Source organism: Malaclemys terrapin, chromosome 17 (genome assembly GCF_027887155.1).
Source record: "Malaclemys terrapin pileata isolate rMalTer1 chromosome 17, rMalTer1.hap1, whole genome shotgun sequence".
Classification (NCBI taxonomy): domain Eukaryota; kingdom Metazoa; phylum Chordata; order Testudines; family Emydidae; genus Malaclemys; species Malaclemys terrapin.
Genome location: NC_071521.1, coordinates 4470683 through 4709823, shown reverse-complemented (window position 1 = coordinate 4709823; position 239141 = coordinate 4470683). Strand labels below are relative to the sequence as shown.

The 239141-nt window shown below is 46.1% G+C and overlaps 2 protein-coding genes across 6 annotated transcripts; one reads left to right on the top strand and one right to left on the bottom strand.

Moving 5' to 3' along the window:
• Positions 1-30055: 30055 nt before the first annotated feature.
• Positions 30056-151986, bottom strand: TTLL11 (tubulin tyrosine ligase like 11). Of its 4 annotated transcripts, none has more exons than XM_054007462.1 (10): positions 151621-151704; positions 150844-150956; positions 131484-131580; positions 129244-129377; positions 117568-118143; positions 115435-115530; positions 114792-114910; positions 62174-62431; positions 55344-55450; positions 30056-43878 (listed from the first exon to the last, which is right to left on the bottom strand). In XM_054007462.1, exons 4-10 carry the CDS (start codon positions 129373-129375, stop codon positions 43589-43591), a joined length of 1578 nt encoding a protein of 525 aa, XP_053863437.1. In that variant the 5' UTR covers positions 129376-129377; positions 131484-131580; positions 150844-150956; positions 151621-151704; the 3' UTR covers positions 30056-43588. The 4 variants fall into 4 exon arrangements, with proteins under 4 accessions (XP_053863437.1, XP_053863435.1, XP_053863438.1 ...); XM_054007461.1 differs by lacking the exon at positions 150844-150956 and adding an exon at positions 47925-48048 and having other exon boundaries at positions 43791-43878; positions 151621-151986; XM_054007460.1 differs by lacking the exon at positions 150844-150956 and having other exon boundaries at positions 151621-151986.
• A 13387-nt stretch (positions 151987-165373) lies between these two features.
• Positions 165374-234010, top strand: LOC128825290 (carboxyl-terminal PDZ ligand of neuronal nitric oxide synthase protein-like). Of its 2 annotated transcripts, XM_054007653.1 has the most exons (11): positions 165374-165582; positions 173555-173626; positions 209512-209604; positions 210930-210988; positions 219563-219671; positions 220547-220688; positions 221164-221324; positions 224490-224657; positions 226629-226794; positions 228457-228817; positions 229416-234010. In XM_054007653.1, the coding sequence occupies exons 1-11, from the start codon at positions 165478-165480 to the stop codon at positions 229912-229914; spliced, it is 1935 nt and encodes a 644-aa protein (XP_053863628.1). In that variant the 5' UTR covers positions 165374-165477; the 3' UTR covers positions 229915-234010. The 2 variants fall into 2 exon arrangements, with proteins under 2 accessions (XP_053863628.1, XP_053863629.1); XM_054007654.1 differs by lacking the exons at positions 165374-165582; positions 173555-173626 and adding an exon at positions 191355-191481.
• The last annotated feature ends 5131 nt before the right edge of the window (positions 234011-239141 follow it).

Below are 239141 nucleotides of genomic sequence, written 5' to 3'. Positions count from 1 at the left end.
TCGCCATTTAAATCATGGATGAACACAAACCAATTTACACATAAAAGCGCAGCATAAATATTTCACACGCTAGCTACAGGCGGCAGCGTTCTCTCAAGTGTGATTTCCTCCAAACCCGTCACTTTTTCAGCCAGTTTGTTTGCAGGCGTCACTCTGGCCCCCTGAACGGCAGCCAAGCAGCTCGCGAGGACAGGGGCCTTTGCTCATGTGCTAGGCCCCCATCATTGGAAACATGCAGTCACATTTCCCCCCCACACCCCTCCCCACTGTTAGACAGCATCAGCTCCCCCCTACATGGGAGCCTGTAGGCTATGTCTACACTACACCCGGGGGGGCCCGGCTCGTGTACACATCTCATGCTCGCTTGAGGAGAACTGGTGAGAGTAGTAATAGCCGCGTCGCTGTGGTAGCAGAGGCTGCGCTGCACTTCGACTGCACAGACCTGCCTGTGTACGGTGGGTACGAACTCTGCCTGGCTCAGCCCTGCCTCCACTCCTGCGGCTGCCCAGCTCCTTAGCGCCATGCTAGCACCATGTGAGCTGGCAGCTGTACATGTAGCCCACACACCGTCTGGGGGGGCTGTTTGGTCCCATCAAGTGGCACTGAGACACTTAGAGAGGAAATGAGTCTGCTCTAACAGCCCGATGGCTTTTAGCTCATGCACTAAGCTGCAGAGGTCCCCGGTTTGATCCCACCCGCAGACAAGTGGGGTCTGTTGGCGTTACACATGCACACAAGCAGGAGAATCCCACCTCTGGCCTCTACTAGGCATAGCCACCGCCAGGGCACGAGTGGCCAGAGCCTCAGCTGTAGGGCGTGATGCAAGGCCAAGGCTTGGCACCTGGCGCGGCGATTCCCCATTGCCCCGTGCGTGTGGTGACCCCCTCATTCGGGATACGCCCGGCAGAGGGGGCCGCTGTTAAAGAGAATTCACCAGCAAGGAGCTGGGCCATGGTGCATTGACCACGGAGCAGAACTGGCCTCGCTGGTTGGCCAGGGCTACAAGGCAGCCCTTTAGGAAGGGACCCCAGGCCTCAGTCCCAGAGAAGCCACCACCTCACCCAACACAACATAGGTACTTCTTGCAATGGCGCCAGGTATCCGACTGGCTAATAGACTGCGATCACTGCCCAAAGCACCGCACGGGATCAGCTCCCTCCCAGTCCCACTTCAAACCTGGCCTTTATACCCAGAGGCCGAAGTGGCTGCCTGCCCCTCAGCCTGCTCACTCCCTTGCTTTGGGGAAAAGAGCGCTGTCACTGAGTTAGCGCCACCAGCCAGCAGACTCTGGGCGCCGGGCCCAGCCCTCAGGGCACCGTAAGCCTGGCTGGTAGCATTAGTATTGGCTGAGTGCCACTGAACAGCTTCAGGGCTTTCATACAAAGACCCAGCCCTGGGCCAGGAATTATTTCACTTCCTCTCGCTTACGGCACCGAAGTGATATTTGGCCAAATAGCTGCAGCCTGAAGCCCCCTCTCTTAGCCTGCAGGTGTCTGCAGAGTCACTGATGCGGAGGCCCTGGTTTCTCCACACCTGGGCTCAAAGCTGCGCTGCTTCATTGCCCAGTCATGAGACATGGACGGCTAGTGTGATGGCTGTGTGACACCTGCAGGGCCAGGAGCTGAAGCGAGGCAGAGGAGAGAGTGAGGAGTGCAGCACCCCCACCCTTTCTGCAGCTTTGTGCCTGGCTTCTCCACACGTCAGAGCACCCTGCGGCCGGGACAGTGACCTGGCACCCCTGGGGGCTCACTGGAGTCAGGCTTCAATACATTTCACCTGGAACGTGAAACCAGGCCCGGCTACAAAGGGTTAATGGCGGGAGGGGGAGAGAGGGCTGGCTTCTTGTCAATAACCATTCTTAGCATTGGAGGTTTGTACTGATACATTGGGACAATCGCTGTACAACTACACAACTACATTGCTCTCGATGCCGTCGTGTTATTAGTAACTACATGTATTACTGTAGGGCCCAGGACCCCGAGTCATGGCCCAGAACCCCATGGCGCTAGGCACTGTACAGACACAACAAAAGGACAGTCCCTGCCCCACGGGCCGGCTGGGAGGGCTCAGGCAGGGGGTCTGTCTGTGAAGGCGTGCGGAATGTCAGAACGCAGAGCGGAGGCACACGGGGCAAGACCCAGATGCGGGATGTGGCGCTGTGAAGGAGACACATGGGAGCAACTTGATGCCCAGACACACATGCGGGGGGTGGACTGATCCTGGGAGTATGGGGGGACGCACCATCCCAGGCTGGTAGCAGCTGGGGAGGGGGTCGATGGAAAGCACACTGCACCCACCCCGAGCTGCTCCCGCGTCCCCGGAGGGCTGCGAGCTCCCCAGGGTTTGCTGAGATGGTCAGAGCTGCAGATGGGCCAGGCCCAGATCAGAACCTCTTACTCCTGCAGCAAACCCTTTGCGTCCCCTGGGTTTATGTTTTGAGACCCTCGGGGAAGGGGCACCCGTAGGGCTTGTTTTGCTGTTGGGTGGGATGGGCCCTTCTGTCATGATTTAACAGCAGCGAGCTGTGCATGCTGGGGAGATGTTAGCGCTGCAGAGGAAGTCGCTCTGCCTGGAAACACAGGGCAGGGCAGGGCTGGCCAGAGCACCCTAGTCCCACAAAGACGGTGGAAGATAAAAGAGAGGCGCAGCTCTGCCTGGCACAAAGCTGCATTCTCTGGCTGTGTTGTTCTGATGCTGTCCAGACACAGCCAGCGAGCTGGTCCCAGGAAGGAAAGCAGATGAACAGAGGGAAGAAAAAAAAATCCCTGCACACACAATATTTTTACCCAGCAGCTGGCATCATTAAGGCTGCAAGCAGCACTGATCTAATGCTGGCCAAATCTCAGCTCGTGACAGCTGATGAACTGGCTTCATTAAAGACCCCCCCTGGCATCCTCACAATCACATTTCAAACCTGGCCATTATAACCAGAGGCCTAACTGGCTCCTTGCACCTCCAATCACTTGCCAACTTGCTCTTGGGGAGACCAGCGCTGTCACTGAGCTAGAGGAAACAAGCCAGATTCTGGGGGGGGGCTGGCCCACCCCAAAGCTCGGTCACAGCAGTGACGAGCCCCAGCTCCCTACACGGTCAGCCACAGCGGGCGCTACTGCTCATGGGGCATTACGGGGGCAGGGTGGAGCATGCTAGAGGGGTACACTCTGGCCTGGGTGGCGGGGCTTTGCAGGCTGTCACCCGCTGTCTGTCCTCTTGCACAAGCCTCAGGTTTGCCAGCTCTGGCGTTGGGGGAATTAGTTCATGGTGGCAGGTGGTGCACTACAAAGGCAGGTCATCCAACCCCCGACCCCGGACAACACACCCCCCAGAGACTTCTTTCCTCCCTAAAAGGTTTTTGCCAACTCTAGAGAACGTCTCCGTTCCAGCACCAGAACAGGGACTTGTCATCTCAATCCCACGTTCATGCTAAGGTCTGGTCACATCAGGCCCCAACACAACAGGAAATGCCCAGCGCAGGCCCCAAGCTGACCCTTTCCTCCAAAACCCAGGCCTTTTCCTTGGATTTTTATCCCCACAATCGGGCCAGTCCTTACCCAGTGTTTGTCCTAGTTTACTTGGGGATGCAAGCTCTATGTTGAGAGAGAGAGAGACGATGGGCCACTGGTCAGGGCATTAACTGGGGACTCGAGACACAGGTTCAATTCCCTGCTCTGCCACAGACTTCCTGTGTGACCTTGGACAAGACAATTAATTCCTCGTGCCTCAGTTTCCCCATGTGTACAATGAGGAGAATAGCCTTGTGCCCCCGACCCCCCCTGGAATAAATACACTACAGATTGTGAGGTGCTCAGATACTATGGTAACTGTGAGCATACAAGCACCACCAATGGTTATCGCTACAACCCCCTACAGTGGGCACAGCTATATGCACTGTGGCCAACTGCATCTAGACTAGGAGGTGGCACTGATTGGATTCCATTTCCAACCTGGAGCGGGGGGCTGGTGCAACTGCACCTAATTAGCCCTTGCCCAGTCAGGGGAAGCAGATTGGGGCTGATGGAAAAGGCCTGATGCCAGCCTGAGGATTGGCAACACCCCCTGGCCTGACAAGCCAAGGGCTACAAAGGCTGGGAGGGGACCAGAAGGCCGGGGGCAGCCAGGGAGAAGTTGGTCAGGGAGGGAACTGGAGGCCTCCTAGCTGAAGGCTGCCTCTGCCTGTAAAGAAGGGGACTGATCCTCCAAGGCTTGTCTACAGAGAGACACTGGTGGTGGGAGAACCTTAGGTAAATAAAGACCCGGCTGTTGCACAACCCTGAAGCCTCTCTGAGCCTTATTGGGGGGCAGCAAGTGGGCCCCAGGAAGAGGGACGGGTCGTTTCGCCCTGTTACACAACCCCCCTACAGTTACAGCTCCAGACCAGCACTGAGGCAGCCCCGTCTCCCTCTGGCTGAGACACAATCTTACCCTTTGTCCAAGTGCAGCTCCTGCGTCGCCCCACCCCTTCCAAATAATTCCCTTGGTTTGGCCTTTCGAAAAGGAGACTGAAAACTTGGAGGCGATTCATTAAAGCACTGGGAGGAATTAGCACCTGTGCCTCATTAACATCAGCATAATTAGCTCCTCCGAGAACTGAGGAGACAGCTTGGCTGGATCAAAATGACTAAAGACGTGGAGCGTGCCCGTGGCAAAGCCCAGCAGAGAGGCACTGGCTCCAAAGCAAATGGGGCTCAGAGTTTTTCTAGCACTTTCAACCACCACCATTCTGAGTCCGTCCTGGGCCAGCATCAGGAGGGCTAACACCCCGCCCTGCGCTACTACTTCTCCCCTCCCTACGTTGGTGTGTCGGGGACGGCACAAAACCCAACCAGCCAAAAACGCTCAAGTGGATCTGGCTTCCAAGCCTTCCCCCCACCACAGCTTGGAGTGACTGGAGCCAGGGCTTGCGCCTGGACGCTGCTCCTGGTTTCTTGGCATTTCACTCTGCGTGGGCGAGGAAGAGCAGCTGGTCAGTTCCACGGCCGGGCTCCCCTGCACTAGCCCAGCTGTTGCAATGTCTGCCTTGCAAAGCACGGCGGGGAGGTGGATTTGTTCACTGGGATCCATTTGAATTCATGGGACACAGCTATTGTTACAGGAGCGTCTTGAAGTTTGGCCCAAACTTGCCCTGCCTCCAAGGAAGGTGGTTCAGTCTCCGTGGAAGCCCATGCTTTCCAGTGACTCTCAGCTCTCCCATCTCCCCGTGACTCACTAGCTGAAGCACATGACGTCTAGCTGTGACCCAGCCGGAGAGTTCATCAATCCCTATGTAACTCTCCCCCCGCCCCCATCCTAGCCAGGGAACAGGCGGGACAGTGACTCAGAGAGTGCTTTAATCAAGGGGGTGGGGCCAGCGCAGTGACCCAGGCAGAGCTGAGCTGGCATTGGGGGACCCAGGTGTAAGGGTTGACTGAAGAAAGTGTCTTCAAGCACAACAGCCTCGACTGTGTGAAGTGACACCTGTCCACGTAAGGACTAGCAGTGCTAGATAATTCCTTCCCCCGTCATAATCTCGAGCCTGGGGCCCTGCAGCGCTGCAAGGAATTAACTTCACTCCCACCTTCCCTGCATCCCCCGCAGTTACAGACCCTCGCCCCCTGCTACTGCCGAGGTTCTCCCCAACTAGGTCTCTGTTTAGGATTTAATTTATGCAAGAGAAAATGCTCCTTCCCCTCCCTCCACACTCAGTGAAACACCATTCACCGACAGCAATAGTAGACGGTTATCCTCATCTACATCCCAACCACTCGAGGGCACACACCACACACTTTCCAAGCCCACGGTGCTGCGGTTAAGGACGAGAGCCCGGGGCTCCTCGTGAAAGGACTGCGTGGGTGAAGCTGCAGCGCTTTGGACGTGGCCTGTAACCCAGCGTGGGCTGCTCCATGCACCGGCCTGCCAGAGGATGGAGGCTGGAGCGAGGTGCTCTGAACCCACTGCACTTCACTACCAAGCAGCAGGGGTCTCCGCGTGAGCAGCCCCACTTCCAGCACTCTGTCAGCTTGAGCAGGGGCAGTTCCCACCTGTCAATTGCTCCCCCAAACAGCTCCAGCGCCCAGCTCTCAAGGCCCCAGCTGGCGTTAAAGAGCCAGGCCCACGAGCGCAGGGTCTTTGCTTTTACCTTCCTCGTTTTTGAAGGTTGTGAGAAACTCGAGCTGGGCAAAGCCAAAGCAATGCAGGAAACGAGGCATCAAGCAGGGATTAGTCACTAATACCTGGATTGGAATAAAACCCTCTTCAGAGGGCTCCGTTATCGCTTCATTAGAGCCGCGCTGGAAAGACCCAGAACATCTCTGTGCACTTGACGGCTTTCAGCATCTGAGGCTACTGGAGTCTCGCGGCGGCATTTCCCAGACGCAAGGCTGGGAGGAATGAGATTCTGAATTGCAAATCAGCAGGACAGAACAACATGGGGAGCGTGGGGCTGGTTTGTGTTTTATCTGGAGAGTGGTTCTAGTCCAAACCTCATCAGAGTTAATAACGGTTTAGTAATTATACCCAGAAAGGATTTGAATCCAATTTAGTATGCAAGATAGAGCGTGATTAAAGTCTGGGGGATTAGAAAGGCAGTTCCCTCCCCTCCCCTCCCCCCCCTCCAAGTCCTTACAAGGAGGTAGGGTGACCAGACAGCAAGTGTGAAAAATCGGGACGGGGGGTGGGGGGTAATCGGATCCTATATAAGAAAAAGACCCCAAAATCGGGACTGTCCCTATAAAATCGGGACATCTGGTCACCCTACAAGGAGGGGCATGTTCTGTGGGAAACTGAAGAGCGGACGAAGCCAAGGCTGGGCTCCAAACGCTCCCCACAAAGCTGGGGCGGACAGCAATGGAGCAGCTGGTATGGCTGATGCAACAGACCACTTGGGACCAAGCCAGCCTTCCCAGGCCAGTTAGACGGCTTTTCCTGGTGTATCAGAGCAGTGCCCTCATGGGGAGAACTCACACATCTGGCAAACAAACCAGATGGGGCCCATTTATGTGAGTGAGTGAGGCAGGGGGTGGAATGCAGCAGATGAACAGCGTTACCAATTCTTCAGATTTTGATGGCGAGCAACTCCACATCTGGAGTTTTTCTGAAAGCCCCAACTCCCGGAGTCATGGGCTGAGGAGAGAATCTCAGCTTTCATGGGGCACAGGGTCCATTTCCAGGGTGGAGAGAAAGCTGGAGATGAGGGCTCCTTAAGGTTCAAAATCCAGAAGGCAAATTTTCAGAGAACCCAAATGTGGTTATTTTTAAGTCTCGTACTTTCGGAGCCTGACTCCTGGTTTTTGAACACTTGGGGCTGGAAATTCCAGGACTGGGGGCTGGATTGGAAAACAGAGCTCTGTCCGTGGGAAATCAGGACAGACACAGGTGTGGGGTCTGGAAGGGCCCTCTGAGCAGCTCGGGGCAGACACTGAGGCCATTATTTTAAAAGGCTTTAGCCAGCGAGATAGAAATCACCACAGGTTGGCTCTTAAAACCCAACCCCTTTTTGTGCTGGGAACAGAAAACCCCACAGCAGCGAGTTAGAGCACGAGAGCCAGGAAGCCGCACAGGCCAGTCTAGTTCCCCAGTGCCATGCAGAGAGCCCCTCCCTCATTAATTACCACCAGGCCATCTCGCTATTTTGACTGCGCTTGCTGGAAACGCAAACGTGAGCAGAGAAGAGGGGCCTCGTTCCACCCCCACCAGAGCACATGCTGCTGTGTCTCCCTGAAGGGGCTGCTTCTGCTGGCATTTAGAGGTGTACTGCCCGTGCGTGTGTCAGGGGCCTGCATGCCAAGCCTGTTCCATGGACAAAGACACACTTTCTTCCTCAAACACCCTGTGGAGGTATGGGTATACAGAGCTACGGAGAACCCTATCACTTGGTGTGGCGCCATCAGGGCTGGCTTCCTCCACATCGGCTCGATGACAGCGCGGGTGTGTAGTGACAAACTGCAAAACGCTTTTCCCCCAAGTGAAGGGAACGTGTCTTAAAACCCAACCTGAGAGAGGTTTTGATCTTAATTGAGTTGGACACCAGTGGCCTGGCGCGTTGAATGAAAGCAGCGTGGCACCTGCTCCCCTCCCCGCCATGCCACTCACTCGGGAATTGCAATCCTCTCTTTCTCTGTTAACATTGCGCTCTCTAATTAGCAGCTGGCAGATGTGTGGGCCTGGGGTTGGTTTCCCTGGCGGTGGCTGAGTGTACTTCCATGTGCAGTAATAAAACGGGTGCTGCCATCCCCAGCTAACTACACCCATGGCCAAAAACATATGGGAGGGGCATTGGGGCTTATGCCGTGTGGCCTGCCAGCTGCTCCAGCCACACTGTCACACACAGGTGACCTAGTCTGGTATTTGGGGGAGCAGTGCACTTGCGCGCGGGAAGCAGGGATATCCCGAGAGGGCTGGTGCCAGGGAGCTTCGTCCTGTCAGTGCTGCTCCTGTGAGCTCCACACGCCCCCTCCCCCAAACTGCGACCACCTGCTCTGCTCCCAGATAGACACACATACGTACCGGGGCATATGTCAAAGCCATACGATGCACTCAGTGACTTCACTCCCTGGTTTCCCAATTTCCATGCAAAAATCAGGAGTGGCGCATGCACCTGTTATAGAGGCTACGTGCTGACAATATATCTGTGGGCATATAAAGATTGCACCAAAAGAGGACCCAGCGCTGTGCTCGAGGTGGCCGTGCCCAGGAGAGGGGAATATGTCTGAAGAGCTGAGCAGATCCAGCACAGTGTGATAGAGCGTGCGACCGTTTCTGTGCACTCGGCAGGTCGTGCACATTCACGATTTCACTGCTGAAAATCGGGTGCTCACCAGTCTGTGTCCTTGGCCACAGCTAAGCCTGACCCCATCTAAGCTGGAGCGGGGGCTGGAGCGTTCTTTGAGAGAGGGAAAGGAAGTGCATAGCAGACACACCTTGAGCGGGGTCTGGGTATACAGAGCTACGTGAAAGAAGGTGCAAGATCTGGGATGGGGAAAGAGGACGGGAGGGTTGGACGGCACAGAAAGCAGTGGGGGCACAGGCATAGCGTGAGGTGCTTTGGGTATTGGAGCACATCGGCTGTACAGAGAGACCACAGAGAGGCTGATGGTTTTGTCTCCCAAAACAGCACATGGGAAGCAGCAATACGTGTTGCATTCAGCTAACGAAGATGAATATTCAGTATCTTAGGTGCCAGCCCCATTTCCTTCTGGAAGGGAGCTCAGTGTAAAATATTGGTTAATTAGAACGGGGATGCTAGTGAAGAGAAACTGGGTCCTGGTGCCTCAATGTGGCACGGGAGCATTGCAAGCCCTTATTGCCTCATCAGTCTCCTCTGCGTTCGGCAGGCTCGGAAAGCTGATGACGTCCTTCTCCCTGGGAAGCCGCCTCCTATGTTAGCTGAAGGCATCTGCCATTGGCATGCGGGAGGACATGCTTCTCATCCCAAGGGCTGGTGCGGCCTTTGCTGGTGGAGTGAGTCCCTTCCTCAGGCCCCATGAGCCTTGTGGTGCTGATCCAACTCCCTTTGTGTGACAGGCCTGTCTCCATTGTCTTTTCTGGGCATTTTCACTCTAACGGATGGGACGGGATGAACTGGTCTGTGCTCGGGTTTTTATGAGCTGGTGAAGCGTATGGACGTGGATTTACTAACTGGCATGCTGATTGTGTTGCTGACTGTAGTAAAGTGCCCATCAAGGAGTTAACTGGGTTACTCAAGAGTATTATGGGTTGGAGCTATGCTCCACCCCTCCCTGTTGAGTCACTCCCTCCCCCCCTCGACCTCCTGTCCTGATGCATGCAGTTAAATAAAGCAGCAAGTTCCCAGCCTGCAGGCCTGTGAGGAGAGTTATTTGTGTTGCACTGAGTGGTCCCTTACCAAACTTAGCAGAAGCATATGGCCAAGGTTTGTGGTGAGCGTGGCCTGTGGTGTGCTTGAGCACATGTCTAATGTGAAGCACCTGAGTTGTCTACTGAAGCCAATGGGACAGCTGAAGTGCTGACTGGGTGTCGGATGCATAGATACGGTGCTGACATGGGGCCTTTAAGAACTTCAACAGCAGTAGACGTACATGCATGGTAATGTGCATCTCCAGGAACAGTATCAGGGCCAGGTTTCCCCATTGCATGTCAGATCTATGCCATTAGTGCAGCTGCGCATGCAGGGTGGGTTATTCTGCATGCAAATAGCTTTATTCAGCGATGTTTGTGTGCCGTTGGGTGGCCATGCTTGTCTGTCAGGTGCTGAATATTGTGTGCATTGGGCGCCTGCAGCTGCTCACCTCCTGTTGGCAAATCAGACCCCTTATGCGATGATTACAGCGGGGGAGGCTTTGAAAGCAGCACATGGCCTGGTGCAAAGACAAACTTGGAATCGGCAGCGAGTCTCCAACAGCATCCACCACAGACTGTGAAAGGGTCACCGGCCCGTGCCAGGCTGCAGTGCCCATGTGTGGGAACGGGGACAGGCTGACGGAGCGATGTGCATGTCACGCTTCTGTATCATTCCCTGTGTTACGAACTCCTCTCTGGCCTTCCTCCCCCCAGAGCGCTACGTAAATCAACTCAAGCACCACTGCACTGTTGGGAGAGGCAGCATCCGCTTCACAGTGCACAGCCCCACTGCACAAGTATGTAGGGCAAGGAGGTTCATTAGCTGGCCCGCCGGCTTGGAGCTGACAATGAACCAAATCGCTCTCCGAAAAGGTCATTGCTTAAAGACAGACAAAGCTACATCCTGGAAACCTCGTGAGTGCCCTCAGGTGGCAAGCAAAGCTTGTTGCTGGAGGGGCATTACAGCCTGGCATCTCCTGGACATTGCTGAATGTGTCCTAGGCCAGGGCAACCTGTCCACCTGTGTGATACTCATCTTTGCTAACTCAGGCTGCAGCCACTGCCTCCTCCAGGCAACTGCATTGGGGCTCTATCAACGAGAGGCCAAACCCTGCAAGGGGCTGAGTAGCTCTCATTGAAGGGGTCAGTGGTCAGCCCCTCCAGGATTAAATGGTGAGAGAGCTCCAATCTCCATTCTGAGACGGTGAATGCTTTTTCCCCGCACGCTCGCCCTGAGCAAGGAGACACTAAAAGAACATGACTTGAAGAGTCTGAATACGACAGAGCGCCTGGCGGAGGTAATGCAATCCCGCGTTGGGGACGTGTGACCCACTCCTGTGCATTAACCAGGAAGAGGAAGGGAGCAGAGAGTCCATAGATGAGAGAAATGACGTGCTGCAGATCTGGAGGTGCTGAAGCTTGAAACATCAATAGCAGTTCCCAGATAATCATCTAATTAGAGCAAACAATGAGTTTCCACTAATGACAGCCGCTTGCTCTTCCAATCCCCTCCTTCCCACCCGCCTGTCAGTGGTGAAGGCGTATCTCCCTCCGTCCCCAGGGCTTTGGATGTTTGTTTGCCGCTTGGCTTCAGAATTGCTTCTCCACAAGGATGTTTGCTCTGGGATTTAGCCCAGTCTTTGGGGCTGATGCCTGCGTGGGATGCAAGCTGCATTCAGAGGAGGAAGGGAGAGGTCGAGCTAACGCAACCAAGCGACTAATAATAAACAGGTCTCTGGGATGAGCGACTTGTCTACCTGCCATTAATACCACATCCCAGTGTGCTGCACAAACATCCTCTGCTCTATTAACACAGCCGGTGCCGTTCCAGATCCAAGCATTCACCCATCCAGACTGGCTTTGGTCTCCAATAGCAGCAAATACCGGCTGTTTCAGACAAAACCGAACCCACCCCCTTTCCCCCTCCCACTCGCAATGCACCTGGCTGGCCACAAGCCAGTGAATTTCACTGCATCTCCCAGCCAGGTCTGAAGGAGAGGAGTGTTTGCTGCTGGTTGTGCAGGGGAATGCAGTGAGGCATCGGGTTCTGTTCCCCACTCTGCTGCTGACTGACTGCGACCAGGGGCAGCATTTTCCTGTCTGTGAAATGGGGCCAGTGGCACCTGTCCACACCAGCTGGGGCTTTGGGAGCCCCAAGCGAAGGTGCTAGAGAGGGGCAAAGGGCTGTCAGTAACAGATGGGCCAGTGTGGGAAGGAGAGACTAAGCCATTCCCAGGCACACCCGTTCTGGCCATAAACCAGACCGAACAGCACTGTCTCCCCTCGCCACTTCCACTTCCAACGGACCGTTAAAGGAAGGCAATGCTCTGCAGCCCCTCAGCCTGCAGTCAGCTGCACTGGGCCTCCAGCAAGATGTTGTCTGTGGTAGGTGGTGCCTTCCTCTTGGTGACTGCATCATCCTTCTGCTGCACCAGCAGGACCCCAGTGTAGTGTTAGAAAACGCGCCAGTTACCTGCCGTTCGTCTGGCTTTCAAAGGTGCTGAGGGCCTGCGGCTCTCGCTGATTTCAGCGGCTTGGTGGGTGCTGCAGATCAGGCCTTCATGTGACAAAGGGGATTAGATGCTCTCTAGTGCCTCTGGAGAGCCACAGGCCACTGAGGCTCAGAAATCCCTTACGGGCCTAACCGAGAGGCACAAACCAATGTCGAACTGAGACTTGGAATGTGACGGAGCCATGTCGAGGTGGGAGAAGATCAGCCCACAACTGAAAACACAGGCCCAGACAGCAAAGCCTTCTTGCCCTGAAAACAAGCCGGGCGCATGCACCCATTGCACGAGTCACAGGGCCGTGGTGTGGGCAGGTGACTCCCTTTGCATTGGCAGCTGCTGCTTGTTGGTAAGATCACTGAGCTCTCCAACAGGACAGGCACCGGCGACAGCAGCAGAGGGACGTGGTGGAGTCCAGCAGGAAAGTCACTCCTGCAAAGTTAGGCCTGATGGCTCCTTGCTGGGAAGAGCGCTCCACTCCTTCAGCAGTGACAAGGATCCTAATGGAGGAGGTCTGTAGTGACAAGATCTACTCTAACCTGGAGGGGAAATGTGCTGTGTTTGAGGTGATGTAGAGGCTTGTTCCAGGCGGTCGGCTGTGGAGGAAGCCAGCCCTGATGGCGCTACACCAAGTGATAGGGTTCTCCGGTGATGCTCCAGAGCAGGTTAGTTGACTATTTAAAAAAAAAAAAAAAAGAAAGAAAGAAAACCCCCAAAAACCACAGACAGAAGGATGTGGACCCCTTTAACAATTTCTGTGTTCTTCTCTCATCTGCTGCTGGGCGATTCATCCTCACATAACGAATACTGACGCTGGCCCTTTACATTATAGGATTTTCTCATTGCTGGGATGAGCTATAACAGAATAATCTCAGCCATTTGATTTTTGTGCCATATCTTGAAGGAATGAAGCCTGAATAACTGAGGTCCCATGTTGCTGACTTTGATTTAGGACAGTGATATATTTTTCAGCCCGGAATCCATATTTTCCCCCTCCTCATTAGGAGCTAGAATCATTCAGTAAGCCCAACCCGCCTAGGAGATCCGGGCTGAAAAGAAGGAAACCCCAGTACTAGTGACCAGACCTAGGGACAGCAGACCAAGGAGCTCTGCTAGCTGCCGCCACTCTCTTGGTTCTAAAGCCATGCGACAGCCGGTAACTGCAGGGTACACACTGCAACATGACTTGGCTAGTGAGAGTCTAAGAAAAAACACATATCCCTGGGTACAGTGATCAAGGAAACTCTACTCACCTCCTGCTAGCCCCATAGCCACGATCATATGTAAACACCACTGACAGGATGGGCTTGGTTTGTAAAAAAAGCAAAGTTAAGGCCAATTTTATCCCCCTGGTAATTCCATTGGCTTCAGTGGCGCTACAGGAGCGAGTTCGGACCCATCATTCTGCACCATGCCATGAAAACACCGGAAAAAGGGGTGGCGGGTTGGTAATGAGGACTGGAAGCTATCGCCCTGTGACCACAGCGCAGTGACCTATAGGTGATCCGTGGTGCCTGGCTAGCAGACGGGGACCACAAGCCAGATTAAGACTGGCTGGTTTGCTGGAGGAGGAAGCTAGGCCATGGAGCTGGCAGCATTTCCCCAGAGTGGATCATCAGAATCCCTGTGTATTATTATGCTCCCCGGACACGTGTCCTGCACAGAAAAGAGCTCACCACTGACAACCTAAAACCCTGATCCTGCTTCCACTGGGGTCAGTAGGAGCTTTCCCTGAATAAATGCAAGCTTTGGCCTCCAGCCCCTTCGAGCCAATTGGTCGAGAAGCCGCGCAGGCCTGCAGAAGTTGAATGTCTTCCGGATCCGCGTCGCACAGTACGGCCCCACCCTGCGCCATGAGGATGATTGGTAACGATTTGTGTCTCCCCCACTTTCCAATGCAAGCGTCAGATTCGGCAGCCTCCATGCAGCAGAAAATCCAGGAACGCTGTGCCTGGTGCGGGCCTGCATGCTGCATTCCCACAGCCCCCTGCTAGCAGGTGCCTTCCTCCATTCACCCGGACCGTCATGTTCACACAGCTCTTTCCTAGCTTTCCCCACATTTCCTGGCTCTAACTAAAACCATTACAACAATGCCGCTGACAACTGTAAACATCCCTTGTGCTCTTGCTCCTGGTCAGCCTTCCTCCTGGCTCAGCTCGGTCGTGGCCCCTCCCTGAAGACATGTTACTGGGCTGCAGGCATCGCTGACGAAGACTCAAGAGACAGCCTCGCTTTGTCGTCAGTCTGAACTGCACAGCCGATTCTCTGCTCCGGAGCCTCATGCTTCCACTGCGTCCCCACTGGACAGCTGGCTCTTCGCATGCCGGGAGAGGCGGCAGATGCAAGGAATCAGCCCTTCGGGTCAGGGCCGGTTCCAGCATTTCTGCCACCCCAAGCAAAAAAAAAAAAAAAATCGGCGGCGGCAATTGGGAAAAAAAAAAAAAGCTGCGATCGGCGGCGGCAGTTCAGCGGCAGGTCCTTCGCTCCTAGCGGGAGTGAGGGACCTGCCGCCCCCAAATTGCCACAGGTGCCGCCCCTCTCCCTTGGCCGCCCCAAGCACCTGCTTGTTAAGCTGGTGCCTGGAGCCGGCCCTGCTTCGGGTGGTTGCTAACAAGAATCCCTTACACAACTGAATGGCCAAATGGCCAACCAGCCTCCAAGTTCGCCGGCTCAAAGCCCCATGCAGTTCTTTGCACTGTCAAAGTTGCACCTGACCCTGCATTTGCCCCTTCGTCCTGGCTAGTCATGCTCCTAGAGTGCCTCACACACACACAGGCTGCATTTTCGTGTGCAAAACCTAGGCCCAGGGCATTCTCCAGATGCATTTGTGCCCCTGCAGAGTCCTAGGCCATGGCTGACAATTTAGCTCAGAGTTTGGCCTTAGCCAAGAAGCGACTGCCACGTACCGACCAGAGACAACATGACTCCCAGCCTGTACGGGGGGGAGAATTTATTTCTGAGATCAAGTTTTATGTAAACATATGCAAATTTGGTGCTGCTTTCCCACAGCTGGCAGGAGTAAAAGAGGCGCTGGGCATTGCAGAGCCTGGAGACTAGCGATTCGGAAAACGCTGGGCCTGGACAAAGCACTGGGGGATTCCTGCCGCAGAGGAAGGACAGGCTGGAACCCAGCAGCTCTCCAATTCCATTGCCTCCACTCGCAGTGGATTTTCAATGCAGATCAGCCACCGCGTGGGCTGGGTCAATGTCTCCCGAGTTGCGTGCAAAAGTTCCTGACCAGGAGCCCTGCCTAATGGTCCAGGTACAGAAGTGGAACTCAGAGTAGGGTCGTAGTCCCACGTTGATCCTGAAGGATGCGTGCAGGAGCCTGGGGGATGGGCTAGGAAGGGCCCTAGGAGCACAGTAGAGCTGTGACTGGAGTCACGCACAGCTGAGGACGAGCATGGCACACAACTTTTAATTTCCATTTCCAAAGAGGTAGGAAACAGCCCCAGACCCAGATGGCAACTCCAATCTGCCCTGCCCCAAGGACCAGCTGCAGCAACCGTCCAGCGTGTTTTGCAGCCCCCAGTCTCTTTCTGCATCGATGTCTCCCAGCAGAGGGCATTGCATGATGGATGGATGGATGGATGCTACCCAGAATACACTCAGCTCCAGCTGCACCCGTCTCTCAGTCGCACAGGGCAGAGAGGGAGAGATGTTGGATTGGAGAGAGAAAAGGGAAAGAGGCAAACTAACCTTGAGCACCTCTTGCAAAACCATCTCATGCAATTTAGAAGTGAAGCCTTTGCTATCGCTGCGCTCCCCGGGGCCAGATGTGCCCAGCACAGCTCCCACTCCCAGGACATGTCTACACTAGAAACGCTGCAGCAACACTGGAAGAGGTTCTCCGGTTGCTGCAGCGCGTCCAGCTCTCTGAAAGGCGGTAGCTAGGTCAAGGGAGAATCCTTCCGTCATCTAGCAGTGTGTCCACTGGGGCATACGTCAACATAACTACGTCTCTCTAGGGGGTGAATTCTTCGTGCCCTGAGGGAATGTAGCTAGGTCGACCTACATTTTTGGGTGTAGGCCAGGAGCAGAGACCCATCAGGGTCCTGCTAGTTTTTCAGCGGAGTGACAAGAGCTGCGCACAGGATTTGCGTGTTGGTGATTATGAAGAGGGAGCCTTGGCACACTTATGGATCTTTGACTGCGTCCTCTGCAGCAATTTCACACCATTTCCTCATGACACTACATCAAACTGGCAGCAAGTGGGGGCAACCCGGCTTCTCCCATGAAAACTGGAACACTACCAGTCTCCTGCAGAGACCCTTCTGGCAAGGAGTAAGGAACTTCCCCTACCCAGGAGACTGGAGCAGCCCACACACAACCCAGACCCTTTTCCTTGTGGTTACTGATGTGCTAGCTGCTATCCAAACACCCACGGGCAGATCCCTGCTCTGAAGCTTGCAATCCAAGGACAGACAAGCAGGCTGAGGCTAGAAGGAAGGGGAGTGAACTAGACACATTATATACAAGCCAACTCGATTCTCTGTGAGCAGCATGGCAGGAGCAGGTCTCTGTCTGGGCAGGCGGCAGGGAGAGGACACAAAGGTCAGTGCCTTGCACTCAGGAGCTGTGGAGTGAGCCACTCTGAGCGTCTCCCGACCTTTGCGCCACAGCCCTTCCACTCGCCATCACCGAGTTCTGATTAAAAACAAAACCAACCCCCGCTGCACCAAGAAATTAAAGTGCATTCTAATAAATCACCACAAACTTAGAAGATGCCATTAGCTATTAGCAAACACTGCAGGCCTATGGATCAAGGTAATTCAGTACGATATGCTTGGGCATGCAAGGTAATAGGTTTCAGCTGAATACCATGTGACACGGTCTCTGCGAGGGGAGGTGAAATGAAACTGAGAAGGAGACCAGATGTATTTAGCTGAGCATTTCTGAGTTATTTCTTTTTTTTCGCCAGTGCGCGTAAGGCGAAGTGAAGGAGCGAAGGTAAGGCAGGCAGAAAGAAGCGAACAGAAGAGCATGCAGCTGCATTAGACAGAGTCTGGGCAGGGCTGCTGCAGGCTCCGGCTGCCTCCATTTGGACTTGGAAAGTTTTTCATGGTTAAAAAATAAATAAATCTCCCCAAACAAGCAAGCAGCAGGATTTTCACAAGATTCCGCAACAACAAAAATGGTGTGTCTCTCAGATGGGCTCATGTGTGCGCACACACACCAGTCAGGCTGCATGGGGTCAGAGCTCTCAGAGATGTGGGGGTTTATCCCTGTACAGCTCTAGGCTGAACTCTCCCTTTCCTGCCGCAGTGGCTTGGCACCAGGCCTGGGTCACTCCAGAGCTGCCCCTGGAGCAGAGGGCAGGGAGAGCCGGTGTAAAAAGCCAGCCTCCAAAAGGTGCTAAATGCTGAAGGAGTCGGGGATTTGCTCACCCCCCACCAGATACCACAGACCCAACATGGCCCATCTCCCGAGGGAGGCGCCCGGGACAGCACAGAGCCAGGGCAACCCCGGGCACGTCTCTGCCTCAGGGACCTGTCTGCGCCCACCGCTGTAGCGTCTGCGCGCCTCAATCTTTACTGAAGTTTAGCTCACTCACCGCACCCCTGTGGGGCAGGGCAGGGCTATCTATCCCCATTGGACAGAGGGGGAACTGGAGCGCAGACACCATGGCCTGGCCTCCCAAGGGTACTTTGGCGTTTGGGGAGGAAGGAGGCGTTCCCTCCTAGCCTCGGCCCAGCGGTTAGCGTACTCCCCTGGGAGGTGGGAGAGCCTGGTTCAGGTCGCCCCTCTGCCCCAGGCAGGAGAAAGGATCTGGGCTGGGCTCTGCCCCCTCCCAGATAAGTGCCCTAGCGACTGGGCTCAGGGATATTCTGACACGCTCCACTTTGGATAAATCATCCCGGGGTCACTGGGGGGGAAGAGAGCGAGCGCGCACACGCGAGCATGACTCTAGCCTCGCCATTAGAGCACGACCCCCGGCTGTGGGGTTTCCCTGCTCCAATGACGCCTTAATTAGCGACCAACAGGAGAGACTGGGGGAGCCCCGCCCCAGAGCGTCCCAGGGGTTAGAGGACACACGTGAGAGGTGGCTGGTACCTTGTGAACGGATGGGCCTGATCCAGCAGCGATGCTCCGAGCGCGCCTACCAGCTCGGGCGCTGCACGCCAGCTAGGCAGCCGCAGGCCTCTCTTCCCTGCTGTGCGACTCGCTCGAGGGCGGAGGCGCCGGGACCCCCTCGCGGAGGCGACAGTGTGCGCCCAGAGGTGGGAACATCGGCACCGAGGGCGTGAGCGAGTTCAGGCCCCGACGGGGTTCAGGGGGTTCTGAGAGTCGCAGTGAAGCCAAAACTGGGGTTTAGGCACCTAAAGCCCTTTGTGAATCCAAGCGCAGACTTGCCCCAGGTCACACCGGGAGGCCGGGGTGGAGCCAGGAGTTGACACTGGTCTCCCAAGTCCCTGCCCACTGCATCCTCCTCCCTCCGTACACGGAATGTTCTAGCACGCCTCACCAGAGCGGGGGCAGGGCGGCAGTTTGCACACAACCCTAGGGTTACCATTCGTCCGGATTTACCCGGACATGTCCTCCTTTTTGTGCTAAAAATAGCGTCCGGGGGAATTTGTAAAGCACTCACAATGTCCGGGATTTCCCCCTTCCCCCGGAGCGGCTGGGAGGGCTGCAGGAAAGTCCCGGGCTGGACTCCGGAGCAGCTGGAGAGGAGCTCCGCCCTGCATTCTGAGCAAGTGTCTCAGCACAAAGTGCAGCCCTCCCCTTTTGCAACTGGGAGCGGTTTCTGCCATGCAGGGTAGCAAAACGGGAGCGAGAGCACTTTGTGCTGATACAAGGGCAGCTCTCCCCTGCAACCCGGTCCGGACCTGGGACCGGGTTTTGTTGTGCAGGGCCAGGGACCGGGTTTTGTTGTGCTGGGGAGCGCAGCCACGTGTCCGGCTCGCACAGAGCCCAACACCCTGTTCTGAGCAGCAGGGTAAGGGGGGCAGGAGAAGGGGCAGGGAGGTTCTGGAGGGGGCAGTCAAGAAACGGGGGGGGGCTTTTGGGGGGGAGTGGAGAAAGTTTTGGGCAGTCAGGGTACAGGTAGGGGGTAGAGTCCTGGTGGGCAGTTGGGGGGGGGTCTTAGGAGGGGGCAGTTAGGGGACAAGGAACAGGGAGGCTTAGGTAGGGGGTGGGGTTCTGGAGGGCAGTTAGGAGCAGGGGTCCCAGGAGGGGGCAGTCAGGGGACAAGGAGCGGGGGGGGTAGGGGGCTGGGAGTTCTGGGGGGGAGCTGTCAGGGGGCAGGAGTGGGGAGAGGGATCGGAGCAGTCAGGGGACAGGGAGCAGAGGGGTTTAGATGGGTTGGGAGTTCTGGGGGGGGGCTGTCAGGGGGTGGGGAGTGGTTGGATGGGGCGTGGGAGTCCCAGGGGTCTGTCTGGGGGTGGGGGTGTGGATAAAGGTTGGGGCAGTCAGGGGACAAGAGGCAGGGAGGCTTAGATAGTCCTGGGGGGCAGTTAGGGGCAGGGGTCCCAGGAGGGGGTAGTCAGGGGACAAGGAACGGGGGGAGGGTTGGGAGGTCAGGGGGGGCGGGAAGTGGGAGGGGCAGGGGCGGGGCTAGGGCGGGGCTCCTCCCATCCTCTTTTTTGCTCGCTGAAATATGGTAACCCTACACAACCCCCTTCCAAAATAGCAAGGGCCTGGCAGCCTTCACCTGTGTGCAGGACACGGAGGCTGCCTCCGGAGCCACCAGGGGCAGGTTTGCTAGGCAGCGAGTGTCTGAAACAGAGCATCCTCCATTGGCAAGGACAGGCCAGGGGTGGCGAGAGCATGGGGGATGGGACAGCACCACGGCCTGGGGTGCAAACCAGATAGCACTGCTCAGTGCGATGGCGGCCAAAGGACCCACCCTCCAGCTCACCACAGGCACCAGGCAGATCGGGGCATAGTTATCATGTTTGCTCTGTTAGCTCTTCTTGCTGCCCTGCCCGGCCCTGGGTGCTGGGAGTTACAATTCCCATGATCCACACGGCTCCCAAGGCTGGCTCTGCCGTGCGCCCCCAGCTGCATGAGCCCGAGTGGCTACCCTGCTAGTTTTAGCCTCGGGCCGTGAGACCCGGCGCCGCGGGCTTTTCTTGGCAGTGCAGACGCACCCTGGCAGCCGAGGCGCAGCGCCCTGGCCACGGTCACACAGGGAGCCTGTGGCAGAGCTGGGAATAGAACCCAGGAGTCCTGACGGCCAGGTCTGGCCCCTCCCCCAGCCCATGATGGCCCCCTACCCCCCTAGATCCCGTAGCGAAGTACAGGAGGGGGAAAGGGAGGCTGCTCTTTCAGGGTTACTGTTCAAGCCAAGCAGACCATCACCAGGGCCCACTCCCGAGGCTGGCTCTCAGCGTTTCGGAGTCTAGTCCAGCTACGTATCATTGGCCTGTTCCAAAGCCCACAAAGTCCATGGAAAAAACTCCCATCGACTTCGGTGGGCTCTGGGCCAGGCCCTTAGCAAAGAAGAGTCACAACAAAGCTTTGCCTCCTGTCGCCTTCCCCTGGGAGGCCCAAGAGAGCACAAAGCTCGGAACAGCGCCCATTAGCCTATGGCCCCATCTCCCTGCGCTAACCTGGGGGCCATGCGAGCTGCTGCTGAGAGCTACGTTGTTAGAAAGTGCAGGACTCCGCGCTGCTCAGGAGTATGACCCAGTAATGATTTTCTAGGCAGAGACTGCACGGTAGGCAGGTCCAATATGCAGAAGTTTAGGCATATTTGCACTATTTTATGCTATTTACGAGTAGAATAATGGCTGCAATGTTTAGCTCTTGAGAATCGATAATGTTAAGAATCCTCATGGTATTAAAAGACGGAGCACACAGCTGCTGGTACCAGCTTTTCAAGGTTTGCTGGGCATTCCTCTTGCCGCTCCCCCAGTCAATAATTGCTGCCCGCTGACTGCCGCGGAGGTGAGGGTATAGCACATTATGTAGGTCGCTGAAGCGTGTTCATGGCAGAAACACTGCAGTGCAGGGACTGCAGCTGTGCGAAGGGGTGTTTGACACCAGATCATGGGTAACCCAGGGGATCCCCATTTCCCAGCCAGTGAGACAGGTCAGGTTTTCATCAAAAAACAAATCTCCCTCCACCCCCACCCCACCCCCACATACCAAGAAAATTCAGTTTCCAGCAACAAAAATCCACAAATGTTTGCTGAGCAGGTGAACATTTTTATTCAAGCCAACACTGTTTTGTCCAACAAGTTAAAATTAAAAAAAACCAAACAAACAACAACAAAAAAGTAAAGGGAGGGAGGGAGGGGGCCAAGTCAGTTTTCAGCTTTTTGTTGAAAATCCTAAACATTTCATCAAGAACAGACGTTTCCTGTGGAAATTTCTGTTTCTACAAATTGGCCACTCCCTAAAAAACCTCCACAAGCTGGATGAAAAGCTCCACAAATCTGGACCAGCTCTAGCCATCGGCCCAGCACCTGAGGGAAGGCTTACAGGAAACCAGCTTTAATGCTTTTCTAATGCCGGTCCTAATTCTCTATTCGTTACCTGTATTACAGCCGGGGCCCCAGCGTGCTGGGGGCTGACAAACGTGCTGAACGACAAACTCTCCCCCAACAAGTTTACAACCTAAATAGACAAGTGTGGGAGAAAGCAGCGGCTGTACTACTGCTGCACAGCGGGATTAACGGACTTGCCCAAGGGAAGCTGGAAGGCAGTAGCAGGACTGGGAACGGAACTGAACCTAGATCTCATGAGTTCTACGCCACTGCCTTACCCACAAGACCATCTTCCCCCCCCAAGGGCAGAGCATATTTAAGTGCAAGGGGAACTCACATTTTAAAAAGTCCTTTCACAATAAACTGTTTCACCAAACACGCACGGCTTGAAACATGCCTGACGCAGACAGGCTGGACAAAGCACCAAACACTTGAGGGGAGAGAGGCAACCCACCCCCCAGCGATGACTTGGGGAATCGAGCCCCACCTCGCTCTCCCTGACATACAAGAAATGTCCAGGGCCAAGGAATAAAGATCAGTCCACTCTGCCCCACACCCCTAGCAGGAGGCAGCCGGCTGCTGGGACGCTACACCTGTCCCTTGCTCCATCCCCATATCAGCCTCTAGATGTGGAATGTGATTGGTCTGTTGGAGGGCTTGAACCTGGGACCCCTCCATCTAAGAGCATGAGCCTCCATGGCTAAAGCTAATGGGCGAGGCACCCCAGCTGGCAGCTGTAGCCGATTCATTAACTACTCAGATGGACCAGCCCCACACCGTGGCCAGGGGGTTATGGGAGGCTCTCCGGTTGCCTCCCCGACCCACGTGCACCCTGTGATTTTAAAGAGGGTGAAGCCCTGAGGGGCTGTCAAACAGGGAGCCAGACAAGGCCAAAGAGCCGGCGTGCGGCCCCCGGCACACGCCTGGACACTGCCCCGTTTAATATTCCAAGCCAAGGCTGACTCTGACGTTTTGTAAACCAGGGAAATTATAACGTACATTGAATCCTGTGCCTGACTGGGTTCCACTCGAAAGAACGACTCCTCGTCGTTAAAATGCTCAAGCGCTCTAATAGATCTAATGAGTTACAATGACAGCTCGGGGGCCAGAGGGGCTCCGTCCCAGCACGCACGGCACTGGGGCTCTTTGGAGTTTGCTTCTGTTCTGCCCTTGTAGGCAAGCCAAGGCTCTAAGGTCCTTCTTTGCTATGGCCAGCAGCCGGTCAGTGCCTCCAGTTCTACCCAGCTTTGCCCGCCGCGTCAGCCTTCTCTGATCATTATTCCTAGCCGGGTGCTCTGGAGCAGTCCTTTCCTTCTGCAGAGGCGTGCAAGAGGAGGAGGAAATTAAGAGGACTAATTGCCAAAATAACAGAGCAGGCTCCAAAGGGAAATAACGCAGCCGTCGCGGAGAAGGTTTCTGCGATGAGTAATGTGGCATGGCGAGAACTGGAATCACATTCCTTGCTGGGCTAATGTCAAACACATGAGCACGTTTCCCCATCGACAAAGTCTAGATGCACCTTTATTAGGCTCCTTTGGCCACATTTCCTTAGGCTCAAGGCAGGAAACCTGCCAAACCAGAATGGGGCTTGATCCGGTTACCTTAAGGGGCTCTTGTCCCTCCCTGAGTCTTTAGGGGGCAGGTCATGCTCAGGCTTCAGACAGGAGCCGCTCACAGGACTCAGAGCTGCCCATCCAAACTCCACTGTAATGCGCTAATGCTGGGTCACACCTGTAATTCTGAAATTAAAGCCACGGGTGGTTATAAGGCATTCCGTTACCTGTAATCAGCATGGGAAGCAAGGTGGGAGCAAGCCACCCAGGGACCAGAGGTGGGATCCAGCAACCAGATTTTACTGTCCGACACCAGTGCCCTCCCAAGGAAGCTGGTGGAAGTAACAGCAGAATTTAGCACAATGGAGCAAACTTCTGGGGGTTACTTCCTGCTGAGGAGCTGGTTCCCTGGGGCACCTGTGTTCACCTACCGCGGGTCTCAGCAAATCCCCGACTCTCCAGGTGCTCAGCATTTCCTTGGAGGGGAGCGAACCCGACCCATCTGGAGGAGCCCGAATTAGACAATGAATTCAGTGCTGGGAACTCAAACTCCTCACCAGGTTCTTGGAAGCAAAACCAGTTAATTATTTACAAGGAACTAAATGATCCTACTAAAGCACCAGCAATCATGTTCCTCAGCCACAACTCACCAGCCTCCCTGGCCTCCTAATTTACATAATCTCCCCATTTATATTCCTCCTGTGAATCGGACAGAAAACCAGGGGAGGCTCGTGGAGAGAGCTGGGGAGCCTGAATCAGAATCATCAGGAGCCGGGTTGGAGAGAAAGGAGGCCCCTGCTGAGACTGTAGCAAGGACTTGCTTCCGTGGCCTGGCTCTGGGACTGTACGATGACAGTATGTTTCCAGTGGGCCTGTCTGGACCAGAGTGCTTGGAAGAAAGATGGAGGAGGGCTTGGTTCCAAACCTGGAAGCAGGAGAGCTACAGAGCAGCAGCATCCAAGTAACTGGTCACCTTCAGCTCTTCTATAGACTGTTGTCACAAGCTCAATACAAAAAAGTTAATGGGGTGGGGGAGAGGGGATAACAGGTGGTGCTCAGCTGGGATTTCCCATAAATCACTGAACAAGAGCATGAGCATCACAAAATTATAATTGTCAGAACTGATCATAGCTTCTCTTCCCTTGCAATTCAAGAGCAGATGCAAGATTGGACAAGGGCCATTATGGAAAAAGTAGATGGCAATAAATATGTTTTAATTTAAACTCCTTGAAACGTAGTGGTGCTGCGTAAACGCTGTGGCAGGATTTATGGGGCCACATCTGGCAGCCAGGGCTTTTATAGCTCACGTGCAGCCATCGCACGCCTTGGAATGGAGCGTGCCCATTGCTGAGATGCATGAGAGAGAGGGCAATTATTCCTTTGATGCGCCTATAACACAGAATTAATGTCACTGCTCCAGCAGGGCTTTGACAGAAAAATGAGGCACCCAATGGCACAGAAACTTGTCACAAAGTGAAATCTCAGCTTGTAGGTGCCTTCTAGGAAGCGAAGATATGGCTTAACTCAGGTGGGCGAAGGGCAGACATCTGCCAGTCTGCCCAGCTAGGGTGGAGCAAATCCAGAGCTGGGGCTGGGTAGAAATGGCTGTACGCGTTCCCCATTTTAACTGTAGAGCCACATGCGTCTTGGGGCTCTGGGCGAATTCCCCTCTGTGCTGCGTGCCTGGATTTGTATTTATTCTATGGCTGGGGTTGGTGTCACATCTCTTCCCCCTGATGCCCTCTTTCCTTGGGAGCTGCTGATGTAGGTTCTGGCAGCATTGTCTGCCTCACCCCTTCCATGAAGGGCCTCTCCAGCAGTGAGGGAGAGTGTCTGCCTGGCACCACGAGTACGGGAAGTCTGCTTCCCCACAAATCAGTGTAAGAAGAAGCCTCTTGGTTCCACTTGGAGGTTTTGGTAGACGTTAGGTCTGGATAACGGCCAGCCCAGCTGACCTGGGGGATAAATTTCCCCAGGTACCAGGCAAACTGATATGGCCATCACAGCTGGGTTCACAGTCAGGAGATAATTTTAACTCCAGCCAGAAATACAGACACAAGGAAGGGGCGTGCTACCCATCCATGGCTGAGCAATGGCTCTGGATGGGACACAGCAGACCGCGTTGCTTTACAGTGGTTAGCTGCTAACCAAAGGTTTGTTCAATGTCTCTCTAAAATACACCATGCTTGTTCCTGCAGCCAGAGAGGTGGTGACTGGTGCTGGTCTCTGCCTCACCTGGAAATTCTCTGCTGTCCGTAGGCTAAGTCCTAGAAATGCTGCTGACTCCAACGGAGGAAGGGGACAAGGCTGCAGCATGGCTTGGTATGTAGAGCACTTACAGCTGGTTGGCACAGGCTGCCTCTCAGCATAGCACGCTCGGGCCGTACGGAGGGCGGGTCCATACAGCGCGTGCTGATTACAATGGGATGCAAAGCAAGCTGGGCCTGTGTCAGCCAGACTCCCTTTGATGCTCCATCCCTGTGCCACAGCCCCAGGGCTGGCTCTCCCCTCCGCAGCTCAGGGGCCCTGCCGGCAAAGCCAGCGGCGGCACCAGCATCGAGATGAGAACACTAAGGAGGGGTGGGGTGGGGTGAGCTGGTCACATCTGGCCGTTGGGGTTTCTCACCGGTTCTTGCCTTCTACCGCCAATGGTAACAACCCTGTCCTCAGCACACCAGGTGCAGGGAAAGCAGGCTGGGGGAGCGCTACGGGGCCATCCAGCCCAACCTCTGCCAGCACAGGAAAAGGGGACTCCGGGATCTCACTCCTCTCCGGGACCCCGCACTAATAGAGGCTTTCCGCCAAGGATTTCAAGGCACTTGACAGACTCCACATCCCAGTGGTGAGGAAACTGAAGACAAGAGGTTGACTCCCCCAAAGTCAAGTCAATGCCAGGACTTCTAACCACTAGGGCACGCTGCCTCTGAGAGTCAGAATTCAACCCAGGAGTCCTGACTCCCAACTCCTGGCTCTAACAACTAAACCACGTTCCCAGCTGGAGATGGCGTGAGCTGCTTTATCATGCCTTTGAGAGGCATTCCCTAAGCCAGCCATGTGGAGAGCTGAGACAGGACATGCCTGGGAGACTTGGCGACAGGCAAAGACGGACATAACCTGTTGCAATCGGAGGAGCCTGCACCCCTCCTCTGCCTATCCCTATGCCAGAGCAATGGCAAAGGAAGCGCTGGAGACCGAGCAGTCTCCCAAGGGAAGTCTCACATTTTTAGGACACGTTTCTTGCTATAGGGCTTGCTTGCTGCCGCGGGCTGGAACACCATGGCAGTAGCACCAATCAGTGTCTGCGAAAGGAAGTGACTGGTGTACATGGAGTTCCTAGCCGTGAAAAGTGTTTGCTCTGTGGCCTAATGTGATTTGTGCTTCCTCTCGTGGTCAGGAAGAGCATGTGGTAAGCATGTTAGGGAACCAGGTTTGAGCCCTGCTGGAGACCTTGTCTACAGTGAGAATTTGTCCTTGTTCCAGCCAGGGGTGACCAGTCACTGGCTTAACTGGACCAGTGCAAACCCCCAGTGTAGACAGGAAAAGCTATGAACCACTTTGCACTGGTCCTGCTTGCCCCAGTGTAGGTAAAGCAATACATGGTTCTCTGACACAGTTATAACCACACTGGCAAGGGAGAAACCCATGTGAAATTGCCGGCAAACTCACAGGTACTATCTGCAGTGAGGCAGGATCAGGCCTTAGCTGTATAGTGCAGGTGGCACATGGCCCCAGCAGCTACGGAGGGGACTGCATGGGCCCCTCTCCTACTATTGCCATCAGCCCCAAGATGGAAGCGCTTGCTCCAGGAGCGGGAAGCTGCAGAGAAGCATGTCACCCTGCAATCCCAGCTGACCTGCTCAGGGTTTGTTTTGACAGGTGGCTGGGTGAGGGGCAGCTGCCCAGGATTCGTTCTCCACAGCACGCTGGCACAAGCTGCATGTTGTGAGGCAGAAGGCTCTGAACGGGGCCTGGTTCTGACAGCAAGCTGGCATTGGCGGCCTGCTGCAGAGACATCGGGGAAGGGGAAAGAGTGGCGTTGCGGGAAGCGTGGCCATGCCAATGCTGAGCCTGTTTGTCAGGCTACTTACAAGGCATCCAGCATTCGACGCAGCCTTGCTTTAAAGCTCGACTCTTCCTAGTGTGGAGCTTCAGTCAATACGCTGTCTAAAAACAGCCATGCCAGGGAACCCCTGAACCCACCCATTTTTAGCCTCCGTGTCTCGGGAGGCTTAGCTCCCTATGCAGAGAACATGCCTATTGCTGGAGGTCAGTCGTCAGCTGCCCCATGGAGATCAGAACTGGGAAGAGTCACCCAGGAAGCCAGGTCCCTCATGCCCTATTTGTCATTTTTAGTTCAAAATGGGGCAGAGAGCGACCAGAGGGCAGGACGAGGAGGCGAAAGCTCTGGGTTCTATTCCCAGCCCTGCTACTGGCTCAGCAGGGCCTGGCCTAGGTTAGCAGAATTCAGATCTGCACCCACCTCCGGCAGGAGAAACGGCACTAGTGTAAACCCTGTCATGAGAACTTGCTCCAAGCAGGGCTAGATGAGTCAGTGGCGGCACAGCACTGGGGACGAATTCTGCTAGTGCGACCTGAACAAATCTCAGCTCCCATCTGCATCCCTTTGGGCAGCTATGAAATGTGGATGTTACTTACGCTGTTCCCAGGGGCTGGCTGGGAAGCTGAATTAATATTCAGCAAAAGGCTTTGAGATCCCAGGGTTAAATGTATTCATACAAACCACTGCGCCCTCTTACCCATGTCGGAATAGGTGTTACCCCTGGGTTAGGGCACCAGCATTGAACCTCCACTGACCTGCCTGCAGACTTTACACCAGACCAAGCAAACACAAAGGGACCACTCACTTCAGCCCACAGCAGAGCAGCCCCTGAGAACAGCCTGGGCTTTGGGGAGCCCTCACGCTGGAGCCAGGTCAGGCTGGAGGTGCACCGCAGGGCTGTGAGGGAGAAGCTTCCACTGCCCCGTCTGCAATGTGGCTCTAAGCCCCTCATTTCCATGCACATCGAATATTCAAGCCCAGGTTCTGAGATCGCTGTACAAAGGGAAGGAGCCAAACGAGATGTGACGGAAACTTTCCATCTTCCAGAAGGGCCAAGCTCTGACCAAAATACCAATGTTTGAACTGTTGGAATCAAACAGCTTCACCCGGAAAGCCGGGATTCTGCTGGCGAAAACGAGCCAGCCGTGCAGAGCTAGAACTCCAGCTGACATGCAGCCAGTGTAATTAATTATACTGACCGATCGCTATGGGGAACGGCTGTTTAAAATGCATAGTAGTGATGGGCTAGAGAGACACCAGGCTCCATGTGAATGAGGCTCTTAGAGTTACCTACTAAGATCTTCATTGTTGCTGCTATTGATCCATGCCTGCCCCCCTGTAGATTGCGGGCTACATGCTGGGAGTTATCAACCAACTGTATTTCCCACTCCCTGCATCCGATGAAGTGGGTTTTAGCCTACAAAAGCTTATGTTTAAATCAATGCGTTAGTCTCTAAGGTGCCACCAGGACTCCTCGTTCTTAATGCTCCTTATCGTTTGGGCTGAGATTTCACACCTTAGTTCACTTCTGGCCTGGTGAGTGCCTGTCACAGACCTTCCCAGGCTTTGCCATTGCTTTACATCGTGCGGACACAACACAGCTATCTGGGATTAGATACATCCACCCATAGGGCCTGGGGTGGCCCCCACACCGAGAGCAGAGTGTATTTGTGACCTAGACCCCACTGAGCAGTGTCTCCCTGGCTATGTTCCCGAAGGGCTACGCCAGGGGAGGGTAACTGGAAGGCAGCCTCCGAAGGGAGTGGGGAGGCAGAAGGGGTATTGCTGATTCAGCACATCCTCCCACCCATCAACTTCCTCATGTTAACTCCCAACCCGGACAGCCTGGAGTCATTGAGTCAACCCTGGGCCCCTGCTGGAGCTGGGCTGTTGGGGAAAGTTGGTTAAAACTCTTGGAACAACTTTGCTCATTGAAAAATGGCCCTTTTCCAAAGAAGGAAAACTATTTTTTTTTCCATGAAAATGTTCAAAATCCTGTTCTCAGTGAAACCCACCAAAGTGAAAGTGTTTCAGCTTTTCCTCCCCCATTTCTTTCCCTCCCCCGCACGCTTTAGTGGCAAAATGGAAAAAGATGGGGAAAACGCATGAGAAAAGATAAAAAGGAAACAAAGGAGAGGATGGAGGAAAGACCCATAAACTGAAAACTCTAAAACCCACAAATTTCAAAACCCCAAATTCCCCCTGACAGTTCTTTGGGGAAAAAATGAATAAAGGGGAAACAAAACAAAAATTATTTCAAAATATTTCAGAGAGAAATGGTGGTGATTTTTTTTCATCAGCTCTAATTGTGGGTGCCTTATGCCTAGGACCTCCATCCATCCCTTCTTCCCTCCCTCCCCTGCGTTCATGTGGGAAGCCAGCACCCCCAAATCGAGTGCAGAGTTTTCACTCTCTGCCTACCGCTACATAAACTCCTACAGCATCATTTGTCAAGCGTTGATTATGAATGTATTTCCTAACAGCATTTACAAGGCAACGGTGAACTTCGCTTCATTTAATAATCGCTTGAACAATATTAATAAAGCCAGCAGTAAACACGGCCCTAATTTAAAATGCTCCCAGGAATTCACATGCAACGTGTAGAGTCAGAAGCAGCCCCTTTGGGAAGATACTACATTAATCCATGATATCACACCACCCCGACAACTTCCATAATCTCCTCGCGTTGATCAGATACACAGACAGCTCCATGTTTTACAAGGTTTTTATCAACTAATACACATGATGGAGATCAGAGCAAAAAAACAGTGTAGAACAGATGTACCAATTGCTTCAAAACCATCTTTCTGTTCCCAATTAATGAACTGCGCAGTGGCATGCTCATGGAGCTGTCAGACAGCTATTAATAATGTCAAAATCCAAACAGGGCTACTACAGTCTATTCCTTCCCCACTGATGAAAGAACAAGGAAAAAGGAAGGTTAGTTTAGGACTACAAGCTGACCAAACCCACCCGCAAATAAATACTAATCTGACATGATTACTGACCTCTCTGATACCGATAAATCCACAATTTGTATCTTTCTGATAACAACAACGCTAGACGAGTCAGCCCCTTGGAGTGCACTAACACATGCTTTGCACAGGCCTAGAGCAGTGCAGCAGAGCTATTGTTCTGAAGAATTCCTTTTTGGGCCCAGATTCTGCTACCCCATACACAGAGCCACCAGACGCTCAGTGGGATGCAAGTGGTGCACAGATCTTGGGCTGACTTTCTGCACGCTGCTGAATTTTCTCCATATCTGCACACATCTGCGATTGCTTCCACCCCATAAGAACGGCCATAATGGATCAGACCAAAGTTCCATCTAGCCCTATATCCTGTCTTCTGACAGTGGCCAATGCCAGGTGCTTCAGAGGGAATGAACAGAACAGGTAATCATCAAGTGATCCATCCCCTGTCACCCATTCCCAGCTTCTGGCAAACAGAGGCTAGGGACACCATCCCTGCCCATCCTGGCTAATAGCCATTGATGGACCTATCCTCCATGAATTTATCTAGCTCTTTTTTGAACCCTGTTATAATCTTGGCCTTCACAACATCTCATGGCAATGAGTGCCACAGGCTGACTGTACGTTGCATGAAGAAATACTTCCTTTTGTTTGTTTTAAACCTGACGCTTATTAATTTCATTTGGTGAACCTACTTCTTGTGTTACGTGCAGGGGTAAATTAACTTCCTTATTTACTTTTTCCACACCAGTCATGATTTTATAGACCTCTATCATATCCACCTCATGATGGCCTCTTGACATCAGTGGGAATTGCACGCATTTATCAGGACAGAACTTAGCTCTTTGGATTCCCCTGTTAATTAAGGCAAATCTTTGCATTAACAGAATGGTTTCCAGTCCTGATTCTACCACAGATTTCCTATGTGACCGGGGCATGTCAGGTCGTCGGATACTACAGTGGTGAGTGCAGTATAAGAACCTAGCTGGAATAGAATCCAATTCGACTTTTAAAGATGTCACTAAATACAGATTTGCTAGGTAAGACCATAAAAAAGCTTTCGAAAAGTTCCATCTATTGGCGTTAAAAATAAGCTGCATTTTAAAATACTTCTCATAGATATTTATGGAATAGGTTTTGATGGCTGCAAAGAAACCAAGAAAGTCTATTGGTTAAGTTAAGAGTTTTTACACAGGATCTTCAGTGCACATTTACATGGCAGGCTGTACCTACTATATACTGGTTTCATAAGGTCCATTTAAAAGCTCCCTAAGTGGTGTGTTTTAACAGCACTTGGATAAGTATCCCAGTGATCAGTTCATTAAGATCAACTGGTTACAGTCTGTGTTTTATAAAAACTCCTAAAATGGTACTTAAAAATCTGCCTTACACAAGTAAGGGGTTCTTCTTTTATGGCTCGTTTACATTTTTAAGATGAAACCAACCGAAAAGGCAGGGAATTCAAAGCGATAGCAAATGCTGCACGGCCAGAACCAGGCTGGCACCCAGGGCTTCAGGCTGGGAGGAGGCTGACAGTGGCTGAGGAAAATGGCCACAGTCCCACTGAAATAGGGACAGACAATGGCTTGGTAAGTCGCTGCCACTGTTTCAAGTTAATTTCAATCCCACGCCTTCCTATACAGTTTCAAAGTGTGTTTTGTAAAGAAGAAAACTGGTGCAACAGTGAATAAACACATCAGTTAATGAAAGAGGACTTTAATTCATTTAGAAGGTACATTCGTTCACTTCCATATTGCTGATCAAAATCTACTCAAGAAGTCTATGTGGTTGCTTTCACCTTCTGATAATTGGCTTGTACACCCAGACCCGTCTTGGCAATGGGGCCAATAGGCCAGATTTGCCTTACTCTGAACACTCATGGCACAGTCCCCAGCCAAAAATTACATTCAATCCACCTGCTCCTCTGAATTCAGCAGCATCACAACAGAGGAGAGAATGTTCTGGGATGGGTCTTTCCTCACTGCCAAGCACATGGTCACAGCTGATCAAGGCAAGCTAATTTCCAGCTGATAAACACCTGACTTCAATGAGCAGTGCACTAATACCCTGAAATTCTTCAATCCCTGGCCCAGCAACTAAAAGGAATCAAACCCCAGAAACATTACAGTCCTCTTTGCATAACAAGGGCTTCTTTCTAATGCTGCCTCACTATTCAAACACCAGTTGATCTGGAGTCCCACTCTCGGACAGCAGTCTTATCAAATGTCTTTCTTGACTATACATCAGCAAATGTATAAGTTAAAAGCATGTGTGAAGGCCATTATGTTTGTAAATGAAGAATTCACCCTTACTTGAAAAAAGCATCAACAGATTGTTTGCCTCATAATCAACAAAAGTGAGTGATTGTTTTTAAGTGATTTTTAAGGGTTTTAGTGAGTGTTTGCCATACAAGCAGCCCAGCGCTACACACAGGTCGGTAAGGGGATGCACAAAGCACGGGGGGGGGGGGGGGTATGGTGGCTGGGTTGCAGACAACACAGCTACTAAGCAGCCTTCTTACTGCGGATGAGAGGACATGGAACCAGTCTGAACTGGGGAATCCCAAGGCCTTCCTACTAGTGTTGTTTTCCTGGGTGGCCCTAACCTGTGTAAAGGGCTGTTTCCAACTCCTTTTACTGTTTAGTTTACCTGTTAAACTTGTTATTGATTTTGACAGTCATGTTTGCCCTAGCACCCCAATATTAAAATATGCTATCACCCCCAAGAAGGGTAGCAATGGATGATGGTTACTTAGTTATACTGTACGGTAGGACAGCAGCAAAGCCATGCCCACGCAAATACAAACATGTAAATACAGCATATGCTGCTACTTACTGGTTTGGGAGCTCCTATGCCATTGCTCTGGGCAGGGTAGTTGGAAGAGATCAGCTACTCACAGGCACGTATCCTAGTAGAAGGCTTGTGGCCTCTGTTCAGCTTGGAAGCAAATCCACTGACACAGCAAGAGATGCAGGGGGAAGGGAGTACCCAGGTGTTTCTTATATAGCTAATTTTATCCCATGGAAAGATAGGAATTGTAGCTCGCTTGCAAAGCATGCTGGGGTTTGTAGTTCTCTAGCACAGTACATGCACCATAAGAATTGTCACTCCTTTGTGAGGTGAAAGTGAAACACAGCTGAATGGAGACAGCATAGCCTGGGATTATATGGTACTCACCTCTTTTCTTCTCACTGTGCTATGGGACCTTGAGGAGAAGAAACTAAACAGAAATAACTTTGGAGTCAAGAATCTGAAATCCACTTTTTCTGCTATTGATTCCTCTTGTGGGTGTATTTTGTTTAGTGGTTTAAAGGGCTTTGGTGATCTTTAATCTCCACATTAGGAGATTGAATAAATAACTGCTTAAACCTATGTCACATCTCTCTCTGACATGTCATTTCCCACCCTCCCTCTCCCTCCATCCACACTGAAATATGCGCATGATGACATGCGTGCTGCTTTTATAGCTGGCTACCTTGTATCAGGCATTCTACATGATGGCTCCTAAATATGTAATATATAGATCATTACCCAAAAATGTATATTAGCAATTATTCATAATCTATGTACATTACACAAATCTTTAAAAAAAACCTGTTTTCCTACTTCAGAAAAATTAAAGCATTAAACATTCAATGATTCATTCATATCAAAGATAAAATCTAGCACATAACTCTCTATACAATAACAGAATCTCTATCTTAAATAGCTCAAACTATCCACAGCAATAAAGTGCAGCATTTTACAAATACAGTAGAACAAACAATAGTGACATTTACTGTTTCAGGACCAAGTGAGGAGAGCAAATAGCACTTTAGTTTTTAATTGGTAAGTGATCATTCTGAACTGATTCAGGTCCCTGCAGTTTACACTTGGGTTAATAAATGCAAACGTTTTAGTATGTGTCACTGGCAGTGCCAAGCATGACAACTGCAAAGGCGAAGAGGGTTCTGGCCCTCTTCTGTTCCCTGCCTGGCCTCCTGAACCATAAAGGAGAAGGCTCAGCACAACTTCATTGCCAGGTTGTGCCCTTTTGATTTTCAGCCCCTGCTTCATACAGACACACTGCCGCCTGCCCGCCAGAGACTGGGACTATTGACTTGGTGGGGAGAAGCTATGAACAGGTAACAGAGGCACAAGGGCTGCAGCACTCTTCAGAAATTCCCCTCTCCTTCCATAGCCTGCAACAAATGTTCTGGCTATTGTTGCCACCTGTAACGCCACAGCCCACAATTGTGTTCAGAGACACGTGCTGAGTTCTCTCGACTCCACGCTACACCAATATGTCAATTACTTTAATCTCTGCTGATGACCTTAAGATGGCACAAATATTTGCATTCATTATTAGAGGCCCATTGCTGCAGCATTTGGACCGATTGACTCAATGAAGCCAAACATTTTGCTGGACTCTATTTCCATTACAGTATTTGCAATAGAATTATGTCAGCGATTAGTCTGTAAAACTGTGTGTGTGTGTGTGGGGGGGGGGGGGGGCATGTACCTTGGCCTCATGCATTTGATGAAGTGTCCTGGATGTGTCGTGCTCCATAAGCAATAACTATTTGGTGGTGTCTCTGTCGGCCAGAGCAGAACACCTCTTTTTGTGTTCACTTTCTATCAAGTGGTTCTCAGTGTTAGAAACATAAATGAAAGACAGAATTGCATCAGTACCATTTCCAATTTGTTTTCAAAGCAACAAGATAATCAGCTCCCTCGGCTCAACTCTGCCCTCAGATGCGCTCAGCGAAATCAAAGGTAGTTTCACACTGAGAGTTAAAGATGAGATTTTGCTTTATAGCTATAGACAGCCTGTATACCAGCAGTACCACACCCTTTAGGGGCCAGCACGGAAAGCACAGCCATTGCCAAGCAGCCTTTAAAGGCCAGGGAGAAGAGGGCTCCAGAACTTTCACCACAATACTCAGGAGAAATGGTTACTTATTGTAACTGTGGTTCTTCGAGCTGTGATGCAAACGTATATTCCATTACCCACCCAGGGCCAGCTCTAGGCTTTTGCCGCCCAAAGCAAAAAAAGACGGCCTGAATGCCGCCCTTGAAAATGTGCCGCCCCAAGCACGTGCTTGGTTTGCTGGTGCCTAGAGCCGGCCCTGTACCCAGCCTTCGTCCCCTCTGCACCACAGTCTCATCTTGTGGGCATTCAGTGCGGAGGAAGGGAGGGGGGTGGGGTGGCGCTGCCTCATACAGCCAGGGGAGGGAGTATGGCCTGGAGCAGCTCTTTACCTCTGTGAGCACTTCTAGGCAAAATTCTCCGGCTCCAGTGCGCGTGATGCGTACACACCTAACTGGGAGACACAGCTGCGTCTGCTCGAAGGAGAACGCCTGGCTTTCAGTACGGGTGTTTGTAGTCAAGAACTTTACAGCTTCCAAACAGCACAAGTTGTCAGAGCAACAACAGCACTCCAAGCCCACCAAGCTGGGCGTTATTCGAAACAGCAGCACTGTCTGACAGAGATGAACCATGAGACAACATCCTTAGCCAACTTGAAAACAACTTCTACACTAAGATGCTTCAATTAAACTCAAATTATTTCTGGATTTTATGACGTTTCCAAGTCGCTCACTTACTTTATGTATTAAATCAGGATATTCGGCTCGGCTCTGGAATATAATGCCATACACTCTGATGTGTGTTTATGATAACTAAAATACACTATTATTACTATTCTTTTAAAAGAATAGAGAGCAGCACTGTGTTTATTGCCTCGGCTAATATCTTATCCTTAAAAAAACTACCTGCCAAGGAATCTCCCAGGCTGGCGTTATTCAAGGCAAGACTAGACAGAAAGCCAATCGGATTTTGGTAGAAATCTAACATCATATCTGGTTGCAGGGTTAAGTGTAGATGACATTTTAATGCATCTACTCTACCTTTCAACTGTAGCTCTGTAGATTTAAAAGAAATTGTGTGGTGCCATTTACTGAGAGGTCCCTTCTGTAAATTTGATTCAAGACATTAGCTGAAAAGATTAGATTAGATTTGATTTATTTTATCCCTTATGTTAGTTATAACCATGAAGATATCCACTTTCAAAGGTTAAAAAACCAAAGCCATTCTCACTGGGTGGAAAAAATGCATGTGGTGTGAGAACAAGAGCCTGCAAATCATACAGCTCCGGTCAGTGGCGGCACCAAGGACAGTTACAACTTGGCATCATTTGGGTCGACTGGGAGGTTGCTCTCTCTCCATTAAGGCAGGATTGGATTTAATGAGGACGTCTGCACTCCTGTGCAATGAAGCTCTAAGAAAGCCCACCCCCTGGAAAGCACAGCACTATAGTCTAAAGACAGGAAAAGACAGAGACGCTCCATGAGCTCATCTGCTCTGGACAACTGATCGGGTTTTGTGTTTATGAGCAGAAAGGTAGCAGAGGAGTCCAGCTCTCGGCTTGAAGGGCTTGCGCTAACTGAATAAAGCCACAGCAAAGCTCAATCATCTAATCAACAGCTGTGCAGTGCGATGGGATGGATGACAGCTTACCACGCTGGGATGTAGCTACATCGGTGCAAATGGTTCAGCTGCACCAGGGCCCACAAGGTGCCGGGGGCGCTCAGATCTAGCTGCATACATGTATCCCTATTCATGCCACTGGCAGAAGTTCAGCCGCGCCACACCACAGTGGAAAGGGGCCGCCGGAGGAGAGCGGGTCCCGGGACAGGGAGGCAGCTGGGATTGGGGGCCCCTCCAGCTAGGGCAACCTCAAGCGTGAGCAGTCGGCAAAGATGCACAGAAAAGGCGTGAGGGGGAGAAGGGGCAGATATGGGAGATGTGCCCCTCACTTCTAGACATGGAGCCCCAGGTAAAAGCATTGGCCATTTTGAGGCGGAACTGGCTGAGGTGGGAGGCTGGACTGGAGCTGTGGAGGATGGGGGAAGGGAGTTGGAGTGGCGCTTGGGGGGTTCTGGATCAGAGCTGGGGGGATGGGTGGAGTAGGGGGCTGGAGTGGAGCTGGAGCAGATAAAGGGAGGACCTGGGGGAAGACTTGTGGGGGCCTGAAATGAGGGTGAGAGGTGGATCGGGGAAGTAGGGGGCAGGAGGAGTGATTGGATCAGGGCTGGGGGAGTTGGGAGCTGGACTGATGGAGGCTGGAGGGGGGTTGAGAGAGAGCTGGTGGGGCTCAGAACTGCAGGGTTATGGGGTATCTGAAGGAGGGCTGTGAGGGAAGCTAAGCAGGGGCTGAATTGGAGCTGTGGCTGGGCTGGAGGGGGTGGATTTTGGAATCGGGAAGAGGGACCCTAACATATTCTTGCAGCCGGGCCCTCTGGGACCTTGCTATAACCCTGCTACCAAGAAGATGGAGCAGGAAGTTTTCATCTTTATAATCAACTGAGGAGACAGTCACATTCTAGTAGAAACTCCATAGCAACATAAGAAATGACACTAATAGATTCAACATGGTGCCAAATTAACAGAAATCGCTAATAAAAGCATCAATTTGCTGTGTGCGTGGGCAAGCTGGAAAATAGAGCCATGGAATTAGGCAGAACAAAGAGAGAACATGTGGTGGAAAAGAAAACAGACGACAGATATACCTGGAGGCTGAATGGTCACTGTCCAACAGACATAACAATTGCTAGTGATGAAACATGGAACAAGGTCAGACAGTGATGAACACGGGCTTGATTTTTCCATATGATGTTTCCATGAATGAGTGGAAAGATTTCAGTGGTAACCAGTCTAATAAAATACATCCAAGTACCAGTCGCTTACTGGTTTTCTCCCTAGGATGAGCCATCAGGATTTACTGATTAACATCAGGACATCAGCATTCATATCCTGAATTAAACCTCTCTGGTCATTTTTTGTGTGCAGACTGCACTAGCCCAAGGGTTATGTAAAATTCATTTTGCTTTGGACTCTAAATAAGATTCAGAAGAAATTGCCAGAACTGGAGGATGGGGCAGAGCGGGAATGTGACTTTGCCATTAAGTCCCCAAAGAACAGCTCTGTTCTATATATTCTCTACAGGGAATAACAGGTCATGCAGTTTCCCAGTTGCATAAATACGTGGACTTTGGGTTACCAGTGATAGGTGACTGAACATGTTGACTATTCTACAAAGCATTCTTTGTCTTTTAAGATGGGAGGCAAATCAGCGATATCACATAAGCAAGAAATAGATACAAGCTCTGAAAATCTCTATTACATCCATCAGAGCCAATAAAGCGTGGCAACATACAGAGACCCCTCATCTGAGTTTATTACAAACTGCAGTTTTGTATCTCACCTAGATACAGGGAGCACAGTTATGAGATGAGAAAAATGGATATTTCAGGGCATAGATTGCCTTTCCTAGATCTTTCAAGTGGTACACTCACATTCATAACATTTCAAATCCAAGTCTTATACAAGACTATCTGTATAGCACATCAATCAAGATGAGAGAAACTGTACGCTATTTTCTAGTAACACACTGCCAATCGCAAGACAAATGCCAGATGCCACAGAACGAGAAGTAACCATTTTTCAACTTGTGAATGTCTTCAAACATATTACAATGAAAGTGTGAAAAAAAGATCCTTTCAGCTTCATCTGTTTTGACAGATGCCAAAACTTGGAGCATGGCATTTTATCTTCATCCTGCAATAATCTTTATGAAACTTAAACAAGGCTGAGGATGGTGGCTTCAGCCTAAAATTACACTCTTCACTGCACAACACACAAAACATTTCAAGCAGTCTGGCCATTGCAGGAGAAAAGATTTGCCCTTAAAAAAAGGAGAGGACAAGTGTGAGAAGATAAAAGTGCGGTGCCATCTGACATTAACATGGTCCAGTTCATATTGTTTCTAATTGGCTCCGTTTGTCTTCTTACTGCACTCTGCAGTACCGCTACGGACTCCATTAGTAGGCAGTTATAGGCTGCATGCAGCTGTTTTCCAATCAAGAGCATAAATTCTAAATGTTGCTTGTGTAAATTCATTTAGCCCATTATATTAAAATAGGTGTCAAGATGCTAAATCCTCCACTGCTGCGGAAATGTACCCCCAAAGGTCATTTTCAGAGGAGCCATAAAATCTTGTGTAATCTCTGGTCTTTCTAATATGCCCGTTACTGCAATACTGTATCTGATTTTCTGCATGCCCTTAAAACTGGAAACAGTAACTTTTCTGTTAAAATGCATGTGAAATCAAAATATACTGTACTCTTTTGGGCTTTTCATCATCCTAAAGGACAGCAGGTTGGGGGGGAGGGATAGCTCAGTGGTTTGAGCATTGGCCTGCTAAACCCAGGGTTGTGAGTTCAATCCTTGAGGGGGCCACTTGGGAATCTGGGGCAAAATCAGTACTTGGTCCTGCTAGTGAAGGCAGGGGGCTGGACTTGATGACCTTTCAAGGTCCCTTCCAGTTCTAGGAGATGGGATATCTCCATTATTATTATTATTTATTATTATTATTATAGAACGTGTAGGTCCAAAGGGAGACAGAAAAAAAACAGTCTGACACCACTGATGTAGTTACAGCCCATTGCATGAAGGCAAAATCTGAAATATTTAGGAAAAGGGGATATATTATTTTGGGAAGCCCTCAGGTACCACGGTGAAAGATGTGATATAAAAACCTAGAGAGTGAGAAACTGTCCCAAATCATCTGGTCCATAAGCAAATATTGTTATACAATTTTCCCAAGACATTCTGCTTGTCTTTAAAATAGGGTGTGCAGATCTTCCTGCCTCTTTCTCTTATTCTAGAACTAACATATTCTCTACTGCAGTCAATACAAAAGCCAATCTCCCCTCTCCATTTGTGTTGCCCAACAGGAGGCTTCCTCTGTGGTGCCCTGAGGTGTCGATGGAGTACAGGATCACATACGGTATTTCATTGTGTAACATCTTGTGTAGGAGTTCAGCACCACAGAACTCCATCTGGGAGAAAACCCCAACAATGGTGACCTTAGTGATGTTTAATAGAACTCTGAAACCTCAAGAGGTAGTCTAATATCAGTGTAAAGATCACCACTATCAGTCTGACAATGAAGTATTATCATTCTCTCACCTCTGTTAAGGGGACAAGAGCATGGGGGTCCCAGGGTTCTCGTTGTGGTGTTTGGGAGACGATAGGCTATGCAGACTACACACAGAATTTAATTAAATATCACAATAAAGACAGTGGGTCAAATCCTGTCTTTAGTTACACTCACTGCAACCCCATGTAGGCTTAAGTGGGACTTAACTGATGCCCAAGCTTTTTGCTAGCATGCTACATGTGAAAGAATGAATTCACCTGATTACCTCTGACAATTGAGAGATGAGGTAGGTGAGTTAATATCTTTTACTGGAGCAATTTATCTCAGCTACCATGTCTCTCATCACCTGGGACCCACACAGCTACAATACCACTTGGGAAATTCTGAGATTTGCAGTTTTCTTTCTTTACCAAATCATAACCAGCTTAATGAAAACACCTATTAAAATGCCTTTTTTTGCTTGATTATTGAGTTACCTCAATCCTATTAGAAAGAGGAAACATCAAATTTCAAAATTTGAAATTCTGAAATTTAATCAAAGATCAAGTTTCAAAGCAAAAACTGCTGAAATTTTAATTTCAAAACATACCATTCAAAATCTTTTTTGCAAGTAGCAACAATTTTTGTAATAAAAGCTAGTAGATAATTACTAACATTTTGCTGAAATTTTCTGAAAAATAGGCAATTTTTTATCACAGATCTGCTTGCGGGGCCCATCCTGTCCCATCTTAGATCCTTGTACAACACCCGCCACCACAGTATCTGAGCACCTCACCATCTTTACTGTATTTATCCTCACATTATCCCTGTGAGGTAGGACAGTGCTATTATTGCTGTATTACAGATGGGAAACTGAGGCACGGACAAACTGACTTGCCCAGGGTCTCTGAGAAAGACAGTGGCAGAGTACGGAATTGAACCCATGCCATTCAAGTCCCAGAATGCCTTAAACACTAGGCCATACTTCCTCCTCTTCATGTCCTGTAACTATGCTAGCTAGGTCACAGCATGGACAGCTTTCAAATTAGCCCTGGTTCTTGAATTCTAAAGAATAAAAGAAAGGATTTTTTCCTGCAGCCATTAGGTAAGTGCATTACCATTAGCTGCAATTATACATGGAAGGTTCCTTGTCAACAGTACCGAAGTTCTAAGTGTCACAGTCTTGCTGAGACTAGCCCCCAGTAAGGTCAATGGGAGAGCAGACTAGTGGGTCCCATGACTTCTCTCCTATGAAACAGGAGTAAACTATAGAATTGTGTTTAAAAAGAAATCTAGTAACATAATCCAGCAAGGATTACTGTATTCTCTTGTACATCTTTGTTCTATATATTTTTTAAAGAGAAATTTGAGGACCTATGAAAAGGTACAGCTCTAGGTACCATTCCTGGTCCAAAAATGATAGCAAAAAAATCCAATATGCAATTAGTCTAGCTTTTTACTGTTAAATCCATTAGTTACAGTAACAGACACTTGAAAAACTAGCTCTGCACAGTTCGGTGCTGTACTGTGACAGAATATTAATTACAGCATTGAATGCTGGCCAGAACATGCTACAAGTACAGAGAAAATATGTACAGTAGCTGTTCAAATAATTATTAAAATAAAAAAAACGAAGTATGGAATTGCTCCTATCTGCAGAGCATAGTTACAGGGTAATATGCAGTGGCACAGAGAGCTAGTGCTCATGAAGTAAATAAAGCACTATACGTAATGAACAATTCTAGTTGTTTTCCTCTCCGAAGGACCAAACAATAGAATTACCTTCATTTTAATTTGCAATCTGGCCCCAGAGCATTGCTCTTTGTTATTGCTGTAACAGTGCCCAGATGTCCTGAAAGCCTCTCAGTCAGATGGAGCTACACCAATCTACACCCACTGAGGACCTGACCCAGATCTTAATGAATTCAGAGGTTTGCCATAATACTAACATCAAGGCCTAACTAAGGGACTAATCCAAACTAATGGGAGTCTTCCATTGACTTCAACAGGCTTTGCTTTCAGGCCCTATGGGCCTAACTCTACATGATGCTAAGTGCCCTCAGCTCCCAACCCAGTGGGAGTGAAGAGTGCTGTGCTCTGAATTCAAACTCAGGTTCTCACAGAGGCCTTCAGCCAAGAATGCCCTCACACTTGTCCCAGAAGATGAAATGCTTGGAAAAAATCCACATTTTTTATTAATTGTTTTGGGACCATGGGAAATTGGAGATCTGAGTGGTGGGGTCCTCAACCATTCAAGGCCATGAAGATCATAACTAGTATCTGATCCTGACAACTGTGACCTCACCTAGGCCTGATCCAGAGGCCACTTAAGCCCCACTGACTTCCCTGGGCTTTAGATCTGGCTCCCAGGCCCTGACCCTGAAAAGAGAACAATGTTGGGGTGAGCCTTTGCAGTTCTCTTTGCAGGATCAGTGCTCATCAATCCATATGCATGCAGTCCTGCTGAAGTACCACCTATCAATTTAGAGAACCTAATGGAGCTGGTTTGGGGTATACGGGTGGGTAGGATTGATAGCCATTTTAATCTTTTCTTTTGACCTATAAGGGCAGTTGGAGTAACAAAGGCTGTGTGCAAAGAGCTGGACCTCAAAAGTGGTTATGATTTCAGCGCTTTAGGATTAACTTTTTTTAAAAATCCAGTATGTAGCTGCCGGCACCCAACAGACAAAATCTGTATCAATACACACAAAACAAAATACAGTTAAATCCTCATAAGAGAGAGACAAAACCTAAAATGTGATCAAATGCATAATTTGGAGTTTTAGTTTTTAAAAACGCACACAATTTAGAAATGCCAGTTTGCATCTCCTTACTTGGTTTCAAAACAATGTCCAGAACACACAGCGCGGCTCAAAAACATGTTGCTCGTGTTGTAGAAATTGGCTTCTCCAAGGCATTACTGAGCTGAAATTCCTTCTCTGAGGTTGCCCCTCTCAGTCAGTGATATCAACCGCATGATGCCAGTTATTGTAACGTTGCATTTTTGCCCCTTTGTCTTCATAAATGATTTTCTATAAACTCTGAATAAAAGACGCAGTTTGTCATTTCAGCTATTTTGTATGTCCACTGGGGAAATAATAAACAACAGCCATTTCCACTGAGAGTCATTACGTGGAAGGGGAAGTTTGCAACAGTCACTTCTGAAGAGCATAAATCAGGGAAAGCTGTAATACATTACGGTGAATGTCAGATGGAAGAACTCAAGAGCCCATGTTTCGCCTCCTGCAGCATGTGTTCAGGGATCAGTTTCCAGCCCTGTCATTGTCTTTTTTCCTTGATAGTGCCCATCAAGACCGATGATTTCTATAATCTGTAAGTTTATTGGCAGCAGTCATGCGGTTCAGGAGAGGCGCATGAGTAGCTGCCGTGAGGTGGAGTCCATCTGGCTGACAGGTAACCAGAGCTGCTCGGCGTTCCGTTATTCCTCGGCTGCAAACCAGGCGCTTCTCATCGAGGATGGCTAGATGGTATTCACAGAAATCAATCAATGATGCCACTTGCTCATGAAGTGGGAGTGACTTGTATCTTCTCTGAGCCAGGCAAAAGAAAGCTTCTATGAAGGCTTGCAAGCACATCCCTTCAAATAAGAACAGAGTTTAGATTAGAATCGTGGCACAGACTTCTCTCACATGCTGCAGTCTTTTAATCTAGTATGTCTCATTTCTATACCTCTGTTCATCCCAAAGACTGGAAGTGTATATACACACTCCATCTCTCTCTCTCTCGCTATTAGTTAATTCCTTTTTAATTCAAGCAGCAACTGCCTAGAATGGTCACAAACAAACACCCATCCTCTGCCCTTCAAAGACCAAAATGAGACATTTTCCTTGTATTTGACACATAAATCAAACAGCTCAAAGATTTAAAAGAAGTGTCCCAGAATAGCAAACATGCCCAAATTGGGTTATAGATGGGTGACATTCCTGAAAGTAGAAGCTATTCATAAGGATATGCTGTGATCTCTACAAGCATCAGTCTGACCTGATAGTCTGGCATTTGGAGGTAAATGGCTACAGGAACTATTGATTCTAAGAGGTTGTGAAATTGAATTGACACAAGATCAGCCCTGATTCTTGTTGCTTCAGACATTACATTGAAATTGAGTCTGACACATACTCACATGCTGAGCTCCAGAGAATATAAACTGCCCAAGGAAAAAACAAGTCATATGTGCAACTGAAGTGTGTCATTTTAAACTTTGCTTTCTTAGAGATGGGACCAAACCAAAATCTCAGATCTGAATACACTACAGATTTCAGGGTGTTTAGGTTTATGGCTCTGTAAACCTGGTCCCATTAATGGGTGCCCTCAGTAATGTACAAGTGAGTTATCCTAAACTTCCTGTCCTCTCTGCTGACACTGCCCTGTGCAGCCACCCATACCTGGCCTTTCTGCTGAGATGCCCACTAAGGCTACCAATTAGTGAGTCCTGGTAGTGGCATTGGCAATGTGGACACTTCTCCACTAGGAACTGGACTGTGACTCACCAACTTGTTTCACATATGTCACCAAACAGCCATCAGATGGTAACAACTTGGTCTCTACTGACCTAAGCTGGATTCGAAGTGGCACCTGGAAGTGAAAGGCTTCATGGTTCCACCATCACTCCTTTCAGCAACTCAGTCCCTCCGTTTTTTTGTAAATTGACACTCTGTTGTTGCACATGCAAAAGCACAACTTTCCAGTCCACGATTCTTTGCAGATGCTTTTCCTTTCTAACTAAAGGAGGCCACAAATGGGAGGTTAGGGCCTGGCTGGCCACACAGTACTTCACAGGCCAAGTGCAAACCTGCATGTGAGCACAGATGGGCTATTCAGCTCATGGCATCTAAGTGCTCGGATGGGTTCTCTGCAGCAGGAGCTGGCCTACTTTGGCTTTTCTAAAGTCTCTTTCTCTGGCTCCAGGGAAAGCTGCTCCTGCAATGGTTTTGCATTCTTTAGATGTTTCCCGTCAGTCCTTACTGCACTAAGGACTGGTACTTTGACTTGAATATTCTTCATTCGATTGCAGATGAATACTCAGATTCTCTCTCCTCCCCAACAACAGCCCTGAGCTCCTGCTGCCTTCTTCACCCCTGCCTTGGTAAGACTAAACATTCAGCTGAAACACCAGTGTTAACACCCCTGTTTTAATGAGAGGTGCCCTGAGATCTTTAACAACCAGAAGGGGTTAGGCGCTCAGATTTCCCTCTCATCCAGGAGATGGCCCCTCCAGCCACACACACAGCATAGTATGGACACAGAGGCAAGAACCCCTTACTGGATCACCATCACCACTGCCTCCAAAAAGCTGGGTTCTCCTTTAGGTCTCCTATCCAAGTACTAACTCCCACCCCTTCTTAAATGTGTACGATGGGAAGTTCACATCCCAAGGTGGGACAGATTACTTTACATTACTTGTGGGACTTTTCTACATATCTCCCAGGTGAGTGTGTAATTTCACTGATATCAGGAAAGAGATTCTGCTTAACCTGAACAGAGCCCTCTAGCACAGATGATCTGTTGTAATTGCAGGAAACCCAGGCTCTTGGAGTGTGCAATAAGGGAAAGCAGAGCAATGGGAAAGATTCCGCGGCAAAGTTCAGCTTCCCCCAAGCAACCTGCAGAGAAGCCAGACACTGCAGAAACAGGACTTCTAAGGTGTCCTCTGATTGCATCACAGTAACAGCATGTTACAATGGCCAAGGGAAAGGGTGGCTAATTCCTGCATTTTGGAACCTTGCCGTAATACCCTATTTAATTCTTAATTAAGGACCTATGCACCGCCGTACCTTTTCAGAATGTCAGCAACAAGGAGCTGTCATATCTGGTTTGCATCGTAACTTGCTCACCCAGTTAGAGCACACACTTAAGGGGATTATTTTAAGATCAGATGCTGAGGGGTTTTTTTAAAACTCAATTTAGGTTTATTGATGTTGCAAGAAAAAGCATCTTTTTAAACATTACAATTACAGTCTGAAGTATAATTTCTCATAAATAAGACAGCAATTGGGGTCACTTACAAGCTCTGTGGTGAAACAGCTTGCAAAGAAATTGTTGGGTTATCTGACAGCAGCAGCTGCCAGCTCAGTACATTATTTTATCAGTCATGGTGAGCTATCATGTGGGGAAAAGGGCCGATTCGGTAGCATACATATTTTCCCCCCATAAGTGACACTCATGCAGAGTATTTAATGGAAAAAGTTAGAAGCTGCTGTTTTACAATAACAGAAACAGCTATTGTGTGATTTACAGTTGGAAGTGGGCCAAATTCAAAGCCAAATTGCCACAGATAGTTCAGGAAGATTATTATATACAGAAATATTACATTCCATTTTTATTTTTTCCTGAAAACTTCTGGTTCACTGTAACCCTAAACAAATCTGGTAAGTCTTGGATGCTGAAATCCTGGGCTTGAAGGTTCTCCGGCCTGTGATTCTTTTGCTAATACAGTTCTGTCAACTAATTTAAAATAAAAGACTTAGTCACACAGTGAAATTCTAAAGAGAAGTCTGCAGGTTTTCTGTACGATTCCTCTCTGTAGAAACACCACCACCCCTCCCTCTGTACAGACAGTACATGGAGTACCTGGAAACCTCGTTACTGTTTTGTGACTGTAATAATCAGGAGGTTTCTAATGTAGCTATACCAAGTACAGTGCAGCGATTCAGACATTATTAAACATCTGATGAATACTATCTTATTTGCAATATATATTCAATTTTTCCCTCTGATATTAGGACTACATTTGTTCCCTTTATCACTCCTTTGAGCAATATATTTTATGTATAACTCTGTGTGCCTGATGCGTATGGCAGCTGTTATATATAAGGTTAATATACAGTAGAGTTTATCTTCTTATAAACTAGGTAAAATAATACTTGTCTAAGGGTGCAGGCTTCATTAACATCTGTGAAGCACTTTTAGATCTTCAGCAGGATCTAAGTATTTTTAAAGGTGTGATATCTGGCCACATTCTAGCAAATTACCATTGTGTATCATTGAGACACATGGTGTTTATGTAGGAGAGAGATAAGAGCCATTTTGTAGAAATAAAATACTGATAAATCATGGAAAGGAATTCTCAGCTGGAGTGATTTTTTATTATTCCACCGCTTTTTTCCTTAAAAAAAAAATGTACATGCACACCTGTATGTGTATAATTAGAATAAATATACGTGTGTGTGGAGGGGGGTTGTGTGTTTTTTATTGGGGGCGTTGTTTTTATGTTCTAAGTACACTAGGTTTTGGTCTTAGTTGAAAGATAATAGCCTGACAGCTTTTTAGACTCAAATGCTTGCTTTATAATAAACTAAACTAATACCACCTAACTCTGATACAGTGCTTTTCATCAGCAGAGTTCAAAGTGCCTCACAATCCTTAGTGTATTTACCTTCATCACAACCCCCCTCTGAGGCATGGCAGTGCTATTATCTCCCTTGTTCAGATGAGAGGGTAAGTGACTTACCCAAGTCACAAATGGAGTCTCTGGCAGATTAGGGACTGAATCTGGGTCTCCCAAAACCTAGGCTAGTGCCGAACCACTAGACCATCCTTCCTTTCTGATTCATAGAGCAAGTGCTATACAACAGGCAATGGCAATGCAAGGTTCCCTCAAACACCCCACTGTGACTCAATTCTCACCTTGAAACACCACCTTTGTCATTGTGAAGGCATTAGATCTCTATAGTCATTCCATCCATAGTTTTACAGCTATCGCTGCCAACAAAGGTGTCAATGGCAATGGTATTTTTTGAGATGGGGACACCTGTCCAGTAAAAAAACACCAGACTTATTTCACAAAAGCTACTAAGCAGCTGTCAGAAACATATGACCTGATTTTCTTATTGGAATGTGATAGCGATTTTAGAGCTTAAAGTTATAAAACACTCGATATATTTAAGCCATTACTGAAACAAGAAAATCACCTCTGAACTCTGCTATCTTGACAAATTAGTATGTCTCAGGTTTACACATGTGAACGGAGCAAGTAGGGAAATCATTACCCACTAAAGCCAGGCTAGTGAAACTAACAAACAACTATCAGACAGAAATACGCTTTCTTCGTTTCATTAAATGACAGACAAGCCAGCTCACTACGAATGGTGATTAGCAAGCTGAGGCTAGTCCAGACTGAAAGGTCAGCCTGGCCTCCCATTAAACAACGTAATTTATATTTCACAAGAATACAGACACACATTGCCTAGAGTATTGCTAATTTAGCTGAAGATGTCACAGCATCAACTCATCGTTCATTGTGATTGTCTCATGGGACTTTGGGTGTGTAGAATACGATTGACTGCTCATGTTTTAAAAATGTATTATGCAGAATTGATTTGTTTAGTTACGAAACATATTTTGCAGCATTCTTAATTATTTATTAAGGAAAGCAAACCTTGTCTCCCACTAATAAAAAAGGGTGGCAAGACCGTTAATAGGTAAAGTGATCTTAGATACTCAAACAGAGAAGATAAAAACTTCTGAAAATTTTTAAAATATATAAGCTCACATTACCTATCAACAGTCTCCAACCCTTTTTACTAGCACAAAGCAATGTGTCTTTGATTACATAATCCAGAGGCTAGTTAGTGTAAACACAGGTGTAACATTCAGCATGTAGCCCACATTCTGTTGCTTTTTTCATAAGTGATCATTTGAATCCAAAATGCTCACCAAGGGCCAAATTTTACAAAAGGGGCCACTGATTCCAGGGTTTCCATTCTGCGGTGTCCAAGCTGAGACAACTTTGGTGATTCCCAGAAATGCTGAGCACCAGCAGCTCCCAACTGGAGTTGTGTGTGCTCAGCAACCACAAAAGAAACAAAATGTACCCAGCAGAGTTTAATCTACTACGTTGGAGAGGAACATAACAAAGGATACCAAGCAACAATGTTGGGCTGGCTATTTTAATACTGGCATAAGAAGAAGACAGTCGACAGCAGGGGTCCCTTGATTTTCTCCATTTGAGCCTCATGCTCAGATGCCATGGTAATGGGTGCCATATAAATTCGCATAATAATAATAATAATAAAAATAATAATAATATTTTGAGGGTACACAAGAGCAAGCAGCTTTGTTTCCTATTTTACAGAGCTTAATCCAGACAAGAATTAACGGAAGAAAACTATTGTCTATCTCTAGTAGCCAAACCTTCTCATAAGCAAATCATTTTCTTTGGTGACCGCAGGAAAATACGTAATGCAATTTGCGTTAAATAGCAGAAAATACAGCCATCATAATAGCATCTCCACTGTCGGATATTGCAAAGTCATTTAATGGTGCAGCAGTAATTTGCTGAGCATTTAGTACAAAATTGTAAGTTAATCAATTCGGAAAACGAATTTTGCAAAGATTTTTGAGGAAAAAACCCTCCTCTATGCTTAAATATAGAAAATGTTAAAACCAAAGTCAACCCAATGATTTATGTGTGTGCACTCAACTCTAGGTCCCATGGGTTATCAATGTGTACTCAAATCTATTATTACCATGGCTCACCATGGCAAAAAAGTAATTACATAAAAGAAAGTCTACCCTTTAGTGGGAGCAAAAGATAAGTGCCACACTCAGGAAAGAGGAAAATGCTGAGATTTCAGTTCGCTTGTTTTCCTTTGAAAGGAAGTTACAAAAACACCATTATATAAGCAGAGGGAATAAACACATAGCAACCCTTAGAATAGGCACAAGCCAGCTGAATACAATGGTCCGTTTTCAAGGCTAAACAATATGATTTATACTGCAGACATCTGTGTGGTACATTGGAGACTTTTGTTTAAGGGAGATGAAACCACTTTTAAGATCTACGTGTAAAGCCACAAAAAGCATCAGGTGAATAATATATTGAGCATGTTAATATACTACTGTTTAGAATACATGTCTTTCAAAGAATTCTATGGGACAGCTTATACAGAAAGTCCTTGAGCCTGAGAAATGGAGTTTGTATTGAATCCTGCCCTAGCTGGCTTCAGACTCTGTACCTTTCACTGGAGACCCTCAAACCTATCATTGTTATTCATTACTTATACTGCCCTCATCAGGACGAGGGCCCTACTGTACTAGGTACACAAAGACATAGTGCCTGTCTCAAAAAGCTTGCAAACTAAGAAAACAGAAAACATAACAACATACAGAGGGCAGATGAAATCTGGACATTAAACTTTGGTAGATTTCTTTTAACGAGTTAAGCAAAGGATTAAACCTCACAGCCCCACTGTGTGGAAAGTAAATATGAATACTCTCATTTTACAGACCACTAGACTGTGGCACAGAGAGGCTAAGTGACTTGCCAAGGGTCACACAGCAAATCAGTGATGAAGCCAGGAATAAACCCTCGTACACTAACAAACGTTTTTCATTTGGCTTTTGGATTCAAGGGGTTCAGCGCTGTTCTTTCGGAAAAAACCTTGTTTGCAGCCTTTGCCCTGGGGTTGTTCTGACTCCCTTTCAGCTGCCATATTTTTTATTTAAACAAAAAATCCAGGTGAGCAATTTCTAATTTGCCTGACAGAGACTGTTCAACAGAAGGTGAAGTCTAAGTGACAGAATGCCCTGGGAAACTCCACTCCAAGATTTCTGGTACATCAAACTTGAGCTCTCCTCAAGGAGGAGGAGGGGGTTCTCGTCACACTCTCTCTCTTGGATTAGTGCTTCCTCATCTCTCACTGGGAAGTGGGAGCCTGTAAATATTTTGTTATTACAGGCTCTTCTTGTCTTCAGCCTAGAGTGGCCCTTCTCTAAAGCTGACTCTAACGGATTGCGTCTGGAAAGTCATCAGCCCATGGAAACAGATGCAACTCTCACGAAGCCTCTCAGTCAAATTGAGAACTTATTTAAACTGTGGTTTAAAATCACAAGTTGGACGTAAAGAAGTTCGAAAGTGGGTTTTAATGACAAAGCAGTCTCACTCTGACTGATGGCATTTGGTGGATATGCAAAACTAGGCTGAGTTCCATGCAGGGGGGTGCTTGTAGCAAAACAAGCGACTCAGGGGAGAGAATAGGATAAAATTGGCTCCCTGCTCCATTTTCTTGCTGTTATTTGACACTGAGGTTAGCATTCTACAAAACACAAGCATCAAGACTGTTGCTGTCGCCAAGGCCCTACAGACTACAAGACAAGACACAGAAAGATAAGAGGCCCTGGGAGAGCCAGAGGAAGGACTTTATGGTTTATCTCTTGATCCAGTACTTTTCTGTGTGTGCCATATGGACCTCAGGGAAGAAGTGGGTCTGTAGAAGAGATCAAAATAAGGAAGGGTTTTCCATGCACTAGGGCAGAATGGTACAAGGCATGAAGGCAAAGGGGGAGAAGGAAATTATGTAGTGTCAACCCTTCACACCCTCCCACCACTTTGAAGGAGCGTCTCAGTAATTCTACACTCACTAGACTGGGTACAAGTTGTTCTGCTTTGCCATTTACATCCATTTCAGGATTAGTTTGTACCTGATGTGGAATTTATGCTGCGGCTTACATCCTGACTGACTTTGGCCCACTGCTCTTCGTGGCTGCCTACTCTGCGTGCTCCTGAGGTATAAAACCCAACGGGCAGACCTCCCCCGGGTGCTCTGCACTTTTGTTTCTCAACAGAGGCTGCAGATATGCCACAAACCCCGGAACATGACTGATGAGGAGCGCTTACATCTAATAACTGTCTCGGCATGGCTAGTTTCACATCATTTTTTTGCTTTGTTTGCCTGTGTACCGTTAGGGGTTCCAAACCGCTTTGGTTGACAATACTGTCATTCACATTTCCACTTCCACAACAAAAGTGACATGAGGACATTATAAACCCAAGCCTTTAACATTTTTAATAAAAATGACAATTAGATTGGCTCATGAGCAGCAGAGAAGCTATTTAGAGATACCCATTGTTCAGTTTCATCAGTGTCCCGAGTACACAGTAAAACTCTAATAGAGAAAAAAGTCATTTTTAAAATAAATGTCATCATTTTCTAAATGTGGGGGGTTTAATTGGCCTTTTAACACTCTCGCTTCCTTTATGGGGCCTATGTGGGAGTCTGTTCAGCTCTAGCTCCCCTCCATGCAGGTTTATCTTCATTCAGACAAGTATCAGACATAAGGAGTTTATTCTTCCCTTGTTGTGTGCACATAAGTTTCATTAAGCTTATTGAAAATTCTATGCATGCATAAAGAGGCCCCTTTAGAGCTTCAAAACTTTAGAGATATACCAAAAACTAGTCTATTGTACATGGTTGGTATGTAGAGTAAGACAAAGTATAAAGCTGATACTGGTGGGAATAAAGGTAGCAATCTAGTATAAACATTTTAGGTCCAACTCTTCTGCCCCTGCAAAGCTGAGGGGAACTGTATTCTTAGATGACAAGCTTTTCGGGACAGGGATTGTGACTTTATAGGAGATTATACAGCACATAACACTATCAGGCTCTAACCTTGCTGGGGGCTTCTAGACACTATTGCAGTATAAATGTTTAATAAGAGTAATAATACTCTGCTTTAGATAAGGGAATTATCAGAGCAAGGAACAAAATTCTCACTGCTAAAGCCCACGTAAAGAAAAGATGACAGGACATTAGTTGGGAAAAGTGCCAGACTGGCCAAGAGTGTCAAGAGTGACTAATGATTTTTGGGTGTCCAACCTGAGACACCCAAGAGGGGCCAGATTTCCCCAGTGTCCTGAGAATCCACTCTCGGTCTCAAATTGAGCACCCAAAATCACTAGTCACTTTGGAATAGTTTGGCCTCTAGTCCTATTTATCCACACACATTCCAGTGCAAGATTGTCAAGATGGAGTAGGCTGGGAAAGACTGAATGGTCTGTCTTAATTACAATCATGTACCGTGAAAACCCCTACTTTAAAGGGCTAAACCCCATTAGTACCTTAGAAGTGAAAGGCTCCATATCCCATTATCACTCTCCTGCATTATCAAGCCCCCACAGCTTTAGGACTAAACTCAGAACTGGTATAAGCAATTGCAACTCCACAGTCTTCAGTAAGTAGTATCTGCTTCCATGAGAACTGAATTAGCCCTTAAGGTCCAGCCAGAACAATATGAAGAGACTAAGCAAATATTCGTATTATTTAATAGAATGGCAGCTCCCCAAGGCTCCAATCAGGACCGGGAAGGCTCACAGTACTGGACATGCCCACAGACAGGAACTCCCCCTACCCCAAGCAGCTGACAGTCTAAGCAGACAAGAAACACGGGAAGGGGAGTGAGGGAGCCAATCAAATGGATATATTTTTAGGGACACTTGTTGGGGAGGTGCTAGTTTTCTAACTATATAGATAAATCAGGACTTTCCCCATCTGCACTCAGCCTAGCCACTAAACATTTGCTGATATCTTTAAGACATCATGGCAAAAATGGGTTTTGAGAAGGGATATGACACAGGAGAGGGTAGCAGTGTAACTGATCATTGTCATGCATAAAGGGTGTCATCCGGAGACAGTGGGAAGGCAGTGGTGGACGGAGCAGACAAGTGGCAACTGAGGCTGGCATAATCAATAGAGCCCAGAGGATGAGGCAGCAACACAAGGAGAGAACAGATTGGTTAAGTAGGAAGGGACAGAATTAAGACAAGAAGCTTGAACCTGGGTAGATGGTAGAGGGGGAGTGAGAAGATGATCTCAGCCGCTGCATTTTGTGTGGGCCAGAGGAGGAAATGGAGGTGTGAGGGAAGCCAGAGAGGAGGAGGATGTTGTTAGTTGGAGTGTAAAGAAAATAAATCTCTCTTTGTTTTGCTGACCAGAACAAGGAGATGGGAGAGAAACACTGATAAACAAACCAACAATCTGTGCTAGCACCATTACAGGAGCAAACTGTACAGATTTTGCTTATACACAGTAATTTAAGATGCAAACAAAACATGAAAAACTAATCCAGAATTAACAATGGGCCAGATGGCAATGCTAGTTTGAAGCAATAAACATGAAAAACAGCTTCCTTCTGCTACTACTGATCAATTTCCCTATTTAATAATGTAATCAAAAAAGGCATGTTTCTGCTACCACACATATTCAGCATTAGAGATGGGGTTTCTTTTTCTATTTTCTTCTTCTTTGCTTAATGCAGCAGCAAAATTTCAGAACTCATTTAAAACATGAGAACTCTTAGCCCTTAAAATGATAATTAAGATGAATACTTACCCTCACAGGTTCAGATTTAAGCCTCGCTCCCAATTGCCAACAAAGCTGTAGTAAGTTAGCTGCCATCTGCAGTACCTTGATAGGAACACCTACCTTGCTGCTCCAGTGAATTTTGTTATTTAATGAATTTCTCTTTTAAAAAAAACCAAGCTTTTTGATATCATTTACATTTGGAGCCAATTTAACAGCTGAGATGTAGTGTAAGTTCCTGTTACAATGCATCATACATTCCTTGCTCATCACAAAGCCAAGGACAGAGAATGAGGAGTTGTAGGGTGGAACCTGCCATCTGAAAAGTAAATGAATGCAGTACTTGGATTTTACCAAAAATACCCAATCGGGGAGCAGAAGTGACCAACAAAGCAGCTAGACATCTGTTTGGAGCTCTTGAATTTATGTCTTTTTTTGTTAGCTGTGTGAATTACTGTCTGAATGCAGGGTGCACCACGGTATGCTAGAATGGAGACTTCATTGGTGTTATTAAGGATACTATGGATTTGTTGGGCCTGGATGAGGCATCACAGCGTCTGCTTATGTGAACATAAATGTAAGGCACTTCAGCATGTGCATTAACAGGTTATTGGTGAGTGCCTTGGATTCAGTGCAAGGCTGAAGGCAAAGTGCCTTCAAACACCCGATGAGTTTGCAGGTGCAGATGACAGTAAATGCACCTCCAAAAACCAAAATTACACTTACAAAATTGCAAGCACAAAAAGGGAGGCTTTGTGAAACCCACGTCCAGTGAGGACCTGAAAACAAGGATGACCTACCCTACACATGAAGGGAAGCTAGTATAGAACTAATGGGCCAAATTCTGCAGTCAGATGCAGAGGCACCGTTCCCACAAATATTAGTGGAAGCTAAGTGTGCACTTATGAGGGCAAAAGCTATCTAGAAACAGAAACTTACATACTCTCCCAGTATGGAATGGAATTACCTGATTCTCTTTGGTCTAGTCCCATACTATTCCACCTTCTTGTGATATCGATGTACAGAATATCCACGGAAGCCATTGAAAAATTGCTGTTACTCAGCTTGCAGTTCCTGTTAAATATAAACCAAATAAAGATCAAGAAAAAGTCTGATTACTTCCAAAGTTAGCCAAATGGTGGGAAGGCAACTGGGATAAAGAGTTTATTCAGGCCAGGTGGGCAACTATGAAGGCACACAGAGCTCAGCTGAAAGCCATGGCCACCTAGCTTGCTGCAGATATCAATCAAACCAGCACTTGTTAAATATACATGGGCTATATAATGGAGAAAGTCCTGTATGTTCTCACTTACGTCACGTGTACAACCAGCCTTCCCATTTGTTCAGAGCACTCGGACACCAGCTCTGATAGGAACCAGCAGTGAGCAGATCCAGTATTGTGGATACTGCCACACCTCTAAGTAAGTTCTGAACATTCAATGTGTTCAACTTCATATCAATATCCTGAAAACACAGGATTAACAAGCTGCTATATATGTTTTTCAATCAGTTGGATTTTGCAAGAAAAGTCTGAAGGAATGCCTAACATAGTGAATGCTAATGGCAAGGGGGTAGGTTCAGCAGATAAAATAAAAAAAGAACAAGTTAAAATCACTTAGAAAAGTTAGATGCCTGCAAGTCACCAGGGCCTGATGAAATGCATCCTAGAATACTCAAGGAGCTAATAGAGGAGGTATCTGAGCCTCTAGCTATTATCTTTGGAAAATCATGGGAGACGGGAGAGATTCCAGAAGACTGGAAAAGGTCAAATATAGTGCCCATCTATAAAAAGGGAAATAAAAACAACCCAGGAAACTACAGACCAGTTAGTTTAACCTCTGTGCCAGGGGAGATAATGAAACAAGTAATTAAGGAAATCATCTGCAAACACTTGGAAGGTGGTAAGGTGATAGGGAACAGCCAGCATGGATTTGTGAAGAACAAATCGTGTCAAACCAATCTGATAGCTTTCTTTGATAGGATAACGAGTCTTGTGGATAAGGGAGAAGCTGTGGATGTGGTATACCTACACTTTAGTAAGGCATTTGATATGGTCTCGCATGATATTCTTATCGATAAACTAGGCAAATACAACTTAGATGGGGCTACTATAAAGTGGGTGCACAACTGGCTGGATAACCGTACTCAGAGAGCTGTTATTAATGGTTCCCAATCCTGCTGGAAAGGCATAACAAGTGGGGTTCCACAGGGGTCTGTTTTGGGACCGGCTCTGTACAATATCTTCATTAACGACTTAGATATTGGCATAGAAAGTACGCTTATTAAGTTTACAGATGATACCAAACTGGGAGGGATTGCAACTGCTTTGGAGGACAGGGTCATAATTCAAAATGATCTGGACAAATTGGAGAAATGGTCTGAGGTAAACAGGATGAAGTTTAACAAAGACAAATGCAAAGTGCTCCACTTAGGAAGGAAATATCAGTTTCACACATACAGAATGGGAAGAGACTGTCTAGGAAGGAGTACGGCAGAAAGGGATCTAGGGGTTATAGTGGACCACAAGCTAAATATGAGTCAATAGTGTGATGCTGTTGCAAAAAAAGCAAACGTGATTCTGGGATGTATTAACAGGTGTGTTGTGAGTAAGACACGAGAAGTCATTCTTCCGCTCTACTCTGCACTGGTTAGGCCTCAACTGGAGTATTGTGTCCAGTTCTGGGCACCGCATTTCAAGAAAGATGTGGAGAAACTGGAGAGGGTCCAGAGAAGAGCAACAAGAATGATCAAAGGTCTTGAGAACATGACCTATGAAGGAAGGCCGAAAGAATTGGGTTTGTTTAGTTTGGAAAAGAGAAGACTGAGAGGGGACATGATAGCAGTTTTCAGGTATCTAAAAGGGTGTCATAAGGAGGAGGGAGAAAACTTGTTCACCTTAGTCTCTAAGGATAGAACAAGAAGCAATGGGCTTAAACTGCAGCAAGGGAGGTTTAGGTTGGACATTAGGAAAAAGTTCCTCACTGTCAGGGTGGTTAAACACTGGAATAAATTGCCTAAGGAGGTTGTGGAATCTCCATCTCTGGAGATATTTAAGAGTAGGTTAGATAAATGTCTATCAGGGATGGTCTAGACAGTATTTGGTCCTGCCATGAGGGCAGGGGACTGGACTCGATGACCTCTCGAGGTCCCTTCCAGTCCTAGAATCTATGAATCTATGAATAACCAAAAAAATCCACTTACTATTTCTCATGAAAAATATGGCTTGACCAATTGTTACAAACTGCTACCCTTTAAAACAGGGGTGGGCAAACTACGGCCTGCTGGCCACATCCGGCCCATCAGACCTTTTAATCTGGCCCTCGAGTTCCCGCCGGGGAGCAGGGTTGGGGGATTTCTGTGCAGATCTTGGAAGCAGGGGCACGTCCCCACTCCAGTTCCTACGTGTAGGGGCAACCAGGGAGCTCCGCATGCTGCCTCCGCCCCAAGCACCCCCCCACAGCTCCTATTGGCTGGGAATCGCGGCCAATGGGAGCTGCAGGGGCGGCACCCGCAGACGGGGCAGTGCCTGCAGACAGGGCAGCGCGGAGAGCCGCCTGGCCACGCCGCAGTGTAGGACATGGTGCTGCTTCCGGGAGCAGCTTGAGGTAAGCTGCATCCCTGATCCTGCCCCGGGCCCCAACCCCCTGCCCCAGCCCTGATCCCCCTCCCAACCTCCGAATCCCTCAGTCCCAGCCTAGAACACCCTCCTGCAATCAAAACCATTCGTCCCCAGCCCCACCCCAGAGCCCGCATCCCCAGCCAGAGCCCTCACCCCCTCCCGCATCCCAACCCCCAATTTCGGAAGCATTCATGGCCCGCCATACAATTTCCATACCCAGATGTGGCCCTCAGGCCAAAAAGTTTGCCCACCCCTGCTTTAAAACAAACAAAAGGAAGTATTGTTTCTCACAATGCACAGTCAACTCTGGAACTCCTTGCCAGAGGATGTTGTGAAGGCCAAGACTATAACAGGGTTCAAAAAAGAACTAGATAAATTCATGGAGATAGGTCCATCAATGGCTATTAGCCAGGATGGACAGGGATGGTGTCCCTAGCCTCTGTTTGCCAGAAGCTGGGAATGACAAAAGGGGATGGATCACTTGATTACCTGTTCTGTTCATTCCCTCTGGGGCACCTGGCATTGGCCACAGTTGGAAGACAGGATACTCGGCTAGATGGACCTTTGGTCTGACCCAGTATGGCCACTCTTATGTTCTACCCTCCTGGAGTTATTATGAGTCTATCACTGAATGATACTCACTGATCCATTTGAAATACCTGTATAAAGCTACATGGAGTATCTAAGAGATTGATCCTGCAAGGAGATGCTTCTGCTGGAAAATATTACATGTGTTTTGCTGTCTCACACTTCCAAATAGCTTCTTAACCCACCTAGCTATAAGAGAGATGGTAGTGGTTCTTTAGAGGTAAAGGAGATCTAGGGTGTGGGTTGAGCTGTTCTAGGTACCCTAGGTGCAACCAAGCATGGGCTTAGGCTGTATTTCATAGTATTTCATTTTGAGTTCCTTTTGTGAATAAACTGAACCCACTGGAAGAAGATAAAGCTTTGATTGGTTACAACTTGTGAGGACAGTTTGTAACCACCTGCTCACATAATACCTATACACTGATGTACCTTCCATTTCATTCTTGAAGAAAGGAATCTAGCAAATTCTCTGACATGGGCAACAAGAAGAGAATCTCTTATAAATTTACTAGAGGATTCTTGGAAGAAGGGCATAGAGACTGGAGAACTCTGAGAAAAATCTAGATTTTACTGATATTAGAGCTGAATTGAAGAGACACCAGAGAACGTGAAGGAAGACATTCCTGCAGTGAGGTATGTTAGGCACCTATTGTGGGCCCACTTGCCCTGCCCAGATTTCTCTCCAATGTCTATGTGGCATGAAGAATGGTCTGCAGCTGAAGTCAGAAACCGGTCTCTTAATAACTGACCCAACCATGCTTGTACCTGGCTTTGATTTGCCACATCACTCCTGGGTCCTTCTGAACTGATTTTGAATGGGCCAGGTCAGTGTGCAACTAGCCTTCATGCCTGGGGCCAATGAGAAGATTCCACATGCCAAAGGCAGACAATATCACACATCACTGACGAACGCCCTCTGACAAGATTTGATGCTGGTCTGAGGGCTCTGTACTTTGCCAATGAGGCTGCTGCAAAATGGCTTCGGAAGTTCAACATTCAAGGACAAGGAGAAGAAGAAGAAGAAGAATTATGGAATAATCTTTAAGAGGAATATCTATCCATCTATCCTGACATTTATACTATGCTCGTCACCACGGTATCTAAATCAAGGCTGGATTCAACAGTAAAAAATACATTGTAGTGAACAATCCTGTGGATGGAGCAGATGCCCCCCAGCCTTTTCTATCTGTAATCTATATAACTCTATTTGTTTTTATTAATTCTTGACTGCTAAGGGCATCTGGATAAAAAGAGGATCTCTCTATTTTAAGAGTGCACCTGAATTCCCTGCCACTGCAAGTTGCAATTGCCCAGTGCAAATCATTAGTGCACAGTGTATCAGTGAGCAGCATTTGGAAAGCCTCCCTCCTGGCTGGGAACAGCAGGGTCTGATCCCATAGCTAGGGAAATCACCCTGCTTCAATAGCTCCTCTTCACAATGTCTCAGTCCAAACACACTCACATTCCTCTGGTTTACTGGCAATTAAATAAGTAGATCTGGACTATGAAAAATACTAACATTTGTTAGAGACCATCAACTGGCAGTGGAATAAAGGCTCAGGTGTTCCTACTGAATAAAGCTTTGGATCACAGGTCCATCTTCTTTTAAGGATCTATTACCTCTCTAAAAAAGCTAAACACGTACCTAAATAACAAGTATTGTAAAAGGAAATTACCTTTGTCTCCAATGCTATTATTTTCCTTATTTGTGATATCTGAATTACTGTTCCAGAACTTGTTTTTCCCACATACAAATATGGGAGGAAAAAATAACTCTTCAATAATGTCTATACCCAACAGATTCAATCCACAACGCCAGCTGAATTGAGTGACAAGCCTAAACACTTCACAACTGCAGCTTGTATAAGCAGATCCAGACGGACATTTAGCTGGATGTTTTCAAAGCAGCACAGGCAGGTACACAATCATTTTATGTGGAGTTTAACTCTTCCAAAGAGCAGGCAGGAGTTTCCCAAAGGGGTGAGAGGACAGGTCAACTTCAGCATCAGGAGGTGTAAAATAGACTCCCTTACTCTGAACACCCCTTTACACTCCCTCCAGCCTTCTCACACCTGCTCCAGCCAAGTATAAGGGAGTCTCAGTTGCTCAAACATGCATATTGAAGAGCTGGAAAATGGAGCAAGAGGGAACAAGTTAAAGCAAAATGGGGGTTTTAAAAAAACTAAACTAAACTGAGGAGTCAGCTCTATGAATAAATTCTAGATTCCTGTTTTCCTAAAACAGCTAAACAGTCATACGAAACTAGAGTCCTTCGGCTCTTACAGCTTGTTCCCCAGCCAAATGGATACTCCTCAATTTGTGGCATGACAACAATTTCCATGACAGCTACTGCCGCTGTCACAGACTGCAAGTACACCACCATCCAATTACAAAAAAGGGTACTTAATAAATGCTGACGTACACTGTTTTTATGCGCACAGTGAGACAGTGATTTAGGGGAAGGGGTTTACATAGTTAAGGAAAAATGAGATAAATATACTTAGATATTCCCCATTTTACCAGAAGAAAAAAATATGGGGCTTGCCAGATATTAGCATAATTCACTCAAACTGCTGACTCGTGTAGCACATTTCAAGAGATGGACACTGTGAAAACGAATTAAGACAGAGGATAATTATGTTTATTTTCCCACTCTGTTCTGTTTTGGGAGGTATGGGTTAGTGTCAGTACTGCCAGAATATAGTGCAACTATATTGCTCCGGCAGATTAGATCTACTGTATTTTCAGAGAAGGAAATACGATTAAGATATTAGTTTATAATGAGGCAGAATTTAAAACAAAATTTCCCAGAGAGAGAGGCTTGTTAGCAACTACAAAACACTAAATTCACCAGCCAAATAGCTTTGGAAACTCAGCTGTATCAAAGCATAGGAAGATAAGCACAGAAAGATTACCACATTGTCCTTTCATTTTGAAGAGCTTTTGATACTGAGTGCTAAATTTTGGAAAACATTCCGCTCAGTCATAATTCTGTTCAGAACTCGGATATTTGCGCACTTTCTTCCTCCCTCATTTACATCAAAGGACACTGGTATGAAAAAAATACCCAAGATTTTACTTTTGAGACCTTCTGCTCAAGCTGCTTGTTCCTTTAAAGAGACAATCCTCAATTTAAGGAATGACAATTTTTACAGCTGCCAATGACAATGTCACCTATTAGCCATTTCCTTTTCTTTCCTTGTATAATACCAAGACAAACGGGGGAAAATGGGAACTCTCTTCTTGTTCCTATTAACAAGAATTCAGGTAAGGGTGTCCCCCAACCCCATGCTTGTGACAGCACAGTTCACTACCATGCAAACAAGTGTGTTCTCTAATTCTGGATGATGCGATCACTAAAGGAGTCAGAGCAGTAGACTCACTATAAAAGAAGAAAACTTTTGTATTATACACATGTATTTATTTCAGTAATCAGCAATGACAAGAAAGAAAATACAGAAGAGTGTGCAATTGTTCAGTAGGATTTTGGGGAAAATGTTTTCTCTGGTCTTAACTATTCTATCACATAAACACAAGAATAGCAGTGTTATTGGATAGGTCTGGGAGATCTTAAATCCTTTACTACTAACCTTATAAATGTTCGGAAACCTGTTGGTCCCAACTTCATTGTCCCTTTTACTCCAAGGAATCGGATAAACAATGCAGCCATTCTGTCCACCAGTCGCAGATAGCTGAACTGTTTGGCATATTTTGGAAACACTTGCTTGAGACAAAGGGAGGGTAAGCTGGCTTCTGGATTTTTGCTGATATCATGTTCCAATTGGTCTGTTGATCCTGGTTCCAATAGTTCATCTTTTGTGTCTGATGCATTCTCAGACAGTTGAGATCTGCAGCACAAACAGTAATTGTACCTCGTGAGACATTGTATCAATCCACTATGATTCTGTCAGCATCTTTACCATTAAAACCTATTTTCAGGGATTTATATAGTAACTTGGATGTAAAAATTCATTCTGGTCTGGAAAAAAAACATACAAGCAACTTTGTTCAAAATTAGAAGATTAAAAAAAACCTCAGTTGAGCTGTCTACGTTTCAAGAAGGAAAAAAGGATTTCTGGTTTAGGAGACCTTTATACTCATACTAGATGAGTGGGTAAAGAGATATGGGCCAGTTTTCAAAATCTGCTGCCTAAAGGTAGGCACCTAAATTCATATTTAAGCACAAAACTAAATGCCCTGATTTTGAGAGCTACAGAATGTCCATAACTCCTATGGAAATGAATGGGAGTTTGGGGTTCTCAGCACCTCTGACAATCAGACAACTTTTATGTAGGTTTGAACACTCAAGACTGTATCTCATTTTCTTTTTTAATTTTAAAGTGAATTTCCACATTTGTCAAAAGGTTGGACTAACAGCTCTGAGAATGTCAGCCCTGCGTTCATCCAAAGACCAGGGACAGCATGAGCAGTGGTAGAGCAAGCGTCCAAACATACTCCACTGATGTGCTTCCACCTGGACATGGAGGACCCACTTCCAGGGTGAACTGGTTTTTCACTCTCAATGCCAATTCAGTCTGTCATTTCTGCACAACCTGCCATCAACAATGCTAATAGAGATGGTGGGTTTTGTGACATGGACCCTGGCCAAGGCAGAAAAGCCAGAGCAGGGACAAGTGGACTTTCAGAGAAGTCTCTACAGTTTGGGGTGGACTCTCTCTGGCATGTGCTGATTAGCTGTTTGCTCCAACCCTCTCCCTCCCTCGCAGTCTCATTGCCTCAGCAGCACTCCTCTTACCCCCTTCTTAGTCCGCCTCACCCCTTTCCCTTCAGCTGATCCCCCCTGAATTAACTCCCCACACATCCCCAAAAAATCATGGAACTAACATGACGTTTGCTGCCATCACATTATTCACTCCACTTGTGTGTTATCTAGGGTGACCAGATGTCCTGATTTTACAGGGACAGTCCTGATTTTTGGGTCTTTCTTATATAGGCTCCTATTACCCCCCACCCCGTCCCGATTTTTCACACTTCCTGTCTGGTCACCCTAGTGTTATCCCCTTCCCCCTACCCTGCATCTGTCTTGTCTATTTAAATGTAAGCACCTGGGGGCAGGGTCTGTTTTTGGGTCTTAGGTTTGTACAGCACCTATCAAAATAGGGTCCTGGCCCATGACTAGGTCTCCTACGTACTACAGAAATACATATAATAAATTATAATAATAAAATGCTGAACCAGTACCCGGCATGACATGATGGGGCATGATGTGGATGACACTTTCTGAAAGAGTGATGGTATTAGCCTAGGTTTTCTGGGCACAGTTTGTTTTGGTTAAGAAGATCCTGCCTATCTGAAAATGGAAATACAATATTCTTCTTCACTTCTATTCCTAAACTATCATGTGATAGTGCTGTGAGCTGTTAACACCTGCTACCTTTCACCCTAGAGGTAGGTGAATTGATCTCCATGCATAGTTATTCAAAGCATTTGAAGGGTGAAAGGGGCAAGATAAGAATGATCCTCTATTGTCAATATGGTTACCAGGGAATCTACAAAACTACCAGGAACACAACTTTAATAATACCAGTTACCTCTGGCACCCAAAGTTGTTATTATTTGGAGGCAGAGATGATTAAGGTCTGGGAAAAAGAACAGAGCTCTGGTCTCTTTTGTCTGCCTCAGTTTCACTTCATTGTCACTATCTGAAAGATCCAACAAAGGATTCCATTCTATGGCATTGTAAGTCCCACCACTATCATGTCAGTGCAAACTGTCCCACTGCTGGGTGTGCATGTACCAGGTCTCCTTCACAGCAGTCTCATTTCCCCCAGCTCACTGGGATAGGCTGCTCATCTAGTACCAACCTAGCTAACACAATAAAGAGATAACGTCATAACATTAAAACGTAATGGCTAAAAATGCTACTATGGGCAGAACTATTTAAAGGGTCTCCAGTTACAAATCAACATTTCATTGGAGAGGCTCTCTGTTGCTTCATTATGTGCAGCACTATTCAGGTCCAATAAAAAGAACATGTCAGTAATGACTGCCTTCCATCAAAACTCAGTGACACCTTTGCATTGTATAAAAGCCCCATTTTTCTCTTCTCTAGGTAAACTGGTTATAAACAAACAAAGATCAGAGGCTGTAGAAAGCAAAAATCCTCCAGCAATTTTCACACGTGAACACTGAGCAGTTCTAATTCTAGACAACAAGCTCTCAGCAAATTACCTGAAAGGGGAAGAAATCGACTAGCAACTCAGAGCAAGGGGGTCAGGAGAGCAAGGCCAAGAATACTGAACTGAGAGAAGGTGATTAGTGCACCACTCTCTCACTTCCTGTGCCATGACTGTGTGGCATCATCCCCAAGAAGAAAATTAACTTCAGCTGTTGCTGGGTTACTAGCTAACACCTACACATCATATATGCATCTGCACCACTGCTGGCCCAACTGTTCTGTGCGCTATTTCCTTTGCTTAGGGTGAGGTTGTCGGGGGATCTATTATGAAGAAAATCTAAAGTTGGAGTTTAGAAATAACTCTGATCTCACTGCTCAACTTTAATCTAAGGGGGATTAATGATGAGACAAATGATTTTATTTTTACACTTGTAAAGATGTACTGTTACAAGTCACAACATATTGACTAAACCAACATAAAAAGGCTCTCTTCAATACGGTCTAAGTACATATTCTAACAATCCTAAATACATATTCTAAAAATACATTCCGATACATATCCTAATATATCCAACCTGAAAACTGGATAAAGAGACACACATCTTCACTGTGTGCTAAAAGGTCATTGCATGTGAACTCTCACAGAAGAGAGGGAGAAACCAAATCTCAAAATCAATGGCACTCCACTGAGAATGCCCTGTGTATAACTCCCAGTGGTCAAAATGTATGGAATATTACCCACAGAATCCTAGCTAGGCTTAAATGCAACAAGAGCACACTGGGAGAAGAGCATCCCTCAGGTAACCAGGACCAAAAATTATCAGAGTTTGTAGCTCACTGCCACCCAGAAGTAACCCAACACCACGCTTTCTCCTCATTGTGGTCTTCCAACCTCTACCTATTGCCTGAGGCTTTTCCTCCCCATCAGGTATATCATCCATGCCTTTGCACAGGAGCATTTCCCTACAGGTGTTAGCAGCCATCAATATAGCCAGTGCAGTATATTCCCTTCACTACATCTTCTGGTGCTTTATCCAGTCTATTCTTAATTGACTCAGTGATGGGGTTCTATCTGTGTCTTGGAAAATCTTTTAAAATGTGTCATCTTGCACTTGGATGGTCACATGAGATGGGCAAAAGGGACCACAATTTAACATCTTGTACAAAGGACAGGGCTACTTTGCAGCAACTCTAATACTGCACTGCAGTTTCAGCATTGACTAGGAGCTGAAATCCTTTTGTGGGACCTGAACCCAGGATCTTGCAGGCCTACAGCAAAGACATATAACAAATGACATGCTTGCCAATTGCTCTGCCTTCTGTTTTATCACAGAAGAGATCTTTTTAACCAAAATTTGCTCTAGCTCTCAAATTCCTAATACTTATCTTGTATTGTAGCTAAAAGCATTTTACTTGCATAGACAATGACCTCTACTCTCCACTTTTTTTTCAAAGAATTTAGTATTTATAAAAGGTGCTGGATTGACTTCTCTTGAAAGCAAAGTCTTCCTTACCACAGAATACATATAGCATTGGCAGCAGCATTTCAAGCTTCCCTATCAACATGCCACAAAGCTGCTCTGCAAGAAAAGGGACAAATTCAATCCTGGAGTAAGCAGGCACATTGACTTCAATGGGAGCTGTATTTGGTCCCCGATCTCTAGGGGTGAGAGAGCAGTTTGTCTACGCTCAAGGGTCCTCACACTTATATTTTAGGGCTACATACTGCCCACAGATATAAATGTGGAACTCTCATTGATTTTAGTCGTAGTGGCATACATGTATCTGAAGGCAGAAGTTGATCCTTACTTTACAAAACCTTAAAGTCTAGTTGAGAGACCATTTGTTGTCCCTAGGCACAGCCTTGAGAAGATGGGCGAAGAACTGTCTAGCTGGAGGCCCACAAGTTTAGAATGCTGAGTCAAAACACGTTTGTGCCTTTCTCCTTGGTAAGTAGCAAAGCTTTCTTTCGTGTCTAGCTTGTTTAATGGTTTGTGGGAAATATTGTTCTTGAGGAGGTGGGCAACTGGGGCCCCATTTTTGTTTGCAGAGGCCTTTGGGTTCTGAGCACTTTAGAAATTAAAATATATTATTAGTACTATCTGCTTTAGCATTAACTGGCAGTTCCAACAGAACCCATTTGTGACAGTATTTTTGTAAGGTGAACCAGTGTTCAGGGCTGGCTCCAGGCACCAGCTTACCAAGCAGGTGCTTGGGGCGGCCACTCCGGAGAGGGGCGGCATGTCCAGCTATTCGGCGGACGGTCCCTCGCTTCCACTCGGAGCGAAGGACCTCCCGCCGAATTGCCGCCGCAGATCGCGATTGCGGCTTTTTTTTTTTTTTTGCCGCTTGGGGTGGCAAAAACCCTGGAGCCGGCCCTGCCAGTGGTCACTAGTAACTAACCTGAGAGCCCCCAATTCATTTTGCAGAGGCCACCAGATATCTAATAGAAGGTACCCATTTTGGGCACTATCCTTCTGGAATGAATCTGAACCAGAGATCAAGAAGATGAAAGGCTTTCTACCTTGTTACAACTTCCATTCAATAGCTCAAGCCTTCTGAGTCTCATCTTTGTATTCCTTGTTACCTGCCTATGTTTATCCTAACAGCTCAGAAAATATCTCTAATTAATTATTTGGGGAAAGTACTTAAGTGGGTAGACAATGCAGGACTATTGTCACAAATCATCAAAGGAAATGAAACCTCGCACTGAAAAAAACATTAATGAGTTCTAAATGAATTAACTTTCCTGGACTAAAACAGTTCGATCCACCTACTATTATAATGTATTCTCTACTTCAGTTTTCCATGGTCACAAACAGAATTAAAATGTTATTTATAACATAAATTATATCTTTTTCTTAATCTAGAAACATTATTATATGATCCATCTGAACACTCTTGCGCTACAAATCATTTTATTACTGCAATGTCTGATACCCCAAAGTACATGGCATCAAACTGAGATAAGAAGAGGGAACAATTAGATACTTCCCCAGTTTTCACAAGCAGAAGAGTATTCAATCTTTAGGCAACACTTTTCCTATAATGCCTTAACATTTAAATGAGGTCTTATTTAGTTTAATTTACATAGTATGTTTGCATACAGTAATATGCATTGATTTACAAGATGAATCCAGTTTATGTTCTTTAAAACGATCAGGTCTCTATAAATAGATTGGCTCAGTCATTTTAATGTCAGCCAGCAATTCATCTATTATTGTTACAAACTTTCAAAATTATACAGTGTGAAGATAATATTTTAGACCCACTTTAGTGCTTCACTACTTCAAATTACAAGATGCTCAGTCAGGAACTGCCAATCTAGGCCCTTTGCAAGTGTATAGAAAACAAAAGCATCTTTGTATCTGGATGCTCCCCAGAATCTAGAGAAGTTGTTTAATTTACAAGCAAGATCCCTATATATTAAGGCACACAGGGTGAGATTACATGCAATTTGGCCAAGTTATGGCTGTGACTTTATTTAAATAATCAATCACACACAAAAAATGCAGATATGTTTAAATTTTCTTATATCTTTGCATGCACTTAAAATCACTCAAGTAAATTACCAGGCAAAGAGGTCTAATGAACTAAAAGAACAGTGCTGGGTGCAACCAGCTACCAAGTTCTAATTGTGCCTCTGCCAATGACATGTTATGTGACATTCAACAAATCGGTTAACCTCTAAAAGTCCCAGTTTCCTTATCTGGTGAGGGGGGAAAAAGGTAGGTTAGGGGTGACAATATTTAATTATCTCCCTCAATTGAGTGTTTGTGAGGATTGATTAATTAATGTTTGAACGCTTTGAAAACGTAAAGCTCTGCATAAATGCTAAGTGCTAGCTAGCTACTCATGCCACAGCCAGCACAGCGAAAGCAGACAGCTCCCACCTCCACAATACGCTATTTTCCCCACTTGCTTATATTTAATTTCTCACCCATTCTGTCCTAACGTACGAAAGAACAATTCCTCCTTGGCTGCATGAATCTCTCAGGGAATTCCCTCACCCCCAATCTAGCACTGGTGCAGTTACTTTTACCACCTTGCTCAAAGCAGAACAAGATGGTACTAATAATGCTGGTGATCAGTCTATAGTAGCACTCGCTAGACCAATGCAGGAAGAACTCCTTAAAATTCTCAGTGTAGACAAGACCCTTGCAGACAACCTACCACCTCAGGTTCCAGTTCCAAGAGAAAAATGTTTGTATCAGAGGGCAAATTAAGGTGTTAAAAATGTTTCTTAAAAGCAACACTTTCTCACTCATTTAAGTCAAAGAGAAGAGGTATTTTATCAACCATTAAAAAAAGCCCTCACCTCTGTGCAAAGAAAACACATGAGAAATTCCTCCCCATCAAATACTTTCCCCAAAAAGTGGTAAGACCTTTTAAGCAGGCACTTAAATGAAAATCTCATCTCAGCCCTAACTATGGGTACACTGTCAGCACTGCTGAACTACATACTATACTGTACATCTTAGCCTCCTCATGGCCAGGCTGGCCATGGGATGTTTGGCGAATGCAGCCAATCGAGACCCTGCGTGTTTGCATTAGGGGCATGCAATTCTCCCAGCTTCTGCCCTAGATTTAAAGCAGCAGGAAAAAAGTAGAGGAGTAAACCTATGAGCATAAGCAACAGAAGCCTGATCATCTGAGTGAGCAGAAGAAAACTCCGCATCTCCAGGTGTCAAATCCTCCCCCACAAATGTGCTACACAGATTACTATTCTGCCTGAAGTCTGCCACAGGTCAGTCTGAGGCCTCCGTCTGTTTTTGCACGGGGTCTGGAGTCATTTTACATGCAGAGTCAGAAATAAAGGCAAACTGGCAAAGAAATCCTCATTATATTTATAGAAGAGTTATAATCTCAGTATTACTCCTTGTTATAGCTACAGGTATATAGGAGCTAGCTATTATCATTATATCATGCCTATGACATGTTTCAAGCTTCAGCTGCTTTTTGTTTAAGTCCTCCTTAAACAACTTTTCTTCTTGAAAGGGGCAAATGTATTCAAATCTTCCCTTAAAACACCTTGTGTTTTCATTGATAATTCACTAAAAACAAAGAAAAACTTCCAAAAGTCAAAATTTGCACCACCTTCAAACCAGTCAACTAGTGAATTGTGCATGGGCTAAATTATCACTGGTGTAATCCAAATGACATCATTGTGAAAACAAGAGTCATACTAGAAAAAGTTTAGGATGTTTAACTATAGGATTGCTATTAGATTCTTATTCAATATTTGCATGACATTGCTCAGAAGCTTCAGTCAGGTGACGTGCTAAATGATCCATCGATACATCTGAATATACGGTCCCTCTTCCAAACAGCACACCATCGGAGAAACATTCACATACAGTACAGTACATGTATACGCTTCAACACCAGATTAAAAAAGACAGTGTGTGGGCAGTGCTGTTATTTTTCACTCAAAATCCCTTGCACACACTGTCACAATACATTATTTTGTCTTTCTTGTTATTGCCCAATTCCCTAAACAAAGGCTGAGATGGAGAATGATGTTCTCATATAAATGCTACATGTTTATTCAGCACGATACATTTTTACACATTTTCCTCCTTTTGGCATTTTTGAATATAATTGAAGGTTGCTATCATTATAAGTTCAGAAAGTCTAAAAACTGATGGTAATTACTTGGCACCTACTAAGCATACTCAAGTTTTCATCTTCTTTCCAATAGTTTTTTTAAGTGCCCATCATCAAGAATAAGTTAAATTCACACTAGGGTACTAAGAAATTACTGCTTTTATTACACTGATCTTTTGTGGTCTTGACTAGATTTAGTGCACTTCATCAAGTTCAGTTCAAGTACCGAATAACAATCAACACAGCAATTACCCACCTACAGCACCATAACAATTATCAAGTCAGACATACAGTAAATCTGTACATCTTGACATATTCAAATGGTTTCAGAAATGCAGATTTCCTTAGCCCTGTTGCAGCCATTCTGTGCCCACAGTCAACCTTAACACACCTGTCCCTATGATCATTATTTTCCTTCCTCTTTTTTTCTGCTAAACTTTCCCGAAAGATGTGAATCAATTGGCAAACCACATTTTGCCCTCTTTCGTTGAACTCCTTTCTGTTCTAGGGCTTTTTAAAGGTCCCTAGTAAAGTCTCAGTGGCTTCTGTGTCACACAAACTGCATTATCAGAAGTCATGCTCAAAGTGGAAAATGGCTGCAGCTCTTTCCAAAGTAAGAGCATAAACCAAAACCACCACCACTCACTTAATGTATTCAAACTGCTGTAAAAAATACTGGGTGAAATTTTCAAACGTGCCTACATGACTTAGGAGCCTACATTCCATTTACCTTCCCTTTGAAAATAGGACTTGGGCTCCTAAGTCATCTTGGCTTTTTTGAAAATTTTGCCAATTATCTAATTAATCCTCCCACCACCACAGTGAGTTATGTAAATCTCATCCCAATTTTACTAATGGGGACTGAGACACAGAGGTTAAGGGTGGAATTTTCCAAAATGCTCAGTGTTGGCCTAACTCTCCTCCTACTGAAGTCCATAGTAAAACTTGCAGAGATTTCAATGGAAACAAAGTTAGGTCAACACTGAGCATTTTGGAAAAGCCCACCTTAAGTGCCTTAACCAAGTCAACAAGGTGAGGCAGTAGCAGAGATGCAGATTAAAACTACGGAGTTCCCAGCTTCCAGACTCCTCCTTAGTCCATTAGACAATGCTACTCTCTAACCTGCTCAGCAAGGCATACTTAAAAAAGATCTCAATGCACCAGTCTGAATATTTTCTCTCTAAGGATCACACTAATGTCATATGACAGGATGAGATGTCTATTGTATTTATATAGTGTATGCATTTTAAATCTGTTGGTAAAAAATGAGGCAACTCCCAGTATATTATTACACATGAATGAGGATGAACTACCATCTCAAAACAGAGCCCATCTCTGTGTGTTATTGAATGACATGATCAGATCCTCTAAAGTATAATACATATCTAGAGAAGAGCTAAGTAATTTTAGCTCTCATTCCTATTATAGTGCATGTGCCACATATAGAATAACAAATATAAAGATGGGGGTTAGATAACCAGTGTTAGATGTAACAATGGGCCCAAAAGTGCTACCAGAACTAAAACTGTGCAACTAATTAGTAATACGGTATAACCCTTTTTGCTCCGGTTGCACTAAGTCTACTTTATATATAACCAAAACTGAAAAAATATAATTACTAAGATCATGTCTATTTTCTAAACAAACATTTTTAGGGACACATTTTCAGACCAGCTTCAAGTTGGCCTCTGAATTTATGCCCACATTTTACACATGCAATTGTCTGAGCTGCGAAAGACAGCATCCAACTGCAAAAGTTAAATGGCTGAGCATCCACATTAGACAGTGCCGTCAGTTGCAATCACAAAGTGACTACTTCATGCTGGGGACTGGGGCTGAAAATTTGACCTTAGTGGTCTCCAGAAACATCACTTAGTTGCCAGTCACTGGCTCACGGTACTTTTCTTTCATTTTGCAAGCGTAAACATCTTGTAAGCAGAAACTACGGAGTATACTTTGTACTTTGGATGAGTTCACAGTAGTTCTTCATCTCAAACATTTGTGTCTAGCCTCTCCGAGTTCCTAGTAATTGTAAATGCCAGGCCATTGCCTGCTCTGATGAGACTGTCATGCTAGGTTACACAAAGCATCTGTTTTTGGAACAAGACTGTTTCATGCAAACTCTAGAGATAATGGTCTGTTTTTGTATATATGCAACCACATGTTCACTGAAGCTGAATATTTCTATATGTGACCAATTTCTTAAGAGACACAGGACTCAAAAATTCTAACAAAGTACACTATAACAAGGTACTCCTATATGTTCCTCATATTCTCTCTGTAATACCAGAAGCTAGAGCAGTTAAATTGTTCCCTGAAACTAGTGCCTGTAGAGATTGTGCTTAATCCTGCAAGGGAGTTCTTTTCAAAATTTCATACATATGGATCTTCCCATCTGCTAGATGGTAACCTGCAATTTCTCATCAGCAAGTTATTCATCTCCTGTTGGCTACTGTGAATTTGACTAGACTAGGTGTGCCGGCACACATACCAACAATCCTCCTTCCTATGTAGCACAGCTGCTGTGGATTCTATTAAACCTGAGAGAAGTTGTGATATAAAAGACAAGGATAAGATTCCCATCATCAAATAAATAGGGACAATGTACCAATATGGTTAATAAACAGGCTTTGCACATAGTCTTGTGAATATCAATAAGCAGATATAATGAAGTAAGAATAGTGAGCTCCATCAAATAAGAATTCCAAAAATGTAAGCTTGTCAACTGACCGTCTCATTGACCGTCCCAAATATAACTAGAAATGTTATAGCAATCTCTGGTGTACTCATTGCAGACAAAGGACCAAGGAAACACACTCAGATCCTCTGCACGAGCCAGAAGATTTCCATCACAAAAGAAAAGCTACAGATATTTCCAGAACACCCACCACATTGGGATTCTAATTGCTGGCACAACTTAGAAGAGTTGTTTTCCACAGCAATATCCAAAACTGTAAAATTAAATGAATAAAATTTAAATAATAATAAAAAATAGTGAAAACAAAGCTTTGTTCTCCAGCTGGTGCTGGAGGAAAGGCTGGCAGGAGATTGCTACTGTCTCTGTCCAACAAGCAGCACAGCAGATAAGGATAATGTTATATTTTCTATTAAGTAAAGCAAAAATGAATAAATTATCACTACCTTTCTTCTTTTACATGCAAGATCTGGTGGTAGTTGCACAGAACACAGCGTACTCTGCAGTTGCCAAAGAGCATACATAAATGTACGCAAGAAACAGATGAGATATACTATATACAGCTTTATTGTTTCCTGTTAAAAGATTTCTTCAGGAATTTAATAATCCCAAATTTTGATTTTATTGCAACTGGGCCTCAACTAAACTTTTGCTACTCCAAAAACAAACGGCTGTACTCGGCTTACAACAGTCATAATTTTGCTTTCATTTTAACTCAGTCTTTATGGCTTCCAATGAACTTTTGCTGTTCTGAAAACACTGCATACTTTTTAACTGCAAATTCAAGATTATCTTGTACTGTACATTAATCTGTTAGTGTGGCCAATTATAGTTTCAGTTTAGCAGTATTAAAGCTTTGTTTGTGTTGCAATTTCAGTGGCTGTGCTAGCTGCTAGCTCTTTACATTTAATTTTCAGAGGGAGTCCTCAAGAGCCAGTTGTTAGACTGATCAACTCTGGGAGAAATCAACTATGCCAATGCTTACTGGTTTATATGGGTGGTTGACTTCATATGTGGCGTAGCTGAAGCATTGCTCATCACATCTCCATTGTTAAGAAAAAGAAGTGTGGCCTGCTGAGACTACAGCTCCCATCATACAATCTTGAGCTGAAAGCCCAGGCCTCCTTATTACAAATAATGACTATCATATGGTCCATTTTATGGAAACTTAGGTGTGGCCCTCAGTTTTAAAATCAAAGGCCTCATCCTGTCAGGCGCAAAATCCATCCTGAGAATTACTTGGCAGTTTGTGACTAAGCTGTCAATTTCAATTTATTTTCTTTTACAAAGCAATAAATCTGGAATATCAAACAGCTCCAAATTTAACTTTTAAATTTTAACTAGTACTCTGTGAATTAAAAGTGGCTGAAAAGGCCACAACTGCGTTGAAATGGGAGTCCCTGGGAATTCCATGGGAAGATGATAGTTTAAAACTGGTATTTTTCAGCTCTTCACTCTTCAACCCCATTTCCAAAGGTTATCTTAAATGTAAATGGGAGAGAACATGAAAAACATAATGGGCACAGGCCCAGAATATTGTGTGCATTTCAACATTGCCAATTGGTGCATGATGATGACATCACAAAAACCCAATTAGCCAATCAGAATGTGGTTTTGGGAAAGCTGTGTCTCCAGCTATCTCTAATAACACTTAAATTACTATTGTAATAACATCTTGTTGAGTTTATCACTCACATATATAAACTACTCTCTCTCTCTCTGCGTTAAAAAAGATGTGCAGTTTAGCTAAAAAATTTACTGGATATCCAAGAAGTCGACAACTACATAAAGTCATGTGCTGTTTACTAACGGTTTATGAACACTGGTGGAGTATTTTCATTTTGTGCCATTACTAAGTTAAGGTATCTGTTAACTGGGAAATTTAATCACCAGAGTGCTTCCCTCTCTTCTGTATTAGCTGAAGACAGCCATGCTGTACATGGTACTCTGGACACTTGCAGGGGAGAGCGTTACAAAGGCACAACTAGGAATAAGGCAATCAACTCCTAGTGGACACCTAGCTGTCCTTTGTGCTTTCAATATTCTCTCCCACAGTCTGTTACTGCCTCTTACTGCTCACATTTGTTCCACCCCAGGGACTCAGTCAAGTAAGCTTATTGTTATTTCTGTTATAACCTATGATGGCCACATTATGGATCATCTTTGTCCTGTTTCCTGTAGCATAGGGACAGAAACACTAGGTACTTACTAACTAATTATATCTACTGGTAAAAGAATAGAGTTGCAGGTTATTTCACATACTCTTAGCCCTCTAAGTGTAACCACAACTCCTCATCACCTGACTATTGCAAACTTTGAAAACTGAAGATTTGATCGTGGCAATCTGCTTGAGATTGGAGGAAATCTTTGCTTTGAGTCCATACAGGTATCTGGAAGGCTGAAATTAAAAAGCATAAAGAGGCTATTAATGTATCAAATGTAAATAGTCATTTTTCAGAGCTAATAAATCCCAGGTATCCAACCTTTGCAAACTGAGGGCCACATTGGCAGCTTTCCAGCAGCCTGAGGCTTGTGCCTAATATATATGAATATAGACAATTTTAAAATCACAAATATTACACACAACCACAATATTTTGCATATACTTTTATCTTCCTTAAGAAAATATTTGCCCCTATGTTGTTTGCATTCTTTACACCAAAAGTCTGCAGCTTTGACTTCAGCTTGTAGCTACTGGAGAGGATGGACAATTCATATAATCTACTTTGGGGGGCTGTTTTTTCCTATATAAAAATTACAGTTTTGAAATTAACCTTTACAATTCTCATTTTCCAGATTTTCATCCAGGACATTTGTCTAAGTTTTATGGAATCGCTAGTATGAAGCTAGAGCTAATCTTTATCCAGGTTAATCAGACTATCTGCTTGCTCCCTAACCAGTTCCCAGTGGGATACTGAACATGAGTTTTCTTTCTGAGCACATGTGTAATGAACTCGCGTCCGTGTGGCTCCAGAAGAATCCAAGATAGCTATGGGAACACCTATTTCCAAGCAAGCATGTACTGATCATGGGTTCTTTTCAAACTATTTCAAGGATTCCACATTTGACAAGCAATTTAATATTCATATCAAAAGTGACTGAGTTCCCATTTGGCCCCTAATTCAGAGAAAAAAACGGTTACCTATCTTTCATAACTGTTATTTTTTGAGACGTGTTGCTCATGTCCATTCCATTCTAGGTGTGCGTGCACCCATGTGCACAGTCGTCAGAGATTTTTGCCTTTGCGGTATCTGCAGGACCAGCTGTGGCACCCCCTTGAGTGCCACACTCGTTTGTTGGTATATCAGGCACTGGCCCTACACTCTCTCAGTTCCTTCTTGCCGGCAACTCAGACAGAGGGGCAGGAGGGCGGGTAATGGAATGGAGATGAGTAACATATCTCGAAGAACAACCATTACAAAAGGTAGATAACTTTTTTCTTCTTCGGGGGGTGGTTGCTCATGTCGATTCCATTCTAGGTGACTCACAAGCAGTATCAATGGAGGTGGACTCGGAGTTCACGGACTTGCAGCTTGCAGCACTGCTCTGCCAAAGCCAGCGTCATCTCGAGCTTGTTGGGCAGTGCATAATGGGACAGACAACCAGGTAGCAGCCCTACAGATCTCTCGGATTGGTACCTGTGCCAGGAAGGCTGCTGACAACGCTTGTGCCCTAGCTGAGTGTGCTATCACAATCGCTGGCAGAGGCACCTTTGCCAGCTCATAGCAGTAGCAGATGCAGACCATGATCCAGGATGAAATCCTCTGAACAGCCACTGGGTGACCTTTCATTCCGTCTGCCACCACAACAAAGAACTGCATTGACTTACGGAACAGCTTTGTTTTATCTATGTAGAAGGCCAGCACCCTCCTGACATCCAGGGTGTGTAACCTGCACTCCTCATCGGACACATGAGGCTTTGGAAAGAAGATGAGTAAGTATGTGTCCTGGTCAGTATGAAACTGGGAAACGACCTTGGGCAGAAACAATGGGTGCGGTCGCAGCTGGACCTTATCCTTGTAGAAGACTGTATAGGGTGGCTCCGAAGTAAGCACCCTGATCTCGGACGCCCTACAGGCCAACATCATTACAACCAGGAACAAAACCTTCCAGGAGAGAAGCAGAAGATAGCTGGAAGCCAGAGGCTTAAAGGGAGGCCCAATGAGCCTCAACAGCACGAGATTCAGGTCCCTGGGGGCAGGACAGGATCCCAGACGTGTGGGTAGAGATGCTACAGACCTTTCAAAAACTGTGCCGTCATGTCATGAGCGAAGATAGACCTGCCTTGGAATGGAGGATGGAAAGCCGAGATAGCGGCCAGGTGGACCTTGATTGATGACAGGGACAAAACTTGGAGTTTGAGGTGCAGCAGATAGTCCAGGATCTCCTGCAGCGGGGCCTGCTCAGCCCAAATATGCCGTTCCGAGGCCCAGCATGTGAACCTTTTCGATTTGGCCAGGTAAGACACTCTGATGGTTTCCTGCTACCCAGCAAGACCTGCTGAACACGGGCCGAGCATGCCCATTCATCCATGCTTAGCCAGGCAGTAGCCAAGCCGTCAAGTGCAGCACTGCCAGGTTTGGGTGCAAAGGGCTGCTGGGGTTCTGGGACAGCAGATCTGGCCAGAGGGGCAGCTGCAGCGGGGCGGCTACCGAAAGGCTCAGCAAAGTGCCAAACCAGTGCTGGCAAGGCCACATGGGTTCTATTAGAATAATTCTCGCCCTGTCTTGCTTGATCTTCACAAGGACCCTGTGAATCAATGGCACTGGCAGGAAGGCATACATCAGCACCCCCAATCAAGAAATGAGAAAGGCATCTAACAGGGAGCTCCTGTCCATCCTCTGGACTGAACAGAACACGTGGCATTTTCTGTTCTGCCTGGGCGCGAACAGGTCCACCTGGGGAGTCCCCCACTTCTGAAAGATGATGCTGACCACCTTTGGATGAAGTGATCACTCGTGGCGAGATGAGAAAGTCCTGCTGAGGTTATCCGTCAAGACGTTCCTGGTTCCAGGCAGGTGCACGGCTATCAGATGAATAGCATGCCGCACACAAAAATCCCAAAAGGTGGAGAGCTTCTTGACAAAGGGCCGAAGACCTGGCACCGCCCTGCCTGTTGATGTAATACATCATGGTGGTATTGTCTGTCCACTGCCCCCGGAGTGCCGGCAGCGCAGGCAGAGGCTCGGCTCTCTCAGCGCCGGGGAGGCGTTGATGCTGTCAGAAGTTTGGGTCCCCTACTGCTTCTGGGAGTCGGTGGTGGATCCTTTAATGGGCTATGGGCCCCGACCGGGGAGGCACATCCACGTGGCTCTGGAGTGGCCAGGCAGACCAAACTGGGCCCTTTGCCCAATGCCCCATGGCCTTTCTTGCCCCATGCCGGGGAACCATGCTTCTTCGTTTTCTTTCTGGGCACGGATGACAGGGAATGGTGCTGGGTGGAGCCCAGTGCGCTGTGCACTGAGGCTGAGGTACTAGGTGAGTCTTAGCAGGACAGCTTGGATGCCAGACGAAGGGCAGCCTCCGTGAGGAGAGCCTAGAAATGAATATCCTGCTCTGAGTCCTGGATCGAAAATTTTTACAAATATAACACTTGCCCTTCATGTGCAAGTCCCCCAAGCACTTGAGGCAGCTGCTGTGGGGGTCACTTACAGGCAAAGGCCTGTTACAGTCCGCGCAGGGCTTAAACCCCGGAGACCGGGGTATGCTCCGCCTGGGGCTCTAACTTCTAACCCCTAACTACACTTAGCAACTACTTAACACTAACTGTTATAAACAACTATTTACAAGGCCCTAAGTCAGAAGAGATGAAACCGCCAGCCCTTGCTATGCAAGGAAAGGCGCGCCGACTAACCCATGGGCAGTAAGAAGGAACTGAGAGGGCGTAGGGCCAGCGCCTGATATACCGACCCATGAGCCGTGGCACTCATGGGGGTGCCACAGCTGGCCCTATGGATACTGCTAAGGCAAAAATCTTCAGCGTCTGCGCCTATGGGCGCGCACACCTAGAATGGAATCGACATGAGCAAGCACTCGAAGAAGAACAAAGGGCTGCTTGTTCTTACATAGGATTAAGGGGTTAAGGATGGGAAAGATCTATTTACATTTAGTCTTTGAGACAAGGACTGTCTAGTACTCCGTGTTTGTACAGTGCCTGGCACAACAGGGCCCCGTTGTTGGTTGGTTCTTAGGCACTGCCATAACAAACATGATTATTACTAATAACAAAATCTCCCTGCAAGGGGAAGCTATTAGTCTCCAGAAAGGGGACATTTCAGATAGTAAACCAAGAAGACAACATTTGATCTTAGCCAAGAGGCCAAATTATGGGCTACAGAAAATAATTATTATTGAATAATGACAAAATAGAGGCATTGCTGTCGGGTTCTTCAATGCAGCGGTCACTTAGAATTTCCTTTCTTTCTTTCTCTTTAGTCACCATGGCTGTAAAACACCAACCCTCCTTTGGGAACCTGGGTAAAATGTCTGAAAATCCATTTACTCTTTGAAGCTTGTATTAGAATAGCTCTTAAACACAGTTAGAATTTACAAAGTTTATCAAAAACATATTTCTTTTTTCAAGCACTATTGGATGTTTCATACACTTTAGAATGAAGTACACCTCTACCCCGATATAATGCAACCCGATATAACACGAATTCAGATATAACGCGGTAAAGCAGTGCTCTGGGCGGGGGGGAGAGGCCTGTGCAATCCAGCGGATCAAAGCAAGTTCGATATAACGCGGTTTCACCTATAACGCGGTAAGATTTTTTGGCTCCTGAGGACAGCGTTATATCAGGGTACAGGTATATTTTAATTCTTAATAGATTTTCCTAACGCACTGATCAGAACAACTATACTTAATTCAAACCTCCATTGCTAGATCTTGAAATTGCATTAAGTAAAAAGACAATTTAGTTCTTTCAAAGACCTTTTGTTGTTGTTTTTTTATGGTACAATAAAATTTAGTTTTAATTTGTTTTGTATTAGCGTTTATTTTTTCTCTCAGATTTTGCTATAATATTTCTATTTTGATATGCTGTAGAGCTTAATTATATTAATAATAATATATATTCAAACTGTGAGGAAAAGTAATTCAAAGTGGTAAGGATGATGTCAGAGAATCTTGCATTTTAAACAATAATAAACCATACCAAAGTCAAAAGCTTGTATGAGCAACCTAGAAGCATGAGAGTTCTCACCCATTTCTGTGAAATTTAATTAGCATAAAGTGGCCTATTCCACATGCTCATATTAAGCACAAACATGTTCACAAAACATATTCAAAGTTCAATTTTCAGCAACTACCCTAGATACCAAAATTGGTAGTTTTACTTTCTGGAGATTTAATCCATTCAAGTTATATACAACCAATTTCTGTTCACTGGTTGACTTAAATATGTGGTCTTAATGTGACTAATTCAATAAAACTACTTAGCTAAGTATACCAGAGCCAGACACACAGTCAGTTTAAGTTTGAGCTGCATTTTTTTGGGAAAGGAAACAATGCACAACATATTTTCCTATCCTACTGCTAGATAAATTTTACTTGTTTGCAAATGCATCATTACATTTTTCTCTGTGCTTCAGCTACCATCTGCCATTTATGCAACACAAGGGTAAACTGGATGACATAACTCCCAAAGGAACAGTGTGAGCACTGTCCGTTATATGTGCATTAATGAAGAGGAGAAAGTATAAAAATTTTCCAGAAACAAAGGCCAAGGAGAGAGCAATCAGACCAACAATTTATGGCAGGATTTCCACTTCCATTTCCACCATTATTTCAACAACTAATTGCAAAATACACATAGCACAAGACGTATCCCATTTTTCTAATGCTGCCTGTGAGGTACGGTACAATAAACCACTAAAGAGGAAACACAAAATCAAAACCTGATGTTCAACAAGACTCCCATGCAACATTTTCCATCCATTTCTTACCTGCTCCAAAAAGCAACTTCCAAGCAATGGCTCATTCTATCCTTGATTCTGGAAGTCCCTGCATAATGCACATGGTTGTTATGCTGCCGTGTAAGTGTAACTGGATGCTAAGCATGGGTGTAAGGCTAAACACTAACCATAGTTAGATACGTTTCAAGCGTGCTCCACAGCCACTCAACTATGCAGGATAACAAAGCAGTGGGGTACAGGGACAGAGAATGGGTGTGTCTGAAGGGACATGAAGTGAAATCAATGTGAGTTAGGTCATTGATCTCAGCGGGGCCAGGATTTGATCCATGGTTTTAAGCACTGTCGTCTATCTTGGGTTGCATATATACTCTTACTGCTAGGTAGAAGTAACCTGGGGGTTGATCACATTAATGCAGGGGTGGGTTCCCCTGTATTCTTTGTTCTGCTCATCACCTTGTGCCTGGATGCAGTGTTGCACACCAGCGCTGTGCAGGATTAAGCTTTGAGATTTATTTTTATGTAAAATTACATTGCTATGAGAACATGAACAACTTTACAGTAAGTCAAACTACCAAGCCACAAATCAACCAAAGAAGGAACTCCTCCTGCCATACAACATCCCGCACTGTGCTGGCACTCTCCCTCAGTCAAAACGCCAAGCAATAATTGAGCCTTTCAAGCATACCCTAAACTTCAAACTGACTCTGTTGGACCAAAAGTTGGAACAAACTCTAGGACTTCAGTTCCCTGAGATTCTTACCAACCCCCCTCAGATAGAGAGTCCCAAATAGATAGAATGTCCCAGTTGAACTCAACTGCCAGGATGGTGCATATGGAGTGAGGCTAATTGTAATGTGGTGAAGATTCAAACCATACCTGCCTTTTTAAGACCAAAACCAACTTTCTGAATTGCTTCTGGAAGTGCACTGGTAGCTATACATGCAAACATGCCTACTAGACTTGTTAATTACACATTTCATTCTTGCTAGAACCTTGTGTATTGCAATTCAAATTCTCACTACCCCATTTTGAACCTTGTTAATTAAAAAAAGGAAAGAGGGAAATTAGATTTCCTCTTGCTGGGGTTCTTAGCCCTGGGTGTGTCATGGAAACAGCTTATTTTATCTAATGGGTTGATACATATATATCTAGAGCATTCTTTCAGATCATTCTTCTCTTGGTACTGGTGATTAATAACATTCTTTGAACACAGAAGCCGTAAGATGTGTTCGGATGCCATTACAGTGATGTTTCATAAAGAACGTTCTGTGAATAACAGAGATCAGAAAATACTTTTTAGGGAATGCTCTGCAGGATGATGCTGCTGGTGAGGAATCCACCCCAATGGAACAATCTGGGGCAAATCCCCAAGAAGAGAATCTTGCAGAGATTTCCTCTCCTTTAGTCCCCGCCCCAGGGGTTTCCAGCAGAGGAGAACTGGGGCACAGCATGGCAACTGAGTCCTATATTTTGAAGATATTACTTAGAATTAATTGTTTTGACTGACATAGTTGAGTTGGGCTAAATGAACAAAAGGTCAAATATCAGGTAATGCTCATAGTGGCATACAGAATAAAAGCAAAGTTTAATTTACATACTAATGTCTGACCTCAATACATTAATTTCTGTAATTCTGCAGCTCATGACAGATCTCTCTTTAGAAAGGATCAACAGTGGAGAAAATATTAACTAAATCTTAAAAAAAGAATTTCAATTTTAATAAAGCTTATGGAAATGACATCTAAGACTACTTATCTTTTATACATGATTACTAATTTATTAATGTATTTTTCCCTGTCTATGTTAAATCCTCTTCATTCTTACTGGCCTTAATCTTTATGCAAATACAAGTTGCTGAGGGACAAACAAATTTGCAATTACTAATTAAAGGTTTCAAGATTCACAACATTGTGTATACCAGTATCTAAAATTTAGCTGTCAAGTTCAGAGTAAAATTAGGAAGGAGTTGCTATATTAATATATCCAAGAATGCTCACTTGGTGAATTTCACATTTGGGGCACTGCTAGAAGTTAAGATTAAGCAATTTTTGCATCAGCTGACTGTTACTTACCTAATAAAAGGAAATGCAGTGTTCTGGATTCTTAAGCTTTAATTATTCCCTCAGTTGAGCCTCTATTCTCAAAGCAATGGATATACTAATATAGCTCAAAAATGCTGGAGATTTTGCATGACAAATGTATGTACACTCTAACATATTGTTGTAGTATTTGAGCACCTCCCAAGAACTGAAAACAAACAGTAGTATCTGTGTCTCCCATATCAGTAGCTAGGAATCTGTTACCAGACAGAGAAAGAGACAGTGAGTGTGAGTGTGAGTTTTTTGCATTTAGTCGCAGATGCAGTGAGATTTGGGGTCATTCTCATCTTTGGGGGGAGTAAGTTCCATAGTTTAGGTTGAGTTCATGTGAAAATTTTGTCTCCTTTACTCAAGACTCTTCCCCCATTTGTCCACATTTCATGGTACCAGCAGAAACAGCTCTTGAAGGAGGCCATGGTCACAGAGGCCACTCTTACTAAAGGAATATCGGGCTCATAGAAACCATCCTCAAACCACTCACCACACTAAGGGCCAGTTTCCTCCAGGACACAATTGACTTCCTCCAGAAACTGCACGTTAACAACCTCCCTCAAAACACCATATCTGCCACCCTGGATGTCACCTCCCTAGACATCAACATCCCTCACAACTATGGCAGTTCTGCCTGTCTCAAATATCTACAAGACAATGGACAATACTCAGATCTCCACCCCAAACACATCACCAAGCTCATCCATTTCATCCTCACCCATAACAACTTTACATTCAACAACAAACTCTTTGAGCAAACCATGGGAACTGCTATGGGTACTAGGATGGCTTCCCAATATGCCAATCTCTTCATGGGCCACCTCGAGGAAACATTGCTAGACAAATGCAGCACAAAACCAAATGATATAACTGAGATACAATGATGGTGTTTTCATCCTCTGAACAGACAACCTAAACTGCCTCAGATTGCCATCACAACTCTAACCACCACCACCACCCATCCATTAATTCTCTCTAGAACACTCCCACACCAGCATCAACTTCCGGGACAATATAATCAGCTTCAACAGTAGAACACTACAGACAACTCTATAAAAGAAACCTAAGCATCACCATACTTATTTTCACAGATCTGGTAACCACCCCAAACACACCAAGAAATCTGTTATCTACAGCCACACACTCATATACCACTGAATATGTTCCAAGGGGAAAGTCCAGGATATGCATCTTAACACACTTTAAACTGCCTTCACCAAACAAGGACACTCCACCAGAGAAGCAGATCGCATAATGGAATGGGCCACCCAACTATCCCAAGTGAATCTGCTTAAATACAGGAGAAAAAAAAAAAGAAATCTCCAACCGCACACCTCTTGTTGCCATCTGTCATCCCAAATTGGAACCCATACAGGGTACCATTAGACAATTACAACCCATACTCCATGGGGACCACACCCTGAAATAAATCTTTCCCAAACCCTCTCTTCTGGCCTCCAAACACACCCGCCCCAACCTCACCAAGCTCATCAGCATTAGCAAGCTCCCCACAGACCGTGACATACCAGCTCAAAGCAGCACCATGCCCTGCCAGAACAACAGATAAAAAACCTGCAGACACATCTTCACTGCTACGATGATACACCCCACAACATACCTTTCCGGATCCATGGCTCCTATACATGCCTATCACAACACATGGTGTACATTATCCAATGTGCTAAATGCCCCAATAATAACTATGTGGGTGAAGCGAGACGATCAGAACACTCTCATATGAATTCACACAGGAAAATGATAAAAGATAAAAACACCATTTCACCTGTGGGTGAACACTTTCCACTAAACAATCACTCCATACCTGACCTCAGTCCTCATCCTCAAAAGAGACCTGCATAACACCTTCAAAAGACGAGTTTGGGAGCTTAAATTCATAACTTTGCTAGACACTAAAAATCTTGGACTCTAATTAAAACACTGGATTTATGACTCAATAGAACAATCCATAACCCCCTAACCCTCTTTTGTCCTATGACTGCAGAGGTGTTACCTGCCCACTTCAAATTTAATGGTCTCTTGCAACACGTGTTAACTCCTTAAGCTTACCAATCTGTTCCACCTTATACAGTATTTAGTTGTGACACTCGGAGTACCTTTCCCAGACCTGAAGAAGAGCTCTGTGTATGCTTGGAAGCTTGTCTCTCTAACCAACAAAAGTCTGTCCAACAAAAAATAGTACCTCACCCACCTTGTCTCTCTAATATCCTGGGACTAACATGGCTACAAAAACCCTGCAAACAACCAATGTTATTATGTTGGGAGTGACATTTGATGTTAAATGGAAGAGGATATTACTGTTAGTATGTATTATTTGTTAAGCACCTAGGAGAGCATACAAAACACAACATGGTCCCTATCTCTAGGAGCCGAGTTAAATCATACATTACAATCATGGCATTGTTGACAGCCAACTAGCTCCAAATTACAGCCAGCACTCTGAAGCAATTTTATAATAATAGAGAATTTTCAGAGATAACAGAATGTCATTAATTGGCTCTCCATTATTAATTTAAATCCAAGCCATTACATACATTTTCATATAGCATTTATCTTCTGCGTTTAAGACATTTTACATCAACCGAAAATCTTAATTTTTTTCTCTGTGATATTTCACATAGTCTATGCACTGGCATGTCCACAAAGTATTTCAGCTGTATTCAGTCTATTAGTAAATGCATCTACTGCTGGTAATTGATAAAAATAAATAGCAAAGGTCTAAGAACAGAACATTACAGTCTCATTAAAATGACAAGTTCCCTGCCATGTTTACTGATTGGAGCATCTAGTTAAAATAATTATACCATTGTACACCACAGAGGACAGACTTAAGGTACAGGAGTATTTGTTCAATGAGAAAACAATTTCACTGGTAACATTTTATAAATGAACACTTTGTCAGTTTGTTTTGAAATCCAGATTATCTGTCAAAATTTAATTTATTCAGGATTTGCTGGTATATTTACATTTCTGTAAGTTTGGGGAAATGGCTTATTTGTTTGGATTCAGAAATTCTTCAGGCTATTTACAGCTTACATAGAAGATTGTCATTTATTTGCAGCATCCACCACTGTAGCATCTGGGTACCTTATGTTAAGTACCATGGGGCAGACCTCAAAGACACACAGGGTTATGGTTCAGGGTCAAATTGGCCGCAATGTTTGTCAATAATGAATTGAATTGATTTGAACCTAATCTCAACCTGGAAATCTTTGCTAAATGTGATCCCAGGCCAACGCTCTGCACCAGAAACATACGTGTGCTATACCCCTGAACCCTCAGGATGGCAGTAACCCACTCCTGGACAGCCACATTTGGGTGAAAAAATTAAAGGGAAATTTTTCCCTTCCTTATGCCTGTAGCAGTTGCTTTAAACCCAGGGAACTTCTTTGGGGAAAAACCACCCAGGCTACGTGATGAGACACGAGGCATGAAGAGGATCTTCACAACGGTGTTCACCTCTGGGCATGCAATAAAGGCAACTAGGACATGGAAACAAACTTGGAGGTGGAAGGAATAGACAGGAAACGCCTGTTCCACTTGAGGGATTTTGCTATACATCCTGCATGCATATTTTATGTCTGTGCTAGTGCTGAAGGACAATGCAGCAGGCCACCACATATGTTAATGGTGAATCCTGCATAGGAGAGGTTATGAAACTTACTCATGCCTTTAGCGCCTCTAGATTGTATAACTGTAATGCACAGATTCATGGTTCACCAAGCAGAATGATTACTAAGCTTCAGCTTGTGCAATCTTCCACTGCTAGCCAATGCATCTTTTACAAATAGGCAGACAAATAGGCATCTTGGAATTAGTTACATCTATTTATAAGACATAGGGTTGGTTTAAATGTAATTCACGTTTATATAGCACCTTTCATCTGAGGGTCTGAGAGCACTTCATAAATATTAACTAAGCCAACACCCCCCTTTTGAAGCAAGTAATGATTATTACCTTTATGGAGTACTAGGGAGGCTAATAGTTTGATTTTCAGAGATGCTGACCATTGATTCAGCTTCCATTGATATCAGGAAAAGTTATAAGGTGCTCAGCCCCTCTGAAAACCAGGCCCTTAGTAACTTGCCTTAGGTCACAGAGTGAGTCAATGGCAGAGCTATGAATGGAACCCAGTGTCATATTTTTAAATATAGTTCAGTTTTTTCCATTACCATTAACTTCAATGCACATCAGAGTCTTAATTGTACGAAGTTCCAACTGTTGAAACTAGGAATGCTGACAACTTTACAGAGTGTTTACAAATTATTTTTTCTACTTCAAAGTGGGTACAAAAAGTGAAATCACTCTTAATAGGTATTTAGCTTTTCAAATTAAAGAGCCAAATACAAACATTAGAACTTCAGTGGGACAGTGTGTAGGAGCCAAGTTTCACTCTCATGAATCAAGCAGAATAGGGTAAATTTAACAAAACTGAAAACAATTTTGAGCCAAATCAGCTGGGAAGAAGAATTTAATCCGAATAATGTGAATGATCATTGGGAATCATTTAAGAAGAGAGGCCCCAAAAGCCACTATCCCACAATCATGAAAGAAGACTGTATTGGTTAAAAAACTGACCTAATTTAGAAGGGAAGTGAAAGCAGCCATTAAAAATTAATAAAATAATATATAAAAATGGAACAAAGGAGAAGTTGATAGCAATGAATATGTACAAGAAGCAAGGAACTGTAGAAAATTGACAAGGGAAGCAATGGGACAAGAAGAAATCTATGGCTAGCAGAATAAAGTACAAGAGAAAGTGGTTTTTTAAATATATTAGGAACAAAAAGAATTCTGAGAATGGTATTGGTCCAGATGGAAATGATAGAATTATCAATAATAATGCAGAAAAGTCAGAAGACGATGTTTTTCTAAAAGATCTCCTCTAGGAATTATTTTGGGGAAGTTCTATGGGCCTGTGTCATACAGGAGGTCAGACTAGATTATCACAATGGTCCCTTCTGGCCTTGGAATATATGACTATGGAGGTCTCAAGTGGTGTTCCACAGGAATCTGTTTTAGCTCTGGTGTTATTTAATATCTTTATTAATGACCTGGAAGTAGGCATAGAGAGCATACTGATCAAATTTTCAGATGACACAAAGCTGGGGGAAAGGGGGTGTTGCAAACACTTTGGAGGATAGAGCTAAAATTCAAAGGGATCTTGATAAATTGGAGAACTGGGGTATAGATAATAAAATTAAATTCTGCAAAGACAAAATGTAAGGTGCTACACTTAGGGAAGAAAAAACAAAAGCAAAAATACAGAATGGGGGATAACTGGCTTGGCAGCAGCACTGCTAAGAAGGATCTGGGAGTTGTGGTGGATCACAACCTGTCAACGTGAGTCATCAATGCACTGCTATTGCAAAAAAGGCAAATGCAATTTTAGATTGCATCAGAGGCCAATGGGAGTGTGGACCCAGAGCTCGGGGCGGGGCAATGTGTGTAGCCCCGTGGCCCCTCCCGCCTAGGAGCCAGACCTGCTGGCCACTTCCAGAGCACAGCACAGTGCCAGGACAGGTAGGGACTAGCCTGCCTTAGCCTTGCAGCACCACCAACTGGACTTTTAATGGCCCGGTCAGCAGTGCTGATTGGAGCCGCCAAGGTCCCTTTTTGACCGGGTGTTCCGGTTGAAAACTGGCACCTGGTCACCCTAGCGAAGGCAGGATTTGACCCCAAGCTTCTACTCTACAGTATATATTACCATTCAGATGCTGGATAGAGTGTCTATTGATGTGAAAAAAACTCTGACTGCCAGATGCTGGGACTGGATTACAGGGATGGATCACTTGATGACTGCCCTATTCTGTTCATTCCCTTTGAAGAATCTGGCATTGGTCACTGTCGGAAGACCGGATAGTGGGCTAGATGGACCATCGGTCTGACCCAATATGGCCATTCTTATGTAATCATTTCCAATATTCCACAACACAAATGAATAATAATCATGTACATTCCATAAAAGAACAATCTGACCCACAAACTGTAGGCATAAGCACCAGTGAAATACAGCCATCCATGGACTACAATGTGCAAGAGTAAGGAAAGCAAGTTTTGGCCAGGGACAATGGAGCAAATCTCTACTCTCCTGAGCAGGTAAGTTGCTTGGGATCTCTAATGTCTTACTGTGCAGACAGGACCTAATTTTTTTCAAGGTCTCAAAAGACCCACATACAGAAAAATGTTTAGATTCCAATCTTTCTATTTTGGATGCATGAAAGACTCAGTTGGCTCTCCTGAGATTTAAACCAGAAGTTTCAGACAGTTAAAGCATTTCAAGCCCAATGCTTAGAGCATTAAGACTTCCCCAGTGGCACAGGGGACGAGCCTGATTAGATTAGAGTATATCCAAACACTCTGAATGGTTCTGATTATTTAAGAAGTCCCAAGGGAACAACTGTGCATTGGGAAAAAATCAGTACGAGAGCACACCAAGCACAGTGATGAAAGACAGAAAGGTTAAAAGCACAGAGATCAGGGTTCTATTTCCAACTCAGCCACAGACGGGGAAACCTGAAGTCAGGCAGTCAGTCTGTATCACTCATCAACCCCACATGATTTCTGAGAGTCTTAATCCATTAATGTATGAAAAGCATTTTGAGATGTTATGTGCTAAAGAAATACAAGATAGTTTTGTTGTTACTAAATGACAATAATTTTTAATTTTCTTATTTAAAAGATAAATAATAATTAGATTTAAATATAAATGTATTATTCAAATTATTTAAATAATAATTATAACAAAATTAATATTTAGCTAAAGGCTTATTACTTTAGATGTAACTGATTCTGCTGACAATACTGCCTAGAATATTTTTGGGTGCTGTAAAATCAAAGAAAATACTAACATAATATGGAACCTGAATGTATAACATGCACTGAAAGAGTCTATTGTACTCTAATAAGCATTCAACATAGAACAAAGATGATGAAATTTGGCCCCCAACACTTGCATATTTTCCCTAGAGGTAGATATTATTCATAGTAGATTTAGACCTGCTCAGTTAATACTGTTTCTAATAGTACTTCACTGAGCTCTTAATTATATGCACTATATGCACTTCTATGCTTTCCATCTTTATCTACTCATGCAACCTATTGTTTCTTCACAATATGTTTTGTTTCTGTATTAATTTGTACTTTAAAATCAGAAAACACAAGATATCCCAGAAGGAAATCAATTGTCTTATCAAGCTTTACAATTACAAAAATCTTAAATTAGCCCATCACATGGTTTACAGCACAATAGAGAACACAGTATTTCTTCCCTATGAGGATTATTTGAAGAGCAATCATTTCCATGTTACAACAGAAAAGAAGCTTTATAATGCTCTTCAATGGAGTGGGAACAATGCTGAAATTGCATTTGATCAGTAGTAACCCTGTCACTGAAGAGGATTCACTCTATATACACAAAAAATGCTGCCAGTGATCACACTGCTGCAAGTCATGTGGCTTTACACTTTCTTTTTGTGGGGGTTAGGCAGGAAACAGTTTCATTGCTTCCCAATTTTTTCAGGGAATAGAGACCAATTATTACTGAAAAATAAGCCAATCAATCCTTTTGGTAAAGTAACACTAGCAGCCGAAGTTAAATAATATAGTACATGGCTGCCCCCAATACATTAATTTCTGTCACTCTGTCACTGTAAAAATTTACAGCAGATATAATCTCTTTGAAGGGGGATCAAGTTGTAGAAAATATGAGCCTAGTTTGAAATAGAATTTTAATTTTAATGAAAGCTTCAGGGAATGCTGTTTATGCTGCTTATCTTTCATACCTGGTGATTAAGTTAATTTATACTTAATGGAAGAGGATATTTCTAATCCCCAAACAGGCTCAACATCTGTCTGTGACTATGTTTTTGGAAGCCTTAAGCTGCTTGTGATGGATGTAATAAAACCAGAATACTGCAGAACTGACACCTGAAGGATATTTGAAAGAGGGAAAATGTTATTTTTCTGTTCAGTGCTTGTGCTTAAGTCAAGCCAAAATCCCAAGCACTTAATTTTGCTGTCCCTTAAAATCCTGATTTGCAGTCCTTTTACATTATTATGTGAATATGAATGGAAAAAGGAAAGTAAACAGTTCCCAGATATGGTTATGGTCTAATATTCATATTCATTATGTGTGGGATCTAAGAATGACTAGCTTTTTGATGGCCTGGAGCTGATGACAGTAATAAAGTTTTCTGAAGTTGGAGAAATGATCTCTTAATTCCATCTCCAATTCATTTCTCATTTCACATGCATTAAAGGCCAAAGGCTAGCAAAATAAACACTTGCATTTACCACTCAGTTATGACAGAGAGTATAAGTCTCTTGCTAGAACAACAGTACTATATGGCTTTCAAATTTTATCCCAAGAATTCATATAATATTTCTGAAAACTAAAGGAAACCAGAAAATTATGTTAAGAAAAGTGTTCTTTCCAGCTATCATGGACATGCTTAATGATTTAAAGTGAATCCCTTCTTCAGAGTGGAAAAACCCATCAGAGATGATTACTGAAGTAGTTATTCAGTATCCTCGTATACCAAAAACAGAATTCCAAATGTTCAAAGCAATGCAGGAGTTTTGGCAGAGAGACTTACAGATCCAGTGGAACTCAAGTAGCAAAAAACACTGCATCCTGCTTTCAGAATGGAGAGTTCAGAGACTCAAGTGGGATGTATTTCTAGCAAGGAGAGGATAATGACCAAAATACTGTCCAAAGAAATCTGTTAGAATGACAAGCATTTTCTTGACTGCGAACAATGTTCATGTGTCAAAGGAGTGCAGAAACATTTACCGTCCAAATACCAAATAAAGTGTCTTGGGGTAATGTCTACAGTTTGGAGCTATCATTTCCTCAAGCCTATAAACATCTTATTACCTTAAAAATACACCAGAAAACACTGATTTGCGAGAAGGACCTTGATATTAAATTGGGAGTCTAAGCAGTAGCTTGTTCTTAGCAATCAAACAAATTGAGGGCCATTAATTTTTTTCTTTTCAAGTAGCAGTACTTGTACACTGAGAGTCAGGCCAGTTCTCCCTCCTTGCAGACAAGTTGGTTACGATAACTGTCTATTGAACGCATTGTGCTCTCTGTATGTGTGTATATATATCTCCTCAATATATGTTCCATTCTATATGCATCCGAAGAAGTGGGCTGTAGTCCACGAAAGCTTATGCTCTAATAAATTTGTTAGTCTCTAAGGTGCCACAAGTACTCCTGTTCTTCTTTTTGCGGATACAGACTAACACGGCTGCTACTCTGAAACCTGTCATTGTGGCAAAGAGGATTACCTTGACTGGGAGGAAAGGATGGCAACCCTAGAATAACGTTTTCATTTAAAGCGATTCTTCCAGATCCAGATTCAAAACCATACATGCAATTCCAGCATCCCACTAACAGGTGTATAAAACAAGAAGCACTACACATAAATGAGTCAAAAGTATCTGTTGTATGGTTTTTACAGGTCAGGGACTTGAATTTAAAATTGTCCTTCCCTAACCCTTGTATTAGTAGGAGTAACAACTTCCACTGGAGGTGTCCATCTGTAAAATTAATTTGCATTCCCAAAGGCGAATTAAGATACTCCTTAATTCATCTTCTTAAAGAAACTTTATCCAGCCATAATTCTGTTTCCTAATTCCCCTTCCATTTCTGTGGGCCCTTAAATTTGTTTCACCTTCCTCGTCCACATTCTTCTCTAAAAGACATCACTTTATAGCTTAGAGTAGGTGATGGTTTAGAGGGTGTTGAGTTTCTCATCTCTCTATCAGTATTCTCTTGAGATGGAAAAAGGTCTTATATCAACTTTTGATGTCTGACTTCGGAGATTCTTGGTTGGAAATACATAATTTAAGTAAGAAAAATCATTGTGTAAGAGACTTAATATCTCAGCAGTTTCCTGGTGTAGTCCTCTACACTTACATTCAGATCTTCTAAGTGTCAAATGGAATTTTTCCAGTGGTCCCAAAAATCTTTAGCCTGATTTTGAACTCTCTTCATTCACAAAGAACCCAAAATGTTATAACATAACCAATTAGATTACAGGTCAAATGTCAGTGGGAACAAAGCTTTGAATCTCATAAGTCACTAAAAGATTTCTCACTTTCTCAAAGGATGGTGAAAGAATTCATGGTTGCAAGTGGAGGTCAGCAAAATTAAGGTTATGCAATTGCCTATGGATCACTACAAGATCCTTACCATTAAGAACATAAGAATGGCCCTACTGGGTCAGACCAAAGGTCCCTCTAGCCCAGTATCCTGTCTTCTGACAGTGGCCAATGCCAGATGCCCCAGAGGGAATGAACAGAACAGGTAATCATCAAGTGATCCATCCCCTGTCGTCCATTCCTGGCTTCTGGCAAACAGAGGCTAGGGACACCATTCCTACCCATCCTGGCTAATAGCCACTGATGGACCAATCCTCCATGAATTTATCTAGTTCTTTTTTGAACCCTGTTATGGTCTTGGCCTTCACAACATCCTCTAGCAAGGAGTTCCACAAGTTGACTGTGCATTGTGTGAAGAAATACTTCCTTTTATTTGTTTTAAACCTGCTGCCTATTATTTTCATTTGGTGATCCCTTGTGTTATGAGAAGTAGTAAACAACACCTCCTTATCTGCTTTCTCTACACCAGTCACGATTTTACAGATCTCAATCATATCTCCCCTTAGCCATCTCTTTTCCAAGCTGAAAAGTCCCAGTCTTATTAATCTCTCCTCATATGGAAGCCGTTCCATACCCCAAATCATTTTTGTTGCCCTTTTCTGAACCTTTTCCAATTCCAATATATCTTTTTTCAGATGGGGCGACCACGGTATTGAAGGTGTGGGCGTACCATGGATTTATAGATAGGCAACATAATATTTTCTGTCCTATTATCTATCACTTCCTTAATTATTCCCAACTTTCTGTTCGCTTTTTTGACTGCCCCTGCACATTGAGTGGATGTTTTCAGAGAACTATCCACAATGACTCCAAGATCTCTTTCTTGAGTGGTAACAGCTAATTTAGACCCCATCATTTTATATGTATAGTTGGGATTATGCTTTCCAATGTGCATTACTTTGCATTTATCAACATTGAATTTCATCTGCCATTTTGTTGTCCAGTCACCCAGTTTTGAGAGATCCTTTTGTAGCTCTTTGCAGTCTGCCTGGGTCTTTTAGTAATTCTGTATCATCTGCAAATTTTGCCACCTCACTCTTTACCCCTTTTTCCAGATTGTTGCTCATCTCAGAAGCTCTGAAGCATGACAAATCAGCCTGTTTCAAGATTATTCAGAAATATCTTAAAATCGTTAAGAAAAAATGCCTCTATTTCTATTGAAATTCCCAACAACAGCAGAGCTGAGCTGACTTTTAAGATGTCTAGGGCCTTTCCTGAGACATGCAACTGAGCGAACTTACTACATGCTGTAACTGGAGAGAGGGACTATCAGTTACTTCCAGTCAGTCATGAAAAAGATGGAGTGCTCTTTGCTGAGAACTAACAATATCAAAGAATTGATGTTTACATGTTTCAGAACTGTAAATTAATGGCTTACATCAAAAGAAATGAAAACACATAAATGAACAGTGTTTTTCTTATAACTACATGGGGCAATTATAAAATCATTAATCTCACTCCATAATTCACAACTCTACCAAGAGTGAAAAATTACTTTCTACCATAATTCACATTCTTAAACCTGATATCGTATTACATTACAAATAACTAATTCTAAGAACACATTTGTATATACAAAAAAAATTGCTGTGGGAATCACGCACATAATCTATATCCATCCATTAATTTATTCCATATTATTCTAATATTTAATAAGGTAATATCACATAGGCCTATTTCACAGAAATTATTTGTAGCCCTTATTACCATGGAAGGTGATGTATCTGAGCCAGCACCTAGCTGATCTATTCATTATAACTTTGTCCAGATTGCAGCAGTCATATTTTTAAAATAAGTATGTTTCTGGACTGTGTCATTCTTGAGGGGACAGAAAGTACAAGCTGCAATTCCATAGCCACATTAAGAGTTTTCAAAGCTATTTGCATACCAACAAGCTAGGTCAAAGGCCATACAGACTGTCTCACTCTGCACCCCCATCGAAGTCAGTGTGAATTTTAGGTGAACAAGAAATGCAGAGACAAGCTTTAAGATCTGGTAGGGTTGAGGCCAAAAGGTAAAACATGGCACCCTTTTACAATACAGAATCCTTCTTCTTTTGGTCAAAGGCAATATGCTTTCAAATAATTATTTCTAGCAAACCTTAGCATGAATATCAAAGGAGGCCTCTGATACTCGGTAAATATAGGGATCTTATCTGAAATAGTGGAAAAAGACCACAAAGGCTTAAAATGCGGGGATGGAGGGAAACAGAATTTGCAGCTACTGTCACTGCATTACAGGGCCATTGCAATGAGTGATGGGAAAAATCCATCAGATCGGAGCCGCTGGGGCCAGGGGTGCTCGACCGGCGCCGCTCGGCCAGAACAAGGGACCGGTGCCCCGGGGCCCGAGCCGGGCCAGCCTGGAGCCGCTGCGGCCGGCCGGGCCGGAGGTGCTCGGCCGGGGCCGGGCCAACCGCCCTGGGGCCTGAGCTGGGCCAGAGCCGCTGGGGTCGGGGCCAGCGCACTTGGCCGGAACCGGAGCCGCTGGGGCCGGGGCCGGGCCGGCGCGCTCGGCCGGAACTGGGGCCGGTGGCCCGGGGCCCGAACCGGGCCGAGCCGGAGCCGCTGGGGCCGGCCAGGACCGGACTGGGCCGTGTTGCGCCTCCCCGGAGCCCTCCTCCTCGCATCCCCCCACCCCAGCTTACCTGCTACTGCCCGCCTGCCCCTGCTTCTTTTCAGACTTCCCGCGAAGATCTGATTCGCGGGAAGCAGGGGAGGGGGAGGAGCAGGGGGGCGGAGCATTCAGGGGACGGGAGGAGGGGGAAGACAGCTGCGGGGCCCGGGGCGTGCTAAGGCTGCAGGGGATGGGGGAAACCGAGAAGGGGCTTTGGCTGCCGAGCAGCGTCGCTTTTCGATCTATAAATAGCCGACCGGGGGGAAATCCCAGACATTTTTAGAAATCCCCCCTGGACGGCTATTTATAGATCGAAAAGCCGGACATGTCCGGGGAAATCCGGACATATGGTAGCCCTAACATACTACACACACACAAATTACACTAAAAGAACATTAAGGTTGTTAAGTCAATCACTCAATAGTTAGGAAATGCCAGGTTGCCTATGCAAACTTCATTCATCCCCCTTGTGAGCATTCATTAAGATACAGTCTTTAATTACATTATCATTTCCAGGGAAAGTCCCACTCAGCCCCAGGCTAGAGCATGCACAGTGTAGAGGAAATCTTCAGGGAATTTACCTGTGCAGAGCTCAAAGCAAGTCTCTACTGAGCATGTGTGAACTGCAATTTTTCATAAGCTTAGAACTTGCCCAAATTTGGGCAGATTTTCATGAGGATGCCAAAAGGCATATTCCTGACACAAACGCCACCTCCTTGCCAAATTTCAAGTCCCTGCCCCAAAGCATGGAGGCACTTGAATTCCTTAAAGAAAAAGCTGTCAGAATTTTTTAACATGAGCAAAACAATTTATGTTTTCCTAGTCTCATTCTTGGAAACAGCTGAATTGTTTGGCTGAAATTTTCAAAAAGAAATGATGCCTGAGGTGCACTCCTGGCACGGAAAATTTCAGTCTGATTAAAGTTTGGCAAAAAGTTATAAGCAACTGAAAACAGCATCTTATGATGGGAAGTATTGGCAACCTTCGTATTAGGTGGAGCCACCAGCCCTGCCTATAACATTATATAATGTTCCTAGGTTGAGAGTCTGGAAACCAACTTTCAACCAAGAACACATTTTATGGTGGAAGTTTATAATGGGAATTGTGGCAGACCCTTAAGCAATAACAGAACTACCTACCAAGGAGTATAATGGACCGTCCAGATTCTCATCTAGTGTAAATCAGTGTAAATGAAGGGAGTAAGAGTCAAGGAAGCTAAATCCATTTACATCAGCTGAAATCTGACCCAAAGAAACTGAATAATCAGCCTAGAGCTGACTGCAGAATCTAAGATTCATGTCAGTGCAGGAACCTTTGGGAGGGAATGGAAAGGAGAAGTAAAGAACTACCAACCTGAGAGAGATGGCAAGATTAAATTTATTGACACACTGGGGTAAATCTTGCTCACTTTACTCACTTGAGTAATGCCGTGCTAAAGGATGGCAGTACGCCAACTTGTGTGAGTAAAGCAAGCAGGCTTTGGTCCATACGCCAATACTGGATGTCCCAAGACATAAGAAAATATGTATCATTAATTGCAAATGCTGCAGCCTTTTTATGCTGAAAACTAAGGAGTAAATTATGCCAGAACCTGAAAAGAAAGACACAGTATTATCTCTTAAAAATGTATGAAATTAAAAAAAATAAAATAAAAAACGAGCAGCTCCCCAACACCGAAAACATCTGTTCATTTTTCTTCTCCTTTCGGGCACCAGACAGGCCGTGATTAATACATTATGGCTGAGAAAGAGATGAGATGGTATTTGCAGAATGTGAGCCAAGGCATGATTTTTTTTTCTATAGAAGGGACAAAGTACATTTTAATCAAATCAATTTCACAGGCAGAAAGTTACTTTCCTAACTGGCTCCTCAGTGACACTTCAGATTCCTTATAGGGTTCACACACTGGGCCCTGTTTTAAACTGATATAACTCCACTGCCTTCACTGGGTTTCAAAACTGTGTCCAGTTTGTCTAGATGTTAATACAAGTTTTAAATCTTCAGCGTTAGTCCAAATTAACACTGTATGGCAAAATGAATTAATACTTCGTGGTAGGACGCCTAGGCTATTGAGGGCATGTCTACACAGCAGCCGGGAGGTCCGATTCCCAGCACGGGAGACAGTGTCGCACTAGCTCAGCTCTATCTAGTGCACTAAAAATAACAGCGTAGACATTGCTGCATGCGTGTAGCTCAGGCTAGTCCCCTGAGCCGAAGCCCGACCAGTCCCCAAGGTCCAAGCTTGCGTGGCCAGCCGGAGCCGCCAGCTGTGCAGCGATGTCCACGCTGCTATTTTCAGCGCACTAGCTCGAGCTGGGTTAGCATGAATCTGGCTACCCAGGCTGGGAATCACATCTCCCAGCTGCAGTACAGACATACCCTGAGGCCGAGAGGCCAGGAAGAAGCAGAGCCACACCGAAAATAAATTAGACATTAAGCCCTTGTTAAATCCAGTAACGTTAACCCCTCTCAGCTTGGAAAGATGCCAGCCTTGAGGTAGCACACCAAGAGTCCGGAATGCTGGAGTTAGACATTTCTCCCGTGGTTTAAATGTCGAAGCCTTCCTTAGTGTGAAAGGAAGATCCACCAGCCTTACGAGTACCCCAATTTTGCCGTCTCAGTCCAGTAAAGCACGTGTGCACGTGTGTAAGTGCGTGGATGAATCATGGCCTAAATGGTTACTTTTCTTTCATCACATCCAGGGTAAGAAAGCAAATATCACACGTTCAAATTCGTGATTGTACTTCGTTTAAATTCCCATTTCTTTCAGTGGAAGTTTGCAATCAGTGAGGGCTGAGGCCCTGATTCAGAAAACCATCCCTATTCAGCAAAACACTTGAGCATATGCTGAAGTGCTTTGTTGTACTGAGGCCTCTAAAGATGGCAGGGTTGAGCCCATAATGCTGCAAAGCTGGGCAAAGTCAATATTTCTTTATACTGAACTCAAAATGATTATTACCGTTTTGAGAAAAATCCATATGCAATCACAGGACTGTGAAATAAATCCTTTGCATCAGTTAATGATTTCTAAAATGAAAACCAGCTTTAAATGAAAACTATTGGTAGCTTAATTATAAAGACTCTGTAATAGGCTACAATATAATGACTGTCTGTGTAAAAGGAGACATAGCCAATCTGCAACTTTGGCACTTATGATCTTAAATACATTGGTATTTAATATTCAACTCATACCATGTCCTTGCTTTCCAATGCATGTTTGGCAGCAGAAAACGAGCAGCTCATCTTGGTCTGGTTCAACAGAAGTTGGCGCAAGAGTTCATGGAAAACTGGTATCAACACTTTACTTATGGCCTCAGACGCTAAACACCATCCAATACTGCAAACCCTTACTGTCTAGCTTATTATCATGAGGACAGAAATCAACAGGACTGCTTATGCTACTGAGTGCTACACCTAGTTGTAAGAGTTTCCAAGATAGGATCATAAACCAGGGCACAATATTTGACTTGTTTGTATCTCAGTTCACTGTATGCAAAGAGCCATGCTCTGCCCTCATTTATATCCCTGCAGCCCCCCTGACTTTTTATGCTGCTTAGGATGGCTGTTCTCCATTGTCTCCCAGCTTCTTTGACACACCACCATTTTCTGCACAGAGCCCTAGGTTACAGAGAATGTTTGTAGCTGGATTACAAGAGACTGAAGGGGTGGGAGGGAGGAATATGAGCACCTTTCCTGCCTATACGGTATAGCCCATAGTTTTGTTCCCGTTGCAGAATCACAGGGTGGGAAGGGGAAGCCAAACAACTTAATAATGATCAACTTAAAATCTAATAATATGTAAATAGCTATGATTTAATTTTATTTTTCTGATACAGCAGGATGACTGACCTGTTTACACTGTAGGGAAACATGTTTAATTCTGAACAGGTTATATTCTCTAGTTCATTTTCAAAAGCAGAAACTTTTAGTAAGAGAATGAAAAGTAAAAAGAAAGGAAAACAGATGCTAATAAAAATGTAATTAAATTAGCTGCTTCTCAAAACATTATAATTCAACTCTAATTGGACAAACAGGTCTCCCTTCCCAATCTGATCATATAAAAACAGACCGAGGTTAGCACTAGAACTAGGGGCACTGCAGCATACCAATTACTGCAAACGTATGGTACATTTTGGGGCCAATTAATTGCACAATGCTGAAAACGAAACCTTTTAAAATTCTGCAACTCTCATCAATTCTTGTCCATTAAATTTTTTAAATGAACTGGGCCTGTCATTGTCTTGCTTGCGTGGTATGTTCTAAGCGCTTCCAGCTGTCCCTCAACGTGGGGTCATTTCAGAGATTCAAAATAAAACTGAATTCACTCTCTGTCTAGATGCAGGAGTTAATGTAGTGACTTTAAAAATCAGAAATAAATGTTCAGAACACTGCATATGAATGGATGTACACAGAAAACCTTGAAGAAAAGTGGATCATGGATAGCAGAAGTCTTATGCAGTGGTGAGAATTAAGACCGACAGTCATAATCCTAAATGAATCTGTTGTCGAGCTTGCGGCAATTTAGTGCAACATTTGTGTGAGTCTGAGTGACATTTCATTAGACCCCTGACTTCCTAAATAAAGAACAGTCAAAATGAGAATGAAATTGTGAAAACAACCTCACTGCATTTTGTGTGGATAACTTTGAGGAGAAACCCTGTGTTTTATTGTAATGTCAAGATGAAAATGTGCTCAGAATGGTGCTTAAGGTACCGATTTAAGGTGTTGTAAAAATACGTAATGATTACAGGAACGGTGTGCAGTAACTATAGAGCACAAAAGGAGTGGATATAAGGTGCAAATGATCAGTAGCTACTGCTAAGATGGCAAAATGAAAATATGCCTGGGAAGGGTTAGTAGATATCGTTGAGGACAACAGAAGAATGCATAGTCTCACCTTATACTTTCCTTTTTGAAAAATTTTAAGTTTTACTGCAAAACTACTAACACTGTTATTAAAAATTATGAATTACTATCTACATTATAGTAGCACCAAAACTGAGATTGGGCCCCATTCTGCTAGGCACAGTATATAGAGAGGGAGAGGCAATCTCTACCCTGAAAAATTTACAATGTAACCAGACAAGAGAAAGGGTGGAAAGCATTATTATCCCCACCACATACATGTAGAACTGAGGCACAGAGAAATTAAATGATTTGGCCAACATCACATAGGAAGCCTGTGAGAGAGATGGAAATTTAACTTGCATCTCCTGAGTCCAGTCCAATGTCTTAGTCACAAAACCATTCTTTCTCTTTTAAAATTATCTATGATGGTTTGATAGAGGAAAGTATTTATGTGGATTATTGAATATATCAATACCAGGGATATAATTTATTTATTTCTGAAGACTTAAATCTATTACTGTCCAGATGTATCTAACTGAACTGTAAATTTTTGTCCATTAAAACATGACAGATTAAATGTGAGCTAAATTCCTTTAATAAATAAAACAATCCATATCTCTATTAGCAGATCTCTTCTTCTCCACATTACATTTGGTTCCAGGGCACATACAAATTATTTGCTGTACTTTTTAATTGAAGACTACAGTACTTGTTGTAGTAGCCTTTTCCCTTTTCTAAGCTATTGTAAAACAACCCCCTACCACCATGCCCACCACCAGCATCGTCTGTTCTTCCTCCATTTCACAAATTCTTAAACTTGGAAACGTTCATTATAATGGAACTATTTTAAGTCTGTAATTAATCAATGGAAGCCCAGACAAAAAACTCTTGAGACTGAAGGAGGAATAAGAATGGAGAAGCAATACTGGAGAAAGATGGTACCCAGGCATCTACTAGATTTGCTTCACACAGTTTTAAACACAGTAATTCAGGATTGTACTGCTCAGGCATTAATTGATATAATTTTTAAGTTACCCATCACCCTAGTCTCTGTACAGTACAGAAAGACAAGGTAACAGATTTAACCGTTTTGCTTCAAGACACTTGAGACAAAGGGTCACTTATGAATGTTCCTCTCCATATGGCTAACTCAGAAGCTGACTGAATGGCTAAAGGAAACAGAGAAGGAATGATACTGAAGTTGGCAGATTGACTGATGAAGGGAAAAAACAAACCATGTAGGGAGGAGAAAGGGTCTGCTCAGTGTACCCTAGAAAGCATATGCCAGAGAGCTCCTGAACAGAAAACTGGGTCACATTTAGATGCATGTAGGAAAACAATAAGACATTAAAATTAAAGGGCTTAGAGAGTCCAATGTCAAAAGAGTAATGTGGATGTGCTTTGTCCAGTTCAAAGCAGAAATATGGCTTGGAATGGAGAACTGGAGGGTAGAAGTTACTTGAGAAGCACTTGAGTAGCTAGAAACTTGACTAGACTTATAAAGAAGTACAAGAGAACAAAGATTTCTGTAAAAAACAACGAGGAGTCCGGTGGCACCTTAAAGAGTAACAGATTTATTTGGGCATAAGCTTTCGGCTTCTGCTTCAGCCCCAGGTGACAGGGCTCAGGGCCCCGGTCCCCATGCTTCAGCCCCTTGCAGTGGGACTTCATATTTTCTGCCCTGGGCCCCAGCAAGTCTAATACTGGTCCTGCTTGGTGGACCCCCTGAAACTTGCTTGCATCCCCCCAGGGGGCCCCGGACCCTTGGTTGAAAACCACTGTGCTAAAGGTTCTAAACAGAATATAGACAATATGACTCTTTAATTGCTTCCAGTACCATAGCTAAGAATATGAGTTCTGAAAGTAGAAAAGGGGAATCTAACATCAGCAACAAAAATGCCAAAATTTTCTGAGTGGTAAAAGAAGAACAGAAGAATGAATGATAATGTAGTAAATGGATAGTAACAATAAGAAAAAGGAAGTAGCAGCTAAGTATGTATGGCTGCAAAGGTGAGCACAGTGCAAAGCAAGGATTGCACAAGGACATGAAGCAATGCACTTATCTATCAGGAATTGTCTTGATGAGCTACAAAACCACCCTTGAGGAAACTCACATGTAGTGGAATGTGAAAGAGCATGCTCCTGTATAGTTCTATAACTCCTGACCTTCATGGACGCAGAAGAACCAAAGGATGAAAATTCAATGGTCTGTTGTAGTAAAGCAGGCTGGCTATCGAGCAGCACAGTATTCAATGGCCATCAACTCACAGAATAGTACAGAATTTTATAACAGGGCACTTACACTAAGTATTAGCTGAAGAGATGAGCAACATGGAAAACCAAACTGAGATGGACTGAATCTGAGGGTGGAGGGAGTCAGAATGCAGCATATGGAAGCAAAGTCTTTTTTGATCTATAACATAGTTTTACTTCAGCAGTGTTTGTCTAATGCAGCAACAAGCCAGGACAGGGTATAACGTAATGGGTGTAGGGATTATTTCTGTGACCTTCAGTGATGAAGTCTTATCCACTGAACTATTGGGAGCTAGTGCAAATCTATGACATCAAAGGCACAGCTGCTCAGAATGTAACTTCAGACAATCAATCCAAATCTCTTGTTAGGTCAATGCAACTACTGTATAGCTCTTCCTTTATTAAGCTGGGTGCATGCCGGTAACTTGCTTGAAACAATTTGTCTCTGATAATGGGCCCAAAATATACAATTTATGCCAGAAAAGCTTTTTTTGTGTACGGCATGCAAACTCAGCCCTTTCTCCAGTTAATGAAGAAGCAAAAAAACTGAAAAGAAATGTACCAACATTGGTTTAATTTTGTATCATGCTACACTGTAAATAGGCCAATTAATAGTAGCAAAATAATAATATACCTTTTACAATTTTCATTTCTTTAACTCAGCAACACACCAGAATTAATGCCATTACTTTATCTGTCAAAAACTGATGTTCGAATATTATAATTAAAGATAAATCAAACTATGGTATAGATGTAAGCTAACCTAGAGTTTAATTTTGAGAACTCTTATAAACATATCAGGAAGTCTTAAACCTCCCCCTTAAATCATACTGAATATTTAAAGATCTGCCAATTAGCATAATAAGCTCCCATAAGATGGATCCTAACATCAGGACTTCTACTTTCTGAACACTAGGTTAATTCACACTGTGTTGCTCCAGTTCTAATGGAATCACACCAGCACAGAAATGAAATAACGCAGTGGTGAATCAGGCCCATTATTTTTTAATTTATGCCTTTACTTCCCTATTTAACATTGATCCAAAACATTAAATTTGTATTACCTCTATTTTTTAATTCCAGCACAACACTAGGGTCTAACAGGAGGTACTAGCACACCAGGATATCACACTACACGCTCAAGGGGATTTTAGTTTTAAATTATCTCAGCTGTATACAGTGACTGCTAATTTTCTCTCTCTTATTTCATTCCATTGTGTTCACAGCATGGTTTTCATATCCTGGCCAGTTCCCTAACTGTAAAATCCATTTATACTGGCAGGGTTATTTTCTTTGGAGATGAGGTGGAGTATTCCTTGAAGGGAGAAAAACTAATTATTAACAGGAGTTAAAAAAAAAAAAACAGCTCAGGCAGCAGTAAAGAGTAGCTTGTTGGCTTTATGAAACCTGTAGTAGAGGAGTTCAATCTTCAACAAACAGTGCTGTATGTAGGAATAGAGAGAATGCCTTTAAGTAGTGGGTTTGACTGAGTGACCCTGCAAGCCAAGTATACAAAACCACAAACCAGATCTGTGCCACAGATTTTGGTCTACATAAGATTCTGCTACACCAGTCCCGTTGTAGACTGATTCACTGGCTACTATTGTAATGGTTCTAGAAGATGTGGTCTGCTAGACGGGGAGGACAGAGGAACATGTCAAGAGCACAAATGAAAAACTGGAGGTTGCAGCTAAAAGAGCAGACGGGGGTTCTAGAGCATACAAGTAAAGTTAAAGCCAGATGTGGCCTGAGAGAACCAGGATATGAATATCAGACTTGTGCACTTGGTTCATGGCCTCTCTGTGGAAAAATAACTTAGCATTCAAATGAAAATGAAAATTAAGCAATGTGCACTTGTCTAAGGTTATACCGTCTCAGACAAGTACAGCTGTTCTTATAGCTCGACAGCAGCGCATTTGTTTGTGCATGCTGGAGGCCTGTGCTGTATTTCCACTAATGACTTCTCCCCATAAATTAATTTATTGAGTGTGCATCTTGTGATGTCTGTACAGAGATTTGTGACAGCTTCCAGTTGTGTAGATGTAAAAACAGTTACATTTTAGAAAGTTGGCTGCTGTGATAACAGCACAGGTTTTAAATTAATTCAGTTTCCACTTTCCTTCCTGACTGGTAGATTGTCCTCTGAAGAAGCTACAGAAATGACTACAGAAATCCAGCAGTACTTATTGGAATGGACAAAATGCATCCTTTGGTGACAAAAGCCAACATGTTTAAATGAATCTTTAAAAATGAAAGAGGAGGTGAGTTCGGCAGTGAGATGAGTAAGTTTACAAGCATTTCACCTCTGAAGGCCTTAGCTTAAATTAGGAATAAATGAGAATGGGCTGTGAGAATTTCTGCTTAGTCCCTTTTTACGAACATCACAAAATCACAACATAATCCAACTTCCTCTGCACTGGAGAAGTCTAGGACTAGAAGAGGAAGTGTTGCATGTCAGGATTCAAGGCTCTCAGAGTTGGGGGAGAACTCTGACTGGAATCACAGGAACTGCAGTAGGTCAGGCTTTGTGTGCACTGGAATAACAGGAGAGGAAAAACTGCCAGTTCAGATTCAGATGCACTAGCAGTGGTGTTGATTGGGAAAGTTTAAGATCCTACCCCTCACACACACACCATGCCTGCCTCCAGGCAGTGTTATGCCTTTATTTTTGTGAGCACCAAAAAGACTCCAAAATAAAATATATGGAAAGGAATACACTGGCAATTGTAAAGATAAAATCACTGCAGGCAATCATTCAGTTACTTGCATAAGCAGACACTAATGGTTCTAGAAGAAACTAAAATAAACAAATTTACAACTGAATTGCAGAACAAATAAGGTCACAGAGTTTCTCATCGGTGAGAGCTGTAAAAACAGTATTCTATCATCACCTTCTCCACACATTTATGCACTGAGACTCTGATCTATTAAACCTGCCCAGGTCACTCTTGTCACAGGCCCCATGATTGAAACAGGTCCAGCTCCTCAGTGCCAGAGCTGGTGCTCTCAGCTGAGCCAATTAAAGGGGTGGACCTGCAGCTGGGCTATAAAGGGTCACAGGAGAGGGAGTTCAGTGACAGCAGGGCTAGAAGGGGAACAGCAGAGTGGAGCTGCAGGGAGAGAGGCCTCCTTGAAGAAGGGAACTGGGGTTGGGTAAGAAGACTCAGCTGAACGTTGTTTTTTTTTCTTCTTTGGAAGACGGCAAAGAAGGTGGGCCCAACCTAGCATCTTCTCCAGCTGCTCAGGCAACCAGAAGGGACAGTACCTCAGGGAGGAGAGGCTGGGCCCGGCTTAAGGCTGAGTGGAAGGTTCGGCTTTGTGGTTGCTTTTTGGAAATTTGTGTTAATAAAGAAACTAGACCCCAAGAATGGCTGTGATTGAATAATCAAAACTGTGTGGAGTTTTGTTTAAGGATCCCAGAAGAAGGAGAAAAAAGAAGCAGGGTATCTCTGACCAGGAGGGGGCATCGGGTGGTGGCCATCCTGTTATAATCATAATCTCAGAAATATGTACAATGAGATAAATCAGTAGTCAATGGCAAGAATGATTGATTTTATTTTCATAAATATTTAGAGACACCGTTACACAATCCATATTTCTGTATTCTCTTTAAACAGGACTTGGGAGCATTGGGGAAGCGAAGGTTGTGAAACTGACTAAAAAGCATCTGAAAAATAAACCAAACGCAGCAGTCTAGGTGATTTTGCATTTTTTTTAAAATGTAAATGCAAATACCAGAGGCCTATCTGATTCTCAGCATCTAGGTATTAGCAGCAATAGTAAGAAATGGGACCATGTAGTAGGAAGGTTCACAGCTCTCTTATAATGGCTTTACAGCTCAGCTGGCAGAATTAGACCAATCACTGGCAGAGAATAGGAGCAAGAACATAAGAACGGCCATACTGGGTCAGATCAAAGGTCCGTCTAGCCCAGTATCCTGTCTTCCACCAGTGGCCAATGCCAGGTCCCCCAGAGGGAATGAACAGAACAGGTAATCATCAAGTGATCCACCCCGTCGCCCATTCCCAGCTTCTGGCAAACAGAAGCTAGGGACACCATCCTTGCTCATCCTGGCTAATAGCCATTGATGGACCAATCCTCCATGAACTTATCTAGTTCTTTTTTTTAACCCTGTTATAGTCTTGGCCTTCACAACATCCTCTGGCAAGGAGTTCCACAGGTTGACTGTGCATTGTGTGAAAAAATACTTTCTTTTGTTTGTTTTAAACCGGCTGCTATTAATTTCATTTGATGACCCCTAGTTCTTGTGTTATGAGAAGGAGTAAATAACAACACTTCCTTATTTACTTTCTCCACACCAGTCATGATTTTGTAGACCAAGAATATTTCATTCTTTCATACTCATCACTGCAGAATATCATGGTCTCCCCAACCCACAGCCCACTATTTTTGCCCCATATCAGCAGAAGTTGCCAGAGTGAGGCAGGTGTGTGACCTTTCCACTGGAAAAAAAGAAAACCAATTACTAGTTTTCTTATTTTTCTGTGCAGGAGTCTCTGCAAGTACTTAACTGAAGTGTCCTTCCTAGCTACACAGTTAAAATAAACCCTGATACAAATTGAAATTACAGTTGGTCTCTCAGAACAGTGTGGTATCAACTAATGCTTGCACACTAATCTTGTAAAAATTTGTGGACCTTCCTGAACAGAAGAATAGTTAGTTAATCTAGGGTTACCATACGTCCTCTTTTTCCCGGACACGTCCGGCTTTTTGGCACTCAAACCCCCGTCTGGGGGACATGTCCGGGAAAATGCCGCCCAGGCACTTCCCCTCCCGCGGCGGCTCTGCTCCTCCCCTGACTCTTTGGCTCTGTTTAAGAGCCGAGCTGCCCGAGCGCTATGGGCTTCAGGCAGCCCCCTTGCCTCCGGACCCCAGCTGCCGGCTGGGCAATTCCCCTCCCGGGCTTCGGCGGCGCAGGGTCCAGAGGCATGGGGGCTGCCCGAAGCTGGTAGCGCTGGGGCAGCTCGGCTCTTGAACAGAGCCGAAGAGTCAGGGGAGGAGCAGAGCCTCCAGCCACGGCGACTCTGCTCCTCCCTGACTCTTCGGCTCTGTTTAAGAGCCGAGCGCTACCAGCTTCGGGCAGCCCCCATGCCTCCGGACCCTGTGCCGCCGGAGCCCAGGAGGGGAAGTGCCCTGCTGGGGGCGCAGGGTCCGGAGGCAAGGGGGCTGCCCGAAGCCCAAGCGCTACCGGCTTCACGGTTTGCCGGGCAGCCTCCAGATTCTGCGCCCCCGGCTGGGCGCTTCCCCTCCCGGGCTCCAGCTGCGCTGGGGAAGCGCGGGCCGGGGGCGCAGGGTCTGGGGGCTGCCCGGCAAACCGTGAAGCCGGTAGCGCTGGGGCAGCCCTTTCTGCGTGGCTGGGAGTGGGAGGGAGGAGGGGGCGGAGTCAGGGCGGGGAAGGGGTGGAGTTGGGGCAGGGCTGGGTGGGGAAATGGGCGGGGCCAGGGCCTGTGGAGGGTCCTCTTTTTTTATTGGTTAGATATGGTAACCCTAGTTAATCTCATCTGTCACTTGATAGAGCCACATAGCCAAAGAGTGGGAACTGAGCATACAGCACCAGGTATCTTGCAAGAAAGTAAATCAACCACAATAACACAAATAAATTTCAAAGCTGAACTCAAAACTGAAAAGCCCTGGAGTTATCTGTTCTGTCAATGAGCACTTAAGAAGCAATACAGATGAACAGTACAACAGCAAGATCACACCAGTTAATGAACACCTGTTTTTGCAAACATGATGAACTGATCATTTTTGTAAAAGCCATAGATTCAATTCCACTTGGTTTGTAAAATGTTTCTTTTCTGTTATCACTGGGGACTTCAGTGCAGAATAAAAGGCGTATATTACTTGTGGATTTGCACCTCCATCTTTTTTATTAGGTGAGAAGCAGGTATTAGTCCATGACCAACTGATATCTTTAGCAATAATAAATATAAAATATTTGTGAAAATGCACTGCTAAATACCCATGTCCTGGTACATTTTGCATGTTTTCTATGTCAGAAGTAGAGAATGCTTAGAATATATCTTGAGCCACGTAGGAAACATTCAGCTTATTCCAAGATAAACATGTAAATCCAAATGATCATAATGGGACCCATAATAAGCACCAAGATTTAAACAATAACTATAACAATGGGTTACTATAACTGCAACTATTTTCTGAAAAACAATTCTCTTATTTTCTCCAGGCTAATTAGCATTAATAAGCCAAGACTCAAATATTTCCTTTCGGCACAACAGGGAAGCAAATCATCAGTGCTGGAAGGAAGAAGCTAAGATAATATGAATGATTTTCAAAATATACTTAGAGCATACACACTCTAAATGATATACATGGCTACCAATTAAACACCAGTCAAACTATCTGCATCTGGGGGGGAGGGATAGCTCAGTGGTTTAAGCATTGGCCTGCTAAACCCAGGGTTGTGAGTTCAATCCTTGAGGGGGCCACTTGGGGATCTGGGGCAAAATCAGTACTTGGTCCTGCTAAGGAAGGCAGGGGGCTGGACTCGATGACCTTTCAAGGTCCCTTCCAGTTCTAGGAGATGGGATATCTCCATTATATTATATTTATCTAACATCCAGTTGTGAATATGCAGAGTGTGCTATCCACATTTAAGTTTAAGTCTGCTAAGGAATACACTCTCCTCCTTAAATCCAAAACTTTTCTGAAGAGGAATAAATTGATTACAGTTAAGAAATGGCTATTAACCATTTTAATTTAAATCCTTTATTATTGCTACTACAAATGCTTAAAATTAGGTACCAAAAAAGAAAAAGTTTTGCGAAACCTTTTGAAACAGATTTTCAATTGGAGGCACAATCTAAACAATGATTTGCTTCAGTGATTATCTTAATTAAACTGCTGTTTACGTGAGCAAAGTTGATTTATTTCAGTATTGCTTAGCATCATTACACCATCCATTTAATTGTGCAAATTTCCTTTAGATCAAATCACACACTCCACCTCAAAAAGTTATGAAATGCCTGTGAACCACAAAGAGCAAACTCAGAGCAAATGTATCTGTAGGAAACGTTGTAATATAGTAGGACGTGTTTTACAACACAAGCTATAAAAGACTAATACTATATCACAAGGCTATCGGTCTAGACGATGCCTCTATAAGCTAAGCAGGACATGCGTCTTTTTATTTTACAATCAATGCCCCATTCATCTTGATAAGAAAATACACACATGATCTGATGGTAGAATACTGGCTATTAATGGTGCTGAGATGAAGGTTTTCAGCATATCTTAAGTTTGGCAACAAAATAACTACAGTTGCTGGTTAATAAATGAAACCTGGAAAAAACACTACTTTATAATGTAGTTCTGAAATCGGAAGTGCATAAAGGTTCAAATCAGAAATTAGGAGGACAGTGCATTTATTGTTGGCCATTCATTCCAAGTTTTCAATAATGTTATTCAACAGATTTGTCAAGAGTTCCAAATACAGGCTCTCCAAGGAACAAACTTGGTCCCAAGTTATTGGGCTTGATGCCAAAATTACTGAGCAAAATTCTATGGCTGATGTTCTGCAGCAGATCAGACCAGATGATCATAATGGTCCTTTCAAGCCTTAATATCTATGAAAAAAATACTACAGCACAAAATTAAACTCACTGGATAGTGGCTTCGTTAATGTTTTATTTATTTCCTTTTACTGACTGTGAGTGAACCTCCAGTTCTGAATTAAGAATGCCTAAAGAAAGGAGAATTAGTCCTGGAGAAGAAAGCTACACAAGAAGAAAACCTGAATTTTGGCTCGTGGGAATTTATTTGATAATGTCTAAAAAGAGGATTTTTCTGTAGCCTTTAACAATGCATTTTTTTTCAGTTGGACCCTTTTTTAAAAAGGAGGAGAGCAAAAAGGAAACAAGCAATGAAAACATGTGTTTGGTTAGCTGCCTTTTGCTTTAGCTCTCATAAGAGTGATACTAGTCTCTTATCTGTAAACTACTGAGCAAAAAAACTGCATATACTGGCTAGAGTTATAGGGTATGTTGTAGGAAACTTCCCAGATAAACCTAATGGAGTTGGCTCTGAATTCCCTCTGCGGGATACGGAGAGGTTTTGTCTCCAGGCAAGAGGCATAGAGTCCCAAACCTGAAGAGATTGGGGATTCAAAGGAGATAGGAAGTTCCAACCTTGTAGATTCTGCACCCTCAGACCAGTATACCTCTCTCGCCCAATCAGATCTCTCTCAGGAAATTTTGCTATGATTGGTTCCTCTGCAGGCAACTGGCCCTTAACAAAGAATACAGACACAAGGAGGAAGTTAATGCAGCAAAGAAGAGCATTAACTTGTACAAGGTTATCTGCCAGTGCTAGGCAGGAACATACTGCAGACAGTGGGAATCTCATGCCTCCTTTCCAGCTCAGGACATACCTCAAAAATACTCCTATCAACATGGTTTTGATATGAATGAAGGGGCTTCCATGGGCTTAGGGGAAGGAAGGGAGAATGCCATGTTGGTTCTGCTCTTCCCTCCCACTCTGTTTTGCCCCTGTGTACCTCACATCATTGGGCAGCAAAGGACCTCTCTCAATACTACACGAAAAGAACTCTATTTCTCTATTATTCAGTATGCTACAGAGCTCCCGATCATGCAAACAAACACTTATGCATATACACCTCTACCCCGATATAACGCGACCAGATATAACATGAATTCTGATATAATGCGGTAAAGCAGTGCTCCGGGGGGGAGGAGGAGGGGGAGAGGGGCTGCGCACTCTAGCGGATCAAAGCAAGTTCGATATAACGTGGTTTCACCTATAACGCGGTAAGATTTTTGACTCCCGAGGACAGTGTTATATGAGGGTAGAGGTGTACTTAATTGTAAGTACTGGTGTCCCATTGAAATCAATGGGGCTACTTTGAGCCATAAAAATTAGACAGATGCATAAGTATTTGCAGGGTCAGGGCTAACACTGTAAAGGGCTAGAATACTAAGCAAATGCCAAATTCAGTACACATAGCAAATACATAGTCCACAGATGCATTTAGTGGTCCTCATTGAGCTGGTCTGTATCGCTGTAAATTTTCAATTACGTCTTATTGGCATTGCCAAAATAATTATTGGCTCTTAGTGGATCTGAAGGCTCTGAATGTTGTTGGAGAAAATCAGATGTACAGCATAATAAATGCACTGCTTTGATTTTGCTTAACTCGCACTTTCGACGTAATATATCACTTCATAGGGGGAAAAAAAAATCAAAGCTCCATAAAGAGTAAAAACTAAAGAAAAAAATTTAACTACAGAATATATATGACCTATTAATTTTGCCTGATAATGAAGTGTTTTTGGATGATTTCTAAAACTCACTTTCATTTTGATGCTTCATTTATTTTAATCTAGGATATAATTAGAGGGAAATCAAATTCATCCCCAAAGCAGAATAGTCACCTGTCTAAGATGCCATTCATTTGCAGCTTGCCATTTCTTTCTAAATTTTTTCCCCCATGTGTTCAAACTGAGTGTTACATACACTGCCAAATTTTATTTAAATCAATGTCCATTAACAACGTATCACTAAAAATAAAGTGGAGGATGTTTGATGCATGGCTGGTTTTCAAAACATGACTTCCTTATGTTATTTTTCTGGTCTTAATGGGCCTGATTCAGTTATAACCATACAGCCAATAAGAACTGGAATAGCAATATTACAATGGATGCATATAATATTTTGCTTAGTCCTCTGCGTCTTTGGCTGGTTTAGCTATAATCTTTAAACGGGACCCTTACAAAGAAGGAATGTGTGTGGAAAGGGGAAACAGAGGCACATTTTAACACTCATTGAAATCCAACTGAAACAGGTGAGAGAAGAGAGGCACAAAATGAAAACGCTTTAAAACATTTTCTAAGAAAACAACCCAGAGGTAGTTGGTGCTTGAGTCCTATCACGCTAAAGTTCTGCACCAGCCCAATGTTGTTACACTAGTATAAAATTGGTACAGGATAATAGAATCCGGCCCTTGAACCTTTGCATATAGTGAAGTTTGCACTACGGCCCACATCAACCACCTTAAAGTCCCCTGAAGGTTTTGAGTACAATTCAGTTCCACCTTTAATTGTCTACCCATTCCCCATTAGGCAACTGATTTTTTTCCGGACATACGAGCACATGACTCCAAAAGCTTTTGTAGACTTTAAACAAAATTAACCCTTGTTGCACATTTTCAGTGAGGGTCAACCCTTGAGTGACTCCTCCTGGAAGAGACACTCTGGCAGGTGCAGACCATCGTCAGTACATGAGTCGGTATTTACAAAGAGGAGGAATAAATCGTATCTTGATGCAAGGAGAGCTGTCGCACCTGAATTGCGATCTAGCCAGATGAAAATATAACACATACTAAGAACGCAGCTCAGACATGGGAAAAACCTCCCTGAGAAGCAATGAACAAGACAGTCTTGTGCTGATGATACCAAGATACCCAGTAACAAGATCATCTGTAACCAGATTATCTTGAGAAAAGCTATGTCACTGATGAATTCATGCTGTGATGAGACAGTGGTTTATCTCATCACAGGATAATCCTATTATAACTTATTTTGCAGAGAAAACATGCCATAAAAGATGCTCAATGGGTGAGCATTCCAAGCACATACTGGAGTGCTTCACTAACTTCCTTATTTGTTACCATATGCTGCACCTTGCATCCCATACTTAAATATAGTTAATGAATGCATCGGATAAAGGCTGAATAAATATAAAGGAGACATAGCTTAATTACAGGACTAGAGAATAAGATCCATTTTGCAGTTCTCAGTGTTGAAGTTCTCTTACTAAGGGTTACAATTAAATATAGTTAAGATCAGAGAATGATTGCTAGGTAATCAGGCAGCATGTATACTGGCTGCTGCAACAAATAAATTAAAAACACTGCATTTGAAAAAATGTAGCTGATTTTGTCAAAAATCATGCCTTGAGTGCATGCTCCTTAGCAAGCAGAAGATAAAACTTTCCAACTGTATATAAAAAAACCCTACATATACACAATTCTACTTTTCCTGCTCTTTCTTTCAATACAAGGATAGCAAAATTGTCCTTGAACTCATCATAGAATACGAATAACCAATTTAAGCTTTCTGCTAAGTGACAAGAGAAGAAAGGCAGACATTTTAGAGACAGACTCATAGGGAAAGGCTCCTTAGTGAAACACCATTTCCCCCTTCTTGGCTGCAAGAGATTGTTTAAAAACAAGGTGTTTCATTAAAACAGAAAGCATTTCTGCTTTCTCTTCTTCATCTTGTCCCACCACTGTCACTTCTGTGCAGGCTGTATTACTGTTCCTCCAATGTAAGTCCCATTCCCAGATCAGCTCCAACTTTAAAACAGTAACTATTACTAGTTACTGACTATTTGTGCTTTAGAATGATTGTTTCCTTGTTCGGTGGCAATAAACATAATGTTTACATGCAATTTCTACCTATTTCAGCTCAGATGGGGGCAAGTCATTCCTCAGCAGAGCTCTGTGTGACTTTCAAAACAAACGAATATACAAATCTGCATTTCCAGACTTTGTGAGTCAAAAATGATGCTTGAGAACCAAAACTTATAAGACAATAAGCATGGATTACTAGTTCATTGGCACTAAATGTTGGATCCAGTTATTAGAATAAAAGTGCTCAAAAACTATTAGGATGAGTATGCAATAAGGGGTTATGCACTGGTAGTTAGAGCTGGTCTCACTAGATCACATTGTAGTTCTTTAGAAAAGCATGAACAATTCTGAAAGGAAGGTTTTAAAACCCAAAAGCTTTTTAGGATTACTTTTAGGATTATTGGTGGGCACTACTGACAAACAGAAGTCAAGTCAATAAACTTACTGATTATCTTTTTTCTTCTTTTTGTACGGGTCCATTAGACGAAGGGTATCTCTGATGACAGCTACTTTTATTTCTTCATCAACGGGGCTTGGGACATTTTCAAACACTCCTGGAGAAAGCTTTAATTTGTAAAGGATACAATTATTCAGTGTAGAACTGCTGCTTATTTATTACATAGCTGCTCAAGTCTTATTCCTATCCCTTAGGTCATAAATACACAATGCCAGAGCATAGAACACTACAGTAAAGATCTGTAATGATCTGTTAACATATGCAAAATGATACTAGGGAAATTTTAGTCAAGTCACCTAAATACATTGAAAAAAAGATCTTCACCATCAATGTTACCAGTTATATACACAAACATGAAAAATGGTTAATATTCACCCAAATATAATTAACTCAACTGCCAGGATGTTGAATAAGAGCATTTCTGACAAAGATGATGGAGAGCTTTCACAATTCCAATAAGTCATGTTTCAAGAGCATCAGATTAGCAATGATTGCAAAGCCAAATATTACAAAAAGCCTTACAGGTTTCATATTAGCCGACAGCTTCCATCTTTCAAAAACGCAAAAAGACCAAAAAAACCAACCCCTAAACAATTACATTCTAATATCATGTCAGGCTGGAAGGTCTTACCTCTTGCTCATGTTCTATTCTCATGCTGGGGTTTGCATTTACTTCAAGTAACACAGGCTTCAAATTTTTCATTAGGAGAATGTCAAATCCTAAAATCTGTGCATAAACGCAACACAACATTACTTTCACTCGCTGCGATTTCTTTTAGAGAATTGCACATATCATTACATAGACAAGTTATCCATCTAACTAAAGGAACTTCTCTCCCAATCTACCCATGGAACTGGAGAGCTCAACAGGATTATCTAAATTCTTCGTTTTCCCCCCATCGTTGGGGAAGCACTTCCCCAGAGTAGGGACATGCAAAATTCCATTCCCACAAAACATTTTAATCATCATCTTTTAAACCTCTTCCTTCATGAACAGACTGTTATGCCATCATGTTGTAATAAGAAGGGGAATGGTTAAAGTATTTAAGTGGGATTCAGGAGATCTGGGTTAAGTTCTTAGTTCTGCCACAGTCATCCTGCATGGCTTTAGGCAAATCATTTAAGTTCTTCATGTCTCACTTCCCCACCTATACAACAAAGCAAATATTTCCTGTCTCCTGCACTTTATCTGCCTGGTCTGTTTAGACTGTAAATTCTTTGGGACAGGGACTGTCTCTTCCTATGTGTTTGTATGGCATTTAGTGCAATGGGGCCTTGAGTTCTACCAGGATTTCCTTGGTGTGGTCATCTTTCCTTGCTGAGCCCTCTGAGTCTTCTCTGTAGCATACCAAACACAGTGTCTGCTCAGCCTGCAAAAGTCCTGCTGAAGACACTACATGCTTGCCTTCAGCCAGTTAATGCAATTGTGAGATTTTTGCAGATCTTGTTTAAAGAAAAGTGACCATCCTTTCCTCCAATTTCTCCAATTCATTCCAGTATCTTAGCTCTACACTCAACCTGCCATTCCTCACAAAAAACGAAGTTTGATTTCACAAAACCTCTTTTACTAGGACAGTTTTTTTCCTCAGCCGATCTGGTGGTTTGTACAGTGCACTGCAGCATGGACTTCTCCCTTCCTGAGGCTTCTAGCACACTATAGAGGCCATTAGGGTAGGCGAAAACCCACCACTCTCCTGCAGTGGAAACCAATTTACTGTGGACTCGTCTAGTTGTTGTGTGTGGCCAGAATACAGATTTGCCACTACTTACAGGCTCTTTGTTGTGGAGAGAGAAATAAAAAACGTCTGAAGTGTAGTAATCAGTAGAGCATTTTATTGTAGATTTAGACACTAATTGGTAAATTGCTGCTTCAGTGGTCATCTACACTTTAATGATAGAGTTGTTAATATAATCATAGCCTGTCACGGTTTTCTGGTGAGACCTGCCTGAATTACAGTTCTGCAAAGGTCATTTGTGATGCTGGACATTTCATGACTCATCTTTCTTCCTGTCCTCTCTTACAAAAAACCCCCAGAAAAAATACCACACGGATGGAGGAAATTTTTCCTGGTTTAGTGAGTTGGTTCATAGTACACATAAACCATTTAAACTGACTGGGCCAGTTAGAAACCACAATGTGACAGACCACCTAACTTATCAAAGTGGCAATAATCTGAACTGGTCTTTTATGTGGAGAATACAGATGGCCATCCAGATGCCAACATTTGGAAGGTAGAGGTAAAAGGGAATGAGAGGGACGGTAGGGGATTTGGAAATGTGCTAAGTGCTCAGCATTTCCCTTATGTACTGCCAGTGGCGACCTTCATCACGCTATTTATACTACACTCATCACTATCTGAGCATCTATGATTATTATGATTTGGAGTTTTCAACATTGCCATCTGGAAGCTTCAAAGGGAAGTGTTTGGATGTGATTGAAAACCCACAGAAACTATGAGGATGTGTTTAAGGGTGATTGTAAGGTGGCTTCAGTGACACTGATGAGGGTCTGCAAGCCAAAAAATGTGGTGAAGAGAAAATAAATTGTGAACTTGCACAGGACATTGCCCAGTTTTCAAATACTATCCCCACTAGTGATCAACAAAAAGAAAAGAGAAAACTTTTGGGGAAATGAATTAAACATACAAGCTTAATCTATGCATAAAAAAATAACTTCACTCCAATATTGTTACAGGAAGGGCTCTAGCAATGATGAGGTTATATTTCAGGGAGCGCACCCCTTACATAAAAATTCCTGACCTACCTGGAAGCAAGTTGGCCCAGGCTTTCCAGCTGGTATATCAGATTGGTAATAAACTTTCAGCTCTGGAGTCAGTGCAATAACAGTCTTAATCACCAATGAAATTATATCCGACCACAGTTTCTTGATGTCAACCCCTTTGGAAGACAGTCTGTAGAGAACGCTTGAAAAAGTCCTTTTGCTGCCGGTGTTTACATTGTCAGAATGGATGAAGTTCCCACTGTGAATATTCAGTGAATAGTTGGTTAAGTGCATAAATACCTGGTGCAAGTTTTTCAGGGTGGGTTCTTGATACGGCTCTGTACAAAATCTAGAGAGTCCATCTTTGGCTATATAAATCTCTAATGGTTCTAAAGATTTCAGTAAGACATATAGACGAATATCAAATTTCAGTTTGTCAATCAGCAGCGGTTTGCTGATATATTCCTGGACTACAGCTGGCCGGCTCTGTAGATTTCCTGCTAGTCTAATGTCGCTGGGGTCTTTAATGAGGTAGATTCCATCCCCTTGACACCCACCATCAGGTTTCACAATGAAAGTGGGCTTCCAGGGTGGATCGCTCTCTTTCATCATGCGAACCTAGAAGGAAAGAAGGATCATTAGATCAAAGAAGGACATGAATACAGGGAAAACACCTTGCTTATTTCTGAAGGAAAAGCTTTAATGCTACGACAACATGTGAAAGGAAATTCCATGTACAAGTAAAATACACAGCATTGCAGAAGTAAACATCATGCAAGAGTGGAAAATACACAGTGGTGTTGACAAGAACACAAAAATCAGAGCAAAAAATGTGGGAGAGGAGTTACCAATGTAGAGGAATTGCAGTTTATATAGCATCCTATCATGTAAACGGTCCAAGGAACCTCCTTTTAATGCAGTGTGACAATATACAGCCTGAAACATTTCTTGTTCTTGAAGGCCTCAACCAGTGGGAATGCAGAAAGACTCACTAATGTAAACTGAGTTGTGAGACTAAGCCCTTTGAACACTTTCTTAAAGAAAATCATGAAACTTGAAAAAAAAGCAGCCTTATTTTTTCAAGTTTAAATTTAGGCAAACAACACTGAGGAGAGGGAAGATAGAGCAGTAACTTGACATGACCCTGTTATTCATTTGTGGTTAATGTCTCTAAAATGGTTTGAAATAATATCCTAAACCTTGGTGGCCCTGTCCTGAAGACACGGCATCTACTACTATCCAGCTATGACAAAATAGCTGCATCTTCCCAACCAGTAAGTCTTCCAATCTGAAATTCACATTTCACTATGTCCTTGTCACAATGGTATGGAATAAACTAAGGGCTTGTCTATATGGGGAAAGAGCCTGAAGTAGCTGGTGCACACTAGGTTCCCCGCACTAACTCCCGATGTGAACACTCTTACTCTGCACCAAGACTGCCTTTGTGCAGCTTAGCTTAAACGGCACAAAGGGAATAGCTAATGCGCTTGAAATTCACATCCTAGCTTACTCCTCATGTAGACAAGCCCTTAGAAGAGGCTCTTTTCAGCAGTTAACCAAATCCAGACCTTAACTTCAACATGAATAGCACAGATGTTTGTGGTGCCTTTTACTTAATAAAGCTTTTGCAAACCAAGGTTTTATTCATGCACTTAAAGTTTCTGCCGAGTGCTTGCACCCTCCCAGTAAGGCTTTCTCTACACTTATGGAAGTGTGTAGAGTACAGCCACTATACATGTAGCTACAACCACAGTGACCGGCTCCAGCTGCCGGAGCCTTTCACTGTGGTGAGGAAAGACTCCTGCAGGGAGAAGGCAGTGGGGAAAGGAGCTCCTGGAGCCTTTCCCCACTTCCAGAGCCTTTCATTGCAGTGGGGAAAGGCTCTGGCAGCAGGACCCTACAATGCTACAAACAGCTGTGTAGAAGTGGGAGGCACAGCTTGGGCATGCAGAGAACTGTGTACTATACCCTGGGGTTCCGGGCATGTAGGAACTCTATTCTAATTGCCTAAGCTGTGCCTTACTGCCTGCTGCTGTTTATCCCCACACTACCTTTGTGAGCAGGTAAAAAGAGAATTAACAATGAAAGAACATTCAGTGCCATAAGAAAAGGCTAACTCCAATTATTTTCCCTTGTAAGCATTACAACAAAGTCCATTCATTTCCACCAGTCTAAGATGATTTCTTAAAGCAACATTTCCAGGCTGACTAGGGGGACAAACAGATCTCTGAATTTTTCTCCAATTTCAATTTTCACTCAAAGTATCTAGCTATCATGGTTGCAAAGAAACACTTGTTTCATGTTTTGAAGGTTAACAGATGCAGAAACAGCAACCTGATTTTGCAGAGAGCATGAAGCCAAAGATCTGAGGTGTAAATTGCCCCATTCATTTCCAGAGGCACTAACTCATATGTTAGTTTGGGTCTTTAATAACATGGCAGGGTTGTAGGCATGTGCAATTGGTTTTGTTTTCCTGAAAAGGGGTTCAGCTTCCTCAAGTGTGGGAAATTCAGCTTTAAGAGGTAAATATTGAAAATTATACTCCGTTTTATACTGAAATGTATATAGAGCAAGAAACAGGGCCAGTTCAGACTGGCTGGCAGGGATGCAAACTGCAGGGAGCCCTAGCTCAGGAGGGACCCACCTCACTAGACACAGATCACAGTGTTAGTGTGAGGTTTATTGTGGATGCTCCAGGGTCATGCAGAGTGGAGTATACACATCTACAGCAGGAGGCCTCTCCCTATATGTCTCTCTTCTTCATGAATTACAGGAACCCTACCCCAGCAACCCAAATATACATCAAGCCAGGTCCTATTTCCGTATCCTCCCTTCCTCCCCCAGTCCAGCAGGACTAAATCTCTTCAGTTGTATGACGCGCAGTTTATGGCAAATCCATGGGATTATTGCACAAACTCTTGAGCCTTGAAATCAGCACCCCTCCAGACATACACACCCCGTTAGATGTGTGGCAAGCACAACTTTGCTGGAACCAGATCTGTCAAGAAATGAGAAATGTTCATTTTCCATCAATGTGTGGTTTTCACCAAAGAGATAGCATGCCCTAGTTTCTCTAACATAACCTAACAATACAATGCATCACAACAAAAATATTTGCCCCCATTGAATAGCATATTCTATACATGCCTCTAGTGGCCACTGCTCTTCAGTTTATAACTGAATATTTCCTGTAAATTACACCATTGGTATATTCAGGCCTGGAGCTCAACTACTAATTTTCTGATCAAAAGGAGCAAAAAATTCTGTCCACCATGATCACAGCAACTTCTAGAAGTGGTTTTGCGTCACATTAGGGAAATCTGTTCCTAGTGGATTACAATTTGTCTAGACACACAGGATGAAATAAGAAAGTGAGGAAAGTTAGTCCAGAGAGTTTGATGGTATTTAATATTGTAGCTAAACCTTTGGTTGGATCTGAAATGCATGACATGCCTACCTTTGTATCCTTTCCAACTTAGCACACTTCTGAGATTTTCAATTTGCCTGTGTTAGTTCCCCTCTATTATATTAGTTTTGCATGAAGTGTATTGCCCCCTAGTGGACGACTGAGTAAACAACAATTAGTTATTTGAAACAAAAACATTAAACAAAGATTTAAATGTGAAAAATCTGTTTAGGGAAATCACCACACTAAATAAGTGTTAGTTGTTTTACAGATAACTTTATGTGCCTAGATAAATCCTTTTAAATTTGCATTTTCATACTGTGGATTTCTCAAGAATTGAGTCAAGTGTTTTTTTATTGTTACTGGGTGATAATGTATATTTCAGCATGTTTTATTTGCAGAAATGCATATTGGCTATTGACTTGGGGTTGGACTGGGGTGGGTGGAGGGAGATGTCCTTACTAGAAGAGAAATTACTGGGTAAGAAATACTCCATTCTATCCTATATCATCCCCTAATGTGCATACAAATGGAAAGCAGCTAGTCTCAGAAGTAGAGAGGGAAGGATAGGAAAATAGGACTAAGATGTCCCTTATAAAGCACATACATTTAGTTCATTTTGGTACCACTGCTCACAGCACCTTCCTACAAAAGATGTCTCTGTTGATGAAAGAAAATTGACTTTGTCGTGCTTACTAAGGCCATGTCTACATGAGGACACTCAGGAAAATTAAGCTGAATCAGGGTGTAACGTGAGAATGCACATAAAGTGCATTAACTGTCCTGCCACTCTCACTCCCCATGTGGATGCTCTCATCCAAGGAGAATTAAGTTACAGCAAATGAAGGTCACTTTGCTCCTGAATGAGACCATCCACATGGGGTTAACATGCTTTAATTGATGCACATTGACTTCCAGAGGGACCCTATGTAGACATGGCATAAGAGCATTGCTGGTAGACAGGAGGCCTCTTTGCAGATTCCTCCCAGTGTAGCAATGTCCTTTCTGCTTACAGTACAGAGTAGGCACGTAACATGAGTCTCGATTACTTCTGACACTTGTTTGACTGATATCTAGGCCTCCATGATGCGTAATGCAAGCCATCATGCCAGGGAAATGTTTAACTCTGTAATACAGTCTGTATCCTAGATCCTTGGGGTGAATAGAGGGCATGATTAACACCAAATCCCTATGTAACATGGTCAGCCACCTCCCAAAAGCCCCCTCATGGCTGCGATGGCTCTACAGCACTCTGCCTCAGTTTCCCTCTCTCATGAGACTTCTCAATAACTCACCCAGTCCACAGCATTCTAAAACATTCCCCTTCTGGAGCAGGATCAATGTAATTACCTCAGACACACATTAATACTTCATGCCAGCTTCATTCAGTTGGCCATTGGTTCCACAGGTCCAATAGTTCTCTCTCTTTGATACAGGAGCCCCAGCCCTGCTTCCCTGCACTGGATTCAGTTCCAACTGTCCCTTTACTCCTTGCAGCACTCACCTACAGCTACTCTTCTTCAGTCAGCTGCAGTTCCCCACGCTTCTGGCATACTGCCACTCCCAGACGGAGTATTAGGGGCTCAGATGGGAGCCTTGCTCCAGGGACTGCTCCAGGAAGTCTGTCCCTTCCTCCCTTATACTCTCAGCCTGGCCTCTTCATTTATTATTAACCACCCAAGGAGGTGAGCTGATCTTGTCACAGGTGGGCTAAGGCCCCATTTCCCTTTAAAAAGACCAGTCATCCTGTGATACCCCATCTCTGCTACCATTAGCTGTGGAGTATTGGTGCTCTTGTTGGATCCCAAAAACCCCTACCAAACTCCAGAGGTGACCTATAAAGCTCAAAAGCATGAACAAAGCAGGTAGAAAGAGCAGGTCAGTTATGCAGCAGAAAGCTTCCATTTACACACAAGTGTAGAACAGCAGTAATGACAGTTAATGGGAGTTACAAAGTTCAGATCTGGACCCAAATGCCCCCAAAGTTTAAAGTCATATAGATTTGGAGTTTTTGCCTGGTCCTCTGTAATTTCCACACATCAGTATCAGCAGGCTTTTAACTTTGGTTGCACTAACAATACTGACGGTAATAACAGAAGATGGTAAACACAGACTGCTATGGTAACTAATAACTTCTTGGACCAGCATCAATAAATGTCTTTTTACATGTCAGCATGAGGTCCATCCAGAAGCAAAAAAACATCCTGGCCAGTTTTTCTTTCCTAAAGAACCAGTGATCTCATCCGTAAGAAAATCAGATGACCCCTCTTAGAAGAGATTGTGGTATGCTGGCAGGACCTAATAGAATTATTTTTAATAGGGTTAGTTGGCCTTTGAACACCACATGTTAGTTGATACGTTCATTTAGTAAGTAGTGTTTGGAGGCTAACAACATTCCCAATTGGATGCAATGAATCAGAATTTAACAGAATACTTATAACTAATCGCTGGGCTTAAGATCTGCCCATTCATAAACTGCACCTCTTCTGTCAATTCTTTCAAAGACAATATAATTAAGTTATTTTCCCCTTAGAACAATCATGACATCATAAATTGCCTACTAAGTTATTACATTTCGAAGAAAAAATAAAACCTCAAACTTCAACTTTTTATTTAAGAGACAAACCAGAAAAGTTGTAACTAGGTCACTGGGAGGACCTGACAATATCAGCTGGGTATATAGATCCCTCATGGCGCATCAATAATTCCTACTATCTAAGTTTTATTTTCGCCATACAGAGCAATAAAATCAAACGAGAGAGACTGCCAGGTCTCAAGAAGGACAACGAAAATTGTGATAGAGGCACAGGAAAGCTTCAGAGCAATCTAAAATAAAAAGCATTCAAAAATATAGCATGCTTTACAACATGTTACAAGGAAAGGAAGGAGCACAGTCATATTTTTAAGTTAATGAAGTTGACATGATTCAGAATTCATGAGCATGCCGAGGATAAATCAAACTCTTTCGCGTGTACATACGCCGTTCAAATCCCGCCAATGTCAATGATGCCCAATGGCTGCTACTATCACAATTGTTTGGGATTGTAAATGCACTTAACGGTTGGGTCCTTACTGTACATCTCAAGAATGGTATAAAATCCCAGGAGCTGGCTCTAATCGGCAACCTTGTTGACAGTCTCAGCAGAAAGGCCAAGGACTGAGTCAGACTGAACTACTCTCTCACCCTTTAAAAGGTGGTTCCTGCAGTTTAGGGTTGAGGTTCAGTGGCAGGGCCAATGTGAGAAACCTGCCCTGCTTCTGTCAGTGCCACATATGATCTGCTGATAGTGCTACAGCCCACAGGGCTGGATTTCCAGCCAGTCTCAGGAGCCTGACATTCACAAATATTTTACATTTAAAAAGTGTTAAAGCACATTCCGTGTTTTCCAGTTCAACAACAACCACCACCCTACAAAATCCAAGTTCCCATGGAAAGAGAATGATAGGTAGGAGACCATGAAATTCAGAACAACGCAGGCAAGGGAGCCCCAAACAACCAGGGGCAGCCAAGGTAAAGGCAGGATGTATTGCAGTGGGCCACATTGTCTACTACACAGGAGATCCTGTGGTTCATGTCTTCAAGAGACTTTTTAAAAAACATCTTCTCTCTCCAAAGCAGGGGGAAGCTACGCTAGTTTCTTGAATACCAGGAATAGTGTTGATACACTCTGTTCTTTTCTTGAATTCATACATCACCAAATAAAAACAAACAAAAAAATAAAATGAAAGAGGCAGAATTAAATTGCCATACTAAACTAATCTAGCTCTACGCAGGAAGTGGCTGGTGCTGTTTTACATGTGTTCACAGCAGTAGTCTGCCTTCTCTCTGACACTGCTCTAAGATTATTTTTCTTTGTTAGTTGGTATCCTGAGGCACCAGCAAAGTCGATCCATTTCCACAACCTGTCCTGGTACTGCAGGGGAAAGAAAAATTGTGACATAGCAGAAGGCTGGCTACCACTAGGAAAGTCATGGAATTTCAGGAGTGATTGTCCATTTCTAGTGGCTTCATTAGCTAATCCATCCACACTACTTAGTTCTCTTATACCACCCCTCAATTTTCAGGGGATAGTGCAGAAGTTTTTTCACAAGACTCATTTACTTTATTGGGAACCACACCACTCTTCCTTCTCACTATTGTGTGAATTCAAATCTAATTATTTAAACTAGGGATTTTCTCAGGGTCAATTAATCTTAATGGAATGGAAGTCCTTTATCAGAATAGATGGTCATTTCAAGGGATAGGGAGGCAATAGGCATCAGATATTTTCCCATGTTTTCTACATACAGCGAAATCCAATGAGACTAGTTGGGATGGGAGAATAAGGAAAGCAGAATTTGGCCTCTAATGGTTCTATCCACAAGGGAATAACTGTCTTCTCAATTATGTTTAACTAGAGAATAGAGCTTTCCATAAGAATATTCCAGTTTTTTATTCACTATTAGAAAGTTAATGTCACAAAAGGGGTATTTGGTCAGGCTTATACATTAAACTCCCTGCTATAATTTTACACACACACACACACACACACACACACACACACACACACACACACACTTTTGTTCCATTAGAAGGACAGAGGCAATCTATCTCCCATTCCCCATTTCTGCTGCTCCTGCCTCAGGCTTTTTCTGCTCTGCTGCACGGGCTCTCTATTGAAGAGGAAAGTGCTTTTTGGGAACCACTATTTTGAGGATACAGTGGCAACCTGCTTGTTCCATATTGTATTTTAAACAGTCATTTCAACTGCTATTTAAGTTCAGAACAAAACACCTGTTTCCTTCAGACAGAGGAAAATATTTTGTATCAGCACTAATAAACCAGGTGCTCCAAACCTGCTATCTTCAAAGGGCTCAAGCAAGGAGCTTCCATCCTGTATGCTCCAACATCAAACATGACAGTAACTCATTTCTCTGACCAAAGAAAAAATGAGCAGTGTCTCAGACTAAAGTCTGTCTAGACAAAACACCAATGAATCACACTTCAATCCATGCTGGCTGAAGAGAGATGCAGCACACTCAGCCTCATAAAAAAATGGCAGTGTTGGTTTATATGTTACATTTAAGACAAAGCTGGTTACTGAAAATATCAGGGAGAGAATGCAAAATGCAAGAATGAGAAAGGAATCCCACACACAGAGTCAGGGTAGCCCATCAAAGGAAATTCAGAACCCAAGACTAAAATTATTAGTTACAGCAAAGTTGCTAATTCAAAGCCCCTATTTGTGTTATTAATGAAGATCAACCTTCCTTTACTGAACTTCTTCCACAATCCATCCATTTCCACCAGAAAGGGCATCATTTTTCAACTTTTGCAGACATTTGGGTAAATCCATTGAAACTGACAGATGTCTGGATTTTATCTATATACTTTTCTTAGTCATTTGTATTTCAAGACCAGTAATAAAGCACGAAGGCATTTCCCTACATTTCCAGGTGAGGTGAAAACCCTGTTCCTGTCCTGGAAACTATTCACTGCTCTCCTTAAGCCTTCCAGTCCATCATATCTTACATACACCAATCAACAAGAACAAGGCGTAAAGAGAGGAGGAGAATCTGGGAATGGATCAATCTACTTTCTAGGAGATTGACTAGCCTCAAGGAAATAGAATTCTTGGTCTTGAAGGCAACTCTTGAAAGTCTTCTTTATAACCAGCAGAAGCCTCCAAATACTTTATTTGAACAGTCATGGTTTGTATAGACTGGAAAAATAAGTCATGTTGGAAAAAGAGTTAACTAACAATTTTAAGCACAACTTTGCACTTAAGGCATGTTGTATTTTGAAAAATGTTAGCTGGTCATGGTCAACACTGGGAAGAGGGAAGGGGCCTAAGATTGACCATGACCATATAATACATTTTCAGCATGACTGACCTCATCCACATCTTGTGCAAAGTTGTGTTTTTGACTAACACAACTTTAATATCTTCAGACATGCCTTATTTCCCCCATTTAGACAAACCCAAGGGGAGTGAAGAGTACAGTAAAGGAATAAACCTTGGATGATGACATCCAATTTGGACTTCAAGCAAACTTCATACGTTTTTACAGAAGAGCTGAGGAGATCTAGAACACAAAATAGGTCTTTTTGGCAGGCAATAAGCCACCACAATGATATTTGCCCACTAGCTTCCAATTCTGTTTGACACTTAGATTCTTAACAAGGAAACACCAAGATAAATAAAATGAAGAATTCTTAGACTTAACAGGACAAACTGCCAAGAGTGAATACCCTTGAGATATTTCCAGATCTGCTAAGTAAGCTGGATTTCAAATCGTCTTCCATCACTATATCTGATGTGATGAAAAAATGTACCAAATTGCACCAAATGGTCAAGATGGCAGTTCTCTTGCCAATTATTATTTTTTAAATCAGGGAAGATGTTACTGAAGTGGTTGCAGTATTCTCTGACTGGGAGTAGGGTTGGGGAAGGACAGAAATGGGAAAAAATGGACACCACTTGGGTGGTCCAGTTATTTATACAGATGCACAATATGACCATACAGTCTTGTCCATAGAATCTGTGGAATGTTAAAATATATAACAGGCAATTTTATTTTGGCAAGTTGTGGGAGCTCAGCAGAAAGAAGCAGGGAGATCTGAGAGCTCAGGGAATTGTTAATGATATAGGAACTTTAGGTTGCCTGTTCAAATACAGACAAATCTTATAGCTGTTTGGGGTCTGAGTCTAGTTCCAAGAGAAAATATCTCACATCACAAGGCCACAAACATGGATAACACTGAATATCCTCTCACACTTGGAGGTCATCTTGCCGCATCAGTGGGAGAACAATGTGGGGAAAGTTGTGCAGATGTTGCCCATTCTGTATAGTACCCGTCTGGATAAACAGAAGACTTCAGTCTCCAGGGGTTGCCAATCCAACAACTCCTCACCAGCACTAAATTCCCACAACAATTAAAACAATGGAAAAAGCAAAGTTTGGAGAGTTCCTGTTGGGAATGGCCTCACTAATCTACAAGTGACATGTTCTCCATGCTCATCCCAATCATTTATGGTTTATGATACAGAGTTTTATTCATTTTTTACATTGCAAACATTTTGTTAAGTAGAACATAAACTCTTACAGCATAAACTATATTGTTTGATAACAAAAATGATACTTTTCTCAAACACAGATGGAAGAACACATGCAAGGGAAACGCCAAGCAATGTTTTATTGGACATCTGCTCTTCTTGGAATGGAAACCAAAAATCGTCTTCACATTCATTACACAGAGAGAAATATTTGTTTATCTGCAATGCCACCTGCTGACAGCTTAAAGGTACTGTCCTTATAAATTGCTCTATGGTATGAAGCATTTGCAGCACTGCCCAAATAATCAGTGCATAATAACTAGGAGTTAGCATGACCCTCACAGGAATCAGTTACAACCCACTGTACTACTTGGAAAGTTTACTCCCAAATTGTCTTCACTCAAATGCTTGCAATATCTAATCTGATTGCAATTTACACCTCCTTTTACAAATCTGTTTTACATCGACAGCTGAGGATACTATAGGATTCTTGCTCATTTTTACTGTCATTAGTACAGTGTCAGAAAGATGACCCAGCACACTGGAAGAGTACACATTAGAAGATTATCATGAATTTAACTTGACTGCTGATAAAAGTATCATATTAAAAAGTGACAGAGTGTAGAGGTCTAATAAAATTTATACCTTTTTCTGCTCACTTTTCCAAGCAGAGGATACTGTAGAATGCAAGAATGCACTGGGTGAGTCAGACAGGGTTAACATAAAAACATACAATATTTTTAAATACTAGCAGCAACAGAACAATACATTTTGAACCTTTAAACAACGCATTCAAACACCCGTTAAACACAGAGGAATATGCGAGTACATATAAACACCGAACACATTAGAAGAGACAGTTTGGAAGGATTCATATAAAACACACAGGATATACTAAAAAGACTTCAGTGAAAATGACATTGGTGAGATGTCACATTCCAGAGTCCAGTCTCAGAACATCCTGCTACTCACTCTTTCTAAGCTCAGTAAAATATGCTGGGGAAAGGAGTTTAAATTTCTGCTGTGTTTAACATTCAAATACCCTTTTTGGTGGTGAGGAGTTTTGATATTAATTCTAGAGCATAACAAGTAAGAGCAGCTCAATTAAACTATGTCTGATCTGAGGCAAACTGAAAAGAATGTATAGATTCCATGGAATACAAATGTAGTTTTAAATAGTCTAACCAATATGAAAGTAAAGTAAGTGAAGAATGACATGGTCACAAATATCTTACTGGCAGCATTGTTCAGAGAATATGGAGAAAATTGATCTACCTCAGCAACGAAGAGGGGAAACTCTTCTGGCAGAATCCATGAATGGGGATAGAAGTTGTACTCTTCGGGAAATAGATCCTGCATTGTTCGCACTGCCCGACTCAGGGTAATTTTACGCACCATTTCTGTCATGCCTGGAGAAAATAAAGAAGTGTTTGGAAGTGTTCAAGATTATTCACTGTGCAGCAAAGTAAAGTAAGCCTGTGTGTTGGTACTTACCATATGTTTGTGCTCTGGCCATTGTTTTCAATATATAACTAAATATTTGAAGCTACTAGTGATACTGAGTGATTTGTAGCTTTTTATTTGGGTATTTATTTATACTGCACTTATCACCATATCACATGGTTTGGGAAAGCTTTAAGGTAGTTGACCAAATATAACTAGGAATCAAGGAAGAAGAATTTTTGTCCAAAAGTTAACTGACTCTTTGCTCCAGTCTGGAATTTCTACCTTATTTTGCCAGTGTTGCAGAGAAGGAACAGGAGACATCAATTGCTTCAGACAATTAGAATTGTACCTTCCTAAACTATTTACCCTTATTTAAACCATTACAGTATGTCAAAGAAAAGAATCTTTCTTTCCATATAAAACAACTGTTAGGTCTAGTCTTTCAGTGGCCCAATTCTGCCAAGAGCCCTCAAATCTCATGGCAGTAAATGGGAGGTGGAAATGTTGAATACCTCACAGGAGGTGCTCAGCAGATCATGGGATCAGGCCCCATTAGCATTCCTGGGAGTTAAAAGTGCATTGTGAAGGGACTTCAGGATCTCGCTAACCTGTTTTTGTCAACTCTGCATCCTTCTTGCTCACCACATGGGAGGCAGGGGACAGCTCGGGTAAATATCATACATATGGCATGAGATTTAAACAACCAGAAAATTATAGAGCTTTACCAATATAGGTGCATTGTCTGCTTTTGTTCACAAGCAGACAAAAGTCAGTAAGTGGAGCAAAAAGTTCTATATATGGGGTTTCTTACTCACACAGCATACTAACAGCAGCAATATATCTGAAGTGAAGGGCTTAGATAAGTCAATACCTAAGCTCTTAGTTCTTATTCAGCGGGATCTATACTGGAATTGAATGAGAAATAAGGGATCTTAAAAAAGTAGAATAATCATAATAAGATGAAAGTTGACATGAACTCTTCAATATTAAAAAATCCATTTAAGGAACTGTGCTTTGAGATTTTCCCAGAAACAAGCCAGAGCTCAATACAAAATAGATTTTTTTTTTTTTTTTTAAGTAGAAACAAATCCTCTAAGAAGGAGCATTTTTACTGATGTTACAAGACACACAAGAATTGTTTAAATTATTTTAATTTAATTACAACCTAAAGATCAGGTTTCTCTGAATTAATGTTCTATATATGTACATCCTTAGTGTCCCATTATACTCTCAATCCATAAAGATCTTGAATTACCCATTCTGGTATTCATACCATGTCTTAACTAAATCTCTAATTATTATTGATTCATAAAACATGCCCAATAACAGGAGTCCGAGTGATCCAATTTGAACATCTTTTTTCAATACAGAACTACTCACAAATGAAGAATATGGTATACTGTGAATCAAATCGTCTACTGATCAACACAATAGGAAATTTGCCATTCATTTCAATGGGACCATGATTTGATCTGATAGATTTTTATCTGGGCATCTGGAGTCCACTCCCAATATAAGAAGCTATGAAGCCCGGTTTCATTTCATATTTATCTTCATTTTAATGAAGGCTTTCAGTAGCATCCAAAAGATCCTTTCACTTTACTTAACTACTGGTTAATTTTAGCATCCCTTTTACTTTATCAAAACCTCAGGATTCAAATCTACTGTACTGTAAAAGATTTCTACCAATTATCATGATAGTGTCTGAGAATTTAGATATTTGATAACTGCAGAAAGCTATCAATAGGAGAGTGCAAAAGACTGAATACAATCTAGACGAAAGGTCCAAGGAAGATCCAAGGTAACAAAAGATGGCACCATTTGTTTAAGACTTTGTTATTGCAACTGTAATCAACACGATGCAAGCGGCAAACACTCTCCTTGATGGTGAAACAGATAATCAGGCATTTACTTGCATCAGGATGAGAACACCAGACTTTTGATCAAAATAAGATGAAACCTTTCATATTTTGCAGACTGTTACAAGTGGTAACTGCCCAGCATATTACCAACAAGGTGCGTGAATATTCAGACAGCATTTCTTTAACTTCAAGCACAAGATTAATTACCTGGAAACTTGTTGACTTGACCTGAGAATATGTCATTATCATGAAATGATACCCCATGCCAATAGATATCACAGGGCAAGCGCCGACCAAATGGAAACTGGAAAAAAGATATAATACAGATTTTGAAAGAGATTGGCTACATCTACAAGTTTCTTATCTTTGTAGAAGTTCAAATAAAAATATAAGCCCTTCAGAGAACAGCTTTCTGGACATCAGTAAAGTCCACGCTTCATATCTAATGCCCAACTTCAATGGGAAGAGCTTATTGTAAGATATCAAAGGTGGGGCCTCTGCTAGTGTGTGAAGTAAAAGCTATTTAAAAAAAAATGTATTCAACTTTCTTTCTCTCAATAAATACAAGAGAAAGATGTGGCTTCTTTGCCACTACTCTTTTGTAAATAATTACTGTTCAAATTTAATGTACTAAGTTAACTCTCGACACACATACATTAATAATAATTTAAATTTGCAGTCTTTAAAGTATTACTTTTTCCAAATGTTGACTGCAGCTTTTCAACCAAACTGAATCATATGCTTGAGCTCAGGCTCAAACTTCAAACTGAGCGCTCAGAACAGGATATTTAAATTTAAATACAGTAGCTTTACATTGTTTTAAAACTCCTCATTGGAAACAAGGAAAAAAAATCAAATAATACCAGCAGGGCTGGCCTTAGGGGTGGGCCACCAGGGCAACCTCACAGGGGCGCCATGGTCAAGGGGGCATGTTGCCAGTGTAGAGTCAGAAACTGGGCAGGCGGTGGGGTGTGTGTGTACAGGTTTCTCCCTGCTTCCTCCCAGCATAGAAGCATGGGGTTGGGGAGCGGTGATGCACAGATACTGCTTGTCTCCTGTAACGTTCCTCCACCCCCCCTAGGGGGCTGTGAAGGGAGAGCAAGGAGTGTCACTTTTCCAACCTGGGCTGTGAGGCAAGCATCAGAAACTGCTGCTCTCCTGCCCTGCTAGGTGACCAGATGTCCCGATCTAATAGGGACAGTCCAGATTTTTGGGTCTTTTTCTTATATAGGCTCCTATTACTCCCCCCACCCCGTCCCGATTTTTCACATTTGCTGTCTGGTCACCCTATGCCCTGCCCTTACGCAGGGAGCCCTGACATCCCTCCTCGCTCCCCCCCAGGGCCGGCTCTAGGATTTTTGCCGCCTCAAGTAAAAATAATTTGTTTTTTTCTTAACCCACCCCCAGCCCCGCCTCAACTCCACCCCTTACCCAAATCCCCAGCCCTGCCTCCTCCCCTCTCAAGCCTAGGAGGGAGGGAGGGAGAGGGAGAAGCAGCGCGTGCGCTGCGGCCACTCGGGGTCTCCCCCTCCCTCCCAGGCTCTCAAACCCGGGAGGGAGGGGGAGATCCCGAGCGACCGCGGCGCGCAAATCAGCTGTTTTGTGCCACGGCCGCTCAGGATCTCCCCTTCCCTCCCGGGTTTGAGAGCCTGGGAGGGAGGGTGAGCAGCGGTGCGCGAGCGGCAGCAGCGGAGGTGAGTTAAGGCGGCTGGGGCATATTTTTAGGGGTGGCATGGCCCACGCCAGAATGCTGCCCCTAAAAATGTGCCGCCCCAAGCACCAGCTTGTTTTGCTGGTGCCTAGAGCCGGCCCTGCTCCCCGCCCCCCAGCCCTCTAGGGTGCATGGAGGAGCAATGCTCAAGGGGGGCAGCGAGCAGCAATGCCAGCTGCTCTATGCATCCAGGTTAGTTTCCCCACAGCCCTGGGCTCAGGAGGGGGGTGCAGGAGTTAGGGGTGCAGGAGCAAAGTGCAGGGGTTGGGGCACAGGAGAGAGGTGCAGAGGTTAGGGGTGAAGGGGGCACAGTGCAGAAATTAGGGGTGCAGGGGTTAGGGGCACAGGAGGGAGTGCAGGGATTGGGACAAAGGGAGCACAGTGCAGGGGTTAGGGGCAAAGGGGAGCCTGGGGATCCCACGGAGGCCAGGGACAATGCGGGGGCACCACACCCACAGGGGCCAGGGATGCCAAAATACAAGTTCGCCCAGGGTGCCATTTTCCCTAAGGCCGGCCCTGTTACCAGATTTTAATAAATAACATATATTTCTAAAATACAAAGTGAAGCAGATGTACTATACTTTTCAGTATCAACCAGGTGCCAACTATAATTTATGCTTAGGGCCCTACCAAATTCATAGCTGTGAAAAAACATATCATGGACCCTGAAATAAGCCCTCCCCCATGAAATCTAGCTATTGAAGGGGAGAAGAAGGGGCAGGGCTGAGGGCACGCCATCTGGGGGTTCTATGGTTCCCGGGGCTCCAACTGCTAGTCCCCAGGCTGGGGAGGGACAGGATTTACTCTTCCCCTGCACAGCTGTTCTCAGTGGGGGAAATCAGACCCACCTCTGGGTACCTCCCTCTGCCACAGGAAGCTCCATGGCAGCAGTTCTGAAGGCAGCACAGAAGTGAGGGTGGCAATCCTGCAGACTCCCCTCCCCCCCCGCACGCGCGTACACACACACACACACACACACAAACAGCTTTGTGACCCCTCCACATCCTTCTTTGGGTTGGAACCCCAACAGTTACAACACCATGACATTTCAAATGTAAACCTCTGAAAATGTGAAATGGACTAATTTTCAAATCCTAGGGCCATGAAATTGACCAAAATGGACCTAAATTTGGTAGGGCCCTATTTATACTATTTTGTTCATTTTATTAGCAGCAAATGGACAGCTTTTTAGCTTTGTGATAGGAGATACAGAAAGAAGGAATGAGAAATCCATATTTGTCATTTTCTCCTGGATATTAGTATTATTTTTAAAGAAAAGAAAAATAATAACTGAAGTTAAACAAACAAGCAAGCTTGCAAACAGACCAATCATAGGCCAAATGTTTATCTGAATTTATCAGCTGGAGCAGAGAAATTATCCCTACAGCATTAGCCACTCGCACATGTGAAAGAATAATTTTACCATAATTACATATACCATACTGTTGCATCCTATTGTCAAAAGCTAGGTCGTTCAAAAAATTAAACAGTGCATTAAAACAGTGTAAAGCCTCTCAACTTCAACCAGTCAACCCAGCAGGAAAGGCTATATTCATGAGGTCAATTTCCCAAATACACAATATGTAACCCATAAATCAAAATATTGTTTTGTCAAAATGTATACATTAATTTTCTCTAAATCACTCCTCTAGGGCTATTCTCCTGAAAAATGGACTACATGGTCATTCCTACCTGTGCAAAATAATCATTTTTTCCTCCTGCGAATCTGTGTAGGTGCCATTAATTAAATATGTCATATAGAGAATTATTCGCAAGAAGATATTGTATTAGGAGATTAAATCACTTCAAGACAAACATGTTATACTTCCACTTCCAGTCATAGTACTTTTAGGATCCTATCCTGTGAAAATTTAGCATCAACGCCCACTGACATTAAACAATTTCACTATTAAAAACAAACTCTAACAGCACGTTGAGCCCTTACTAAACTCAATATACACTACAGCAATTTTTCTGGCTGTTTATGATTAAGTTTAATTTCCCTCCATGAAAGAAATCCTTATTAGCACTAACTTATATTAGGCAAAAGAAAGAAAATTTAAAAAAAAGTTAGAAACTTTTCTAGTGAATCTGTTCCTTTATTTGCAACTTCAATTAAAAATTCAGTTTATTTACTAAATAACTTTGAAAAAATAATCAAAATACTAATTTAGCAATGCATTCCTTTCGCCACTTCCTAATTCATAGGAGTAACATGCACAACATAACAGAGCTAGAAAGCTCTGGTCTCATTTCATTATTATTCAGGCTGCAAAGAGAAAAAAAATGTGGTTTTGTGTGTGTGAAAATTAATTCCGTTAGGCTCTGAAAGACAATCAGTGGCCTTAACCCTTTGCTCCACAGGTATATTCAGAATAAAAATTCTGTGCTGGTTCTCAGACTGCCCTTCCCACTAAAACCTTGAGCAATTTATTTATTTATTAAATGAAATTGAATTGAAGTGAATGAAATTTGCATTTATATAGCACCTTTCATCTACAGAGGATATCAAAGCACTTTACAAACACTGCACAGAAACCATTTCACAATGGGTGAAGTGTAGGCACGTCAGGGCTGGAACATGGCTGCATTTGGCACCAGAACGTTACCCAACAGTTTGAAGGGGAAAGGGACTTCCCCACTCTGAGCAAATCAAGTGAGTATTTACGCAAATTAAATTCTGGATTTACCCAAAAGTAGGACTAGCATCCTGACTCTTCTGAAATGCCACGGGTTCTTCAGTGTCTAAACCATAATTTAAACTTCAGAATATAGTTTATAAACAAACAGGTCAGCACCTTGAGCCTACTCTGGCAGTTAAACCCATCTTAAATTATCCCTTTGAGGAGTATCTCTATGTTGGGGAATACATACGTAGAACAAACCTGTTTTAACGGTTCTTTTTCCATGCCCGCTTGATGCAGAGGGAAAAGTGGACATTATTAAGGCATCCCTTGTACCCTAATAATACCGACATCTATGGTTAGCTGGTATAAGCAGCCTCAGGTCTCTAATTTATGCCAGGCACTGGGCAAATGCACAACAGCCACAGGATTTGGGAACCATAAAAGTGGCTAAAGCCACCTTTCTCCCCTTCTTTGGAGTCCTGTGCAGAGATGACAAGAGAATCTGGTCCCTGGAGCTTTCACTACAAAACAACTTGAGGCTGTGCCTGTAAACAATTAATCTTAACTCTTCAAGCCATTTATTTAATGCCCTCTAAGTCTGAACAAAAAAGATCTTTGAACAAAACCAGAAGAGAGAGCATCAAAATGAACTGATTTGTTTTCACAACTCTGACCCAATTAATAATCAATCATAGTCAAACTGCTCTGACAAGGCTTTTCTAGCTCTTGATAGGAAGCCAATAATTTAAACTGTGTCCCACAGGTCACATCAGTCTGTTCCATCATGTTACGGACAAGCTAAGTGACTCTTGGCTTCTTGTCAGCTTTTGCGACCATAGAATTTCAAACGGTTTCTCTGCTGCTGTGCCTCTACTGAATATATAGACAAAAGGAACATTTAATGCTAGGACATTTGAGGTCTCAGCCATATGCTTCTTCCATTTTCCTGTTTGTGTCTAGCTGAAGGATTAATTTACTGAGACATGAATAAATTCAAGGCGCAAGCTTAATTTATGCCCATTATTTTATTCGGCATATCATGTCCATTTCAAGAATCTGACACACTCAGTCAGATAGTCCGCTCTAGAGGCATTAATAATTGCTTCAGTGGTATGCACATTACAATTCTGCGACGCATGTTGTGAGCTCCACCCCTGTGCATCAGCCAAGACACAGCTCTTGCTGTTGTCATTTTATTCAAAATTCCCACACCTGAAAGTTATATTGTTTTCCTATTTGTTGCTTTTGATAGCAGAATTTGAACCTGTCAATTTCCCTCCTCAGAATCTTTCCCATCTTCTTGATATACCAATGTTAGCATATATAATTCATTCTCCACTCAGCTTTAATGTTACTGCTCTCTATGGTATATTTAAACAATTTGGCTTCATTTATTCAACCAACTTTGACCAAGCTGATTGTCAATCACAGCTGAAAATGGTAGACAGGGCCCTCTCTGATTACTAGCTAACAAGGCAATCACATTATCTCTCACAGATCATATTGGCATGGCCCATCACTGCAAGTTAAAGCAAAGCACTTCACCCTTTGGCTTTTAGTCATGTTCCTAGCTACAGAATTTCAACTAATTCCTCTGCCCTTTTTTATTACTTCATATACCAGAATATGACACACAATGTCATTTGCAGTGTTGGTCCCAGGATATTAGAGAGGCAAGGTGGGTGCGATAATATATTTTATTGAACCAACTTCTGCTGCTGAAAGAGAGAAACTTTCAAGCTCAGACAGAGCTTACCTCACCTATCTTGTCTCTATACAATGTAATGATCTTCTGGAAATCACTGAAGAGTAAAAGTTATTCCCAAACAAAATGTTTATGTACAAAAAAAAAAAAAAGTTATAACGTTAAGGTTGACAGTGTTTCAGTGAAGTCCAGCTAACCTTCCTCTGCTATACCCCACTGAGACCAGGTAGCATCCTGAGCACTGAGGTTGCTACCGTACTGAGAAGACTGGAAAGTCAATTAACCCATTTCTGTACTGACACTTGGGTGGCAGCAATTGGCTCAGTACTGTAATTGGGAGGATATATATTTGGGAAGAAAAAGAATTAAAAGGGACTTAGAGGAGGAGCGTGGAAGGCAATCACCTCCTGCCGTATACCTGTGGTTCTTTAGGTTTTAAAACTGAAGATTAAATGCACACAGATTTGTAATTAGGAGACACAAGAAAAGGCTAGACAGCAGTACTCACAGAGCAGGTGAAGGGATGCCTTGTGACAGTCACGCAAAAAGTTATACTTTCTTTCTAAAAACTCTACACATCTTCGAAGAAAAAAATTAAATGATAAAAAATTAACAGTTAAAGGACCCAGTCAATTCCACACTGCCATACAATCATTCACTAATACCCCCAACCAATTTCCAACACTCACCTAAATTAAAGACTGTCACCATATTTGTTCTGTAATGGAAATATGCTGTTGAATGCATACTGATTACTGTTATATATTTATTGAATGTATAGTTAAGACTTTGAAAGGAATATAGTCCCAGGGGACACTATAGCTGAATTCAATAATTCTCATCATGTAGTATGTTGGAGTAGAGGACTACATTTCATTAATAGAATTGGAATATCAATTTGGTGTAGTGAAATGCAATTGACTATATGGTGATGTATTTGGAGAGAAGTTAGGATCTGAGTTTAAAGACAGGCTTATAATGAAAAGCTTGCTTCAACCTTAACTATGGAGCAGCAGCACAGGAACGGGCTAGTTCTTTATGTCCACATTTGAAGAACACCAAAATGAGATGAAAAGCAGTGACTATATTTCAGAGTAGCAGCCGTGTTAGTCTGTATCCGCAAAAAGAACAGGAGTACTTGTGGCACCTTAGAGACTAACAAATTTATTAGAGCATAAGCTTTCGAAGAAGTGGGCAGTAGCCCACGAAAGCTTATGCTCTAATAAATTTGTTAGTCTCTAAGGTGCCACAAGTACTCCTGTTCTTTTAGTGACTATATTGACATTCAGCATGACAAGTCAAGTTATTCCTGCTACAAAACAATTCTTTCTAAAATAAGAACAGGAAGAAGTCAGTGCAGCTTTCCAACATGTAACAGCAAGAGAACACACAAAGGGACAAACTGGTCCTTAATGCAAGGACCTCCATGGGGTTACACAAGAGGTGAATTTGGCCCAAACTGCATCATCAACCTAGTCATCATTTGTGATATGTATGAGATATATAAGGGGCAGGGATAGTGAAGCTATAACACAGGGTGCAAGAGTTTCAGAAAGTGTCTTTTTTATTTTTTTTTAGACAATAAAAACAAAGTTAAGTTTATTTTTAACATAACCCCAGGGACATGATACACTAGTTCTAGATGTTCTAACATTAGTCACTGTTCTGTATTCTTGGCAGTTATACCATTACAGTCCTTGTTAGATCCAGATGCACTTTATGGTATAGGAGCTCTTCCCAACATTCACATCTGTCTGCAATTGGCCCTCAAAATTCTAGAGAAGCAGGTATGTGCTATGCTAGCAGAGCTGTTGGGATGCATCTCACCAATGCAGGCTGTAATACTTGGTGCTTTGAACTTTATTTTTCTTTCCCAAGTTCCTCAGGACTTATTTCAGAGTAGCAGCCATGTTAGTCTGTATCCGCAAAAAGAAGAACAGGAGTACTTGTGGCACCTTAGAGACTAACAAATTTATTAGAGCATAAGCTTTCGAAAGCTTATGCTCTAATAAATTTGTTAGTCTCTAAGGTGCCACAAGTACTCCTGTTCTTCTCTTTTCAGGACTTATTTGTTTCACAATGGCATTTAATCCAATTTGCCAGACTGACCAAGCACTATTTAGGGGAGAGGAAGGGATTGTCTTCATTTTATTCCTGAAAACCCAGTTCTAAGATGTCTATCTGGTAAACTAAAAGGCAGCAGACATCCAAGATAGGTCCTAGTCCTTCCCAACTCTCAGTAATGAAGACAGGAAAGGGCCCTGGGCCTGCTGGAGAATCAAAAAATCAGGTATTTCCATCCGTGTATGGTCACATTGATAAAATCCACAACAATACTCTAAGCCAAGTTAACAGAAGTGGGAGTTACATAACGGCCCGGTTCCCTAATCCTCTACAAAAATGGGATAGATGGGGGGAGGAGGGGAGAGATCCACACCCTCTTATTAGAAGATACATTCTTATTCAGACACAGAAACTTTTAACAGATAGAGTAAAACCCCCAACCAAAGCCAGACATACACAGCCTGTCATTCTTCCTTTGTCCTTCCTCTGCCTCCACCCACATCTCTCCCAAAGCAGCAGAACCTTACAGAGATGAAGATCCATCAGGGCTTGTCTACACACACAATTTGCACTGGTTTATACCAGAGGTGCGATTTTGCACCAATTTAGCTACCATTGCAACCTTGTATGCAGATCCTCTTAACATACTTTTAACAACAAAGGCAAGCTACATTCACACACAAAGTTACAGTGGGTTAGCTAAATTGGTGCAACATTATCAGTGCCTCAAAAAAGTTATTACAAGATAATCTGAAAGGTAATTTACTGCTCAGACTGTGTTCCTCCTACAAGAACTGACAAAGAAGCCTATAACAGAAATGGGAGTGCAAGAAAATTCTGTTCTTTGAGCCACAAGGGAGAATACCATCTGCAACATGCGAAATACAACTTTAGCTTTGGTAGATATAAGGAAGGAGTCATTTGGCTTTAGAACATATTTGCTTTAGAATATATTCATTTGTTCTTCTAATACATACAGTTATTGAGATCTTAAACTCAGTTTTATCTTCCCTTTAAGGAAAGCATTTCAACTCACCTTTAAATCTACATCAAACATCTAACAAAAAATATATTTGGAGAAGATTGAGAATGATTGACAGAGATGTCTGTGAAAGAAATCCTTAGAATTTCACCCAGAGGAAATAATGATCTTCCTTGAAATATCCTTGCAGAAGTGGAAAATTAATTTCTAAAATTCCAAATGAAAAATCTCTTAAAGATGTGAACTTAGGAGTCATTATGGGCATACTGTCTATGCTTTTTCTAATTCTCACTGTTTTAAAAGCACCCCTTATTGTTTAGGCTTCTATTCCTTATCTCATGCTAAATCCAGGATAATGTGGGTTTCCTAAAAAAATTCATAGAAAACTTCATAGCATTAGACTGATGCAGTTTAGCTGTTTGTATAATGGTGCAGCAATATTGCTGAAACAAAGCCATTCTGAAATGCCAGCGTAACTATGGCAACCAGTGTTCAGAATGTAAGAATCCAACTAGAAACAGCATATGTCGCACTGTAATATTGCTCACTATTAGGAATGGAAATTATCAGTAAGTGGATGCCTACTTTATGAGAACAGAGTCTAGCAGTACCTCCTGCTAGTCGTTTAAGCAAACACAACTCAGCCTGAATCAAATATTATAAATAGGAGCAAAATAAAAGGATGGAATAGGCTAGAATAAAAATATGTATAAAGGCGAGAGTAAAAGGTAGGGACGGGGGAGAAGGGGAGATAAGAAGTTAAATCCCCAAATCTGGCAAACCTAAAAGGTGTTTAATCTGGAGCAGGAGGAGGGGAAAACCTCCAAATCGTTAGCTTGTAATATATGATTTTCACTCTTATTGCCCAGAAGTTTTAAGAAGTTGCATTATTTTTTTTGTTTAGGTTTTTTTTCCTGTTTTTTTTTGTTTGTTTGTTTGTTTTTTTTTGTTTGTTTGTTTGTTTTTTAAATCGTGGTGTGGTGGCTGCAGGGCTCCCACAAGAAACAGTTTGTGGTCCCTCTGCTGGGTCTGTATTAGAAGTTAAACACTATTCCCAGAGCTGTACTCGTATCAGTGATACAAGTGTACAAAGAAGAAGGCAGTACTATTGTGAATATCTAATACAGATAGTGTAGCCTTGCTTAAAAGTAATTTGTTTCTTGCATCATTAGATTTTAGTGTTGTTCATTTTTATTTTCTGTTCCATATTTCTTGTCTTTTCTAACCCATATACATGTATCAGCTAAACAATAGATTTCACTTTCTTCACTCTCCTCCATTGTACCAAAACAGAATATTCAGCTCTTATTAGTATAAAATCTTAATTTACATTTTTCTTGTTCCTTCTTTATATAATATATACTTATTATTTCATAAGAGGAATCAAATTCAAATCTGATGGTCTGGCACCAGACTTTGAAGGTGAAAATATATGTTCAGAATTTAGTATTCAATATACAACAATTCTAATGAAATAAAATAATTCCAGAATTCCATTGTGACAATGGTATCATACTTTCAATGTCCTTCAACTGACATACTACTATAATTGAAGGAAAATGTGTCCCTGGAGTATGCATTTACAGTACAGAACTCCCTTCCCAACATCCTGATGGAGAAACTAGTCCTTTGTGTCTTATACTCAGTCAGGATACAAATGGTCAGCCAGTTCAAAGTGATTAAATACCTCCAAGTGCTTTGTAATGAAATTTAAAATGGGACTTTTTTTGTAAACAGTACTACCATTTTATTTTCCTTTTGTGTGTCTATTTTCCTGGCCTTAGAGACAGTATGTAATGAACTCCCACTAATGTTAAAGTGAGCTTCAAAGCCACATGAGAGCATTAAAAAAAAAAAAAAAAAAAAAGAGAGAGAGAGAGAGAATCTCTCCGAAACTAGCCAAAAGCCGCATGTGTTTGAGATTTATCGAATAGCCACAACTGGCCCTACCATAGATGAAGCCTTTAAAACATGTAGGAATTATCATGGTATTTTTAGTTTGAAATTTCTTAATCATGAAGAACAGCACTATTTAAAAGTTGTTAGAACTTTTAAAAGAAAAATAAATTGTCATATCAGAGGAAGATGGAAAATGAGTGACTAATTTACAACAAATAGTCTTTCTGAATACAGAAGTCACAATATCTACACAACATATTGGATACATGTGATTCTCTGGTGGCTGCCCTCTATCTAATCAGCATCTGAAAATACACAGCTGTACAGCAAACAAATAAACAAAACTGAATCAAAGACATCAGTCTAGAATTCCGTAGATTGATTACATACAGCAAAGGAAGACAAAGCAAACAGCAATTATTTCTGAATTAGGTAAATGTTGCTGAAAATAAAAACAGCTTCAAAAGACTGAGCAGAAGCAGAATACATTTAACAGGATCCCTCAACATGTGTTAAATCATTTTATTTTATACATAGTAATATATATTAATAATTATGCACACTTTTTGTAAGGTCCTGGCCTCTAAAGCTTCCACCACTCTCTCTAGTCTTAATATTGTACTAAAATCAATGGCTCTTAAAGAAAATAATATGATCTCATTTGTGGAAGTCTCTAGCTTTAGGTTTTCTCGATGTTTATTAGGCTGGGCACTCCCTTGGACTTGGCTCCTGAAGGCTAGCAGTGTTATGGAGTTTCATACCAAGGCTATGCCTACTTAGAAAACTTATAGCGGTACAGCTGTACTGATGGAGCTGTGCCGCTGTACGATCGCTTGGGTAGCCGCTCTATGCCGACAGAAGAGAGCTCTCCCGTAAACATAATTGAACCATCCCCAACGAGCGGTGGAAGCTCTCCCGCTGACATAGAACTGTGCACACTACCACTTAGACTGGCAAAATTTATGTCACACGAGGTTGTGGTTTTTCACTCCCCTGAGCAGCATAACTTTTGCCGGCATAAGTGGTAGTGCAGACCTGGTGTAAATGTTAGTTAAGATACGTGAAAAGTCTTACATGATTAATCCCCCTCAGCCAGTGATGCTGACAGCTTGTGAAGTGCAATGAAGCCATGCTGGAGCATTGTTGGGGCAGTTAGAAGGGGTAAAATGCTGTGGGGACCTTTATGGGCAGCCCCAAGCAATTAAAGATATCCCAAAATCATACAGATACCAAATGACACAACTTATAACATGCAAAAAGACAAGAAAGAAATAACAGAAGAATTGTCATCTGGAGCAGCCCAATGGCTCCTCCTATTGGCATTCAAATTCCATAAGCAAACCTTTTTTTTTTTTAAATCAATTCATCTTTAACCCACTTGCTAAATACTCCCTTGTAAACACTGATGACAACACAAACATCAGATGTCAAAACAGGCCAAGAAACATTTTGCTACATTCCTCTGTATTATTTTTAGATGTTAGTAACAGCATATTTAAAGGAAGTGAAAATACCCCCTAAAGAAGTGAATCCGCTGGAAGAAGAAGGGGAAGAAAATGAGGTTTGTTTGGGACTGGATGGGAGGGTTCTTTTTTAAACAGATTCAGAAATAAAAAGTCTCCTGGAAAATCAAACTTTTAACATTTTCAAAATTAATCTGTCATTGTAAAGGTAACAATCCTGCATAAAACATTTATTTATATATGGAAGTATAAATTAACAGAGCTTCAATAAGTGAAGAGTCCATTTTTCTACAAGTGTTTTATTAATGTAAAATGCAGTGCTTCAGTGGTTTTGTATGACATTCGTTGTTTCCAGTTATAAATACAGAGTATTGCTTTTAGATTCCTATTCTCATTAGAAGCCTTTAATATTACTACATGAATGACAAATTAATATTGATATTTCAGAAAGCTATTGTGCTTGATTCTCCGTGGTCCTGTACTCTGTGTAGTAATTTACACCAGTGTAAAGTGGATATAAATTGCTACCCACTTTGCCCTGGTGTAAATGGTGCAGGGTAACAGACAATTGGGCCTATTGTTTACCACTAAAGTTTCAGACATCAACACTAAAACTGTCCATTAAGTTAGGTTAGACATCTCAGCTATTTTCAGTATAAAATCATTATATTGAAATAGCTCCTTTGATCCCAAAGGATTCTAAAGCACTTTAAAAGCTATCTATAGAAATCATTGTACTCACTATTGAGCTGTAGCCACCTCTAGGATGAAACATGGTAATGGGCACACACAAGCAACAGTACAGAACAGTTTAGGACCAGAAGTGAAGAATGCTGCAACGCAGCAAGAGTGGCATGTCTGACTGATGCCTGATACAGCCAGAGAAAAGATGCAGGAGCCACTGCAGGGAAGATGTTGAGTGAATAGATCACAGAGACAATATGAGGAGCTTGGACTTGCTAAGGAATTTGGAGGCCTTCAAAAGATCAGTAGAATGTTCAGGGTAACAAAAACAGAGAACATAGAGAGGGAGGTTGCAAGAAAACAGGAGAGCAGTGGTCAAAGGAAGGCAAGGGTGAAAGAAATCAGGGAGGGATAAGGGACAGAACCCTTATGTGGTGGGGCTACAAGGGATCAGGTCACAAAGGAGCTCTAATCCCATCTTGCCCCAGGCACTATGAATCCTCCTAAAACCCATACAAGTCAGTGAATCAGCATTGGCATCCCTATTTAATAATAAACTGGCTTCGATCCAAGTTACTGTAGTTTTCTTTGCTCAGATTTGTTTATCCTCATGTTTATTTTATCATCACTCCTGCCTTTATACAGATAGTGCTGGCGCTTAGCTAAATGGACAGATAACTCACTAGTTTCACTATAGCCTCTGTGAACACTTCTATATGCTTGGCTGAAATGCTCTTGGGTAACTCTTACAGCAACACTCAGTGAACAACATATCCTTGAATCAAAACTCTTTGGAGGACAATTTTTCCTCTCTCCATTGGTGACAATCTACTACTGTCAAAAAAGCTCTGCTGCTTCAGGCATTTGTCCTCTATATCACTTAATGTGGCAGACCTAAAAATTGCTTATAAATGAAGAGAAAGCTGCCAGGAATTGAGTGTAAGTGGAGCGTGTCATACTGCAGAAGGTAAATATGGGTCACAGTGAATGGTATTTTCCACTAATTAGCAAAAATGGCAAATCTTTTGGACGGCAAAAGAATATTACTAATGCAAAGTAAGTGTTGCAAAAATAAGCTTTCCTATCTTCCAGTTGTAAACACTTGTCTCTTTAACATGCACTTGCTATTACACCAGAGACATTAGATCACTAGTTTGTATTACACTCCATTACTCTTTAAGGAGAAATGTCACCATCAAGATGGACCAAGAACAGAGCATTAGAAAGCTTCTTCATGGCTGATTACACAAGAGATCAGAAACACATACGCTACACCCGTTTCTTACAAAAACTGACAGTTCATGCTTAAGATAAAACCTAACACTGCTATTAACTGCTGTCACTTAATTCTCTGTACTTTGTAGAGTTCCATTAAATATAGTGCAATCAATACTAAAGTCAGTGAACTAATATTAGTGTCAGTATAGTAAAAAAAGTAACACAGGAGTTAATGAACGAATTTCACTATGCTATGGACCAGTTTTTAAACTGCCCAGCAACTGCCTGTAAAAGAACAAGTCTTCGAAGACATTCAGTGAACATCACTACATATTTAGAGGATAGAATCTGACCCTTAATGAGGTAACAGTTAGACCTAATCTAAATATGCTATTTAAAAGCCCACCCCCCTCCCAAATAACTGGTTTGCTACTCCAGGTGTTATCATAGCAGCTGCTTGCCAGTTGCTTCGTAGTTCAGGCAGCAGGCAGTTTGTTGTCATAAATCTCATTTTCAGCTTCCCCAAAACCAAATCAACTTCCCTGCAATTCCACAGGCAACATCTTGTTGTTTGATTGGGGGGAGGAGAGAATTTGGTGGAAATCAAGACATGAATTTTACAAGCTTGAATTTTTTTTCTTTTTTCAGAATTTTCCTGAAGTTTCTTTGCCATCCCATATCTGACAAGTAAAGACACTTTACTTATACAAGTGCATTTTCATAATTTTACATCGCCACTAGGTGATGGGAAAGGCAATTTGCATGTTCCCTCTGCAAGCAGGCAAGGGAATCTGACCTATTCTGTCTATTCAGTGACAGTGTACAATAACGATAGTATGGTTGGTATGAGTGACCAGAGTGCAGCCTGAGTATATGGTCCCTATGAGCCTGCACTGCACATAAGATTCAGCCACTGCCCAAAGGGAAAAAGGTGCCTTAATCTGGGACCTAAGAGGAAGCAAAAGGCTTAAAAAAATAACCCCCTGGTCAGATGCCACAGCAAGATGAAACTGCCTCCTATTTTGACTAACTATCCTGCTCAGACACCCTGTTTACCTTCACCAGGCCTGAAGAGCTCTGTGAAGCTCAAAAGCTTATCCATTCCACCTACAAGAGTTGGTCCAATAAAAGATATTACCTCACCAACCTTGTCTCGCTCTTTATGGTATATCATGTCACTTAAACTACCTGATAACCAGGGATCCTAGTTTTCCCATGATTCAAAAAACCAAAATTCATCAATAAAAAAACCCCATAAAAATCCAAGTTTTTCCACAATTAAAATGAAATGCTGAACTTTAGTTTCCCTACCCACAATATATATAGGCATCCATTGAGCACATTTTACTGATACATTTACAATTTTTAAGCTGACAGTCTAAGCCCCGCCCATTCTCTGCATTTTTGATTATTTGATCTGGCCCCGGTCCCAATTAGATCAGATAATTGGGGTTCCACTGTAGATGTTTTTATTTTTTCACAAAATGTAAAAACTAAAGATTCTCTGTAAAAAACACAAATTCTGCATTTTCCATGTCCTTCTGTGACAAATGGATCCCTGTCAATAACTGAATATTAAAATTTTTGGTGTGCAGATAAATGAAAAAACTAGAAGGGCTTGTTTTAAAACGGTAAATTTAGCATGTATGACCTGGATAAGGGTGGGGATGGGTGTGTTAATCAAAATCTATTCCAATCCAGCCTTTAATTTGGGGATTATGCATATTTTAATTAAATGCTGTCCCTGATCGTTCTCAGATAATGACCACTCCACTTAATCACACAATAGTTGACATTCTAAGGCTACGGCTACACTACACTGCGTCGCTGTAGCGCTGCTAGTGCAGATGCTCTAAGAGAGAGCTTTCCCATGAACTTAATTACTCCAGCCCCTGCAAGCGGCGGTAGCTATGTGGGTGGGAGAAGCTCTCCCGCCTGCATTGCGCTATCCACACCGGTGCTTAGGTTGGTGTAACTTACATCACTCAGGGAGTGGCTTATTCACACCCCTGAGTGACATAATTTATACCGACATAGCCTAAACTGTCACCACTATTCCTCATTCAACCCCCTCTTCTACCTGAAATTTTGTGTTTGTCACACATTAACATTTGTTCACATTTTTGGGGCATACACTTCATTTCTTATCATGTTTCTATCACTTTGAGGGAGGACTGATCCTTTTATTGTGATAAAGTTCCTACTACAGAAACTTAAGATCACAAACACCTCCAGCTAATCTACTGAATATTTAACATCCCTTGTCTTTCTACCCGAGCTTTAGGCTCACAAATTTCAGTCAGTCGTGCAGAGGTAACAGAATCTGAGAGAGAAAGCAAAATTTTATAAGTATACCATTCAAAACAGGCACAGATCATCTCTGATGAACTAGAGAAAAGACACTTGAAGGTATCTAACCCTCTTTACTATAGTGGGTTGCAAACCTATACACATTTATTATGAGGACTTGTTTGGGCAGAATGAATTATGACTGATTGTAAGTGGTATAGCCAAATGCCTTAAGAGTCACTATTTTGGCTGAAAAGCCATTATTAAGAAGAATGGAAAAGAGGTCAGAGGGAAAAGCAAGGCAGACTAAATAAAAAATACTGACTGAATTAATGGGTGGAGGAGAAAGGATATTTGTTTATTGTCTCCATCAATAAAGATTAAGCAAAGCCAAAGTGATTGCTACTGTGGGATAAAGAGCTGGAAGGAGAATGCTGATAATACAATGTACATGTTCAAGAGGAGAACAATAGGGTGTGCATAGTTCTGTTTCTGGGACAGAATTCATAATACTGAGCAATCTGGGGAATCAGATGCTCAAAACAGCTCAAACATAAGGGACATAAATTTAGTCCTGTGGATTACATTGATACTCAGCCAAGTTTATCAGTTAATTTTAATATTTATCAGACTTTCAGAAGCACTCATTACAGTAATATGTGAGTGAGACTTGTCTAAACTTTAACCCTACAGCAGACAAATTAAATGGCAGAACACCCCTGTTCTGCACTCTACCTACAAAAAGACTGGAGAGAAGCTGCAGGTGGACACTCAACAGGTGCACCTATGTATCAGTGTAACAAGGAGCAAATCTATCAGGTTATAATTTCACACCATTGATTTTTGTTCCTATTTTGTAGTGTGCACATAAGAAGAAGATTTGAGCTTTTATGCAAGGGAAGATTGACTTTCTGCAACAAGATTTAAAAAATAAAAGGCTGAAATACAACATATTCTGTTTCCATAATGTTTTAAGTATACATATCTCAAATAATAGGAAACAGGAGCAGGGATGTATTTAAAAATATTGTATGAAATTCATCTTGGTTTACAAACTCTGTTGTCCAGTGCCATGAGTCAAACCTAATAATGATAAAAGGAGTTTCCAGCACCCACTGACTAGACCAGGGATCGGCAATCTTTGGCACACAGCTCGCCAGGGTAAGCACCCTGGCTGGCCAGGCAGGTTTGTTTACTTGCCGCGTCCGCAGGTTCGGCCGATAGCGGCTCCCACTGGCCGCGGTTCGCCACTCCAGGCCAATGGGGGCTGCCCGAAGCCGTGGCCAGCACATCCCTCGGCCCGTGCCACTTCCCGCAGCCCCCATTGGCCTGGAGCGGAGAACCGCGGCAAGTGGGAGCCGCGATCAGTCAAACCTGCGGATGTGGCAGGTAAACAAACCTGGCTTACCCTGGCGAGACACATGCCAAAGGTTGTCGATCCCTGGATTAGACAGTTTTCTTTTTCCCCCAATCAACTTCACATGCTGGATCAGTTAATTAGTGTTTGTAATCTATCACTGTACGTATAATATATGGGCTGAAATCCTGGCTCCGCAGACAGTCAATACAAAACTCCCACTGATTTAAGAGTGTTACGATTTCACCTACAGACCTGATCACTGCGGTGTCAGAAAGTCCATGTGGTTTAACATGAACTCTACAGGATTCTGTTTATACTTTAAGATGAGTGTATTATTTCATCATCTACTTCCCATTGCAAAAATCAGATTTTGAATCTGCAAATATTGAAAAGTTTTTCTAATTAGTGTTATCACACGTCCTAGTCAGAGTACAACTACAACAATGATTATATTGCAGTGTTACTAAATATAAAAGCAGTCACTGAAATTGTTGGCAGTCGTAACAAATCTATGCAATGCAGTGTTACCTTATAGAAATGTACAGAATAAGAGTTAATGAAGAAATACTTCTCAGTTTTCAATTTATAAGTAACTCACACAAGAAACTGAGGAAAAGTAAAGTTATCAAAGGTGTTCAGTCCTATTCTACCAAATAGGCCATCATGCAATGTCATTACTTGATAATTGATGCTACCTACAACTGTCTAACAATACAATACACGAGCACAAGGCAAAAGTTAGACTGGAGAAAACAACTGATTCTAATGTTATATGCACATGTTATTAAAGTAAGTAATATCCAAGTTTTTCATGGCAGGGAATGTGTTGTAGGGCACCTACGACATTCTGAATATTATAAAGGAACAGGAGAGGCAGATTTACTCTGCACCAATCCTCCAGAAAATAGTTTTTTGGGGTTACAAATGTCCAGTTCTGTTAGGTGTAGTATGGACTGGATAGCAACCCTCAGATCTATACAGGGAGGGCCTCCTCTATGCAAAGTTCTCTCCTTCCCACATGGAAGAGGGGGCAGCTACCTCCATGGAGCTATGGGATCACCTGTGGGTTGAAGGGGAGGAGGGGATCATAAAGAAGCTGGCATATCAAAGGCAGCAATGAAGTGGGGAAGATGTGCCATATAACATTCCCTCCCCCCTCAAACTCTGTAGGGCTCCAGGTGAAAAGAGAATGCATTCCCAGGCCTTATTACATCTCTGTGCTCCCAACCCCACTAGAGAGATCCTGGGGGAAGTGGCCAGCTACAAGAGACCTATCAGCACAGCTCCATGGAGCCATGCAGCCACTGCAGGTGAGAAGTCTTTAGAGTCTGAGAACTGTTTAACATTTTGCAATTGGGGAGTATTTCTGAAATATTTCAGTGTTTATCATGTGAAGGTTTAAATATTATCTTTATTCTGTCCCCCAGACAACCCTTTCAAGGAAGTTCCTATTCTTTCCAGATTTAGTCATTTTAAAAAGCCAAAGACAGTTATTTTGTTAAACTGTTTAACATTGTCATTTTGTTATTAGTACAAAATGTTCTTTATCGTGATTTCAAGCTCACCTATATCTGATTCTACTTTTACAACATAACAGAGGATTTGCCATATCAGATGAGATCCCTGGTCCATCAAGGCCTCATTTTCTATAGATGGCGGTGACCTATATTTAACATTTCTTTGGGGAGGGAAACAAAATGCACCAGGCAATTGTATACAAGTGGTAAGTTTCCTTCTTGCCCCTTACAATGATCAATTTAACCCATGAAGCATGAAATCCAATTACCCTATTTTAGCATGCATAATTACAGATGGTATTAATAGTCACAAAATTACCAAGTCCTTTTAAAAGCCAGCCACATGGTCTGACATCGAATTGTACAATACAAGAAACGTCAAAGCAGCAGCCAGAAGAGTCCGAATGGATGGTAACCTTTGCTCCTGAGCCCATTTTTGCACAAGCGCCATCCCTGGACTGGATGACAAAACTCCTGGGGGGAAATGGGGTGGGAGAGGCAGCTGCTGGAGCCGGGCTTACGGAGCACTAGTGGGCGAGCAGAGAATAGATCCGGGGGCTGACAGAGGAATGCTGGAGCGGGCAGAAGGAAAGTGGCTGGGGCAGAGAGGAGTCCCGGGGGCTCGGAGGGGCCCACGCAGGGCTATGGGGGAGCACAGAGCTCGGGGAAGGCTCGGAGCAGCCCGACGGGAGAGCCGGGGCGCGGGGAGGAAGAGCCGCTGGGGAGCCCGGGCCGGGGCGCTGTGCGCCGCGAAGGGCCCGGCAGGCAGGGGCTGCGGGGAGGAGGCGCTGCGGGAGGCCTGGGAAGAGGGCGCGGGTCCCTCACCTCTCTCCAGCGGAGCTGCCGCAAGCTGATCTTCAGCGCCTCCAGCGAGGTCTTGGCCTTGGAGCTGTCCACGGTGACATGGGCCCGCCGGGCGGGCCGGCCTCCCTCCTCCCCGGCACGGCGGGTCGAGCCCCGCTTGCCCCGGCCCCCCTTCCCCGCCCCGCTCCGTTTGGCCTGTCCCTTCGAGCCCGGGCCGCTGGGCCTCCTGCCCTGAGCCACCGGGGCCGGCGAGGGGACCCCTTCAGCCGCCTGCTGGGGCTCCGGGGCGGCCTCGCTCCGCTCCGGCTCCTCGGCGGGGAGGGCCGGGGACCCTGGCGGCTCCTGGGCCGGGGGGCAGCTCTCGGGCTCGGTCCCGGCCGACTCCATTACCAGGCGGCAGAGCTCCCCGGGGCCCCTCCAGCCGCTGTCATTGCCGCGTCCCTCCGGGCGGCGCCGGTTGCCATGATCGCTCAGACGGTTGGCAACGGCCGAGACAGGTACCGCAAAGGACCAATCACCGTCAAAGGCAATCGCGCCTCCCAACCCCCCTCCCTCCCCTGGGGAAATCACAGATGCGAGGGGCGGGGCGTATCCCTTGGCTATGGCCACGTGACTGTGGCTCAGGCCACCATCTTTGCAATGGGCAGAAAGCTATTCACCAGTAGGACTGAAGCTAGGAAGGAGGCCATTTTGGAAGTAGGAGGCAAGCTCTGAGCCAATAGACCTGAAGCTATCAAGGGAGCCATCTTGGAAGTGGGAAAAAAAGAAAAGGACTGCAGCCCACCCCTTGTCCTGGGTGCCAAACACTAAGGAATCCCTCCAGTAGGGAATTAGTTTGGGAGGACAGGGAAAGAAGGGCTAATAGGTTGAACCACAATAATAGCAGGAGACATAATGTACTACAGCCACATGAACTGTAGCATCTTAAGGGGCAGGCTGCACTTGCTCACAGCTTGGAATCCCCAGGTGTTCCAGTCACAGGCTAAAAATCCCTTTAGCCTGAGTTCAGCACTTCCCCCAGTTCAGTCTTTGTTTCTCGGGTGTTTCCAGGAGTCTTCTGGTGTGGGGAGCAAAGAACACCACATGATGTCACTCCCCACCTTATATAGCTTTTGCATATGGCGGGAGCCCTTTGTTTCCAAGCTTGGTTCCCAGCCCCATCTGTGGAAAAACACTGACATCGCAGGATAGAGTCTAGAGACATGTGGTCTCATCACATGTCCTTGCGGTGTCATAGCAGCCATTACTGGAGGCTATCTGTAATGTTCTCAGGAAGGCTTCCCAGGTGGGAGATAAGCTTCTCCTGCGGCCTATTGTTTTCCTAATGGCCCATTCCCCATCTACTGTCTAGACTAGAATGAAAGTATCTTGTCTAGTGGGCGTTCCCCAGGTGTAACTACATTTGAAATACAGAGACATAGTCTCAGAGTAACAGCCGTGTTAGTCTGTATCCGCAAAAAGAAGAACAGGAGTACTTGTGGCACCTTAGAGACTAACAAATTTATTAGAGCATAAGCTTTCGTGGACTACAGCCCACTTCTTCGGATGCATATAGAGACATAGTCAATATTCATAACTTCAGATACAAAAATGATACATGCATACAAATAGGATAATCATATTCAGCAAATCATAACATTTTCAGTGACATGTCACATGACTTATCTTGCATAAAATACATCATAACTATGTCATAATCATATTATAACAATATGACTGAAGAATATGGGGTGCAGTGTCACAGAAGGCTTTCATGGGAGGACTTACTGGGGGCAATGTTTGGCATGGTGTGCAGGGACTGAGGCCTGCAAATTAATCCCTTTACGATTAGCAGGGAGCATATGCATCCTCCCCCCAGCAAATGTTGTGGAAGTTACACTGTGTGAGGGTCTTTGTCTCTCTCCGTTGCAGCAAACATTTTCAGTGACGGAAAGGATGACCTCTCCACAAAAATCCCAGGCCAGCCAAGGAAAATTCACCCTTAGACAAGGATTATCAAATCTCTGTCTTTAGTTTCAGGATACGTTTTAAAAATTTAATACAGCCCAGAAGACGCATAGTCTGACCTCCCCCTTTCCCAACCCTCCTGCCCAGTCTGGCTTTTACAGCTGGGCCATGTAGAATAGGAGAGGTAGATGGGAAGAGTAAAGTGGTGTGATTTCTTATTAGCCACTCTAGTTTGGGCTTGACGAGATTCATCACAGGCACAGTTCCATTAACCAAAGCCAGTACAATGTTCTGCAGCAGTGACTGAGGCTCTTCATCTTCATGGTAGATTTCCTTTCCCTTTCTCTGAAATGACTCGTGCTGAGATTAGATGTGTGCACTGGAATAACAACATCTCCTTGGAGTCAGACATGTCCTTTGCTTGCCTAAAAATAATAATTCAAGAAGGTGCAAAATCAGAGAGCAGCCCAGGAAACTGCCATCCCTGTGTTTGCAGAATGACAGTCTCCTACATTAACCCTGTACTAAAACAGAACTGTCCATTCAGGAATCTTGATCTTGGAGGGCACTTGTGTTCCTAAACCCTTTATATCTCCTTCAAAATACACACACTCCAAAATCAGCCGTGTCTTTCTTAGTAACGTACATATTAATTGTTGCTGAAAAGGAATTGCTGGACTTGGCTTTCTTGATGGATGGCTTGGTAGCATAATAAATAAAAAAATAATAGTAATAATAATAATAATAATAAGTGATAATTAATCAAATAAAGGCTGTTCACAGTCTAACGTAAAATGGGTTGGATATAGTCTAGCTCAGGACCTAAAATCATCCCCAAAATCACCATCATTTATTGGCCCCCTTGTTCGCAGGATCAACAGAGGGACGATGCACTGAATGGACTTCAGAGAATGAACTTGCTGGCAGAGGTAAGACCCTTTGGCAAAGCAATGTGGGGAAATTTACAGGCTCATGGCTTGGCTGTATCTGTTCTGCCATTAGAGAACAACCATTTCCAGCTTTGCCAAACTGACATCTTTCATCAGAAAATACCTAAATCATTTACTGTAAGATTGATATAAACAAGGACAGAACTTAAGGAGGTCCAATTTCAAAGTGTGAATCTAGTTTGTAAGAAAATTTTTAATGAAGCTACTAATCCGACATACCTAATTTAGCTGATACAGAGCTGGCCAATCTGGCCCTTTGTCACTTTGAGACTAGAGGATTGAAATGCTTTGCATACTGAGACCACTCGGAAACTGAAGCTACTACAGAACGCAGCAATACTCTTAGTAAAGTGAGTTTCATTACACCAGTGCTCTGGGATCTGCACTGATTGCCAGTAAGTTTATAGATGAGATTCAAGACATTGAACTCCCCAAACAAAAGAACTGCCCAAGTTATTTTAATGGATCAGATGGGTAGCATGAGAATAAATAATAGAGGCATTTTTCAGTGAAAACAATTGCTCTTATAGATATATAAAATAAGCAAATATAATACTTTGTTTTATGCACAATTAAATCAAATCTATCAAAATATTAATTCAGGAAAGACAATTAATCTGAAAACTCCTGGGGGAACCTGAAGAATAGTTTTTAAAATAACAGAAGTATGTCTTCTTTTTGGGATTAGTAACGTTAAATAGAAAACAAAAAATCCTGGATGACATGTTTTCACTTAGCCTGTAGGTGGCACTGCAATCTGCTGTGAAATTTATTTGTTACCCCAGAAAGTGCACCACAGTATTCTGTTACAAAAAATTAAAATATTCTGTGTGAGAAAGAAGGATCTCTAGAACTAATTAGAATTCAGGACAAGATGGTAGCTCAGACCATGCTATCAGTCACTGGAATCATGTTATTTATGTGGCAAAGGGGACAGGGCTGAATGGGAGGTGAGGAGAAATCACTTTAATAAAAAATATATATATATTTTTTTAAAGGGACATCTAGACAATGGTGGGAAGTAGAAAGGAAATGTCAGGAAAATTAAAATGCTACCTGTGGAATTCTAAGTACAGAAGATAGGATTCCAGGAGTTACTAGAGTATGTCAGATTTTAGGAACAAGTCTGTGTCTAAAGACTGGTATCCCATCTTCATCCGCCATCACCACCTCCTATTTCACAGAAAAGGGGGGAATAGAAAACAATGTACCTGGCTAATTGTATGATTCTGCTGAAGTAGGAACAGGGGTGACTCTTTCCCACAGGTGAACAGCGACTCAGCGCACATCACAAAGCATGAAGTTTAATCAGCCTGATGACATCTTATTGCATAGCCTCACCTGAGATCATAAAATTAGCCACATCTTTTTAAAATCCAATTGCAGTATCTATCCTTCTACATCTACTCCCTGCAGGGCATTGAGAGATTAATTAGGGAACAACTCTACCTAAGAAAGTGTCGGTCATCACCAGGTGGCTATTAAATGTAGTGCCTTGGCTGCTTGATAGCTGTACAGATTCTTAATGAAAAACTCTGGAGATTCCCTGAGAGCATGACTTTTATGCTAAAGCCCTGAGGAGGACTCTATGCAGAGCTATACCAGGAGGAAATTGTGCCTCAGGCAGGTACACTCTCCAGATGTTGTTCCTTATGCATGTGTCCTTTTAAGATTAGTGATGGGCTCTTCATATCAGGATGAATCTTTGTAGTGTGTGAATATAGAACTGCTGATTTCACAGACCCAGAGGCTGAAGTTTTCTATCCATCAGATACAGCACAGACCATGGTAATGTCCCACACTAACCAGCGTACATCTGAGCCCTTTTCTGAAGGGACCACCTCTGGGAGGAAAAGAGGAGTCTCTTTTCTCATCGTTCATTCAGTCTTTGGCGTCTCTGTTGAGACTGCCTAATAGGGTGCCAATTCTAGTGGTGGTTTTAGTGATGACAGCTGTTCACCAACACCTCCCACACCACAATTATGATTCACCAACTCATGTCACACGGATCACCAAACAGCTACCAGATGGTAGCAACTGCTGGTGATTGCCAGCTAGGGTGGGATTTAGACTGGTGACCTAAAAGTGAAAGGCTCCTTATCCTATTATCAGCCTCCTGATCCATCTAGCCCCCTGGGACAATGCTTTGTAATGTATGTTAGAGCTTTTTCATCACAGATGTCAGAAATGCTGAAGGAAAACCATAGATTTAGCTGACATGGACCAGAACATTGACTAGCTTTTTGAGCACTGGAAATGTCCCGAAGATGCCAAACAAAATGACTGCATAGGAATATTTTTATATAAAATTTTGATAGAGCCATATTTCTAAAAGGTTAATAATTCACTACCTACTTCTAACTAGTTATTCACCAGATAACTGGTTTGCTTTATGCTACATGCATAAAACCTTCATTTCCTGTTGAGATAAATGGGGAGGGTATGTACTGTATGGCATGAAGTCAGACTGTATGTAGTATTCCTGTACTGCAAGGTAAGGGAGTAAAGTATAGGTTGAATAGTAATGAGGTAGCAATGGCACAGAAGAAGGAGCATGTATCATGCTGTATATTGCAGGTTAGATCTAGTGGCAGGGAACAAACAAGCATGAATTTTTAAATTCTCTCTCTCTCTTGTAAGGTCAAGGGAAATTGAAAGTTACTGTGTGCTGCTAAACACAGATTTATATCCTAGAGAGCCCCTCATCCAGAGATATTTGCTCAAGCAATCCTTGTGTAATAAAGCTCAGACACATATTCCCTGTAGGAGCTATAGACCCATTAGTTCATATGTAGAATTATGCTGGGGAAAAATATTTATGAAGTGTTTTTACCTGAAGAAACTCTTACATCTAGCAGTAGCCATGTCAGCTTTGATAGGCCTGACAATACAGGGGGCCACCATGATACCACAAATCAGATGAGGTCTGACATTCTGCCATCTGAGGGCACAGTGGTGCTCTCATACACATTAGCCAATACATTATCCAGTCCCAGTACTGTACCTGATAATGGAGTAATCTAGCCAGTAAGAGACCTGGATTTGAGTCCTACTTTAATGGCCTTTGTAACTGTATTACTGTAAGACAGGGCTATCAAATCACACAGATGGCAGTGTCACCCCGCAGGGAGGTAGCAGGCAGGCTGCGAGTTCAGATTGTACTGTACTCTATCTCCCAGCCAAAAGCCTTGCTCATCCCTGTGCTGATTCATACTTTATTGGGTCATGTGTAGCATGGTATATTACATGCGTGTACGTGCCTTCCTAAAAGGTTAGTATGTAACAACTGCTCAGTACTGGATAGATATCAGGTCTACTCCTGTGTGATCATATTGTCATTGAATGGCTGCAGCCCACTAAAGGTAGAAGCCTTAATAGTACTATATAAGCACAAACATTTCACTGACTAATGCTAAATGACTATTTTTGATTCGTAAACATCTGAGAACCTGATTCTACAAGTTATGATTGCGCAGTCAGGAAACTGATGTGTACCATATGACATGTCCAATCAAAACAACACATTAGGAATATCAACAGCATTGCAAGCTCTAAGCATGCAAAACTCATGAGTCAGCCTTCAAAGAATATCAGGAGATTATCTTAAAATTCATGGGAATGTTGTGAATAATAAATTTGGGATCTTTTTATTTTCCCTCTGGTTTCTAAGTCTTTACAGTGAACTTGGGTCACAGTTTCATGCTTTTTCCTGTAGCCATGAAGATTAGCAACTTACTTCTTTTAAAAAATGAAAGCTGAGATTCTCATGTAATCACAGGACTCCAGAATCCAGGTATTTAGGATCAACATCAAATATCATGAGACTTGTGAATTACAAAAAAAAAGTCACAACTTTTGTATCAGCACCAACACCAAACTGGTCTCCTGCAAGCTGCAGAACAAGAATTATTTGCAGATATTATTCAGCAAATCATTTTGAGTAAGGAATAAATTTGAGAAAACCTATGGTGCATTCATGGACAATTCACAAACAGACACAAGGAAAAGTTAATCAAATAAGTTATCCATAGGAACTATCCACTCTGCTCTATAGTAAGCGGTTCCTTCTGTAACCATGGTGGGAGTTTTTTTTTTATAATTGTGCCTTTACTGGTCAACAGGAAAACAATGTTTTAAAAATGAAAAAGTCAGGAGAAAACATGTCTGGTAAACACAGTCTCTCTTTGGGAAATGTCTCTGTTGTAATTATACTTCCCAGGCTGGGTTTAAATTAGTTTACATAAGCATATGCTCACAATGTTTATGTTCGACCACCGAAGATTTGTGGTTGACCTACATATGCAAACAAAACAATGGCTGCATACTTAGGAAAAAATTTGCATGATAGAAGATGATGAAAATATGCATAATAGTAGATGACATTTCTCATTCTTGAATCCTCTTGTACACAACTTAGGAACTGGCCATGCATGAAAGAGGCTTGCAGTTGTAATGGAGAGATTTTCTGGCTACACTACAAATCTGAACCTTCAACACATTAGGCTTCTGTTTCTCCCTGAACACCACAAATCTGTATAACCATCTAACCAAACAGAACCTCCACCAGCCAAGCAGATATGTGACACTGAGAGAGAAGGACTGACAGTGATGAAACAATGACAGCGCTACCCAGCCTGATCCACATGTCTCTTCTTGATTTGGTTCATGTGGTAGCTCAAGAGACTTACTGCAAGATTCTGTCCAGGAGTTTGCCCTATTTTCATCTAAACCCCACTGCAGCTGAGGGTAATACCAACTAATTTCAACCCATAGAACCTTATTTATCTAACCTGCTCCTTTGGATTTAATCAAACATTAGCATTTACAGACATGTGAGGGTGTCTCCAGGTATTTTTGGCTAACCAGGGTTCTAGTGTATCACTTTATTGTCCTGAATAACAAAGAAGGGAGCTACCTGATGTGGAACATACAAGAGGAATCCAGGGTCAAAATCTTCAGCCAGCTGTGAACTAATTCATCCATCTTTATTTTATGCAGAAAAGCTCAGTTCAAGTTCAGCACGTGGTTAATGTTCCTGCTTTGTTACCAATTTTCTGTGTTAAATTAAAGCACAAAGTCAGTTTTTTTTATCAAGGTCGGACACTGCCTTACTCAGGAACAGAAACACAGCCCGCTCCTTGTTTCCAAGTTTGCTCTAACTACTAGAAAGCATCAGCTCCTAGGGCAACAGAGAAGTGGAGCATGTATGGGGTCTTCTGGCTTTACAGTGAAACCCATGGCGGCATGTCAAGGCTGAAGAGAATTCCTGAGATGTGTGAAGAGCTGGCTGGTAATGCCAGTTCATGTTCCTTTTTCATCCTTCCCGATTCTGTGAGCCCTGCTTGCAGACATCAAGTGAAACTGACAGATTTTTCTGTCTTAACAACAATGCTTATTTCTGATTCTCTGTGTTCTGAGGGTAAAGTAAATTATTGGATGGAAAACAACCAAAAAACCCTCACCGTGAAGTACCGAATGTCTCAAGCTTTGGAAATACAAGCAGGGCTTGCATTTTATTTATTTTGTTAAATGTGCAGTCTTAAAATGTTAAGCCCATTATGATGGTGTCCTGTCTCCCCTACCCTACATTCTTCAGAGCATCTTGCTTTGCGGTGGGAAGGCAGGCGGGCTTTTGGAATTGGTTCTGGGCTTGTTATGCAAAAAAAAATCCACCCCAACATTTAAATAAATATTAAAGTCCTGATCCAGAATCCATTGAAGTCAATGAAATTCCGGCACCAGATGCTTCATTTTTATTTACCTCTCTCCAGGAACGAAGCCAGAGTTGTTGGGTTTTTTCCCCCCAACATGCATGTTTTAGATGTAGCAGCCTTTAAACGAATGTCTCAAAGACACATCAAAACTACTGGATTTTGATCCCCAACTTCACATCTGTCCCAGATCCCCTCTTCATCATACAAACCTCACCTCAACACCCACTGGCTTTCAATATCCTGAAAGTGAGGGAACACTGTCTGTTTCCGTGTTCTTAGTAAACATACACAGCAAGACTCTGCTTTGCAAACAAACTCCCATCTCATAATTAGCGGTAAGTGAATTAACCTTTTAAATCTTATAAGGCTGTCTGCCAGAACACTGGAGGACCTAGCTTTAAGACCTCACCTGCCCATGGTACTCTTGCTACCCCACTAGCTGGTGGCGGAGGTACTGCTAAAACTGGTGTGACAAAAAGTTAGAGGAGATCAAATATACTGAGCTGGGAGTAAAGTGCATAGGGCTTTCCGGGCTTGCTAGTAGGCTCTGAAAGTGTTTCCTGTAATAAAGGTTTTCACTAGCATTACCCTAGGTCTGGCTTGTTGTTTTTGCTAAGCCATGTTATTTATTGTTTTAATCAGCATAGCTCAGCACTGCAGAAACAAGTCATCCTTGCAAGTATAAAAACATTAACAGAAAAGGGGGAAATAATCTGTGACGTCAAAACCAGGCTTTTTGGTCTGTTAAATGTATGTAATCAGAGAGCTCTACACCTAAAACTTAGGTTGATCTAGCTACTTTGCTCAGGGGTATGAAAAAAAGTCATGCCTCTGAGAGATATAGTTAAGCCAACCTAAGCCCAAGTGTAGACAGCACTAAGTCGACAGGAGAACTTTTCTGTCAACTTAGCTACTGCCTCTCGGAGAGGTGGATTTACTACAGTGACTGAAGCACCCTTCGGTCACTGTAGGAGGTGTCAATACTGCAGGAGCGGAGCTGCAGCAGTGCATCTGTGCCGCTGTAGCGTTTCTAGTGTAGACATACTCTCAGCTTAATAAAGTCACTAGGGGTATGGCTTGACTAGCAACGTTAGAGTGCTGCCGCAGCAGTGCTTTTATGTGGCTGTGTAGTCGCGGCTCCCAGCGCTGGTGCACTGTCTACACTGCCACTTCACAGCACTGAAACTTGCAGCGCTCAGGGGGGTGTTTTTTCACACCCCTGAACAAGAACGTTGCAGCGCTGTAAAGTGGTAGTGTAGACAAGGCCTGGGAGTTGTAATGATGCTCACTCTGTTATATGGCAACACCCTGTTAAACAGAGAGCTCTGATGATGTTCCTCGCGTCTGTTTGCCAGAAGCTGGGAATGAGCGACAGGGGATGGATCACTTGATGATCAACTGTTCTGTTCATTCCCTCTGGGACACCTGGCACTGGCCACTGTCGGAAGACAGGATACTGGGCTAGATGGACCTTTGGTCTGACCCAGTAGGGCCGTTCTTATGTACTGTTACTGTATAATGTCTCTTTAAACAAAAGCTCACTGTTGTTTTGTTTCTGATATTTACATATCAAGGATTTGTAAACCTGTGAACACTTCCTAAATAAATAAATAGTTTTTTTTAAAAGGCTTCCTTTAAAAGGTTGCAGTGTCTGTGTAAGGTGTGAGAGGTAAACCCCTTATCCCAATTGTTGGGCTGGCTGGGAGCTGAAAGAAACTTTTTTGAAGCAGGTGGGTGTGGCAGCCGCCTTCCAGTCAGGCTAAAGGAAGAAACAGTTAAATAAGCCTCTGTTTAGAGATAGCTGAAACAACAGCAGCCACCACCCAAAACACGGGCCTCAGGAATCTGAGCGATGTGGGAGGAGGGACTTCACTGTGGGCTTTTAACCAGCATGTTGTCTAACTTGGCCCATTGGGCTCCCAGGGTTGCTACCATTGGAAGACCTGAACACCACATCCTCTGCCAGCAGCGTAGGCACTGAATGATTGCACCCGTCCCACTATGCTCAGCACAGCTCCCTGCAGCAAGTCTATAATGTCTATGGTTTATAATGTCTACGGTTTGGAACTACACCTCCCACGCCTTTCCACTGAGGCTGGGGGCAGGGGTTGGGACATAGTGGCTAGCTTTGTGTACAGCAGGGACAATCCAAGTGGTAGTGGGAAACTTGAGCACCATGGATAGCAATTGTGACTAGAAATGTGGGGTGAAATCCTGTCCCCAGTGAAATCAATGGGAGTTTTGCCTTTGACTTAAATGAAGCCAGGGTTTTACCCGTGCTGTGTTACAGGCATGCTGGGTTAGCACACTAACTGGGTAGTGTAGACAATGCCTAGATGCACGGCCTCCCATTCAATGAACAAGAGTCAAAGGGGTTGCTCACATATACCAAACAGCAGCAGCAGCAGCAGCGCTAGCATGCAGTTTTAAATGAGAGGTTGGGATAATGGCCGTTCTCTTCTGTTTTATGGAAACCAAACAATTTCACCGTACCCCATTAGCTCAGCGATACTCACAAGAAGATAATCTAGGTTATTGATTCAGGCTGGTTGGATTTTATTTCCATATTTTATTAAATTGAGACTCCTGAAAATATAAATAAAAAAGCGCCAAACATCCTGAGCATTCAGCCCACAAGTGAGCATAAAAAGTTATCGCCTAAAGAGAGCTCATGAATCTGCAGGTGCAATGCAGAATCTGAAGAGTGGCACATTGGCTAGCAAAAACAGATTCATTGAATTGCATATGTAAAATGAAACCTATATTGGGGTACTCTGAACAAATGAAGGATTAGCATAAATCTGTGTGCATTTAAGTGGGAAATGTGATATTATATTATAGCCAGGGAAAAAAGAAGCCTGGAGACAAGACAGACAGAAGAGCATAGCAAAGAAGAGGCTACATGAAGGACCTATCATTGCTGACTCAACCCTGAGTGATGCCCACAATATCAGGAAGATCTGCTAGCAACCATGGTATTCCTGAATGCATGGACTCCAACCAATGGGACATAGAAACAGTACTCGTTCTTCAGGCTGCCCCTCCCTCCCTTAATGATGAGGTTCTGTAATTGGCCAGAGTTTGTGGCTGCTGCCTTCCTCCCATTGACTTGTGCGTGCTCAAACCTGCCAAGCCACTTGGGCCAATCGCAATCATGGGAGTGAGGGTTGGAGCAGCACAGCCTCCACTGTGGCATAAAGTGTGCATAACTGAATGGGAGGAGGTAGGTCCAGGCTGGCAAAGTGAAGGACTGTTGTCATAACTCTTGTAATAATATGGGTGTCTGGGCAGAGGATCTGAGACCAGAATACCAAGAACAACCACTTGGCAATGCATATCCTTTGATTTATCAGCTAGCCGGCACACTTGCAGTATCAGTCCCAAGGTTACAGTTCAGTAATGGGAACCCCGCATCCTCTGTGGTTTTGGAACGAGATACCCTATTATGATATCACTGATCAAGCTCCATATCTTGAATTCTACTAATTAAAAAACAACAACAAATCTCTCTTGTTAAAATAGATATCACAGAGAGTACAGTGTGTGATCATATTTAAGCATGCGTGGTGATATTATTTGTATGATAAAAGGTTATAGTCACTCATTTCATAAACAAGGGCCCAGATTAATTCCTGGTGCAGCCCTACTGAAATCAATAGAGTTACCCCAGGGATAAGCATGTCTCTGACTTTTAGGCTCTATTCAACTTACACCTTTCAAATCCGATTTTGCAACTGGTTAGTGACAGGATTGCCTTAGAAAGTTGCACATTAAATGGTTCAGCTTTTCTGTCATCATCACAACCATGCTTGTGCATCTACTGTTTGCATAAGTTCATCCTGGGAAATTTGGACAGCTACCCCACACTGCCTCAGCCAGGGATAGGCCACTACAGAGCAACATCAGCAAGGTGTGACACAATGCACCATGGGATGCCCTACCTCAGTTCAGAAAAGGCTGGAAGGAAAGAGGACCAGCCAAACTGGTTGCACAAAGATGGCAAGGATGCTTCACTGGAAGAACCTGTAACTGGTTCGGCACCTGTGGGAAGTCCGCCATGTGACACTATGCTTCTGGCGGGGTGCTACACTGCTGTGGTTATTAACAGAGCCTTAACCATATTGTGAATTGATAGGAAACATGGTTAGAACCTGCCATATCTGGTTACAACCTTGGCTAGAAGTTGTAGTGTGGACACGGCCTTAGACTGTATCATTTTTTGCATAGTTGTACACAGTAGGGAAAAGGCACACACTAAAACCAGGGTTAAAATAACAGATGTATGGCTTAAAACAGAGAAAAGACAGACAAATCCGTTACAGTGGATATTCCATCCTTAACTCATCCTGCCACGTCTCTAGCACTGTAGCTCACAGGATAGGCAACTTCACCCACTGTTTTATGGTGCCCTGGGAGAAATCGCCCCATGATGTAAACTTCACTTCCACCATAAGGTGAGCTAACAATTCAGTCTCAGGCACCTTGTGTGTTTTTTCAGTCAGAGCCTTACTATCCTGGTCAGTCATGTGTTTGTATTTAAAGGGACGCTCTCAGGCCAGCCTAGCCCTCAGTGCAGAGTTTGCAAGACAAGATTCCATAAGACTAAACTCCAGTAGCAATGGTCCCATGCCCGGTTTCCCAGATGGGCGCAGAACGCCTGTTTGCAAAGGGGCAACGTGTCCCACTGGCTCCGGCAGCGCCTGCTAATGCAGGGAAAGGAGAAAGTGAAACGGCTCCGAACTGACTCTGAAGCAGAGCGAAGCCGATCAGCGCCAGGTTCCATCCTGCCTGCTGCGGGGCGGGGGGATGCGGGACGCCGGGCGGGCCAGGGCCGGGCCGAGCCGAGCCGAGTCTGTCCGCGGCAGGGACCTGAGAGGGCAGCAGATGCGATGGGCAGGTGCCTGCATGTATGTCCCCTCTGGGCCGGGCTCAGGAACGGAACCAAAAGGGAGCGGGCTGGGGAAATGGCCAGGCCAGGGGTGGGGGCCGGGCAGCTGGGCAGGGCCATATCCCGGTCCGCCCGCCCGCGGTCACTGCAGGAGCCAGCCCCCCCACTCTGGGCAGCCCCCCCCCCCAGCACCGCCCCCGCCTGTCACGTGACGGAACTTGGGGCCAATGGGCGGGAGGCGCCGCGGGCAGCCGGGGGAATCTCATTCAAAACGCGGCCGGAGCCGCCGCCGCCTGGCACCGGGGCTGCGCGGCGCTGGCTCGGGGCCGGCAGCGGGCGATGCTCCGGGGCTGGGCGCGGGGAGGCTGGTGCCGGGAAGATGCCGGTGAAGAACAGGTACAACCTGGTGGACGATGGCTGCGACTCGCGGGTCCCTCTGCACAACGAAGACGCCTTCCAGCACGGGATCCACTTCCAGGCCAAGGTGAGCCGGGCGGGGCCCGGGCTGGTGCCTGCTGGGGAGTGGAGGGGGCCCCCCGGGCCCGGACGGTGCAGGCCAGCCCCCCCCCCCGCCCGGGGACCGGGTTGGCCGCCTGCTGCCAGTGTCCGAAACACGTGTCCCCTCCGGGCACGGGCGGCCCCGACCCCTTCCCCCGGGGCAGGGTGACCGCGCCGAGCAGGGCTTTGGTGCCCCCGGGATAAACGTGCCAGGGGAGAGCAGCCCCCCCCGGCTGCCCGCTGGGGCGGGGAGGGCCGAGCCGGCTTTGCAAAGCAATGGGGCAGGAGTGCGGACAACCTTGTGCTGCAAGAGGCGGCAGCGGGGGAGGGAGTTCTGGGGCCGGAGCAGGGAAGGGGAGCCGTATAATCCTACCGCGGGAGCTGGGCTGGAAATCTGGGCGGACTCTCTACTCTGGAACAAGTGACTCTATTCCCTTAGCGTTACAGGAGTATAGTTCTGCTGGTCGATTTCCCCCAGCCCCTAGGGGGGTACAGGTTGGGTTACATAAGAGTGGCTGGACTAAGTGAGACCCATGGTCCATCTAGCCCCATATCCTGCCTCCCGCCCAGGGGAGATGTTTCAAAGGGAATCAACAGAACAGGGCAATTATCAAGTGATCCATCCCCTGTCATCCAGTCTCAGCTTCTGGTAGTCAGAGGCTTAGGACAGCCAGACCCTGGGATTGGATCCCTGACCATCTTGGCTAATAGCCATGGCTGGATTTATCCTGCATGAACATACTTAATTCCTTTTTGAACCCAGTTATAGTTTTGGCCTTCACGACATCCCGTGGCAACAAGTTCCACAGGTTGACTGGGCGTTGTGTGAGGAAATATTTCTTTTTGTTTGGTTTAAACCTGCTAATTTCATTGGGTAACTGCTGGTTATTGTGTTATGAGGCGTAAATAACACTTCCCTGTTCACTTTCTCCACACCATTTGTGATTTTATAATCCTCTTTCATCTCTCCCCTTAGTCAGCTTTTTCCCAAGCTGAACAGTCCCAGTCTTTTTAATGTCTCCTCATAGGGAAGCTGTTTGATGCCTGTCAATTTTTGCTGGCCTTCTCTGTACCTTTTCCAATTCCAATATATCTTATTTGAGATGGGGCAACCAGAACTGCACCCAGTATTTAAGGTATGGGTGTACCATGGATTTATGTTGTGGCATTATGATATTTTTTGTTATTTTGTAGTGGGTTCCTTGTTCACCATGAGCAGCTGCATCCTCTGCTTGTGTTGCCAGATTATCAATATAATGCCGTTTGTCTGGTCTCACAAAGACCTCCTGCTATGCCTTGCTATGCTGCTTGTGGTATTTGTCCTTTAGCTTTTGGGATTTTGTGTCTAAAACTTTTTTCTTCAGGGCTCAACTGGTTTCTATGGCATTCCATGAGCTGGGTGTAATCTGCTCCTTCCTTCTCTTCTGCCTGTAGCGTAGACAGGCTTCACTGTTCTGTTTATACATTGATGTTACTTTGTCCCACTTCTTGTTGATCTCCTCATCTACATTCCCCTCCTCTTCATCAAGGTCTGCAGCTACTTGAAACCTGTTCTTTAACTGCAGAACGAAGGCTATCTGCACTTTTATCTGTGCCAAGCAAAGTATTATGTAAGATCATAGTCCAGCGTATATCAGAGGAAGTTGATAGCGTTCTCAGAAAAGTGAAGCTGATTTTTGGAAAGGGCGTGGATACACAGACCACATCTTCATTCTACAAAACATAATAGAATAGTGCTTAGAATGGCAACAGCAACTCTACATAAACTTAATTGACTTTGAGAAGGCTTTTGATAGCATTCACAAGACCAGCTTATGGTGCATTCTGCGGGCATATGGAATTCCTTTCCATATAATCAATGTCATCAAAAGCTTCTATTTCAACTTTACATGCAGTGTTGATCACAGTGAGCTCAGTTTTGAAGTCAAAAGAGGAGTATGTCCAGGGAGTGTCATCTTTGTAATCCTCTTCAACATTGCTATCGACCGGGTACTGCGGCATAGGACAGAAGACATGCCAAGAGGCATTGAATGGACACTTCTCATCCCTTGAAGACCTGGACTTCGCAGATGATGTCACTCTCCTACCACATACCCAACACCATATACAAGAAAAAACAACTCGACTCAATGCATTCAGCCAGCAAATTGGACTGAAAATCAACCACAATAAGACCGATATCATGATCTTTAATATTGCTTCACTCACCAGTACAGATAGAGGATTATGTTCTCAGCAGTGTAGAAACATTCACATACTTGGGCAGCACCATCAGCCAGGACATCCAGAACAAAATCAGTAAAGCCAGGAACACCTTCAGGAGCTTAAATACAGTCTGGAAGTCATCAAAATACAACACCAAAACCAAATTCAAGATTTATCAGAGCTGCGTACCTTCTCATTCCCCAGCATTCTGCACTATAAAGTAGTGTTGAAAGTATGATCTGTCCAAACTGTCTTCGTTCCATACAACCTGCCTCAGAAAAATCCTCCATATCTTTTTGGCCCAGTACAATCTCAAACCAAGATCTATTGACACAGTGCAGCCAGTGAGCACCATAATTTCTAAAAAGAACAGGAGTACTTGTGGCACCTTAGAGACTAACAACTTTATTAGAGCATAAGCTTTCGTGGACTACAGCCCACTTCTTCGGCTGTAGTCCACGAAAGCTTATGCTCTAATAAAGTTGTTAGTCTCTAAGGTGCCACAAGTACTCCTGTTCTTTTTGCGGATACAGACTAACACGGCTGCTACTCTGAAACCCATAATTTCTAGGAGGCGTTGGAGATGGATCAGTCATGTGCTTTGGATGGAAACTGATTCCATCACCAGAGTAGCAATAAGATGGACACCTGAAGGAGAGTGAAAATGAGGCTGCCCGAAAACAACATGGCGAAGAGCTGTGGAAGCTGAGCTGAAAAACCTGGGGCACAGCTGGGGAACCATTGCAAGGCTTGCCAGAAACAGACAGGAGTGGAAGAGCTTTGTCACTGCCCTAAACGCCAGAGGCGTAATAGGAACATGATGATGATTACTGTCTTATTGTAATCAGATAATGGGCAGGCTCCCATTGAAGTCACTTAACACATGGTGTGCAGAAAAGAATGGACTTGATCAGGCAGGGCTTGGTTGGGAAGAGGAAGAGAAGCTGTCACTGACATGGCTGCTGGTACGCAAGAGCAGCTGCAAGGCATCTACTGTCCTGTAGCTCAAGGAGGCATTCGGCTAAAACATGTAACATGGAAGTGCAGAGTGGAGCCAGGTACAAACTGAACAGCCAGGGAGTGAGTTGCAGGAGGCCCAAGGCTCAGGAGATGTCAGTGCACTGGGGTCTTCAGCCCCCTTGCCCATTAAAACATCGAGGCCAATACTTTCAGAAGTGTGCACTGACTTTAGGTGCCTTGGATGTTGGGTGCCTAGCTTCAGGACCTTGCTGTCCTAGAGGTGCTGGGACATGGCTGCCTCCCAACCTTGGACTTTTGAGTGGCCTTGCACTCTTACTATCAGGCCCACGATCAATAGACACTTCAGCATTTTTGGCCACCGGGCTTTAATTCGGAGCTGCAGGTGGGTGCTGGTACTAAATGGCCGTAACTGGAGTTCTCATGCACTTACATGGCTAGTAAAGTCACATGTGTTAGTGTTGGTGTCACGGGTAATAAACCATGAACAAGGCCTAAAAGGCTCTCTGACTGTCTGACTTTCCTTAGTGTTCTGAACCTGCTGTTCCCACGCTAGTTTCAGCCCCACTCAAAATATGTTTCTCTCTGCAAGTGGGCTTTAAAAAAAAAAAAAAAAAAAAAAAGCAAAGGAACTTGAAAACATGCCAACAAAATGTATTCCCTTATAGTGCTTTTGAGCAGAGGAAGTGTGGAGGGAAAAATAGCAAAAGGTCACCGAGGCTGTGCAGTTATGCTCAGATTAAACTGGTTTGCGCTAGATTTTTTTTGTGTGTAGCTGTTTTTGGAAGTCTAGCGTCTTTTAAAGCTTGGAAACTTTCCTGTGCAGTTCACTTGGGAACTGATCTGGAAAGGCTCCTGTTGACTGCACTGGACTTTGCATCATGTCCTTAATACTTTTCTATGGCAAGTGCCAGTGGGTGCTGCGTGGTAGTGGTGGCCTGTGCTGTACCAGGAGGTCAGACTAGATTATTTAATGGTCCCTTCTGGCCTTGAACTCTAGTACTATGATTCTAATAGTATTTGTGTCATGGGCATTTGTACTCAGGCTCCACTTGGACTAGGGAATTGTTCAGCCACACAAGGGTACACCGACCCTGCCTCAAGGAGCTTAATAGTTAGAAAAAAAACTTCCCTGGATACCAACATAGTAATGGCCATTGTGCTAAATTCCGTGTTAGCATCTTGGCCCATTTGACCCACTGTGCTGCAGGAAAAGCTATAGAAGGCCAAGTGTTAAATAGAAGTAATCTTGGGGCTGGATCTGAAGAACTACTGATTACCATTGTCAGGGAGTTTATATCGATCATGAAAAATGTCCAGGCATGAGTACATCTGCCTTTGAGTAAATAACTTCATTGTAACTGACTTTCTGTAGTCAGTGCAGGGGGATGAGTTTATAATTTAGCTGACAAAATGAATTGCAGGAGTAATTCTAGTTTGTTTGCAGGTGGCCTGACAGATTAGAAATGGAATTCATTTCTCCCCTCCCCCGAGCTGGAAGGAAGGGAATGCATTCAAATCTTTACAAATGTTGATGTTGTGCAATTCAGTTTTCCTGCTGAAGGAGCTGTAGATTTAAAGAGGATGTGGGAGAGAGATCTGTTTAAATTCTCAATTGCTTGTATAAAAATCTAGCTTTGCTGGACAGGGAGATATAGTAGTTTGAATGCTTAAAACATAACCGCTGCTATACTGGATACCACCTTGACAGGAGAAAAGCTGTTACATTAAGGAACTCTTAAAAAGTTCCTATGAAATGAATTTGCACTTCTAATGGGTAGGATAGCCACCTGCAGTCCGCCAGCTTTGGGACTGCCATGCTATTGAGAGAGTAGATCGCTCCATATGTATCCAGCTACTCGCCCAACTCTCCTCTTCAAGTTGTAATGGGCTGGCTCCTCTTCCACCCTCACAGATGACGTTTGTATTACCTTAGGAACATGCTTGTTTAGTCCTACTAGAGGGTCTGTCTCTTCCAATTAACAGTCTCTCACTGCAGGTATCAGTCTGGCTGTGCCTCTTAAAATGACCAGCTTATTAATTATCTAGCTTGCTTTTGTGCAAGACATTTGTTTATTGGTAGTGTTTCTCATCTCTAATTCTTCCCAGGTGGTAAGTACCAGGCCACATTGCATTATATTAGTGAGTTTATATTTCAGATCTTTAGGGATGAACTCCCAATGTGCACACTTGGCCATGTAAGAACCTGACACTGCAAGCTCCAGGTGAGCAGCCTTTCACTTGGGTGGAGCCCCCGGTGAACTCGATGGGGATCTTCAAAGGCAAACATAGAATCATGGAAGATTAGGGTTGGAAGAGACCTCAGGAAGTCATCTAGTCCAATCCCTAACCCCAACTAAATCATCCCAGCCAGGGCTTTGTCAAGCTGGGCTTTAAAAACCTCTAAGGATGGAGATTCCTTGCAGGAGTGGGACCCCGATGCAGGGTCTGAGAGCAAAGCCACTAGAAGTGTTCTTAGCCAGGGGCTCTCTCCCCATTGCCTACTGATAGCAAGATCGCAAAGTGCCAGCCTACTGCATTACATTGAACTTTTTCATGTGACTCCCTATAGACCATGGCCCTTTGTGAATGGGGCAAACCAAACAGATCCCATTCTGGGATGTTAATGTACCTCTGCCACTATAGAAGGGGGGAGGAAAAGCTAGTCCCTTCCCTCCCCACAGACCCTAAGTACTCATGCTCTGGGACCTGGATCTCTCTTGTGGCTCACCGAGGGGTTGCTGTAAGTAGTTACAAAATGGCATGTGGAGCCGTTTACAGATGGTGTAGGGAAATGAGATGGCCTTTCAAGATGCCTGCAGTGCTTATTTCTAGGCAGCTGAAAGAGCAGTAAATACTGAGCTAAGACGGCCAGTCTGTGTGGAGAGCTCTTCATTGAATGCAAGCTTGCAAAGTAAAACCCTACAAGCCGTTGGGTCTTGCCAGCTGCAACTCTTGCATCAGTGATCTCAAAACCCCATAACGACGTCAGCACGCCCAGTGGGAGCCATGGGCTTCTCTTTAGGAAGAGCAGGAGCTGCCTGCCAAGCTTCCATGGGGGCTTCCCTGACTTGCTGGCCACAAAACTTCCTCTAGACTCACAAGCCAAACCCTCTTCTACATGGAGGCTGAGCTTCTCAGCACCAGCACCCCTGATGAATGTGTGTGTGTGGGGGGGGGGGAGGCAGACTGCCTGCCATGGCTGTGTACGAGGGGAGAGGGGCTGCATGTTCCACCCATGAGAATGCTAATGCTGACGCATTGGACTGGCTTTTGGAATCTGACTCCCTCGCTCCAGCTGTCAGACTTCCACAGCATATGGTGGGAGGACAGCAACCCGCGCTCCCCGGCGCTGACAGGATGCTGATCACCCACTCGGTTCTGCTTCTGTTTACTGGCTGACTCGGGCTATTCTCCCTTCGCTCCCCCCTTCCAGTCAGCTCGGCTGCAGATGAGCCAGAGTCCCCGTGGAGCGTTCACTACCCTTTGCACCACACGCAAACTGCTCTGTCTGGGGGATGTTTGGGATTTCCCCCACTTTGCTCTTCTGCATATTCGTCCCACCCTGTGTGCCAGCCTGAGTACCCCCTGTCCTGCAGCCGAGTCCTCCCAGCAGAGCAATTTCTTCCTGTCACTGTTCAGATAACTTCACTTGGCTGGGTTGGCACACAAGTGTGGGCAGGTTGGGACTGAGCATAAGGTAGCAGTGCTGTCACCACAGGGGACACTGCGGTGGGAGGGTGGCTCCTGCTCTATCAGGTAAGCTGTCAAGCTGCCTTTTGTCCAAAGCAAGCGTATGACCAACGTATATGGTCCCGATGCCATCCAAACCCATGGGCACGACTACAGGTAGCCAGGATACAGAAGGCTGCTTTTGTTAATTGGTTGAGGGCAGGTTTCCATGCTGGACCTGGAACTTGCCATCTGCCTTGAGTTTCAGGAGCCCTTGTTCAGCAGACGGAGGTGCGAACGCTGCAAAGGTAAGTTTTGCATGTCCTGTTACAGGATGCTGGGCAACTTGCTGTTTCCGGTGGAAACGTAGGGCTGCAGCTCCCATGAGCTCCTAGTTATTGACAGGCTGGGCCAGCCCAGAATACCAATTCTGGCACGTTTTCCAGGATCAGCTAGAGAAGTCTGCTAGGCCAAGCAAGCAAAAAGGCAACTGATCTCCAGAGAGGTGCAGCGGAGACAACGGAGGGTGTCGACCAGGGATAGAGACACTGCTCCTCATCAAAGCCAGTTGCCACAGAGCCATGCACTAGCCCCAATCCTTGGGGATGCCTGGCATTCTGAGGTTTTCAAGAAGCTTTTCTTGGTGAGGGGAAAGAAGAAGATAGGGACCAAAATTGGGTGAGATGCAGTGTGTGTAGTGACTTGGCTAGAGCTGTCCCTCTGGTTGTGGTTGCCAGCAGTAATCTCCTTGCTCTAGTGCAAAGTATTAGGTGCTCTAATGGAGTCCAGCAAACTGGATCGTGCTTCCAGGAAAGGGGCTAGCTTTTAGTGGGATGATGCAAATTTAATGTCTACTGTATCTACGGGCATTTCTAGAACTGGAAGAGCTCAAGGGCTTAAACCTGACATTAAGGATCCATTGATACCTGCCAGGAATCCTCCTTCTAGGTGCTGACAGAAATGGTTGACATGAGTTAGAGGTGTCTGACTGCCCAGCCACTCATGGGTTAATTATCAGTCAAAGATGCTGTTCATTTTGAAGACGTTATGACTCCTTCACTGCAAGTTTTTAAAGACCATCTCACCACTGTTCTGTCTTTCAGTACATCGGTAGTCTGGATGTGCCGAGACCCAACAGCCGTGTGGAGATTGTAGCAGCCATGAGACGGATTCGGGTGAGTCTGACTGGGAGCCCTGGTACACTGCTCATAGCAGGTTACCTTGAATGGAAGTATGCAGGTGTGGTTGCTCTGTGCTGCCCTTCCCCAGACCCCTCTGCTTCTAACAGCTGGAATTTGAGCAATTTGACTGCTTTCCTTGTATAGCTTTGTAGCCACGCTCCTGAGACACACAAGAACTAGATCCAGCACCCTGTCCTCTCCAAAGCAGAGAGGAAACCCGCTCCGCCTCCATTGAGTTACATAAGGTTTTTGTTTTCCTCTCTGGTCCTCACACACCCCACATTTCCCTTTTGCAAATTCTTATTTTAACAAAGACTTGGCAAGATTCCACTTTTCTTCCTCTACCCTCTTATTCATCAGAAGGGCTTATGAATGGGCATTAGAATTAACCAACAAAGTTATTAGGATATCTGTCTCAAACCAGTTTGTTTCTCAAGTGCAGGTTTATTTTCTCAAAGCCTCCATCCAAGAAGTAGCACTGATGGCTGCTCCAACAGTCTCCATGTTTGTTATATGCATACCGATCTGAAATACTGGGGTGTTTTTTAATTAATCCAGAGACTGTTCATAAATGTCTCAAACTTCAGCTGAAGTAGGTTTGGAATTGTGCATTTGAAGCCTTCAGAAGGGATTATCCTGGTTTTCTTTTGGTGTTTAAAAATCTAATGTAATTTAAAATGGCTTTAAAAAAAAAAAACAGCTTTGCCTGTAACCAGCTGGAGAGTTGATTTATTCCTCTCCAGCCAAGTGCAGAAATGAGATTCCTGCCTCCTGCCTGCCCAGAGACTATTAACATAGCTCCTGCTCATAAAGGACACAGTGCAGTGGCAATCTAAATTGCCAGATTATTTATCTTAAAAGTGGAAGTTAATAGCAAAGAGGCAACGGATGGGGGCCAGTGGGGCAGTTCGGATGCTACAGTGAACAGTAGTATATCTTAGGCCAAAAATAGGATGCAGCCCATCTGATTTAAAATTGCACTGCAAAAGAGGTTCATTTCTGATCCTTCAGTGGCTATTTTTAAAAAATAAAAGAAAGGTGTTTAATTCCTGTTCCCAGCATCTGTGGACAGCCGCTGATTGAGCACCTGCTATCGGCATGATGAAAGGCTTAATATCTATCAGGGAATTCAGGCAGTGCAGCAACATGCTTGGCTGTTGGGCAGCACGTAACAATGCCCCTCTGCTCTCGTGGATGCAACTGATTAATCTGGTGACTGAGTTGCAGCTTTACTGCACTGTCGGTTAAAGCAGCTATTCTGTATGGGGGTTTTAACCTCAGCTCATTGTTTGAAGGCAGGGCTTCCCTTTTCCCTCGTGTGTACGCTGTACAGCAGGACCTTAGTCAGACACGACCGAGCTGCGTGGAGCAGAGGATGCTCTCTACTGAAAAGTTGACTGGCACTGATCTCTCAATGGAGGATAAGGAACAGGGTGTTTGAGAAGGATACTCAGACAGCAGAATAGGAATGCTGAAGGAAGGTAGTGGCTATTTCATGCTAACTTGCATACAGAGGCCTGGTCTACACCCGAATTCTTTAGCTCTCCTGCCAGTGCAGCTGTCCTGGTGGAAGGAACCATGGTACAGCGACAGGCTATTTGTGACTATTACTCTTTAAACTGCGGTCTCCTGGAATGCCAGCATCCTGTCAGTGCTGCCACCAGCATGGCTCCACTGCTGGGAGCAACGCTGGGAAACTCTAAGACGTCCTACCCTGTCCTTGGCAGGTTGCAATCTATGCAGACAGGGCATCTGGGACATCAAAGACCATTAAGGAAAAATGGATACATACAAAACTAGTGCTTGTGAGAGGCTCCGGAGTGACGAGACCCGAGATTGGCATTGTCTAGCCATAAGACGGGGTATACAATGCAAGCCTCCTCATGCCACCCAGTATGCCTCCCCTGTGACCTGAAGGGGCCACCTCTAGGAGTGAAGGCACTTCCACCAAGATTGGCCACAGAGCAAGCCAGCTGGGATGTGGGTGCTTGCCCAGTGGCTCTGACCAGAGGCCACAAACTCATGTAGGCTGCTGCCACCCTGAGTTGGCACCAGTCATCCGTATGAGAAGCTCAGTGTCCCAATCCCGAGTCAGCCAGCCCCACCCCTCTTTTTATTTTTCCAGGCTCTGGCAGAGCTGGTTAGTCCAGTCACTCATTTCTGGAAAAAATTGTATATGGGGTTTGAAACTGAATCCCTGCTCCATGTCTATGGCCAATCCTGGCTCTCCAGCCAGGGGCGAAATGCTAGCTTGCTATGGGGGGAAAAAAAACCAACAACACAGGCTACTTATCACACGCTAAACTCAATGGCGTCATCCCACCTAGAGTTGCATGGAGACGTAGAATGAGGGAGACAGCAATTCATGCATCTAACTGCTCAGAAAGTCTCCACTCCTTCCCGCCTCATTATACCATGCCACATTCTGCATATGGCTGCTGCAGACTTGCTGCTAAAGCCGCAAATGAAATATGCGAGAGAGACCCAGTGACACTAATCCGTTGGTGTGCTTTTCCAGCTCAGCAGACCAGTCTGTCTGCAGAGTTTAGGATACACACAATATTGTTATTGTGCGCAATAAGTCAGTTAGCAACTACCCAGGATTTATGGCTATCTGAGATTCTCATTCATGAATCTAACATTGGTCTGCTAAAACCACAAGCTGTTCTTTTGAGGCAGAGGCTTTTTATACAACTTTAAGTGGTAAAAATTAAATCCATATTTCTCACTGAACAGATCCTATCACCGAGTTCTTGGCATTCCTTTTGTTTGTACTCCTGGAACTAGATTCCATTTGCAAGACAAACTGAAAAACCTCGTTGCAGCTCATGTTTCCTCAGTTAGAGGAACCGCAGGCAAATACAGTAGGTAAGAGCAGGGGGAACTGCCATTTTCTCTGCTTAGTTTTTCATTATGCAGCGCTAGTCATACATCTAAAATTTCCTAATCCTCCCCCTGGATTATTAGCGGCATACAGTTGCCATGTTATTATATGATCCTCTGGGTTCAAGCTAATCCCCTGCCCCCTCCTACACTGACAAAGAAGGTGATGAAATTCGTTTAGTATCTGAATAATAAGTAGGACCAGAAGTATGATGCACTGACAGGCATATCTAGTTCCAACCGCTGCTTGGTCAGAATCTAGTTCTTAGTGCAGCTTTAGCCATTCCGTCCAGGAGAGGGTGCTTCTAGTGGTGACACTGCATCGAACCTGTGTCACCCAATAGCTGGGGAATTAGTGTCACCCAATAGCTGCATAACTTTTGCTCCATTGCCTGAGGCACTCCAGGGCTAAGGCTTTGTCTACACTAGCCCTTTCGTCAGCAAAACTTTTGTTTGGTCAGAGATGTGGGGAAAAAACCCCAAACCCTGACATAAGTTTCAGCAACAAAAGCGCCAGTGTGGACATGGTTTAATTATGCGGGCAGGAGAGCTCTCTCCCACCGGCACAGAGCAGCTACACAGGAGATCTTACAGCTGCAGCGGTACAGCTATGCCGCTGTAAGGCCCATAGTGTAGACATTGCCTAAGAGCCTGCAACATTTTCTCTCTTGCTCTCTTTCAAGCCCTTGCCACATGCAGAGGCTGTAATGTATTCGGAGAGCGTTGGAGTTGATTGATCTGCATGAGAACTGCAGGTGACATGACAGTCTTGGAGTCCCAGAAAGCCAGGGTGTGATTGCAACCTTTTCTTTCTGTGTGAGTCAAAGGAAAATTCATTCTCATGAGCCAGAATACATCCAAGTGATGCAGAAAATCCCTTGGGGGCGGGTGTATCTGTCATCCCTGCTCCCTTATGCCTTCTAGGGAGAAACTAATGGGCAAGGTTCTGCCCTTGTGCAAAGGGGAGGCTCTCCCTGAAGTCCTTGGGAGTAGAGTGCAGGTCTGAGGGCAGAACTGGGCCTGCTGTTTGTAAGAAGGTAGTTGTGGGGAAACTATGGCTGGGGAAGGGGTATTTGAACTCTAGGAATGCTAGCTCAAAGATCATGGGGCCTACGATGTGCAAAACTGAGTCTTCCCACCCACTGGAGCGTGCGCGTGTGGATGGTATGAATGGGCAAAGCGGCATCTCCTTCCAATGCGGAGCGGTCTCTCCCTCTGCAGGCTGCCTGTAGGCCTAGGAACAGCTATTGGTCCCTTCTTAGGGCAGTGGGATTTAAGATTCAAAGAGCATCATAATTGACAGCTAATGTGTCACTGGCTTGCTCTCTGTGGCTTGGGGGTGGGGCATAGACTTAGCCAATGGCAGCACTCTGGAGCCTAGAAGTGCAAAGAGCATAACCCAGGCATGGGCAAACTTTGTGGCCCGAGGGCCACATCTGGGCATGGAAATTGTAGGTGGGCCATGAATGTTCATGAAATTGGGGTGCAGGAGGGGGTGAGGGCTCTGGCTGGGGGTGCAGGCTCTGGGGGGGGGGCCAGAAATGAGGAGTTCAGGGTGCGGGAGGGGGCTCCAGGCTGGGGCAGGGGGTTGGGGAGCGGTGGGGGGGGGGGGTGAGGGCTCTGGCTGGAGGTGCGGGCTCTGGGGTGGGGTTGGGGATGAGGATTTAGGGTGTAGGAGGGTGATCCAGGCTGGGACTGAGGGGTTTGGAGAGTGGGAGGGGGATCAGGACTGGGGCAGGAGTTTGGGGTGCGAGAGGGGCTCGGGTACAGGTTCCAGGCAGCGCTTACCTCAAGCAGCTCCTGGAAGCAGCAGCCTGTCCCCCCTCTGGCTCCTACATGGAGGAACAGCCAGGCGGCTGTACATGCTGCCCCATCCGCAGCCGCTGCCCCTGCAGCTCCCATTGGCTGCAGTTCTCGGCCAATGGGAGCTGTGGGGGTGGTGCGCGGAGCCCCCTGGCTGCCCCTAAATGTAGGAGCTGGAGGGGGGACATGCTGCTGCTTCCGGGAGCCGCGCAGAGCTGTGGCACGCACACATGTGGAGCGGCCCCTGACCCCGCTCCCCAGCAGGAGCTCGAGGGCCAGATGTGGCCAGCGGCCTGTAGTTTGCTCACGCCTGGCATAACCCCTCTCCTTTTCTCCTGCCTCCAGTAGATCCTGGAGTTTCTGAACACTACCAAATATGTATAGACACATCAAGTCATCTACATTTTTTGAGATGCCAAAGTACTTTAGACTGATACAGAATTACTAAAATGCAGCCACCTTTTTGGGATGAAGAGTGGCCTAGGAACACAAGTGCAAACTCCTCTTATGAGTAGCATCGTAGGATCTTACATACTTACGGAGTAGACCTCCAACAACTCCCATTCAGCTGTGTGGCTCTCCAGTTATCTGCTCTGAATTTATGTGCCAGGTAGTCTAGAGATTTCAAACTTGATACGTAGACCCCTGGGGCATTGTAGTTCTAAGCAAGTTTGTCTCAACATCTAGAAAGAAGCCGTAACATCAGTATTGGAGGTTTAACATAAAGCCTCTTATTTGTAAAGGCAGCAATTTACTGACACTGCTTCCATCGTGCATTATTAATGTCCAAACAAAAAGTGAAACCTCCAAACTGGCATATTCCTGCTCCTGTTTCCTTCTGATAACCGCCTATCCTGAGAAGCCTAGAGTTAAGTCTTTAACAACCGAAACTGCAAAGATACAGGCACACACTTACAAATCCTCAGAAGATGCACTGAATAGATTCCTGAGGTTGGTTTGAGGTTTGGTTTTGTTTTTTGCTTGGCATTACAACACAAGAAATCCCAATCTGGTTTATCACTGCCAGTTTGCTAATACTAGCTCTGTTTCCATGTTTTTAGCAAGTGTCTTGAAACCAGGCAGGAATAATTCTTGCATTTTAATGCCAGAAGTATTAATCTGCCCTTACTTAGTCTAAACCAGCTCTCATGGATTGACTGGGCAAGCCTGCAAATAGCCCCACTGAGTGGCAGGACTCTGAGCTGGACAGAACCAGTTCAGAGCGGTGTGGTAGGGTTTTTTAGTAATACTCTGTCTCAGAATTTCAGTAAAACTCCAGTAAAATTGTCATGGATAGTCTCAAAGCTTCTTAGTTTAATTTTAGCTTGGCAAATAGAACATCTATGGGGAGGAGAGTGTTTGTTTTGCTGTTGCACAGATGCTTCCAAAAAATCTCATTTTATGGCTCCAAGAGACTCCTTCCTGAGTTATGCTTGGAGCTAGGTTGGATTTCCCTGCCAGCTTTGCATTGTTTACAGCTTGCAGCCCTGTAGCTCAAACCAAACCTGGGATTCCTTGATTGGTCTTTGCAGCCTGTTCAGCTTCCTCATTGTAGTGACACAGCTGGTTCTGTGGTGGTCGGAGATCACACTTGAAGTGTGTGAAACTTCTCTTGTGTGGAGCATTCAGGGCACTTGCACCTGTACAAGACTATGCAGCTGCATGACAGGCGCTGTTGTTGTGTTGCCAAAAGCTGCTTTTGGGTGTTTCCCTTTTCCCTCCCCAAAAGAGGAGGGTGACGAATTGTTCCCCTTAACCACCGAGGTCAGGACAAGAAGAAATGGGCTTAAATTGCAGCCAGGGAGATTTAGGTCGGACGTTAGGAAAAACTTTCTATCAGGGTAGTTAAACTCTGGAACAAATTCCCTAGGGAGGTTATGGAATCTGTCATTGGAGGTGTTTAAGGACAGGTTAGACAAACACCTGTCAGGGATGGTCTTTATCAGCATTTCTCAATGACTGCCCCATGGACCAGCGCCGGTCCCTGTGATCTCCCTGATCCAGTTTAGGAAGGCAGCAAGATGGTCCCTGGTGTCAAAAAAGGTTGAGAAACAGTAGTCTAGATAATACTTAAAGCTGCCTCAGCGCAGGGGACTGGATTAGATGACCTAGCAAGTTCTATGAAGAGAAGCCAAAATCCTCAGGTAATGCCTCAGAGGCAGAAGGGGACAGGCACACTGCATTAGTGTGAGTTATTTCAGCAGTTCTCAGATTGTTAGAACGGGCCATGCTGTCAATCTTTGTTGACACCTCCCTTCCCATTTACAAGCTGGCAATACCCCTGCGGCAACTCCAGCCATTGCTGACACAGGACAAGAATTAAAAGGTACAGTGACTAGAGTGAAATCCCTGCAAGCTGCATGGACACTTTTCAAAGACAGCATAATAGAGGCCCAACTTAAATGTATACCCCAAATTAAAAAAAAACACAGTAAAAACTAAAAAAGAGCCACCGTGGCTTAACCATGTAAAAGAAGCAGAGAAAGATAAAAAGGCATCAAAAGGAAGTCAAATCCTAGTGAGGTAAATAGAAAGGAACATAAACACTGCCAAATTAAGTGTAAACTTGTAATAAGAAAAGCCAAAAAGGAGTTTGAAGAACAGCTAGCCAAAAACTCAAAAGGTAATAACAAAATGTTTTTAAGTATATCAGCAGCAGGAAGCCTGCTAAACAACCAGTGGGTTGCTAAACAACCCTGGATGATCAAGATACAAAAGGCGCACTTAAAGACGATAAAGGCATTGCGGAGAAACTCAATGAATTCTTTGCTTCAGTCTTCACGGCTGAGGATGTTAGGGAGATTCCCAAACCAGAGCGGTCCTTTGTAGGTGACAAATCTCAGGAACTGTCACAGGTTGAAGTGTCACTAGAGGAGGTTTTGGAATTAACTGATAAACTTAACAGTAACAAGTCACCGGGACCAGATGGCATTCACCCAAGAGTTCTGAAAGAACTCAAATGTGAAATTGCAGAACCACTAACTATGGTTTGTAACCGGTCCTTTAAATCAGCTTCTGAACCCAATGACTGGAAGATAGCTAATGTAACGCTAATATTTAAAAAGGGCTCTAGAAGTAATCCTGGCAATTACAGACTGGTAAGTCTAAATGTCAGTACCGGGCAAATTAGTTGAAACAATAGTAAAGAATAAAATTGTTGGGCAAAAGTCAACATGGTTTCTGTAAAGGGAAATCATATCTTACTAATCTATTAGAGTTCTTTGAAGGGGTCAACAAACATGTGGACAAGGGGGATCCAGTGGATCTAGTGTACTTAATTTACATAAGAGCCTTTGGTGAGGGGACCTTGTCAAAGGCTTTCTGGAAATCTAAATTGTCATAGGATGAGGGAAGATCCTTTCATGGATTGAGAACTGGTTAAAAGACAGGGAACAAAGGGTAGGAATAAATGGTAAATTCTCAGAATGGAGAGGGGTAACTATTGATGTTCCCCAAGGGTTAGTCCTAGGACCAATCCTATTCATAAATGATCTGGAGAAAGGGGTAAACAGTGAGGTGGAAAAGTTTGCTGATGATACTAAACTGCTCAAGATAGTTAAGACCAAAGCAGACTGAAGAACTTCAAAAAGATCTCACAAAACTAAGTGATTTGGCAACAAAATGGCAAATGAAATTTAATGTGGATAAATGTAAAGTAATGCACATTGGAAAAAATAACCCCAACTATACATACAATATGATGGGGGTTAATTTAGCTACAACTAATCAGGAAAGAGATCTTGGAGTCATCGTGGATAGTTCTCTAAAGACATCCACGCAGTGTGCAGCGGCAGTCAAAAAAGCAAACAGGATGTTAGGAATCATTAAAAAAGGGATAGAGAATAAGATGGCGAATATCTTATTGCCCTTATATAAATCCATGATACACCCACATCTTGAATACTGCATACAGATGTGGTCTCCTCATCTCAAAAAAGATGTACTGGCATTAGAAAAGGTTCAGAGAAGGGCAACTAAAATAAGGGGTTTGGAATGGGTCCAATATGAGGAGAGATTAAAGAGGCTAGGACTTTTCAGCTTGGAAAAGAGGAGACTAAGGGGGGATATGATAGAGGTATATAAGATCATGAGTGGAGAAAATGAATAAGGTGAAATTATTTACTTGTTCCCATAATATAAGAACTAGGGGCCACCAAATTGTTTTAAACCTGCTGCCCATTAATTTAAACAAAAGGAAGTATTTCTTCACACAGCACGCAATCAACCTGTGGAACTCCTTGCCTGAGGAGGTTGTGAAGGCTAGGACTACAACAGGGTTTAAAAGAGAACTGGATAAATTCATGGAGGTTAAGTCCATTAATGGCTATTAGCCACGATGGGTAAGGAATGGTGTCCCTAGCCTCTGTTTGTCAGAGGGTGGAGATGGATGGCAGGAGAGAGATCACTTGATCATTACCTGTTAGGTTCACTCCCTCTGGGGCACCTGGCATTGGCCACTGTCAGTAGACAGGATACGGGAATGGATGGACCTTTGGTTTGACCCAGTATGGCCATTCTTATGCAGTTCTTATGCGGGGGGAGGGATTACTCAGTGGTTTGAGCATTGGCCCGTTAAACCCAGGGTTGTGAGCTCAATCCTTAAGGGGGCCATTTAGGGATCTGGGGCAAAAAATTGGTCCTGCTAGTGAAGGCAGGGGACTGGACTCCATGACCTTTCAAGGTCCCTTCCAGTTCTGTGAGATAGAACTATCTCCATATATTTAAAAAAAAAAAAAAAAGTCTTAATACATCGTAGGGCTGGAAAGCAGCATTAGCATCATGTGACATCCATCTCTCTCGGGCCATCAGTACATGCTTGGCAGGCCATGCTGAGAACCACTGCTTGTCTTCTGCAGGGAGGTTAACCCAGACTGGTGTGTTTGTACTGGCAGCGCATGAAGGCCCAACCAAGACCTGGGGTCCCATCACGTTGGGTGCTGTACAGACCGAGGAGGAGACAGGGCCCTGAGAATGAGTCCATTGATAATTACTGGTGTCAGACTCTTTCTGCGGCATCTCCTTGAACGTGGAAAAAGGGACAGTACTGGAGCAGATGGGCACCTTGGCTGCTGTAGTTCGAGCCGCATTCAAATTTACAGCGGCAAGATGTGCAGGCAGGGAAAGCAGGTCTGTAATGGGAGGTGGGGCAAGTGCTTCAGGAGGGACCAGACACTGATCACCACCTCACTGACCTGTGTGTTCAGTTTTTCTACACTGCTCCACTATAAACTAACGCAAAAGCCCCAGCTGCCTATGTGTGGAAACCACTGCCTGAGACCTGTGCCTTGTGTGGCGAGGTCAGGGGAGACCAGTGTGGTTTCCCAGATTAGAACAGGAAACCACCAGTTTCCCTGAGTGAGAGCAAAAATGCACAGTTCTAAGAACCAAGCCCTCACATCATGCCCAGAACATAAGACTCCTGTTAAGGCTGCTGGTCAGCTTTTAGAAGAGTTATGCTGACTTTTTGGTCCCTAGCTCTGTATCCATCATAGGGTAGTAGCTGCAGACATGCGGGGAAGGGTGGGGGGGTCTTTTGGGAACCAAGAGCTCTTAGAGAAATAGAAGAGTCTCCCTTCTCCCAGGAGAGTGCAGGACAGAGACCATGTTGCTGTGTCAAAGTACTGCAGAGTCTCCCCCCCCCCCCCCCCCCGCCCCCCCCCAAAAATCTGGAAAGGCTGTTTCATTTTGTTCTACTTTTAAGCCAGACCTCCTAATAAAATATTCAGATTGAAAGACTAGAACCGATCTAACATTACCTTGCATTTGTCTTACTGTAGGGTGCTGTACAAAAGAGATAGGAAGAAATGTGCATGGTGCTTTAGGCACTGGCCTGAATCTTCAGAGGGGACTAGTAATTTTGGGGTACTTCCATTTTGGGGTATCCAGCTTGAGACACTCGTGGGAACCCAAAGTGCTGAATTCCCACCCTTTAGAGATCAGGCCTTTTAAGATGTCTCAAGTTGGGGTTCCCATAATAAATGGTCACTTCTGAAAACAAAGGCCTCGGATCCCAGATCCTAAGACAAGAAGACTCTGTAATGAGGGATGGGAACAAACATTAGGAGGACAGGAGGACATGGGTAACTGGCACTATGCTGTTAGTTAGGTTAACTACATATGTCATTTGGACGGGGGATTCTGACATCAATTGGACTCCTTTTCTCCTCCTGTCTCCCTTCACTGCTTATAGGAGGCTTTATTCTCCATCTCCCATCTAATCTCTCCTCCAGCTGTACTGACACGCCTTCCCTGATGCCTTTTGTCCCTTTGTCCCCAGCCCCCGTGGACAGCGCACCTCGGCCTGGTGTGTTGTTTGCCATCTGCTCGGTCTCATGGATATATTGATGAGCACTATCAAAATCAATATCCCACTAGATGAAGCAAAGCTGCAGCACTAGAAAAGGACAATTAGTCACCCAGACTAAGAGGTGGGGGGAGCAGAAGTGACATCCTGGAATCAGAGCCCAACAGCACAGAGCAGGCTGACTTGATGCAGGGTGTTTCTCTGCAGCGTATGCTTCTCTATTGCAGCTAAAAGAACCGTCACCCAGTTCCCTGTCCAGTAGGTCTGACCCTGGTACCCATCTGCTGGCCTTGTGAGTCACTCAGGCTAGCATGCTGAAGATCTCCGCAGCCTCAAATGGTGTAAAGAATCAGTAACACCTCACAGGGACATGCAAGGTCCTATCAGATGCAGAGTGACAGGATTTAATGCAGTTTAAAGGGTTCTGTCACATATGATTAGGCTAATCTGTTACACTTTTAAGGGACCTGACCAATACAGTGACTGGTTTTTTTAGGCTATTAAATGTTAATTGCAGCTATATTTAGCTTAGATCCCTCAGTCCAGATTTAGTTTTCCTTTAGTCGTTGCAGCTACGGCTCCTGAGGCTCCCACATGGCACCATGATTGCTGGCAGTAGAGTTGCTGGAATCCTGGCAGAATGGCCTTTGCATTTTCAAAGCCTGTGTGGATGGGGGTATCCTGCATGAAACCCTGGAGTCCATTAAGATTATCAACAGGCCCTGAAGGGAATCCTAGCTAGCTCTCCATGCCCAGAGGGATGGTACCCCAATGGGGCAGCAGATTCTCGTTACCATACAGATAGGCTTGGAAGGATTAGATTTTTATTGGTAAATGTTGATAAACGTCACTTTTGTCTGTGTGTGTCCAGTGAAATAATTTCCATCAATAATAACTGACATTTACAGGCACATTCTGTATGTCTAGGCAAAGTAATAAATGCTGCCTGAGAACTTAGAGGCAAAAATCCAGTGATTTAGACTTTTGATTTAGGCTTGTTACAGGAGTAGTGAAGGAACAGTAAGAACAGGTTTGATCTGTTGATTTAAGGATATTTACTTTGTATATTTTGACATGTGATATTGACAATTTGTGTGTTAACAGTTTGTAAGCTTTAACTGTGAGACTCAGCCTCTACTTTTGTTAAATAATTGTCTGACTCCCCCAGAATTTCTCACAGACTCCTAGATGTTAAGACCAGAAGAGACCATTATGATCATCTAGTCTGACCTCCTGCACATGGCAGGCCACAGAACCCTACCCACCCAATCCTGTAGTAGGCCCATAACTTCTGGCCGAGTTACTGAAGTCCTTGAATCCAGATTTAAAGACTTCAAGTTACAGAGAATCCATCAATTACTCTAGTTCAAACCAGCAAGCGACTTTGGCCCCATGCTGCAGAGGAAGGTGGAAAACCCCCCCAAGGTCTCTGTTTATCTGACCTAGAAGAAAATTCCTTCCCAGCCCCAACTATGGCAGTCAGTTAGCCCCTGAGCATGTGGGCGAAACCCACCAGACACACACCTGGGCAAGAATTCTCTGTATTACTCAGAGCCTGCAACTGTGAAAATTTAAAATGGATACTCTCAAAAATTGCTTAAGAATAAATAGACATTTATCTATCAAAATTATTAAAAAAATAAAATCAAGTTCTGCTAAGCCTTCACCTAGACAAGTCTGCATGAGAGATTGTAGCATTGGTGCCTGGAGATGTACATGCCCACACCCACACTTAATAACCTACAGGCTGCCTTGTTGTTTCCCTGGGCCTGTGTCTCATTTCACTAGAGCCACAGCAGCAACTCTTCCTACTTTATTCTGTGGCCCTCCCTTGCCAGGATGCATTAGGTGCTAGAGTGAGTTGAATACCCACGTTGAACGTGTAGGCTACTATCTTTTTCCAGCGTCCTGCTCTATAGAGACAGGTACTTTTCTGAATATCTGTTGTGCCACAGACCTGTTTTGTTTGTCAGGGAACAGAAGTAACCGCCCCAGCTCCCGTGGGCTTCCATACGCTATATTCGAGAGAAACCCCGCTGTCGCAGGCGCTTACCTTTCTGCAAGGAGCTTGCTGCCTCAGTCGCGAGCTGTAGCTGATCTCCCTCTTGCCACAGCGTTGTCTAGGGTGTTCCCTTGTGATGGAATAACATGGCTCTCCAGCCAGACTAGAGATTCCTCCCCTTCCAGAACAAGCAAGAGTCCCAAACAACCAAAATCCATTCTGCAGCCCCCTGAGGCAGGAGTGTGCAATAATCCTTCAACCCTTTGCGTGCTTAGCTTTCCTCCTCGATGCAGGGCTCAGGTCAGAGTCAGCTTCTTCACCCTTCCACAACTAACAGCTTGATAGTCCTTTTCCCACCGGGGTCTCTCTAGGGGAGGCAGACTGAGCTGATGGTGTGATTTCCTCCCTCCATTGGTCCAGCCTGGGGCCTCTAAACAAAGACAGGTGCTAACACCAGGCTTCAGACCCTCACCATTACTGTAGTCCCCAGGCCTCTTCCTTCACTCCACTGTTATATCTTGCCCCTGTGGGACTTGTCCTCCTTTACACCCCCTCCTAGCTACTCCTCCCACTGTCTAGAGAGAACACCCCTTTCCTATGCTCTCTCAGCAACTCCAGCTCCCTGCCAGTCTTTTTTGACTGAGCCACAGGCCACTTTATATAGCATCACCCACTCTTACCCAGCATGCCTTGAAGCAGCCTACTATACCCAGGGTCCTTCTTGGGACTACATCTCCCAGAATTCCCATAAAGGCCAAGCGCCAGGACTAGTGGCAGCTGCTCTTAAAGGGTCCAATGTGTTCTATTACACTCCTGCTGAAGACTTCCTTGTTGTTAAGCTGGTAGCCCATTATGCACATGGATTGACTGGAGTGTATTTCAGATACAAGCTTCCTAACTAGTTTTATGGTGACATTTTCATTTCTAAGCTGAATGCAGAAAAAGTTTTAGAAACCTGGAAGGTATCTCTGAAACCATTTGGAACTGCCTGGACCATATCTCAGACTAAACCTAGAGCAGCTTATGCAACTACTGCTTTTGAGAGGTAGTTAAGATACCATCATATTGTCATAAGGCAAAGGGAACAGGCTTTTAATTAAACTTGCATCTGCAGAGTACACCCAGTCTCATATAGCTGCCAAAGAGAACAAACTATTCTCAGCTCACAAATCATGATGGGGGAGGGGAAGGAAATAGACTGCTTTTGTATACGACATCAGGAATCCACAATAAAATACAACCTTCTGTCCACCCTTTGGGGCCATTTAATTATGGTATGACACTGAGGTACAAGTGAAAAGTTGCCCCTGCAGTTTTCACGTCCACTGGTCACCTCACTGACTGTTTTCCTTTGTCCCTTAGGAGCACTTACACATTTCTATCCTAAAAACAAACAAACAAAAACCCCACAACCTTTTGGTGGAGAATAGTAACTGACATTCTTTTTAAACACTTAGGCTTGTAATTTTGAAATCATTGAGCCTAATTCTGCTCTTAGATACACCGCTTTACTTCTGATCTTTTGCCGCTGTAACAGAAAAGAACTTGGACCCTTTGCTGTAGCCCCATTCTGTGGCCTAATTTTTCAAAAGTGACTAGTGATTTTTGGAGGCCTTAATTTTTAGCTCATGCTCAAAGAGGATGCTAAGTATGACTGATAACAGATGGACGGAGGCATCAGTAAATGAAATGTGTAATCTCTAAACAAGTGACCTTTTAATGCCTTCCTTGGATTGCCAAAAACTGGTTGGCTTCTCAAATGTGGGGGATGGAAATAGACATGTTAACATAGTTTTGCATGGGAGTCATGCTAGACTGGGATTAGTTTAGAGCAGTGGTTCTTAATCTGGGGTGCTTGCACCCCCTGGGGATACGAGATGCCCTTTCTGGGGCTGTGAGACATGCCAGATTTTTTTTAGAAGGTAAATCATCGAAAACACAAATTAAGCACAGGGCACGTAAATACAACTACTTTGTTTCATCAAACCTATGTATTTATTAACATTATACATTTTTAACGATTACTGTAATATACAAACAAACTATATCTAGGTTTAAGGGGTGCAAGAACATATTTTGATTTTGGTAAGGGGTGCGAGAACATATTTTGAGAACCAAAGGGGTGCAGACTGCAGTAAAGGTTAAGAACCACTGGTTTAGAGGCTAATAAAAGGAGCAGTTAAACAGATAAAAGTTAAATTGAACTGTTAATACCAAACTGAGTAAGAGAGAGCTCTTTAACTGGCAGTGCTACAAGGCAGGTGCCTTTTTATTCTAAAGCAAAGTGGTTTTAACAGTACAATCATTTTATTACACCATGTACTAGCACTTGGATTCATTCAGTAAAATATTGCTGGATAAGATCTCTACAAGGACTTTTAGCTGGTTTGAAATAAAGTGGCTTTTTCAACAAATTATATTACTGGGTAGTAGAGACGTGTAGAGATGAAATATAATGGCCTTCAAATTACATTACTGTGTAGAACTATCAGCCCTGCCTTAGATCTTTTTCTATCTGGGTGTCTGAAAAAGTGTAATTGAGATGGCAACCAGAGAGGGAGCAAGCACATTCGATTAACTCATTAATGAGAAGGTACCTTAATCCAAGTGACAATTGTACTGGGAGACTGTCCAGGTTAACCAGGTCTGACTGGTTGTTTAGCGAATGCCTCAGCTGTATTTCTGTAAAGCGATGTGGCCCTGGCTTGTAGACCAGATCTGAGCTTACTAGCTGGTTTCTTCTATAAGAATTATTGCCCAAGGCATGTTACCACCACAGCAACTTGACACGATCCAGAGATGGGAACAAAATAGAATGGTCCATGAAAACACGCAAACATAAACCTGCCTCTTTGGTGAGGCTTATAGAAATGAAGGGGGAATTTTTTTCATTGGTTTTTTTTTTTTTTCTGCACTCAACATGAAATTCTTGCTTCTCTAAGCCAGCTACTAGTCTTAGTGCAAACTACTGCCTAGACACCCCCTCCCTTGCTGTCTGTTAAAGTCACATTGGCTCTTCTCCCTACACACGGGAAGTGCTAGTCCTGATGCTGTGGGGATGGAGACCTTTATAGATTAGTTACTGTTGTTATCTGTATATCCGTGTTACCTTCGAGCCCCAGTTGTGGCCCACAACCCCGCTGTGCTAGGTGCTGTGCAAAGCCAGTCCCTGTCCCAGAGGTTGTGCTGGTTTCTGTTTAGGCTTCTATAACTCACCTGGCACCATGGCACCTGAGTCCCTTATACTTTACAGGGCCCTGTTAGTTCTGGGGGGTTCTCTGGGGCCAGAACGCCGTCTGGTGGTTAACCAAATATGTGACTCGCCAACCAAGGCTTTGTTCCACACTTACATTCTTCACTTGGCGTTTGGTCGGTCCTAAATGAGGCCTGAAGGCAAATGGAATTCATGCTGGTTTTAACCAGATGATTATGATTAACATAATCATCGGACAAGCTACTTCATGTTTTGACCAAATAACTCTGTGATAAATCTACACAATAAAAATTCCTAATGGATCCCTGGAGGAAGGGAATGCTTTGGCAGGGGAGCAGCGAGTCTTAAAAGGCTTTAAATTAGTTTTCTTCCTCTTCTGCTATGATTATTAGACACTCTAAATAGCCTTTCCTTAGGCCAGATGGGCTCTTTGGACTAATTGGCAACTGCTTGGCTGTTTTCAGAACACCTGAGTCACTTCCCCTCCCCCCTTTTCTCATTCCATCACCGTTGGTGACTAATTACCAGCCGCGCTGTGGGAGTCGTAGAGAATGTGGACTGACCCACATTGCAAACTGTGCCATAATCCTAGGGGATCTCTGTATCGTTGCCCAGTCTGCAGGGCTGGGTAGAAAATGCATCCAGGGGACCAAGCTGAACTCTGTCGCTGGGCTTCTGGCTTTGTTGTATTGTAGCTCTTGGCTTCAGGAGAAGCCTTCTAAAAATAAATGTGTCTTTCTTTTTTGTCATGGGGTGAGAGAGCGGTGAGATTTGTAGGGCTAAATTGTACTCTGTGTGCTCGCTGGAAGAAGCTCTGTAGTGGAGGAGGGGGTGTTGGGTAGCTGGGGACTTCGGCTCTGAGGTTGGGAACCTCACCACAGCTAAGGGGCACTGGGCATGCCCTTCACTTCATGTTGCTGCCTCTGCCGGGCAGCACCAGTCTCGGGCTAGTCCCTGCAGCCCAGGTTGTGAGGCGCCACAGTCTTGTGACAGGGAAGCACCCTGTAAAGTTAAATATTCGTGGGTAACTGGACGTGCTGCCAACACAGGCCATTAGCATCTTCAGCTTTGTCTCCCTGTAAGAAATGATAATAGGAACTCTGGGCCAGTTTTTTCAAGGTATTTAGGTGCCTGAAGATTCAGACAGACAGTTTTGAAAATCCAACTAGGAGCTTACCTCCCACTAATGTCAATGGGAGTTGCTTGGTGCTTTTACCAGTCTAGCCCTCTGTGCTTATTGTGCTGAGGAGGTGGCACCTAGCAGCAGTCCGGGGCAAAGGGAGCCAACTATTTGCTAAAGGAAGGGCATTGTAATGCGGGCATTCCAGGGACTCTGGTAAAGCTGCCGAACTCCATCTGGGAGTGCTGGGAACCAGTGGCTTGATCCGATCTGTTGCACCATCAATATCGAAAGATGTGCACACCCATAGGCATTTCCATCCTTTGCAATGCTTGGGGCCACAGCTAAGTTTGACTTTCCAGGCCTTCTAAGGTTGTGGTAAATGTTCTCTCCAGTGGAAATACTCTTATGTAACGGATACAGATTGACAGTGTTAAAAGCAGCTGAAGATGGTTCTCTTGCCTGGGAATAAATGAAATGGTTCTGTGTCAAGGTGCACCAGCCCTGATCTGACCGAGACCAGGTAGGTGTTGGGTTTGTTTGTGAAGGCTGCTGGCTTAGGAATTGAACGGTTCAGCTGTACCCAGGGTTGGAGTTAGCAAAGGGCATTCTGCCATGAAATCAGAGAATAAAGCGTAATAGCACAGAGCCAACGGGGCATGAAACGCAGTGTGAACATTGTCCTGTGTCGAGTGCCTCAGCACCTCTGGTGGCTCTTGCGGATTGTATCTGTCAGTTGAATGCTGGGTTATGACTGGAGATGGAGTCAGGCTCTTCAGTGCTAACCTGCTCTCCTCTGAGTTATCTCCACCAACCCTCTGCTTGGAGGCAGAGAGACAGATGCCTTCGCCTGGCTTCAGACCTCCCCCGGTGGCCTAGTTAGTCTTCATTGCATTCTGCATCGCAGGTTGAGTAATGTGTTTTGCTCGCAGTTGGAGCGCTGGGTGTGGACACTTGGCAGTTTGCAGGCTGAAGCTCTGTCGCTTGGGGAACTTGATCGATCTTGTTTTCTTGTTTCTGACCGTTGCTTTTTTTGTCTAACTATTTTCGTGCCTAAACGTCGCTACACTGCTCAGCTCCTGGGAGCGCAGCTCGATGCGTCTGGCAGCTAGCCAGGCCACTGGTTCCCCTGGCTCCTCCGTCCTCTAGGGCTCCTGCCTTCAGATTGCATTGATTGAAATCAACCGTTTCCTTAGAGAAAAGAGCTTGAGAGTGGGAGAGGAGGGCACTGACCTTCTTGCCACGTCACCCGCCACGGAGACTGAGCCCAGACTGGCCTGTAGAGGGAAACTCCTCGAGTTAGCTGGGCCGTGTCGTATCTCACTCCCTTGTGCCGACTTCCTTGCCTCGCCACCTCCCCTTCCATACAAGGAAGATATGTGCGACTTCCGCTGTTCTGGGAGTGGGAAGCCCCCTGGGGCTTATATCTTCTCCCGGGAGCTAATTAATGTCAGATTAATTGTGTTAAACCACTCTAGCCAAACACCGCTCTTTCCAGAATGTAACGCCCAACCAGCACTTCAGATGGCTGCGGTACTTTGCTCCTCCACTTCTGTGGCTAGCAGCACGGACACTCTGCTGTAACGTCAGAGGGGACAGTCCACTGGGGGTGAGGAGAAGGCACAGAGCACTTCTCCCCACTTGTAGGTGCAGGTAACAAATACTGCTCTGAGGGAAAGGGACGTGGGGAGGCGGTAGCTGAATGGAACTTAATATGGGAGGTAGAAGGGGCTGAACAAAAGCGTAGAAAACATGGGATGAGCATATCTCAGAGTGCAGATACTTCTCAGAACGTCTGAAGTCTGCAACATGGGGATGGGGGAGTCAGGAGTGCAGACCTGCAGGCTTTAGCGGTTTGTAAACACGGCCCTGAATCGGATTTTGCTTACACCAGCATGAGACCCGAATCAAGGCCGTGTGGCATTGCCCTCTGTTAGGATGGGCGAGGGTTTCTATTTGTATACGTTTTGCCCTTCCAGCCCTTTGGCAGTGTATCATGTATGCCGAGAAAGAGGTGCTTCTCTCTCTTGCAGAGGGTCTCTCCTGTCTGTGTGCTGCTGGCTAGGGGTTCTTGTTCCCTACGCATAGCGTGCTGGCAGAGCAGTGAGAGACATGCTGCCGGAGTCCCTGGGCCGATAGCATTTGTTTCTGGAAATTGTTCTAGCGTGCGCTCTCAGGGTTCCTGAATCCACATGGGAACACGGCCCCACCAGGCCTAAAACCTGGCAAGCTCCAGGCTGTCATATTTCACATCTTGCCTCCTCTGCGCTCTACTGTCATTGCAATGGGAATTCTGGTGGGGGTGGTTGGGGAGTGTGATGTCTGAGATAAACTTGTCCTAGGATGAGATCATAGTAGAACTTACAGCTCAGGAACAGGCTCCCGTGAAAGCTCCTTATGTGGTATTGCCCCAAAACGTCTTTCGTTCTCCGCTCTCTGGTGAAAGCATCAAGGGTCACATCATCTTCAGAGACAGGATTCTCTTCCCACAAGCATAGCAAAGCAGAGAGACGCCACAGACCTGCCGACTGCTAATGCAGAAATTCACCCCGACTACAGATGAAAACTGTGAGATGTCCATGCCTGCACTACTTCATCTAGCACCCAACCCGCACAAGGCACTTCAGAGCAAATAAAAAGCCATGCCATGTCCTTGCCCTGAAGAGCTTAAAAAATAAGTGGGTTTGTTCTTAGGGTGGTAGGAGCATCACCAGCATGAGATGAGCCTTGCAAACAAGCCAGGCTCTGCTTTTCCTTTGGGTAAATAGCTTTGCTCCTAGTGGATCTGGGATTGGACCTTCTCCAACACACCAAATTCACATGCTGCAAGAAGGAGGTTGCAGCGGTGTGGAGAGGGTGCTGGCAGCCTGGGCCCTCTGCCCGTGAAGGGCCCTTTTACCTTAGGGCTTCAGCTTTATTTCTTCACACTAAAGCCATTCCACACACAAGCCCAGTCATTCCCCCTGCCCAGGGTCTTCATTTCCCGCGGTACCAGCCACTTGTCTGAGAGATGCCACCTGTTCCCTCTCTCTCTCTCCACATCAGCTGAGCTCTTTCAGCCTTGAATAGGAATCAGGGCTCATTAGGCAATCCCTTGAACCCTTCCCAGCTGGATCTGAGGAGCACCTCTAACCTCTGAAAGGGACTCTGCATAACCACAGGGCTGGCTGGCCCCAGGTCCCCTGACCGCCCGGTTACATAGGGACCTCCGAGCATCCTAGAAGTTAGATCTGGAAAAGAACTCTTAGATGATGCAATGTGTCCCCCTGTGAAAGCAGGGTGTAGTTCCAGGGCAGCTAAACTCCTGATCTGATCAGAAAGGCCACGGCCCCTCTGGCTTGCATATTCTTTAGTGTCACTCTCCATCTCGCGCCTTTTGCAGCAACAGACACATTGGCCTCCTGGCACCTGGGTTGGATGGAGTCTGCCGTGTAGCCTGGTGACTCTGCGTACCTCCTACGTGTCACACTCAGTCCTGCCTGGAGAGCACGAGGTCAGAGCTTTCTCTCTGGCTGCTCTGGTTTGCCAGAGGAATAAAAGTTGTGAGTTCTCATTTTGAATATATGGCCTAAAATAGCACCATTACATAAATGTACAGGGAAGTGCTGCATTATTTAGTGTTCTGAAATCCCAACGCCCGCCCTCCCTCAGAACCATCGCATCAGGAATTCTCACTGTATCTGTGTCAGCGTGCTCATGAAATACCCCCGAGCGTAATGAGCTCGGCCTCAGCCACCCTCCACTCGTACGCTGCTGCTCTCGCCATCCCTGAAAGCATCCAGATAGGAGCAGACATGGCAGGGCCCTACCCACTCCCACATTAATTCCGACTACTTAAAGTCTAAATAACGACACACCTCTCTGCAGGATCAGTGACATGAACATTCCCGTGAAGAGCCAGAGAAGAATTAAAAACGTCTCTTAATTTATATTCTGTCTTTCCAAACAAGTCCTACCATGTACAAGCAATAAACTCTGTCTCCCTCAGGGATAGGGATGACACAGTCCCATTAATCACCGCTGTGTCCTTCCCTCCCACCTCCCTTTCCCCTGTGCAAGCCACAGCTCCTCTCTGCTGCCAGAGGGAGTAGCTGCCAAGCATAGCCATTGTACTGGCCAGTGAGGAATTCAGCCAGGAGCCTCCCAGAGGCTCCCACATCTTGCTTAGTGTGTCACCCTGTGACTAGGCTTGTAGGGCACAACGTGAGAGGGCAGAGGAACTGACTGGACAGAGAGCTTTGGAAGGAGTAACAGGAACCCAGGGCCAGCGGCACTGTACAAACACACAGCGTGGGACGGTCTGGGCTCTAACACAATAAACAGACAAGACCGAGAGTTATCCTTACTCTTCAGATGGGGAACTGAGCCCCAGAGAGATCAGGGGACTTGCCCAAGGACACCCAGGGAGGCTAGAGCCCCCGAGTGCTAACACAATGCCCTAACCACAAGCCCATCCTCCTCCCACGTGTGCCAGTGCGGAGCGTGGCCCTCTTGCCTGAGCTTTGCCATGGATCTGTCCCATCCTGTGGCGGCGAATCGGGCATATTCTTATCCTTTAGGCTTTTGTTGTTCGAACATTTAGGGTTAAAGTTGCAAGAGCATCAAACCCGACGTCTCACCATTTGTGCAATGCGCGGTGCCAAAGGAGACACCGCAGGCCGAAAGGGGAGCGAGAGCGTGAAGTGCCCTGTGTCCAGAAAGCGGCACAGGGATGAGCTGTGCTCCCTGCCTGGGCGCCGCTGGATCCCTGTTCACAGAGAAACGCTGGGACGGGCTGGCATCCCAGCCTACAATCGGCAGCATCCGTTCAAGGGGCTGGGTCAGGTGAACCTGATCTGCTTCTCCTCAGATTAGCATCTCTTGCCATGTCTTTAGCGTGTATCAGCTCTTTGAGACAGGGACGGTCTCCATTTATGTGTGTGCACTACAGTGGGGCCCGGATCCCTGACTGGGGCCTCGAGCCACAACCTCAGTACAAGTACTAATGAATGCTCCTGGCTGTCCCCGTCCGCCGTGCAGCCTCTGAACAGCTCTCTTGGGGGCATGAGTCCACACAAACCGCCTGGGTCTCCACTCGTTGAAACCAGCAGGCATTGTGAATCCGCGGAAGCGGATGCAGTATATACATCCGGAACAGCTTGGTACTCAGACTGCAACGACAGCTAGCCAGGTCTAGTGTTTGACCGATGGGGCACAGTGCAAGAGATTGAAAGTCTAATTCCAGTACAGAGAGAGCAAAGTGGTGTTTCCAAACTCCGGTCCTTCAGCGCTCGCCACCTGTCTGGAACGTAGCGATTGCTGCACATGTACGGGCCCGGCGTGGATTCTCTACCCACAGGAGAAGCTGCTGAGTTCACGTTTGGCCGAGAACTAGCCTGTTTTGCTTTGATGCCAAAGATGCCAAGCGATCCACAAGCTGCTCTGGCACCGCAGGACAATCTAACACCGCCTTTGCAGCCCTGCTCTCCAGCCCACCCGACGTGCATGCATCGGGTAGGGTGAGTATCGACGTTGTAGCAGCCTCGCCGAGCTCCCTGCACTTCCCGCCAGTACTCGTCTCTCGTCGCCAGCCCTGCCCTGGTGAAAGGTCCCATGAGGACGGCCCTGGAGCACAAAGGCCTCTCTTCATCCTCTGAGCAGGCACAGCGCTGGGCGCAGGAGGGCAGCTTCCCCGCCACGGGCCTCCCTCCGGACTGGGTCAGGATACTCTTTTGTGGGCAGAGGGTAGTTGAGTCTTCATGGGCCCGTCACACCGTGGCCATCTCAGCTGGGAAGCCAGGAAAGGGGTGGGTCTGGGATAAGCACGTGTCCACTGGGAACTAGACATAGGCCAGATTCATTCACCGGCCACTGGCGGGTAACTTTTGGGCCCTGGGCTGGATTGAACTGGGGCTCTAGAGGTGACGGGCTCATTGGCTTTCACCCTCTGCCTTCGGCCCGGCTGTCCACAGCGAAAGGAAAGGCAGGGCCGGGATAGCACGGCACCCAGGAAGGGTGCCCTTGTTCCCTTTCAGTGAGTGAATGGTGCTGGGCTGCCCTGGTGAATTGGGTCTGGTCCACCCCAGCAACAGAGCAGCTGGGTGTGGGAAAGTTCTCTGTTTAACCTGGGCATGCCGGGGGGTTCCTGGAGATGACAGTACATAATGGTGCCTTTGTTGGAGAGGCCCCAAAGGGCAGATGATGTCACCTTGCACTGGGCTGTGCGGCCGCTCGGGTTGCTGGGGGAGAGCTGCTGAATCTCTTTGGCAACGAGGCAGCCAGGAAAAGGCTGCTTTTCTCCCATCCCTTTCTAAAGCGGGTGACGGGGTTTTGTTCCCGAACAGCACACGTCATTAGGAACGGAAACCTCCAATCGGAGCTGTCGCCCCTGCCCCCTTGTGTGCCCTTGGCAGCTCTCTGCACTGGGAGCACCCACTGCCCACGTCCTTTGGACCGCCACGAAGCAAGGGTTTGGGCTCCAGACATATCTTTTGCCTTCGCTAACCCCCCTTCCAGGTGGACGGGGTTGGTGGCAGTGGGGGCCGTCTGCATGAAACGCCCAGAGGGCAGGAGTTTTCTTAACACCAGATCAAAAGAAAGGGTTTGCAGTGCGTGCCCATCCGAATGCTCTTCAGAGCCCAGACAGGCAGGCTCCCCTCAGCCTCGGTACAGAGAAGAAAGGAAGGTCTGGTATGCCTGGAAATAGTTCTCTTCTCTGACCCCCCCGCCAGGTCAGACTGACACCCCCTCCTCCCTGTAACCAGAGAGCTCATCTCGGTGCGCCTCGCTATTAACCCCCTCAGCCCAGGGCAGGACCTCCTCCTGTTTTCCCAAACTGTTTGCCTACAGTGTTTGCCTTTTCCAGGAGACTGTCGAGGGAGGGGAAGGAAGTTCTTTAAAGGAGAAATAATTATTGCCTTTCAGATGCTTAAAGACTGAACTCAAGGACAGGCTGTCGCAGTTCATCTGGTCTGGCTATCTCCAGTTTCTTCAGCCCCCTTTTTAAAAACCATCTATCAGTTTTCTCTTACCATGAAATGTAAATGATTGACAATCCCCCTCTCCCAGGAGCACCAGCCTGAACTCCACCCAGGGGAGTGGACCTAGGGGGAGGCTCACTTACATGTCTCCTGCTTTTAATTTAATCTCAAATATCTGACCCACTGGCTTTTCCTTCCTCCCTGTAAGGAGCAGCTGAGCCTCTCTCCAGATCGGTCTGAGGCTTTGCATGGGCTCTTAGGCAGGGCACACATCAATTGAGATGCCATGCAGCCCTGATTACCCCAGGGTGCTGGGCATTGGACATCACAGGGAATCGTTAATGTAGTTAAATGACAGACATTGGAGGATGGGATTCTTCTGGGGAATAGCAAGTTTGCACACACTGTACAAGAGAGCAGTGTGATCCTAACCACGTGAGCAGGAGCCAGGAACTCCCAACTCCTAGTCCCAGCTCTGCCATGACTTGCTAAGCGGGCCTTTGGCAAGCCACTGTGTTGTGGTTTGCAAAACCGTGAAATGGGGCAACGTTTCCCTGTCTTGGAGAGGTGCTGCGAGGATCCGTGTTTGCAAATGACGGAAAACCTCTGTTTCAGCAGGAAGTATTTGGCTCAGTCACTTTCCGGTTGCTTTTGGATTCTGAGGTGGTGTGTGTGTGACAGCAGGAGATGCTCAGGATCTTGGAGAGATTCGGCTGAGCTGTGCAGAGCAGTGTTCCTGCAGGATCTGTTTTCAGACCTAAAGCCTCACTTAGGCACTAGCCAATGGGAAGGCTTTGTCAGTAACACGGGACGATGTTTTCTGGAATGGATTTTGGAGGTTCCTTTAGCTATTTGGGCTGAAACCATCTGGCAGTGCAGTTTCAGCAGCAAAGCGGGTGAACGGAGGGCGTGTATTCTGGAAAGCCCTGGTCCACAACTTGGCCTCCTGCTGTCCACGAACTGTGCTTGGTTGTGGCTTCCAGAATTGTACAGCGAGGGAGGGGGTCGGTCTGTACTGCGGTGCAGGAGAATTTTGCAAAACTCTGGGAGCTGTATTCTGGCTTCACACACCTGCACGTGTGCACCCCATCAGGAGGCTGGTTTGTCTCTGAGGCCAAAATATGAATTAACAAGGAAGCGGCCGGGGTGGATTTCACCCCGAATGTGCCCAATGTACCGACTATAGCTGCTGGCAGAAGCTTTTCTGTCCCCCTGCAGAATGCCCCTAAGGGAGACAGAAAATCCCTGTGACTCTGCGAGGATCTGAAGTATGGCAAAAGGCTGAATTAAGAGGAGCTGTACTGAGCTGTTGCTTCCTTTTACAGGCAACTTTCAAGAAGCTGGTCTCAGAGCTGCATTCACAAGCTGAGCACATGAACCACCTACGCCTGGCCAACATGACCTGCTCATTTAAGGGTCACTGGGCTCAGGGCCAAGAAAACCTGAGGGTCAGAGCAATTAGAAACAAAATGTTGCTGGGAATGCCAAGCTGGAGGCTTTAGGAAAGGCAAAAGGTTCTACCGGCTTAATCCCCGGATTCTGCAACTCTGGGCCCCTCAGAGTGACTCAGGCAAGCCCAGTCTGCAATGTCGCTTGCAGCTTTGGGTTCAGCGGGTATTGGCTTGAACCAAAACGCTCCAGCCCAGTAATCATTAATTTAACTCTCCAATGCTCCAAGGTGATTGATTGTACGTGCTGCAAGCCAGTCTCCTCCTCACATATGTTTCCATGCAATAGGATGTCCCTTTGGTCATAATATACACAAGCTGTGCAGGATTGGATGGCTTGTGAGTGAGTAATGGGGTGCTAAGGCTCTCTCTCACCTGCTCAGATACCCGTGCGTATCAGTTCGTAGCCCGTGTGAAAAGAGCTGGTGCTCGCAGCCCAGTTCCTCGTGGATGGACATCTGCAGAGAGACTCTGCTCAGCGCCTTGGTGACAGGCTTGGCAGTGAGGCTAAGGGTGGAGGGCTGGCTGCTGGCTCGAGCAACGGACTGGAACTCAGGTTTCCTGGGTTCCCTTCCCAGCTGTTTGACTGTCTTGCTGTTAGATCCAGAGCTGGTAAGTGGAAGTATCTACGCTTCTATTTCCCCATCTCTCAAAGGGGGTAACCGCTGCCTACCTCACAGAAGCATGGTGAAGCCGCCTATTTAAAGAGCTCTGAGACCCGTAGGTGACATGGGCCAGAGAATTTCTGGGCTCCGAGTCCAGATTCCCTCTCACTCCTGAGGCTGTGTCTGCACTCAGGCTCCCACACCATTGCTCTAACACTACCGCTGCTCCCCTAGTGTTAGCATCGGCAGGGTTCTGGCTCTGGGCAGCTCTAGGTGACACAGGTCAAAATGCTCCTCCTGATCAGGGCCGGTGCAACCATTTAGGTGACCTAGGCGGTCGCCTAGGGCATTAGGATTTGGGTGGGGCGCCATTTTCTTCAGCAGTGACTGCGGCGGCTGGATCTTCGGCCGCCCCGGTCGCCGCCGGCATTTAGACGGAGGGAGCTGGGGCAGTGGAGCGCGGGGAGGGCCGCCTGCAGCGGGGAGGGGGGCGGCACGCAGGGGAATTCCCCGCCCCAGCTCCCCCATGCCCCGCCTCCTCCCCGAGCACGCCGTCGCTGCTTCACTTCTCCCGCCTCCCAGGCTTGTGGTGCCTTAGCTGATTGGCCTAAGCTGATCGGCGCCGCAAGCCTGGGAGGCGGGAGAAGTGAAGCAGCCACAGCGTGCTCAGGGAGGAGGTGGGGGGAGGGGGGAGCTGGGGCGGGGGGGCGCCTCAGGGTGGAGAGGGGGAGCTGCCGGGGGGGGGGGCTCAGGGCGGGGGACGGGAGAGGGGCGCAGGTGGAAGTTTTGCCTAGGGCGCGAAACATCCTTCCACCGGCCCTGCTCCTGATACTAGCAGCAGTGGGAAAGCTGGAGACGCCAAGGCCCCAGAGCGAGTCCCGGCAGACCAGGGCTGTGGCGGGTGAAGCTTCCGCCCATGCTGGGCTTGATCTGGGCATAAACATGAGGCTGTTTAGTGGGACCAAGCCTAGCTGTGAATTTTGGTTGGAAGTGGAATCCCCGGTAAAGGGGATGGAGTTACGGCACGTGGGGATCCCACGCCTGACCCAGAAAACCACCCGCCTGCTGCTCGTCTGCCCACACAACATATTTCCATGAGCTGACTGCACAGAGCAAAAGGCTGGTTGTAGGACCGGCTGCTTCCATTGAACCAGCAAGAAGTGCAGAGGAATTACAGACCTTCCTTAAGGGGGGCAAGAGGCTCCTGTTTGTTCTCCCCGTATGGGGCATATGGATTTGGAGGTGCTCTGTCATCATTTGTTAATACTGTATGTTGTCTGTTTATTGAGATGTTTATGGTAGATGGGGTTAACTCAACAGAGGGCTGGCTGGGAAAACAGGCCGGAAGGAAAAGAATGGCTCAGGATAGTCACCTCTCAGCAAACACTGAGGAGTTGTTAAGGGACAATGCCAGAACTAGTAGCTTTGATGGTTTTACCTCCTCTCCAGCCAGCCTACAGAACTTATTCTGGCCAGGACAGGAAAAGGCCTGGAACATAGAAGAACAAAGGAACTGTGGCAGGATTTATAGGGTCCCTCTGAAGAGAGGTTGAGTACTCATGGGAAATGAGGCTGAGATCCAGCGCCCCATTGGGGTGCTCTGGAGAAGCCATCACAGGATGGTAGGCCTTCAGTGACGACAGACGTGCATGTAGACTGTTGGATCCTTTGGTTTGAGACGGCTGTCTGAGCACGGTATTTGTCACTAGTCGTAGATGGCTGACGCAAAGAACCCCAGGTCAGCCCTGCAGGGTAAGCACAGTGGATACCTGGGGCCCGGTGTGAGAACGGGAGGATTGTGAAATTCCGCCCCAGGAGCGGTAAAGGCACAAGGTCTGACACCCGGCTGGTGCCTTCTGAGAGGGCAGCTAGCCCTGCACTGTGACATACGCCCCAGGGGGCAGCTATCCAGGCAGAGCAGGGGTAGGTCTGCCAGAGAGCTTTGTGTGGGGAATGTGATAAGTCAGATGGCGGAATAAGCTAACTTAAATTAGAAAAAAAGCGTATTCAGGATATTTTGCCAACCTTGTCCAGTGTATTTCCTGCTCGTTTTCTGCTTTCCAGTGGCCACTTTTATGTTTCTAAGGATCATAAATCCTCATTTTTCCACTGGATGGGAGGCCCGACAGTCTAATCAACAGCGATCTGTGTAGTATTGTTTACATGTTGCCCCGTTACCGGGAGCACAGGCCCAGTTGTGCTCAGCTACATTCGAACATGCCAACTTCCTGCGAATGTTTGACCTCTCTGGCGGCTGCTCGCAGTACCCGGGGCTGGGACAGTCGTATGCTGTGAAAAGGGAAGAACCAAAGCCCTTCCTTCCCCCTCCGCACCCACCCACCCCTTTGCAGGTCGGGTGCACTGGTAACGCTCTAAGTCGGTGCTAGCTAAGATGCTGAGAGGGAAACTCATGGGATATTTAAAAATAAAAAAATAGAGTTTAATTTTCTAATCCCATCAGTTTCAAAGGTCGGCGCTTCTAATAGCAATACTGAGATGAATACAGAGAGCGCGAACGTGGCCTCCATGGGTGAGGGAGGCAAATTTGGTTTGAAACAAGGAATGTTCCGTACATTTAAAATATTCACTCTCCCTCCATTATTACTGCTTACAGAGCCACTCTCCCGGCTTCAGAAGCTCCAGCCTGCAATTGCGGTGGAGGAAAAGGTACCTCATTAGGTTGCTTAGATCAGCTACTTGCTGTAGCCAGTTTAGGAGCAAGGGCATGGAATAGCTGTCCCGCAAGCCATGCAAGTGGGAGACTGTGACTACCCGTTCTGTCCGGGGAGCAGAACTGGTCAGAGTTCCATCTACTTCCTGAGTCTGTTACTTCCCCTGCAATCCTGAGTAAGGTGTGTTTTGAGGAAGGAGGTGGAGCTATTTATTTTTCTAGAACATAAGGGTCCAGAAACAGCACATGGACGGTTGGGAAGTAGTGGACATACGCCACGGTATTAACTTTATATTTACATTCTAGCTCCCTGCACCCCGGTTCTTTGAAAGCTAAATCTGCAGCTAGACCGGCCTCAGTTGGGATCTTGATCTCTAGGAGCTAGATAAGATCAGTCCTGCTACTGTTTGGATAGGAAATCCCACAGGAAAATCCTGGTTATTCAACGGGGTGGGGGGAGGGGACTTTGCTCAGCCATAATCCTATATCCAAACCATTTCCCTCTTCAGTGTCAGTGGGACACTGCAGCTGGAAATACTGTCTTTCACCTGACTTCTAAAATGGAGGTCCTGGTCATATTAAAAGTCCTGTGGCATTCACTGTCCGGGCTGAATTCCCATTTGGATAATTACAGCCTGCCTCCGTAGACTCCTCTGCAGTGTTATCTGGACAGAGGGTTCTTCTAGACTTCTTTCCTGAACTGTTCTGTGCTCTTTTCAAAGGATGCTACAACAAGTGGTAGTGATTGTATGAGATTAGATTGTAAACTCTTTGGGGGAAGGCCCTTGCCTGACCTTTGGTGCAGGGCCCAGCCCAGCATTCCTGATTGGGCCTTTGGGGGTTACCACCTTGTCAATGATAATATGGAGTTTGTACAACATTTGGATTTTTTGCTCTGAAATTGGTCAGACAGGGACAATTCTCTCAAATTGAGGTGCGGAGGCACAACCGCTGCAGTCCTTGTAACGGACAGTGAATGAGAGAGACATTCACGGCTGCAGTACTTTGGACCGATCATTCAGAACATGCTGGAGTTTCTGGCTCAGAACAAGTGCTATGATCTGGTCTCTGTGGAGAGGCATTTTCAGGCTCTCGTGTATTCCTGCTCCAAAGAGCCAAAGCATCTCTGCTTCAGAAACATTTTCTCTTGATGTGACAGGATGACAAACCCTCAGGTGTTATGTCAGTGATCCCAGCCATTCCTGGCTCTGGGGGTTCTCTTCTGACTGCTCTTTACTAAGGGAGAGGCTGCATCTCGCGGAGACCAAGTCAATTTCAAAGCCCCACAAACCTTTCCATTTTACCGTGGTTTTTCATTTACATAATAAAGGCCCCAATACCTGGAGTAATTAAGGCACGTTAAGAATTGCTTTCTCAAATAATTCTCCATATGTGCAAGTTGTTCCTAGCTCTGGATACTGCAAGTGATTTCAAATGTGCATTAACCAGTCTCTTTCATCAGCAGATGGAAGCCAGGATCTGCATATGTAATTTATATCTACTTGAGTGGAATTAGCAGATGAAATATGCATTACACGGCTCCATTAACATTATTTGCTCATACAGCTTTTAGCTCTTGGTAAGTTAATATTACACACCAAGAGTGTGCAGGCCCTTATGCAAAGCAAGGAGTTGGACACACGGATTTAAAGCAGTTACAGAGTGTATTCCAGATCAGGCAGGTTTGACTGTCTCTAAATAGAATAAAATTTAGCTGCTAAATTACAAGAAAGCAGGCCGGAAAGAGGCATTGCCTCTTCTTTGCAGCATCGTATGTAGGTTCTTTAGATCAGACAGACCTTTGTCTGTGCAGTCTCCCCCTTGAATCTTCCAAACCTAGGGGCATCTTCAGAATAATTAATATCCAAAAGTATTTCTACCCCACCCTGCATGATTATCAAAAGACTAACTATTGAAACCTGGAAGTTGGCCAAAAAAACACCATGTTGCTGAATAGAATTTGATCCTCGGTACCCCTGGCAAATCTGGGGGGTAGGGGAGGAAACAAAATGAATAAATAAAATTAAATAAAAAAAATGCAAGGAACATGGACCCCTTTCTTAGAAGCCAATGTAAGGATAACCGATGAACCATCTGCGTTTTTCTCGGTTAGTTTACACACTAAGCATTTCGTCTTTGCTAGCTTATAAAATCTACTTGTTTGAGTGCAGCTTGGGGATTTTTTTGCATTTGCTTTTTCCTCCAAAAAATATAAATGGTTATTTAAAATATAACCCCATTGATTCTTACTGGAAAGGAAGTGATTACATGACTGCAATTGGATCCCATCTGCCACTTGTGCTCAGAGATTGAAAGAGAAGTATTGACAAGAGCTGGTGCGTGGCTTTTTAATGGGATAGTAATGACCTCTCCTAGGCGTGCCTGTTGCAGTGATGATTTCTCTTACCCAGCTGGCGTAGTTACTCCAAATGCGAAGTGGCCCAAAATGGCAGTGCCATCCTACTGCCTCCTGGGCTTTGAAGGATTTCATTTCTTGGAGATGCACTTCAAGGCCCCATGAGTTTTAATGACTTTGAAGCCAGGCTAATGCCTGTCGCTGGAGACCTATTGCCTCCCCTGTGCGAGAGGTACATTGTGCACTAGCCCATTAGAGGTGATCCAGCAGGAAGGCTGTAGCCAGGTGGGAACAGGAATGGCCAAAGCCAGTGTGAGGAAACTGGTACTAGCTAACACACATGCCAACACATGGTAGATCCACAGCCAGAGAGCCCAATCTGGGTCCGGTGAGTGAAGCCCGAACAGGACTTTGCTGCCCGAATTACGACTCACGCCAGGGCTTTCGTCCCTCATCTCTGCGACCATTAACGTTCACTCCTCCATTTAAACACAAACGCCTCTCTTGTACGTTTAGCTCCTGCTTCGCACGCTATGGCGCGACAGCTCGATTTTTAAACAGCTTGTCTCAGAGTAATAATGCATGGAGAGATCAAAAGGGTACAGCTTATCCGGGGTTTGCCTGCCATAAACAGTGTGAAGTGCTGGAGTTTTATGAGCAGCAGCAGAAGCCTGATAGACAGGAAGGCCACCTAATGTTTCTGGCTGCAAGGCTGATGTGGGGTGTAATGGGTTTCGGAGGCTCCTTTTCTGCAATAGGTGCTCAGAGACCTCACTGCTCGGAGCCATATGTGAATCTAGGTACCACATGCACATGTCGATGCAAGGTGTCCACACTCCAGGGAAGGTGTTTAGCTGGCCCCATCCGAGCACCTCACGCTCGTTAGGGGACTTCGCCTGGCGGTGACAAAGGGGATCTGTGGCAGAGCAGGCCATTGAACCTGGGATCCCCACTCCCAGCTAATGCTCTAAGCTCTGCACCCGCCTGCTGTGAGATGTAGGCTTCTCATGGGCCTTTCCTGGGCAGCTGCAGCTCCCTTTCAGGAGGTTCCCGCACAGAAAAAGTGGTTTTCACCAGGGGTTCTCTCACCACTTGTGGCACCTCAGTAAGGGAACTGCCTGGCTCCTCCACCCTGTCTGCTCTTGCAGATCAGGGGCGCTCAGCCTTTCCAGCTGACTGTCCCCCTTTCAGGGCTCTGATTTCTCTCGCGTACCCAACTTACACCTTGCTTAAAAACAACTTGCTTACACAACCAGACATACACATACAGAAGTGTCACAGCACACTGTTACGGACAAATTGCTGACTTCCTCATTTTTACCAGGTATTTCTGGGATAGATCTATTGGAATATAAATATTACTTAATGTTTCAGTGTATAGAGCAGTATAAACAAGTCATGGTATGAAATTTGTACCGACTTCACTAGTGCTTTTTATGTCGCCTGTTATAAACCTAGGCAAATCTCTGGATTAGTGGATGTACCTCCTGGAAGACCTCTGCATACCCCCAGGGTACACGTACCCCTGGTTGAGAAGCACTGTTGTAGATCATAGTTAGACTCAGACCCACAGTTAGGAGGCAACATTCTCTGGGGGCAGGTTATCCCAGGGCTGCCTACTGTGTCTGGGCTTGGCCCCTGGGCTAAAATAAATAAATTAAGGGAGATATCCTATCTCCTAGAACTGGAAGGGACCTTGAAAGGTCATTGAGTCCAGCCCCCTGCCTTCACTAGCAGGACCAAGTACTGATTTTGCCCCAGATCCCCACGTGGCCCTCTCAAGGATTGAACTCACAACCCTGGGTTTAGCAGGCCAATGCTCAAACCACTGAGCTATCCCTCCCCCCCTAGTATGACAGTCCCTTTGCGCCTAGAATACGTGTGTTCAAAACTGACCCTCTGGACCAGGAGACAATAGGGATGGCAGCCCAGGAATCCTTCTAGCAAAGTAATCGATTGAAAGAGAAGTATTGACAAGTGCCTGTTATTTTAGAATTCCATGAACTATGCTGCAGAATCCCTCTGGGAGCCCGTTCGCAGTTCGTTCTGGCTGTGGGAAGGGGCTCCACCACTCTCTGCCCTGGGGCTGAGTCTAAGCAACATGTGGCCCACCAGAGTGCCCAGAACTACCCGAGCGAGGGCTAACCCCTCTCCACTGGTGGCGACAGAGCAACTGATGGGGCATGCCAGGACTGCCCCTCCCAGCTGCAGAAACTACCTCTGCCCAGCCAGGTGCTTGGGGTAGCAGGCTGGCCCAGGAGGTGACCATGATGTGTCCCTGCCCAGGGCCTGGGTCTGCCTGCGCTGCCACAAAGGGCCTTCTGGGATCACCCTAGTCTGTATTTTAAGAAAAATGAGAAACAAACCAACCCTGATCTTGCAATTTCAGAAACAACAATGTCCAGACTGACCCACTGCGGCAATCTCACCATACCCCAGTGGTTCCCAAACTTTAACAACCTGTGAACCCCTTTCACTAAAATGTCAAGTCTCGTGAACCCCCTCTTAAAAATGAATATTTCCAGGGATTTTCTCCTTTACCCTGAGTATAAATTATAAAAGCAGTGATCTTGGAAATATAAAATTTGTTTTGTGACATGTTTATTACACACTATGTATTATTAATTATTATTTATCATTACAGTATTTTTATTGCATTATGAAAACGGCAACACTCTTCCAAGATCTCACTTTTGTAGCTTGTACCACTTTGAATAAGCCTGTTATAAGACTAGGCTCTTATGTTTCATCAAGGAGTATCAGATGTGAAACAGCATGAAGGTATTTAAGAAGCCAACTCAAAGAGTTCCTCCTACACAAGCATTCAGGTCTTGAGCAGTTCAGGCAAACAACGCACGTTACAACAAAGCTTAAACTTGTTCTTCATAATAATTTTAAAAACAATATTAGCTGCCTATTTAATTTTAAAAACAGCAAAAAATATCCACCTCCCTTTCCATTGCTTACAAGGAGTCTTGAAGGTTAAGTCTCCTCAGTGTCCCATGATGTCCGGGGTCTCTAGGGACAGCTCTGTCCGCCATTAGGGAATTTTTCCCCAAGAACCCCCTGTAACGTTTTGTGAACCCCCAGGGGTTCATGAACCCCAGTTTGGGAAACACTGCTGTACCCCATGCAGGGAATGAACAAATCTAGCCTTCAGGCCCGGGTCATGTGTCTCTTGCTATTTTTAGTTGCAAATTAGCAGCAATTAGGTGTGAGTTCTTTTCCTTTATTAAAAAAAAAAAAAAAGTTTTAAATCTCTTCCTCTTGAAAAGGAAAATGGAGTAGGCCATGTAAGGAGGGGAGGGACGTCCCCTTTGGAGATGGGAAGAGCTGTGGGGGTAGCAGCGCTGCCTTGGAGTGCATTGCCAGCATCTGGATACCACCCAGGATGGAGACAGATGCGCCTGCATCGGGGCCTCCATGGCTCCTGCAGGATCTCGTGCAATTTTGAAGTGTCTGTAACACTAATGTTCCCAGGCTCACGGCTGCTGTTTACCGGGCTATGGCTGTCCGGCAATCCGTGCAATGACTCCCCTGCTGATTTCACCAGCTCCGTTACAGCTGAGTTGATGTTATTAGACTATTAAAACAAGGATTTATTCTCACTGCTGACAAGCAACAGTAATTCTTTACACCAAGTGAATCCAGAGTACTCTTTTAAATAGATGCACATGGCCAGATTGTCAGCTGGCGTAAATCACTGAAGCTACACTGACTTCAATGGAGCTGGGTTGGTTTACAGCAATTGAGGGTCTGGCCCAGGCATGGAGTCCATTGTTCACACAGGGCCAGCTAAATCCTGTGTAAAAATATCAGCAGCTCAGAACTGCCCCCCTCTCTGACAACAGTGCCTCCCCCTGACTTTATCCAGACTGCGTGTGCTGTGTCCTCTCCCTGCATTGAAAGCCCATTTATGTCACTTGCCACTTAACTAGTCATTAGCATCAGCAAAACCCATCCACCATGTGCTTCCCTCCCCTACCCTCCACTGGCACGGTCTCTCAGGCTTGGCAATCACATGCAAGTGAGAGTCTACTTGTCAATTCGAGATTTGACTTGGGTAGATGTCAACGCTCATGTTCCAGCCACAGGCCTCAAGAACATGGCATTTCTGGCCAGACTTTCAGTGCTCAACTCCCGTTAAGAGCTGGGGAAACTGGGCTTTGAAAATAGCCCACCAAAGTCAAGCTCAGTTTGTCTCCTCTACAAGGGTCATTTTTAATTCTCTCTCTCTCTCTCTCTCTCTCTCTCACACACACACACACACACACACACACACACACACACACACACACACACACACACACTCTTTGCCAGTGTGCCTTTTGAACACACTCCCCTCAGCGGCACAAAATGGCTCCTCCTTTAGCTAGAACTAGGCTAACAAATAGATTTTTTAAAATACAATTTAGACTAAAATTGCCTGTTTTGTCTAAGTCCATCCCAGCTGCTAACTATTGACCGACCTGAAATCTCTTCTAACTTGGGTTTCTTTCCCCTTCTCCCCTTAGTATGAATTCAAAGCAAAGAACATCAAGAAGAAGAAAGTGAGCATCATCGTTTCTGTGGATGGGGTGAAGGTGATTCTGCGCAAGAAGCAGAAGGTAAGACTTCACACTGAACGTGTCTAAGAGATTAGCCACAGCTGGATCAGAACCCAAAGTCCAGCAAGCCCAGTGTCCTGTCAGACAGTGGCCAGGATCAGCTGCTTCAGAGAAAGCTGTAAGAACCTCACAGTCACCAGATGTGGGATACTCCATCTCCCACATTAGATCTCATCCTAATCTCTAGTGGTTAGAGATAGGTTTAAATGCCAAAGCACGAGATTTAATATCCCTGCCAAAATCTGTGTAATTATGGAAACTGAGGACGCTCTGCTGTCCATATAAATATCCAGTCCTCTTTGACTCTTGTGAAGTTGTGGCCTCATTTGGCTGACATCAGTAGGTTTGCTTCCTACAAAGGAGCTTTTTGTATGTGGTGTGAAGATAATCAGGGAAGTGAGTGAGAGGGCGGAGGGAGAGGTTTGCACTGCCTGGAGTTGGCAGTTAGCTGCTTAGTGGGAAATTCTGACAAGAGTGAAGGATTCTGTGAGGCCAAATCAGATTCATTTTGCATACCGGGTTTTCTGTGGTACCAGTGCTGTGTCCAAGTGCTAGAGCTGCTCACAATGGTTCTGGGGGAGCAGAATTTTGATGAAAAATGACTGTTCTGGAAAGAATTTTCAACCAAAAAAATTGTTTTCTAAATTTTCCATCAAAAATAATTGATTGAAAAACGGTTTTGACAGTTGAAACTTGGGTGGTGGAGAGGGGTGTGTGTTTTGTTTTGTTTTGTTTTTTCTTTTACTGAAAAAACAAAGAATTCTCACAGGAAGTTTCAACAACAATTATTTTTTAAAAATTTCCCATACAAAATAATTAGCGGGTTTTTGACCAGCTCCACTAAGCGCCTCACGTACATTAATACCTTAATGGGCTAATCCTCCACACCCTGGGAGGGCAGGAATTACCATTATCTCGATTTCACAGATGGGGAATTGAGATGAAATGATTTCGCCATAATCACACATGAACTTTGAGGTAGAGCTGGGAATTGTACCCAAATCTGCTACGTCCTAGTCAGTCCAGTGCCTTCAATGCCAAACCTGCCCTTCCTTTGTCTGCGTGATAACCAAGTTCTATCTCATGACCATTTTTCAAGCTTGAGGGACGGCTAAATGATCCGAAGTGTGCACTTACATCCGAGGCACCAGCTTTTCTTCAGCCAAATGACTGTCAATAAAATATTCAAATCCTGGTCTAGATCCTGGTGAGGTAAAACCCACTGTTCTCCTTGAGTTTGCATTACAAACAGTTCATCAGGCAGAGCAGTGTGGCTTCAGCTCCTGAGGTGTGTCTTATTCCTTTTTTCTCTTCCCTGCTTACAGAGAAAAGAATGGACCTGGGACGAGAGTAAGATGTTAGTGATGCACGATCCTGTCTACAGGTAGGGTGCGGAGGATTGCACTAGCTAGCTCTAGAGGCAACTGATAAAATGTAACAGGATGCATTCAGCATGGCTCCGGTGTGCCGAATTATTGCCTGGCGACGGTGGTGCTTCCCAAAGGCCTGTGTTAAATTAACAAGGTGGCTGCATTACTTAAGAAAGGAACTCTGATTCCCTACATTTTTGGAGAATTCCTCCGCCATTTAGGAATATATTAGTTTAAAATAGATACGTATTATTTGTGTTAGAAGAGGAGGGTGACTGAAAACCATTGTTCTTAGATGCTGAGAACAGTCAGTTGCGACACAGACTGAATTAAGGAAAAATCCACCCCATTCCGCCTTCTAATCTAGCCTCGGTGCTCTCTGCCGCGTGCTCCCAAAGACAGCGTTCGTTATCGTCCTTCTAGCATGGACAGGAATAGGGTGAGGAACCGGACCCATACAGAGCCCAGTATGATAACAGTGCCTTTCCCTACAGTCTATCCCAAGATCTCCAAGCCTTTGCAGGGAGGAAGCTCTCCCAGGAGGCAGGTGTTCTCCACGCTTTACAGATGGGGGGCGGGGACTTCAGTGATTTACCCCTCCCCCCACAGCAAGTCAGCGGGAGAGCTGGGATTAGAAACCAGTGCCCTGTCTGATAGGTGGCTGTTCTAACCATGGCACCACAATGGTCTGTCGGGTCTGGGCATGTGGCCACGGCCAGATACAGTCACATGGTTTTAAAGCCAGTGGGATTCTTTGGTCTATGAAGAATGGGTGGGTGGGTGCAGGCTGCCTTTTGGCTACGGATGCGTCAGCAAGAGGCAGGGAAGACTGAAGGGAGAGACCGGGGGGCTGGAGCAGCCCCTTTGTCCATTAGTTCTTTGTGACCGCAGCCTAGGCAGTGCCTGGCTCTGAGAGGTTGAACAAGCGGAGCCCCTGCTGGAGGGTTTCCATCCCAGTGGATAAAGAGTTAATGCTGGGTGGGATGAGCCCCCCAGCTAAGAGCAGACCCTTTCTGTACAATGAGAGGAGAAGAGATGACTGGTGAATCCACGTCTTGCTGTCGGGCTGGGGAAGAGCCTGCAGGTGCAGTCTACATTCACGGCCTAGCGGGCGTACAACGTACAACGGAAACCTTCCCCTTGTCATAGAGCTTTGGGCCATTGTGCTTGGCACATGAGCAGCATTTCTTCCCCAGGAGCCGAACGTGGTCCAGTTCTCGATCCCTAGCGAGAGCTACAATACAACACCTGGGCAGTCATTCAACGCCGGGGATTGGAACACACGGGGAAAGTGGGTGTCCTTTAATTGCTTCTGACACTGGTAACTGAATCTCAGGTTAATCTCTTGAAAGGACTAAAACCAATCACTTGCCATCCCCCCGTCCCACATGTCAAGTGGGCAGACTAGACTCGATAATGAACATCTCTGAATTCTGGTGTGTGAGCTGTCTCTCGATTCTGGCTGCCTTAGGACATATGGTCCTGGAATTCCTTCCTTACCTAGCATCATTATGGCTGCAGGGGATCTATAAAACTAACTTTCTAAAGGCCCTAAATTGGTCCAGGCTGTTAAATCTCTTAAGCCAGTAATTGCATCGTTAGAGCAAAGCTCACAGCACTAGGAGCCAAGATACCTACATTTTACATCCAGCGAATGGTGGGGAAGAGTTTCCAAGACGCACGATTGATATTTGTCTTGTTCTTGTCCCTCTCCCTTCTGGCATTCTTAAAGGAGACGGGTCTGTGTGCCAAAGGGAGAGGGTAATTTCAATAGACTCTCTAGAAAGGAGCTTGATTGTTACTAAAATAATCTTCAAAGAAGACAACTTGCTTATTACAGGGCCGGGTCGGTGTTCTTGATAATTGTCCTGATTGCGAATTCAAGGCAGAATTCAAAGGCAGAGAACTGGAGGGGAAAGGAGAAACGCGTGCCTGTCTCCCTCATTTCCTCTGCATTCACAGCTGAAATCACTCAGTGCATTTTTACCCAACGAAATATCTGTGGGGAATAAAATGGACAAAAATTTGAGTGGAAAAAACGTAACATGGTCTGTGGAAATGGATTTTGTCAGGTGGAGGAGGGGAAGGATCCAGGGGTAGTGGGGGCAAAGGGGGGGCTGAAAATCCCTTGAGTTGGGAATGGGGTGGAGAGTGAATTCAGCATCCTTTGCAGAAGCACCAGAAGGAAGCTGGCTTTTGTATTGTACCCTCAGTCTGTCATTAGTGATAATGGGCCTCTGTTACCTCTTGCTGCCTTGTAAGCTAGGACAAACGAGCTAGCGGCTTTTGACGTCGCTCATTGCTGAGTGTTTTCCCCAAACTGTGGTGGGTTCCTGGACTTGGGAACCCCTGCCCCGAATCTGCCCCTGCCAGGCAGGTGGTCATCGGTGGTCCCTTCAGTCGTCCTTGACACTGGGTAGCCTGGATCTTTCCTCTCTGGTTGAAAGGGTTCCGGTTCCTTGTCCGCTGTGTGGCAGAGCTCACTCAGCTGGCGAGGGCTGAGGTAGAACAGGCGAACACGTGGAGGCTCATGGCTGAAGGTTAGATGAGGAAGGGCTATTTCTGCTGCCATAGGAGAGCAAAATGCAGACTGCTCCTGTTCCCTTTGATGCGACAGGAAGGGACTTCCTAGCCCAGCTGTCACTGGGTTGAATGAGTGCTAGGCACAATGTGATTTTAGCTGTTAGAACAGCATGGCTGGTTCTCGCTCCCGATGCTGCAGCGGGAGACTAGATTCACTGTCAGGAGCTAGGGATATGCTTGGTCTCTAAGGCCTGGTCTACACTACGGGGTTAGGTCGACTTTAGCAGCGTTAAACCGAATTAAGCCTGGACACGTCCACACAACGAGGCCCTTTCTTTCGAATTAAAGGGCCCTTTAAACCGGTTTCTTTACACCACCTCCGACGAGGGGATTAGCGATAAAACCGGCCTTTGCGGGTCGGAATTGGGGTAGTGTGGACGGAATTCGATGTTATTGGCCTCCGGGAGCTATCCCACAGTGCTTCATTGTGACCGCTCTGGACAGCGCTCTCAACTCAGATGCACTGACCAGGTAGACAGGAAAAGACCCGCGAAGGTTTGAATTTCATTTCCTGTTTGCCCAGCGTGGAGAGCACAGGTGACCACGCAGAGCTCATCAGCACAGGTAACCGTCATGGAGTCCTCCCAGGATCGCAAAAGAGCTCCAGCATGGACCGAACGGGAGGTACGAGATCTGCTCGCCATATGGGGAGATGAAGCAGTGATAGCTGAACTCCGTAGCAGTAAAAGAAATGGAAAAGTATTAGAAAAGATCTCCAAGGCCATGAAGGACCGAGGCCATAACAGGGACACACAGCAGTGCCGCGTGAAAATTAAGGAGCTAAGGCAAGCCTACCACAAAGCCAGAGAAGCAAACGGAAGGTCCGGGGCAGAGCCGCAAACTTGCCGCTACTACGCGGAGCTGCATGCGATCCTAGGGGGTGCAGCCACCACTACCCCAACCGTGTGCTATGACTCTCTCACTGGAGAAACACACAGGGAAGACGGTTCGGGGAACGAGGAAGATGACGATGGAGGTACTGTAGGTAGCTCACAGCAGCAAGGAAGCGGAGAAACCGGTTTCCCCAACAGCCAGGATATGTTTGTGACCCTGGACCTGGAACCAGTAACCCCCGAACTCACCCAAGACCCTCAGGGCACACAGGAGACCTCTGGTGAGTGTAACTTTGTAAATATTTGTAAACATTACAAAAAAAAAGCAAGCAAGTCTGTTAACGTGTATGGGGATGGGGCGGAAATCCTCCAGGGACATCTCCAGAAAGCTCTCCTGGTTGAAATGGGGTGATTTTATTAAGGGGGACATTCAGAGGCGCCCGTTCCTGCTCTTCTGACCAGAAATGTTCCCCGCTGTTAACCACGCGGTGGGGGGGAGGGGTGAAGTGATCATCCCAGAGAATCGTGTGTGTGTGGGGGGGGGGGGGGGTGGTTTACTTGTGTTTGTGCCGCATGTTAACCGGGAAACCGCAGCCCCCTCCTTTTACATTGAAACCCCATTTTAAATGGACAACCCAATTCATCCTTGATATGGGAAATGCGCTGCTGTTTGCAACCTTTCCCGCATGTTAAGAAGGTTAAAAAAGCCAAAACACTGTGGCCTACGATGGCTGCCTGCAAGCCGAAATATGCGACCTTGTAATGAAAGAGTGTACCCATTGTTCCCTAAAATGTGTCCTTTTTAACCACCTCTCCCTTCTCCTCCACCAGCTGCAAATGTTTCTCCTTCGCAGAGGCTCGTGAACATTAGAAAGAGAAAACGTAAGACGAGGGACGAGATGTTCACGGAGCTGCAGATGTCCGCCCAGGCTGATAGAGCACAGCAGAATGCGTGGAGGCAGTCAATGTCGGAGATGAGAAAAGCCCAACATGAACGAGAGGAGAGGTGGCGGGCTGAAGACGATAGGTGGCGTCAGCTTGCAGACAGACGGCAAGAGGCAATGCTCCGTCTGCTGGAGCATCAAAGTGATATGCTCGAGCGTATGGTTGAGTTGCAGGAAAGGCAGCAGGAGCAGAGACCGCCGCTACAGCCCCTGTGTAACCAACAGCCCTCCTCCCCAAGTTCCATAGCCTCTTCACCCAGACGCCCAAGAACACGGTGGGGGGGCCTCCGTCCACCCAGTCACTCCACCCCAGATGATCGCCCAAGCATCAGAAGGCTGGGCTTCAATAAGAGTTAAAGTTTTAAAATGCAGTGTGTCCTTTTCCATCCCTCCTCCCCCACCCATCCCAGGCTACCTTGGCAATTATCCCCCTACCTCTGTAAGGAACTAATAAAGAATGCATGAATGTGAAAAAACAATGACTTTATTGCCTCTGCAAGGGGGAGGGGAGGGTGGGGTGGGGTGGTTGGTTTACAGGGAAGTAGAGTGAACCGGGTCGGGGGGGGGGGTTGGAGGGTTCATCAAGGAGAAACAAACAGAAGTTTCACACAGTAGCCTGGCCAGTCACAAAACTCGTTTTCAAAGCTTCTCTGATGCGCACCGCGCCCTGCTGTGCTCCTCTAACCGCCCTGGTGTCTGGCTGCGCGTAATCAGCGGCCAGGCGAGTTGCCTCAACCTCCCACCCCGCCATAAAGGTCTCCCCCTTACTCTCACAGATATTGTGGAGCGCACAGCAAGCAGCAATAACAATAGGGATATTCTTTTCGCTGAGGTCTGAGCGAGTCAGTAAGCTGCGCCAGCGCGCTTTTAAACGTCCAAATGCACATTCCACCACCATTCGGCACTTGCTCAGCCTGTAGTTGAACAGGTCCTGACTCCTGTCCAGGCTGCCTGTGTACGGCTTCATGAGCCATGGCATTAAGGGGTAGGCTGGGTCCCCAAGGATCACGATAGGCATTTCAACATCCCCAATGGTCACTTTCTGGTCCGGGAAGAAAGTCCCTTCCTCCAGCTTTCGAAACAGAGCAGAGTTCCTGAAGACGCGAGCATCATGTACCTTTCCCGGCCATCCCACGTTGATGTTGGTGAAACGTCCCTTGTGATCCACCAGGGCTTGCAGCAGCATTGAAAAGTACCCCTTGCGGTTTACGTAGTCGGTGGCTTGGTGCTCCGGTGACAAGATAGGGATATGGGTTCCGTCTATGGCCCCGCCACAGTTTGGGAATCCCATTTCAGCAAAACCATCCACTATTGACTGCACGTTGCCCAGAGTCACTACCCTTGCTATCACCAGGTCTTTCATTGCCCTGGCAAATTGGATCACAGCAGCCCCCACCGTAGATTTGCCCACTCCAAATTGATTCCCGACTGACCGGTAGCTGTCTGGCGTTGCAAGCTTCCACAGGGCTATCGCCACTCGCTTCTCAACTGTGAGGGCTGCTCTCATCTTGGTATTCTGGCGCTTCAGGGCAGGGGAAAGCAAGTCACAAAGTTCCATGAAAGTGGCCTTACGCATGCGAAAGTTTCGCAGCCACTGGGAATCGTCCCATACCTGCAGCACGATGCGATCCCACCAGTCTGTGCTTGTTTCCCGGGCCCAGAATCGGCGTTCCACGGTATCAACCTGCCCCAGTGACACCATGATTTCCACATTGCTGGGGCCTGTGCCTTGTGAGAGGTCTATGGCCATGTCAATTTCCTCATCACTCTCGTCGCCGTGCTGCAATCGCCTCCTCGCCTGGTCCGGGTTTCGCCTTGGCATGTTCTGGCTCTGCATATACTCCAGGACAATGCGCGTGGTGTTCATAGTGCTCATAATTGCCGCGGTGATCTGAGCGGGCTCCATGATCCCAGTGCTAGCTATGGCGCCTGGTCAGAAAAAAGGCGCGAAAGTAGTATCTGATGGACCAGGAGAAGGAGGGCGGGAGGGAGGGAGGGAGGGAGGGAGGGCCAAGTGACGACATGGCGTACAGGTACAGGAACAGGGAGAAACACAAACAACTGTCACACAGAATGGTCCCCCCAAAGATTAAACTGGAAACCCTGGGCTTAGCAGGCCGTTGATTTCACGGAGGAAGGGGAAGCAAATGAACACAGAATAAATCTATTTTTTACATCTTAAGGTGGCAGCCGACGCTGCAGCATGAGTGACAGCCATACCAGTATGATGATGATGGGTACCAATCATAATATACCATCATCTGCCAAAAGGCAAGGGGCTGCTGCTGTGTAGCAATGCAGCCCCATGTCTGCCAGCCCCACGTCCGCCAGCACCCAGCATCGCCCTCGGCCTCTTCTGGGTGCTTAGCAGACAATATTGGGCAATTGGCAGAAAATAGTACATTATGACTGGTAACCGTCATCATCGAGACAGTAGCATGTCTGCCCAGGTGGCCATGATTGACAGCCACTCCAGTACGACGACGACGGGTACCAGTCATAATATACCATCGCCTGGAAGGGGCTGGTGCAATGCAGCCCTACGGCTGCCAGCCCCACGGCTATCACTCATGCTACACCGTCTACTGCCAAAAGGCAGTTAGCAGCTGCTGCTGTGTAGCAATGCAGTCCCACGTCTGCCGGCACCCAGAGGACATATGGTGACGGTGAGCTCAGCTGTGCTGAGCGGGCTCCATGTTGTCTGCACAGGTAACCCGGGTAACCCAGGTAAAAAGGCGTGAATCTATTGTCTGCCGTTGCTGTGACGGGGGAGGGAGGGGCCTGACGACATGTACCCAGAACCGCCCGCGACACTGTTTTGCATCATCCGGGCATTGGGATCTCAACCCAGAATTCAAAGAAAAGGCGTGAACCGCTTCGCGGCTCGAGCTGTGGCGCAAACGTAGTATCTGACAGCCTAGGGGAAGGAGGGAGGGGGGCCGAGTGACGACATGGCGTACAGGCACAGGGAATTAAAATAAAGAACGGTGGCTGTGCATCAGGGAGAGACACAAACAACTGTCACAGACTGGTCCCCCCCAAAGATTAAACTGAAAACCCTGGGTTTAGCAGGCCGTTGATTTGACGGAGGGAGGGGGAAGCAAATGAATACAGAGAAAATCTATTTTTTACATCTTAAGACGACGGTGCAGCGTGACTGATAGCCCTCGGCATCTTTCTGGGTGCTTGGCAGCAAATACGGGGTGGTGTATGACGATGGTCTTCAGGCCTATTGCACGAGCTGCTGCTCAGGGAAGACTCTGCTAATGTGCGATGACCCGACTTGTAATAGGCCGGCTAACAGTCATAATACACCATTTACTGCCAAAAGGCAAGCCCCACGGCTGCCAGCACCCAGATCGCCGATGAAGGCTACCAGTCTACTGCACCGTCTACCGCCAAAAGGCAGTTAGCAGCTGCTGCTGTGTAGCAATGCAGTCCCACGTCTGCCGGCACCAAGAGGATATATGGTGACGGTGAGCTCAGCTGTGCTGAGCGGGCTCCATGTTGTCTGCACAGGTAACCCAGGTAACTAACCCAGATAAAAAGGCGCGAATCTATTGTCTGCCGTTGCTGTGACGGGGGAGGGAGGGGCCTGACGACATGTACCCAGAACCGCCCGCGACACTGTTTTGCATCATCCGGGCATTGGGATCTCAACCCAGAATTCCAAGGGGCGGCGGAGACTGCGGGAACTGTGGGATAGCTGTGGGATAGCTACCCATAGTGCAATGCTCCGGAAGTCGACGCTAGCCTCGTACTGTGGACGCGGTCTGCCGACTAGAGCACCTAGAGCATTTTATTGTGTGGACATACACAATCGGCTGTATACAACCGATTTCAATAAAACCGGCTTCTATAAATTCGAACTAATTTCGTAGTGTAGACATACCCTAATAGTAGCTTTTTAGCTGCTTCACAGAATCTCCTAAGAGTTTATACCTGCTTTAGAAACAGGTGATTTGCTCTCTGACATGCAAAGTGCCATCTTACTAGCTGCTTGCTGGCCTTGATCATTGTGGAGGAAAGAAGAATCTCTGTTCCAGAAGGTGCTAGAACCCATGTGACTGTTCCTATTTTCCCTTTGCCCCTGGATCCTTTTGACTGGCCGCTCTGTGCCTGACCCTGACCTTGGATGGTTTGATTCACATTGCCCGTTTGCTGTACTGGAATCTAGGTTTCTGCCACGCTTAGTGCCTCCGATTCACGCTGTGTCTTTTCTAACTAGGATCTTCTATGTGTCGCACGACTCGCAGGACCTCAAGATTTTCAGTTACATTGCAAGGGATGGCGCCAACAACTCGTTCAGATGCAACGTTTTCAAATCCAAAAAGAAGGTGCGGTGGGTCATTCGCTGGGCTAGCTTTTCAGAGGCATGTACCCTTTGTAACGGTCTGGGTTATCCCGGGAGAACCCCCTCATCCCTGACGGGTACTTGGTACAGCAAAGGGGCGAGTGAGTCTTGCTGGGAATTCATCCCGGCTTTTACCTGGAGAACTAAGGACATATTGTAGGGTTAATTATCCCATTTATGGCAGACTACTAGGGATGTTGAATGACATCAGTAGGCTCATTAACTTTGGCTTAAACGTATCTGCCTCACGACTAACGCTTCCCAGTGCAGTGGCTGCAGAAGTTAAAGTTGATCCGATTCAGGCTTGCCTGCGCTCCCCCAAACTCTCTCTCACAGGCAATCGTACAGTGCAGATCTAGGAAGGACACTGCCCCAGCCCCTTCACACAGAGAACTGCCCAGAGCACGCTCCAGTCCTAGCAAACCAAGGAATAAAGTCTGTCAGGGAGCCAGGAGTGAAACTCCCTTGTCTGGGGAGACAATGGCACAAAGGGATGTAGAATTATCTGTGCAGAGAAGTGGGAGCTCCAGCCAGAGGCAGCTGCATTTCAGAATGGGACGTGATTAGCGCTGTTCTAGTCCCCATTATCTGATGCCTCCTAAATGCCGTTGCCCCCGAGCAGCCTTGTGGAGGTTCCTGGGGCCTGCATGCTGATAAGTGGGCCTAGAAGGGGGGAGTTTGGCTCTCCAGGCAGGCCCAGGCTCTGTTTTGGGATGTGGAAGGATGGCTCCCCATCCGCAGAGCCGTGGGGGGAGGCAGGGAATAGCAGGGGTCCCCTGGGAATGGTTGGTTTCTGCTCTGCGATGTAACCTGTGGCAAAGCTCCTGCTCCAAAAGGCTCGAACCTTCTGCTCCCCAGAGCCAGGCCATGCGGGTGGTGCGGACAGTGGGCCAGGCCTTCGAGGTGTGTCACAAGCTGAGCCTGCAGCACGCACTGCAGAACGCGGACGGCCAGGCGGACGGCGCCAGCGACAAGTCTGTGGAAGAGCAGCCTCTAGAAGGTGACTCAGCTCCCCGGGGACACCTCCCCTCCCGAGGCAGCTGGTGCAGTGGGTGCTCTTGGGTGGGGGGACAGTCTCTGGCGATGCATCGCCGGCTTGGCGCTAGCCCTGACCTTGGGTTATGTCTGCAGCAGGGCTCGCAGCTCAGAGAACGTGCGTTTTACGGACTCTGCTGCTCCAGCCCCTTCAGTGCAACGACAGCAGAGTGCCTTACAACATCCAGAGGAGGGAAGGATCACCCGTGTGGACACTGAGCCACTGAGGGGCTAAGGAATTGGCCCAGCGCTGCGCTGACCCTCCAAGGCACGTTTCCTGTCTGTTAACTTGGCTCCAACACATGGAGACAGCTAAAGAAAGCCAAACTATTCTTTAGCTGCTCTCCCTTCTCCTGCCAGCCCAGCCCCGCCGTTCAGTCTCCTTGCTCCGATCCCCTCGCATTTGGGTTCCTTCATTTATTTAACTCTCTCATTTGAAGTTCACCAGCAGGGAGGAGCCAAGATAGTGGATGTTGATGAGGCTGACGTGGACTCCGATGGCATCGTCCTGTCTGACAGGGGGACTGAAGAGTTGCCGTCCCCCATGGGGGAGCTGGGCATCCTGAAATCCGGACAGATCTTAACAGACAAGAGCTGTCAGGTAATAACGGACGGAGCTGGGGGGAATTGGAGAGTGACGCCCATTCGCTGATATGACTCATTTTCCTCTGGGGGTTGGAGGCCAGTTCACAGCAACACCAGTCATGGGGTGCTAAACTGCCTTTGTTTCGGCATGTCCCTGGGAGAAAGCCAGCGGGACAGCCCATTCCTTTGAAAGCTGCAGTAGAGAGGCAGGTCAGGTAGCCACGTGTCCAGACTTCCCCAGCTCCATCCTCCGCTCTGCAGATCTTGCCTGCAGGACACGCACTGTCTGGCAGATCTGAGGCTCCATTAATGTCTCTAAAGCCTCCTGAGCTCCTCTGATAGAGGACTGTTCCTGTAGGACTTGCTACACAGAATGCAATTCCCCTATGACTCACTGCAGCTGGCCACTGGGAAATGAAGAGGAGCAACAAACAGGGACTGCAGCAACTGCAAACAGCTGGCCTTCCCAGGTGGGCTTGCAGCATTAACCTGTGGAACTTGCTGCCACAAGATATCACCAAGGCCAAGAGCTCAGGAGGATTTTAAAAGGGGTTCGATTTTTGTGTGGCTACAGAGAACACCCACACTGTTAATGTTAAACAGGACCAAAACCAAGGACGATAAACCCTCAGTTTTTAGGCAATAAGATGTCCAACTAATTGATATAATTTAGGAAAAAGCTTCCCCTGTAAGCAGATTATTCTGCGGTTGTCCAGTCTGGTTTTTTTGCACCTTACTCTGAAGCATCAAGTACTGATCACTGGTGGAAAAAGGATCCCAGGCTGGCAGGATGACCTCTGATCTGCTATGGGAATTCCTGTGGCCCTTTCCTAGCCCAGTTGCTAAACAGTGGTGTCCAAAGAGGTGCTGGAGCAGCTGTGTCACAGTGTTGAACTCACACAGTGATTACGTTGCTATTAAACCGACATAATGTAGTAATGAAAAACTGAGCCCAAGATTTGTTTCAGTGAGCATTTCCTGGCTGGTTAAAATGCTCACATCACTTGCTGAGTCCGGCTGAAAGTGACGAGTGAAACAGATGAAAATGGGATGTGTGTCATTGGCTTGGAATCTGGGTATTTCCGAGGGTTTGGCTTCCAAAGGTGCCTGAATGACGGATAACCGGGACTGGCCCTAGTCCAGCTAGGCACTGGAGCACCTGCATCGCGCAAGCCCAGGGAAGGAAATGAGTTTTAAATGCAAATGCTTCGGGCGAGTGGGACTGGTTGGTCGTGGCTCCATGCACTTCCCCAGGACAGAGTGGGTTAGTGGGCGCTGATGCAGGCTGACAAGGCTGGCTTTTCTCTGCAGGGAGGTCACTGTTTTCTCCCAGGTGGAATGCGATTTTGTTTTACACCCTTGACTTGCAGGTGTTCCACTAGAGAGGCGCTGCGGAAATCCTTCATAGCCAAGAGAGGAATGGCACCGCCCCCCCGGCTCCCTGAAGGGTACATTAGAGAGCCTGATCCGAACCGGCTCCCACTAGAGAATGCGCAAACACATCGTGTAGCCCAACGCTGTCACTCCCACCCCGCCTGGAAGCTCCTATGCCAGAGCCCATGCATTGGCGTGGGCCTCCTCTGTAGTGCCATCGCATCAACCTCCCTCTTGATTGTAGCAGGGTCCCTCCCGGGAGCGCCTGTTCACTGCCATACGTGGCATGTTGGTGGTTTAGCGGCACGTAGCTCGTTCCCCTCCATGGAGAGCATGTGCTGTTTGAGGCATCGCTGTCCGGGGGTACGGCTGCCCACTGAAGACACCCGGGAGCTTTTCACAGGAGTAACGGTGTTAACCTCAGCCCTTGCTAAATGAGGTATTCCCTCTGAGCTACACTCTGTCTCTTTACATTCTTCCTCCACTTTCCCTGGGCTGCGATAGTCACCTCCTGCCTCAGGCTAGCGTGTAGCATTGCTGCGTGCTCGACACCCCGTGGCCATTGCGTAGTCGCTGTGTGTCGTCGGGAGGGCTGTGTGCAGGGCTGGCTTCTTTGCGAAGAGCCTTGGAGCCATGCGGAGCAACGAGGGGCCGCCCTGTCTTACCCGGCTGCAAGTTGACAGCTGTGGTTCTCAATCACCAACGAACTTCTCCCCTCTAAATCTGGGTTTCCTTTCAGACGGCGCCCAACGGGCTAACCCTGACAGTGGGTTAAAAGAGTGACCCTAGAGTGCTGTGTCCAGAGAACCAAGCTTTAATTGATTGCTGATGCTTTGAAGAGTCAGCCACTCCGCAGTGTATTAACAAGGGCTGATGTAGGACGGTTAAGCATGAGAGCATTAATCCAGGGGGCTAGGATTTAAGTGAGAGAGAGTGTAAAACTCCTGTGGGCTCGGACACTGCCCAGCACGAGAGAGGGAGAGATTCACCTCCACTCACCTACGAGCCAGAAAGGCAGCTCTGAAATCAGTCAGATTTACTCTCCAGCGTCATTTTAATTTCTAGTGATGTGATGGGGTGAGGGCTTGGGTCTCTGAGGTTTAGTGGAGGGGGAGGAAACCTGCTTTGCTTAATTATTAATGGTGTCTGCCTGCAGTGTTTTAATATGCTAACGGATCTGGCTCAAGTCCATCTGCTATCATTCAAACGTTTCTGGCTGCCAAACAGCAAAATTCCTAGTATCTGTCGGTGATTCTGGGCAGCTGGAGCATTTTGGAGACTAGCTCCCATTGGGTGGTTGCTGGGAGATTTGAGCCACTTCCTGCCACTACTTCCCAGTAGGGGAAGGTACCAGGGGAAATAAACCCTGCCTTCCTGTTCTGAGCGCCAGATACACACGCACGCACACAGGGCTATTACTCATTGCAAGTGGCGTCATTGGAAAGCCGGGAGCGCGTGTGCAGGCACCTGTACAGCGCCTAACACCAGGAGCTTGTTCTTGCTTCAGCACTTTGTTCAACATACTGAAGACCTTGTCTACACTAGGGTTTTCAACTGTCAGTAGCCAGGCGCTGGTGCAAACCCCTACTACGGATAGGCAAGACCGTTCTAAGCTGCATAGTACATCAGCGCAGTGCTGCTGGGGCAAGCCACACCCATGCAGAGCAGCTCTGCCTGCCTACGCTAGGGATCGGTACCAACGACTCTAGCCAGAGCAAACCCTCTGGTAAACAAGGCCTAAGTCTCACTAACAGTGGAGCCGGGAACTGCTCATCTTGTGTCACTAAGCCTGTTTCTTTGTGCCCAGGATGCTGAAAACTGCTCCATCTACCCCTCCGTGTCCCAGCAACTGCTGAGTGCAAGCAGCCCCTCCTCCTCTGCCTCGGCAACCCCGCTGGCCTCCCAGCACTGCCTGCAGCTCCTCCAGCACCAGCTACTGCAGCAGCAGCAACAGACACAGGTGGCTGTGGCACAGGTAAGGGGCTCCACGGCCCTGCTTCGGGGGGCGGGGGGAGGAAATCACACACACAGACGCCACCTAATGACCTCTGACTGGCAACCACTTTCCCTGCCTTGTACGAGGTTCCTTTTCCTACTAGCCCAGCTGAATTAGCCCTTGGATAACTCAAGCCCTTCACTGCTCCTTGCTGTGTTCCCTGGCTGGGGCCCGTGGGAGTCTTGCACAGCAATCCAAGGTAGAATGTGGCCCGTAGCGTCACATGCAGGTAGAGGCAAAGCAGCAGGATTGCATGATAAAGACAGACACAATAACGGCGCTCTGCTCTGGGACAGCATTGGAACTCAAGCACTTTACAGACCTTCGCTTCATTGTCTCCCAAACCTGTTGCCAGAAAGGGAAGGACTCTGAACACTTTACATATAGGGAAACTGAGGCACAGTCACTCCTTCTCCCCCTTCAGCAAAAAAAAGTACTCCATGTCAGAGGTGGGTCTGGAACCCAGAGGTCATAATTAAGGCTACGATTTAGTTAGAGATCATGGCAGTCATGGATTACATGACTTTACCGGACCTCCATGACTTCTTCAGCTTCAGCTGGAGCCGGGGCTATGTTCCCCACATAGCCCTGCGGTGGGGGCCACCACCAGGGCCGTGAGCCCCTGCCCTGCGGCTTGCGGTGGGGGCTGCAGCTGTGCACCTCTGCCGCGGCTTGTATGGTAAGTTTTCGTAAAAGTCACGGGCCATTAATTTTTGTTTGCTGCCTGTGACCTGTCAGTGACTTTTACTAAAAATAACAGTGAGAAAATCTTAGCCTTAGTCATCATCGCCAGCTAGCTGCCGTACCGGGGGGCTGCTCTTTTTTAAACCTATTGTTATTTGGTTAATCCAACCAGTGCTTGACGGGCACTGACCACCTTCCAGCACCTACTCACCTAAACCAACGTGGTGGGGACCAGGCTCCTCTGGAGCGGCTCTGGCGTGGCCCATAGGGGGAGGAGCTAGATTTAGCTCAGAGGGAAGAGTCCTGTCTCCTGCCTTTGTGCCTCTATTCCACGTTGTGTGGCTGTTCCACAGCACGTTCCCCAGCCGTCGCAGCCACTCGGCCTGACACCACGGCCGCCAGGCGGGGGTCAGTGAGTGTGCCTGGTTTCGGCTGCTGACAGAGAAAGACAGGGCTGGAGCAGCCGCGTCTGCCTTGGTGTGCAAATGTGCATCTCACCGTTAGCCCAGGCAGGCGGGGATGTGCCTGGAGGGGACAAGGTGTTGCAGAGGGGCTGACTACAGCCTGCAGAAGCTGCCTCTGTGGGGCTGAAGTGCCCCGGAGCCTCTGGAAACCCAGGCCCTCTGACACGTTTCATTGTGGATTTCCTCCCTTTTGTAGGGGGAAGGGAGATGAAACGAGGGATTCCCTGCAGGGGAGCAGCCAGTTCCCGTGGAAGCATCTCCTGCGATGTGCTCCGTCCCTATAGCACAAGGGGCTTTACAAGCTCCGTGTATGCTGCCCCCCGACATGCAGCCGCCTGTGGGGTGGGCCTTACTTCACGGCACAGCCAGAGGGAGGGGGACGTTTTGGACAAGAGCACGCTCCTGCTTCCAAAGATCCTGCCCTGGGATATTTAGGGGGCAGACCGGGCCCTGGTTTTTAAGCTGGCAGCTGAGCGACCCGTGCTGCATGAAGTGCACAGTGGGAGTATCTGCTCTGAAGGCAGAGCTCACCCGGCTGGGACCGGACCCGGGGCTGTCAGTGGGGGGGGGAGACCTGAGGAGAAAGAACAAAAGCAAGTTTAGCAAAAAAAAGATCCTAGCCAAGTTACAGGTACTTTCCCACTCTGCAGACTCAGACGGGTTGGGAGAGAGACTCCGACAGAAGGGAGCCAAGGTGCAGGTCTGGGTTGTTGCCGGGCCCCCCTGGAGCTGAGGGCAGCGTAGCCGTGGCCTGGCCGCTCCCCAGGAGAAGGTGACGTATCGGCGTCTCCTGACCCTGCAGGTGCAGCTGCTGAAAGACCAGCTGGCTGCCGAAACAGCCGCCCGCATCGAGGCTCAGGCCCGGGTGCGCCAGCTGCTGCTGACCAACCGCGACCTGCTGCAGCACGTCTCTCTGCTGGTGAAGCAGCTGAAGGAGCTGGAGATCAAGGTGCAACACAGGCAGCCAGGTGAGGGATGCGTGGGGGGCGATGTTCTTATAGAGCCGCCCCACAGGGGTGGTGCTGAGAGGCCAGGACATTTCTCCAGCCCACAGCCAGGGGGAGCTGCTGAGAACAACCCAACTCGACTCCTACAGGCAGATGCTGAGAGTGAAGGAGAGGACAGCGCTCTCGTTGGGGGCACCGGGCACAGAGCCCTCCCCAGCCCACATGCTCATCCGGCCCAAAGCCCCAGCGTTCCCCTGAGTCAGCCTGGGAAGCACACGCCGCTGGGACCGAGCTGGCTCCAGCCAAGCATTGCTCTAACCCAGCACCCTCCCCGCCACGCTGGCTCTGCCCTGCCCCAGCATGTGCGGCAGCACGGCATAGCACCCAATCAGGGCAGAGGGCTCTTTGCCGGCTCCCTGCCAGGGCCCAGTTAGGCCCAGGAGTCTGAGCAGCGACGGCACTGGTGACGCTTTGGCCTGGATGACTATTTCCTGCTTGTCGGTGGGGAAATGTCTGCTCCCATTTCCAGCCCCTGCAGATGGGGCTGCAGCTCTCGGGAGGGACTGGACGGTGCTGCAGGCAGCCTCTGGTAACCCCCTTCCTTCCCTGCCAGGCCAGGAATACCCCTGTCCCAGGCGGGGTGGCAGCCCGCTATGGAGAATCCCCACTTCCATCCCTCGTGAGGTGCTGAGCAAGGCAGGGAGGCCGCTCCGAGCTCCAGCCAGCCTTTGTGCTCTCAGCTGGGACACAGGCAGGGGAGTGCTAACATGGGAGATGAAAGGTGCCCCCCTGCACTGCAGTATGGGTACGCTGATCCCCGAGGAGCCCTGGAGATCTGACCTCGTTTCGTAGATGGGGAACGGAGGGAGTCAGCTCAGACCTTAGGATGGGAACCAAACGCGAGACCTCAGCCTCACCATCCTGGGTCTAGCCCCAGGGTCGTTCCAAGGCCAATTCCACTGAGGCCTGAGACGACCACGGGCCTTGTGAGCGGCACTGGGCTGGCAGTTCTGGAGACTGCTGGCCTCTATCCACAGAGCAGAGCAAGCTCCCCTGTCTGCCCTGCCCGCGCACCCCATCCCGACCCCGAGGGCAGGGCAGGGCAGGGCAGGGCAGCCTGCACGTCCTCCAGCCAGGGGACAGGCAGCCCCCACACCCTATAGCTGATTGTGGGTTGTTTTCTTATGCTGCAGACAGATGGCTGCTGCGAACTGAGACCCAACACAACTCAGCTCATAGAGCCTCTGACCGGCCCCAGAGGGCGACTGGCAGAGCGCGGGGGGGAAACACGCAAAGCCCACTCTGGCCCCAGGCAGCCATCCTCTTCCCCCCTCTCCCCATGCCGGAGGAGGGGAGTGGGCCTGCCTAGCTGGGGCTGGGGCCTGGGTTGGCTTTGGACCATCGCTGCTCTCATCACCCTGCTGCAGCTCGAGCCAAGAGCCGCGGAGTCCAGCTCACACTGGTTCTGGCTGCTGTCCCAGCTGTGCCAGCAGAGGCCCAGGCCTTCACTGCTAGGAGCCCGGCCCCCCAAGCCCCCTCTCTCCCCTCCCCGCCTTTGCTGGGCCTGCTCTGAACATCGCAGGGCCCTGACCAGGCTCTGAGGGGCGCGGCTGGGCCTGGGGGAAGCGCCGCTGCGGGGGGCCAGGAGCACTTCACCCAGGCTGCTTCTCTTTGCCTTGGCAGTTGACAGATCCTTGCAGAACCTGTCCCTGGCTCAGTCCCTGTCTCTGAACCTGAAGAACCATTACAGCCTGGAAATCAACCTGCCCTCCACCTCCACCCCAGCCAGTGTCCTGGGCAGCCCACTGGCCCCTGGCTCGCTGGCTCTGCTGAGCACCAGCGCCTCCTACCTCAACCTCCTGAGTCTGGAGAAAGGTGGCAGGGACCCTGTCGCCACGGACGGGGACGAGCGCCTGGTGGTGCTGGAGGGGCAGGATGGTCTGTACCGGCGGGTGGAGGGCTCCGAGGTCAGCGACCAGGCTCTGCTCAATGGCGGCGGCAGGCAGAAGGCAGGCGACCCGAGCAGCAGAGCAGAGGACGAGAGGTAGGTCGGTCTCCCCATTCCCCCCCGCTGGTTAACAGCCACCGGCACTTAGTGTGAGGCAGCGGGAGGAGCAGGGACCCTCCCCTACTTGCTGGCTGGTCTGTTCAGCGCGGAGGCTGGGCCAGTGGCCGTGGCAGGCCGGGGGGGGGTGCACACAGCCGCTCGGCCAGGCCGCGCTCCCCAGTAGCCTGCAGCCCACAATGGAGAAAGGCAGGTGAGTCTTGCCCATGGGCCAGGCAGCTGTGACCCCCCCCGGGCGCTGCGGGCTGCAGAGCACAAATTACACCAAAAAGGAACAGTAAGAAGACAGGGTGAGCGCATTCCTGGCTCCTTCACACCGGGCCCTGTGGGCGCAGCTGGAGCTTCCCTGTCTCTGCCCAGAGCTGGGGCTCGGTCCCCAGCCTGCTTCCCCCTCTCACTGTCCCCAAGGGCCCAGGAGCGACCAGGGGGCTGGACGGGAGGTGCCGCAGGTCCCCCCCACCCACGTAGCTGCCACAGGGTTGTGAGAAGGCAGCTGGCCTCTGAGATCTCTGAGCTGAGCCCAGAGTCTCAGCAGACTTGCTTAGACACGGACGTCTCTTTGCTCTGTGCTCTCAAGGTCGCAGCAGCCCATCCCCAAGCTCAACCCCCCTCCGCCCATCCTGCGGAAGAGGTCGAGCAAGACGTCCCCGAGCCTGGAGGTGGAACCCAAGCCTGAGAACGCTGCTCCCACGACGCTGCCCAGCCCCAACGCATCCAGTCTCACCAACGTCACCACCCGCTCGCTCACCAGCACGGAGTTCGAGTCAGACGCCAGGACTCCTGCCCCAGGCACAGAGCTCTTCCCCAACCAGGGGGCCCGGCCGGCATGGGGCGAGAACAGCCATGCGACCCCCATGTCTGGCACCTACCGTCCTTCGGAAGGGGCCCCTGCACCTGGCGAGATGGCTAGCAAGAACCCAGCGAGACACCCGGCAGGCACAGCCTGCACCATGGACAGCACCTTGCCGTTCTCCTCCGCGGGCACCGAAACCTGCTTGCACATCAGCTTCTCAGAGGATGAGCTGCTGGAGAACGAGGTGGATGAGGCCAGGGGACTCAGCAGGGTCCCTGCTTAGCCCCCAGTTAACTGGCAAGCTGTGCCGGTGCCATCATTACCCGGTGTTAGAATTTAAATTGGCACAGACTTCGGGGTAACTAGAGTTCTTAGTACTTAGCCCAGGAAGCAGGTTGCTTCCCCTGGCTTCTCTGCAACACGTAGCAGCCAGGCTGGTTTCGTAACGCCCTCCCCAACAGGCTGCTGGGTGCTACAGGACGAGGCCAGGTTAGTCCAAGCCCCTCAAACCGTCACAGGCCGTGGGCTGCAGACCCCACTGTGCAACAGACATTGGCTTGGAGAGCAGATGGTAGAGTGCTGCTCCAACCGTCCTCCAAACCCCCAGGTGGCCGAGGGCCTCTCCTCGTCCTGCTCCGTGCACAGTCCAGTGACACACGCAGCAGGGTGCCTCTCGGAAACGCTGCTCCGCTGCTCTGGGAGGGTGGTGCTCATTCACTGCCATGACTCACTGCCCCAGTCATGGTCGGCTGCGGTGTCTGCCAGACAGCGCCATCCTCCACCCAGTGAGCGCCACACCCCACCTTGCCATTCCCACGGCTCTCCGGCTGGGCTGCTGTACCGCTGAACGTGCCTGAATGGCTGTGTGGCCAGAGCAGGTGACTCGTGTTTACCCCGGCCAGAGGAGGCAAGTCCGTTCCAGTCCGTGTTTGCTCCTTTGCTGCTGGGGCCCAGGTCTAGCCTCCCCCCCCTTCCCCAGCACTGGGGCCTGACTTGTGACAAGCGTTCCCCAATGCTGTGCAGTGCGAGTCTCTTGGCTATGGGTATTAGATCCTGCCTAGTGAGCCCCAAACAGAACAGGGGCCCAAGTGCAAATCCTCAGATGCTCCACTCCTGACCCCTTGGGAATGGAATCAGCTTTGATATGTATTAGCTGCTGGAACAGGAAACTGCATCGCTAGGGCTGGGAGCAGGCAGAGCGGGACGGGGTGCTGGCAGGCTCTTTGAAACGCCCAAGGCAGCCCCAGCTGCGAAGCGGGAGGCTAGGCTAGAGAATACCACTGGAAGCTGTCCGGGCAGGGGTGGGCAGAGCACAAGGACCCTGGGTTGATTAACAAGCCAAGTCCACCGGTCTCCCCGCTCCGCAAAGCACTCTGCATCTGACGGGGACAGCCGGTCCAGGATGTGGCCCTGTTACGCTGGTTCCAGGTGTCTGTTCCCTTCTCATACTGATCCCCCTTGGCTAATGGGACAGGAAGAACAGCCACCATTTGGTAGGGGGATAAATAGCTGGGTACAGACTAGTTCAGACGCCTTTCCCAAGGCTTGAGAGTTCACGGTATCCCCCCAGCAGAGACTGGGACCATCCGGTCACTTCTCTGGCTTCAGGACCCATCTAAGGGTTTGCTTGGGAGTGATGCTGATGCTAAAAATCCATTGCCCTTCCCCCATGGCCAGACCCTCCTGGGAATGGAGGGGCAGGAGGCACCTGGCTTCATGTGTATTTGGCCACCAGACCCTCCCAACCTTGCAGCCCAGCTTGTATGCACCCTGGGGAGTCTGCTCCGAGCACCTCACCATGCAGTGTTGGCTTCCAGCTTCCCCGGTGCACTCTGTGGAAGCAACTCCTACTCATCGAGTTCGGCCGTGTTCCCACTGGTTGCTACATGGGAGGAGCTCAGTGCGGTGTGACTCTGCTCTCTCTAGTGCCCAGGCCAGGCCAGCTCGGAAGTGGGGGGCGCTCACCCAAGAAGATCAGTGGTGGCTCGTTACTCGCCCCAGACGCGTTCAGGAGAAGATCACAGCAGCTGGGTAGTCTCGGCTTTCCCTACCCCGCCCGCTCCTCTTCTGCCCAAGCTGTGCTCTTATGCGCAAACTGCTGCACGTTCTGACCGGGGGGGAGGGATTGGTCCAAGGTTTGTGCGATTTACCAGGTTATGGATCAGTTTTTAGGAGTAATGAAATGGGGGGGCGGGGGTTGGGGGCTGCCCGTAATGTTAATGCTGCAAACGGGTACCCTAGGCCCAGGGCCGGGTTAGGTGCAGTTTAGACAAGGTGGGGTGAAGCAAATGTACCCCCGCCCCCGAATGATTGGTGAAAGCTTCTGCAGGTTGGGGTAAGGGAAGTGAGCAGGCTGGTGTGTTGCAGATGGATGGGCCGTGCAGCGCGGGGCAGAGGAGTTAGAGCAAGGCTTAGCTATCACTTCATGCTCCCAAGGGCTAGGCACCACAGGGGCCCTCCTTTAGGCTGGAGGGAGACTCACGCAGTGCCCAGCCTTGTGCGGTCTGCCCAGGGTGACAGTGCCCTGGCTGTGTGCGTGCAGGTGCTTGAGGAGGGGTGTGTGCGGGTGATCAGCAGAGGGGAGGACTAAGTGTGGCAGCTGTTGTTAGATCCAGGGGATGGATCGGCCCGCACAGCTCTGGTGACGTGTGGACTCTACAGCTGGGATGTATTTCAGTCTGCTAGGAAACACACTGACCTTGTGCTGAGAAAACAGGCGTGTAGGTGCAGTTTGTTACTGGACTTCGAAGGAAATAAAGGCTGCGTCCTGCTCTCCTGGGGCCGTGGGATTTCCACGCCGTGCCCTGTGGCCGGACAAGCGGCCGGGAGCCGGCGCTGTAATTACAGATTTGTTTTCCATGGGTGCGTGTGCCTAGTATGTTTATTTATTTTAAATACCACAGCCTGGAAAGCCCCTCGTTCCACGCTGGGGACAGGGGATCTGCCCGCTGGGACTCTGGCCCCTAGAAGCAACGACAGAGCCTCCCATCCCCATGTCAACCTGCGGCATCACTGAGGCCGTGTCTACACGGGGAGCACTACACCAGCAGAGCTGCACTTTGTAGTAATATCCCGACCCCCGCCAGCCTGGGACAAACTCCGCTGTGCTAGCGTGTGGGGGCTAACGCAGGGACGGCGGCCAGCACAGCCGTGGGGTCGGGTCAGCTCTCTCCCCCTCACCCAGCACAGCGGTGGCAGCAGAAGGCTGTAGCATAAACCTGGCCCTGAATTGCTTAGGCCTGAGTCGCCCTTGGGGCACGTCCAGTGTAGACGCTGCAGGGAGCATGGTCCATCGCCTCTAGCGAGGTACAGCCTCGGGGTGCTGGGCGTGCAAAGGGCAGGCCTGGTGCGTCACCTCGTGGTGACAATTGGTATTACACTCAGCAAAGACCCCGAGCCCTCCCCTGCTCAGGGATCGGTCCTCAGAGCACGGCTCAGCAGGCCGGGGGTAGCTTAGACAGGGCTGGTGGCAGCATGCAGTGGGCTGAACAGCTGGGGAGCAGCAGCTGCTCTCCCGGACACCAACGGACCCACAACGAGCCCCGGGGGGTGAACGCAGATGATCGTGGAACCAAATCCTGCAGGTTAAAGCCAGCCCATTTTCCACCCTATCGGTCTCCGCCGACTCCACGCTGGTTCCTGCTCCTGGCTTGAGCGGGCCATAAAGCTGCTGCTCCTGGCTAGGCCCATGCCCTGCCTAGAGCAGGTGTCGCGCAGGCTCTCGCTAGTGATGCTGCTCCACTTTTGTTATTGGTACCTTGGCGACCTACCTTTGGGGAGCCTGAGCATTGCCACACAGTCCATGGCGCAAGCAAAGAGGTCAATATGGGGCAGGATGTGCAGTGAGGTGACCTGTCTCCGCCCAGGGAGGTGCATGGCCAGAAACGAAGAGCCAGCCGGGTCCACAACCGTCCCACCCTCAGCACTACACCCTTGCTCTCCGCACAGCAGAGAGGGGGCTACAGCAGCCTGCCAGTCCCGCCGAGCGAGCCCAGCTCTGTCCTGCAGCATGGACTGACCCCAAGCACTTCCCAGGCCAGTGTCAGCCGGAGTGAACTATCCGGTCTACTTCAGCAGGCGTCACCTCGGCTCTGAATTCATCCGACGTCCACTCAATGGGCAACGCCTGGAGACCTGCTATGGCCCATTGTTAGGGAATCACAGGCCCAGGTGTAGGCCTCATTTTGACATGTCAGTAGTTTGTGGTGAGCCACGGTAGGAGGCTCACACGTCCTAAGGGGCAAAAGTGCACCGAACTCTTACATGCTGTTGACAACCTGCCTCCCACCCTCCCCCGTAAAGGGCCAGTGGCCCCCGGCTCCACCCCTTCCAAGAGCTGTTTTTGGCAATAAAAATGAAGTGGAACTTTGTCAGATTCACTCTGGCTCCTGTCTCGTCCCCGTTCGTTTCTGCAGCCGGAAGAGCCGGCACCAGCACAAGGCTGCCTGTTGATCTGCTCCCGAACGCGGAACAGCCCGTAAGATCTGGGCACAAAAACCTCGTCACCCTGGTACGTTCCCTCCTGGGCAACAGGTATCGGTTATCCTTAGCAATGGCGCATAGTCAGGCAAGTGGTCCTGGGCTGCCTTGCCGGGGTAATTTTCTCCTGCAAGTAGCCTGAAGGGGGAGGGACTTTATGCCACTGTCTGTTCCCCACATTCGGATGCCCCCCCCCCCTCCAAACACCAGCGATTCAAAGCGAGTCCCTGCAGCAGGGAGGGGGCAGGTTGCTAACTGCCTTACCTGGCCACAACGCCGCCGCCGCAGTCCCACCTGGTCAGGGACAGAGAGGAGTGGGTTTTCCCCACAAGACCACTAGGGGTCAGCCAAACTTCATTTTCCTCCACTCCCTCTCCCCAGAGCTGCAGCCAGGCTCTGTCTGGCCAAGGTTCGGAGTCGCACGAGCAGTGCCCCCGGGCTCGTCTGTGCTGGGGTGTGCATGAGCCAGCTCCCTGTACAGACGTGCTGCCTGGCCCCGGAGCTAAGCCACCAGCCTAGCAATAAACCGCGGGTGCCACCGACCCACCCAGGGCAGAGCAGGCCTAGGAACGAATAATGCACGTAGGCTCTTCCTGCCCCACCACCCCTAACCCCGCAAGGGCTGCTGCATTAGGTTACTGCTCTCTAGGCCGCTGCAGTCCGGAGTCCTCCCCATGCCCCGAGCTGGTTCCCCAGAACCTCTCCCTGTCAGGGTCGCTGCCCGCAAGGCCTGGGCCGTGGAGGATGAGCCTGACCAGGGAACAGAGTTGGGCTGCACACAGCGCGGGGAGGCCTGCTGGAGCCCATGGCCAAGCGGCCCACGTGGCCTGCTCAGTGAAGGGACGAGGCCGAGCCCCCGTCACGGAGGTCTCAGAGCCCACAGCGGTGCAGGGGGGAGCTGGCTGGGCTGTGCAAGGGGGGCAGGCTGGAGAACGGAGAACAGCAATGCCCGCGTGTTAAGCAAATGGCGTTCTCATACTGCACCCAGCGCGGGGCTCGCCCAGGGCAGCCTCACCACCTCACCCCTCCTTGGCTACAGCTACCTGGCCGGGGTGCTCAGACCTGTCCCCCAACCCCGGCACGTTGCCTGCTGCTCAGAGGGGATAGGGCAGGAGCAGCAGGTGGGTTGGGAGTTTGCTCAGCCTGAAGAGCGGCAGCCACTCGCCCAGCTGGACCCCGAGTTCCGCAGGGCGGGGCTCTGCCTCGTGGGCTTGGCAAGTGCCAGCCCCCACCTAGAACTTCACACTGGGCCCATCACCGTGGGCTCTGGGTGCCTCAATCTCGCCTGCCCCAGCTGGTGCTTCCAAGGGAAGCCACGTTCCCCACAGCCCGTTCCAAAGCTCCATCCCAGGCTAGAAACCAGCCACGAAGCTGACAGGTTATGGGGGCGACAGAGCCAGCAGCAGGGACAGGGCCATCACCCCCTGGGCCTGGGGGGCAGCCGAGGAAGCCAGGGAGACAGCTGGAACCACATTGCCAGCAGCACAGCAAAGAAGCCTCCAGCCTCCCGGTGCTGCCCGTGGAGGCCACGCTCGGCAGGGGGCTGGGTGATACAGCTCAGCTGCTCTCCAGCGTGTCGTGCTAGCTAAGCGATGGATTATGTCCAAGAGTTTCCTAAACCACACATGGTCCTTACAAGCCCTGCACCTCCATGGACGACCCATGTCCCCTGGCCAGTCAGCGCAGGGTGGGGGGTGCCCTTTGTTTGATGGGTGTCTGGACAGCATCTCCGTCCCTGCCATCTCTCCCAGCTGCTGCGCTAGTCCCAGATTGCAGGCGTTCAACACGCCCCTAATCGCACACTGGCCTGGGGTCCAACGGGTCCAGATGATGCCCAAACCTCAAGGCATCTCTGTCACCACCTGCCACCCCCACACAGCCCACTGGTACAGCTACAGCTCTTGGGACCAGCCTGTCGGGTTTAGATATCACCCCCTGGTGCTCACTCATTCAAATTGCAGCTGGGAAAATTTGGCCTGCTCTGGCTCCTGAGACCCTTGGCAGAATGGGGGGATGCAGGTTAGGGGGCTGGAGCGCTGAGGCGCTGGGGGGAGGGGAGGTAGCCCACAGCTGGCACCACATCAAACAAGCCTACCCGGACCCATGGGCCCAGAAATGAATACGGTGTCTTTGGGCGTGGAGGTTTGCTCACCCAGGCTGCCACAGCAGTATCAGAAGGGCCACCTGGGATGGAAAATGACAGCAAACCCCGCTGACAGACAAGAGGAGGGGGGCGGGGTGAAGGGAGTGGGATTGTTATGGGGGAACGGCCGCACGGATGAAAAAACCCCGAGTGATTTCAGTAGAGAAACCACGACTAACTAGGGAAGTTTTATCCTAACTAATGGCATGTCAGAACTCCAGCCCTGTCACACAAGGCAGCAGGCTCCAAACGCTGCAGACCGGGTCCCCTCCCTCGCTATTCAATACAGCTTTCTCTAGCACCTAGTCGGTTTCATCCCCTATACAGTTCTGTAGGGGTGCTGCACTGGCATTAGGGAGACTTGGCGATCTCGGGTCTCCCTAGCACAGCAAGGTCGGTAGGTGACACTCAGCAGTCAGTGGGAACAAGTGGCTCCATGGGCAGGTGGGGAGTGGGGCGTTTATTTTTTAACTTCCTGTTCAGTACATAGGGCCTGACCCAAAGCTCAGGGAAGTCAGAGGGCGTCTTTCCATTGACTTCAATGGGCTTTGGATCAAGCCCCTAAGGCAGCGTTTCTCAAACTGGGGTCTGCGGGCCCCTGGGCGTCCACGAGGGTACTCCAGGGGGTCCCTGGGCCCTGCCAAATAACTCCTCCCCCTCCCTCCCTCCCTCAACTCCTCCCACTCTCTCCCAGCACCTCCTGCACGCTGGGGAACAGCTGTTCAGCTCTGTGCAGGAGGTGCTGGGAGGGAGGGGGCAGAGGGGATACAGGGATGCTCAGGGGAGGGGGCAGAAAGAGATGGGGAAGAGGAGGGGTGGGAAGAGGTGGAGTGGGGGCAGGATTTGGGGGTGAGCAGGGTGCTTGCGGTCCACAAAATTTTGTAAATCAAAATGGGGGTCATCGGTTTGCTAAAGTTTGAGAATCACTGCCCTAAAGCATAAAACATGCACTCGCTCTGCCTTTAATCGCTCTCCCCCGCTTTCCCAGGTACAAGACTAGACTAGGTTAGGCATTAGTTAAAGCACTTTGCATCTTTTGGCTGCTCAGTGGCTAATAGGAAATGGTCCCTGTCCAGTTCATAAGAACGGCCACAGGGTCAGACCAAGGGTCCATCTCTCCCAGTATCCTGTCTCGGACAGTGGCCAGTGCCAGGTGCTTCGGATGGAATGAACAGAACAGGGCAATTTCAAGTGATCCACCCGTCATCCACTCCTAGGTTCTGGCAGTTGGAGGTTTAAAGACCCTCGGAGCATGCGGTTGCATCTCTGACCATCTCGGCTAATAGCCATTGATGGACCTGTCCTCCAGGAACTTACTTAGTTCTCTTTTGAACCCTGTTATACCTTTGGCCTTTACAACAGTCCCTGGCAATGAGTCCCACAGGTGGACTGTGCGTTGTGGGAAGTGCCGTCTTTTGTTTGTTTTAAACCTGCTGCCTGTTAATTTCATTGGGTGAGCCCTAGTTCTTGTGATATGTGCAGGGGTAAATAACACTTCTCTGTTCACTTTCCCCACACCGTTCGGAGTTCTATAGACCTCTCATCTCCCCCTAGACTGGACAGTCCCAGGCTTTTTAACCTGTCCTCATAAGGAAGCAGTTCCATACCCCTGATCATTTTCATTGCCCTTTTCTGCACCTTTTCCAATTCTAATATGTTTTTTTGAGATGGGGAGACCAGAACTGCAGTATTCAAGGTGTGGGCGGACCATGGATTTACATAGTGGCACTATGATATTTTCTGTTTTATCATCTCTCTCTTTCCTAATGGTTCCTTATATTCTGTTAGTGTTCAGTGGCCAAAAAAAAAAAAAAAAAGCGGAGTGGATGTTTTCAGAGAACTATCCACAATGACTCCAAGATCTTTCTTGAGTGGTAACAGCTAATTTAGACCCCATCACTTTGTATGTATAGTTGGGATTATGTTTCCAACGTACATTACTTTGCATGTATCAACACCATTGAATTTCATCTGCCATTTTGTCGCCCAGTCACCCTTTATAACTTTTCACAGTCATTTTTGGACTTAGCTATCTTGAATAATTTAGTATAATCTGCAAACTATGCCACCTCACTGTTCATCTTTTTCCAGATTATTTATGAGTATGTTGAACAACACTGGTTCCAGTACAGACCCCTGGGAGACCCACACTATTTACCTTTCTCCACAGTGAAAACTGACCATTTATTCCTCCCCTTTGTTTCCTGTCTTAACCAGTTACTGATCCATGAGAGGACCTTCCCTCTTATCCCATGACTGCTTACTTTGCTTAAGAGCCTTTGGTGAGGGACCTTGTCAAAGGCTTTCTGAAAGTCAAGTACACTAAATCCATTGAATGACCCTTGTCCACGGGCTTGTTGACTTCCTTAAAGAATTCTAATAGATTGGTGAGGCATGATTTCCCTTTACAAACGCAATGTTGACTCTTCCCCAACACATCATGTTTATTATCTGTGTCTGATAATTTTGTCCTTTACTGTAGTTTCAACCAATTTGCCTAGTACTGAAGTTAGGCTTACCATCCTCTAATTGCCAGATCGCCTCTGGAGTCTTTTTTAAAAATAGGCATTACATTAGCTATCCTCCAGTCATTTGGTACAGAGGCTGATATAAACTGTAGGTTACATTTACCACAGTTAATAGTTCTGCAGTTTCATATCTGAATTCCTTCACAACCCTTGGGTGAATACCATCTGGTCCTGCTGACTTATTACTGTTTAATGTATCAATTTGCCCCAAAATCTCCTCTATTGACACTTCAATCTGGGGCAGTTCCTCAGATGTGTCACCCAAAAAGAATGGCTCAGGTATGGGGATCTCCCGCACATCCTCTGCAGTGAAGACTGATGCAAAGAATTAATTTAGCTTCTCTGCAACAACTTTGTCTT

Coding starts and splice junctions, on each gene's coding strand:
- TTLL11 (XM_054007460.1), bottom strand. CDS start 151,986: ATGGAGTCGGCCGGGACCGAGCCCGAGAGCTGCCCCCCGGCCCAGGAG. Junction 129,378..131,483: donor TCAAGTCAACAAGTTTCCAG/GTAATTAATCTT, acceptor TATTTTCTCCAG/GCATGACAGAAATGGTGCGT. Junction 115,531..117,567: donor CTGGGCCAACTTGCTTCCAG/GTAGGTCAGGAA, acceptor GTTTATGCACAG/ATTTTAGGATTTGACATTCT.
- LOC128825290 (XM_054007653.1), top strand. CDS start 165,478: ATGCCGGTGAAGAACAGGTACAACCTGGTGGACGATGGCTGCGACTCG. Junction 165,583..173,554: donor GGATCCACTTCCAGGCCAAG/GTGAGCCGGGCG, acceptor TCTGTCTTTCAG/TACATCGGTAGTCTGGATGT. Junction 210,989..219,562: donor ATGCACGATCCTGTCTACAG/GTAGGGTGCGGA, acceptor TTTTCTAACTAG/GATCTTCTATGTGTCGCACG.